At 44.8% G+C, this 246,723-nt stretch overlaps 1 protein-coding gene across 1 annotated transcript; it reads left to right on the top strand.

Moving 5' to 3' along the window:
* Positions 1-4,742: 4,742 nt before the first annotated feature.
* LOC144180038 (neural cell adhesion molecule 1-like) lies at positions 4,743-194,550 on the top strand. The gene is made up of 14 exons (XM_077708445.1): positions 4,743-4,904; positions 59,371-59,752; positions 89,248-89,358; positions 91,216-91,422; positions 99,692-100,000; positions 102,483-102,737; positions 108,317-108,607; positions 109,732-110,070; positions 111,635-111,760; positions 113,345-113,372; positions 114,225-114,313; positions 192,641-192,913; positions 193,308-193,571; positions 194,495-194,550. The coding sequence occupies exons 1-14, from the start codon at positions 4,743-4,745 to the stop codon at positions 194,548-194,550; spliced, it is 2,892 nt and encodes a 963-aa protein (XP_077564571.1).
* The last annotated feature ends 52,173 nt before the right edge of the window (positions 194,551-246,723 follow it).

Raw genomic sequence — 246,723 nt, 5'->3', positions numbered from 1 at the left:
AGGGTATTCTCGGCGGGTGTGGCGATAGTGCGCTAAGATGTCGGAGTAGGTGGCTGGTAGTGGCTGTAGCGTGTCAGTCAGGGTGTCCAAGTCGCCCGGCCTCGTCGGGAGTGCCGGAAGTGAAGTTCGCGGCCGCAGCATGGGCTGCTTCGTTCCCGGGAGGGAGCATGACCTGGGGTCCAAACGATGGTCACGTTAGGAGGTGATACTACGGCTTGTAGAAGCTTGAGGGCAGGTGGAGGAATTCTTCCAAGGAGGTATCTTCGACAGGCTTGCTGCGAGTCCGTGATAATTGTGAGGTAGTCGCACGTTGCTGTATGCATTGCTAGGGCTATTGCAGTAGCTTCCGCTGCAGATGGGAGAGGTGGCGGTATGTGGCCGCAGTGTATAAGGTGCCGTTGGTGTCGGTGACCACTAGGGTTGAGTGGGAAGTTGAGTGAGCGATGTCGGTGTAGCGGGTGTCGTTGACCGATGAGTACTTCTTATGTAGGTAGTGAACACGAGCGTTTCGACGTCGTTTGTTGTACTCGGGATGCATATGTCGTGGAATGGGGGTGACTTTGATGGTGGCCCGAATATGAGGTGGTATCGGCTGTAGTGCTTCGTGGGGTTCTGGTGTAGGACGGCCTAAATTCTGGAGGACTGTGCGGCCTGTGGGGGTGAGCGCAAGGCGAGAGCGTTGGCTGGTTCTTTGGGCTTCTATAAGTTCGGAGAGCGAATTATGTATGCCAAGTTGAAGGAGCTTGTTGGTGGAAGTGAAAGCCGGTAGTCCCGGGCTATCTTGTAGGCTCGACGGATGAGAGCATCCAATTTGGAGTGTTCTTGGGGTCGGAGTTGGACATAGGGAGTGCCATATGTAAGCCTGCTGAGCAGTAATGCTTGCACAAGTTGACACGTGTCCTGTTCTTTAAGACCGTGTTTGTGCATGCATATACGACGGATGAGGTGGGCGAGTTGCGATATTGTGGAGTGTAGTTGGGGTAGTAGTGCTCTTCCAGATCCATCGGCGTGGAAGCTTACACCCAGGATTCGTAGTGTCTTCACTTGCGGGACAGGTTCCTGGTGAATCATGACCTGAGGGTCCGGTGCCGGTTCGGGGGGTCTTCCACGGGTACGTGCACGAAGAACGAGAAGGGCTGATTTTGAGTGGTGACAGGTGAGGCCGCGTGGTGCTAGGTAGTTGAGGACGGTGTCCACCCCTTGTTGTAAAGCGGATTACTGGGTGCCGGGTGATCCTTTGGTGATCCAGATGGTAAGATCATCCGCGTAGAGAGCATGGTGAAGGTTAGGGATCCCGGAAAGCTGCTTAGGAAGGTCTAGAAGGGTGATATTAAACAATAAGGGGGAGATAACAGAACCTTGTGGGGTGCCCTTGGGGGGTGTGGAGAACGTTGGGGAGATCAATGATCCGAGTCGGATTGTGGCAGTTCGGTCGGATAAAAATGCCCGTACATAGTCGAAGGTGCGTTGACCGCAGCGTGTGGTGTTTAGCCCATTGAGGGTGGCTTCATGGGTGACGTTGTCAAAGGCTCCACGTACATCTAAAGCTAAGATTGCGCTGGGATGAATTTTGCTGAGGTTGTCTATGACCTGTTCTTTTAGCTGAAGAAGAACGTCTTGTGTGGAAAGGTGGTTACGGAAGCCAAACATGGTGTGCGGAAAGAGGTCATTATTTTCCAGATGGGCAGTGAGTCTTGCGTGTACAATACGTTCCAACAGCTTTCCGAGACATGATGTGAGGGATATGGGACGTAGGTTAGTGGGTGCAATCGGCTTATTGGGTTTAGGAATTAGAGTAATGTCGGAGTGGCGCCATTGAGGAGGAAGCGTGCCCGCTTGCCAGTGGTGGTTAAAGAGATCCAGTATAGATTCTTGGGCCTCGTCGTCGAGATTTTGAAGGAGCTTGTTGGTGATGCGATCGCGGCCAGGAGTTGTATTTCTAGTAAGCTTGGTGAGGGCCTGGCGTAGTTCCTCGGTGGTGAAGGGGTTGTCCAATGCGGCGTTAGTGGGGCCTGAATATAGGACCGAAGTGGGCTTGGGGTAGGTTGTCTGGTGCCCAAAGAGGTGGTCACGGAGAGAGTTGAGGAGTTCTGAGGGGGGTAGATCGCTGTTTCGGATGAGGCGATTAATTTGGTGGGTGGTGGTGGTGCGCGTAGGCTTGTCTCCGATGAGCTTGCGAAGGATGTGCCAGGTCCGCTTCGTGCTGAGGGTGCCCTTTAATTGGTCGCAGAAAGAGTGCCAATTTTGTACTGTGATGGTGTGTGCATACTGCACAGCCTGCAGGGTAATGTTCGCGATGCGTTTTTTGAGGGTGCTGTTGTGTTTTTGTTTCTGCCACCGTTTGACCAGGCCCCTGCGGGCTTCCCATATATGCAGCAGATGGGTGTCAGCCTCCGGGTGTTTATCGGTGAGTTGCACCGTTTTTGTGTGTTTCTCGACCAGGGCTTCCAGGGCTGCTGTCCAATCTTCGAGGCTGTCTGTGACGGAGGGAAGTGTGGTTGGGTCCTTGCGGAATTCGGGCCAATTTGTGATCCTAGCCTTCCCCAATGAGCGCGTGGTGCATCGGAGGTTAGTCGTTATCTTGATAATATAGTGATCACTGCCCAGGGTGTCTTGGGTTCGTTGCCATTCCAGGCGAGTGACGTTGTTGGCACACGTGAGGTCAGGGGAGGTGTCACGGGAGACGCTCGTACCCAGCCTGGGGGGGGGTGGTGAGGTCGCTGTATAGAGTGAGGGCATGGTGCTGGGCAGCGTGGAGAAGGGCGGTGCCTTTTTTAGATGCTTGTGCGTAGCCCCAACAGTGATGTGGAGCGTTGAAATCACCGAGTAGGATGAAGGGACTTCGGGATGCTTGTTTCTTAGCGTCGTGTATCAATGCCTCAATCGCGTGAAGTGAGGTAGGCGGAGGACTGTAAACATTGAGGATATAAACACTTGAGTGAGAGTGTCGTTCAGGAAGAACCTCTATAAAAGTGTGTGCGATGGGGAGGCGAGGTGATGTTCTTGCGCGGTAAGGTGCTCTGCCACTAACGTTGCAGTGCGGTGCAGGGGGTCTTGTGTGTAAGTGGCATATCCTCGAAGTGATGGGTTGGGGGTGTCAGCCTCTTGTAGGGCGATGACCTGAGGAGGACTTGGGGAAATGTATTGGGCTAGCTGATTTTTCTTGTTTTTGAATGACCGGCAGTTCCATTGGTAGATTGTGAAATCCTGGAAATCAGTTCCCATCGTTACAGACAGGGGGTGGGGAGGACTGTTGCTGTTGGAATTTGGCTTTCTTCGTTTGCGGTTGGGGAGCAGGGGCAATTTCGGCCATTTCTTCGAGTTGCGCGACTCGAATGTTGATCGACTCCATGAGTGGTTGCAGGGGCTCTAGGGTGGATGCTAGTTTGGCTTGGAAGGCTTCGAGGGATTGGGTGATGCGCTGGTCGATAATGGGAATGAGGCGTTCTGAGACCTTTTCTACTTTGGCGTCTATGGGTGGTTCAGATGGAGTGCGGGAGGCTAGGCCGCGGGCTGTGTCTTCTAGGGCATCAAGGCGTTGGCTGAGCTGCATGCATTGTTGTAGTGTTTGTAGCGTTTGCTGGAGTTGGGAGGACAGGGTGATTTCGGGAGTGGCGGAGATAGGGGAAGTGTTTGTGGTAGGGAGGAATTTTGGGGTGTTAGCAGAGTTAGTGGTGGGCAGGGGTGGGAAGGTGTGAGCAGTGGCAGGATGCGCAACTATGGCTGACCAGCTCACCTTGTTTTGGTGTATATCTCTGTGGCCAGTCTTCATGGTGGTTGAGATCACTCGTTTCGGAGCGGGCGTGGGCAGGACTCGTTTCGAACACTCCTTGCTGGCGGTAAGGTGGGGTTGCTGGCACAATTTGCACATTGGTGTACAGTCATGCTGGGCAGCGGGGTTGACGGCGTCACAGCGGGGACACTTGGGTCAGTCCGGGTGGGGGCAGATGTCTTGGCGATGGCCAACGTCGCCGCAGAGTTGGCAAACCTGGACGACGCGGCGGTAAGGTCGGCAGCGATGGAGAACACAGCCAACTCGGACGTAGTAGGGGACGCGGGTGCCATTGAATGTCAGGAGGGCAGATGTGGTGCGTCCCATGAGCCGAGAGTGGAGGAGGAGTGGGCGGTTGGCTTCTAGAAGTTCTTGCAGGGTTTCCTGGGTGATGTCCTCTTCAAGACCGTGGATCACACCACGGCAGGTGTTGGGTGGTGGCTTCATGTACGGGGCAACCTCGTAGTCTGCACTTGCGAAGCGAATCGTTGTGATTTCACTGAGCACGATTGCCAGCTGAGCATTGTCTGTGCTTGCCACCAGCAAGTTGCGGTCCGGTTGAGCCTGTACAATAACTTCGTTGAGGAACTGCTGCCTCGAAATGGCGCTTGATTCGGCGAGACTTGCCGCAAGTGTTCGCGGAGCCCAGGACGCTATACTCACACCAGAGCGCGGGCGGTAAATGACTATGTAGTGGTTGCTTGGTAGTCGAGGTGGTGGGGCGACTCGCGTGGTTGCACCTGTTTTTGGATCTTCCTGTAGATGGCGGGGCGGCTGCTTGGAGGCTGACGATAGATGGCGGGGTGGCTGCTTGGCTTCAGGTGGTTTAGAGCGGGCGGCGAGCACCGTCTTCCAAGGATTTTCTGGGGGAATTGTGCGGCCACTTAGCTCATCAAACTCCATAGCGGCGTGGGATGTCTGGTGGGACGTCGAAGCGTCTCCCGGTTCCGACGTTGTGGCGGTAGGTGACATGATAGACGCAGCGGTGTCGCTAGGCCTGGAGACGAGGCCCAGCGTAGCCGGCGAGAAGGGAGACCATGAAGTGGTCGATATCTCTGACCTGTTTGAGCCTGGGGGGTCAGCCGGGCGTCCACGTGTTCCAGACAACGTGCCGGAACTGCTGGTTCTTGCCGTATGATGGTCAGAGAAAAGGGTACGCTATTGTAGCGAAATAAACGGGAGCCGAAGCGACTCGTGTGCGGTGGCGTTGGCCCCCTGGTGGCGGTCCATCAACAAATAAGGATATTTTTTTTGAGTCGACACTAAATTTCAAAGTTTTATTTGAGAAAATTTATTAAGTTTAAACAAAACTCTTGAAATCTGCTTTGCTCATAACATAAATATATGCATGTCCATGTGAGCCAGAAACATCGTGGTAAACGTTAGACACATCATAAAGATAATGAATATTAAGCTTTTTAGTTTGTTGCCTAAGAAACCCACCCCCAAAATACTGCAAAGTCGAATCGCATCAGTTGAAACTTCTTGCCATGTCATTCAATGTCGTTTTCGACACCATGACTGCTGCCTACTGAAATATGTAGACGCGCATGTGGCGAGCAAACGTCATAGTTAAGAGTTAATATAAGTTATTATTATTTACTTTTGCCTGAACCGAAGATTGTTCTACTCTGGTACATTACGAATTTTTTTTTTTGTGAACTGCTTCCGCTCCTTTCCGCCGTAGCCCCAGCTAACAATAGAAGCACGCACCACCATACTATAGTGCATGTGAAAATGTTTATTTTAAAAAATGTCAATCGTCGCGTAAATGTGATTTGCTCCGCCAGGTTAATGGAATCCCTTTTACAGCAGACAGGCATGACGGCAACACATGCAGACGCCATAATTAAATGTCTCCACACATTCTGCCCAATACATTGTGCTCACAAATGTCGGTACACTACGCCTCCGTCACATTTAGCACAAAACCCGCGATGCCTCGCAAATTAACCGCGATTCCGTACCGCATATCTTTTTTTTCGGTACACGAGCTGCTGCATCCCTATACAAGTGGTGCAATGACAAGACGTACCCCAAGTTTGAAGACGCTCAATAATTGTTGGAACACGATGCAGACATATCGTCGAAAGTGAAAAAAGAAGCGGTGCCTGCAATAAAGAGAACTGAGTTGGAAGTGGCATAAAATGTTATGTTGTTACTAAATGTTACCTTAATGAGCATTAAACGGGGGCCCTGTTTGATTGGTACGCCAAATTACGGGCCCTACGTCGTTGATTGAGGGGCGTCAAGAAGACCACACTGCGCGATAATTGTTAAGATAAGCAGAGCTTCGACTGGCTGAAAGAGAAAAAAGCAAAAAAAAGTGGTTTAACAAGTAAACAGGAAAAAAATGGGGATGGAAAAAGAATGGAAAGACGTGTAATTGCACCCAAAAATCTAAATCAAGTACACGCAGAGGTTTGATTGACGTAGTTCATTGCTAAAAATAATTAACTGCGCCGCGACCAGAAAACGAAAGCGAAGCTGTTCAAAGCGGCGAAGTCATCCGTTTAAAGCCCTGGTGTCGTCATTTGACGACACCATAGAAAGTATTCGCTAGCGCCTTCAGGGGAAAACCAAAACTGCTAGTTTCCTGGGCAAGACTTCTTAGAGGATGCCTCTTGCATTAAACATCACCCTCGTTGCGTTTCGGAGCAGGGCGCTATGAAAAAGAAGGGGCTCGATTCTACACAGGGCATGACGACGCGGCAAGTACGGAAACTGCAATTCTGGTTTGTCAAAATGACCATTAAATCTGAAAATACTTTCGCTACGAGCTAATTTATTGTCTTGGATCAAGATGTAGGTTTTAAGAAAACCACAAATTATTTTTGTACTACAAAAAACTTTTAATGGCCTAATGAGCTAAATATTCGCCATGGTCGTAAATTATTAAATCTATGATCGGAAACGTCCCAAAATTGTATTATAATGATGACCGTGGGACGTGTCCTTTAAAGTATAAAGATCATCAGTTGAATAAAAAATACAGAGAAAAATATTCTGTTGCAGTTACGGCACAGATGTAGTACCTACATTCAGAGCTATTGGCCTATATTTACGTGAGGTAGATAGGTGTGTGACGATGTTATTACCTCTACTTCAATTTGTTTATTTCTTTTCATTAAACAAGTCAAATTCATTAAAAGAAACGCTTTTTTATTGCGGCGTAAAATACAAATTTGCATTACTTGAAGCGGACAGAAAAGAACCTTTGCTTTTGATAAAATTTTAGGGAGAACATTTTTTGTCAACCTACCGAATTCGGCTTTAAATTGTGTGAGCCATAAGTTTTATTTCAAAGAACGTTGGGCACGCTATTCATTCTTTGGCGTCATGAATGGAAATATAATTTGCTGCAATAGTTTTGACACGCTGGAAAATATTTAGTCTTTCTTAGGTCTTGCCCTTGCGTGTCGGTTAGGAGAAATGATTATACTCAGCGGTAGCGGACCACATTACGTTGTAAATTGTCTGCTGCTCGATCGGTTGAGCCTGCTGGGTTATGTAAGCTTTAAAGGTGCAACGATTTTAATGATGCAGGCACGCATTTTATAGAGTATACCTGGTGTCACGCGTCACCTCGGTAAAAGAATGAATTCCGGACACAAACGGATCAAATTAAGATGAGACTTTAAGGAAGAAGAATGTAAGAGAAATATACAATAAAAGTGCTAGAAATACATTACGTGCAAAAAAGACCCCAAATGACTTTCAGTTCATGAACTACAATATCTATTGGTCTCTATAGTTTCTTAAATGCCCTTTCCCTACCGCACATTCTGTCGTTGCGTTGCACCGGATCGTTGGGGTAGCAGGGTATCCGTTGTCACTGAGATGGCTCCCTGAGCACAGCACCGTGAAGATGGTGACGGGGCCAGTGGGGCGAAGCCACTGGTGCGTGCGTGCTCGTGCAAGCCGGTGCTGAAGCCAGCGGAGCGGAGTCGCCGTTGCCCAGGAGCACCCTCGTCAAATGCTTGCGGAAGCAAAAGGGGCAGTGCCGCTGGTGCCTTGCGGGTTCCCAGACCTGAGGCCCCGCCTCCTTCGGTCGCCTCGAACCACGACCTCCCTCCACCCGCTCTTCCTTTTTCTTCTCCTTGTTCCTCTTCTTTCTCTACCAGCTTCCAGAAATTTCTCGCTTAGTCTCTTCTTCTTCGTCGTCTCCGCCGTCTTCGCCCCTTGACTCCTGACATTTGCCCCCGTCTTCAAGAGTTTTTTCATGAAAAACTGCTCCCACTTTGACGTCGATGACCCACACTCATATCACAAATCATAGCCAATCACTTTCTCACAGAACAGTTCAGTTCAGTCCTAAGGGCCACAGCTTTCACACTAAGGTCTAATCACTGAAAAGTTCACGCAAGTGTCACTTTCCGTGCGCGTTAGTGTAAGTACACAAAACCATTCTTTCTGTAACGTATTATGCTAGCAATGCCTAATACACATACTGCTGATTGGGTAATCACGGCACTCCACTCATAAAATCTGCTGTAGCATTATATTGTGGTTTATCTAGTGCACTGCTCACCTGCTAATTTAACACATCTTTCTCATTTTGAACATTCATAAAAATACACTACTACTTCACTAATCTACCAATACACACTATTCTGCTAGCTAGGGATTCCTTCTATTCTTACATCCTTGGCAAACTCCATCTCTACGATCTAGACCGCCTTGTCTCGAAAAGCCGTTGTATTTGCGTCCATAAGCTCGTCCGGCATAATGTCTTTCGACAAGGTACTGTTTTGTGTTGAAACACCCTGTTCCTCGAAACTCTTTCTGTCCTCGCAGTTCTTCAGTCCGTTGACCTGCATCTCCCCTTTCCCAGCAAGCTTGGTAACGTCCTTGAGTTGCGCCACGAACTTTGAGCCGACCGTTTGCTGCGCTCTGTAGAACCATTACTCGCGATCCCCTTCGGTGTTCTACTTGGTTATAAGATTTTCATGGTCCACTGTAGGTTTCATCCTCGCTCCGGTAACGATGACCTCCTTGTGCGACTTCATCTTGACAAAATTCTCTGCCTCGTTGAGACTGGTTGCCATATGCACGGCTTTTGCTGTTATCTGCGCTCAAACCTCGTCTTCTTATACTTTGGAAATGTCGCCGGCGATCTTCGCAATGAGCTTGTTCACACCAATTTCTCCAAGATGAATCCTTCTTTTGTTGTCGGGTGATTCTCTCGGGTGACCTGCCCAACGCTAGAGCGCTTGAATCAGCGAGTTCATGTAGCGGTTCTGTTTTCTCAATTGCGGCCATTGCACGCGCTGTCATAGACATTATTGGGGTTGAAATGATTGCTTTTGTTGTTTCTTTATCCTTTTTCCGTTCTTCATCTGGGCGTCTTCGTTCTCCATTCATATCCGCTAACTTGCTCGTCCATTTTGTGTCAGGGTCATTCACTTCCTTAATGCCTCTCACGTTACCCAGAATCAAGTCAAACAGTGGTTCATCTACACATTTGGGTATTAACTCTCCCGTGTAGTAAGGGGTCGAAATTTGAATGATAGCTTCCGGCCAGCACCGTACCGTTCCATCTACCAGAACCACTTGTGCCTCCTTCCCAGTAAACTCGTTTTCCGTGACAAGGCTCGTCCTCACCAATACCGTGTTCGTTCCGGTGTCCCGGAGAACTGAGATTCGCTCTCCCTGCAGTTCGCCATCTACAACAGGCATTTGCCATCCTTGTGTCGCCCGATCCTCTCCTTCTCTAAGTGTTGTCTCTTTTTCTTTGGTGCTTGTGATTGTCTTTGGCGGGGCTGGGCCGAACTCGTTCGCTTTTATTGCACAAGCTGACGTCTCTTGGTTTTGAAAACGGCATTCTGCTGGTGCATGCCCTCTTCTCTTACACACCTGGCAAGTTGAGTGAGTGAGAAACATTTTATTGAGCCGGTAAAGTGGGAGTGGTTCCTTATTCCAGGAAGCCATGCGATGAGCCGGCAGCCTTCGCTCTGGAGGACAAACGTGTCTGGACGTCCAGATCGCTGCTGGTCACCAGGTTCTCCCACAGCTCAGGGGTGGGAAGGGGGGATGGAAGAGGGGGGAGGTTGGGGTTGTGCTTGCACTCTAATATGATGTGGGGAAGAGTACCGGGTTGTAAGCAGAACTTGCATGTGGCCGGGAATTGCGTGGGAAACATGCGATGGAGGCGTACTGGGTGAGGGAAGGTATTGCTCTGCAGTAGGCGAAGTAGGGATTCTTCTTCTTTTGAGAGTTTGGGATGCGGAGGAGGGAAGTGCTGTCGTTCGAACCGGTAATATTGAGTGATGTCTTGAAAAGTCAGTAGAGGGACGGACGGTTCGGTATCCTCAGTAGCCTGGAGGGACAGGGCGCAGGCTTGCTGGTGAGCAAAGTTATTGCCCGTCAGTGAGGAGGGGCCAGGAGTCCAAACGAGGGTGACTTTCCGGCAGGGTTGATGCAAAGACAGTAGTTTTAAAGTTGAGTGGGCCACCCTTCCGGCTAGAAAGCTTCTGCAGGCTGCTTGAGAATCTGTGATGATTACGGGGTTCTTCGTATGAATGAGGGCTAATGCGATGGCGAACTCTTCGGCAATCGATATTGACGACGTCTCGATTGTTGCTGAAGCTACGAGGGCGGTCTTGGTGGTGACTACGGCTACTTGATGCTGTCCGTTGGGGTAGGTGCTAGCGTCCGTGTAAGAGACATCTGTACGCTTTCCATAGATGGTCTCCTGCACTTGACTTTGCGCTTTTCGGCGGCCGGGCTGTAGGTCCGGGTGCATATTTTTTGGCAAGGGGCGGACCCGGATAACACTTCTCCAGTTATGAGGGAGGGGCTGAGAGGCAGTAGATTGGCATGGGACGTGAAGACTCTTCAGGAGGGCTAAGCCCGCAGGTGTTTGGGTGAGACGGAGATGTTGACTAGATAAATGGCCTTCAATAAGTTCTGACACCGTGTTGTGGAGGCCCAGTTGTAAAAGACGGGCCGTGGAGGTGTTCATAGGAAGATTTACCGCTTGTTTGAATGCTTTCCGTATAAGCCGGTCAATGGTGTCAGTGTCACTTTTGGTGAGGATAAGGTACGGTGCGACATACGTGACACGTCAAATAAGTAGAGACTGGACCAGTCGGACCATGTCTTTTTCCTTCATGCCACGGTGGCGGTTAGAAACACGTCGAAGCATGTGGGAGACTTGGTTAAAAGCCTTGGAGAGCTTAGATAAAGTTTCATGGTTGGGTGTATTGGCCTGGATGGTGAGGCCTAAAATCTTAAGGGAGGAGCCGGGCCGTACAGTATGGCCGTCGAGGTGGATGCAGACTGGTTCTTTCTGTAGAGCAGGCGGATGTTTACGGATTATGACAAGCTCAGATTTTTGGGGGGAGCATTGACGTCCCACGGAGGAGGCATAGTTGTGAACGACGTCGGTAGCCTGTTGAAGGTAGTCTTCGATGTTTCCCATGGAGTCTGTGTCTGTCCATATGGTAATGTCGTCTGCTTAAAGTGCGTGATGTATGTGAGGGATGGCGTCGAGTTTCTGGGGCAAATCCTGCTTGCCTCGAGTTAGAAACAACTCGGAAATCAACGGCACGATGCCCTACGCGATTGCAAAGGAAACAGCGCGATGGAGCCCTCGGAGCGAACCTTTGTGTCATACTTTCCGGTGATTCTATGCTGGTAGCCATGCCCTCTTCCTTCACTTTGACCAAGTTCTTAAGCCTCTGGGCTTCGCAGTACTGATCTGCGGCAGTAGTCATCTCTTCAAGGGTTTTTAGCTGCGCTCCTTCAGAAGTACTGGCAACTTGGAGTTGCAACACGCGAGAAACTGTTCCGCCACCATTCGCTCTCGAAGTTTTTCATACGTCTTTTCTGTGTTGGACATCTCCAACCACCGATCAAAGCAACTCATGAGACGTGAAACAAACTGTATTCCTGTCTCCGCATCCTCTGGCTTTGCGCTGCGAAATTTCTCACGGAAGTCATCGGCTGTAAGTCTAAATCTTTGCAGCAATGCTGTCTTTACAGTGTCGTAGTCTATAGACTCTGATGCCGGCATTCTTTCGAAGACACTAAGTGCTTCGCCAACCAGACAGAGACTCAATGCTGTCGCCCACTGACTCTTCTCCCAACCTTGCCCTAGTGCTACTCGTTCGAAGCGATGGAGATAAGCATCGAGGTCATCTCTTTTGTCATCAAAAGGAGCCATTAGCTTTCTTGGGCAAATTTCCGGACTCTTGGTCGTCTGTGGTACTGGAGATACAGGGGATTGTTCACCACTTTGGTTTGATGCACTGGCATTTGCTAAACGTAGCTTTAACTCGACCAACTCTTTCTCTTGGGCTAGCTTTTCTTTTTCTACATCCGCCATGCGCTTCGCTCTCTCTTCCTCTTCTCGATTCGCGTCCCGCACTGCTGCTCTTTCCTCTCTCCGTCTCTGATTTTCCCTCTCATACAGGTCCAACATCTCTTTCTTAGTCAACCCCAAGCTACTCGCCAATGTCATTAACTTTTCGAGATCCATCTCTTCTACCGAGGTAAACAGGTGACAATGAGAAAAAGGATCCTGGCAGGCTCGCCAATGTTTTTGTCACGCGTCACCTCGGTAAAAGAATGGATTCCGGACACAAACGGATCAAATTAAGATGAGACTTTAAGGAAGAAGAATGTGAGAGGAATATACAATAAAAGTGCTAGAAATACATTACGTGCAAAAAAGACCCCAAATGGCTTTCAGTTCATGAACTAAAATAGTGTCCTCTCAATATATCTATTGGTCTCTATAGTTTCTTAAATGCCCTTTCCCTACCGCACATTCTATCGTTGCGTTGCACCGGATCGTTGGGGTAGTGGGGTGTCCATTGTCACTGAGATGGCTCCCTCAGCGCAGCGCCGTGAAGATGGTGACGGGGCCAGTGGGGTGAAGCCACTGGTGCTTGCGTGCTCGTGCAAGCCGGTGCTGAAGCCAGCGGAGCGGAGCCGCCGTTGCCCAGGAGCACCCGCGTCAAATGCTTGCGGAAGCCAACGGGGCAATGCCGCTGGTGCCTTGCGGGTTCCCAGACCTCAGGTCCCGCCTCCTTCGGTCGCCTCGAACCACGATCTCCCTCCACCCGCTCTTCCCCTTTCTTCTCCTTGTTCCTCTTCTTTCTCTACCAGCTTCCAGAAATTTTTCGCTTAGTCTCTTCTTCGTCGTCTCCGCCGTCTTCGCACCTTCACTCCTGACAGCTGCACAGAGCCCTTCCTTAAAATCACAACCTTAGGAAAAGGTCTTGCGCACACGTGCGTGTGTAATTAGAGAGCATGAGACCGTGGAGACATTCAGATTAATGTTCTGGTCAATCCCTGATTGTAATATCATAATATGCGTCCGCATAGGCTTAGATAAAAATGTCACAATTTCTAGTGGTGTTGCTGCTGTAGGCGGCAAAATTTGGTTGTCCAAAGTTTTTTTTTTAATTTTTCATACCTCAAAGCAGGTTCCTTATGTATATATAGAAACCCACATTTGCGCATTTTAATCAGTTTAGAATAGTGGCGGTGTGCCGCCCTCGATGAAATTCGACGTCCAGGACTTTGAAACTGCGGAAAGGTGCCGATTAACATAATTATATTGTTCACAAAGGAGGCATTCGTGGCATTTCAAAAAAATTCGACGGTGTTGGAACGACGACGCTCAGGTAGAAACGAGTAAGCTGAAGTACGAAGATTTCCAAGTGGTAAATCCGGAAACACATTTATCCTATTTTATTGCAAAAAAGATGGCTTTTAAATTAGTTTCCTCTTCAGGAACTCAAACGTTTGATGGCCTCCGGCCAAAACGCGGAAAAAACTAGTAACTACATGCCCTAATGTCGTCTTAAATGTTTTATACTCACAAATGTTTACTAGCAAAAATTGTATGAGGAACATTAGCTTGATAACTGAACCCCAAGATAAGGAAAGCGAGGTATTCTTATGCCTAGAGGGTTGCCTGATTATTTGTTCCCACATGATTGCTATATGGGCTATGTTGAAAGCCATTAACAAGATTGTGCTCAGAGATTTATTTTGATTGGGATTTATCCTAATAAAATTTGAAATTGTTTTCACCATATAGTACAGGAGCAAGTCCCAGTTATTCGTCTGCGGCCAATCATGATGGAAAAGTCAAACAGAATGCTTTGGGGTCACAGATGAAAAGGAAACCAGCAATTTTTCTACAATGTTTTGTTGTTTTTGCTACCTCCCAAAGGTGCATAAAGTGCAAATGGCTTGCTTTGCGCAAAACATTGAAACATACTGGTAACCTATTGTCTTGATTTGAACCATAAATTATATCAGCGGCCTACTCAGTGCACTTCTAAACCTCCAGCCACAATAGATTGAGTTCCGTCTGAAATTTCGCACTGAATGAGCACGTTTATAAGGCTATGGAAAATTTATGTTTCCCGAATGTAATGCACACTATTCTAATCGTTTCACAAAACTATTTCAAGGACATAATGAGTTCGTCAAACAGTAGAACGTACAGCACGTAATATTTGGACTTCAACAGAGGGAAATAACTGACTAACGCGCTACACATGCAGGAAACACATCTGGTAGCAAACATTCATAAGTAGACATTCATGATAAGAACCAGGGGCAGGTTATCCAATTTTGGGATGCAAATAGGCCATGTTCTATCTCGGCTCCTGACAAGCTGTCCAGATGTGCCGAGCCGTGAATTCCACTTCCCAGGGAAAACAATTGTAGGAAAACAGCAGCCTTTCTACCCAACATACGGGCGGAAGCCCGGTGTTTGGTTCGGCGTTCTTATCGGAGAAAAACAGGGCGCAGGTAAACAGTGGCGATAGGTATTTATCTACACAAAAAATGTAAATGCCCAATACCTTTTTAATAAAAAAACGCCACCTTCCTAGTTTTTTCACCCTTTTCTCATTGACAAACGATGACAGCTTTTTTTAAAATTAGTAAAAAAAAACAGGCGTTTCTAATTACATTTATCTCCGTTGTTTCTGCAGTAAAAGAAGCCACTACCCGGCCTTTCTGACGACACTGTAAGGTACATCCAAACCGAAGAGGGATTCGAAACAACGAAAATTTTCTAGGCGTACCGGCGACTAAAGGCGAACGCCTGCTTGCGTCCCGTCCATGCCACTCAGGCCTACGCGTGTTCGTTTCAATCCATCTCGGAAAGAAAGTGCGAAGAAACAGACGAGATTGACGGACACGTAATGGCGCCCGTGTTTGTCGAGATACATGACAAGATAAATGATAATATACAGCTCTAAATGTATATGGGGCATCTTTCAGGGAGCATATACATTCCCCTTTTATTCTTGTTGTACTCAAGCCAAATTCATCCACAATTTATGTCCGTTTAATTACTATCACTCTATTGTCGCCAGCTGTCGTATGCCATGAGAAACTGCTTTGGGATTCTGGCTCACAGTAAAGGCCTCGCGCTTGCGTTTGCGCAAAAGCGCATAGGATGCGACCCAGTTCAAAGCTAGAACAAGGCTTGTAACTTGTGTCAGTGAGGCAGTTTGTTAAGATTGGGAGTGCAATAATCCTTTCAGTTAAATTCAAAAGAAAGCTGCTGGACAAGTTTTGTCTCAATGTCTTCTTTTACCTTATCGTTTTTCTAAATCCTCAGAAATTATGTACCCCAAACCGCCAAATTCATCGCGTATTTGTTCTGCGCTGGCACAGATATTATATCGATGATAGCTGCTGAGGCAATTGCGATGTGATTGCTTTGCTATCCCATAGGGGCACCACGGTGGTATTTCACACGGGTAGCCAAGTGCATATTTGCTAAATAATTTTCTACACCTATGTCTAATCATACAAATGAACTTTAGAAATGCAGATAGAATCTCACAGAAAGAGGACCCCCTATATTTAAAAATATTACTACTCTGGAATTTTTTGTGGCAATTCTGAGCTAAACAATTATTACATTTTACGCTACGCGAACATATCGAAATACAACTTTATGTGCCATTGATCCTGCTATTCACATTGTATGGTTTTTCAATCACTCATGATGATGCGACGATGATAATTGAATTGCAGCTCAGTAACAATGGCGCAAACTCTACAATTCTGAAAGTACGGCAAGCAGGCCTTGTGCCGGCCATAATTTATTAGTTGTCCTTTCGTTTGCTGCTTCAGTGATTTCTACTTTCACTAATAGCTTTTTGTCCATATCTTTTTGCCGGTTTTGAGCTGCAATGCATATAAAGTTTATTTTGAAGTACACACCAGACTACAGGTTGCCTTAAAATGTAAGGCACTTCATTCTAGAGAATACCAAGCAAGGGTAAAAACGCACCATTCTAGTAACTGTTGTATGAAAATAGTTTTTCCACTTAGAATACATGGTCACCTTTATTTATTGTCTCTTCAGTTTCTTCTCTGCGAGGAGGAAAACATGAGTTAAGGAAAAAACTCAAATGACTTCTAAAAAACAAATGCTGATTTTCTAGTTTTTGCATTAGTATTTCCTACCACGCTGTTACCAGCTTTCAGAATTATGACCTGCCAGTACTTACTGCGGCAATACTTTGTTCGCGAAGGTAAAGTATGCAGGAAGCACCTTGGGTAAACATCAAAGACAGCGCTTATCGCGCGTGCAAATAAAATATTTCTAGTGGCCTCAAGTCAGCTTGCGTCCTTTAAAGGGGAATTTCAGTGGTTATCAGATTTTTGTGCTGCTATATCGTGTCTGCGTCTCTTTTTTCACTTGCGTATCTTCGCGTTTTCGTAGCAAATACTTCGAAAGGCTTATGTGCCGCACTACACGCGACAGCTTTGAAGAATCAGAGCTCTGCTCTAGTGTTTTTGGTTTACTCACATCACGTCATCACATCTAAATCACGTTTTGGATGCGTGCGACTTTGGCGGTGACATCGTGCTGACAGAACACGCACCGCGACGTTCGTTTTTTAATGCCTTGAGCTGTAAAACAGCTCACGCAAGCGGGGGCCTCTTTAGTAGCATTTTTGTTGACAACGACGGTAAGTTTTCGTGTTCTTTAAAACAAGTGTATTTTGAAGCTGTAAATAATTTTCCAGTTTCTTTCTTATCTATTTCTCCTTGGATGAGCCGTATTACCGTTTTCCAGGCGGTTATTTGTGGTGTATAAATGTTCCCGTTCACTTTTGCGTGAACGAATTTCTTTTTCCTCTTTCAATAACTGGCTTTAGGGTACGGGAGTGAATGTTTTTTGTGATGCATTATTGCTGGTGCTCTTGTGTTTGCGTGCAACTAGCGTTGTTATGTCTGCTTGATGAGTAGAACTGTCTTATATGCCGTATGCCGTCTGTAAGTATGTACGAACTCGTTCAGTGTTTGTATGTAAAAACGTCATTTTTCAAAATGTACCTTTTGAATTTTGTAAAGGCCTCGAGCCTCCTTAAGGAATTTCTGCCTCCAGCCTGTGTTCTCTTCGACATTGTCTCAAAAAATATGCCGCTGTAAGATGGGAAACTGTAATCGGTGTATTCTGTATCCACGAACAGATGCCCTTCTCCTTTGGACTCATCTGAGACTGGCAGTATCGAAAATAAATAAATAAATAAATAAATAAATATACGACTTTCGCCGTACTATTCAGCACACTGGGTCTCCGCAGGCCAAACATTTACATGGTGCCGAGAAAAGGACTAGCACTCCACTCCAAGATATGGTTCAACTTAGCACGACTGGGCCTAATCCCGCGTGCGGGCCCGTGCGTGAGTGGGCTCACAGAGGCAAGAACGGAGCACGAAGGTCGACCGCGAAGACTCGGAGGTCATCGGTGAAGAGCGCGTGCCTAAGTCCCAAGGGAATGCGTCTGCTGCATCGACGTTCTGCATGCGAGGCTTCGCCAATTCGCGGAACTTGTCCCATTTGGGAAGCCGATCCCATCAAAGTCAACATCCTCGCCGAAGTGAACCCGCCGGTGACGGGATAGACAGGGTGCATTCCCTTCGCTAGTGCGCTGCTGTATCCTGGCGTCTTTGTATCTCTAAAAAGTCCGCGTATGAAAGCTGTCTAATGGAGGTTTTCAGGGATTTCGCCATATCCAGTTTTGACCAAATGTGACACATAAAAAGTGTTGTGCAATTTCTCAAAGACAAACTTGATCTATTTGGTGAGGAATACATGCCCTTGCGAATGGTTGGTTGTCTTTGAGAAAGGCAAATTAGGTTGTATCAAAGTCTGTCCATTTAACCAAAGCACGTAACGCCAACAGTCGTCCTGCGCACTTGACGTGTTCAGTAAATTTCAATGCAAACACTTCTTAGTTTTAAAAAGCCTGCATTGTATTCGTTGCATAATGCGGGGGGGGGGGGGGGGGTATGCCTCTTCGCGAGTGCACAAGACAATCACAAACGCACAACTGTTGTCGAAGTAGTTTTAGCTATACCTGTTTTAGCAGGGTTGAAACTACCATGATAAGAATTATGTTCTCGTCGATCGTAAGGAATCAGTGACAGGAAAGAATGCATAATAGTGTTTCGCTGACGTTACGTAGCTTAGCACGTTACGGGAAAAGCGACCCGTTTTTGGTACCCCTTATGTTAAAAATTCGGTGTCAATACGTAATGTTGTTGAAAATATCATAAGAGCGCTTTCTTTTGCCACGTTATTTAAGGTATTACATCAAACACCAGAAACCACCAGTTGAGAAGATTGATATTCTAACAAACTGTTTATTTACTGATGCTTCTAGGTAAACATACCATTAGAAATAATTTGAATAGGGCCCCATCGCACAATAACCAAATTACCATATAACGGAATAACTGTGGTAAAACAAAAAAAAAACTTATTTGTACCCAACGTCATTGCGCCAGCTTTCTGGGAAACATGATGCATCTTCTTCATAGTAAAGTATCCTGGTAAAGTAGGCAGGCGTCTACAAAAAGCCTAATATTTACTGGTAAATCTAGGAGACCGCCATTAATAACAATAAAAAAGTGTAGTGGCCTGAGTACAGAAGTTTGTGGTATACCAGATTGAAGCCCGTGGATTGGTGCATGCGACTCCAATGTTTACGTCCTGGCTTCGGGAAGAAAGGTAGAATTTTATCAATCCGACGAACTGCGCATTTTTGAAGATTGAATAAAGCTTGATAAGTAACGTTTGGTCGCTTAGCTGTCAAAACCCTTTTCGAAATCTAAAAAAAATAATGTCAACTTGGCTTCGGTTATCTAATAATGCTGCAAGATCATGTAGTGTTTACAGTAACTACATTGTCGTAGACAACCCCATTGAAATATGTGCTGGCGGGAATAAATAAATTGTTATTTTCAAGAAACTTTGACAGGTGATAAAGATAACATGTTCAAGAACCTTTGCGCAAATACATAGTGCAAAGATTGGCCTGTATAATGCAATAGTGAACGATTCATTTGTTTTTGGTACTGGAGCAATATTACGATATTTCCATTCTTCTGGAACTTGCCCTAGGCTCAACTAATTTGGGTAAATAACGCAAAGATACTGTGATCACCATTCCTCGTATACAACTAGGAATGCGTTCGGAATGCCGTGTATACCGCGTTTAAAACGGTCGGTTTGCTTCATGTGGAAACGTTTTCACTTTTCGTCCGAGCCAGCTATCGTCCTCACGGTGTGAACAAAAAAAATCGGGAGCCTTCGCAATTTCGAAGCAAAGACTGAGGAAACCGCGGGGCTGCATGAATTCCCTAGCTTCAAATTGGCTCTTTTTAAGTCTGTAACTTTCTTAACAGAACAACGGTTAAAAGGCGAAGCTTTCGCGAAGCAAGCTGAGTTGAATAAAAATACGTAATCTAAGCTCTTATAGTCCAACATTCAAGCTTCCCAATTCTAAAGCCGAAGTCTCCTTTAGCTCCGACAAAGTAAAAAGACAACGCCCGCTCTACGAACCCGAAGGAAACGCTGTGCGCGTCTAATGCGATGATGGCGCAATTGAATGGACGCCGGTTTCATAACGCGAGCGACCCAGGTTCGGCCAGAACCACGGGAAGCTTTTCAAGTGCCGAGCACTTTAGGGGCTTGCCTTGTCGTTGTAGCTCACTGCCAAAATGTCAAGTGACTGCCGGAATCAGGCAGCGCAGCCAGATAACGGAGAGGCTTTGAAAAAGAAACGGTTTATATAGTCAAACCTTTCGAAATTCCTGAACCGCTGGCGCTTGTCATACATCTCTCCGTTGTTTAACGCAAAGAAAACTGCATCTACATTTGAGATGACATCTGTGTACATAACAAGTCGCCCCGCGTCCACTTAGTTAGGAACGCCCACCTGGTTGGTTTTTACCATAGTAAGGAAAAAACATATCCGCCAAAACCGACGCACTCCAAACTGCGCTGTAAGGCATTCCTGCTCGCGCTGTTCAAGGTAGATGGCGCGCGAGTAGTGCGAAGGCGTGAAATTTTATTTGCATTCGATAAAGCTCCGTTCAATTCATGAAGAGTGGAGTTAGACAGGGAGGCGAAGAGTGTGATGGCTGGTAGCAGTGAGCGGATAACGGCGCCACAGCCTTTTACGACGAATCACTGCTGTGCACTGTCGACGGCTTTCCCCTTGACTGAAACGGCTATAATTTTTTTCTCTTGGGGAGCGCATTATCAACACCTGCGTGTGGGCTCCTCGTCCCCTCGCCAGTTTCTCTACCATTTCTTACCCTATCATTTTCACCCTCTCAACTTTGCCCAGCAGAACTTCTTGTTAATGATCTACAAGACAGGAAAAAGTTTAAACAGCTCGGGGTTTTAAAAAATTTGAATATAACTTCAGCCTTGAATATTACAGAAACCTAGTGTGTCGAGCTTTCATTCAGCCATGATATTGCAACCAATGGCCCGCCGATATGCGTCCTTTATATGAAAGGTCCACACGAGATGGCCGTGACGATGCATCCGTGGTAAGCCAGAGGACAGGAAACACATTACAGAGGGAATGAAACGCATGACCAGAAAACTACTTTTAGCGAATTGATTCCGTGCCGCGACCATGTCATTCATTCGGCAACACCGGTCGTGTTTTCCGGCTAACTATCCGGCGTGCCCTAGCAGATTAAGGCAATTCATTCTCCTTATTTCTTCCTGGTCTTCAAACCGCTACATCTTAGTACTCGATATGTCGCTAGTACGGTTTCTCTTTCTGATAGCCACAAATGCAGAATCGCCGCGTTACCCTAAAGATTTTTAACCGTGCGCACGGGGGAAGGGAATAAAACCTGTAAAAGTTAACATGGCTTTATTAGTGGTGAGATTTCTTAAGCCAATCTCCTTTAGGCTGTTGATTCAATGAGGTCCCCACCCTACACCCGAAGTCCGTTCTTCTTTTGGTTATTTCAGAGGTTGCGGTACTGCGGAAATGCGGCAGCCTCAATATCAAACGTGCATTCAATAATACATCCACTCTCAAAAAAACGAATGTTTTCACCGAAAGAGCGTAAAAGACGTCATACAAATTCTAACGCTGACTTCGAGGTGTAAATGTTCCCTCAATCCGCTGCAATTCAACCCATAGTACACTAGCATCACTGTCTGAAGCTTTAATGACAGAGCTGGGTTCTAGCGGTGGCTCACAAACTCGCAGGAACTTCTTGACCTCTGGCAGGATCAGAAGCTCCATTTGATGCAAATTGAGTAAAAGTCGCCAAGGGGGCCCCCCTGTCGAGTCTGGTCTGAAGCGCCGTCGTATTCATGCAAATCGGCGTGAACGCCGCGGTATATATTTTAGCCTTTGTTTATGTCTGACCGGTATTGTTCATTGAAATTTTTTTTTTTGCTAGAGGGCAGAACTTTTTCTTGCTTTCAATATTTCACAGTACCGTTCCTCAAGACCATGGTCTCTTTATAGCGGGGTCTTGTACCCACATTTCAGGATTATGGCTTAAAAATCACTAACACTTAGCCTTTCTAGCGTTGTAGGCTGGTGCGTCTAGCACTGGCCCGCATTCTACCCGTTTTATCTCAAGGTTTTGGACAAGCACCAGCCCCTTCCTTTTACCTAAAGGAATACGGCAGCTCCAGCTCCGCCATTTTATGCACGGCGGGTCGGATTAGAAGGGGTGCTGCCTTGGACAGTATGCGGGCGGGATATCCATACGCTGGCGCCCTGCCCGGGCGCCGTTGGCACCGAGTGGCGCCCATTGTTCGCTAAATCACGCTAGCGTTGCTGGCATGGCGGGGTTGTGCGGAAAATGCAGAGTGCAGGGGCACCGGAGAAAAATAAACCGCAACCATACCCCGCCCTCGCGGAGAACAGTACCAACCGCCCGATAGGTAGCCAAGCTACCCGCCACTCCCTGTCATTTCTCCCCGCTTTTGTTTTACGAAAACGGCAGCAACGGTCTCGTTTTTCAAAGGCCGCACAAGTTCAGTATCTATTTCTTTCTTTTTTGCCGAGGGTGGGCCTTTCCAGCAGCCGCGATGTCTCGTAAACAACTCACGCTGAGCATGCGGCTTCACCCGCTGGAATCGGGGGACTGTCCTGTACGTTCGTGAAGATGCCCCTCTGGCCTTTTCTTCCTCGTTGTGGATACTGGCTATTATAAATCTCCAAAAAGGTGATATGGCATGGTTCCTAAATTCCCCGCGCGGCAATTATTTGCGAAGGATAATAAACTGTCGACTGTGCTGCATCAACCATAGAAGTTAGCACGAGAGAATACCTTCCTGCTTGAAACAAGGCGTCAAAAGTTACGGCGCTTTCAGGTTTAGGCGCACTCATGTGTATTCTGCTGCTTTTTAACCAATCAACCACCACTTTACGTCCTGTGCTCGTGCGGCCTGGGCGGTCTTCCTTGTGTCCCTGTCTTCGCGGTGGCTGCGCCTAAAGTATTTAATTGGTTGCTTGATTATGTGACTGATTGATTTATCAGCTTACTGTTTGGTTGTTGCATTCGTTCATGCATTTAAACATTGCCCGCAGGAAGTGGGAGCTTAAAGCGCGCTGAAGTTACGACCGCGGGGGTGTGCTACTTCGTGGATATATAGTAATCCGTCGTTAGCTCGAACTCGGGGATATGAAAATACCGGTAAAAATAAACTTCTTTTCGTCATGCGTTTACCTCCAATCATTGCCCCCTTTATCTCGAAACGGTTATTTTTTTCAGGGGACCACGGATTTTCGAAGTGTTGAGAGAGAGGACACAAGGCGAAGTCCGCTACAGGCAGGTGCAAAGGTCGCCAATGTAACGCTTAGCTCCCACTACGCGCCGAACGCGGTCGCGAACGACTAATTTAAGTAGTACCAGGCTGAAGTTCCCGTTAGCAGAATGCTCTCCGACGCCAACATTGTTGAGAGAGCTTTGGCCGATACAGCTGAGTGCAAAGATGCACAGGAGCCTCTAGAAGTGCGTACAACAACAGAAACAACAAAAATGCTGCACCTGTTCGGAACAGGGTAGAATGTAGCGAACGTGACCAACAACTGATGCGACCCATTTAGCAGCTCGACAATGTTTTTCTGTAATCAGGTGTGAGGGCAAAACCGACGAGCATCACGTAGTTCTTTATTTCGCCAAAATACCCTTATGAAAGTGAACTTTTCCTTTCTGTTTACTTTGTGTCTCCTGCATGTTGATTGTGTGGCCTTTCTTTTGACTTTTCCTTTGTGTTACCTTTAGGACATAAGCAGGCTGTGTACTTTTTATAGACTGCCGGATAAACAGCCATGATATTTTACCTTTATATGTACTATGGTAAAGACAAAGTTTAAATTTGTATACGAGATTTTATTTCGGATGAGAAGTATAAAACTTTAAAACTGACTTGCTTTCTTCTCTTTCTGAGTTCCGCAATGCTATTGCCCATGTGTGTACTCAAGGCAAAATGAAGTCAAAAGACTTTGGCCTGTTTCCCCTGTGTTGCCTCTAGGACAAAGGATGGAAGATATAACTTGAATTTGCTGTCTTAATTAATTCTTTTTCTGTGTGCCGTAATGCTGTTGCTTATGTATGTACTGAAGGCAAAATGAAGTCAAAAGACTGACTTATGTCTTTTGTGTTGCCTCTAGGACATTGGGTAGAAGTATAACTATTTGTTGCCTTACATTCTTTTTCTGAAGAGCCGCAAACTAAACAATCGTGCTGTGCTTCCTCAAGTAAACATAAAGTCGAGCATGTAAACCTTAATTAAACTCGAAAGGTTAAGTTTTTTGGCTTGGCTAGAGATGGTAAGAAACAACGCCGATGGTTTAAACTTCTGCAGCACTGTATACGTTATTTCGTGCTAGTGATGTCTGAATAATTCGCAGAATTATTATTACGAACTGGTACGTTTGTATGAAACAGTGCGTAAGAAGTATACATATTGAACGAGGCTGTTCGAAGTGCCTCGTCCCTCTGCTTACGAAAAAAAAGTGGGAGGGAGAAGAATATACAGACCAGAAAAAGTAAAAAGAAAACAAAAGGCCGAATAGAAAACAAAGCAATAAAAACAAAAACAACCTAAAAAGTTGCTTCCGATTGTCCTAGTCTGTGTTTTCCTTCAGGGTCGTTGTAAAATGGCTTATCCTTGCAACTAAATGCTGAAGCGGTATACTGTTTATTGGGGTAGAGCTTGCGGTAGAAATATATTGCGACAGAAAAAAAGGGGGACACCGCCAGACGAGAGCAACAAGAGCAACAACAATGTCAAAATATAACCTAAGGCAGAAAAACTTCAATTAAAACACGGTAAAAAAAAAGATTACTGTGCTGGTTTCGAACCACCGACGTTTGGGTCAGTTGCCCAGTACTTAACCTCCAAGCCACCAAAACAGAATGCGGTGGGTTGTTAAACGTAGGTCTAAATATTTGAGCATACATAGTCTTGCTAAGCCTTTATTTGAGTGAATTGTTTGCCTGCGTGGATTTGACGCCCGGTGCTTTTGTGAGCGTGCGTGCGTGCGTGTGCGCGCGCGCTCGTGTGTGTGTGCCTGTGTGTGTGCGTGTGTGTGTGCGTGCGTGTGTGTGTGTGTGTGTGTGTGTGTGTGTGTGCGTGTGCGTGTGTGCGTGTGTATGCGTATGCGTGTGCGCGTGTGTTTGCGTATGTCTGCGAGAATAATTTTTTATCCGGCCGTTCTGTTTGTGAAAAGCCCACAAACAGTGAATGCTTGGACGCTGAACAAAACACAAAACAGTCAATCTAGATGTCAATGACGATGATAATAACTTCGTTTGTTAATCCATTTTTATTTGCTTTTGAGTTGCAACAACTTACGACAACAAAAGACGTTGCTCGCATCAAGAAAATATACTGCCATTATACGTATGTTTGCTATTATCAACTTTAACAAAATACTATTGTGGTGTCTGCCTAGTTTGCTTCAGGGGTAATCATGAAGTAACCAAGTACCTGCTAAAACTCTATGACTGCTAGATAGCCAACTGTAGTAATAAGTCTAATCTAGGCTAGCATATATGCAGTCATTGTTATAGGTGGGCAAGAAAAGACGTGTATGGTTCGTTGTGCAAGGTTTTGGTGGTTTGTTTTCGATTTGCTGCTGTTACGTGAATTACTACGTGCTCCTCCTGCCGTAATGTTACGTGTTAGTGCTCTTGTGCCACCTGAAACATCGTGAGTGCTGGCAAAGCGCCTGTGTCGTCGCTGTACTGCGCTGCTGTGGCAAACGCACATCGAGGTCGCCATTTGACAAAACACCTGGCAAGTTGTGTGTGCCTACGTGAATCAAGAGTCTCTACTGCAAGTTCCAGTCTGTCGACGCGACGTGTGAAAAATGCTGCGTGTTCTGCCGTAAGTGATTGTTTATCGTGGTGCATGTTAAAATTTTCTTACGCGTTGCCGCAGCGCCGTTTCGTTAAACGAGTTGAGTATTTTCCTTGGTGTTCGGCTCCCCGCGCTTCTTTTATTGTAAATTACCGGCTGCGTCGGCGCGGTCACATGAATGGGCTTCCAGGAGCGGCGGCCAGTATGCTGTGTGAGTGATCCTTGCCATTGCCGGCAACGAAAGTGTTATCATGCTGACGGGCCAGCGGCCGCCGCTTGGCTTGGGTGGATTCGACCGCTAAAGCTTGTTGCATGAAAAAAAAGAAAAAGAAAACTGCGTTATTGGTTGTAAAACAAAACGCGCACTCCCCGATTTTTTTTTAGGAGGCAGCTTTTTTAGGAGAAGCTCTTTAAATAATCTGCCCCTGTATCATCACACCTGTGACACATAGGCGAACTACAACTGTGAATGCCTCTTAAATGATATGTACCGGCATGTTTGTGATGTAGGTTACTTGTTCGCTTCTGTTGACCGTTTTCTTAAGATTGCCTGTAAATAATAATTCTGCTGTGTTCTTGCTTTTCATTTTTTTGCAGCTTTTACGTGCTCGGAGTTTCGTGTCAGCGAGAAAGAAATTGCCGGATCGCTTTCTTCAATGCTTTCTCGCGGCCAGGTGGCCAAATAATGATGGCCATAATTTTTAGTACACTGCATTTAATTATTCACAATGTTACTCAAATAAACATTGTAAAGGCAGAAAAATGCGTCGCTGTTTTACTGCGTGGTTTGCAGCAATTCTAAGCGCCACAAAGTATTATATAAACACGCTTGCCATTCGAAGGATGTTCAGTGCATGAGGAATAGAGAACTTGATTATTTGCAGCCATTCATCAACCGCAGGAAAACTGAAAGGAGAAAGGTGGACGGATACTTCCAGGCCGCACAGAGGAAACGTGAAATGCAAAGGACGCATAGAGGACACAGAAAGTCTGTGGCCAATTTTAGGGCACTCAAAGGACGCACACAGTCTATTGCCTTCTGGAAACATACTGGACAAATGGAGGACGCATGCTGTCTATTGCCTTTGGTAAATATACTGTACACATGGAGGACGGAAACACAAAGGACACTTGGAGGACACAAAAAGTAAGTGGCCAAATTCCAATACAGGGGACACGCAGAGGACAAACATGGTCTATTGCCTCCGGGAAATAGACTTTCTTTTGACTGGACGTAAAAATTTTTATAAGGGTAGAAATTCGTTTTTCCCGCGACCTCTTTAGCCTTTATTACGAAAGCTCCCTTGTGCAATGGAGCTTTTCTTATTAGAATTAGCTCTCATTTCAGTACCCGGCCAGAAGTTTTCGGCATTTCGCTTGACTCTGAAGTCTGCTTACCTCAAAATTTTAACCGTATTGTACGACTTCGCCTTTTGCGAGGGATTACTGGATATTACTTTGCTAGGCTAACTGCAGCAACTGTCGGGCATCCCTCAGTTTAGTTCCTAGGATTCACCTTGAGGCGTAATGACACCAACCGGTGCCTACACCTTGACGTCTCATTCGCATATCTTTCGAGAGTACCGATTGGTTTCATTATATCTCAAACCTTATAACTACGCCTAGCTTCCTATTTTTAGTTGAAGTATAAAACTCAAAGCGTGACGGTAGGCTTAATCTCGGGCAGTCGAACGCCCGAGTCGCCGCTTCCCAGTGTACACCAAGCTTTGAGGGAGCGAGTTATAAAATAAAAAACGCGGGAGAGTTCAGAAAAAAAGGCTTCAGGATGTAGGTTTCCCTATGAGCTATCCAAACAGGCAGCGGTAGGGTAATGGTGCTTGCGCACGGAATGTTTCCCGATACAAAATATAAAAGAATGCCTGTATTCGAAGTAGTGGTTGCATAGCGCTGTATTCGTTCAACTAAGGACATAGCCCATTGCGGAAAAAGGAAAACACATTAAGGCATCATAGAAAAAAACTACCCAAGCATTCTACACACTGGAACTACTCGTCCAGATTACAGCGGCATGTGTCATAAAAAAATTCAAAGGGCGGGAAGACTGCGGTTCTTCGACGGGTTTCCTATTACGCATATCGCCAATCCCTTATGAAAATTTCTGTGTCCAGTCAAAAGACAGTCTGCGTCCCGAAGGAAACAGACTGCGTGCGTCCCGTGTGTTTCCTCTGTGTTGGAATTTCGCCACCGACTTTCTGCGTCCTCCAAGTGTCCCGTGTGTTTCCGTCCTCCATGCGTCCAGACTATCTCCCAAAGGCAACACAGACACCATACGGCCTTTGTGTGTCCCCTATATGTCTTGAACGCAACAGACCGCATTCGTCCCTTGTGTGTCCCCTGTATTGAAATTTCACCACCGACTTTCTGCGTCCTCCAAGAATCCTTTATGTTTCCGCCCTCTACGTATCCCACAAGCTTCCACCTTTTGGAGTGCCCTTTGCATGCTGTCAAATAACAGCGCCCAACAGCCAGCTGCATGTGGAAAATGTCAGCCAGCTCCACAGTCACCGTTTCATGCTGCAGTTGTTTCTGTAAGAGCAAGCTGACGAAAATCACATGAATCACATGACTCTTGCAAACCTGACTATTTTATTCAGGTTGGATCCATACGCGCTGCTGCCGCCTGCCACACCAGGTGTCTCCTCATCTTTACCCCTCACAGGACGGGTTAGCCACTGCCACACTTGAACCTGAAATGACAAACGCATTGATCGCATATGAAGGGGTTTAAACAAACACGTCTCAAACATTTGCTGGTTATGCTTACAAATATAAAGGAGTGTCTCCATACAAAACTAAATCAAGTATCCCGAAAGAGAAGGTACAACTTCTAGGTTGCAAAATTAGCCACAAAATTTAAACCACATAAATTACCTAATGAGCTTACGAACATCAAATATGACATACTGTTACATAGGCAACACAAGCCAGAACGAAGTACTGTTTAGATTCATGGCCTCCTTATGACGGGCATTTATACAGCCTCGCAAGAACATTTGAGAGATGAGATTATTGCAGCAGCACTGTGGGAACAAAGCCATATAGGGGGGGGGGGCAGGGAAGGCAACATAAAATTGCATGAACATGCTAAGACAGGCATTGATCAGTCATCATCATGAGTAGTTGCTTGTGTCTATGCGTTCTTTGGAACCTATAAAGGCAGCAGTTTTATTGTGCATTTCGTTTACGAGACCGCACTTGCATTGTCTAGTTTGTTTGTCGGTGCTTGCTTACAAAAAGCAAAATGTACATCACCATGAACTGACCAACCTCTAGGTTGGCTCCTCACTTTTTATATATCCTTGTGTCGATGGGTAGCAGACACAGGAACAGAAATAAAAAACAACCCTAGAAAACCGTGGTGGATAGCCCACTTGCACCCATTATTGCACGCGTGCCACGTGGTCACTCATCCCAACAGATGTACAGTGCACGGAGTGACCCCCAAGCAGCGAAAGCTGGGCGTGGTCACTCTGTACTTTTTGAAAATACAAGCTACTAAAAAGATTTGACAGATAGCACAAACAGTGCAGGTGCGCCAACTTTGCACCATGGCACGAATTTTTCAACGCACAACAGAAAACGCACCGGTATGTCAGTGACACCATGGAGGAGAAATTCAAAGACAAACCAGGACATCAGTGACAGTGAAAGGGTTAAAGCGGTCGAATACAGCAAATTTAATTTCAGGGTTTCTGCTTACCAGCAATAAGGAAAGCTACCGCAGTAACTTGAGCTGACTACTCTAACGTGCACTCAAATGCTAACCCTTATGAAAATGAACTTTTCCTTTCTGTTTACTTTGTGTCTCCTGCATGTTGATTGTGTGGCCTTTCTTTTGACTTTTCCTTTGTGTTACCTTTAGGACATAAGCAGGCTGTGTACTTTTTATAGACTGCCGGATAAACAGCCATGATATTTTACCTTTATATGTACTATGGTAAAGACAAAGTTTAAATTTGTATACGAGATTTTATTTCGGATGAGAAGTATAAAACTTTAAAACTGACTTGCTTTCCTCTCTTTCTGAGTTCCGCAATGCTATTGCCCATGTGTGTACTCAAGGCAAAATGAAGTCAAAAGACTTTGGCCTGTTTCCCCTGTGTTGCCTCTAGGACAAAGGATGGAAGATATAACTTGAATTTGCTGTCTTAATTAATTCTTTTTCTGTGTGCCGTAATGCTGTTGCTTATGTATGTACTGAAGGCAAAATGAAGTCAAAAGACTGACTTATGTCTTTTGTGTTGCCTCTAGGACATTGGGTAGAAGTATAACTATTTGTTGCCTTACATTCTTTTTCTGAAGAGCCGCAAACTAAACAATCGTGCTGTGCTTCCTCAAGTAAACATAAAGTCGAGCATGTAAACCTTAATTAAACTCGAAAGGTTAAGTTTTTTGGCTTGGCTAGAGATGGTAAGAAACAACGCCGATGGTTTAAACTTCTGCAGCACTGTATACGTTATTTCGTGCTAGTGATGTCTGAATAATTCGCAGAATTATTATTACGAACTGGTACGTTTGTATGAAACAGTGCGTAAGAAGTATACATATTGAACGAGGCTGTTCGAAGTGCCTCGTCCCTCTGCTTACGAAAAAAAAGTGGGAGGGAGAAGAATATACAGACCAGAAAAAGTAAAAAGAAAACAAAAGGCCGAATAGAAAACAAAGCAATGAAAACAAAAACAACCTAAAAAGTGGCTTCCGATTGTCCTAGTCTGTGTTTTCCTTCAGGGTCGTTGTAAAATGGCTTATCCTTGCAACTAAATGCTGAAGCGGTATACTGTTTATTGGGGTAGAGCTTGCGGTAGAAATATATTGCGACAGAAAAAAAGGGGGACACCGCCAGACGAGAGCAACAAGAGCAACAACAATGTCAAAATATAACCTAAGGCAGAAAAACTTCAATTAAAACACGGTAAAAAAAAAGATTACTGTGCTGGTTTCGAACCACCGACGTTTGGGTCAGTTGCCCAGTACTTAACCTCCAAGCCACCAAAACAGAATGTGGTGGGTTGTTAAACGTAGGTCTAAATATTTGAGCATACATAGTCTTGCTAAGCCTTTATTTGAGTGAATTGTTTGCCTGCGTGGATTTGACGCCCGGTGCTTTTGTGAGCGTGCATGCGTGCGTGTGCGCGCGCGCTCGTGTGTGTGTGCCTGTGTGTGTGCGTGTGTGTGTGTGTGTGTGTGTGTGCGTGTGCGTGTGTGCGTGTGTATGCGTATGCGTGTGCGCGTGTGTTTGCGTATGTCTGCGAGAATAATTTTTTATTCGGCCGTTCTGTTTGTGAAAAGCCCACAAACAGTGAATGCTTGGACGCTGAACAAAACACAAAACAGTCAATCTAGATGTAGATGACGATGATAATAACTTCGTTTGTTAATCCATTTTTATTTGCTTTTGAGTTGCAACAACTTACGACAACAAAAGACGTTGCTCGCATCAAGAAAATATACTGCCATTATACGTATGTTTGCTATTATCAACTTTAACAAAATACTATTGTTGTGTCTGCCTAGTTTGCTTCAGGGGTAATCATGAAGTAACCAAGTACCTGCTAAAACTCTATGACTGCTAGATAGCCAACTGTAGTAATAAGTCTAATCTAGGCTAGCATATATGCAGTCATTGTTATAGGTGGGCAAGAAAAGACGTGTATGGTTCGTTGTGCAAGGTTTTGGTGGTTTGTTTTCGATTTGCTGCTGTTACGTGAATTACTACGTGCTCCTCCTGCCGTAATATTACGTGTTAGTGCTCTTGTGCCACCTGAAACATCGTGAGTGCTGGCAAAGCGCCTGTGTCGTCGCTGTACTGCGCTGCTGTGGCAAACGCACATCGAGGTCGCCATTTGACAAAACACCTGACAAGTTGTGTGTGCCTACGTGAATCAAGAGTCTCTACTGCAAGTTCCAGTCTGTCGACGCGACGTGTGAAAAATGCTGCGTGTTCTGCCGTAAGTGATTGTTTATCGTGGTGCATGTTAAAATTTTCTTACGCGTTGCCGCAGCGCCGTTTCGTTAAACGAGTTGAGTATTTTCCTTGGTGTTCGGCTCCCCGCGCTTCCTTTATTGTAAATTACCGGCTGCGTCGGCGCGGTCACATGAATGGGCTTCCAGGAGCGGCGGCCAGTATGCTGTGTGAGTGATCCTTGCCATTGCCGGCAACGAAAGTGTTATCATGCTGACGGGCCAGCGGCCGCCGCTTGGCTTGGGTGGATTCGACCGCTAAAGCTTGTTGCATGAAAAAAAAGAAAAAGAAAACTGCGTTATTGGTTGTAAAACAAAACGCGCACTCCCCGATTTTTTTTTAGGAGGCAGCTTTTTTAGGAGAAGCTCTTTAAATAATCTGCCCCTGTATCATCACCCCTGTGACACATAGGCGAACTACAACTGTGAATGCCTCTTAAATGATATGTACCGGCATGTTTGTGATGTAGGTTACTTGTTCGCTTCTGTTGACCGTTTTCTTAAGATTGCCTGCCAATAATAATTCTGCTGTGTTCTTGCTTTTCATTTTTTTGCAGCTTTTACGTGCTCGGAGTTTCGTGTCAGCGAGAAAGAAATTGCCGGATCGCTTTCTTCAATGCTTTCTCGCGGCCAGGTGGCCAAATAATGATGGCCATAATTTTTAGTACACTGCATTTAATTATTCACAATGTTACTCAAATAAACATTGTAAAGGCAGAAAAATGCGTCGCTGTTTTACTGCGTGGTTGGCAGCAATTCTAAGCGCCACAAAGTATTATATAAACACGCTTGCCATTCGAAGGATGTTCAGTGCATGAGGAATAGAGAACTTGATTATTTGCAGCCATTCATCAACCGCAGGAAAACTGAAAGGAGAAAGGTGGACGGATACTTCCAGGCCGCACAGAGGAAACGTGAAATGCAAAGGACGCATAGAGGACACAGAAAGTCTGTGGCCAATTTTAGGGCACTCAAAGGACGCACACAGTCTATTGCCTTCTGGAAACATACTGGACAAATGGAGGACGCATGCTGTCTATTGGGAAATATACTGTACACATGGAGGACGGAAACACAAAGGACACTTGGAGGACACAAAAAGTAAGTGGCCAAATTCCAATACAGGGGACACGCAGAGGACAAACATGGTCTATTGCCTCCGGGAAATAGACTGTCTTTTGACTGGACGTAAAAATTTTTATAAGGGAAAAACACACAAGCGTTTTTGCATATGTTTGCACACAGAGCATTCATACTGTTCGGAAATAATGTAGGTTTTTCCTACTATAAACATCATAATATTGCCCCACGCCATTTGATTTGTTTACAAAATGTTTTGTTACAAGCACCTGGCCGCACCCTGCAATCTTATCCTTTTTTAAGGGAACCGTCTTTTTCCCCTTTTTCCTTTGTATGCTGCACCAGCAGACTTGTTTGATATAGAAAGGGTGTTGCTTTGCGATCCCTATCCTAGCTTTTCCTGTTTTTTATTGAAAATGTTCTCGATCTAAATAAATGAGTGCAAAAGAAACCCTGCGGCATTCAATTCGCCAACGCTCATCCATGCACGTCCCTTTGCTGACTCCTTCGAGGTTTGTGTTTTTTTATGTTCACTGCGGAGCACAAGTTTGCTCCGATAATCTATATTTTTACAAAAACCCTGCATTATCCGTTGCTACATAACAATATTCCAAACAACGTCTGATACACAAACCAGAACCCCCCACAGCTCTTTCTTCAATTGCTGAGTACCCTTCTACAATTTGGACCATCATTATATTTGCTAGAGTAAATAGCTGTTCGGGGGGGGGGGGGGGGCGGAGGGGGCTACGATGGCCAGTGGGACTCATTACACTACAAGAAACAAAGTGGCAAAAAAGCACGCAATACACCCTTTTTACTGCTAGGCACAAGTTGCATCTAGGGCATTAAAGTGAATTCACCTAAATTCTATTTCTGGGTGCATGGAATTGTTTCACTCATGTAATGTAATCCATTATATGACTTTTGAGTAGAAGTTTAAAGATCTAGTTCATCTGTAATAGGCGGTAGAAGAAAAATCCCCACACACTGTCTGTGGCCACCACGCAACTACCACAGTGAACAAGGGTGACAGTCGTTATTCATTAATTCATGGAGCAAGGACGCAGCCCTGATGCGACAAAAAAATTAAGAAAGGTACCAGGAAGTTTCTCACCCTCATCGGTTCCTTATTTTTTGTCCCATCTCTGCAATGTTCTTATGTCTTAATATCACTAAGGTACCACAAGGATGCCACAATGGTTTTCTATGTTTTCATGTTCTCTCAGCCTTCAAAATCAAGATTTTCATGCATTTCACAGCCGTAATGAACTCCACTTACAGGTCGTGCAGGATAGATAGAAACAGGAGGCAGCTAATTCTTCTGGTAGCTTACAACGTACATCCTCCATGTCAAACACCTGGCCCTGTCAAAAATGGAAGTTCAAGTAGCAAAGAAGCCGTAAATATGAGGTATAATGCTGTGAAATACTCTCTCTGACAGGACATGACAGAATTTCTTTTTTGTAGGTACAAACAAGGCACCTTCAGTTCTTTCAAGCTAAAAAATAAGTAGAGTGCTCACTGATTGAAACGCGACACTGCGAGCGCGTGGCCGCCAATACATGCAGCGCCGTCCATGGACACCCGTGGAAGCTGTTACATTGTATACTGCGAGGATGAGAGCGTGTTGACCGTAGGCTTACTGCTTCCGGATGCCAATAAGCGGGGCAGTGGATCCCCGCAACGACAGCAGGGCGCTGCGAGCCTGGAGCGCTTGTAGCCAGGAGCGAGCCTCCAACCGTTAGGCCTGGAACGAGCCCGACGGTTGTAGCCCGGCTGTGCACGCAGCCGATTTCGCGACATAGTAAGCGCACGCTCTTGTTACGTGTGCCCTTCCGATGTGGCACAGTAGTGTTCATGTAATGCACAGTCACGCACATCAGAACAAAAGAAACTTCTGTACGCAGGAACACCAAACTTTATCCCAGGATGTACACTAAAACAGGAAAGACGCCTTTGCAGGCACGTTTGCGTGTGGTGCGGTGCATTAGTACTTCGTCGGCTCTCCTCTTTTTTTTAGTTTATATCATAGAATAAAGTTGGCTACTCCTTCGTGCAAATGCTCGTTTTATTCAGATAAGCGTGACTGTGCCTTACATGCAAATGATCTGTATCGCATCAGAACGGCACGTGTAACAACAGCGCGCGAGCACACGATGTCGCGACATTGGCTGCGCAGAACGCCAGGCCGCTACTACCGCTGCACAAACACACTCCTGCGCTCCAGGCTCGCAGCGCACCGCTGTCACTGCGGGGAACCACTGCCCCGCTTATTGGCAACCGGAAGCAGGAAGCTTATGGTCAAAACACTCTCATCCTCGTGGTATACCACAATGCAACACCTATCTTCCACGGGCGTCCACTGGTAGCGCTGCATGTAGCGCAGGCCACGGATTTCCACTGTGCAAGCATATTCTCTGGTCCAGAGGGTGCGAAACGTGGTTACGGCTTTTAAAGGAGCCATGAAGAGAAAACACAAGTTCAGTTCATTCAAAGGATTGCGTTGCTAGAATCATGCTGACACCATTTTTAATGTAAGCTCCACTCAAATCAGCTACAAATTAGGAACAAAGGAAATGGCCATGCGACCCACTAGCTGATTTCCCGCAACAGAACCTATGTCATACCAGCCAGCTCTGCAGTTGGCGGAGGGTGGCAACAGCAAACGCGAATTAGGCAGAGCCTATAAGCTTGCCGAACGAACTATTTGCGCTTAAATTTAGGCCACATTCTTTTTACAGTAGTAAGAATGGTACAGTAGTAAGAACAGCAAAGGTTAGGAAAGCACACGTAAGCATAGAGGTGCCGATGCGTACCGATGTTGGTACTGCGCGCACTATGCTTGGTTTAGCTGCACAGGACTGCGGGGCTTTGGGGTTGTCTCGGACAACACTGGCCGATTGACACAAGCAACGGTGTCTTACGTGACCGTATTTGTGGAGCGAGCACTATGTTTCTCGAAACGATTATTTTCTCGCTGAACAAAAACAAGCCAGGTTTAAATACGGTAAAAACAAACCAAAAGCAGAAAGCGGCTTGCCACGGTTATGGTGGCACCATCTAGGCTGACTAACGGTAAAGAAGGCTTTCCAATCGGCTGCAGAGCAGTCGGTTCCAGTGAGGTCATTGCAGACCCTGAAAATGCACGATTTAGCGGGAAAACCAAAATTTTAACTTCAAATAATTAATTTCTAAGTGAATAAAGCATCGTTTGCATTTGGACAAGTGCTGCGGGCACCATAACACACGAAATCTTTCGAATAACACAAACTTGTATTTTGTCTTCATGGCGCTATTAAACTTCTCTGAGGCACATGGTGAACGTCTCAGCGTGCCAATACCACCAAGGGGTAGGCAAGTTGAAATGCTGACAAAACGAAAAAACGGGATGGCGAAGGAGCACGGTGGCAAGCCCACGCCCTGTTTATTCTTTTTCGCACCGTGATTGTATCCCCATCACATGCATATTTGTAAGAATCATCACGTTCAACCCATGCTCAACATGTTACGGTAAACACAATTTATGCAAGCCAGCTACAAATAACGTGAAACCACACAAGAATTTCTGTCTGATCATGACGATGCTGGACAAGCTTAGGAAGGTGGAAAAATTTCTTGCATTTAAACAGTGAAAGCTGCCCTGTGACTGCACCAGCAATGGAGGCTGGAACAGCATGTTTTCAAGCTGCGACGTCTAAACAATTATCTGGTCAAATGTTCACTGCTTAAAGACCTTGTGCATGCGGTACTACTTATAAAGTTGCTAGCAATGCTTAAATGTTGAAAATTCAACGTATATGCAACTCTTACGTATTATAACTACAAATGTAATGCAGCCTCCTTGCATTTCTTTACCCGTACACTAAAACTACCCGTTAGAACAATGCTAAGCTGCCTACGTCCTGTAAAAAATATACTGTGGGTCAACTGCCTCCTAAAAAAAATCAGGGAGTGAGCGTTTTGTTTTACAACCATTAACGCAGTTTTCTTTGTTTCATGCAACAAGCTTCAGCGGTCGAATCCACCCAAGCCAAGCGGCGGCCGCTGGGCCGTCAGCATAACATTTTCGTTGCCGGCAATGGCAAGGGGGTCGATCACTCACACAGCCTACTGGCTGCCGCTCCTGGAAGCCCATTCATGTGACCGCGCCGACGCAGCCGCTAATTTACAATAAAAGAAGCGCGGCGAGCCGGACACCAAGGGAAACACTCAACACGTTTAACAAAACGGAGCTGCGGCAACGCGTAAGAAAATTTTAACATGCACCACGATAAACAATCACTTACGGCAGAACATGCAGCATTTTAAATGCAGAGCATTTCAGTAACTCACGATGTCACCCGCGTTGGCGTCCGTAGTCCGCGTCCGCATCGCTCCCCCTACACTAGATAAATACTTGCCGGCGCCAGGTTTCGATCCTACGACTCTGCTGGCGGAACGCAAGGTGCACGGTACTCTACCAACTGAGCCACAAAGCCGACACAGAACGGAAGGTTACAAACGTGCCTTATATCCTTGACTCATTCAACCGTCAGCCAGAGGTGCGCCGTCTCCCCCGCGTCCTCCTCACCTTCTCTCCGCTCGCAACGCCCTCTCTCGCCGCGTTAGGTTCGCGCGCAAGAACAGGTGGGGCGCTCGCATCGCGCTCTCTCGCCGCGGTCGGTTCGCGCTTAAACCACATATGTCGTTCGCGCGCGCTGCGGTCGCTAACATCTGTGGCGTGATCGTGACGTCAGCATCACGCGTTCGCGTGGTGGCGATTTCGGCGCTATAACACTCTCTCGCGAGGGGCATTGGATTGGATTCGATTGGATTGGCTTGGATTGGCTTGGATTGGCTTGGATTTGGATTGGATTGGATTAAAGTGGATTGTGTTGGATTGTGTTGCGTCATAGCCGCGCCACGTTGCATCATAGCCGCTCCACGTTGCGTCATAGCCGCGGCAGGGGGTTCACGGCACGTTTCACCATCATCTTCATCGACAATGTCTACGCTGGAAGACAACAATTACTACAGCAACAACCAATACGTAATCCATACGACTTGCAGGCGCGCCCCCCCGCAGAAATGCTCGGCATTTGATCGTGCCCCTCGCGAGGGGGATGTTTTTTTTATAGTGTAGGGGTAGAGGTCTGGACAACGGACGGACGCCGGACATAGCCCCGAGCAAGAGATGCTTTGCATCTAAAAGTGAGCGTGGTCGTTGTCGTCGGCGTCAACACGAATTGTACTTGAATGGCCGCTGCTGTAAATGGAAAATGAATGGGGGCCCGCTTGCTCGAAGCCCAATACGACAGTCTTTTTCACACGTCGCGTCGACAGACTGGAACTTGCAGTAGAGACTCTTGATTCACGTAGGCACACACAACTTGTCAGGTCAAATGTCAAATGGCGACCTCGATGTGCGTTTGCTGCAGCAGCGCAGTACGGCGACGACACAGGCGCGTTGCAAGCACTCACGATGTTTCAGGTGGCACAAGAACACTAACACGTAATATTACGGCAGGAGGAGCACGTACTAATTCACGTAACACCAGCAAATCGAAAACAAACCACCAAAACCACGCACAACGAACCAGCCACAACTTTTCTTGCGCACCTACAAGAATGACTGCATATATGCTAGCCTAGACTAGACTTATTACTACAGTTAGCTATCTAGCAGTCATAGAGGTTCAGCAATTACTTGGTAACTTCATGATCACCCCTGAAGCAAACTAGGCAAACGCCATTATAGTATTTTGTTAAAGTTGATAATTGCAAACGTATATATAATCGCAGTATATTTTCTTGATGCGGGCAACGTCTTTTGTTGTCGTAAGTTGTTGCTACTCAAAAGCAAATAAAAATGGATTAACAAACAAAGTTATTATCATCGTCATCTACATCTAGATTGACTGTTTTGTGTTCTGTTCAGCGTCCAAGCATTCACTGTTTGTGGACGTTTCACAAACAGAACGGCCGGATAAAAAAAATTATTCCCCGCAGACATACGCAAACACATGCGCACACGCGTACGCATACACACACGCGCACGCACACACACACACACACACACACACACACACACACACACACACACACACACACACACACACACACACACACACACACACACACACACACACACACACACACACACACACACACACACACACACACACACACGCTCACCGCACACACACACACACGCTCGCCGCACACACACACACACACACACGCACCCACACACACACGCACGCACGCACGCACGCACACAAAAGCACCGTGCGTCAAATCCACGCAGGCAAACAATTCACTTAAATGGAGCCTTAGCAAGAATATGTAAGCTCATATATTTATACCTACGTTTAATGACCTTCCGCCTTCTGTTTCGGTGGCTTGGAGGTTAAGTACTCGCCTACTGACCGAAAGGGCGGTGGTTCGAAACCAGCCAAGTAATCTTTTTTTTTCCGTGTTTTAATTGAAGTTTTTCAGCCTTAGGCTATATTTTGACATTGTTGTTGCTCTTGTTGCTCTCGTCTGGCTGTGTCCCTTTTTTTCTGCCGCAATATATTTCCACCTCAAGCTGTACCCCTACAAACAGTACACCGCTTCAGCATTTAGTTGCAAGGATAAGACATTTTAGAACGACCCTGAAGAAAAACACAGACTAGGACAATCGGAAGCCACTTTTTTAGGTTGTTTTTGTTTTCATTGCTTTGTTTTCTCTTCGGCTTTTTGTTTTCTTTTTACTTTTTCTGGTCTGTATATTCTTCTCCCTCCCACTTTTTTTTCGTAAGGGGAGGGACGAGGCACTTCGAACAGCCTCGTTCAATATGTATCCTTCTTACGCCACTGTTTCATACAAACGTACCAGTTCGTAATATTAATTCTGCGAATTTATCACACCTCACTAGCACGAAATAACGTATACAGTGCTCCAGAATTTCCACAAACCATCGGCATTGTTTCTTACCATCTCTAGCCAAGCCAAAAAACTTAACCTTTCGAGTATAATTAAGGCTTAGATGCTCGACTTTATGTTTACTTGACGAAGCACAGCACGATTGTTTAGTTTACGGCTCTTCAGAAAAAGAATGTAAGGCAACAAATAGTTATACTTCCACCCAATGTCCTAGAGGCAACACAAAAGACACAAGTCAGTCTTTTGACTTCATTTTGCCTTCAGTACATACATAAGCAACATCATTACGGCACACAGAAAAAGAATTAAGACAGCAAATTCAAGTTCTATCTTCCACCCTTTGTCCTAGAGGCAACACAGGGGAAACAGGCCAAAGTTTTTTTACTTCATTTTGCCTTGAGTACACACATGGGCAATAGCACTGCGGAACTCAGAAAGAGAAGAAAGCAAGTGAGTTTTAAAGTTTCATACTTCTCATCCGAAATAAAATCTTCGTATAAAATTTTAAACTTCGTCTTTACCATAGTACATATAGAGGTAAAACATCATGGCTGTTTATCCGGCAGTCTATAAAAAGTACACAGCCTGCTTATGTCCTAGAGGTAACACAAAGGAAAAGTCAAAAGAAAGGCCACACAGTCAACATGCAGGAGACACAAAGTAAACAGAGAGGAAAAGTTCATTTTTAAAAGGGATGTTCCCCTCGGATACTTTTTGGGCGTTTCTTTCGTCCCAAAACAGCGTCTTCAAAGCAGTGCGCGCTCAATTCCTCACGTTTCATCGATTCAAGAATATCCCTAGGGAGAACGTGATTCTGAGGCCCTCCTAAATGGCAGTCTGCGCATTATAATGCACATGTTATACACACGGCGCTTCATTTAGTATGCGGGCCGGAGAAGTGGCTCGATTCAAAGAAGGCAGGCTCCGCTAAGCGCCGCCATCTGGCATCCAAAATGCACAGGGATGCCTAAGCCTTCAGACCCGTAGCTCCAAGCTCCAGAGGAACAAATCTATGGCGTCGCATGATGCTAAGAAGAGACGGCTGAACTAACTTAGTGTTTTGTATATTGAATAGATCCAAAGTTTCACAACGGTTTTCCCGCAATGAAACGGCAATGGCGTCTTAACGAGCGCCACAATGCCTCTTTTCAGAAGTTGTTGTTTCGGCATGTTGGGGGTTGACGTTTGAGAGGGTAGAACGAATGACACAAACTGGAAACAATCAGAATGTAGCAGAGGAGGCTAGGTGGTATTTTATTTTGGGCAGAAAATAAAGCACAGTCCCACAAGAATCAAAACAGTGGTTTCAAAACGACAGGTACTATATAAACTGCTTTTGTTGTACGTGGCGTTTCGTAACCCCTTCCCTGCTTCATGTTCGATAGCGCCTCTTTGTACATGCTGCGAAGGGAGTAAACAACAAGATGAAAAAGATGCAACGATCATTTGCTCCATCTGCTGCTCACGTTGCCCTAGTTCTGAAGTTGCGCTTGGCCTTCGGCTGTTTTAATCAATTCCTTTGATCCTGCTCTCGTCGCTGCTGTAGGGCTCTCATTGTAAGAGCAAAGAGTTCTGCTTTTTTCATGAGCTTGAAACTTTTCCCGGGGGTTACGAAACACGTAGGCTTGTATTTACGTGTAGCAAAATTAAAACTATTCGTTCTCGAAGTCGAAGTGCACTTTGAGGCGAGTAGGAGGGCTTTGTGAGCAGTGACCTTTTAATCTTTATTTCCCTCTGCAGATTAGCGCTCCTTTGCACGCTATGCTTTGACGCTGAGCGCGCACAAAACGGGCGGTTGTTACGAAATAACTTTGCGAAAACATTTATTTTTTATGTAACCGCTGCATTACGGCTTTTTTGTCAGGCCTGAGTTATAATAAAGGGATGTGACAGTAAACCTGAAATGAAGATACTTCGTTATATTATGGGCATTTCTATATTTTACGGCATTGCATTCCTAATGTGACGTAAACCTATTTTCCCTGTCGTTTGCTTATGCTTTGGTCAAATGAAACGGGAGGGTATGTGCGTGCGTAACCTTTATACTGAATTCGAATATTCACAACTTAACTCAAGGCAAAGTTCTGGCACAGAGAGGTTTGCCGGTAATTAAGTGAAACTGTATCGCGCTTCCAGAGGAAATCACGAGGTGTGCATGAGTGACAAACAGTTTGGAACAAACAAAACTTTTTACAGGCATTTTATAAAAACGCTCCGTCTATAAAACTCGCACTCAGAAAAAGTTGTAAAAATAATAGAACACAACGTACTCTATCGTTTTATCTTTGTACTAGCGGTAGTACCCGTCGATGCCCTGGTGGGCCACTATTTTAACGCTACAAATGGGCATAACACCGGTTCACTCATTTCTTGTGATAATTATTTAGTTCATTGTGAAGTTTTTCTTGATTGGGAACTACGGCGTGCTGTCATTACATGAGCTCCTAACGGAGTCGTGTGGGAATAAGAAAACGCTGCAACTCGTGTTTTATTGTAACTGCCCCGAAACAAACTGTACCAAGATTGTGCGCTCAAACGACTACTTACTTACCTATGGGAAGTGTTATCTTGGTAGGTATGAAGGGTACCCAGCAGTCACCCTTTGAAGATAAATAACATGGTCTGGTACGGCGAGGCACGGGATTGCAGAAACTTCCAACAGATGGCAAGAGCTTTGAGAAAGCGGAAACATTGAACTGAATTCCACGTCCATAGAGATGTAGGACAAAAATTCCCGTTCGCCTCTTTATACAGTCAAACCCGTTTATAGCGAACTGCAATTTGCACTGCGATTAGTTTGATATATCCAATAGTTCGATATAGCCGAACGCGCTTATAACGAACCTATTGTTACGAGTTCGCAATCCGCGGGAGCTACCCCCCTCCCAAATCCGCCATCACCGTATGCAGAAACGAACACAGTAAATAAGCCATTACCATAGGCAAAATAATCCGTTTATCAAGAATAATAAAGCTACTTTCCGCCTTAACTGCCGAATTTGCAAAAAAGCGGTGATATTTGTTTTCACTTTTGTTTTGGCGGCTTCAACTAGCATAGCATTCTCTGCACGAAACATTGTTTGTACCAGTTCGAGTCCGCGTCCTCCAAAATCTAAAAAAGCACTGGCGGAGCACATCGACTGCCGACAGTGCTTCATTGTAAGCGTCGGACGGCTTTCACTCGCGACATTATCGGGAACGCTGGTGAGCTCTTCCCACAGTTCACCCATGCTACTGTCTTGGTCCGGACTCGCGGAATTGGCGGGTTCCATCGTGAGTCTCGCGCGTCGGAAACAGTTACGGAAAGTGTCGGGCATCACGTCACTCCGAGCGAGTTGCAATGTCTCAGTCGCGGCCACGTGGTCGCGGCTCTTGCTCCGTGGTCGTGGCCAATCCACATATCAATCGCCACTTCGAGACCATGCATTTCGGCAGCCATTCTAGGTGCGCAGAGTTCGATATATCGGATGTGAACTTCGTTATAAGGAATATTTTCCCTATGTATTTCTGTAACTGAAATATTTGTGTTCGATATATAGCATAATTCGCTCTATCGGGGTTCGTTATAGCCGGGTTTGACTGTACGCTTCTTAGAACAACGTCATGGTGTTGGTTTTGGGCAACTGTATGAGCAGCATTTGAAAGCACACACAAATTTGATATACCGAAGGGCTATTTAGTTATTGAGTAATTTGTAAAAACAAGCAATTTTTTGAAATTCTTGATTGTAATGACTAGTTAGGTGTAATGGAATCTTCTTCTAGAGCAGTGTTCAGGTATTTGTATTAGTTATCTATATCAACAAAAACAGTTTAAAATCTGAACTGGCTGGCGATAAAAAATACATCTATTAAAAACTATTACAGCGTTCTTCACTCTCTCCGGTGTGTAATTTTTTTAATAATTTCATCAACATTCAGCTTCTACACAATATTCAGAATGTGCTAATAAAGTTTTAATTCCTTTGAGTGAGCAGTTTCGCTAGGCGATGATATCCCCGGTTATGGCTTTTCAGCTCGATCGGCGTGTCAGTTTAAAAACATTTTCTTAGTCCTAATACTGGCATCACAAGGCGGAATCTTTAAAATGGGTTTTGTGTATTCGTATAAGTAATATGTATTAGCAAAAAACCAATTGGATAAACCACTGAGTGAAACAATTATTGGAAAATCGTTCACAACGCAAACTTTGTTCCGAACTTCAGAATCGAACCAATAGTGTTAATTAGCGGAAAACTGTAACACGCCTTTTGAGATATTCGTTACTGGTACACATATCAGCAAGAAGCACTTGGACATGTGAACGAGTGAGTTAGATAACGGCGAGTTTAAGAAAACGCAATTTGCTCTTTTCATTTGCGTGCGAGTGCAATTCCGGGTTCCAAGTCAAGGTTTTGGCTTTGCGTTGATGAATCAATCAGTCAGTGAGTCGGGCGCTTCCCTTTATATGTATAGATTGACGTTTACTTGCAAGCCTCAAACACATGCACCTTGAGTAAAGCGTGTCTCATTGCTTAAGGCATGAGGCATGCCTTGAGAATGCCTCACGTTCCTGCTGTAGAATCAAACTCTTGACTCACGTACAAGAAATTCTTTCAAAATTGTAGTATTTCCATAAATTTCTCAAGCTTACACCACCGCTATGAGTACACTGATAGCCAATTCTGAGAGCCTCGGATAGGCTCTTAACAAGCAACAATATAAAATCGTTCAGTGAAGCTAGAGAGTCGTTTGAAGCAAAAGCCCACTAGTATGGAAAGCGTATTCGTCTACGGCGGTCGTTTATAGGTGGTTGATTGACTGTAGGGTTTAACACGCCGACGCAACGCAGGCTATGAGGCACGCTGTTGTGGAGGGCTCCGGATTAGTTTTGACCACCTAGGAATCTCTCACGTGTGCCGAAATCTCGGACACACGGGCGTTTTTGCTTTTTGCTTCCACCAGAAGGTCGTTTATAGGTACTAGACATGGTATCTTCGATGTGCCTTGTTTCAACCTACCACCCTGGGGTCATGGGAATGTAGATTATCAAGCACGCTTGCAGCACTAAAGCTTTTATTAGCTCTTTACAAGGGCCTCCGCTTAAAAGCGCGCCTAACCTGCCCTTGGCAACTAGAAAACGTTCGCAGGCGATTCCGCTATTCTTCAAGTTTCGAGCACCGACTGGTAGCCTGATTCTATTAGGCTGTCCGGTAAATTGTAAACCGTAATTTTAAATTGCCTTGTGAAGTGTAGTACTGCGTTTCCGGCCTCCTTTCGGTTGCTTTAGCTAGACGCGCAAAAGGTGTCTGTAGGGGCATCTCTAGTGCACGAAGCGCCCACTATCGGCCACACTACGAAATCCTACGCAGGCCTTTCAAGTATATCAGCTACACTGCACCGCTCGCCCAGTGGCGAGTGGTATTAGGATTTACTAATAAGGCTTGTATTTCTCCCGGCCGCTGAAATATATCCTTGGTTCGAGTACTTCTGGTTCCGTTCTTTCGTGGCTCAACTTGTGCTAGAAAACTGTATGAAGGATAAAATTAGGCTATGGGCCGGGACATGCAAGGTCAAAGGACCATTTTGCTAGCCATCCAAAGGTGACACTGGCGACGTAAAAAAGATTGCGAGAAATTGTTCATGCTAGCTTATAAATTGGCATGAAATGTTTCAACGAGCTAGCACGTTTTACCCACAGTTCAGTTTAATAAATCAGATGGCCACCTAGGCCATTCATTCAGGAGCCGTAAGCGATAAGAAAACTTGACTTACCCTCAAATTAAAGAAGCTACCTTAATCGAAGTTTCAGTGGCCGCACTTCATGGTCCACGTACCAGGCCATATCGAACTCCCTCAGCACCGGGCAGTTTTTTTTTTCACTGGACCACCCCTGGCTGCGGTGCCGCAGTGCGGAGAGATAGGCATGCTCTATCGATTTTCATTTACCCGTGAATGAATCGCTGTTCATTTTGCGTTCCAAGAACAAGGGAACACGCATTGTTATTACCTGGTAGAAAAGTGACCTCGTTCTTAATTATTACTCAGTTGTCGGGTTGATGCACGTTGTTTCTTGCGATGCAAAAGCGCATAACAACTTTCGATTGCAAAGGTTGTCGGCTATAACACGAGAAAACGGCGAGAAAGAACAACGAAAGGGCTGTTTCATAAAATATTGGAAGGTCCTCAATATGTGTGATTTCTTTATTACCAACGCAGCATGCGTTGGCTATACTAGGGCATGTTTTAAATTTGCACATCCGCAATATTGTTCTACCAACAACGAGTACAAAACATAGCTCCCTGCATGTTACAAATAAAATTACAAAAGCGTCGCCGTCTAATTTCTGAAAGTGTTATCTCCCTCTGATCATTCTCGCGTCACTTTTGCAACTTTTTCTTTCCTCTGTTAATATGACATGGGAAACGTCCACATTTACATCACCAAGCCGAGAGTATATTTGGACGAAATACCCCTTGCCACTCTTCCAAGTTACCTACTTCGTAATTGCTTGCTGAAATAACGCGTGTAAGCCCAATTTGCCTTTTGTAGAAATGGGCATTATACGGTTGGCCATACTCGCAATTATTATTATTTTTCTTATTTCTTGGTTTTCCAAGATTTTGTACGAACAAATACCTCCATTTACGCAGTTATAGTGATTAAAGGTGTTACTTCCGCCAAATCTGCATTTTTGTGGAAATGCACGGTTTGAAATTACCCGGTTGGCCATTTTCGCTATTTTTTCTATTTTTCTAATGTTTTGTATTTTCAAAATTCTGTTCTACAAATTATCTTTATTTGCGCTATTATGACAATTACGGGTCTAACATCTGTCAAATTTGCGTTTTTGTAGAAAAGCAGCCGTTACACGGTCCTGGCTCTGGAATACTCGGTAAATAATGCTACACATTTATAGCTGCAAGTAAGGAAGCGCATAGGAGGTGCGTTTGTGACTTTAACGACAATGATAAGTATTTCGCTCGCCAAAAAAAAGCAGGCAAACACATAAAGGATGGAGGATTGTCCTTTGTGTAAATTGTTTGCGCGTGAATGTCTTATCATAGAGTATCAACTAGCCCCTTAGGGAACTCGGTGTAGAAAGAAAACATACTACAAAAAATACTTCAGTGGTATAACCAGCTTTGCGTTCGACGAAACCGTCACCTGGTCGCATCCGTCAGCCGACTTCACTTTTTTAGCAGAAGACATTCAGCAGCTAAAAACTTGCGCGCCTGCGCGACCCAGAATGCTGACCTCATTTTGCACGTCCGGGTTAGGTGTACGCTGTTATACCCGTAAGACCGTTTGTTGACAGAGTAAGTCCGAAGTTTAAATCCACTTCGGACATAAAATTTCTGAATTTTCTGCTGTAAAAGAATTGCTAAAGGTTGTGAGAGGTAAACACTGTGACACAAAAGATGAACTTAAATTATTGAGCGTTCCCACGTACAACCGCGCTCCGCCAGCTTCACTGGACGCTGAGCGGTCCTCTTTCTGCACAACATTATCGATGAAAAGGAGTTACAACTTCCAGCCGCGAAACGCTGAGGTGGAGTATGTTTGCCACGCTTTCGTTCCAGTTTTTGTGGTGTCGGCTGACCATTACATTGTGTAAGTTTTTTTAATTGCGACAATTGTGTGGTTTACGTTCGGGATGAAAATAAAATAAAACTACATTCCTACAGCACCATGTTTGTCCGCTGTTTTATTACAAGTCAATATGTGCACTAATTTTCGCTGCTGAAGTGAATATGCACTGAGCGTATGCATGCCTAAACGAGAGCTTTTGACGTCTATAAATGATACTTTTAACGAGATAGCGTTATTAGGCTCATTTTTTGAATTGGCCTTGCCTGCTAGCCGTCCGCTATCAGCCATGCTCTTCAAGCGTCCACAGAAGTATGTTACCGCTGCAAGCCGGAAAATACCACTGAGGCAGCCAGATACGAGGGCTCATTTGAAGAAGCAGCAATGGCAGCAACGGCAACTGCCGACACAGCAACGGCAACTGGATTGTGGAAAGAAGGAAAAAGATACTGCGGCCGAGAGGAGAGAAAAGATACGCGATTCAAGCAGGCGCCGGGCCTGCGCAGTGAAGTACGTTCTACGCACCCTGGGTAGTCGCATGCTTGGCACGTACTGTCGCTAGCTGCGCCCGCAACTTACGGCACTAGCAAAGCGCCTCTCCAATTTATAGTAATACCACCGCTAACATGGTGTCAAATAAATAAACAGACTCGCAAAAAATTAACACCAGATACTTTAAATCCCTAAGAAACCTTGATTAGCACCAGAAAGCAAATAAATTGTGTCCTAATAAATTAATAAAACTCAGTATATGGTTTCTAATTGCGAAAGTTTTGAAAAGATTTTTCGAATTTTTCGGGGCCGACAGCGCTGCAAGTTCTCTCGGGTAAAGAATTAATGCGCCGCGCGGACAATTTACAAAACCTAAAAATACGTCAGCATGGGATCTCATAAAACTGTCGCATAAGAATCATTGACATGTTCATAGAGAGAAGCGCAGAGCCGATCACACAGTTTCCAAAACACAGGGAATATTGGAACAGTAGGCTTACATTGTAAAACGCCCATACACGGTATAGCAGGAATGGAAAAAACTAAGAAAACTTACACGAAGCGATCACGAGTCGGATATCGGTCAGCTTTCAATACCAGAAACCTAATCGCACGGAAGAAAGCCGAATAACGACCATTACAACAACAGCATCTCAATTTTTGAGGTCACTGCACATGCCATAAATTGTCTTGTAATAACTTTGAATATATCTGACAGGCCGCTATCCTAACACAAAAAGAGCCTCTGGGGAAAAATTTCGACCGACCATGCGAATATACGCCGCACCTCAAGAGAGAAAAGGGCTGGACGCCACTATGGATATGCCACCAATCAGCGGCTCTTTACTAAAGCCCTCCCACTACCGAAAAGCATAGAACCAGACCAGCACAAGAACAGGCGAAAAATCTAGAATCAAATTGCTTCCAGAAAGCTCCAAAACTATGAAAACACAGTATACGCCGATGCCGGTACGTTTAAAAGGATGAATGCCATAATTGTTGCAGTGTATTAAGAGTCAATCGCTGTGCCTTTATTACCCTCTACGCACACGGAAGGAACAGCGTACATTGTCTACAATCCGCCGAATGGATCTACGCTTAAACATCACTACTTCTTAAGCGCCAAAAACTACAGGGACATAGAATGAGACAGGGACACGCAATTCTATGTCCCTGTAGTTTTTGGCGCTTAAGAAGTAGTTATAGAACACCAACTAGCCCGCACGCAAGCCCTTCTGCTTAAACATCGTTACACTCAAAAGGCCACGTTTCTTGGCTGCAGGCATAGTACCTAAACAGTTTAGTGGGATTCTAAATCCACAAAGATGAAAATTTATGTCCGACACGGCTAACTGGGATGACACGATGCAGCGGACGAAGATCCGTTCAAACTCGCAAATCATGCTTCAGGCTCACCAGGACAACCATACTTCTCTCCTTGAAAAATATTGGGAACTTCTCCTCATCCCATGCCTAGGAACACCGTCCTCCCCGTACTTCACAAGGATCTAAGCGCCGAATTAATACAAACTACACGCGCGATACAATCCCATACATATATCCATAATTCTAGATGGGCGAAGGGGTTAAGCAGGAAACGTGCAGCATTAAGCTTTGTCTGTGCTAAATAGGGGCAAACGCCCATTGTATTTACGCGCCGAGGTCATATTCAAGGGTATGCTTACGGGCGAACAACTTCCGACAAATGTTACTCATTAAAGCTGAGAATTTCTCTTTCGCTCTCGCTCTATCTCTCTGCGTGTGTGTTATAAATAGACAATCACTCGCAACCTTTCGGGCGGCCATCTTAAGCACCACATGCGGAAATGTCGTCTGCCTTTCCTGTGCCGCAGTGATCGTTGCAGCGAGTCTATCTATCGTCGCTGAGCGGCAATTCTCAAAACCATACATGGTAATTGCAGGACTTCAACCCCAAACGCTCTCTCCACGCCGAAGTAACGCCATCGCACCATACAGATGAAGACCTAAACGTAAATATCCCGTGCAACTTTTTTTATTGCCAATTTTTGTAGTTTAATACCGAGACTGAAGTTGCGGTCCCTAGTAACCAATGTCAGCCTGGGATTTTTAAAGGTTCTTACTTTCTCCTTTGTATATGAGAAGTTTCTGTAATTGCTTCGCACCTTTTTGCACAGGCGGCAGGAAACGCTTTCATCTCCCCTTTAAATGGTTGCACAGGATTAGCCAGCCTTTATCGTCATCTTTATTATGCTTTTTACTTCTGTTTTGCTCGGCACTTCATTTCACGGAGCACAGATTATTATTCCATTACAAAGAAACTGAAAAACACTATGGTATGGGTGGGCATAGCACCCATAAGGGAAGATTGACACGTGTTGAAACAATTAGGGGAAGAAAAATTAACCTGGTTGCTGAATTTTCATGAGCGAACTATCTTAAGAAAATCTAGTCGAACAGGAAAGAGCGTGGAAACTTTTCCTTAACCCGAGGGTCATGAAACAAGTTAACGCGAAACAAAAACTACTGATAGAGCAATAAAACGAGTTCCTTCGGTTTCCAATATTACTAATTAAAAAAGAACACACAAGCCCTTCGAAATTTGACCGGAATGTAGTGACAGAAAGAATATATTCCCTGTCCTTTTCTTTGCCTTTTTGTGCGCTCTGTCATTTATTTCTGCGGGAATTACTTTGAGAAAAACGCAGAGCACATCGAATAAGATTGCTCAGAAACACATGCTCTTTGCTGATGATACGGGCTTAATTTAGGTAAATGTTAAATAACAAATTAATCATAAAAAATTTATAATTCAGCGCTAAACTTTGAAAGAAAGTCCTATGTTTGGATGCCTCAGTACCAGACCAACTACGCTTTTATCTCCGGAATATCCCAAAACCATTTATGGCAAATTTAGGTCTATACCATTAAAAGAAAGTGATAACGGTGTTATGGGTGCGTGTGGTTCTACTATTCGTTAGTGTATTATTCAGCGCCAAGATGGAATAAAGAAGCTGTACCATGAAGAATGGATGCTTACTCCCGGCCGTGTTTCTCGAACTCCGTCTGTTCACCTCTTTTATTTTAAGCTTTGAATTCGTGATTGTGAAGTCTGAAATCACGTGAAAGTAATGTGATCGTCCAGGAGAAATAAATAATTACAGGAATTGCCATCTTGCTTGGGTTCTCATAAATAAATGAATTTCGAGATGGCTAAGAACCCATTATTTATTCACCATTGTGTAAACCATCTAACCATTGTTTTTAAATAACTGAAAAACCTTTATTACAAGGGGTGGCAATATCCAGAATTGGGCCAGCCTTTATTCAATGCAGGCTTTCATGCCGTCATTTAAAGGGCACATTTATAAATTTTCCTGTGCTGTATACGGCTGGCGAACGTTATTTTATGTGTATACTTGGCAATTTAAGTAGCAAGAAAACCACAAAGTTTGGCCACAATAAAAATCTATAAATAGTTTGAGCAGAATGACGACATAACATGTTATAAATTGAAACAACGCACTCAGGCGTGCGATGAAAAACGATAGGCCATGATTTCAAAGAACTTCCTGAGATATGGTACAATGAAAGCACGAATGGCCAAATTACCGGTTCAGTTGGGCCCTGCCGGAGATCGACACCGCACCGAGCAAACTGACGTGGCTGTGACTGCAGTGCCTCATGGTACAGTTTGGTGAGCAGTTCGACTCAGTTTCGTCCACTCCTTATTTCGGTTTAATTTGTAGGGAACGCGCTGGGAAATGAGTAGCACCCAATAGCACCATTATTATTTTTGCTTTATTTCTGGAGATTGCTGTTACAAATGTCACGGCCCATGAAGTCCCCGCCCAAGGAAACCAAGGCCCACGGAAGGATTTTTGCGGCGCCTGCTACCGGTGCCGGGAAATAGTGACGACTTCACAGGATTTTATGCTCATACGGCTTCTTAATGCTTGCGCTTTAAAATATTCCGCTTTAGAGAGTGTCCCTCCTGTATTGAGAGACTAAACTTTAACCCATCGACAGCTGCACAATTATTTTGTCAACAAAACTGCAGCAATTCCTAGTGATGTTGATGCATTAACAGTTCATAAGTATGGCTGTCTAAGCAGATTTATTGGAGAAAAGAAAAACAGCTCTTCTTTTTGAACGGCAAAAACATTTGAATATTGAAATGTGACGTAATAGTTCACAACGTGTTGAATTAAACCGCATCGTTGGTTAGCCACAAGGTACAAAAGAGAAAAGATATTTAAATTTACGGACATGAGCTGCTACGGGTAACAAAGCCATGACGGTAGCTGGATTAGATGGCTAGGATTCTGCAACTCGACAAAATGCCAAATTCCACGTTGGCATTTAGTTTCTTCCGAAGGAATGCCACCCCTCTCAAATTCAGTCGACCGCTGTTGGTTGTTCCGGAAGAGAACTCGACTCCGAGAGAAAAAAATCTTTAAAATTGCATCCCGTCTGACACAGGAATGTAGTTTAAAAGCCTTTAGCTCCAGCCCGGCAATTGTGCTCGTGACTGCGTAATGAGGACTCCCGCGGCTGCCGAAATGCGAATGTCGACATGGAGGGTGCAAAGGCAGCACGTCGAAATCACGCGAAGTCTCTTATGCTGGCTCCTGCTCCATATGTGTGCACAAAGGGTACCGTGGCGTTCGTAATGTATTCAAGGGTCCAAGAATTTCCCATACCGTTCGTCTGAGAGCTTAAACAAATTATCCTTTGAAGCGAGGAACGAAACTCATTCATCCTGGCTGATGAAATCGTTGTAGACAAAGGGGCGGTTTTTAGTCTATAATTTATTTACTCCCCTATTTTCGCACGTTCGTTAGTCGCTAAGTTAACCTTTCGCAGAATGATTTGTCCATTTCGAGATAGTCTTTAATGCAGCAGTGCAGAGAAGAATACGCTGTTCTGCAGCGCAAAATAATGCCGAGCACGAGGCTCACAGCCGGCTCGGCTATTTTGTATATCCTGAGTGAAAACCTACAGCCGTGCATCCTGTTCCGTGCCCGCAAACGACACCAAAAGGCGACAATGTTCTTGCCACAAAAGTAATTACCTTTTTATAACAGAGTTGTTGCTTTCTAATCAGCCGATTATCCAAAATGTCTGTCTACTCTAAACTTGTTACCCTAATGGAAACCAATATTCCCTTATTACAATGCCCCCCGAGCCATTCATTCATTCATTCATTCATTCATTCATTCATTCATTCATTCATTCATTCGTCGTTCATATAACGTTACCTGTATGTGCCCAGCAACAGTGAGCAGTGAATAGTTTTAATTATATCAGAAAACAAAAAAGAAACGGAGAGAAAAGACTTCTCTTGCAAGTGGCAGTAATAGCGGTACCGAGTTTTGAAAGGAGTGGTAGTTTTGAAAGGTAGTTTATGCGTTTTTCTCTAATAAGCTACTGGCTCAGTACTGGGCATGTGTCCTAAATGGTACGCGGAAATACATGTACATACAAACTTGTCGACTGATTGAAGCGTCTGTTGCACGGTAAAATTTAATACTAGGAGCTGCTGTTCCTCTGAATTCTGCAATGCCATCATCTCGGCTGGCATATTACCGCTCTTGTTTTTAATGTGTGCTAACTTAGTTCATTTCCTACGATGGCTTTAACTTGCTGCGTTTTTGCAAGTGGGAGTTACACAGAAGTGTATTTAAGTTTATTGCGTAACCCAAGCCTGCGGAGTTTTTAAAAAAATATGCATTCTATTTAACAAGACCGTTTCAGCAATCCCAAACACAAAACAATGCCAGAAAGCCGTTCTGTTAGGCCGAAATTCTTTATTTTGGTCCAATGAGATTCTCCGTAGCCTTTTTGTAGAACCGCTGAGCTTAATAAATTTAAATGCTCCAGGCCCCTGCCACGCACAAAAAGAAACCGCACCTGGCGCGGATTTTTGCGCGGTCCCATTTCAAATGATCTTGCCTTAGCGGAAAAGCAATTTCCGTCCACCGTTTCATACTGCCTTTTCCTAAAACCTGTATTGTTCGCTGGAACGTTTTCGGTTGGGTTTTTTATTTTTTTTTGAAGGAAACGGGAGTCCTTTGTACTATTTAGTGCCTTCTTCTTTTCGACACTGCACTTTCGGCGTAGGTGAACGTGCGTTTGCAAGGAAGCTGGCCTTAACTGCTGGCAGGTGGCACTAGTCTTGATAATATCACCTCCTTTCGAGCGTTCAGATTCGATTCCCTATTTAGGTAACGAAGATGTTTTTATGCTGGATTGTTTCAAAAATATATAGTGCGAAATTTCATCAGTAAATACTTGACCCTGTCCACAACAAGTACGCACGGTGGACGAATTGTTTCTTATCTGTGTGACGCTTTGCGTGTCATAGTGGTGAACTTTTTTTTCTCAGACACCTTGGTTAAACTTCTCCACGCAATATTCGTAGCATAGAGATGAGGCACAACAGTGATGAGTCATTCCGCTCAATGGTGCTGGATCACCAGCGCAGCCCAGGGGTCTCTCAAACGGTTTCTCAAGACGGCCCCTTTTCAATTTTGCGTAAGACCTATTGGAGTTTCCTAACTGTAGTAGCATGGTACCTTCGTCTTTGTGAAGCGTTTTCTACCACACAAGTTTTGTAGTGTGTCTAACATGCCGTTGCGCTTGGAGTTTTCACCAAGATTTTTATTGGTGTTTGCAGCTGGCCGTCGATGATTCCATTCTTGTGACTGTTCCTGCTGTCCGTTTTATCTGCGGTGCTGTCGCAAGTCGAGCCATCTCGTAAGTCGGCCGTGTGTCGTGCGTACGGCAGGTTAGGAGCAGCTTCTCACACCAAGCGAAAAAGGGCGCAATGATTTCGCCGCCAGGAGCTCCTCAGAAGTCGGTTTCTAGACCAACCTATAGAGCTCGCAGTTGTCTCTCCGATGGCGGCCTCGCAGACCCCGACTCCCAGATCCACCGAAATAGAGCTCAGTGTTCTGACAGAATTGGGTTTTTCTAGGGAGGAAACCATCCGCCGGTCACTTTTAGTTCCTTTGCGCGAACGGTGCAATCTGCGCGGCGATGGCGCTGCCGTACTCGCTCAAGCGCAAGTTGAAGTTCGAGCTTACATTACAGGACCACAGCTATGCTTATGCTATTTGTGCAGACAACGGAAACGCCTCGAGTTAGAGGAAATGCGGAGCCAATTAATACATGGAAGGGGGAAAGCAAACGACAACACCCGCACACAGAAACACCTTGCGCCGTGCAACGCTTCCCCCTTCAAGACTACCAAAGGCACAAGTTTGAATGCTTCGAGTTTTTAAAGATACGGAGAGTGGGAAGTGCTTTTTGCGCGTAAAAATTCACACGGATCCCCCAAAAAACACCTCTGCTGTAAATTTGTCCCCTATCGTTATATTTTCTGCGTGATATCAGCGGTCATATTACCGTCTTTATACAGAACTTCTTCGACTTATGGTGCTGTCTTCAGAAACACAAGTACATAAAATATGCTAAGTTTGAAGGCCACGGGGAAGTGGGAGGTTGCCAGTAATGAACAAAACGTGCATAACGAGACCAGCCAGACACCTGTGTAGCGGTTGCTATATCAGTATGGCTTTCAGTGACGGGTGCCCCTTTCAGTTCAGTGCGGACTATCTACAAAACGATCACGTAAGCCATAGGAACCTGTACTGGATAAAATACATCACCAGGGAGTTGAATTCTGCCCTGGGCGTTAGAGAATCACGAGCAATTTAGTTCAATAAATAATCTCGCCATCCTTTTACAAAACAACCCGTGCAGCATAGAGTAATATTGCGAAATCACGCAATCACGAGAGGGTATATTCCCAAACGGCTCATCATAATCCACGCACACGAGGGCTGAAATACTCCAACAAGGTAAAAATTTGGCGTGGTTGCTAGATATTCAAGAATAGCAAAAACAGCTCAAAGGACGCTTGTCTCATGTTTCGCGCTGTTTTTGCTATTCCTGAAATACTCTTATGCTCGTGCGCCAGGTTGGGGTTCAGGGAACTTCACGCTCAACTTTACGGCAGCCTTTTCTGATTTTCGATCACCGATGTGAAATGCGCACTATTTCCTGGCACTCATTATGCAATTGAGGCGGCGTTATCTTTGCTAATAAGATCCTTTTCCTGCCGTGGGTAGTGGTTTGAAATTTGGCACCTAAAGATACCATCGGCGAAAAAAATATTGCTCACCCGGTTCTCAGATTCCCTTCAGTCATGCGGGAACCGAATTTTGCAAAGGACACTGTGTGAAGTGGGTATAACTCGGTTGCCACGATGGTACTGTGCATGTACAGGTTGAAGCAGTTCAATGCCGTTGTCTAGACCCGTGTCTGTCGCCAAGGTACACCTCAAGAGCTTTAGTCGGCCGTCGGCCACAGTTCATGATTGCAGACTTCGTCCGTTTCTCAGTTGTACATTCAAGGGAAATGGCCCTCCCAAACAAATGCGACGGACACGCTGAGGGGCACGCTTTGGGCAGTGGATCGCGCATAGTCACACCTAAAGTGCAACCGCACTCAAATTTCATCTAGACCAAGTTTATTATGTTTAATGCGTAGTAAGTACCTCCAAATCAGCAGGGACACAAGTGATCGCCACGGGAAACACCTCGTTAATCAGTCAGAAGGGTTTAAAAAGCTGCGCCACAGAACATGGTGCACCTACCGGCGGATCTTGTAAACAGCCATGACGCGCCTGTGACGTTCCAGCCGACGGGGGGCTTATTCGCCTGGCCAGCCACGCATGTGGAGAACCGGTCGAGCTCTGCTGCGCGCGGTTCAACCACGTGCTGGCCTGTTCGTGCGTAGAGCTTGCGCGCAGTCTTTCAACTGAGCGGCTGACCGTCCGGCCGCTCACTGGACGGCTGCAACGTCACGGCAATGGCCGCGCTTTCCTCGGATTCGGTTTCAAATTTGCGAATTTTTGCTGACCGCTTGCGGCGTCTACGAGCGTATTTAAGCTGTTCTATTTTGCATGTTACTTTTTATGCAGACCTTAAGGAAATAAGGTTCTCAAGACGTTGAAATGTTGAGTGCAGTTGGCCTTTAAGTTGCTGTACGTGCTTGCGCACAACACTATTTCCGCACAGTTTCAAGGTACAATTACTTACCTTGAAGCGGAAGTGTGGTCTGTCCGCGACATTAGTCTGCATGCGATGTAGCATTGCTTCCTCACTACTCCAGAGTTAACGGGGCATAAATAAGTTGCAATATGCGTCAATAGAATAGTGGGACACCTAATGGTGCGTCTGCCCAGGTTAACCGCTACATGCTCCTTGCGACAACACATGCAAGGACTGAAACACCTTAACTGGTATTTTTATCTATGTTGGATGCCTGAAATTTGTGAGCAGTGCTGCGATGCTGGTTTTAATTTTACCGATTATTTTACAAAAGGCAAGAAACCCATTGAGTACTGCAGCGAAGCTGAACATCAAACCTATCAACATTCGACCATTCTCTAAATTTTCTGTTGGAACCATCATCACCAGTAATTCATTTGGAAGTTTTCACAGCTTAAGGGCTGTATCAGGCTCCCAAAGAAGCCGTGAACGGCTTTTCAGGCACTAAACATGCACGACCCGACGGAACAGAGCCCTGTGATGAAACACTCCCAGAGGGCATCTGTGGATGGGATTGCACAAACCGACGAGCGCATTCAGAGACCGAGAGTAGCCAGACTGGCTGCAGCATAGAAATAAGAGCAGAGATGAGGAGCTTCTTATTGGCCAGAGACAGTTCAGCTATTTCCTCTGTCCATGGGGTGGCTCATGTTCCTCTGTCGTTCATCGGCATTGCGTTAGCGCGTCCCGTGTCCGAGGCACTGCGAGCTGTAAAGAATAAGTGACAGCCGAAAGGAGCAGAAGAAATTGCTGTGAACCGGAGGCGGGTTCTTTCGCAGTTGCACAACCTCCGTAGGGAAACGAAAACAGGAACAAAAGAGACATGAAATGGTGCTGATCCATCTAGTTATGTATTGTGCTGGTTTTGGCCTTCGAGTTTGTACATAGCCGGTGGAGAGAAATCAAGCGCTATTGTCAGCGAAGGCCTTATGTGGTGCCTACGCGATCACACAGAGATTGGGTTAGGGATGAATTGGTGTAACCTACGTGAAATTGCACTGTTTCGCTTAAAATGGCCATGCTAAACGTCGCTTTGCTAATGGGCATGTATTTTAGGTGACATGATATAACATGACGCATTTTAAGTAAAACTAAAGAACGCAATTTTAAAATAGTAGCATGAGCTTTTGATGTTCTGTAAAGACAGTTGGGACGGTTCAAAATTAGTTGTCTTTAGTTTTACATAAAATTGTACAGTCTTTGTCAAACGTTTCTAGGCCAGGCCTAAGCCTTCGCGGCAAACAGAGAATTCAAAGAATAAGCTTAACCTTTAACGGCAACAGAAATATTTTATTGCAGTTTTACGGGAGTAAGAAAGAAAGGTGTTTTTTTTTTGTATTCCACCATAAAACTTATCAGCCTCTCTCGAGAAGTATGCTACACCATTGAATTTTCTGCGGCCTGCGCAGTTTTGTCATGGCCTCGAAAATTTCGACGACGACTGTACACAGGAAAATCAGACTTCAACTGCGTCGTTCTATAACCATTATTGATGTACGACAAATATGACATAGGCAGAGCCTCCCATCTACGCCAATATTTGCAAAAACAAAAAATCACAGGAATAGTTTTTGTATGCGCGCTATTACCAAAAGCAATTCTATAGCCCTTCAGGCCGTACAATGGAGAAACTTCCACATAAATTGTACAACGAATTGTCTCATGAACTACCGTCATTTAAGCACTTTTACTTTGTATGAATATGGATGCGTTTTAAGGGTTCTTTGTACTGTATTTTTGTCGGGGCACAGCGTTTACGCGAAGCTGGGATTTCGTCTGTGCTGTTTTTTATGGATGGTTGTACCAGGGAATAATTTAGACGTGCTTGTGACGCGCTGTATGTAGCAAACTGTTCACGGACTCTTTGTAATTCCGTCGTTATATATTGCTTCCGCTTCATAGGCCAGAATCATGGCCTGCAGTATAAAAAAATTATAAATAAATAAATAAAAATAAATAAATAAATAAATAAATAAATAAATAAATAAATAAATAAATAAATAAATGTGTATTGATAGTATCAATCTGCATTTTTGCCATAGTTTCACAGTGGTCACCTTCTCCGATTGTTGCAAAACAGCAAAGCCTACATCTCGAAATAATTTGCCAAGTTAAAAGTAAGTAGACGTGAGCTGAAATCATATTCGTAAAGCAAAGAAAGGTACGGAAGTTGTAAATCGCAGAATGCTCAGGAGGAGAAGGCAGGAAACAATTGGAAAAGAAATGTGCTGGTTTAAGATAGGGATTTTGCTGGGGTAACAAATTATAGAAGGTGCATAGTATGTTCTAAGACTGGAAATGCAAGAGCATAGTGGATCCTTCAGTCGATACTCCGTTTCAAACTTCAGAATGCGCCCTCCATTACTTGGTCAGCCACCTAGACAGCACCCTTCAAAGCTAGTTTTGCTCACTTGCCATTGTCAGCAGGCTCATTTAGCCTCTGTCGGTAACTGCAACTCGAAAAGCTGCTTTTATTGTTGGAGCGGTAGCGGCCTACCCACCTCAGGCGCAGCCTTCCGTCGTCCTCTCAGATCCTAACCCGAACTTTGTCCGGCACAGCTGTTTCCCTTTCCCCGCGCGTTATTTCCTTCACAGCGCGACCCTGTTTTGCTAGGCCATCACTTTGTGCACCTAACAACGCACGGTCTTGAAACATGGAGAGCTAAGGCTTTCGCATTTAAAATGCGACAAGTAGAAGATAGGAGTTGTTGTAGGTCTCTGGGGGGAATTGTTTTTGCACTTAAAACACCTGTTCATCTTAATAAATAAATAAATTATTACAATAAATAATTTTATAATTGTCTATGTAAGTACGAAACCTATAAAAAATATTTGTCTTTTGTGCAGGTTTTGCAGAAACCCACGAGGTGAGTGCCGTGGCCGGGTCGGATGCCTGGTTGCCTTGCAACGTAACGCATTCAAACGCCAGTGATGACGAAGACCGCCCTGTGGCTCTCATTCTGTGGTACAAGGACAATTCGTCCACGCCTGTGTACACGGTGGACGCTCGGTCGGGGACCCTACTGCAAGGAGCGCGACATTTCCCCAGTGAAGATGAGGTAGCGGCGAGGCTCAGCTTCGACGCTGGGCAGCAGCCGGCAGTGCTTCGCGTCGCCCGCGTAGAGGCAGAAGACGCCGGCGTCTACCGCTGCCGCGTCGACTACCGTCAGGCCCGGACGGAGAACACGTGGTCCACCCTGCGAGTCATAGGTAAGAAACCATTGCGACCGATGATTGTTTAGTGAAATCTGGTGTTTCTTAGCAACGCTGCAAGCACCAGTTTTGTAGTTTTTATGCAAGCTTCTCAAGAATGTACTTATCAAGAAAAGCTTTTTAGTGGTACCGACGGCGTCCGGTAAGAGAACTAAAAAAAGTGTGAAGAAACTTTATAGACTGTTTGGTTGACCGAAAAGAGATAATAAGAGCAATTAACACGGCGCGGGCATGTAACCGGGATTCCATTGTTCAAAGCGTTTCTTGAAAATCGTGAAAAAAGAATGCATCCAGATGCGAAAATACATCCATCGGTATACAATAAGGTATAGAATAGTGTACTCTACCTAATTAACCACACATCGGTATACATTTAGATCGTTCGTAGTTGCGTTTACATAGTGCGGGAAAAAATCGTAGCATGTGTTTGTTCTGCGTTTACGATTTGGGCCTTTAAACGTTTGACGATCGATTGGACGCACTTTCAGCGAAGGTTGGACGTACTTTTAGCGAAAATTTTGACGCACTTTTGACAAAGTTTTGATGTCAGAATAATTTCTAGCTTCTTTCAAAATTTTTGAAGGAAGGGTTGGTAAAGGTTTTGGTGAAAGCAAACTTCGGGTGCTTTGCATCGGGAAGTACATTTATTGAAAGAAACGTCCAAATACGGGAGGCAATGTTATTATAGCTTGACAAGATTGCACTTCTACTGCTGCTCCTCAATGAAGTTGACTTTAACACGAAGTGCTGGATGGGTCAATACCCATCAAAAATAGAAAATGAGTGATTATTTTGAATACCTCGACTAAAGGAAGCATCAAGCACAGTTCCGATAAAATTATAGTTGTAAACATTCCTGATGTGCAAGTCATGTGCTGCCACCGTGGCCGTCAATGCGCAATGTACTCTCTCAATTCGCAAAGTTTTGTTTTCTTCTAGAAGGACTTCAAGTACCTGAGATTTTCCATGGGGATCTCATATTTGCCAGTTCTAAGCCTTTGTCCAGCGCATAATACCTTGTATTTTTTAAAGATGGCTTGCTTCATAGGTAAAGAACGAGAAAATGAATATAAATATTTGCGTCCCAAATGTATTAAAATAATAACAACTGATACGTTAGTTTATATGTTTACGTTGGTGCGGAATAGTTTATTTCGGTACTATCGCTTCTGACGCAGTGCATTTGCGACTATCCTAAGCGGGAAAGGTGAATGGTGTTGCGTATAGACACCAACGAGTGGCTTGGCTTGACTAGCAGCCAAACGGCGCTGCTTGTAGGAGTCAATAGTAACGCCATTTGCGACAGTCAACAAAGAACAGCTTGTGGGGTCATCGTGGAGGAAAATCGCTGGCCAGTTCTGCTTCAAAAGAAGCCCAAAATAAAAGTGGTTGTATCGTGTTCACCGTAATCTGCACTTTCCCGGATATATTGATTTCGAATCGCGAAAATGAAAGCCATCTTTTCCTACTCCGGTTAGGGTGGCCCAGCGCTTTACAGTATTTTTTATCGCACCCCTTGATCGCCCCTCTGCTGGTACGAGTCTTGGTTTTTGAAAAATGTATCTCACTTCTTGAGCAAAAAGGAACGAAAATTTCCTTTTCGGGACGCCGCAGAGAGAAGTGATTGCAGTCTTTTCACCCCGTTGACGATTCCTGACCCACGAAGACACGATCGGCACAAAGAAATCCTATAATAGCTTTTGTTGGACACAACTTAGCTACAAATTGTCGGGTTATTGTGATTTGCCAGTCGAATTCAGTGTACTCTTCCAGTATGAGAGCTAAACTTTTCGCAAAGATGTGCCTTTGTTTGCTCGGCGGTGTTATTCATGTGGTGTTTTTATAAGGCCGAGTTATTTTTTACTTTTCGTTGTGTGACACAGGTAGCAAGATGTCTCGCGTGCTTGTGGCCTATCTTATTTTTTTTCTTACCTTACAGTATTAGTAGGAGTTTCAAATTCTTTCTTTTATTATCGTGTTTTATGATATGTTTTCTTATTCTTGTGTATTTTTTGCATCTATCTCCACCAGAACGCAATTGTAATATTTTTTCAGGGTATAAGTTGTAACCTGTGCCTTAGGTTCATGAGCACTGTGAACTCTCTCCGACAGCATGTACCTCCAACTAGCTAAATACATATTCTTGGATTATTTAGACTAAGGACACCTCTCACCGGACGAGCGCCCGAAGACCGCGCTTGTTGTTTACATATAGAGTTTATTCCCTCACCAACACTCACAGCTGCTAAGCACCGTTGACCTTCTACTTATCCTTCCGAACCCATTCCCCCACTCACAGTTATTGTTGTTAATCATTCATGCCTCTTTTTTGGGGCATGGTGATGGCAAGTACGTGTAACGTGCTTCGGTAAAATCAAATATGAACTCAACCAGCCATAGATAACGCTCCGATGCCACCGAACTGCTTGCTAGAGGAACTGTGCATTGGTATTAGTGCCACAGTCATCTACCCAGAATTATCCCCAGGAATTTTTCGCCCTTTTCCATTTATGAGCGACGAAAGGTATACTATAAGTGCAAAGACCTTTAAAAAAATTGATAGCAACCACACATTGCCTTATAAGTAAAGTCCGTGCAACGAAGCAGTCGTAGCCACAGCGACTTAAGGGTGGATGCGCGAAAAGCCGCGAATATTTTGCAGCTATACTAGAATAAAGGATGATAGCACCCAGTCCTTTGTTGTAGCGGTGATGAACCAAGGTGAACAGCCTCGCGAAATACCAGCAAAGAAACAAGTTCCGAAACAAACTGGAGTGCGCGAATGGCCACCACCAATTCATGCTGTGTCAGAACTAACTGTCGCAGGCACTGCTGACGCAAAGAAGAAACACCCCACAGATTCAGCTTTCTATTATTTGCTGTCTGAATAAAGGTTGCTTTCACGGAATATTTCGCACTCACCACTTCAGTGGAGTTGTGATGGCTGATTCGGCTGGCGTACTAAGCCTCTGGGTAACAGTTACATATATAAAATTACCGCCAATAGCGAATTTTAAAGCGAAGCTTTTCGGGTCTCACTGGTGCCAGGTTCGTAACCAAAACACACTTCAAGAAACCCTGCTTTACACAGGGGCAGGTCACTTGATGATTATGATGATGACGATAATGATGATGATGAACCAATAAACTGCGGTCGGAATCGAACCTGGGTCCCTCGTGTTATGAAGCCCACGACGGCGCATTCGGGTCGCTCAGAATTTGCTTGGGGCTCATTGCGCAGGAACGGCTTTGTACTTTGGATTAGTTGAAGTGGACTTTGGTCTTGGACTTTTGCAGTTTAAACTTTGGACTTTGGGAGCGTGAATTCAAAAGCGAACTTTTCTTGTTCTTACTAATGATGGTGTGTAACTAAGAGGCATCGCAGGAAAGCGGTGCCCACACAATAGGGACCCCTGCGGTATGTCAACTATCTCGAACACAGAACAGAAAATGAGTTAGAAAGGCATTCTGCATCGGCTGTGAATTTGGAACTTTGCTATTTGATTTTCGCACGCTAGAAAGCTTCGCGTTTCAATCAACTTCGTGGTTAGACGGAGGGAATTCGCACTTTCTTTCATGTGTGTGGTTCATATAAAACAAGCATATACCCCAGGAAAACGACCAAGGTGAGGAATTGAGCTAATTTGTTTTTCTTTATTGTTCCACTGAATTTTAAGGTGTACATGGTAGTCTTTTCAGAGCCTTTTTGTTCTTATGCAAACAATGTCCCTGTTGCAATAAAACAATTTATAGTTGCGCTAGTGCTGTCACTTCGTGCATCCTGCTTAACTTTGCGTACCCTATGAGCTAAAGCGCAGTCGAATAATAGCACGAAATACAAACTACTTAAACATGTAATATTACATGCAACACCGCGCAACTCATATTCGGGTAATCAGCTCAGGAGGGGGCCTGGAGATCAATCAATCAATCAATCAATTTAATATTATCTCCAAATGATACATGGGGGTTATATACAGAAGGAGGTCCCAAGGTCAAAGGCTGTAGCGGGACCTCCTGCCAAGAATAACTTAAAATACACTGAATAATAGCAGCAAATGAAAAGAGGGATGTGTACAAGAATGATGTAAAGCAGAGTCAATAAGTAAATTACATGGTAGCAATAACTATACACAATCAATTTATAAAAGAAAAACACTGAAAAACAAAGCACCAGGAACAATCTTGGTTACGTCTGAGGCAGGGACATCAGGTAGCACTTTAATTCTTTTTTGAATTTGTGGAATGTGGTAGAAGACTTAATGGCGGGTGGCATAGAATTCCATAGACAAATAGCCGAGAAGCGCGCTGTCTGTTTGCCGTAGTTAGTTTTTACTCTCGGTAAAATGAAATTGTGCTTAAAAGCAAACCTAGTGGTGTTAGTAATAACAAGACTAGGAGCCAAAAAAGAGAAACACGGAAACTGATTTCAAAGCACCTTAAACAAAAAAATACCTAGGTTATAACTCACCAGTTTGGAAACAGACAAAATATTATTTGAACAAAGCAATGAATGAGCATTCGCGCCATACGTGCTTGATCAGATAATTCGAATAGCTTGATTTGGTATTATTTGTAATGGGTTAAGGTGAGTGTCGTATGTATTGCCCCAGCATGAGATGCAGTATGTAATATGTGGATGAATAAATAATTAGTATAGTGATATTAGCGTTGAATGACTGAAGAACGATCTAGCTTTAATGAGGATGCGCATGCCATAAGCCATTTTTCTCTTTACATTAGCAATATGATGATGATACTTCAAGTTGGAGTCAAGTAGGACGCCTAAACATGAGGAGTATTCACTAGCGAAAATTAGCTGATTGTCAATGGTAACAGATGGTGTGGATGCTGTGGCCCTTTGGTGGGAATGGAAGACAACGAACTTTGTTTTAGAAGCAATAATTTTTAACTTATTAAGATTACACCACTGTAACACGTTACGAAGATCTACATTTAGTTTAGACGTTAGTGACAAAACAGTACTGTCATAGTTGTAGAGGGTGGTATCGTCTGCATATAATAGACATTTTGAAGAGGCAAGGCAATTCGGTAAATCGTTATTGTATAACAAAAAAAGTAGTGGCCCCAATATGGAACCTTGGGGTACGCCAATGTTAGTTGTTCTAGCTTGCGAGTAGACGTAACTTACGGAAACAACCTGAATTCTATCTCGTAAGTAATTTTTAAAGAGTAATAATGGAGGACCACAAATTCCAAGCAATTCGAGTTTAGTAAAAAGGATAGAGTGATTGATAGTATCAAATGCTTTAGACAGATCGATAAAAACTGAACCAGCGTAGAAGCCTTTGTCAATAAATGATTATAGCTTGTCGGCAAGGGAAACGAGGGCCAGATCAGTGGAATAACCAGGACGGAAACTAAATTGGCATGAAGAAACGATATTAAATTGATTTAAATAGTTTTTTAGACGAGTTTCAATTAGTTTTTCAATTATTTTACTGAAAAATGGCAATATGCATATGGGCCTGTAGTTAGGAAGCAATGATCGATCACGGTTCCTAAAGACTGGAATAATTTTTCCCCGCTTAAGTTCCTCCGGAAACACACCGTTTTTAAACATTAGATTAATTAAATGAGAAAGTGCCTCCGAAATGAGATGAGCGACCATTTGTATTTGGCTAGGGTGAATATTGTCAAGCCCGGAGCTGGTTATTTTTTGGTTGTGTATGGTATTAAAATTTCGTGGGGTGTTGTAGGTGAAAGGAAGAATGAATGCGGTAGCCGTGCGTTGTTAGGCTCATAACTGAAAATATCACTTTGATCAGGACTGAAAAAGAAATTGCAGAAAGCGTTAGCCATATGAAAGGGTTGAACGTACTCGATACCATTGTGCGATATTTTGGAGACATGATCGTGACGCATGACGCATGGATCGCGCTGCAGAGTTGCGCTTTATACTCCAAGTGGGTACTTCAAGTAGGTGCTTCTACCAAGGCTTGCATCTTGCTTTATTTTGAATGTCTGAACTATTTTTAGTCCGTGGGGGACCCCTTTTGTAAACAGATTTTTTATATTTTTGCAACGTTGCATGATATTCTACGGCCAAGGTTGTTCCTGCCGGTGGCTGTAAAAGAGTAGACAAGCATTTAAAACACTAGTAAAAAAGTTGGCTGTTGTCCTCATTTACGACCATGATTGGGAAGACAGAATCCACCAGATCCTTTCTGTACCACGATGATAATAACCGGACTTGAGTGTCCAGCTTCATTCTCTTCTCAGCAGAATGCGCTTGTTGACAATACAAACCCATATTACGCTTTTTATCCGCCTACTGCAAATTGCTCGTCCGTGCTATGGCCATGGCAGCAGTAAAGAGAGCCCTGCTTAGTGCCTCCCATCCCCAGTAGGTTAAAACCAGCTGCATCGCACTGAGAGGAGTGACTGCCGACAGCCTGCATGGTTCTTGAGCCCTTGCTCCGACCCTGCTATAATACCCTCAAGGGAACACTGAGCCCCACTTCGAAAAAATAAAATAAGCAACGTGAGGCCTGTACGGTCGTAATCTCTTACGTACAATACGCTTCCAACGGTGCAGAAAGTAAACGTGTTGGGAGCGGGGCGTGTTTTCTGTGGGTGTACTTTTTTTTGCGACAACAAACTTCGGTGGCTTAGTCGAAATAGGTCTTGTGACACGCGCAAATTGGGTGCAAGATGCCGGTTGGACGTTTTGTCGATTGCGACGAATGCCGTCCCTACGTGCGTTTGTTGCCCTGGTCGCAGGCGTAGGTCGGGCAAACAGACTGATGTGGACAGAATAGGTTTCGGGAGCTGCAGTGCTCTGTGACGATATCTAGAAGGCGACATTCAGATTCAGTTTTTGAAGTTTGGGCCTGAATATAGTGCTGTATTTTCGTACGACTGCAGGCGAAACTGCCACGAAAGTTCAAATTTGATTCCGGACGTCAATCTCAAAATGTTCTGTCCTGCTGTAGCTTTGATTGTATTTCTAACTGAGCAATTTATAAACTATTAGAATTCAGTAAATTGGGGAATACGACGCACTGCACACCTTTCAGTGTTTTGTACAGCCGGGGACGAAAAAGCAGGCGGGTCACAATATCGAGCGGCAGGGCAGCTCGACGTGGAATTAAATTTGTTCGTGCTGCTGTACGAAATAAACGCGTCTGGCCCAGAAACATAACGCGGGCGCATTCCTAAAGGCATTTCTCTGCGATTTAAAAACATACATTCTGCGGAGACAACATTCGTTACGGCTACAAAACTGCCTTTTGTACAAACATTCGGATTCTTGGTGTTCTGAAAGTAACAATTTCCGCGGAGTGCCAGCAGAAATTTTGCTGGAATGTCTAGTTGTGGTGCGCAATGCCGCACAAATTCAGAAGCAGACAGCAAGAAAGACTCATTGACCTTTCCAGAGCATGTATTGCTCTCTTTTCTCGAGCTCAATATGCATAAAGACCACGCTTCGCAACTGTTATACGCACATAAATTTTGTTGTATTACGAAAAGGTTTCAGGGTTTCAAGTTTTAGTGAAAAATATTGTTATACAAGAAAGAACAATAGCAAGTAGTTATACAGAAAGAGGTCCGAGCGTTTACACTGGCGGGGGGGACTTCTACGCGAAGTAGAAAAAAACGTGCACACAGGCAGGTAGAGCGTTACAGATCAGGGAAGCAACATCGGCAAAGATAAATAGATAGCAAAACACATGATATCAATAGAACGAAATAAACAGAGATATATGCAAAGAACTGGTGAGACATTTTACGGATGTGCGTAATAAAACAAGGTTCATGGTAAATAATGGTCAATTTATTAACAGTAAACTGTGGACCACAAGTGATTTTTAAGAATTTATGAAATAAGCGTTCAGAATTGATAAATTTGATGTTTGCGGGCAATGAATTACGAAGCATTTTTACTTAGAAGAGGACTGTTTGTTTCCTGTAATTTGTGCGCACTTTTGATAGTACCAAGTTGTTTTGTTAAGCATATCCGGTATTATTGGGGTTGAGTAAATATACGTCAGAAATAATAATAATGAGAGTACCTTTATTTCCAAGAAGTTTGGCAAATCGCTAAAAAAGCGTTTTTTAAGAGCGATTCTTAATATGTCACTGTTTTCCTTACAGTCTGTGTACTGTGCCACGCCGACAGCCGACAAATTTACAATCTTGCGGTAAACTCAACAGGCCGGTGGACGCTATATAGCTCCAAATTTTGGCCCGCATCTAAAAATAAAAACGGTATTGAAATTGACCGGTCGCACGAATCTAATACTACGGCGAGTCTCATTTACTTTTCATAAATATTCAGTTCACAGTGAAGTTGTGCACGTAACAGAATAACCCTCCGCTGTCAGTACACGGCCAGCTACCGGGGGAGTGTGGTTAGCAGAATGGCTACAGCCCTGGTTTTGTCACAGCTATCCCGAAACATGTTATATGACCGTAAGCCGCAAAGACGATCCTAACAGCAAAAATAGTTTTATTCACTTTTCTTGAATGGGTAGTTCGCAGTGAAATTGCAAATATTATAAAACTGCCGTGTTCTGGTGATACACAGGCTTATACGGGAAGAAAATGGACAGCGTTATGTTCTGTCTGCTAGTATAAAATTCCAATAGTTCCAAGTTTCATTCGGCAGGTTAAATAGAAAGTATGCCCCAAGGTAACATACCCACGAACGTGTTTTATTTGGTCTACTCTCTGGAATTCTCCTAGCTTTACGGGAATTCTCCTAGCTTCTCCTGGCTTCTTTACGGAGTGGACGGGCACTGCTATTGTTTTCGTTGCGCCGGAATCAACTGCTTTTAATACACCGGCAACTACACCTTAGTTGGTGCTAAAACTAATCAGTCGCTACATTTCTGCTTGTGTCGCCAATCCGTTGTCAAGTTAGTAGTAAGTAAAATGAAAATGTTGTTGAGCACTAACAACTTGGGGAGCTGATGTCTAACTAAAATGGGGACAAGAGAAGATAAAAAAACTAAAACGACATGATGCGGTTTTTGCTGTCTTCTCCATTCGTCCCCGTATTAGTTTTCGCTTCCTACCACGTCGATGTTTCATCGGCGTGCCGTAGCTTGCGCTCTTGATTATGTCAAGTGTTGAAGTTTCTTCATATCATACTCAAAATAAACGCTGTGAACACAATTTCGCAGGCTATCTATCGATCCACGGCGATTCAGCAAGGATTGTAAAAACTAAAGTAGACGTATGAAGTCGCCCGGGATTGGATTTATTGCTTACTGAGATATGCGTAAGAAATACACACACAAAAATAGGCTGCTGAATAAAAATACCCGAAGGAGGGGTGGCTTACTGCTTTGAATGTTCCAACAGTTTTGTAAATACATTTTTAACCGATATAACAGTGTCATTTTCTCGATTGCTGAAACAAAGGGTAAGACTGCACTGCAGAAAATTAGCTTGCTTCTACGATTGAACACTAAACGCACCCTTTTAAATTAAAAAGGTGTATCCGTAGAAACAGGGCTACGTTTGAAGTGGCCCTTTAATATGTAGATGGAATTTATAAAAAGGGCCGACTGCGAACACCTTTATTCACAGTTGCAGGTAATGAGCCGATGGTGCAACAAAAATTGTTTGAGCCTTTTGCTGAAAAAGTTCGGCATTAAAATTGTATTTTTATTCATTCTGTCAGCAGCACTCTCTTTTTTTAACAAAGTGTTTAAATGTGATTCATATAACGGGAATGATTTGTTGGCACTCCTCCTGAATTCTTCTGAATAGCTGAAAAAATGTTTACGCAGTGTAGGTTTAACTGTGCATTTTCACGGTGGAAAAAAACCAGTATTACACTGTGGAAATTTGCATCACTAGGATACATCTAAGTATGTTCAAGCCAATTTTTTCAGCTTAAAGTGGCAGTCAAACGATTCGTCCTGAAAAAAGCACTTTTTCAGAACCCCCTGTAAAGCAACGGCAAGGCTAATTTAAAATCATTTCTGGCAAATAGCAGACGTTTTAATTCATCCGGTTATATAAAAACAACTCTCCGTGTATAACTTTATATTATTACGCGCGTAAAGACAAAAAAATTTATTTTTAGTGTAAGGCAACGATAGAAGAAAACTGGCAAAATTTATTGGGCACAAAACGGCACTTCTTCGCAGTGGAAGGTTTACACTTGGGTGTGAAATGCGAAGATTCCCTTATGTGGTCTGTTCGAATCATGGCCATTTATTACATTATTTTGCTAGAAATGCTGGAGATATCTTGAAGCGCGGGCATGAATGTTCTCTCGGTCCTGGTCTAAATAACGTCGTCAGGAAATAGATAAATAACCCACAATGACGTGACTGCTTCAGCACGTGTGTATCGCATTTTTGTTTCATTGATGAAAAAACAATTTTCTTGAGAATTCAATTGAGGAACAAATACACGCGATGACTACGTCTCCCCACCTTAAAATGTATTTCAATTCCAGAGTTATAGTCTGATAATTTGGCCTAAAAAGCAGTTTAAATTAGTATTGTTTACAGTTACACTACTTGACCCACTTTTAGCTTTAGAAAAGTCTCCGAAATCGAGCAAAACTCTTCAAATAGTTTGTTATCTAATTTCCCGTCGCATACAGCGGAAAAGGTCCATTTCTGCGTATTTGTAACACTGAAACCAACGGATTGGAAATTTTCACCTGGGTAATTAAAATCACCCTGGGACACTGCCGATAAAAGCTATTTCACTTTTCTTTGTGCCTGGAAACCCTGGAGAATGCTTTTGTTATTGCCTGCACACAGCGGCACTGCGTGATTCGCTCGTGGCAGCTGACACGACTTCAACTTTCTGTTTTGCTTTTGTTGCGTTTTACTTTCGACTGCAACTTGCAGGATGCCGGCCAACAGCCCATATATAGCTAGAGTGGCGCCCCACACCGTGCAAACTAAGCAGAAACGAAGAAACACTGAAACATGTAATTAGAAAGCTCTGATTTTCGTAGAGGTTTAATATTTGACTGCGTGTGCTACCTTAATTTCTAATCTGGAGCTGAATGCGGTTTTGTTTAATATATTTTGAATACATATCACATTTTAAAACGAATGAAATGAGTGTGCCAGGGTTCCTTCAGGCAATCATACCGTTAGCAAAGGGGCATGACGGCGCTCGAATAAGGCAATTTGCACCGGCTTCTGCTGTAATGCCTGCAAGCGTTCTGGAGAATTCCGTCTCTCTGGCTTCCAAAGCACCACGTTGTCTACCTCTAGGGTAAAACTGAGTGGGCGCTGAGTAGACCTCTGCGCCATTAAGTGCGAATCTTGTTGCATGAGTGGCTGGTTTGAAGTAGACATGCTCTTCAAACGTTTTTCACTCAGCTTGGTTGGGTTTTATGTGCGGATTTAAAGTGGCGCTCCCAATTATGTCGGTAAAAATTAGGTGCAGGGGGGTGGGGGCACAATAATGCCATTCCAGACGAGGACGAGCGCCTGGCCATGCACTTGAAAGACAGCCAATGGGAGTGGAAAACCCTGCTTAAGCGATTATAACTTAACGAAAGTCGACTTGTTTTAACAGGTCCACTTTCAATAATTTACCGTCATTTTTTAGTGGATTCCGTCACACATAGAACTAATAGCAACGAACTGGCGGGCCACTTAGCAGGACACTCATTGTCGGCCGCCTTCATGCGGTTGTGGAAAGGACCGTGAGATTCTCAGGCGGTTATTCCACGCCTCTTCAATATCTATCCGGCCCTTAATGAGCAAGTGCCTTTCCATTTAACGTATTGCGAACGACATGGGCGTATGTGCAGCTTTATTACACATGATTGGGCAGGCCTCTTTACCACCATGCACAGGGCACTGCGCAAGATGACATTGTCCACTTAGCCCTTTCTGCGGTATGGGCCTCGTGCAATGCAGTTTCAAGTAAACACGTGGCGCCACCTGGTAGCGGCGGTGGTGCGTTTTAATAGAAAATAAAATAAACACGTGCAAGAGCTGGCTATGGGGCTCAATTACAACATCTGGGTAATTAGTATACAACACATCACCGCGTTTTGTTACGTTCACAGTTGTTATTTGAACATAAATATTACTCACACGAGTTGTGCGGGAATGCATGCTAAAGCATTTTAGAAGGCGCCACTTCTCAAGGGAAAGCAAACGACAGTACATGGGTCAGCTGCTTCTGACGCCGAAGTGCACAATTACGTTGTAGACGAGGAGAAATAAAAAAAAAACGAACCATCATTGCATTTGCATGGCTGCACGCTAATTGGCGTGCGACCGCTGCGAAAAAATACGTATATCCAACAAAACGGAACGAGTCTTATTTTTGAGCTTCTCATATAGCCTTCTGGGGGCAGTACAAGTGTGGACGCACAAGAAAATACATCTAGCATCCTACGTATAGGCATGTTTCCATTGCACGTGTAGTCACGCCGGCAAAATATAAAAATAGCTTGAACACTATAACACGGAAACGAAGATCTTGACGCTACGCAACGGCACGACGATAAGCACAGGTACATAAACCAGCCAGTGTTCGGAGACTCGCATTTACAGATTTCTTGAAATAACTCTCAGATATATCAAATATACGGTCCTGAAGAATTTTTAGTTTGTGTTTCCGCAACACTACGTACAAGGAAACGAGTTGAAGTGGAGCTTTTTTCGCGAGGTATTTTTTCCAGGCGCAGATGACATAGACCAGCAAATGCAACTACGTACACTGGCATGTGGGTACAGGAACATTCCCGTACAACTCTATCAGCGTTGAAACGATCTCCATTATTTCAAACGGCTTTTTCTATCGGTACTACGAATGCAAGATGAAGCGTTCGTGTAAGAGTATAGCCACCGTTTCCTGCTCTACCAGTGTGTCCATTATTGTGGCTATGTCGAACAATACAATGGCTAGCAACAAGTTAAATAAACGTATAGAGGCTTTTGTGAATGGTTTCTCACGCGCAGCTACGTCCAAAACCATTCGCATGTTAAGTACGCGTTTATCAACATATGAATGCAGAACAAGATACATGGGGAGGGAGATTGCTATTGGAAATGCAGTCATCCACGTATCATTTTTATTCTTTTTAGTGAAGTCGGGACTGTGGGCGCTCTATACGTCATCTGAGATCACATGCTTCTGGAGAAATTTATTGCTCTATCCATCATGTTTGAAACGCACTCCTAAACAGAAATGTAAAGTTTAGAGTGCATAAGAACGAGAGTTTGAAAGTATGCAGACAATAACTAGCAGGAAAAAATGTGGCTCGCATTTTCTTAGCCATGTCTATTTTATTACCCCTATACTACCGCTGTCTTTTTAGCTCTTTATGAAAGAATTGGTGAGTTATATGTACTTTCTTCTGAATGTGAGAAGGCTGCTACAGCATGTTTTCAGTCAAAGAAGTTTTGCACAGTTTCTCTAAACTTAGGACAATGTTTCGAAAAAACATTTCACCTCGTATTGAAATTTTTGGAGGTAATTACAGCCGTGCTCCTCCGCCTAATCCATCGGTAAAACCCCCAAAGCCTTTTGGGGAGTGAAAGTTTAATGTGTTCATTTGGCCTCATGAAGTCTAGATATTCGTTGAGGCCAATATGAGCCCTATATTTTGTGGATATACTATGCGCATATTATAAAGTTGAACTTGAATTACGTTGTGATATGTCCAAGAAAATCAAGTATTTTTGAACGTGATGCTCTTTACTGAATGGATGAAAAATGTTGAAAGGCTTGCCGCGGATGTTGCTGTGTGTGAAGCCCCCCTAGGTAAACGCCCTTCATTTTAGAGGGAGGTCATTTATGCCTCGGCTTCCGATTTGAGCCTTTCATGATCTGTAGCTTGTCTCCACTCGAGATCCAAACCCTGCAGGAATCTGGCGCGGCAAGCTTCACTCAGCAAGCTCACATAGCAATAATAACAGGGACTGTTTTAGCGGCGCTGAGTGAAAACGCTTTGATCACCTCGGCATTACCTCTATAAATCTCAATTTCAGCGTTCTGGGAAGGCTTAAGATGGCGCATTGTCCTAGTATCGTTGTTCTTTGTCTTCAACTTCTTTCGGAAAATATCGGCACTGGTCGCTTGTCGAGCTTCGCAAGCCGTATTCAAGTTTACCAGAGTCCACTCAGCATGTGCTCAATAGGAAATACCCACCATGCTTCATCGTTGGTTGCAAAGGTCATCCCCATCTGATCCTAAGCTTTCATTCTTCGGGGTGGGGGCTTAGCAGCACACGACAGCGGAGGCAGTCTAAGACAAACACAGCCTGGGGAGGCTTTATACAGGATTACTAAAGGAAAAGCAGGGAATGAGGCAGCGTACTTAGGAGAGCGGCGATGCCGCGCACCGATGCACGAAAGCGGGAACCGAGCCGTCTGATGGGAGGGGATTATATCCGGCCACCGTGAAAGGAGGACAAGTGAAGAAGAGGAGACATCGGCGGGGGGATGCAATTACATATGCGCGGGTTGCGTTTAGTACGAAATCAGAAACAAGAATTCCTGCTGCAGTGCACGGCCTCATGGTTAATGCAATACACCCGTGAGTTTTGTCATGCCTAAACGTGTTTCCAAGTCCCCTTACAACCTTCCTTGGTGCGAAGCCTTTTCATTTTCGAAAGCTCGCGGGCAATTCACACGTGAACACGGTGGCTAGCGAAGTTGAATGAGCCCTGTTCCGTGAAACAGACGTCGCTTCAGCATTAGGTGAGAGATTAAGCTTTAGATGCGTATACAACTTTTCTAAAGCTAAGCTCCGCAGAGAAACCTAAACTAATTTGTTTACACTAGATTAATAATTTTACACGGCTAACATCTGTGTCACCCAGATACGTAACAACGAAACGCTATTTATTTCCAGCATAACGAAGCCGTGATTGAGCAAGGCAAGGAATAAATGGTAGGTAAAGGTTTGACTGCAGTAAAAATGAGAATATCGTGTGGACGCGTTGAAGCCGTTGGATGCTGTACTGCTTTTAAAGTGATGTACCGAGGTGTCTCATAGCGAAATCTTTTCGTTTAATTCCATTTCATGTAATGAAGCCACGGAGCAACATAGAAGGGCTTCAAGCAATGTATTAGTAACCAGACTTCCCATTCAAGAAATGGCAGAACGAAATAAAAGGAGGAAACAACGTTGATAAAAATTGTAGACAGGCGTAAAGAAAGCAATATGCATAAGAAATATGCAGGACAGTAGGTCACTAATAATATATGTGTAGCAGAGTTTCCCCAACAAAAATACTTAAAACGAAACCATTTCAACCGATATTACTTATTTTTTGCCTGAAAGTCCGGTGGTCGCGTTGCGCTGCTGAGCACGAGGTCGCGGGTTTGATTCCTGGCCACGGCGGCGGCTTTTCTGATGGAGGCGAAAAGCAAAAACGCCCGTGTGTACGAGATTTCAGCGTACGGAAAGATCCCCAGGTGGTCAAAATTATTCAGGAGCCCTCCACTACCGCGCGCCTCTTCGCGTGCGTTGCGTCGGTGCGTTACACACTACAATCAATCAAGGTCGGCTGGCCACTGCATGAAATCATATCATCAAGAAGCGTCTTCTACTGGGTTTTCAAATTAGGAATGAAAACACCTTTCATTGATGACTTGCCGCACAGAATGCGTGCAATATTATTGCTACATAAGGGATACAACCTACATAAGGGATGCAAACTTGCATTCAGCAAAAAGACAAACTGTGGATTCATAAGGGAGTTGATAAGGCGTTCCGCATAAAAACTAACAAAAATCATGCTAACTCCCACACAGCGCAGGATGTTGCGAGACGCACTTCACAACAAAAGGCATGGGCTATCTCGCATCCCAGGAACCGCTGAGTAGTAAAGGTAAACGAAGTATTTCATTGCCACATAATGTGCAACGCTGAAGACGCTTCCGAGTTCACTCGCTACTTAAGGCATGCCTACCTTCTCCATAACCGTCTGTAATGTCACTGGAATTTATTGTGTTATTTCCAAAAATACTTTTTTTATGTTCAAGATATAACTGATGACGTCCCTTGCCATTAGGGGAGCACTTGTGTGACTACCCTCGCCCGTAGCAGGAATATTTCGAACCAACGACAATGAAGGTTTCTTAAAGTAGCCTTTTCGTGACGTTTGTATCTGCACAACACATTGGGGCAGCTCGACAGACAACGTCTGGGCAAATGAGGTAGCTAGGCATCCACGGATATACAGCTTATAAAATTATCTGCCCAAGTGGTCACTGCTGCTGACTATTCTGTCGTTGACGGAAGCTGGCCGATGCACCTGGCTGTTGACTTTAGGCGTCTTTATCGACGTTGTGCCCCAATGAAGATGATGAACATAACGATGACTAAGGCGGCATGGTTAGGTAGTTTTTGTGAACAACGAATGAAAGAAACCAAAGCTTATGTGTTAGAAAGTACTAATGTTGCTACTTAATAAAGGCCGGCACTTGATCACTTTTGATCTCGGAATGCGAAAGTATCAACGTTTAATGGAACGACGCATAACCTTTCTTTGATTTCCTATTGATTGCTTCGATTGCATCCAGTGCAGATTATTACAGGGGCAATGCAAACAAATTACAAGTTCATGCTATTCGAAAGATTGGGTGTTTTAAGGGGCCATGGCGCTTGTCCGGCAGCAGGCGATGCTTTACTCAGTAAGAAATTAGTCAATCTACGTTAAAATGTTTATTGTTTCCCCACGTTGTCTGTTTCTTCCCGTTTGTGATAACGGAACCATGACAAGTCTTTAGGCGAACGTTTCTTAAGGTGTTTACTCTGAACCGGACTGGGAAGGTCTGGGTTTACTGTCAGTCATCCTAGACGGCGCCACCATAATCCGCATGACAGCAGTCCGCCCTCTCTTTGTTACGGACCGGATGTACATCTGGTCTGTTTTTGTTACGGTTGGAAGTAATGGATTCGTAAAACATGGGGCAGGATTTACAAACAGAGTCACGCATGACAATGTAGCTTACGCTAGTCTGCCAGTGTCGTGTGAGACAGCCCTAATGCGCCGGACCGCTCTGCAGCTAAACATCATTGTGTCAGCTGTACCAACAGTTGTACGCGCCTGTACTTCTACGCTTGCGTGTACATTCATAACTTTCATTCGTTTACCCCACGATCCTTGCTTCTAAAAATGAGTATGCATTACATTTAAGCGAAAATTGCTTGTTCTGTAAGCTTACAAGACCTGCCTAACTTGCGTTTGCTTTCGCCGGCTTCATCTAATCGCACAGCTGTGCATATTAAGTCATAGGTTCTAGTGCGTGAAATTAGCTAGTGATTCGCATGCTGATTCTATTTTCCCCAATTATATAGCTTATTCGAGGGAAGTTTACGTTTATAGCGCTGTGCGTATGGCTCTTACGAGGCTATCTTTCTAATGAACCAAAATTGCGTTTGGTCTGCATGGCCCTTTTAAGACACCTGAGAGCTTCCGAGGACAGCTGTTATTGTCATTGGCCAATCCTCTAGAGCGTGTGAAAGGGAACTGGGGGTAAGTATAGTTACTTCGCAGCCAAAATGGCGATAATGAAACGGCCTGGAGCTCCCGGCATTAACTGTCTCCGGATCTTGCCCATTCATTGCAATTGGGTGTGTTGCTGGGCTTATATTCAGCCCTTACACGCGGTTACATTAATCTATAGCATGTGGGCACACCGTGCAACGTCACAGTGATTGTATTGCACACCACGTAATTCATTTCTTTGTTTTTAAAATCTTTGAAATCCCATTGATGCCTCCTTTTACGCACTAGGGTATTTTAAAAGCCATTCATTCGCTTCAGGTACCATCAGCGCTGCGCGATTTTTTTGCCAATGTACAAGTGCTTGCCTTGCAACACAAAGGAGCTCTCAAGAAAAAAAAACCTTCCTTTTGCTTTTCTTTCTTCCGACCATTTTTTTCGGCACTTCGTAAACTTAGTGGACGTTGTTTGTTTTCCAGAACAGCTTGACTTTGCAGCTCTTTTTTTCTTAACAGTGCTTGCTCTTAAATACACTTCTATCACTCATTCAGTGGCGGCCCAAATGGGTATGAATCTCCTAGAACTACTCGGAAAGTAGTATTTGTCGCACAGCGTAAATTTAATACACATGGTTCTGTTGCTTGTCGAAACACCGTATTGCTCCTTAGGTGCAACGCCGTCGTTAAATAGAGACGAGTATTTTAGAACTGCGTTGGCGCGCTACTTGATGCCTCAAGATATATTTGTACTACTAATAAATGCGCTCTATTTCGGCTTACCATCGCCATTATGCGATAAAAAAAATGAAGGCCGCGAGCAAGGAAAGTTTGGGCTGCAAAAAAATTACCCCGTCACAAAGTTTATATTGTTTTCGTCGGTGATTGTAGAATGCGCCACAGCACCTAACGCATTCATTTCTTTATAATGAGTCAAGGTACACCTGCGTTCCGGTTAGCAGAACTTCACTTAAATTCCGATCGCAGGAAAAAGAAGTCTTAAGCATGTCGCTTGACCTAAGAAAAACAGAAATTTGCAAAAGACGAGCAAACTGCCTTTCCTCATCCAGTCCTAAATTACATTTATTGCGCACAAGCACAAAAAAAATTGATACAATAAACTGTACAAGAACGTGGGTAGCGCGCTACCGCGACAGCCTCTGCGGACGTATGTAAAGGCAAGAAAGCGTAGCGTTGCATTCTGCCATTTCTGCTCAACGCTTCCAGAAAGTGTGCAGAGAACCGGAGAGCAGCACTTACCACCGCCAGTCATGAGGACGAGAGCACGACATTGCTCCGGGCGATCCCAAGCGGTGCGATTCGATTAGGTAGGGAACCAGCAGCAGAGAGTGCACCCTCCAATCTTTCTCCTGTTCTACCCATGTTGGCGCTACTGCCCTTAAGTGCGCCGAGATCTTAGTCCGCTGTTAGCGCTCGCTGCTACCTTGGAAGGGAAAAGCGAAGAGGCCAAGCGCAGCTGATAATCGAGTGGGCCGCCTTCATACGATAAGCGCTATTTGGCAACGGCGGACCGTGTTCAGCCCAGCGGCAGAAGAACCACGCGGCCACTGTGTTACGTTCGGTGGTTCTCCCCAAAAGTTAACGCTTTCCCTTTAGGAAAGTGCAATGTTCTGTTAATATTCACGGGGTATAAGAAGAGCACGCTGGCTTCGCTTGTCAGTTTTATGCAAGTCACAAGAACGGTTTCTTTCCCGACGGCTTTCCAGCTTCGAAAAGAGAGTTTTCATATTTAGAGAGAATTGTACAAAAACATGCATGGTGGTGAATCTGGAATAGGCAATTTTAGCCACAAGAGAAGATCAGCCTATGCCTATAAAAAGACGTGGCCGGTGCAAGACCGGCCTACCGATGGCCCGGCTCCTCATAGCTCAGCCAAATTGACAGAACCTGGACACCTGGAATTTTGGGAGTACATTGCTCGAAGGGCGCAGGATGAACGTACGGCTGGATATTTGGAAAATCCGCTCGTAATAGGGAAAATGGGTTACTTGTGCTTTGACACTATTGTGATCATCGCGCTCGTCCGTTAAAATGTAGCTGTCGTTTTTCCTGATGTATGCGTACGTAACAAGTTTTACAAAGTAGCTTCGGGGTTTAGCCGTGACGAATCCCAGACGAACGGAAAACACCTTGGAATGTACTCCGCAATTCCGCCAACTGCCATAAAGTCGACTAAATGGTTCGTGCTAATTTTCTAGTGTATAGCAGTAAATAAAATAGCTATTTTTACCTCTTTTATGGTTACCATCTACGTATTATTCTTCACGCACAAGTTGCGCGATTTGAACAGGCTAGTTTGAAATTTAGCCGATGAGATCTGCAAGTGCATCTCCAGTGTACCGGTCAGAAAATCTAGGAAACGAGTGCTGTGTCAAAAACGAAGCTATCGAATGTATTTATCTAGTTCAAAGTGTTGTAATTTGGCCGCTCAAATTGATGGGATTCAAATAGATGTGTGCACTTCAATCAAGAGAAGCAATTAGTCAATATTTACAACTTGCTTCAGGGTCCCCTTAAAGAGGCCAATATTACAAAGCACAGATTTGTTTATCGCGCGAAATATACATTTGGTGACTCATTCTGGTGCGTTACGTACACGTTAGCATTTAGGCCTTAAACAGCCAGACCCATCACAACAATAGGGCGATCATGGTTTTGGCGGTTGTTTTCATCAGTGGCCGCCAAGTAACTGACTCCATATACTCCCGACTGGCGGGGAAGTGTCTGGAGCGTCATAACCGCGTAATTTGATTTCCTTCACATATCTGTTATTTTCTGAAGTTTGCCTTGAAAGTTGTGTGAATTTTAATAAGGAAAACGCAGACATTTCGGATATCAAAACTTGTATTTTCCTTCCCAACACTTAAAACTTAAGTGGCAGCTAAAAAAGAGCTTACTAACTGCCCAGTAGTCATGGGAGCGTTACCAGTAAAAAGTGAGTCTTACAGTTACACTTATCCTAACCAGAAAAGTAACTCTGTTATAGTTGCAGTTACAAAGTTTCCAAAAGTAACTTGCTGCAGTTACAGTTTCTGCAAAAAGTAACATCGTTACTTTTACGTTACTGTATTAAAATAAGTTAAAGACCACAAACCAAATGATATGGTCTACTTATTGCAAACGTACGAAGGTATTGCGCGATGTAACGCCCGAGACGAAGGCAACATAAAAGGAGGCACACTCAAATCCAACACCAGCAATCTTTTTATACGCCTCATTTTACTGCATCAACTTTTTGGTTGATGCGCTCTTGGTGTCATTATGGGTTCCCTGTTCTCGGCAGGCCCTTCTGCGGTGATCTTCGTTAATAAGGGTAGGCCAGCTTCGTCCTTCCCCGGAAGCATAATAGCCAGCATGTTGATCCCGATCGAATCAAAAAGAAGAAAATGTTTAAAAAAATCACAATAAAGGCTGACCTCTGATTGTCCTCTGAGTGACCTCCCCTCTTAAACTGCGTGGTAAGCGGTATTGTAGAACGGTGAAAGGTGGAGGTGACATGGCGAGGTAGAAAGTCCGAAAAAGTGAAAAGCGCGAACCGTATGTAGGCTTTTTACAAGTTTTACTGGTGGATATTCGTTTTATAAAAAAGGAAATAATTCTAACGGAATTTCCTGTTATAGCCACTGTGCTAAAATGTAGCGGTGCTACAGTTCAACTTTCTTTAAAAGAAAAGTAACTAGTTGCAGTTACAAGTTACTGAAAAAAATAACTGGTTACCGGTAGCGCGTTACTAGTAACTAGTTACTGCCCAACACTGCTAGCGAGCCTAGGAACTTGAACAAGGAACACGAGTCTATCACTCCGGTAATAGCTGGTATCAAATAAAAATTCTCAGTATAGTAGCGAAATGCTTCACAGTACTGCGTATACTAGAAGACCACTTGACCTAATGCTAAATATGTACTGTAGACTTCTTGATTCAGGACTGCGTTTTGTCATAAAACCTCTGTACTACTTAAGCTAAAGTAACATTCGTTAAATCCGACGTACAGTTTGTGCTTTCCACTTTCTCGGAATTTCTTCTTCGGCATATCACCTACACATTTCATTCTTCCAAAACAGGCCTCCCACACAGTTTAAATTGACAGTAAAGGGTGAATGAAATTTTGTTTTACCTTAAAGATCATGCGTTCCGTACCACTCTCGGCATTTGCTCTATGAGCAACGCTGGGTTATTTCTTTAGAAAGACGCAAAAAATTCTGATATTTCTCTCTCCCGCTTTCCTTTCATTTTTTTCGTGAAGTAAACATCGCGTCACAAAACGTGAGCGAAGCACCGGTGTGATCTGCCAAAGACAGCTTTTACGTCACCAAGCTATGGCCGACCACCGAGAACGTTTCTTTGAGTGAGAAGGTTGGCTTCCACTTTTATTACTTGTCACTGACCGAATGAGAGATGCTCTTCACCGCTCTAGCGGCCATTGTGCCCGTCTACGACGGACACTCAGACTACACGCCGCGCGGCTGCACGGCTATGCGTGGCTTAAGCGCAGCCGTCATCTCTACTCGTCTGGCAGTCACGTCCGTCTCATATTCGGTTTTCTCAGGCGCACCGCCATCCCGGCGTGAAATACACGCTCGCTTCTCACAGCTATCTTGAGTAGTCTTCGTGGTCAAACTGCGGAACTTCGCAACGGTTCCGCCTGCCCCAAACATAACAAGTGTAGAGGTATGCGGCACGATGTACGGAATAGTTTCCAACGGCGGCTCGCAGTGAGCGGCAGTACGCAAGTTCATATTGGTCGGATAACCCCCTGCAACCTTTCACATGCGATAAAGTCTGAACCGGGCGCGGGCATCCTTACCTATAGCAACATCCGTGAGCCGTGAACGGATTAGAAGCTTAGGTGGGCCGGTTCACTTAAACGCCTGCAGTGCATTTTGTCCCTATGCCGGTTCCTGCAGGGTATTTTATTTGCAGGAGCTCGGGTTTTCACCGCGGTGGGTTGTTTTTTTCGCTAATTGCGCACCAATGCTCATTTAAAACGAAACTGAAAGCGAGATGTCTGACGAGCCTGAGGGAAGCACCCTGTCTTGAAGTATATAAAATCTGTTGTCTGCGATTTTTGAATAACCTCAGCTCGCGGAAAGTTGTTATTTACGTTTATCTTATTTCCTCAGCCACTTCGGAGCTCTTTATTTTAGGAAAAAAAAACATTTATATGCGCTTCTCCAAAGAGCTCTTCCCGTGCACAATTATTGTAATGTCACAAACGGTAGTAGCCGAAAAACTGCGGGGCATCGGCGCCAGATTTCACGTTTGCGGCACTTTTTCTCACAAAAAACAACTGTGAGTTTCACGAATGGTGAATTCGGATTCCCCGTAGCCTGATCTATTCATACAGGCTACGTTATTTCCACATTAGTGTCTCTTTATGATTAGAGGCTGTGAGAGGACAGTCTTCCCTGCAGAACACCGTGGTCAGAGGTGGGTCTTTATTGTGATTTGTTAAATCTTTTGATTCGTCTTGATTCGAGAGGGAAGAACAAACAGGGTATTATACCTCTGCCAAGGACGAAACTGGCGTGCCCTTATCACCAAAGACCACCGCAGACGGGCCCGCCGAGAACAGGGCCTCCATAATAACACCGAGGGTGCACTAACTAAAACGTTGATGCAATAAGATGATGTGTACACAGGGAGTGTTCATCTTGGGTCTGTGTGTGCCTCCTTTTAGGTTTGCGCCGTCTGGGGCTTTACCTCGTCCAATGTTGACTACCCCCACGCCTTCGTGCGTTTCTAATGATTCAACTCCAACGTTTGGTTTGTTATCTATAACTTCAGCAATAGCTGGTTTCTAACAAGAATTCTAAGTACAGCGACGAAATACTTCACAATGCTGCGTGTCTTAGAATGGCACTTGCCCTAATGCTAAATATTTACCATAGATTCTAATTCAGGGCTGCGTTTTATCATACAATGTCGTTAGTGGTTAACGTGTTTAAGTAAACAAGAGTGCTCGATAGGGAATTTGGGCTCGCCTATAACTTTGAGCAATATTTACTTGCGTTGCTGCATCTGAGCTTGAAGGTAAACTCTTAGAGAGAAGACAGTGCGCTGGCACAGAATGCGTGTATAGTTGGATTCCTGAATAAACTTGTGTAGTCAAGGCGGGATTCGGTCTGTCCGATGTTTTTAGTAATATCTCGTCTGCATCGCAGACCCCCATTCCGAGTGATAGCTCGGATGCATCGCAACTTCCACTCTCTAGGAACGCATCAGGAACGCATAGGAATACATATTTTACGCACTTGGGGCACCTCACCAAGGATCTTCGAACTCTACTCTATTTAGCACGGTTTGTAGAGTTCTTGCTTTAAGGTTCGTGTTTTCATGTACGTGCTCAGGTTTGAATACTAGGTTGTCTTTGTCCTGCAGACTGTATTTGCGAGCTGTACTGCCCAAGACACTGCCTCGAAATAACATGGAATTTCCCACTGCGCGAAACAAATGACCAACATAAAGGTGATTGTATCCTGGTACAAGTTCTCAGAATGTTGTATTGTACGGTTTGCATAGTCATAAGGTGGACACCAAGGAAGTCGTAAGAGATGCTTTTGTGGGATGCCATTATTTCACGAGTTCAAGTTTAGCAGCAGTGCTTTTATTGAAGTTTTATGGCAAGCCACCGGGGGTGCCAACAACTTTAAACAAAAATAACCTGATTATTATTGCCTTGTAGTTTCATGTAGTGTCCAGTGACAAAACTGTCGGGCGTTGACAAACCCTCAATATGCTTAAAATACTTTTTTTGTACCCGCGGTGGGCCCATGTTCACTGCTGGAGAACTACTCCTGCGGACAGTTCAGGTTTTATGCTTCAACACGGGAACCTGACAGAAGTCACGCTCACCAGTCTCACAAAGGTCGCTAGGTCGCCTCTGTGATTTAGCAAATACATGTGCCTTCTAACAGGCTGCTATCCTTTTCTCCTCTTTTCCTCCCTCGTAAATGTCACCGTGGCGTACTTGTAATAAAGCAAGTTATCACAGCAGTTTCCAAGTTCCTTGTTCTCATCTTGGTTAAAACGAAATAATTTAATGTCTCATCGAATTCGAAAAGTGACTGCACGTGTAATCGGAGGCGTCAACATAGATGACCCCGAAATGGTCACTGCTGTCAAAAAATAAAAACGCATTTGAGTCAGTACGGTTGACGCCTGGGATAGTTGGTTCAACATGTTAAATATACAGCCCACTAAAGACACACACAAGTACACGTAAGGGGCAGCTCTTCTAATTTCAAGTATGCAACCCGCGGTCATTTGTTTGTACAAATAAATCAATGTTACTGCATCATATTAACTTAGCCACACAGCTCTGCTAACAGAAATAGCAAACGATGACAGCCGATTTATCTATCTTCCTATTCCTAACTTAGGGAGAATATCCATGTGATCAATTTTTATTCAACAGGCAAAAATTTAAGATCACAGTAGCATAAGCTCTAAAATGCATTGGGCAGTCCTCCGTATGGATCTTACAACGTACACATTTTGTTTGCAATTGCATTTAGCAAATATCCAAATATCCGTAACTACCTTTAGTATTGATCATGTACTCTTCATTATATTCTACATATTTCTTTTATATTCGTCATCTGTAAGCTTGAGGCGGTACTCGCCCTCTGCGTCTCCAGCAATGTTCATATACCCATGCAACGCCGTCAAAAGGGCAATAAAGAACCACGTTATTCACCTGCACCAATATTGGTCTATCCCAATCAGCCAGCATGTTTGTCCATGATTTATTTTCTGCGCAGCCGTATAGTGTAATCAAATAGTGTAATCAAAATCATATAGTGTAATCAAATTCCTCAACCCAGCACGTCATCCCATAATGTGCTTACCTGGTCTGCGTGCAATGCTGCGCAATTTTGGCATATCCGAGGTACAAAAATAAGTTTAAGTAGCACTAATTGAACTTCGAGCCCCTGAAAAAAGAGTTGAAAATATGCAACGTTTCAGCTGACCAAAGCTATGCAGAACTGTGCAAATTGATGAGGCTCCTCGAAATACTGCTTGGAAGAACTGTTCTGCTGATACTCTTCGCCGACGAGCCTATAGTTGACTGTTATATTCTGTTGTTTTTGTATAACGTGTTCAAAAAATAACACATTTGCGTTTTTTCGTGTGCTAGTTTTCTTGCTTGCGCTGTTTCTTTGAGTTTTTCTTCGGCCAATCCCCCTGTCTTTTTTCTTTTGTGTTGAATAGGCCACCGGTTTCAGGCAACCAACCCTATAGTTGACGCTTCCTTCCCTCCTTCCTCCTTTCTTTCCTTCCTTCCTTCTTTAATGCCGGCCTTCCTTCCTTCCCTCGTTTCCTTCCTTCCTTCCTTCCTTATTTCGTTCCTTCCTTCCTTCTCTCCTTCTTTCCTTCCGTCCTTCCTTCTTTCCAATTCTTTCTTTCCTTCCTTCTTTCCAATTCTTTCCTTCATTCATATGTTCGTTCCTTCCTTCCTTCCGTCCTTCCTTCATTCGTTTGTTCGTTCGTTTCTTTCCTTTCTTCCTTCCTGCCTACCTTCTTTCCTTCCTTCCTTCCGTCCTTCTTTCCTTCTTTAATTCCTTCCGTCCTTCCCACCTTCCTTCTTTCCTTCGTTCGTTTGTTCGTTCGTTCGTTCACTTCCTTCCTTCCTTCCTTCCTTCCTTCCTTCCTTCCTTCCTTCCTTCCTTCCTTTCTTCCTTCCTTCCTTCTTTCTTTCCTTCCTTCCTTCTTTCCTTCTTTCCTTCCGTCCTTCCTTCCTTCCCTCTTTTCTTCTTTCCTTCCTTCCTTCCTTCCTTCCTTCCTTCATTCCTTCCTTCTTTCCTTCCTTCTTTTTTTCCTTTTTTCATTCATTCCGTTCTTCCCTCCTTCCTCCCGTCCTTCCTTCATTCGTTTGTTCGTTCATTTCTTTCCTTCCTTCCTTCCTTCCTTCCTTCTTTCATTCCTTCAGTCCTTCCCTCCTTCCTTCTTGTCTTCTTTCCTTTCTTCCTTCGTTCGTTCGTTCGTTCGTTCGTTTCCTTCCTTCCTTCCTTCCTTCCTTCCTTCCTTCCTTCCTTCCTTCCTTCCTTCCTTCCTTCCTGCCTGCCTTCTTTCTGTCCTTCCTTTCTTGTTACCACTCTAGGGTTATTTGTACCTTTTACCCTAAATTCTTTTAGTAGCCGCAGTCAAGGACGCTTTCATGCTGTAATAAATGAAGAAAGATGACATGAATGAACCAGCCCAGTGAACCAGCCACTCAATAACCTTCCAGCAGTATTTTCCGTTCATTCTTTTGAAAGCTTCACTTTCGCGCCAAAAAAAAAGGTTTATGTGGCTACCTTTGCTGTATCTGTCAAATTATCAGCAAATTCTGATTACGGCAATATGATCAACATGGCGCGAGTCGCAGCGAAACACTGTGAGCATTAGGTGCATCATACGACCACAGAGAAAGCAAGACACAGAGGCAGGGTCAGCCTTTATGACAAAATACAGGCACCTGCCTTTGTTGGCCTCTCTTTATGGCCGGGTATAGTTAGTTCTTCCACGACACACCTCGATACAGCAAAACTGTTTACATCATGCCATGTGTATATCCCGAGTGTATATGTGTATATGTGTATATCCCTTTCCAATCGTGTTACCCACGCCGGTAAATGTAATCAAACAACGCGCGTCCGCAAGCATACGTTTTGGTAATGAGTGGGAGAGGCGTGGCAGCAGTCGAGAAGCGGCGACTGCCGAAGCAGGGGAAAGGGTACAGTAAGTTTCCGTAAGCTCTCGGTGCTCCATTAGACGCGCTGAGAGGAGGACAAGGTGCGATGCAGCAGCAGCAGAAATTCGGGGAGGGTGTGAGGCACAGGGCGGTGTCGAACGCGACACGGCCAGTCCCACCGTCAGTTACATAAACACTGCCGGCCGACAGGACGCAGCAGCTCGCTGCACTCTTTTATTCTGCGCCTGGGTCCACGGCGTCTCGTTTTGCATACGTGTTCAACTCACTGAAACTGAAACTCTTTCAGTACGCATTCCACCATTCTGAGCATGAGCTTCTCTTATGGAGGCGGAAAGAAAGAACGCCCCTGTGTTGGAGATTTCGGCGCAAGTTAAAGACTCCCACGGGGTCAAAATGAGTCGGGAGCCTTCCTCTACAAACTGCGTAGATTCGGCGCGGTAAACCCCATAATCAATCAAATGAAATCATCAACTAAGAAGATGGTTGAGTACATTGATATTTTGTTACGCAGCACTCGTAAATAAAAATGATGGAATTTATTTATTTATTTGTTTATTTATTTCGCGCATCCTCAAGCGTCTAACCATTGCACAGGAGAGTGTAAAAAAACAATGCAGTAGAGTTGAGATGCGATCGATAGACTAAAAGTGACATGTCGAGCTGTCAGACGCAAAACTATATATCTTCTTTGTTTTTGTTTCTTGTTCTATGCGCCCCCCCCCCCCTCCTATGAAGACTCCTAGCCAGAAAGTCAACTTTATGCGTTTGTTTGCCCTTTGCCTGCTTGTTTGCTTGCTTTATTGCTTATAGTACGCTGCTGCCGGAGGAGGCGTCAGAAGGGGCAGCAGAAATTCTGCCGGCCGAGCATACGATAGGAAACCAGACAGACAAAATTATCTGTTTTGAATTCCACCCATTTTGTCTCTCCGCAATGAATGGCCGCGTAGAATTAGGCCTGGTGGACTCAGGGAACGCCGAAAGCTTCCAGGTGTGCGATGCATGTAGTCTATCTGCTGAAAGGTGGCGAGCGTCGATTCTCCATCACCAACCGATATCCCTACACCCTGATTCCAGATCATTTACCGAGATTGAATTACGTCGAATAATCGTATCGCAGTACGACTTCTGTGAAGAGTTCGTACGTTTGTTCGATATTCTGCATCCCCTAAGCTTCACTAAAGGGAATGGTTCAAGGGTTTTGTGTGTGAAAAATACGGCTTGCGAAGTCACAGCAACCGGCCTAACTAACCTTGCAGCAGTTAACGTGCATCGATTTTAAATTATCTAACAACGTGTCTGCAGTTGAGAGTATGCTCATCAGAGTATATCATAGCGAATATCCAGCCAATGAGACGGCCGTTATGAAGTCAAAATGATTCTGCATGTGTGCTGGCCATCCGCATTTGCATGCAGAATGGCCTAAATTTCGGTGAGGTTGTTACATAGGTCCGCATACGGAATATGTTGATTTCCCTAGCATTCATCTCCTAAACAAAATTTTATTCTAATCAATGTTTAAATAGCCAGGGCGTGCTGCCACTAGTAATATTTTGAAGCAAACTCAAATTTAATTGAGTCCTTCGTTCGAAGTTTTATTCGGAAGGATGCAGTCGTTTGTAGGTGAAGTTTTTTTACAGACGTACTGCTGCCTGACACTGGATTTACAGTAGACGCAGCTTTTGTTCTTCGTCTTTTTGACAGCGTAGCTACTTACATTTCTCTAATCCTTAAATTTCTATTCGGCCGCAAGATCTATCAGTTATAAATCAAAAGTCATCTCACAGCAAAATAGGACGCTTACTTCACGGCGACGTCGAAGGTCCAGCCCGATTCGCAGCCCTTTTCATCCCTCCGAGTGATAACCAAACGTCCCGCCGAGCTGTCAAACCACTTCAAGCGACTGCCTTTTATTCATAAGAGATTGTGTGATTAGATGGCCTTGAAAGGCATTGCATTATGTGGAATTATCTGGCAGGGGCGTTATTCTCGAAACCTGAGAGGACAATCTCCAATAACAATAGGTCATAAAAAATATTTCTGTAATGGCAGTTCGATTTGTACGCTAGTTTAATGCAGGTAGTCTGTTAAAAGTCTTCGGTTTTATCCGGTGTGGAATTTCTTCCTCTATGTAGAAAATTTTTTAGGGGCGTAGAGTAAAACAACGAAGAAAATTCTCTAAATGAAACATAAAAAAGCGCCATTTAAGGGGAAAACCATTTGTATTTCATAATGCCAGCCACCACCAACAGCCACCTCACCCCTTATGGGGATCGGTTAATGTGTTATAATTTTCGAACGTTGTATTGTTATCTTGGCGTCTGAAAGAGGAACTAATTATATGCACATTTTTTCCCGCAGTGCCTCCGCAAGAGCTGATTGTTCTCGACGAGTACGGACAGAAGCAAGTAGATGTTCTTGGGCCATACAACGAGGGTGCCACAGTCCTACTTGTATGTGAAGTTGAAGGAGGTAAGTGTAACATAAATTCCCTGTAAGCAGTGAGTGGATTTCAGCATTTTTGTGGTACCGCGGGAGTTTAAAGCATTCGGGGCTTCAAAAATGTTTATGTAGCTTTGACTATCGATTTGAGCCCATGTGGGTGCTCCAGTTTTTCTATTCCTTTGTCTCTTATATTTGCCATGTCATTCAGTTCTTTCCATTTAGGACAGGAATAGTGCCCCCTTGTCGTAGGGCGCATAGCTAGCATCGGGTTGCGAAAAGCTATATACAGTCGTTTGTGCGAAGCTGATAGACGATATTAGAGTAGTAAAAAACAGATAAATCTATTACACCACATTACTTGTCTTCCCACGTATCGCGTGAAAATTAAGCCTTGGAAGTGTACCAACAAAAGCTTCACGGAAATAGGTGCGTGGGTATCAAAAGTCATCGCTTCGGACATTGAATCTCCGGAAACTGCCATATGGATGCTAGCTATTGCCCAACCTGTAGCACATATTTCTGCAGTACCTGAACGCCAATTTCAGTAGCGCGCAAACCAGCAATATGTAACTTCGATATGTCAATAAGCGTTTTCTTGGCATTCCATCTTGTACTTAATACCTTGGACCATATCTGCAGCTTGTAGTGGAGCTGATTTTCGGGCCCGCAATTGCCTTAGTCAAAGCCACAGGTAATAACTCTCAGGGAATTGTTACAGCAGTGCTTAAGAAGGTAGAAATCGTGAGGGGCTGTTGCTCTTAAATATTATTACTAAGAAAACAATGGTGAAATTACTTTTGAGCATCGTCTGTCTTTCAAGGCGTGTAGTTCCACAGATCCTATAGTATTCCTGGTGGAGTGATCCGCTAACACTGATGTAAATTCATTTGCGGCAATGGGAAAGTTGTCCTGACGCCAGCAATCCCCGCTTCACCAAAAAACTGACAACAGTGCATGAAGCAAAGAACTTCTGAAGCAGTTGTGAATAACAGAGCCCTAAACACCGGTGGTTCTTTCAAGGGAGCACGCCATTTAGGTTTCTTACGTATTTACCAGACCTGCACGCACGAAAACACAATGAGCGGACGTACACATAAGGCAGTGGAGAATCAAACTACGGTTCTGCTCAGTTAATAAAATAATCTTCGAAGGACACCGCGGAACAAGTGGTACTTACAGGTGGCAATGTCCAGGCCGCTAATATTCTTTATTAGCTACAGGCGCGTTTCCGCCTCTAAAAACGACGAAAAGTGAAAAGCGTTCTCACGGCTATGCTTGGCCAACCTCGTACGCAGACTCTTTCGCGCCAAGTTAAATACATAGAAATACAACAAAGCTAAAAAAGCAAACCAGAGGGATAAACAGGCCGCGGGCGGTCGCTATTAAGCAAGTTCGGCGCTGTAACTTACCAGTTAAGAAGAGATGCTAGCACGGTTCTTGTAAATGCAAAATCCCGCAATAGAGTACTTGTTACCTCACCAAATTAAAACTCGGCATTTGCTTGTAAACACCGTATTTAGATGTAAACAGATACAATGCAGCTGATGTAAGCGAACGACGTGGCTTCAAAAAAGGAAATGTCCGATTGCACAAGCGCCCATCAGCCAGCGTGCCAGTCAATTGGCAGACGCCTATAGTGTATTATTCTGCACCACAGAATTAACTCCTTATACGCACTGGTTATGATACATCAACATGTTCTGTGCTGCTTGGTTCATTCTAGCGGCATGAAATTGGGAAACATTCGTCACACGAACACAAACACTCGCTAACACACGCACGCACGCACGCAGGCGCAAACTTCTACTAAACCTCGGTATGTTTGCATCGACGAAAACAATTCGAATTCAGTCGTGCCGATGTTTTTGTGTTGTTGTTGTGCAGGCGATCCTCCACCCGATGTGTTATGGTTCAAGGATGATGACCTCTTGGACTCAAGTTTCACTGTGCTACGAGCGCAAGGCGCTGTGCGCAACGAGCTACAGTTGGGTCCGCTCCGCCGGCCAGACCTACTGTCGGGTCTCCATTGCAGTGCTTCCAACAGCAACCTCTCCGAGCCACTAACGGGGCGACTAACGCTAGACCTGAACTGTGAGTACGTGTTATTATGCAAAACAATGGCTATAGGCACAGCAGATTTACCGCTTTTAATGTTTCATGGGGTGTTGGTTTCAATACACTATTTTTTAATGGCACCTAAGCCTTCTGACGTACTTCGAAGGCAAAATCTTCGGTACATTTTTGAAGCGTACTTTTGACACACACGTCCACACGTCGACACAGCCGCTACCGTGTTTTACCATGCCTAATCCATCTAATTCACACTTGTCCATCGTACTCCACTTTATTTCCTCGTAATCTATTTTACTTCTCTTATTCTATCTTGATCGATCCTAACGCACCTCAATTAGACAACCTTAACTACACTTCCACCTATCCTATTCTGTCTTAATCAAACCCAATTTATCTTCATCTTCCATATTCAGTACTCGAGTTTACGCCATTCTATTTTCATCAGCCTTGTTTCAATTCATTTTTATCGAGATTTTTTATCTTCATCTACTTACACATTTTTAATGCTGTGAACACTAGTGCATCATTATATCATGCCATTTACTTTTAACCTGGAGATACCAAGTCGGTATTCATTTTAGGTACCCTGAATTCATCTTAATCTACCTTTTTCGAAATTTATCAATCTTTAGTGTGAATCACTAATCAATAAAAATTACGATGGGGACCATTTTTTATCCATTATACAACGCTTTTGTGCATGGCATCGCTTCTCTTTTTTCTGGTTCATTTGTTTAATTATATCATTCTTGCAGACGTGGGGTGATACGGGGTTAACTTTCCAACGAGACATATAAGGCTTTCGCGTTATAAATTTGCGCTCGTGCAAGGAAGGAACCCAATTCCAGAACACCCTATGGGGCGATGTAAATGAGGCTAGAACAATAGCTACAAAATAGCAATGCAATGCTGGGAATTTTGTCACTTTGGACCGCTGTGTTTAGGAGCCCATTATAGCGTTTGGGTGGCCTCTTAACAGACAGAACGGAACGCGGAGGCGAACATGAGAAACTTCGAATCCTTAGGTCAGCGAAGAATGCACGATGGTGATTGAGGACACGACCATGAAAACGAAGCAAAGCCGAGCGGAGACATTTAAATGAAAGTAAAGGAACAGAGAACGGCGAAATATTTCTGTAGCGCCCGCTCGTCATGAAATCCGCTTCATTGGGCAGTAGTGCGCTGAACGCCACCACTGGTACTGCGATGGGAAACAGAGCACTAAATGAGTGAGGTATGCCGGTGGCGCTTAGGAGAAGGCAGATAGGTGGTTCCTAAAGACACACGCACGCGTGTCTTTCAAAATACGTGCCTCAGTGTATCTGAAAACCAAGAACACCTGAACAGCTCTGAAGAAATTTCGCATAAGGTCTTGTCGTAGTCGTCGGCGTTTTTTTTATCTTGTTTTGCTTACTGCGAATCCGCAAGTTGTTTCGTGGATGGGTATTTGAAATATCATCTGTGCTCTTTCTTGTCACTAGAGTTGAGGAAGTGGCCAATGCAGTGACACTCCAGGAAAAAGGGGTGTTGTAGTTTCTTTGTCGAGGGTGAAACAGGAATGTATCATATATTGCTCCCTAAGAGGTGGAAAGTTTCGCCCTTAAGGAGGGAGGACCGCCTTTCCCCCCTTGGAGTAGATGAAGATTCCCGCTTTCGTGAGCTAATGGAAAAGCGCTCGTCCCTTAAATCAGCCATGAAGACAAAATAAAAGTTTAGTTTATTAGAAAGGCTGCTTAGTCCTGATAACAATGATTACAATATCATCGCAATCTTCGAAAAAATAACGGAGATATTAAAGAAAACGTTTGAAGCAGTCGCGACCCCCTAGCCAATTTCCCGCAACTTTTCTATGACATCACGGAACCTTGTATGTGCGATTGGCGGCCGCCTAACTGACCTGTCGCGGCGACACATGACTGGACGTCTGTAATGGGGCCTCTAGTTCCATTTGACCGCATTACTTGAATGCTAACGTGCAGTTAACGCACTGAAAATTATGTTTTATTGTTGGCCCGTATCGTCATTCTTGCTCATAACACGTCACTGTGGTTCAAAATTTTAAAGTTTTTAAATACTTCTTGCTGTTTTTCGTTAACGAACGTCTTTTGCGGCTGTAATGGAGCTGAGTGAGATACTGAATCCTAGTTCTTTCAAATTACACTAAGTTGCATTTTCGCTTCATGGCTCCTTTAAAGCAGTATGGCTGTGCTACCCGAGCAAGGCGTGTTACGCAAGAAAGGCCTAGCGAGTTGATGGGTTGTATGATCGAGGAAGCGCAATTAGGTAGGTTGCTGTGGCTGTGTGCGGTTACAATGCGCTAGAACAACAAAGACAATATATTCCGAGCACCAGAGCAGCGGTTAGCAAGGCATGACGCTATCCATATGCGTCTCCGGAGGCACTCCACCCTCTTGTTTAGTGTGAATCCGCCGCCGTTAATAGAGCAGATGTCACGATTGCATTCACAATATTGCTTCTTGTTTCCGCAGGCTTGTAACCATGCCGTTCCGCGACACAAGAGGTCGTGACCACACAATGCGGCCGTTTGAGAACCACTAGTTGGTGTTAGTCCCCTCACATTCCTACAACCGCGGCATCGACACGCAACCCGTTTGCATTCGCGCATCTCAGAGCCAAGGCGGCGCAGGTGGCGCTAAAAACGGATCCTTCACATCCGTCGGAGCGAGGACGTCACTACTCAATAGAATGCACAGATGACATCGCTCGCCATAGATAAGCAAACTCGAGGTAAAGCGATCGTAAATCTTTAAAAATGGCCGGTAGATGACAATAAAAAAGGGGAGGGGGGCGTGGAGCAGCAGGTACTAGGAATCATTATCAGAGGGCGCTTACATCATGGCGTTTCCGCTATGCCTAACGTAGGCAACATTAGAGAGGCCACACACTGGTGGGCACAAATCGGGAAGAAACAGCATGACACAGCAACATACACTTCACTGAAGGCATTCTCAACGCACAACATAATAGAACACTTTTCACATGTCTATAACATTCACGTGATTACAAGCGCACAACTGTTATTTCGTGAATTTGACCAGTGTAAGTGCTAGTTTTTATTAGTTTAAAGTTTCGTTACAAGCAGTAGAATAGCTAAAAGATCCAAAAACATTGGCTGGCGATTACGATGCTCCCTAATACAATATTTGGGCGCAGCTGTCTAGCTGTATTGACGGCAAAATATGCTGAGGCAAAGAACTTCACACCCACATATTTGTACGGTTGCAGGAGACTTGTGTTTGCAGTGGCTGACGAAGCGCATGCACCGGTTGCCTCGCTCATTTTGCAGACCTCACTCGGGGTTGTGGCGTCGGCGGTGCGGAGCCTCCGCTCTAGCAGCTCGTTTATGCGGTATTCACGCGACGGAGCCTTTCACCGGAGAAATTCGACGGAGGTCGTTACGTCACCGCAGGCCGACTTCCGCTCTGCGAACTCCTTCGCTCACATGGAGGATGCAACTCTCGGATGGATATCACTGTTTGCAATCGTCTATCTCTAAAGCAGAGCTGCCGGACCACCACCGTCTCCGCGACGGCGGCAATTTCAGCTAAAGCCCCAAGTACTGATCTTGTCAGCTGGCCAAAAATTGGCTGTGGACGCTATGCAAACTCTTCCGCGGGTAGAAAACGGTGCGCGACGCGCGAAGCAGTGGATGGGGACACGTGCAATAGGATCAGCCGGCCGATCCGCCTACAGGCCCACATACAGATGTTAGGCTTAACACTGCGGCGAATATTCGATTGCTGCCCGCGCAAGCGTCGCAGATGACGATTTTTATTGCCATGTCCTATTACATCATTTCCCTCTTGCTCGTATGTGAGCTTTGTTTGAGCTTTTGGGGAGCGATAACAAGCTATCGCTCGAGCTACCTGCGCCTGCCTGCGCCACTTCGCGGCCGCGGCCACTAGTCGCCCAGCGACCGTGCTGGTGGTATACGCGGCCCTCTCAGTGCGCCTCTCGTGTGCAGGGCGAATTTTCGAGTCCAGTGTAAGAAAAAGCAATAAAAATAGAGTGCGTGTAACCACTCGATAACTTTATTTGCGGCCAGCTGCCTCACGACCAGACGCAATCCCGCCGCCTCCGCCGCCAAGCGTCGGATCATTTGTAGCTCGCGAGCAAAAGCTTCGACCTCCGATCGGAGCAGTGCGCCGGAGAGAAACTGTGACGTAAGGGTCACGTGTCGCGCACTCCTAGAAGCCACACGGCGGATTTCTCCGTCGTGTGAATACCCCTTTAGCTGCAGCGGCTGACAAAGCACACGAACGGTTGCCTCACTCGCAGTTCAGCACTCACTCCTAATGGCTGCAGAGCGCTGAGGCCACACTCACTGGTGGGTTCTCTCGACTGCAGCTATGGTGAGCCTCTGCGTCGGCGGCGCGAAGTGCGTCCCATAAAGAAAGCGCGAATTGCGTCTTAGGAAGCGAGCGCATATCATGGTTACGGCCACCCCCTCACGTTACGGTCACCCCCTCACAAGGGAGGGGGGGGGGGGGGTAACAGCATCGAGGATGGCAGGTCTTTTACCATGGCATTATTCGGGCCGGTTTTGTGAATTTCTTGCCTTGAAGGCGGCCTAAGCCCACAAAGAACGTGTTTGAAGCTTGGAGGTGGTATTCAAAAGGGGTGAACATAATAAATAGGAGCACATTGCTCCTGTCCCGACTACGTTTCCTTTCTTACTAAACGACACAAGCTTTGTGAGACAGCAAATGGGAATAAAAATCAAAGTTCATTTTTTCAGCGAAAGGTCGACTGGAAGCTTTCTCCTATGCAACCTGAGTCAAAGTCAAAGTACAAAATCTAGTCTGCTTAGACCATGTCGGACGTGTGCAACGTGGGCTCCATAACGCGGAGGATCCAGGCTCCATTCCGACCACAGGAACCGTTTTTTTCTTAAGGCGCTCGATGGGACTTCGCTTATCATCATCATGGTTTGGTGAGACCCATTGGGAGAGTTGGCTTTTTTGAGTGCGTTTTCGCGCGACATCGAACGTCCTCAGGCAGCCAGAAAAAAAACTTCGCTTCAAAATACCATTCCCGGCAAGTGCTTGCACTATATTATGTGTGAAATTGGTACGAATGGAAATTTCTCACGCATCACTCTCTTTTTTTTTGCGTATTATAAAGACACAATTTCTTTCACTGGTCTCCACGTGGTATCGTTTCAATATAAATTTACCTTCCCTCTTGGTATATGCGTCGTTTCCGAGCAAGGTAAAATACCTAGAATCGCAATGACTACCCACTTTACTAACTTGTTGCCGCACGAATGTACGGTATAGGTTAGTTTAGTTTAAATGATAAGCACACGTTCCGGAATTGTCACTTGTCTTGGGCTTTGTTGCTGGACGCTTCTGCGGTTCATTTGCTTGAGTTTTTAAGCCATTTTTAGGGGACGGATACTATCGGTCTCAGAAGAATGCTTCAAGCGAATGGTCCTCAATCAGGACTGGTATGAATATACTGCTGAAAACTTGCCAACTAAAAGTTTTGACGGCAGCGTTTTACCTGAAAACACTAATTAACGCAAAAAAAAGTTGCGAATTTTTAGGATAAAACCAAAGTAGACACCAGCCAGCAGTGCTCAGTTATTAAAAGAAAAAAGACACTCCATGCTTCATGGCAGTCTAAAACTGTTCCCACAGAGCTGAGAAGGTCGAAACGCGAATAAAAAAATTTAAAAAACTCACACTAACCCGCAACACGTGAAGAGAGCGAGGCTGTACGCTACCGTCACGGCCATCTTGATGGTTTCAGTCTACAATAGCAGCTTATTTCCTTCTTTGCTGCAGCAATGACCTTTACTCCATCATTGTTGCCATACGTGTGAGCTTCCTTCATTTTTTTTTGGAAGTGATAATCATTGGACAACACCTTGGAGGGGCGGGCGCTATAATGCGTCTTTCTTGTTTCGAGCAAGTGCTTCCACGACTACGGCGAATGTTGGATTCGTTCTTTTTCTGAGCAAGTGTTCCCACGAGTGCGGCTAACTGTGGAGGATTTCTTTGCAAATCTTGACCAATCTCCCTAAGTGTGTATGCTTGGCTTTGAAAACGTGCGCAGGGGACGTTGGCAGGTCATCGGGAGGCACACACCCATGAGCGCTAGGTATTTTCTTGGTTTCGTAACTAAGGGTCGGTCGCAGCGATGCTCGTGTTGACGGGGGCGCGCTCGGCAGTTTTTTGGTATGTTTAACTGTGGACACAAACTATTACGATTTGCTAAAGAGGTTCACTCTTAAAAAACGTGTGCACATGTCTGCAGCCCCAGTTGCAAGAGTATACGTTTCAAACTATTGCTCCGCTGCACACCTTAGCAATGGAGTTTGGCGGTTTTGTGCATAAAAGGCTGATCCAGAGCACCCAATTTAACCTGTTCAACATTACCGCGTTTCATTGCTTCTTTATTTGATGGCTCTGTCGACATACGTTCGGCTCGTGGAAATAAGGTGGCAACTGAAAAACTTACCTTACGGACTAGGTTTGTGTAAAACTGCATACACAGCCGTTATGAGTTCCCGTATTTACCCAAGTGGACACCTATCTGCTTGCACACATTGTGTAACCGTCGGCCGGATCTCTGCAGATCTTTGTTGGTTATCTGCAAATACCGATTGAAAGGTTTAAGTATATAGGTGACTTGCGAGCAGTAAACGAACCGTTGTACGTGTGTCCCTCTCTTCTGTGTAAATCGGCATTTTAACACTGTCGATCACTTTTTTTTCACTTCGGTATCGTTCCAAGAATATACCTGACTCTTTATATGTGATTCTGTTAAAGCAATGTCAATGTTTATTCTTCTCACATCGGATGTTCTCAGGACCTTTTCTGGACGAGAGCGGAAATCTGGTCCAGTTGGTTCGACTTCATTTCTAACACCGCAAAAATACGGGACGAGACGCAAAAACACTTGAGATCAGCGTTGGTTCCTTGTGTTCTTCTGTATCGTCCAGTGTTTTTAGTGTGTTAGAAATGTTTTCAAGGCATGGTCACTCAAGAAAAAAAGGTCCATTCGTGTATCCATTGCAGTAGCACATAAACAACATCAATTGAATGTCCCGGCTTTCAATAGAGCAAACATTGACACAACTCCCAATCAACCCACCATACCGGCCACTCCTCTTCCGGTTTACGGACTGCACAGAGCCGACCTTCCGAGGGCTGCAGGAGGAATCAGTGTTCTGTAGACAGAAGGATAACCCGAGTACGCCGGCAGTTCATGTGTGCAGTAGGTAGCACTGAAAGTACGAAAAAACAAGTCATCTGAGCGAAGGACACTTCGGGGCTTTCGTCCGTCAAGACCTGGAAATGGGACGCGCTCGCTGACGAGAGTAGGGCAAACAAAAATGGCCGATCTAATCTGAATCACACGGTGCAGTGTACGGACGTTTCGTCAGTTCAAGACTGTACGTAAGCGCCAGTATTTGGAAGGTTGTCGGCGTTCATGGAGAACGTTGTACTGTAGAGAAAATAGGTTTTCTTTGCACCTGAATACGGAAACGGTGTTCAAGGTTTTCTCCAATACACACTGCCCCCATTTGAGGGTAGACATGTGTATTTAGCTCTTGTGTGCTGCCGGTTATGACTTACGGCGCAGAATTATGGGCCTTACTAAACACTTTGAAAGAGAATTTTGGAATACTCAAACAGCCATGTAAAAAAAGATTCTGGGGATTATACTTACAGGTCGTAAATCAGCTGCACGCGTCAGGGAACGCGAACATTCTTCAGTGGAAAACGTCCTAGTTCAAATTAAGCGAAAAAAATGCGGTTGGGCCGGTCGATCATACTTGAGTGGAAAACACCTTAGTTCAAATTAAAAAAAAAATTGCGGTTTGGCTGGGCATGCCAAACAACATGTATGCCATCCGTTTACTAGAATGGCTACCACGGGATGGTAAACAAGGTGAGGGAAAGACTTAGAATTCGATAGAGAGAGGACATACCAAAGTTGGAAGGCAAATAATGGAGACGAAAGACACACGATGTGAATGTCTGAAATATTTCGGGGGAGGTTTTTTTCCTGGAATGGACATAGACAGGATGATGATGATGCTGGTGGTGAACCAATGCCTGCTAACCATGCTTGCAATATTTATTGGTTTCTTGAGCAAATTCGGGAGGCTAATAGAGACACCCTCAAGAACCACGCGTTTTGTATTCTTTCTTGCATCTGCATGTATCCTTCGGTCGTTGAGCCCCTCATTCTTTGGGAGAGACGCTTCGCCTGGTGAAGAAAAGTTGTCATTTTGCCTTTCCGCCCTTTGCAGTGAAGCCGACGGGCGTGAAGGTGTTTCTGCCCTCGGCCTCTACGAACAGGGCTGGACTCGTGGCGGGGGAAGTGGCCGAGGCACGCTGTGTGGCCCGGGGAGCACGGCCATTGGCTCAGGTCGCGTGGTTCAAAGGCGGCCAGAGGCTTCAGCACGAACGAATGGTGTGTCGTGAAGCTGGATCAATGCTGAGTGCCGCCAGCTTTGTGGTGCGCACCCAAGATCACGGTGCCCAACTCACATGCCGCGCCGACAACCCCAGCCTTCCAGGAAGTGAGATCAGTGACACAGTCCAGCTGAACGTTCAATGTGAGTGACAATCACCTTGCCTTTTCGCCCTTGTGCCTTTTCCTACACTGTACGCGCGTTTAATGCAATAATTGCTCAAGCTTGCGGTTCTTTGTAAAAATATTCTCCAGCGGAGCGCGATTTCACAGGATGGGTGAGCGTGGGCGCTTCATTACCTATATTGCTCATCGGAGGTTGTCTCCGTGCCGGTGTTGGTAGCTCCGACAGTAACCGTGAACTCTATCCCCACTATGTATTCTTCAGTTCAACGAATGCAAAAAAGACATTGGAGCCCAGCATCAATGTTACTCCAATTATCCCCACACCTAAACAATGTTTGCAGCGTTTAGGGCCGTACTTCCTTTCCTTAATTTATCTTACCAATGCGTAGCATTCTTTGCCGTACGCCCCCATAGGCAGGACAGTGTAACGCCCTTCATTGCTACGAACATGCGGATTTGGCGGAAGCAACACCTTTATTACTTATAAAAGCTTAAATAGATATTTTCTGTTGGACAGAATTTTGAAAACTTCAGAATTAGGAAAATTGAGAAAATAAACTTTTTAACCAAAAAGAGCCGACAAAAGCAAAAATACGCAGCTCATACATGTCCTCTTAAAACCGAAGAATTGAAGAATAAAGTCCGCAGAAAAACGTTCCAAATTCAAATAAGAAATTGGCGAAAATGGCGAAGCGTATAACGCCCTGCATTTCCGCAATAACACGGACATTGCAAAAGAAGCATTCTCAATTGTATTAATAGCGAAAGTGGAGGTAATTAGGTAGAACGAAGTTTGAAGAACCAGCAATAAAAAGAACAAATATAATTTTCACTAAATTAATCTGACAAAGTAAACTATGCATTTGATACGCCTCCCCCCAAAAAAAACCACAAGGCTAATAAAAAAATGTGTAAAGGAAAGTTGGAAATACGAACAGAATAGCGGAAACGAATCAGCTATAAAGAACGCCTTGCGTCTCAAGAAACATATTTAGCGACGTAAAGGCCCTTCATCGCTATAATGGTACAAAGTTACGTCATTGTCGAAAGCAAACAAAAGAAAACTTAAAATTAATAAAATAATCCCACGTGTTCCTCTACTCATAGCCATACTTGACTGTAAAAAACTGACATTCTAGAAGAGCGGCATAAGAATGACACTTATTCTTCGCTAATCCTCTGAAATTCTGCAGATTTATTATTACCGGATGTATATATGTACCTCGGATGGCGAAAGCCGCTATGCGGGCATGACTGTGGCGCTACGCCCTAAGTGCAAGTTTACTGGCGCCGGGAAAACTCCGTCATAACAGTAAGAAAAAGGACGCGGTGCTTTTCATACGTTCTTCGGAAGAAAAGAAGTTTGACAACAGCACGCACACCGTTATTGCAGGCTAAGCTTCGTCGCACACCCGTTCTATGGTGGCCACATTGAAGAAATGTGCTGTGCTTCATTAGCGCGGAGACTGGTATGGTAACACAGCTAGGGCCATCACCCTCGTGCTGGAGAAGCGGCGGCTGTGTCCGGAGGGATCGACCACCGCTACATGCGTGTCGCCCTGTTTATAAATATAGCTGTCGTTTCAGTCTCATTGCGTGCAGGCATGTCATTTATCAAGGAGTGTAAGTAGATAGCATGGTGTAAAATGGATAGTCTATGTATGTTGACACTGTTTGTGAATTAGGGGCACAAGTTGCGGTTCAGATGCTTCATATTTTTGATGGGTCCAACAAAACGAGCTACGTTTTATAGTAACCGTATTCACGTTTTTGACAGGATGGCGTTGTGTTCAACTTACCATTGGGATCGAGGTGACGTCATGTTTTTTAGTGTTGAAAATTTTTAGAGTTAACGCGTAAGCCTTATTTGGCGACTATACTACAGGCCCCACGATCAATGCGCAGCATTTGCTCGTAAAAAGTAATTGGCCTGGTTATCACATGTAATCTGTCATGGTGTAACTGCAGACCAATGTTCAAATAACAATAAAAAGTACACTACTGAATAATAAAACAAAGTTTCGAAGAAAGCTATCTATCTTAGACACCCTGTAGGAAGACGAAGACAAAAAATGCTCTTCGTAATGCGTAGGTGTTCCAACGCCAGTGCTCTTCATTTTGAATTTGTTTCCATCGACGAGTTACCTTTTTATACTGGATTAGATATCTTAACTTCGCAATTTGTGCCTTTTGTGCACTGGTACGGCGTTGCTTGTTTAACACATATTTATTTTTCTGTGTTTTGTTTTGCGCTTTCAGGTTTGCTGTTATATTTGTTTACGTCGTGTAAGGGCGCCGTGCAAGATAGATGATTTTGATTAGTTGATACACTGTCTTCTTTCTCAATTTTTGGTTTTTTATTTCCTATGGCCAATTACCCCCACTTACTCCATTATAGCGAATACTTGGGTTTTTTAAGCTATTTCCCAAGATACAATGGGTAAGCCTCTTGAACGTTCTAATAATGATTGTCGCTTTCACCTTGTTTCCCTATCATGCAGATCCACCGCAGTTGTCGCTGACAGCGTCAGAAAGACGTCCTCACGAGGGGGATAACGTCACGCTGCGCTGCGATTCCAATGCCAATCCAGATGTTAGCGCCATCTGGTGGCGCCGGGACGGACACCTACTGGACTGGCGGAAAGACGTATTGAGCTTGGAGCATGTTACAAGAGCACATGCCGGCCTGTATGAGTGCCTTGCATCCAACAGCCTAGGGGAAGGATTCAGCAACCAGATTCGCCTCTCTGTGCTTTGTAAGGGCTCTTTGACAACGCTTCCTATAATCTGCTACGCTACACACGTGTTGGGATATCTGTCAAAAGAAGACGTAATGTCGCATTGATAATGGCCGACTACTAATAATACCAAATTTCAATAGGAGGTGGGGGGGGGGGGTTGTAAGCAATATTTTAGACTTGTCCTTTCCTTAAAGGGACAGACAACCAATTTTTGTTCAGTATATGTTCTCTAGCTGATCTGGAAGCCGGCGCTGTATATAGGGGGGTTAGCACAAGCAATTTATAAACCAATTGGCGTCAAAACCTTTATTTGGGCACTAACCTTTCGGAGATCAGAAAGGTGGTGGTTCGTAGCGTACAATTAGATACTACATTATGTGTCCTGGTCACGTGATCTGTAAACCTCGCCGCAAGTGAGACTGCTGAAAAAATTATTCACTTATTTGAAACCATTTTACCCGAAGTACGTGTATAGCTTTAATCTTTATATGCATTTTGAAACGTTCTTTTACAAATTCAAAAGTCGCTCCACCCGCCGCCTCTGGGTTGCTCTCGGTATGGGTAAATCAACGTCCATGCCCAGATTCAATGGCAGCGTTCAGTAAACAGACCCAGGGAAGAAGCTTCCTGCTTGTGTTGTACGTTGTTTGGTGGCTCGGCTTGAGTCACGGGTATTGCTTCTGCCGAATTATTCGTTTTCAGTTGCCAGAAACGCCAACGGCTGCTTAAGAAAAAAACGCACCCGCGGAGAATGAAACAGTGACGCCCACAATATGAAGCCACCATTCTAACGCTGATCTATCCCAACGGATGGCGCCTGCGTGTGAAAAATAGCTCGCTGGTTCTAGTGATACAAAAGACACATAAAGGAATAAGAACGCTCGAAATTCGCAATTTTTCGAGTTGAGGACCAGTTCTTAAATACCGTTTTTCTTCTCGCATACAGACAAAAGTATGTTACTTTTGTGTGTATGCCATCATCGCCAGCAATATTTTTGAGAGGGCACCTACGGCTCGTATATCAAAAATTTCGAATGAAAAATTTCTAGGGTCCTATCAGCAAACCCATTTCGCGTTAAGGCGTTCTATTGGATGCCTTTTCGTTTGAGATAGAGAACATATACTCAATAAAAATTGGTTGTCTGCCCCTTTAAAGGAAAACAATAGCGTGTTTGTGGAAATACGATTTGAGGCTGCAGTTGACAGGTAAATTTATTTAGTTCATATTGAAGCTTGTCGACGGAAATATATAACTAAAGTTCATTCGCCAACTACCAAAGCGGTGTCACGATGTTGTGCCTTGTTTTGAAGCTAACTGAGCTTCCAAAGTAGCGATTTTAACCGATTAGGTGGTTCATACCGACTTTTATGTGCAAAAACCATGTTCAATAATTCGGCTATGTTCTGCTCTGCAGTTAGTCTAAAAGGAACATTCTGGCGTCGCCTTTATGAGGTCGTATTTTCCCTTCGAAGCCTTTTTTAGCGGCCCTTCTAAAAGCATTCTTGCCCTACAGAAGAGAATCAAAGAGAATATTTTTCGAAAACGACAAAAAATATTGGACGACTCATACGCATAAATACTGTTGCCGCAAAGAACAATGGGCACACTTGAAGAAAATTTGCAATTTCTTCGAAAGAGAAGCGGGCCTCTTCGTTACAAGTACATGTTAAATTGGACTAGCCACAAAGTATTGAAACAAAGCTTTAAAAAGACAAAGAAATTCAACATGAAATGCCACAATGAGCATACGAAGTGGCCCAGAGCTGATATAAGCTCAACCAGAAATAGAAAAAACCATGAGAATTCGCGTAGCCGGCTCGAGTCAGCCTGTTGAATAGATGGGCATAGCGTATCCAGAAATACTTATTCTTGACGTGCACTGGCACGTTGATCCCGCTGTTTCTGCAACTGGCTTTGTCTTACCGCTCGGCGGTTGGTGCCGCTTCGGAAGTGACCCTGTTTTTAGTTTATTTTAATTCACCGTGCTACGTCTCGCCTCGCTTTCTCCGACGCTGTTTTCGTAACAATTGAGGTTCGTGAAAATGAGCTGATACTTGTATTATCATACGAATTCTTTCATCAAAAGTGATTTGCACTTTTTTTGTACAGGCATTTCTACTCGGTGAAGTAATTATTTATATCGCCTTTCTACGTTGCATCGGAGGGACAGCTTCCAAGATTTTTTTGCTACACGTTGTGCATACTAATCAGCCAACATCACCATTTCCCATTAAATGTAATTTCTCTCACGCTAAAGGAATAGCTGGGTGATTTGCCAATGTGTCATAGCCGACATCAACAAATTCAGTAGGGGGTGATAAAACAAAATTGGTACTTTCGAACACACTTAAAAGCGAGCTGTGCTTGCTTCGTCGAGGCTTTCATTGGAGAGAGGCCTGGAAACGCGGGCGGAGCGATGTGGAGAGGAAAAAAGATCGATGGGGAGAGCAAGTGCCAAGCATGCTTGCAGAAAGCTAGAAAAATTCTTGAATGAGACGTTTATAACGGTAAAGCTTTTCTAAACTAAATCTTGTGACAAGGTTTATACTTGTGAATATTGTTGACCAAGAAGAGAAAACATTACGCATATTTGAGGCAAGACATCAATATGTCAGGGCTATTTGGATTGTTATTTTTATTGCAAATACATGGCTGCCTGAATTTTGTGCTACAAAATAGAAAAAATACGCCTTGAAAAAATGCTTTCACCGCGATAAACGGAAAGCGCCATCGGATCCACCTCGTTACAGTCTTCGAGGTTTAAAAGGTTCCAGCAGATGGCGCGAGAAGTGGAACGACGCGACAATGAATCGGCGTGAACGGTAATCGATCTCCCGTTTTTCAGAATTACTCTGAAACCTACCCTTGCAATTAAGGCACGCGAGACAGCTGGACGGTCACCATAAGCGTTCGCGACGTTAAGTCTGTGAAGCTAGGCTAATCTTTTTGTTATGTGATCTTAGCTCAAAATCTTCGACGATTGCTTAGGAATATGGTACGCTATCCTGGCAAAAGAATACCAACGTTTGATACTTCAGTTTCACATTAAAACATTTTTACGCCCCAAAACGCCGCTCATTGAGAGGCTCTTCTGTAGCGGGAAGGGCCATGGTGCGTTTACTGAGTCTTCAAAGCTCTGAGTCCTCTAAGCGCCATCCTTGTCTGTCATACCAAGCAGATGTCGCACCGCTAGGAATAAATTTAGTAAACGTGGGAAATGGAGGCGAATAAATGTTATTTCCGCAGTTTAATGCCGCTGCTGTATGTGGCGCCACCCGCAACATCAAAACTCAGCTGGCAGGTTTTTTTTTTAAATTAGGCGCTCAGAGGTACGGGAAGGGCACCTATAGAGTAAGTTTATGCGCCCAGAGGGACACAGAATTAGATGGTAATTATCAATGTCGGTGCATTAATTAATTAAAATTGAATAATTAACTTCTTTTGGCTGGACTAAGCAGGCATGTTTTTATTGAAAAGTTGAACGGAATCGTGTTTCACGAAGTTTCATCTGGCAGAATACTTCTGGTGCAGCCGTACTCCGAGATATCAAGCTGCGAAGTTTAATTGCCGTTCGCGTGATTACTCATGCTATACAGTGAAGACAAGAGCAAAGCTACTTTCTTTAGTTTTGTGCTTCGAAAGCGGTTCCTACTGCTGAAGATTTCGGTACTCCAGCCAAGACTGAAAGGGTTCCAGATATCACTTTTGCCTTTGCGTCCACCCTGTTGTAGAACTAAGCACCGTACACTGCAGGCACGTCACAAAAGGTAGGTGCTTTGCGCTGGTCCTCAGACTTGCATGCGTAATCATGCGAGCCGCAGTTAAACTTCGCAGCTCGATATCTCGGAGTACGGTTGCGCTAGAAGAATTATGCAAGTTGAAACTTTGCGGAAACACGATTCCGCCCAACTTTTTAAAACAAAGATGCCTGCTTACTGCAGCCACTAAAAAAGTAACTAATCAATTTTAGTAAATTAAGCCATGGACATTAATAGTTACCACCACATTCTGGGTCCACATGCGTGCATACTTCACTGTATAGGTGGCTTCAGGTACATCTAAGCGGCTAATTAAAAAAAAAGGGAACTGTCAACCTAACTGATCACCCTGTATACTGAGCGTACTTCACTGGGACATTACCTAAACCTCCGACGAAGCAACAGTGAAAGCAGGACAAATGACGAGCAACGTAGCTTTTAATTTTAGGTCACTTTAACATATGCTACATATCAATTGTGTTGAAATTTGTGAATTGATGTCTCTCTTGATTAAGGGAGCGGTGGTTGCCTCGGTTTATGCGCGTGCATACCTTTATGGGGTTTCAGTTCTAAGCTGTAGCACCAATATTACTATTTATTCGCATGGGTTGTAAGGAATTGAGTTTTTGAAAGACGATAGTCTTTCTTGGGCTACTTAAACCCAGAAATTTTAGTCTGTCTTTATGTCTGTATGTCTGTCCGTCTGTCTGTCTGTGACACGATTCAGCCACCCGGCCAAAGCAAAACAATGCCTGCGTAATAGTCTTATATAGTCACAGCTAAATCTACCCGTCTATGTCCGGTGTAATGTTCATACTTGTCAACATTGTTGAAGAAGAACAAGACATTATGCAAATATGAGACAATAAATCAATGCGGAAGTGATATTGGCAGTGTTCCTTTAGAAAAATTTTAACATGCTTGACTTTTGCGAAATTAAATACTTCATCAACTGCAGAAAAAGAATTCACTCCGCCGTCGCCTGCTGTCGCCCGCGCCACTACAGCTTCTGGCGCCATTTTAAGAAAGCAACCGGCAACAGTTACGCAAGGTTCCACTACATAGGTTCCACGTTCTGCTTGCAATGCACGTGCAGTAGGGAAACGCGGTTCTATAAACGTTGAAGTAGGGCGCCTCGTTTAACGCGCGTCTTCGCCGTACGGCAGCGTTCGCATCGAGACACCCGGTTTGGAACAGTGGAACGCGGGAAATTTTAAATGATTTAAGCAAACATTTGGCGTCTTTACCTTGGGAGGAACAACGCAAGAGGAACAACGTGAGGGGTGAGCGGTAAAGCGAAGGGAGGCATTTACTTCGCAAAAGCCGATAAAGACTATCGTCTTTTGACGGCATTTGCAACGAAAGGAGCAGATACGCGGCCAATTTTTTTTTATTTGCGATACGTAATTGCTTTGAATGCAATACTGTTTGTGCCTCCGGGTGAGAAAATTGTAAGTTGAGATAATTTCAGATTGATTTCTTGGGGCGTAAGTTAATGCTAGCTTAGGATTAAGTACTTTAACTGATTACGTAAATGCTTTATCACAGCTCGGGAATGAATTAACTTCGTAGTATTGATTTTGCGTAAGCGCGAGATTTGTGGAGTTTTTCGCAACCTGTATAATAGGGTAAAAATAAAAACTTCTCGATAATTCAGTGTTTGTTTCATGTACCCATGCGAACAACTTTCCAGTTGCTTGGAGAAGGGCTGCACCAAAAAAAAGTGAGTGTAATACGAAATTTTATAAGAAGGACTATGGGTACGTACTTCGCCGAAAACAAACGCAACAACGCGTTTTCAATTTTTACCATCTTTTCGGTGATCAACTGCGCAGATGCCCCTGAGTGCGTCACCGATGCGGGCCTGGTGGACGAGTACGCGGCTTCACCAGAGCTGCGAGTGGCGTGTGAAGTGCGAGCCAACCCGAGCGACGACCTGCACTTCGAGTGGATGGCGAACACAACGCGCCGCGTAGGCCGCATCAACAGTTTGTCCGTGAACGGCACTCGTGCCTTAGCTCGTGCCGTTGCTGGTAGAGAACTGGAGTACGGCCGGCTGCTCTGCTGGGCGTCGAACAGCATTGGCAAGCAGCGAGATCCATGCGTCTTCCACATCGTTCCTCCCGGTGGGTCCCTACTATGTCTCGGTGGGGCCATAAACCAAGCTTTATTGAAGTTAATCTCGGTGGGCATTGCGGCTCAACACGGAAGGCGCTCTGGTGTATGAAATGTTTTCATTTCAACGAATATCCGCTTTACCGTGTAAGAGTTCCCGTTGGTTAAGGTACAAGTTTATTTCAAATTAACTCTGCAACTATATGGTATCTTCAACGGACAGGATGAGTGTGGAACTTAAGCATAACACACTGGGCTTTTTGAAATGATTCATAGGGACGCCATAACTTTTTACCTGCTTTAGATTTCTACATATCTGCGCCTAGATCACAGCCCCTAATAGGTTCTAAATTATATGGAAGGCGGGGACTTCCAGAAAATGTAGACCTGCTGAGCAAGTTTATAGAATTATTCTGTTACTAAGGAAAACACTGGCACCACCTTTATTTTGGACAGAATGCTGACGTTTCAAAATAGTCATAAGAAACTGTTCTTGAAATTGGAGGTTAAATGTCTTTAGCTGTAGTGCCGCAATACTCCTTGGCTTTAACGTCGGTGGTTGAGCATATTGGCTTCACAAGTGAAAAAGAATTCGAGAAAAGCGAACAGAGGCGTGTTCCTAAAATAATAAAGGTAGATTTTGCAATTATGCTTTCTCGAAAATTGTAAAAATGTGCGATGACGAGTGTGAAAAAAGGTTTTGGCATAGGGATTGAGCGTTTGATGGGGTTTGGCAAAGGAAGTCAATACTTTTGTAACCGCCATTTTTACTTACAAAGAGAAGAATTTTTCACACAATCATGCCCTGCGAAGGCCACTCGTTAGGCGCCAGGAATCGTAGCCAGCCTCTGAAACACCATTTTACTTACGTTCTGTATTGTACCGTTTTGTTGGTATGTTCGCGTATTTACCATAACCACCATTAATAAAGTTTCCACAAATATGTGCAAATATAATCACTTGCTTTTACGGTATCAGAGGTACTTTTGCTACCTGTTCTGCAACTAAAACTACGGCACGCCGTCGTGCGTAGTATATTTGGCACGGTTTCAATTTTTTGTGTATTTCTGTCCCGTATGTTGCCTGTATTATAGTCTTCAATTACAAAAATATCCCATTGTCGTTTCTTCTCTAGCTCCCCCTGGAAGTCCATACAATTGCACAGTTACCCGACAGGACGGTGACAACATAGCCATGACGTGCACAGCAAGTTCCACGGGTGGGCTACCAGTGACATACTTTGCTGAGCTGCTCGCCTTCAGAGGTGCCTCTACTACTGTGCCACCGATCCCTGTGCACAACACGAGTGATGACCGGAGACCCCACTTCGGCTTCACTGGGTTACCTCGAGAGGGAGTTTTGCTGGTGCGCGTGTACGCTGCCAACTCGCAGGGCCGAAGTGGCGTCACAGAGTTGCGTTTCTCTGCCGGAGGCTTCAGGCTTCAGCATGAGCCCAAACCTTCGGGCACTATCGGTAAGCAGGGCTAGTGTTTGTGATAGAATGCGGTGAGAACTATATCTTCTGCCTGGATCGTCATGTCACCATGTCTGTGGCAGTGTCTATAAAACTGATATTAATAGTAGAATAGGGAAATTGGAAGAAGTTGAGACAGGCAGAACTTCGAACAAGGCTAATGAAGAAGGTTAAACTATTAGAAGGGGAGACGGTAAACAAAGAATTAACTTTCTAGAGTGTGTTCAGGCATTCTCGTTCTTTTACGGACGGCTAAGTGAAACGGCGCAACAGAATATATGTATGTATGTATGTATGTATGTATGTATGTATGTATGTATGTATGTATGTATGTATGTATGTATGTATGTATGTATGTATGTATGTGTGTATGTATGCATGTATGTATGTATGTATGTATGTAAGTATGTATGTATGTATGCATGTCTGTGTGAATGTATGTATGTATGTATGTATGTACTAAGTAATATGTATGCATGCATGCATATATGTATGTAGAAACAATGCAAGTTGGGGAAATACATTTATGTCGACGTTTCACCCAGGGGCCGCAAGTTATCACAAATGAAGCTGGGGTGATATATTTATGGAGCAGACACTGTAGACGCCATAAACACTGGCCCTGTTTTTGAAGCGCTGTGCTCAATGCTGCTTTTCAAAAATAAAAAAAATTTAAATTGCTTTCTCATAAGGATGTTCCCACAACCAGAAATCACTTGCGTGTATGTCTGTTGAGAAAACAAAGGAATAAAATTGATTACCTTCCTCAAGCAGACTTTTTATGGGTAACACTTGAAGAAATAAAGTACAATTTGAATATATGCGTGAATATTGGGAGCTCGTGACCTGACATCAAATTTAACACCGCCAATACTTAAAGACACCATACCTTATACGCAGTTGGATTCCTTATTTTGTGCTAATGCCTGAACTTCAGGAAAAACGGATGTTTGATTCGAAAGTTTTATAGAGGCTTAAAATAATTTCCGCATTCTTTGTTAATAACTCTCAATGGTGGTAATAAAAAGTTGTAAGCGTGGGGTTCTATGCAATGTTATTTACTGAAGGTCAGGGAGAATATTTGAAACACTCACAAACTGCTGGCAGTCATGAGGCTTATAACTTTCAGAAATGATGGCAACGGTTATAAATCTTAATAAGTAACACATTATTACGCAGTGTAAAAGATTGCAACGGTAGAGACACAGACGGTGAGCCTAAGGTTAACACGAGGCTACAGGTCGTCTATGAAACTTTTTTTCTTGGAGAATATCTCTATTTGCGTTTTGCTACTGCTAACTTATGGTCACTTCGTTGTATTGTCTTTCAGTATGCGGCATATCACCGTATGGCTTCATGGGGTCTCGTTTTTTTGTATTTAACAGGACCCAGTGTAAAAAAGGAACAAGAAAAAAAGCTTGAACAACGCAGAAGGTGAATCTGAAAGAAATTGATTAGAACCGTGATGTTTTATAAGTTTGAAATCCAACTAGGGCGAGACGGGTACGCATGCGGTATACCATTACGCTTAATAACTATGCGGGTCATGCTTGTGTACTTGCAGACTCCACCGCAGCGAGACTACCAGGACATATCCTCGGCTTTCTGATCACGGCAGTTATTCTTCTGACTTGCACTGTGGCCTGCCTAACGACGGTCAGGCATCGAAAACACACCGGAAAGCGGAAAGGTGCTAAATATTACAATTTTCTTTCGTAGACGAGTATTTTGGATTCTCAAGATTTGAAACGAGCCATTTTATGGTCGCCATCCGTGCTGAAGGCACATATGTATGAGAAAAAATGCTGGTAGAACCAAAGGGTACTGTCTTTCTATACTGCTGCAAAAAGAGATATCATAATATGCCATGACATTTTCACCAAAGCAGTGCTGCTCATTAAATGTAAAAGAACATATTTTAAGTTTTTGTATTTAATGACTAGGCAGTCCGAAAAAAAAGGGTTCGCCTCTTGATTCAAAAACAGGCAGTGCGCTTTTAAGCGAAAGGAATACCTAAATATTATCGCAGCTAGGAACTTATGTGTGGACACAAATAAGTGGAAGTTTTCTGAACAAAGCATAAAACGACCACCACTAATATTAACTAAAAACTACGCTGCTGAACGTTAGATTTTTCTGCCGTAAATCTTCAGCTCATTGATAAATCATTGCAGCGTGGACTGTTTCGGTGGAAAAATTGTCCTACTGGCCTGCATTGAGTCCTTTCCATACACCAGTACGCACGTACGTAGAAAAGAGATGCCCTGCTAATCAACACTGGCTGTTGATTTTAGCAGCGGGGCTGTTTAATTAAGCTTTGTCAGATCGTCAACAGAAAACGGTCATCTTAGGCGAAGTGGAGAGTGGAAAAATGCTAGGCAAAAAGTGTCACGCAAATGGGCGAGGACGGAAGCAGCCAACGAATGAGCGTTGGGAGGGCGCTCATCAACAACAAAAAAAACAAGGTGGTTAGAGTTGTCCCGGGAATCGAAGTGAAGACTTTCACGCCAAGAAAACGGCAGCCTAACCATTGCGCAACCCCCCAAACGCCAAGGGCGGTAGGGGGTTTGCAGCGGCGGGGAACAATAACATGTGCAGCCAATTCAAAAGAAAGGAAAGCCTCTCCGCAGTCAAAATCGAGCCTGGGTTCCTGATGTTATAAAACCGGCGCCTATACGATTGAGGCATTACCGAATTCTGGAGCTCAACATTTCCTTTAGGTTCACAACGCCGGCGTTGGCTTTAGATTTTAGCACCGCTGACATAGGCTTTTGCTTCGAAGTTTGGCAGTTTTGATTGTGGAATTTATGAGGGTGGATGGTAGGCTTTGATGTAACTCAGTTTTCATTAAAAAAAGCTTCAATTTGTAACCATCTCTTTCCTGTGAAAGAGGCAAACCTAACGAAAGCCAAGTTAAGGCTAGTGAACTACAACAACTCCACTGTTTCCTCTGTCTTCGAATTGCAATTGCGAAGATTGCCGTTTTTTTACACATACAGAATTTTGTTGCCAGTTGTGCGTTTTGATATGGACGTACCTCGAGTTAGCTTGTAAAAACGTTGAAGTCTGCGACAATTGTAATGCAAGCATCTTCCCATCTGATAACAAAAATTAACAATAAATGCCCAACAATACTTTCGGCTAAACAGTCATTTTACTATCCCGCCACAAACATTTAAATGTTTTAACTCAACTGCAACTTGCTTTAAGTCTGCAAATTTTTGTTGTCACGTGAATGCCTGTATTATGTAATGTGGTATATCTTTGGTTTCAGAACAAGCGGAATCTGTTGAACTTGAAAAGTAAGTGAACTGCACTCGCCTCGGAGATGACAGACAATTTATAAGTTTACTGAAATAATACTATGTAACTTCTGGAAAGAAAGCAAAGCAATAATGAATGAGCACTGACTCAAACGGATTTGTTCCTCCTTATGACAAACTATTTCAGCCAAAATGCAGAATATCTGTGTTCTTTTGCGTAGTGCAGGCGAATTTATTTGTCAATGATATCTTGATACCAATATTATGGGGACGTATATTACATACGAAAATTGGGATAGTTTGAGTGTGAATGAGTGGTCGCGGTGGAACTGCAAAATATAATATCTCACAGAGTCACCTGGAATTTGCGTTAGAGTCGAAACCATTTCTCTAATTTGATTGATTGTGGGGTTTAACGCGCCGACGCAACGCAGGCGATGAGGCGCGCCGTAGTGGAGGGCTCCGGATTAATTTTGACCACCTGGGGATCTTTAACGTGCGCCAAAATCTCGAACACACGGGCGTTTTTGCTTTTCGCCTCCATCAGAAAAGCGGCCGCCGCAGCCGGGAATCGAGCCCACGACCTCGTGCTCAGCAGCGCAACGCCTTAGCCACTGAGCCACCGCGGCGGGTCCATTTCTCTAATTTAAAGAAAGAACAAAATTGCGGTTGTATAATGTAAACTTGCTATTTCAGCGCACAGAAAAGCTCATTTTAGTCAGTGTTAAAGATAAATAATCGTGGTGAAATGACAAATAGAAATTTCGAGAATATTTTTTGCTTCCAAGATATAATGTGAACATAATTTCTACCGCAATAGTAGGTGACATTTTTCTACACAATACAAATAAAGTTAGATTCTAAAATATATTTGTCTGGCAAACTCTACAGGTGCCCTTCTCAAAAGAGCTTCAGTGAATGTGTCTCCAGTGACGTCTACCAGTCGCCAGACCTTATAACAAGCAAGTACGGCATGCCAGGCAAGTGGGTCTTCAGTCATACACCCTTAGCTCCGACAATGCACTTAGCGAGGCTTTAAAGAAACCTTCAAGGTGACTGCATTCGTAATATGAACAATACCACTGATATATTCACAACGAGTTTTCTCGAACCCAGGAAGTTATGCAGGTAGAACGCTCGAAAGCGCGGGTGTGTATTACTGTTTTATCTAAATTAACAGACTCCCAGTAGTGTATGAAGAGGAAACTTCGGTGCTCTGTACCTGTGAACGCCATCCGTTTCTTGAATCATGATCAGGGCCCTACTCTCATTAAAATCGAGGACGACAGTAAACAAACACAAAAGTAAGGGGTCGATGTTCTATATTCAAAATGCGCCAGGAAATAATTGCTCAAACAACGGCTATGCACTTGTCGTGCGGCGTTTGGGCGTGTATCTGTTCTGCGGGCATCGTCACGGCAACTACGAGTTTCTCTAAGGACCACTCATTGTTTTTTTTTTTGCGAGAGTTTGCCTTACGGCATAACAGTGATATATACAACATCACATTGGTTTTACGCAAAAACGTCCGCAGAGACCGGTACTGAGGGCCCCATATACACCGCTGTAGATGAGGGGGTCTCCCAGGATGGAGCCCTGTGCCCCGGAGGTGTTGCAGGCGAGAGGTTTGAAGGGCAGGGCAGGTCCATAGAAGGTGGCTCGTGTGGGCTTCGGACGCAGGGACCGTACAAAAGGGACAGGTGTCCGCAAACGGTGCGTGATAGCGGGCAGGCCAAGCGTGGGTCACTGCTGGGGATAAGGCCACCCCAAATCGAAGCCTCTGCAGCAGGACCTTCTCCCAGCGAGCGAGCCCACTGGAGAGGTCAGTTCCACGCGGTTGAAATAAAGCACGGGTGGCGGGGCGGAGCTTCTCCTGTTCCACCAGCAGTTCTTCTAGGGTGGACACCGGAAGAAGTGGTAGCGGCCGTGGGAGGTCTATACGGCGACAGGCGCAATCCGCCGCTATGTGGGCAAGAAGCATGTCACGACGAACCGACAAAACTCATTCCTTCGACGCTGGAAGAACCGATTTTGTCCAATTAAGCAAAGTGGCATAAGCGCATTTGCAGAGTTGGAACATTGATCAATTGGTCATTATAAATTACTTTTCCGTACACTTCGCAACAAAAAAGACGCTATAAAGCAAGAAAAGCTGCGCGCTCATGTATACACAGCACCGTGAATTTTATAGTTCGCAGGGCAGCGTGCTCGCTGGTTGACCTTTTGTCTCTATTTCTGTTGCCTTGGGTTCCATCTATGCCAGTGCGCCGCATATTAACTAAAAACAACAACAACAACAACAAAAAAACGCTGGTGCACCATGATTTCGGGGACCATAAAGATCCCCACGTGTTCTTAACAGAACAGCAGCACTCTTCTACGGCGTGCTTTATAGCCGAGGTGTACTTACGGCGTGTTAAGTTGATCTCGTCCGCTCAAAATATTCGCACAGGGCAATCCCCGTTAGAGACAAACATACGATCGGCGCTATGCCGCTGGTGAACGGGCACAAGAGCAACGACGCTCAGCCCTGAACTCACGCTGCTACGTACCTCAATGGATCCCGGCTTATTGCGCGTTGTATATTGTTGTAAATACAGGGTGATCAAAGCTGGGTCGACAGGCGTTTTTTAAATTAAGCGCTTCGACTGACGTGAATACCACCTCAACAGTGTGGTTATGCGCCCAGAGGGACGCAGTATGACGTAGTAATTATTGATGTTGGTGGCTTAAGTAACTAAAATTGAATAATTAACATTTAGCGGCTGCAGTAAGCAGGCATGTTTTTATTGAATAGTTGTGCGCAATGGTGCTTTCAGAAAGTTTCATTTGCAGAACTCTTCTGGCGCATCCGTACTCCGTGATATCGAACTGCGCAGTTTAATTGCCCTTCGCATGATTACGCGTGCTGGACTCCGAAGACCGGCCCAAGGCTCCTCTCGTTTGTTACGTGCGTGCTGTATACGGTGTTTAGTTTTACAACGGAATGGAGGCATAGGAAAAAAGTGCTAACTGGCACCCTTTCAGGCTCGGCTGGCGTTATCGCAATCTGCAGTACCCGGAACTGATATCGAAACACAGTACAATAGGGAGGAGCTTTGCGCCGGTCTTCAGTGTCCAGCATGCGTAATCATGCGAAAGGCAATTAAATTTCGCAGCTAGATATCTTGGGGCACGGATGCGCTAGATGAATTCTGCCAAATAAAACAACGTGGAAACACGATTCCGTTCAACTTTCCAATAGAAACATGTCTGGTTAGAGCAGCGACTGAAAAGTTATTCATTGAATTTTAGTTAATTAAGGCACTGGCGTCAATAATTATTACGTCATTCTGTGTCCCTCTCGGCGCGAAACCTCACTATTGAGGTGGTCTTCACCTAAATATAAGCAACTAATTAAAAAAAACCACCTGTCGACTAAATTTTGATCACCTTGCATACATATCCTTGCCACGTAACAATTATTTTTATGGGTAAACACTCCGAAGTCAAATTCTGTATGGTGTCTTAAAAGAATACAAAAAGCAGCTTGAACTCCGGGTTTGTTTATTAATATTCATAATGACAAAAACGTGAATCCCCGAATTAGGAGTAATCCCGCCTAGCAACGGTAACAGCAGAAATTCCTCTATCTGTGACTACCCTGAAACAATTCACAATCTGCAAAAAATCAGAGAATTGTTTACTAATGCATAGCCTTTTACGTCGCTTGTGTAGCGTGAGTTATTTACAGCCATATATGGCTATGAGGAGTTAAAGGCGCTGCATTTTTTTATTCATTTTGTTTTTTTCTCTTTCTTTTCACCAGTAATGTAAATATATGCCATTATAGTGATCAAGAGCTTTTACTTCTATAATTATGTGTTTTTTTTTCTGAAGAATTAAGCCTTACTGCGGGGTTAGACCATTTTCGCTATTTTTATGTGTATATGTAACGTTCTTTCGTAGTCTGCTTGCTTTTATTGCTCGCTTTTCGGGGAAGGTGCATAACAAGCAATTTTTTTATTTTGTCACATCATTTTCGTGAGAGCTTCTTTTATTTTTGTCTTATTTTTGGTTTTTAGAAACTGTGCCCGACCAATTATCCCCATTTACGCTGTACGTGGTAATCACTGTAATCAGTGATTACCGCGGTTTTCTTGGAGAATTTTCATTTTTGTGGAAATGCAGGGCGTTACGCGGATCTGGGTGTGTGTGTGTGTGTGGGGGGGGGGGGGGTTAGGCGGAGAATGCTGTGCATTAAAACATTCATTGCAAAGTAAATCACTACGACTGAGCTTGTCCAGCATCCCATACACACAGCTTCGTTGGCCGCCTTAACGCAACGATGAGTGTAAGCTTCGCACTTTTATTTTTAAACCTATGTTGAACTACTATCAGGACCCTTAAACGAACGGGAGGTGGGAGATTAGCTTCTTTCTCAACCCTGTTCAAGCCTATTTGAATCCTCGTGCCATATGCCATCACATATGAACTGCTGTGTACGAAAAGGATCACAAAACGTGTCAAGCTTCAATTTGGAGCCGGTGGGCTTGAAATAGGCAAGCTACAGTGACGTCTGTTACCTCAAAGTGATCCAGAAGTACTGCCTCTTGCAATTATGTCCCAGAACACAGCTGTCAGTGGCTGGAATCATGTGATATGAGGACGTGTCACACATGCACTGATCGCCTTGTTAGATTCATGGTACGCTGAGAAATGGGCATGCGTAAGCCAGAAGGCGGACTTGAGGAATGCGGATCAAGACATTTTAGGACAGTCGCCAAAATTGTTAAAAACTATCCAATGTGGTGGATAAATTGTGAAACTCCTTTGCAAGGGTTTAGAGAGAGAGAGAGTGAGAGAGATAATAAACCTTACTGTGACGATGTAGACGTGCGGTTTGTGGGACAAAGGCTAAGCGATCACGGACGTTTTGGGAGCGTGAAAGTACCTGTGAGAGAAATTATGCGTACTGCGGGTTGCGCCACGGCTGTTTCCATTAGTGCAATGCTCGGTACTGGAGGTGTATCAAAACATCACCCCTTTGGAGTTTTCATGGAGAAAATACACTGCTGTTATCTATACAGCGAATACATTCATGCGGATTAATGTTCACAATACAATCACTTCGCTACTCCATGAACTTAACTTGAGAATATTAACTGCAAAGCCTGGAGAGAATGCTCCTCAAACAACTGACAAGAAAACTCTAGCTTAAAAAATGAATGGTGTCAAGGAACCCTTAAGAAATATAAAAAATCTTTATATCTGCTTGGAAGGTAATTAGACGGAGATAACGAGATCCCCGCCGCAGCAGGAAAAGTAACGTCGCCAAATGCGTTAAATACTATTAGAATATATTTTTTCTTTGTTCAGGTCATCCTGACATTGCTGTGACGTCTCCAGTTCTACACTCGAAATTCGCTTGTGACAGCATGATCGACGCAAACTACAATCCGAACAGAGCCGTGGCTGATTCCCACATGACACCTGTGCAGTTAAAGGTTGGTGAAAGTTTTTTAGTTACAATGTTTTGCTAATAATATAATAATGATGTTAATACTACGTCTTTGTTTGCTACTGGTGAATAATATACATGGTCAAAATATACAAAACGAGGTCCCCAACTGAACACTACAGTAGGACCTCTTGTTAATAAATCCACGAACGGGTATTAACAAGTACAGTTAATGCTGTTGCCCGTAGAAAGATAAAGGCAAAAAATATGATAAACAACGTCAATAAATAATGTATGCTTGTTTGGCAGAACTATTTTTGAAACACAGAATACCCCTTGTGTGGAGTGCAACAGGCTTCCAGATTGATTGTTAAGATCACTAGTATTATAGTGAATTCCCAAGGGTACGAATCTACAAATAGCGCACAAGAATATTCCAGAAAGAAATGACCTGAGCTTCTCTTTTAGGTCAGTGGACACATGCGTTCCAGTTCTTTGTTGCAGCGAAATCTAGCGATATTTTTTTACAGTTTGTGGGTACCGTGGGAAGCCGATAGTTGTGATGAAATGAGAACGGCATAGTTTTAGATTTCTTCGGTTGCTTCCTATTGGTTATGCACAGGTATACTGCATTATTGGCAAAACAATAAGCAATTTTTCACAGGTTATGCAGGGCAAGTTGCCGACAGCGAGAAGGGTTGGACATCGAAAAAGTGGTGGCGCGTTGGTGCTGCACTGGCTGCGTGTAATCAGCTCTACGGAATGGTTTTTAATGTTCTGGAAAGAAGTTAGGAGCGAATAATAGGTAATGCCCAAGACAAGATAGAGTAATAGATGTGACTGAGAACGAAATAGTAGTGATGGTTAACGAGCGTTGATAATCTGAGATATCCAGGCCGTCTTCCAAAAAAAAAAAAACCACCGATCCAAGGCTATCTTGCTTTTAAACTATGAATGTGGGGGGGGTGGAGGAGGTAAATTTAAGGAAGCAGACTATTGTACCCGGAGAAACAGGCATTGGTCATTTGGGTATAAGGGGTTAGAGTTAATTACTAAGAAAAGAAAATCGTGCACGGTCTTGGACGAACTAAATATTATAAACTGTCTTTTAGGGGGATTATTACCTACTTTATGGCTGTTGCATCACAAGCTAAGGTGCCAGAGTTTATTGTTTATCTGCTCTGTTATTTCACCGATGCCTTCGATGGTGGTGTGAATGGTTGTGTCATGCTGGTAAAGTTGCAAGCAGTTGTGCGAGGAGGGCAGCTGAGGACATTTTAACGTATATTAAAAACAAGAGTGGACCAAAGACACACCCTTGCGATACGCCTGCAATTTTTATTGTTATATCCGCAATTGCCTGCCATACGCTAAATTCTTGTTCTCGATCAACGGCTAACAAATTGTTCTCGAGTCATTAAAAATTTAAAGGTGGTCCAGATTCTCATTAGGTTATTTTTCCAAATAAAGAGGTCAAAAAAGTGCCTCGCTTGAATGTATCAACACGGATCTAACAATTTTTCTTTAGGAATTGTCCTTTTTCAAGTAGATCACTACACGCTGTAAAGGCACGGTTAGTGTAACTCGGGCGAAATCTCAACTGTCTAGGCCATACGATGTTAACGTTTTTCGAATTAAGACACGTTGTTCAATTATTTATGGTAATTTTACTAAAAATTGTAGTTTATAAATCACTATGCAGTTGTTCAAAGAAATCTTTTATACGCAGCATCCAATACAATTAAGCTCGTCTGGCAAGAGTGCAGCTTTAACCATTGGATTTAGAAAGTAGGCGAGCGTATCAGATATAATAGTAACAGCATCCTTGATGTAGCACGCGTGAACATTGTGAAGATCGGCACTAGTTGCTTTGAGACTGATGATAGCAGAACGAACTTCATTGCTTGCATATGGGCGAATCAAGAAGTATGGGACCTACCGTTGAGTATAAGTAGAGCGTGCATCGGTTACATTCGATGTTAACACCAAAAAAGACGTGCTCAATTGTCCTTAAGACATAACAGCTTCATATGGTGGTTTCTGAAGAGAAGACAGCCGTACTTTTTTTGCGCTCATATTTGACACGGGTGTAATATAGACAGGACAATCTAGTCGTAGAGCAAAGTTGTAAGTTTCTGATGTGGTTCATTTATTCTGTCCGAGGTTGCTTAGCATTACCGGCGGGATTTGACGTGATTGCATCCAGGAAGAGGAACAGAACTTTTTTATAAAAACTGTTAAATGCTGGTGGAGTTTGTACGCGAATTTCCAAAAGAAATTCTAATTTTTGATATGTCTGAAGTACCGCAGTTTATCGCTGCAAGGAGGAAGTAAGTGGAGCGCTAAAAGAGATCCACAACGGAGACCTAAGTTGGTGCTCATCCGTTCTACATCCGCAGAAAACCATAAAACAGAATAATTAAACTCCAACATATTAATCAACTTATGTCCCCAAGTGCTTGTCTAATATATTTCTGACGTTTATAAATGGAGGATGGAGTAGTTCTAGAAAAGTGCCATAGCAGGAGAAACAGACCGAGGTTCGCACATATTAATCAACTTATGTCCCCAAGTGCTTGTCTAATATATTTCTGACGTTTATAAATGGAGGATGGAGTAGTTCTAGAAAAGTGCCATAGCAGGAGAAACAGACCGAGGTTCGCAGAGCACCGCGCTCCGAGCATACGCCAACCAAGCACTGGGAGGAGCCCGGAATTACTGTACCGTCCGAACTGGTAGCCATGGACTCATACTATTGCTCAGATATGACGGATGTGCGTTCAGCGGCAACCGGGCTACAGATAAAGTGCTTAGCCGTATATACATTTCTCCGCAATCAAGCCGAGAATCTACCGCGTGACAGCAATGTCATCGCAACCGTCATTGACGCAGGCCCGATTACGTCAAAGTTACCTGTGTTAATGCGCTTTAAATATCTGGTTCTCCGTTCTTCTTCTCGTCGCTTGACCTTCTTTATAGTTTATAGTGTGCAAGAGCACGTGTCTTCTGTATTCTGTTTTCTTATTGTTGTAGGTTAGAGTTTGTAGCTCGCCAGAAATTAGTCTTTGGGATTACAACACTCGTTTGATTTTGTTGTGGGCGAATAACGACCGCTGAGATGGCTTGGCAGCCTAAACTATCTCTCTTTTATCTTGTAGTTTCATTCTACCTCAAGTTTCTCGTTTACCCTACTTGTTTTCTTACTCACAATGACAAAGTGTGTTTCTGTAGGTGCCCATTATTGGTATAGTAATTTACATAATATTTTTGGCACAATAATTTTATTGAGTGTAAAACACTACAAAAATATAATTTTATGAGCGCTTCTAATGACCTGCTTCGCTGGTCGTTTAGTACGACCGCCAAATTCGCGCCAGAAATTACCTACCAATGTAACCAGTACAATACATTTGTAACACGGCCTTTTTCTATCCGCTTTGAAAAGAAGCGGGATTGTGGTTTCGAGCGCGCCGCTCGATGCATCGCCGCTGCTACCAAGAACGTTCTAATACCGATAGAAAAGTTGCCCTTTTGCACTGCGCATGCCAGATGGCGCCAAAAAAGGGAATTTTCCGGAAGGCGTCTGGTAGACATTCGCAGTTGTAGTCGGCGTCGGTCGAATTCGCAGCCGTTCCAAGGCCATCTGTTGCAACATGGTAGTTTGCAGCAACGGGTGCAACGCTTTGTGTTTCGGTTCGTGAGCCTCTCTTTTGCGATGGCGGGACGATTTCGCCGTATTTTTTTCTTATTCGCCCCAACAGCGGCAATATGGCGATGAACTAACAAGAACTTCTGTACTTGATACAGGCGGCGGCTGCCGTGGTGACGCCATTTCTGTTTTTTATTGAATTGACAGGTGGTGTTGAGGGCGCGCGAATGCGATTTTGTGAAAGTATGTATAAGTAACTATATAAACATTACCGTGCGCATATTGTAGTCAGGTTGCGTGACGCAATTTCTGGCGTTATTTTAAGTTGCCAACGTTTATTGCATTGCTCAGCACAGACTAGAGTATCCGTTCCTTTTCGATCGCACATGAAAACTTCAATCGCACTTTGGAAACCAGGGTTGAGTTTGGGCGGGATCGGTTTCGATCGCTATTGAAATCGGCCGTGCGAGAGCCCCCGATCCGGATTTATCTCCATCCGGATCGACTCAGTTGCGAATAAAAGTTCCCTGTTACAGGGGTACCAGCAAATCAAGGTAAAAAAGTTGCCAGCAGCATATACTTGGCCAAACCTTTGCCCCAGCATGCTACTTTACGAGCATAATTACAATTTTTTGCAAGGAGAATATTTACACAGTTTCTGCACTGGTTTTGTAGTACGCTCGTCTCTGCCCACAAACCATCGCTTCCACTGTAACTACTCCCATACCTAGTATACCCAAAGCTGACAAGGTGGTAAGCGACAATTTTGCAAGCGACGGTAATTATATGTTGCAAGGTTACTTCTAACTGAAACACAAATTACTGTTCCTTTCCTATAGTGTGCAAAGTCACCCGACTTGAAACGCGTTATGACTACACTCTTTCCGGAATGTTAGACCATCCCCGCAGATGAAGTGCCCAAACTTGAAATTCATGCCAACGCCGCCAGTATTATATTGCTTGTTATACAGCCGCTTTGAGATGGGAGCAGTAGGGACGTCTGACCTATATCCGTCGGCGCGCACCACACCACGTATGAAAGTAGAGACTAGGGACCCTAAACACTCAGGCGTACTACCTTTAAAAACCGTAAGAAACCCTGTAAGTTATTTCTTATAGTATTCGTGAACCTACGGTTCCCGGCGGCCGGGCCTGAAACGTTTGACAACATTGAATACAATCTAGCATCTGTACTGTGTATGACAAGTAATAAAAACACTTAAGACGAAGTAGTAATCGAGAACTGAATTCGAAGAGACAGTGTGTTTGTGGGAAAATATATAAAAACCATCTTACATCTTGTGATGCAATATCTCGAGCGAGGATTGGAGGCTTGTGTAAGAAGGAATAGTTGCCATGGTTTCTTACCTTGTAATAAACAAATACCTAAACGCCTGGTTGAGCCTTGTATTTTGGTAGTGTTTTTTAAACGATGGTAAAAAACGTATATTTCTAGTCATGTCGTTTTATAAGAGGAACCATTTTTCCCATAAACCCTTTCATTACCGCTGATTGAGTCCCTGCGATGGGGTGTGCTGTCATAAAACAATACACCTTGCACGTTCAGTAGTGAGCTGTGCTTTTCGAATACAGCGTTTGTACTTCCGTTTATTTCAAGCTGTCATCGTTCGTGGAATGCGGCTACAGCCCGGAGAGTCGGAGAATGGGAACGACAGCCGTCCCGGTCTGCCTGAGCCCCGTTGAAGAGGCATCTGAAGCAGGCTCTCCCAAATGCCAAAACCATCCGCGCGCGCGGGAGGATGCTACGTCATTTCCTGGAACCGCACAGGCAACAGGAAGTGCGTGTCCTCTTCCATTATGCAGTTGTACTAAAGTGATTGACTATTTCCCGATAGCATTCAGCTCTCTTGTTAGGGAAGTTTGTGTTCGAAACCTTTATTTCAGAAGTTGCGGAATGCAGTTCCATTACCAAGTTGTTATGTCAACGTATCGCTCCTCGTTATGTTCACCGGCGTACAGAGTGACCTCTACATGCCTATTCACCGTTTGATTTTTCCGCCTTCCACTTAGCGCTAATAACAAAGGGTCTTGTATATGCACTCCCGCTTTCGTTTGGTTTCGGGTATCTCCTAATTATGTTAAATAGGCTCTGGGAACTGCACCCTTGCCGGCGGAAGTATGGACAGCCACGACTGAACGAACAAATAGGAAGTTTTAAAAGACAGAGAGCAAAAAAATGGAGCATTAAAAAGCTTCAATAAGTCGTTTACGCCGACAAGTGTGGTACGAGGTTAGAACCCTCTCGCCGTTCCCTAGCGCCTCTGCAGTAGAGGCTCTAGGGAACGATTACATTTTATGGCTTGTTTTTCTGTGTCGTCGCTGGTTAGTATCCCTGTGTGTTCGCATTATTCACAGCTGAATTTTCATCAACAATCTCAAGTAGCAAGCCAGAATTCTGCCGGGCTCTCCGCTTCTGAATCAGTAAAGAAGGAATCCGCTCTTCTCCTCCAGCGATGTACCCACCCTTTAATATCTTTTGTTCTGCGATTATGATATTTTTTTTGAGCTGACATGATAACCACAGCTTAGTAGAATGAGTTCATTGACATCATGGTAGGTACATGAGGACATCAAAAAGTTAGATAAAATGAGGCTCTGATGCCGTGTTAGCTGTAAAATCTCATTTTCCTTCATCTTACAACATACATTCAATATCTTGCAATTCGCAGTCTGTAATATCACAAATATGCCATCAATTTTTTAGGTGAGCAGGTCTTTCAAATATTTTACCCTGCTATCATCACTTCCACTTTGAAGAAATATGTTTTGTAACTCCTAACGTCATACAACGTTTATTGCAGCCTTTTTAAAATGTCCACGCCAGGAAACAAAATGCAAAAGGTGGTGCGTTTGATTTGAGACGCCTCGTTAACACCATAGAAAGGGTTTTGTTACTTTTCTCAATATGAGCGTTTTAGAGGAACACTTAAGCGGATGCGTTTTTACTGATCCGATTGAATTTTATAACAGTATAGATAACAGGAGTGTCTTCTAATTGTGTTTCATGTTTTTTTTTGCAGCGACAACTACGATCGTCAGAACAGCCGTGAACTAAATTCCTCACCTGACAAAAACCGACCCACACAGCGGCGATGCACCAAGACAGCGCTGGGGTGTCGTCCTGCGAATATAAAATCCTTACGTTCAATAAACGCGCTGTTAAAAGTGGCTGAGTATTATTCTTATTACTCCCGGATTTAGAATGTCAGTGGTTTTCTAAACTAAGTGCTGTATTCAATAGCATGTAGGCTGTTTTCAGATATCCAAGAGTCACAGGAAGCCTGTCTGCGGGTCTGCATACTTGTAATTCACGAACTGCTTTGACAAAAGCTAGTTTTCATAGACCTCAAAATTCATACATACATCTGGGCGCCTGTCATAAACGCGAGGTATTGGAAAGATTGTAACTATTGAAGCTTCATTTTTTGCGGTGGGTAAATTATGTCACGTGGCTAAGAAACCTATCCCTTGAAATTCTGGTGAATATATACAATGAAACAGGCACGCTGAAAAGAGCCATTACGGCAGATAGGGGGCTAACTGGGCTTTTTCCTAGCCGATAATAAGTCCATCAAGCCTCAGCGAAATCCCGGGTGGTCAACCGGTGGGCCAGTGTGTGTTCAGTGCCGGTTACCTTGCGATTGTGTAGAAAGAGGAAAACCTATGACACCTTCCAGATGCTTAGGCAGCTTGAAGCAGGGACTGGAAAGCAGTGAAGAAAAAACGCGGAAGTGTAAATACTTACTGGAAACTGCAGGAGATTCATAAGCCAAGGAAAACCAATGGACAACCAAGGACAGAGTGAGGGCCATACGTTCGTACTCTACGGTGTCATGTCACCAAGAAAGCCAGTGTCTAGAAAAGGTTAAACGCCTGTTTGTCAGAAGTGTAAAATAGGTGACTTTCGCTTGATGTAGAATCGACAGGCACCACTCGTGATCCCTCGCTCAGTTCTCCGGTCAGATTATGGAAAAATGCCAATGGCCGCCGCTGCATAAAAATAGTTATGGTACCAGAAAACCTATCTAGGGGGTGAGGTCGCTGATTATCGCATTGTGTATTTTCTGCAAGAAATGTGCGATAATGAAGGATGGCGGGAACGGAAACCAGGCTAATTCAATGGTTGTAAATCAGCAACGTGTCACGGAAGCAGATTCACTAGGAACGTCTAGGTTAGCAGAACAGCAGGATGCTTCTACGAAACCAACAAGTAGCCTGAAAGGTCGTTTTGTAATCTCATGTCCATAGCAAAGGTATCCCGCCTAGTAGGATTTGTGAAATCTGGAGGAGTATTCAGAGTGATCCAGTTTCTCAGGGAAACGCAGATGCTTCGGCGGCCTTCACTTTGTTGTAAGTGTTATAAGTAGAGCTAGATCACGGGGATCCCGACAGCACGTGCGTTGTTTGCGCCAGCCACCTTTTTTAGATGTTTTCTTCCCGCGGGTTTCCCCTATAAAATGATAGCATCAGTGCAGAAAAAGCGCTGAATACTGTGGGGTAGGAGCGCAAAGCCGGAGAAGAGGGAATAAAAAAAGAAAGGTAAAGAATGTCTGTGTTGTTGCCATACGTCCACGTAATTTTTCACCGCCTAGAAAAGGAGGCTCGAGCCCACGACGCACGTGTTTTCTTCTCAGCGCCCGACAAATGAAAAAGCCTCTGCAAGAACGTCAACAGAGCTCGGCATGACCACACTGGTGAACCAACACGTGTAGAGGTCCTTCATGTGTGCACCGGTCTGAAGCCTGTTCCGTTCCTGAGCAATCGCTAGGAGCATACTGTTTTAAGCGCGAGACAGACACAAGGACGATTGGCGCATGCGAATCGCATGCTACTGATCGTTACGGCTGTCGCCACGACTAGTCGTACGTGTGAATTTGAGACACATGGATTGATGCGCGCACGCGATGCGTCATCGGAGCCCACTGCTTTTGCTCCATGGTTGCCTCCTTGATTAGGCAGTTTTAGGCGCACTCAGGCCGATTTGTATATGTGCAAGAGAAATCCCAGAGGGAAAAGAAAACATTTATCAACTTGAAGTGATAATGAATAGTGATGGCTAGAACATTTTAGCCACCTTACCGCTGGCAGCATCATGTCTGCTAGAACCACTAAATAGTGGCTTTAGTGTCTGCCAGTCAGAGAGTTTTAGAATACGGGGCACCAACGCGCTGGGGCCCCCAAGCGTCTTAGGGCGTCGTTCGCCCCAAAGCTGGAGTTAGAGTTCTTGCGTCGCTCTCGCAGCCAGAGAGACTGCGCGTGACCATGGCTGAAGAGAAACCTGCGACTCGTTCCTCGACTCACCCCATCAAATACGACGATCGCTGAGGTGAAATTGTAGATTCCGCGCCTCTATCGCTAGAAATGGATAAAGCAGGAAACCGTGAAGCGTTTGTTTGCCTTGGGAAACAATCCTCGTACAAGCCAGCTGCGCCTGCGAGGTCGGCACGCTCAGCGGCTCGAAATGGCGCAGACCGTGGTAACAACCGCTTGTCGCTGCTCTTCCGAATCAATCTGATCGCTAAAAAGAAGTTTCACATGCGAAAAAGTAGGTTTTAGTATGGCAAAAAATGGTGCTAGCGACTGTTTTCAGGGCTCATTTTAAAAGCGGCGATGAGATATCTGCCGCGATGCTAAGCCTACGCTGACCGTCCGTGGAGGTTCGGAGGTCTGACTGGGCGCCGCGCGTGGCCTCCGCGATCGGCTACCGGCGGCGCGTCGTTGCGCGCGCCGCCGGCAACAAATCGCGGAGTCCACGCGCCGCGGCACGTGGTGCGCCGTGCGGTCGAGAGATGGCGCTACCTGCGCGGAAGCACCGAAACAGGCTTCGCAGATGGCTTGGTCACCGATCGCTCAAACGAATAACTGAAATAAAGTTCCACATCCTAGAAAGGGGATGACAGTGTGGGAAAAAGTTCTGTCACGGGTTGTCATTCGCAGTTGCACAGATAGCGGCGATCAAATATCCGCCAGGATGCTAAGCCTAAAGTTCCCATCACCCGAGCCGACCCGAACAACGCGAGTCGGTAGCGGGCTCAGCGGGCTGTGATTGGGTGGGGCCTCACGACGATCGCAACGATGGCACGACAGTACCTGGCTTGCCAGTCTCACGTCGCGGGCCTCCTCCGACAAGCCAACGACGCCAAAACCGGTCCTAACAATCAATAGTAACGATCAGTCGCATGCGAATCGCGTGCACCAGTCGTCTATGTGTCTCGCGCTTTACTGTTACCTCAAATCGCGACGGACACTCTGTCTGAAAGCCCCCTGCGTACGAGACTGAAATTGGGATGGCTTCGCTCTGGCACAAGTGGAAAGACGGGTGGGCGCTATCTAAAGACGATAAGACGAACGACTTTTCTCAGAAAAGGAATTGCATTGACCATGATTAGCCGAATGGAACTGAATTCATTTAGCGGTGAAACACGGATCTTCAGTCTCAATTCAGACTGGAATATCTGACTCTTAGTTTTTCAGCTTTCCCTCTATATTCACTATATTCTAAGTACACTCGCGTACATATCGGTGGTTTTTGAAGCGGTTTTGCTATACTCCCTTTCTCTTTTCCGCAACTCCCACGGATTGCTAGTTTTAGAGAACAGAATATTGCGAGCCCGGGATTTGCTGAGGAAAACGGTAGATGCCCCATTACTGCGGCAGGAACAGTTTAAGCACCTTCAAGAACATCGAAATAACAGAAACCGCCTAAAACATAAATAAAATCAGTAGAAAACGGCATAATGAGGTACCAGGCTGGCGAACATTACTGGCGGTTCGGTTAAAACAGGGGTTTAGAAAAACATTTTCTGTATTGCGGCCATTTTCTGTATTGCTGCAACAAAATTTGGGTCGCAGCGTTCCAGGAGATGGAAACTTTCTGACCTCGTTTCTGGCGCGCCTTGTGGGGATTGTCGCAGCGTTGCAGGGGACGGCGAAATCAGAGGATGCGTGCACTAATTAAATTGAACCACTCCTTCCTTCTCTCACACACACTACCACAACGTGCGCCCTCAAACTGAGGACCTATTGAGAACAAGCCTTTTGAGACAGCTCTATAGCCCCAAAGAATCATACGAAGTACAGACTGTTTGGAGGAAAATCTCAAAGAAGGAGCCTGCTTTGTGCTTTTTTCGAAAAGTTTGAGCCTGTTTTCACCAACATACCTCAGGAGTAACCTAGGCCAAGTTCTTGTACTCACGCAAAAGTATTGCTTGAAAAGTCTTGCTCTAGCTTTTGTTCATTGTTTTCCGAGAAAAGTAACTAACACGAAAGCCTAGAAGGTTGCTTTATTACCGCAGAGTATAAAAAGCTGACTATACATGTCAGTCTTTCGGCGCTTGCTGGAGAGGCCGCTGTACTACTGCGATTAACTTTGAAGGCCGACCTTACGGGTCTGTTCACGGCACGATAGTGGAGATGCCGTGCAGGAGGTTCCAGCTCTGTGCTTTTGTTGCTTCAAGCGCTAAACGTGGCGCTTGTTGGGGCACAGGGTAACAAGAGACAAAATCTCATTGTTTAGTCTCGCGGACGGTGTACATGGTGCCTTGATATGCACTAATCTTCTCTCGTAATGGCCCTTAACGAGAACGATGCAGAAGACATCCAGGATTCCTTTCAAATATAGAAGGCCTTAATATTTCCGCTTTATACGGTTCAGTTTGAGACTGGAGGCTTGGGAATCAAACTTCTACCCAAACTTATTTAGGTTAGTGCACCAAAGAATAAATGTCTAATGACTACAAAATCAGTTAACTGGGAAGGGAAGACTTCATTGTCGAAGTCAGTGGGTGTGAATAATGCTTGGCGAAAAGACGCAGCGCAACACCCCATAGCACTATCACACGCTTTCAAGTTTTCCACTATCTAACAGTTCAGCTTACTGAGCAACAATTCAGCGAAGGAGACTAACATGAGGACAGCCTCAAAGTGAGGCCTACCCACGGGCACTGGCAAGAAAAGAAAATTTCTGAAGAGCACCTCATCATTGCCGTTGCGGTTCTACAGTGCTGCCCAGCACCAAAATATACAGGAACTGCCGTGGTGATTTAGCACCAATAGTTTCATCAACCCTTGAATTTAATTAGCCCATGCCAGGTTCGTAAATCTTAGAAGGTTACCCAGCAGCCCCAGACGTGCTAAGACGAACCCAATCTCTCAATTTGTCAGATCAGTCGCTGGGAGGGACAAAGTACAAAGCAAGATTGATTGATTTGATTGAATGCAGGGTTTAACGCGCCGACACAATGCAGGCGATGAGGTGCGCAGTAGTGGAGGGCTGCGGAATAATTTTGACCATCTAGGGATCTTTAACGTGCGCCTAAATTTCGTTCACACGGGCGTTTTTGCTTTTCGCCTCCATCAGAAAAGCGGCCACCGCGGCCGGGAATCGAACACGTGATCTTATGTTAAGCAGCGCAACGCCTTAGCCACTGAGAGCACAAAGCAAGAAGGCAGGACACTGCGCCCAGCGTCCTGTGTACTGGCTTTGTTTTCCGTTCCTCCCTGCGATTGTTATCACAAATGGTGACCAACTCCTCCAAAAAACCACACTCCTGAAACCTCTCAAAATTCAGCATCGCCACTTCCTTTCCGGAAACCCCTGACGCTCAGTCGTTGTCTTTAAACTGCAAAATCGCGTATGCCGTCTACTCTAGAACATGCACGAACGTAATCAAAGAGCAAAAGAAATCGGGAGGCATTTCTCCTGCTGGTACTCAGTGGATGAGGAGAAGATAAGTTGCTCACGCGCGGAAAAACCATTTACAGGCCTGGGTATTAGCCTCGTTCTTAAAGGCAGTCGGCGATATGCAACAAAACCTATTTTGAAGTGTCTCTACTTGGAAATCTTTTGTGGGCATGCGGGTACCATCTGAGAGCACTTCTGCGCGCCAGAAGCTCAGCCACAAAGTATTTGAAACAAAAACCGAGATGGCAGCAGTGAGAGCAGCCTTACAGCATTTCAGCGACTTTCCTCGGGGAGCCTAGACTCATTCCCTATGCTCGCGCTCTGCATTACCAGAACTTAGGAGTTCGCTTGGGAAATTAGGGTCCTACATACCGTGGCTCGGGGAAACGGACATGTTACCTCGTGGCATCGGTGCCCTGGCATCAATGGCGATGTGCTCTAAGATGATCTGCACGCGAGGGACTTTCAACCAACTCCACTACTCAACTCCCTTCCGTTAAGGTGGATGCCAAAAAGAATAGCTACCACCTAGCGATGGCTCATGCAACTGCAAAAATGGCGGCATCCAGTGGTGCAGTCGGAGCGTACTGCACCACAGGATCCCGCAATTGCTGCATGCGCATTGCTCTTTCTGCCGCGTCTACTCAGTCAACCCGCAATATACGTTTGCAATACCGCAAGGTCAACTCAATCGATCGAGTGCCACCTGCCAGTTGATATGGACTTTACCGAAAGACGTGCTTGAGGATCGCACTCGCAGAATCTCCAGTGTTCTTTCTGTGGTTTTCTGGAGGACACTGAACACGTATTTTATGCTTGTCCGCCCTTTTCGCCAGTGCGAGCGACAGCGCGAAGGTTACTGCGGGTGCGATGGGTTTACACAAAAGATGTTTTATGCCCCTGAAACACCAATGATAGGGAGATTCAAGGGTACAAAGCCTTTCTCAACGGCCTTAATACCTCCTGACTAAAGGCCAGTTTGGGAATATCAAGGCCTTCATTTTTCTATGCTCTATTTTTCTGTGAGTGTGTGTTTGCTGAGTGTGTGAGTGTATGCTTTTGTGTGTTTTTGCAAACGTACTCCCGCCATATTCGTCCGCAAAATGAAGTAGTGATCCCAACAATCTTCTGGGATAATTTTTCCCTCCTTGAAGGAATCCTCCCTCCTTCGTGAACTTACGTCTACGTATCGTGGGGCCAAGAAATCAATACGCATGTACAGGGAGACTGCACTCAAGCGCCTTAACGACCTTACTTGCACACTCGCAGTCATCTGGCGTCGATTACAAACAAACACATATTACAACGCACCCATCCTCCACGTTATCTCCCCTACGCAATACACCCTCACCTGCCAATTCTGCCCCTCTCTTAATACCACCTACCACAAGGTGTGGGCTTGTCAAAACACCCAAACGCTTACCCCCAATCCCAGACATTCCCCAGAGCAGTGGGAGGGCCTGCTGACCAGCTCCCGTCACGCTGACCAGATCTTTCTGGTCACCCGTGCCAGGGCTGCAGCCAAGGCCCAAAGGTACCTGGACTGAGTTGAACCCACCCCACCGAGTGACGGCTCATCCACAACCATACGCTCTAATAAATGTTTATTCTTTCTCTCTCTTTCTCTCTCTCTCTCTCCCACCAGTGAGGCGTAGCCAATGCCGGGAGTTTTGAAGCCCTGGTTAACAGTACGGCTAAAGCGGCCAGGATGGCCAAGGTTAGCCGCAATTCCAGCCCTTTTTATTGCAGCTCAAGTTTGTCTAGGGTTTTCTTTGAGTTAGACAACGTAAGCTTGCATCTGCCATGTTACCTCTGCTAGAAGAGAAAGGCGTTAAGGTGCACATACATCGCCTTTATGGACCATTCTACGGCGAAAGTGTTTTGAATGGTAGGTTAGGTGTGAGGTAAAAACGACAGAAAAAATTAAGGCAGCTCACACTAAACCGTAAGACTGAAGGTGGCGACGCTCTACGCCCCCTTCACTACTCCCACGATGAGTTAAGCCAACGATTGCAGCCGATCTGATTCGCTGCCTTAACGACCTCTACTTTTTTATTGCAGCTAAAAGTGCGAGCTTCGTTTGGGGTCTTCCTCGTTCCAAGGAAGTGTCGCCACAATGACGGCCACGCTGGAGTTTTTTTGGCCAATCATGGCCAATCTCTCCAAGTGAGTAAGTTTGGCCTGTGGGAGGTGCGCGAGTCCTGCATGCAGGAGCACTCAGAATTTTCTTGTTTCTTTTAAGTGTCGGGCTTTCGCGGCAATCTTGACCAATCTCCCTAAGTAGGTATGCATTCTGTGTGGCCACGGGGTCTTCGTAGTCTGCACGTGGACTCTCCGTACTCGTTTCCGTTCTCCATCTCTAGCGCGACGAGCCTTGAGGTGAGAGGCCTTTTATCGGGTGTGCGGACGACCGGTGACAGACCCACCCTGCGACTGAGCCGGCGCGCCCCTATGACAGATTGTTATACTACCTCCTAGCGCATGTGAATGACGAGAGCACAGCCCTATATCGTGGGTGGAGCCATAACTAGCGAGTGACGTGAGCAGTGTGATTGCGATTGCAAAAGTGTTGCCGCGATTGTGGCGAACGCTGGAGTTCTTTTTTCTCCAATCTATGCATCTTCTTCAGGGTGCATGCTTGGCTTGAAAAACGGGCGCCGGGGACCGTGTTTCCAAGCTCTTCGCTGCACAGAGCACCCACGTGGCATGTGTGATGTCACTGCGCGCGTATTCGTTTGAGCGCCTGCTAAAGGGAGCCCACCGTTCGGGCTCTGTGGCCTCGATGTAGAGTACTGAGTGCTGGCGCTAACGGCTTGGGTTCGAGCTCGAGCAATTCTATGTCTTAGTTATTTGTTTCATTGCTTACCTTTCCTTCAAAATTTAATATTTTAGTATACACAAATCTACCTGTTGTGTTTGTTAATAGTGATTCGGTATGTTTTAGGTCGCTTGATGACGACTTGATGACAGCCAATGACAACCTTTATTTACCGTTTTCAATCCTGTGAACAGACACGTCACGTGGGTGATCTGTACAGCGGAGCATTTAGAAATCTGTCGCCGGGGAGCGTATAGGCGTTTCCTACTCGGCACAGCCAATCGACGCATGGCGCCATCTAGGGGCATGTTTGAAGCTGTTTCCACGTGCATGTGGCCCTCAATTTGATCGCTCAGAACCGCTTAGTCTCGTAGTGTGGTAGTTCCGCTCCTGTGAAGAAGACATCCCAACCCGGGTTCACAACCCGTTACCGCTTCTTTTTCTTTTTCGAGGTTTTGTCATACTTGAAAATTAACTTTTTTTATCACGCATATAATCTATTTATGACACCCTTTGCACTATAAATGGGATTTCGGGTACCTTCGTTGTCTTTTGGTAAGTTTCATCTACTGCTTCTTGTACGTTTTTGCGGGTTTCCACTTTTAGTTCGGTTTCGGCTATTTCGGTTGAATATTTTTATACACCGTTGTTTTCAACCATTGAAGGTTCGCTTTGGCTGTTATTTCAGTTCGGGTTGTTTTGCATGCTTTAGGTAAGCTTATGCTGTGATATAACCCCCATAAGCAGGCTCAGGTGACGGCTGGCTGTACTCACTAGGAAACGCATATACGCCGCCGGGGACGCTGGTCGGTTGCCGCGTGGCACGTTCCTCGAGCATTCCCCATTTTCTTGTTTTTTGTATCGGCCCGCCTGTCGCCGCGAGGCACGCGCTCACTTGAGCGCTCACGTGTTCTCGGAATTTTCTTGGTATTTTAAACTGCGAACAGAAAGAAAGTACGATTTGCTAAATAGCTTCGCTGTTGAAAAAGAAAAGCCAGCAAATTTCAGCCCCTTTGGGCAAGAAAATGTCAGTTGCTGGGAGAGAGCGGGGGCACTCAGCTTCGATAACGGTCGTATTACTTATTCCATTCATTTTCTGAAACTATACTAGGGTACAACGTAAGAGTAAACAACTTTTTCTTATTCTGTGCCTCTCTCGCGCGGCAAGAAGTACGTGGGCCAAACTGGCCGATGCCTGAATGAGAGGCTGAGGGAACACCATTACAATGTTTCGAAAACGTTCAGTGGTCACCTCTCCCAGCATTGTTGTGATTGCGTTAGCAAATGCCAGCCTATTTTGGACCAGAGCGTAGTGATAGGCGAGCATGGCAGCCAAATCGTGCGAGAAATCTTAGAGGCCACAGAAATTAACAAGTTAGGTGATAAATGCATACGCACCCCATCTATCTCCCTCACAGAAAAAGAGTGTAGATTCCTAGCGCAGTAAGCCCCACCCTGGTAACCTTTGTTTTGTTTCCAAACTGATCTTTGGTTTAATAGAAAGGCTGCTTAGTCCCGATAACAATGACACCAATATCACAGCAATCTTCGAACAAATAACTGTGATATAAAAAAAACGTTTGAACCAGTCGCGACCCCCTTAGCCCATTTCCCGCAACATTTTTATGACGTCAAGGAACATCGTTTGTACGATTGGCGGCCGCCTAACTGACCTGTCACGACGACACATGACTGGACGTGTGTAATGGGGCCTCTAGTTTCATAATACCGCATCACTTGAATGCTAACGTGCAGTTAACGGACTGAAAATTATATTTTATTGTTGGCCCGTATGACGTCATTCTTGATCATAACGCGTGACTGTGGGGCAAAATTTGAAAGTTTTTAATTACTTCGTGCTTTTTTTAAAAACAAAACGTTTTTTGTGGCTGTAATGGAGCTGGGTGAGATACTGAATCCTAGTTCTTTCAAATTACACGAAGTTGCATTTTCTCTTCATGGCTCCTTTAATAACTTTATTACAATACGCTTGATGTTCTAGATTTACAAAGTCAAGCTGCGGCCAAAAGAGCATAATCGGCTACCTTGTAGTTTGGCGCTTGATTTAGGTAATCGAAAAAAATAGGTGATTTAAGTAATCACATAAAAATTAACGGAGCGTCCGCTCACCACTTTGCAGGGAAAAGTAAAATACGTTGTAGCCCGCAGTCCGCGCGTTTCTGCGCAATAAACGCAACTTTGAAGCTCCTCTTGATGTTATTGTGAATAATATATAACCAATTTCTAAAGAAAGACAGAAACAAAGGCCTTTTAACGTGACCACGACACTTTATTGCACTTCTTTTTAATATTACACCAGTTGTGGTGGCACAACAGGTACGCCGAGCACGTTGGATTTCCGAGAGCGGAGTCTGCGTTGCCAAAGATTGCGAGAAACGGGAAAGCCCGAAGTGAAGTCTCGGGGATAAAAGCATCTAGGGCGGCGCGAGTGACGACGTAGAGCTCCATGATGGTGCGCCTGATAGCACCTATAGCATCGGACAGCTGTGTTGAGCAACGGAGAAGGCTTAAAATCCCTAAAAAATGACGACATTGATTGAGCACCCAGGCGTAGCAAACATAACGCATGCCGGATTCTTGCAAGCTGCTACCTTCAAATATGCACTGACTTGATCCCGGGACCTGCCGCACAACAGGCGTACAGAGCTGAACTGAAACATATTCTTCTATTCCCAGTATAAACATTGATTCGGCTCGTCCTGGCATTTTGCCATACACTATACAAAAGAATCATTCCCGTTTTCTGTAGTAACGCAGAATACGTGTCTTGGATACGTCTCTTGGATAGTTGAGTAACTAGAATCCCGGCCTCGCCTCCCAGTTACAGGCAGGACCAGGTTCCAGCAGCGTTGACAGCTAACGTCGCAGCCGGACTCCATTCGGCTCGGAGAACGCACGGTACAAAAGACGGTGCGTCGGTGGAAGATAGCGTCTTGTTAATCCAGCCCTAGCGCACTGTTTTATAGACTCCCGCAAACACACGTCGGTCGAAGAAGTATGCAACACTCGAGGAAGAAGCGCAGAACGAATTCCGTCGTGTCTCTGCTCGAGAGTATTCCAATATCAGGGTAAATTTCGCCTCACTTCTCTAGCCTACCAAGAACGTCGCAAAACCTAACAAAACGAAGCACATCCCCGCCAAACCTAGCGAAATTGAGCAAAACCGGAAGAAGTCAGGTCGACCTCTACATCTGGGGTTTCTCCAGTCTTGTGCACTAGTACAAGCTGCGCCATTTTTTTCTTGATGCACACACGGGAGCGTAATAAATTAAAACCGTTCTACTCAATGTGAAAACTATCAGAAGTGCAGAGCAGTGATTCCCCATAATGGGCTGCAGCGCCGTTGTCCACTCACTGCTGCATTTAAAATTTCCCGTCTTCCCAGTGCTCGTGCGCCCCCTGCCTGATACTGAGCCAGCGGGAGTTTTGTTCTTTTGGCGCTTGCTCTAATCTCGTATGCTGGGACTGTTTTCGTCATTTCGAACCCACCATTTTTTTCTGGCGCAGCTGGAGCCTTTCTACGTCAATTAGAACGCGGCATTTTGTTCTTGCGCGGTTGGAACCTTTCTGCGGCATTTCGAACGCGCCATTTTTTTCTTGCGCGGCCGCTTTTTTTGCTTACTATTGTACAAAACAACCCAACGAGCGTTCCTAACTAAATGAACGCGGACGCTGCCGGTAATATGCACAGATTTTGCCTTTTACCTGCAGTTTTCTTTGCGCTATATAACAGGGAGATGTATGACCCGCGCCAGCGGTTCACGAGGTTCCAACTATTTAAACCGCGGGGTTTTCAAAGCCTCAACGTGACTCCCTGACACCGGTACAGTAGGCTCTATTTGGGTCTGTTATCTCGGTACGCCGCCTGATTCGGGCCGTCACATGGACCGTTAGCAAACTAACACGACAAGGCGAGCCGATTAAGTGCTCTGCACTTAACAGTAAGACAGACGAATAGCGGGAAAGGCGTCAAGCGGCTCGCGTCAGTGATTGAACGACAGCCTAAAAGGGAGCGTTGCAGTCATTACGTAGAAACAGCTAATAGCTTTTTAGACTGTCGTGGGACCGAACTATAAAAGGGTGCTAGCTAAACGCCGACGATGAGGCTCGGGCGCTTTGAAAGCTTTTTCAGCTCTATAGCGCAGCTTAAGAGAGGTGGTGACTCAGGCAGTCTGGTAGCGATAATACAAGCTGTAAGAAAAAAAAAGTGGAAGCGATAACGCTGTAAAACAGCCTCTCGTCACTGGGCCATTTGTGTCTGCCAAAATATGTGGCTAAATCGATGTCCTCAGTAATCTTGTTCACTACACTGACTTTTTCTTCGGGTATAAACCCGGTTCCTAGCACATAACTCGGGTAGCAGTATGGAGCTTTCAAGCAATTTTAGCGGTAGCAGGACGGGGCGCCAGTAACTGTTTGCCATTATCATCCCCTAAAAGGATTTAAACTGTTTTCTTGGTAGGCTTCTTACTCTTTTTGTTATTATACCAGACGGGCAAAAGATGAAAACATACAAAAGCACAGTATTTGGCTTCCATTTACAGCAAAGTGTTTTGCCCAAGCCCTCATCGATACTGAAAATACTTTCTGGTATCAATGACCGTAAGGGAACTTGAGTCGACGTCTATTGACTGCTCCTGAATATTTGTAGTCCCCTGCTGTGTATTTTCCAAAACCCTATTGTGATTCTTTCTTCATTTTGAATATCCTTTGACGCTGATTTGCTTATATACAGGGGGGTTTTTATAGGAGCGTTTCATTTTGGAGTTTTGAAATAATTCTTTCGCGTGAATGTTTGGGTTCCGCAGGCTGAAAGCTTGTGTTTTGAAGAAAAAACGCAGCAACCAGCAGAACAGTAAAGGACTCTCGGACACTCGACAATACGCAGGTTTTAGCCTTCATACACCATAAGCAGACTTCAGTGCTCGAGAAAATTTCGAGTACATAAGGACATCGCCCCAATAAGTTTTAGAAAAAAAAAGCACTTACATAACCCCATCAAGGGTTATGAGATTTTCAGGCTTCCATGATAGGATTGTGAATGTGACCTAACCCTCAACAGTAGCAAACAATTGTCAATAAATATATATATACCCAAACCAATGACAGTTACAGAAACGTATTAAGTGGGCGAGTGCGCTGCTGATTCTCCTGAGCTGCCAACTGGATCGCACACAGATAAAAATTTTGCATATTTCTACCTGATTATTTTAGGCTTTGTAAACATCCCTGTGAGGGCTGAGTAAGAAAATCCCTCTCCAGCCATTACACTTGACGTTACAGGCCATCGACATGATAAAGAGCGCGAAAGCACGGGGACAGTCGAAAACACATCCAGGCAGGGCGTACCCTGGAGACCGTTATGTTCAAGTGTTCTGATCCCTGTTCTGTGCTGTGACACGTTTGACTCTGTCGAAGTTTTATCACGCACCAGCCCAAACTCCTGTGTTGTACATGCCAGGCTCTTGTCGCCTCAAAAATGCCTGGTCAGAAAAACGGGTTTGATAGGTAGAAATACCTGTCCGGCTATATTCTAACGGCTTGCTTTTGCGATTACATCCTGCGAATTCTCCTTTGAGAGCAGGCATTCAACAAACTGACCTAGCGGCAAGCGTTGCAAAGAGGTCCAAGCCTATCCCATTGACGTCAAAGAGGGACAGCGTGTTCAGGCATAGTTGATGACAGTCCCAGGGTTCTAATCCTTTTGTCTATCTGTGCACTCTCCTACCGTGCCAGCGTGGAACATAGCCTCCTTTAAACGGAGCGGACTATTCTCATGCGTGTTTAGCTTCACCACACTGGTGGCCATACTGAAGCCGCAACCGATCGTGCAACCCAGGTGTCAACCGCATCAACTTGGTCTCTATAAAAACCACTCAGAGGACGAAAATGCCGAAACTCTCCAGAAGAAACAAATGAACAAGATATATACGGAGCAAAAACAGACAAGCCCCGAATAATAATTGACTGATTGATTGTTCGATTGATTGAGGTTTGACGCGCCCACTTTGCACAGGCGATGAGGGGTGCCGTAGTGGAGGGCTCCGGATTGTTTTAACCAATTGGCGGTCTTTAGCGTGCGGCGAAATCTCGAACACACGGGTGTTCTCGATTTTTGCCTCCACCAGAAAAGCGGCGGCCACGGCAGGGAATTGAACTCGCGGCCATGGGCTCAGCAGCACAATGCTTTAGATACTGAGCCACCGCAGCGGGTTTTTTCCCTCCGCCTAGAATAAAAACCAATACAAGCAAGTTATACTGAGCTTCATCGGGAAAAAAATTCACTTGGCCGAGGACCAAGCTCAAGAAATATAAGCCGAGAACACCGAAATGTATTGCCAGGGAAGAGACAAACTAGACGATGAACACGCCCAAGAGAAACGCGACAAAGGTTCAGAATGGTATCGTCATCAAAGTGCCGATGTCCATCATTAAAACTAACACAGACAGCTACCTTGCGAACGTGTTTGAAATAATCTCCGTTAATAATTTGGAACCTCCTAAAACATCCGCGACAGGTGGTGGCTTTGGGCCGGTGTCATTCAGACTACTTAGACAGGCAACGTCTAGAAATCTCCGACGATGTCAAAATCTCTGCTGTTTTCCAGGAGCAAAGGTGCCCAGCTCAACGGCTAAATTCCGCGCCTCTCTTTGAGCAACAGTTTCCGCTAACGTCTTAGCCTTGAAGATCTCTTCACGTCGAACAAAATCACCTTGAGCTTCATTTCTCCTCAAATTTTCTTCTATCCCAGATAGTGGCGAACACGGGGCACACAGTTTTTTATTTCATTTATATTTTATTTTCTTTTCACAAAGCATGTGTAAGGTATACAGACAAAAAGAAGATTAACTCTGGAGGCGGTTTCATTCGCCACCGTACATGCGGCATTGCAAAGCCCAACAACAAAATAAAATATATATCATGACGGCGCTCTTGAGAAACGTTATGCAGGGAGGACAAAAATACTCCTTTTTCTACAAATACAGCACTAACAATCAGTAAAGGCCGGAACTACACCCAATAACGCTTTTCGGTTCAATACAGAGGTTATGTTAAGGGGGGACGCGGCTTTCAACTTCAGAAAATTGACCGAGACGTCGTTCTTTTGAAACCCACATATTCGGCTTCTATGTCTCCTATTCTATGCGTCTGCAAAGTTTTTCCCGTGAAAAGCGTCTCAAAGTGGCATAAAAATACTTTTGCAGTTATGCAGAATATTTTATCAAGCTTCAAAGTAGCTCATTTTTATCCTTGTGGTATGCAAACTTTTGGCAATGAACACCTGCACGTATGAGTTCTAAGTTGCTGTGCCAGGCAAGATGATAAAAGAAAAAAAAGCCAAAAATTTTCAAATTGAAGTAAAAAATTGTTTCACTTGTTGCCATGGTGACAAAACTGCAAGGGGAGTTTGTCCAGTGCGATACAGCCAACCAGCTAACCTACTTTGCATTGAAAGCCCATATAAACCCATCTCCCCCTCCGTTTGGTCGGCAAACTGGGGTATGTACTCTTTACTGAGGAGCTGAAAATGATGTTTTGTGGAAAGAGAAAGGCTGTAAAATGCACTCCAATTTTAAGGCATGGCCTCCCAGAAGCCCCATGTTCAAATGGACACGAAAGGCTACAACCCTGACGAATTTTGATAAGTGAAACCTATGTTGCAACCTTGGAAGCCGTTTTCCCAAAACAGTTTTTTTTGCCACCTGTGTCTCTTGTTCCAGGGATTTCTTCGTGACCGCTGGGTCTATTTTGATTCCGTTTCTTGCATTATAATTCTGGATTAACAGTTCAGGTCGTGACACTCTTGGTTTTCCAGATTTCTTTTTTGTGATTTTTTTATTCAAATAGTCGTTCACAGTCGACATGCGTGTTGCACATTAACCCCTAAAAATGAAAACCTAAAAAACATTGTGTTGCAAAAAAATTCTAAAATGGCATTCCAACACTTCAAGCACGCCGTCAAATTCAAAGGTTAAAATGTCTGTTCTTGCTTAAAAATAACAAACTTTCACTTTAACCCGAGGAATTCCTTCAGCCACTAACTTCCCGACAAACACGGCATAGACACCTCGAATCTTTGACTCCGTACAGCGCTCGAACTAACATATTCAAGTTTTCCTTTTTCCCGCGTTGAATTACAAATTGGAATAAACTAACTGAATCGGCTGTGACCAATATTCACTCCCTTGAACAACTGGAATTATGAATGGCATTCTTTTTCAATTTTGATGCATTCTTGTGTATGTGTACAATATATTTCTAGCAGTGTGCCACGTGTTTTGGTATTTTTGTAACTTTGGTGCATTCCTGTGTTTGTTAAAACTATTTTGATCAGTGTACCGTGTGTATTGCGCTAAATGTTTTTTTCCTTGTGATGCCCCTCCTGCTTGGGCCCTTCAATGGGCTTGCAGTATGTTTCAAATAAATAAATAAATAAAACTGTCACGACCTCGTACATTCATTTGAAAATGCAAAGCACTTCGAACAAGTTTTCTATCTTGTGTTATAAGCCGCTCAAGCTCGGTACAAGAGGAACAGAAAGAAAATTTCTAAATAAAAAAGTTCAAAAAATACTAATTTGAAATTTTTATGATGTCACAAAAGCATTTCCATTTGCTGTGCCGATTTTCGTCAAAATCCACAAAAAAAATCAAAAAGTGGATTTTGAAAGCGATGTCCCCCCTTAATTTTCCCTCTTAGCATGGGTGATGACGTTGTTTGCTAAAATAAGAGTACCATAGCTGGGTGCTTGATAAGAAAGGTGGGAATATGGTGCCATAATTTCTGTTTACCATAGCCGGTTCGGATAAATGTGGTCCTAAATCAACGCGGCCGAAGATGGAAATCTCGATTGCCTTGTATGGACGTTTCGAGAAACGATGGATTCTTTAATGTTTGACTGTGAATAAAGAGACTAAGCTTAAGGTCAAAGAACTTCTGTAGTGTAAGAAAACCGCGCTGAAGAAATAACTAGGCGGAGTGGTGCGTTTTGGATCGTGGTGCAAATAATACTTTTAAGTGGACTTCGAAGAAAAGGGCACTTTTCTTCCACACTACGTGTTGGAAAGCGCGATGAAATGTTAAGGCATTTTCCAAGTACCTACCACCAAACTTTCGGTGCCATTATAATGGCGGCGAAGTTTCTTGGTTTTTTTTTTGCAGATTTCATAACATTTTTTTGTTTTCGAAGCTTCTTTATTGCTGTTTGTCTGGTATAACGTATAAAATTACCTAGAATGGCAAGCTTGTGGCAACTGTGCTAGTTGGTTCGTATCGAGCGAAAAGCAGCCGCACTTCACACAAAAAAGAACACAAGAGAAAACAAGGCAGCGGCGTGTCCTGTTTTTTCTGGTCTTTCGTTTTGCGTTAGGTTCGAGCTGCTTTTTGTGAGAAACTGATCTTATTTTAATTATACGACTTTTCTCACCCCACATTATTTTGGGCGGTATGTCCCTGCATAAAAAAAACCAGGTTCAAACATTGCTTCAGAGATATTTTATCATCATCACGTAATAGGGGCTACAGAATACAATAAATAAGGACCAATATCAGCCAACATCGACGTACTAGTTCAAAAGGCAGAGTAGGAATAATGAAATAAATGTTTCCATCATACTTCGCCTATTCTCCTTGGATTATAAAAAAACCGGTAACCACGTGAGGATAAACAACTTTATAAAAAATATGAAAGATAAAACACAAAGTATGTTAGGCAATTCTAGTTATATTGCAGCCGATAACAACGAGTATGGGACGTTTGGCTGGGATTGTTGTGAACCTTTTGTTATTGTTATATTTTGGACTGATTTGCACTGTTGAACGAACTATGTCAAGTACCTATACCCTTAATTTTCACCTTTTCTGCAAATAAAAAAGTTTGTGTTTGAGTATTTTCTGTTCTTCATTCATGCGGGAATTTCTCAATTCTTTGATACACCAAGAACGTCGCAATTGTTGATATCAAATGTTAAGTTACATCGGTGTCATTGTTTCCATCTTCGGCTAGGAAATTGTTTCCCTGTCGTGACGAAATGCATGCCGGTCGTTAGAGCTACGTCGTATGCACCGCGACGCTCAAAAACACAAATGGCATGGTTGCAACGTAGATGGACGCAAGCATTCATTTTTAGTGCTCCGCTCTACTCTAGGAGTAGAGCGGAGCACTAAACATTTTGCCCCGCTTTGTAATCACTCGTCTGCATGAGTGCGCATTTCTGGTGTTTTATCTTTCCGGTTAGAAAAAGGAAGCAGACTCAGTGGTGTTGAAGAAATAAAAAATTATGGAAATGCAAGCGAGGGAGCCGTAAGGAATGTTTCGAGACAAGAATAACACATCATTTTATTCCCGGAAGCCCGGCCTTGAGTTTCTTTCAGCTAACCAATCAACGTGAATAAATAATACCCACAGTAATGTGTTGGGTATTCTGGGGTGACGTAACCAGCAGAAAGATTTGAGAGCAAAGAGCACCCGCGTCGTCATGAAATGCTAAAAAGCAGTACACATGCGTGTACATTTCGCGCCAATTTGGCTGTGCCTTTTGAAAAAACTGCCAGGTGTCCTGAAGGAAATACACCCAATAAAAACAACCTAGAAGTAGGTTTCATTGCATTTCTTGTCGGTAGTTTTGAATAATGAGCTACTTTGTTTACAATGAACTCCGTGACAGTCGTCCGTGTTTCGAGTGAGAAAAAACACTTTGACAGCAATTTTTCATACAAGCTCACATGCTAGATGTAAACGTTCACTTCCATGAAGGTTCAAACTAGGGGCGACAATATGCGATTCCAACATTGTAAATAGATACAGTTCGGATTAGTGACAGATCCTCACTAATGACGATCAAGGAACCTAACCTAAACCAAGTCCGCAAATTATAAATACAGTTTAGTTCTTAGTTCACTTTAGTTCAGCCCTTGCCGCAATAGCAAGAAAACCTTGTTCGCCAGTCGAAGTGGCGCGGCAATGTCTAGGTATCTTCGCCGCGAGGTCCGGGGTTTACGTTACGGCAGCTGCGCAGTATTGTCATTTCTTTATTTACCGGTTGTGCGCGCCATAGCGCACCGTTCTTTCTCACCAGAGCCGCTGAGGGGTCAGATCTAAAGCAACCCCAGCTAGAGTTTAAGAAATGGGCGACGTTCCGGCGAACGCAAGAGAAGCTTGTTCGCCAGTCAAACTGGCGCCGAAATGTAGTCTGGTTGATCCCAACGTCTGTATGCAGGTATTGAGTGCTGCCTCCTTTGGAAGTAACCATCATCCCGGAGACCTGAAAGGCTGAACCAGATAGGTCCAACCATGCTGCAAATAATCTTTGGTACACAAACAGCACTCCCTCACCAGAAAAGGATCTAGCCGCCCAGGTGTAGTAGTTGCAACAACCGGCAATGACTTGCGAAAGCAAATTTCGGTCCTTTGTCTCCAGCAGCTGTAGACCATGTGATCACAGCGGCGGTCAGGCCAGCGTACCTCACAGTGTGTTAAGAATCTCTGGGTCCGCATAGGCCGTCTTTGGAATTTGACCATGGTACCATTCAACGCACAAACCTTGTCTAGTGAGGGTAACTTAGCTGTTCTGCAAAAGGAGATCTCGGACATTAGATGGCATACCATAGGGCCAATTGAAGGTAGAAGAACAGAAGAGGGCTTCATAGAGCTGAACAGCGGCCACATTTTGTGCTGCAGAGGATTCCATGAGAAGAAATAACAAAGAGTGGGGATTCCAAATCCATAAAATATTAGAAGGCAACGTCGCAGAAATCTTCAGCATTAAGGTATGTTACGAGCTTTGAAAAGACGTTCCTTTTAATACCATTTTCTCTTTGTTACCTTTTGAGAATCTCCAAACATTCAAAAATGTTCTGCAGAAACAATCATATTTTTACCTTAGTTTAAAAGTTACAGCTTATTTTCTAACAGCTGGTTATTGGTTTTCAAACTGATACCTAGGTGGTGGAGTAACAGAAACTGATAGCTCAGCGCGTCTCAACAGCGTATATTGAAAGATTTCCGTTTTCTTTTAGTTTGATACGTAAAATATTATTCAAGGACGATTTGTAAAGGTTCCTTTTCATAAACATTGCTCTACAATTCCTTAGCAGGGATGATGGCCCCACAAACGTCTCTGGTGTTTAGTTTGCGCGCTTTATGCTCCCTTTGTGAATGCTACCGGGCTATTCATTTTTATAGGTATTAATCGAAGGTGAAACAGTAATGACATATGCTCGGCGTTTTATTAAAAAGCCGTAGTCAAGTCCAGGCTAAAGAGCCCACAGAAGCGAAAGTTTTGAGACAATCAGTGTACAGTGAATACTCCAACCAAAGACCATGTGGACGTGAAGATAATGGTTAGGGCTGCAAAACTTTGGAACTCGGAGAACAAATCTGAAGCGCAGATTCGAGACCATTTACTGCAAGGCAGTAGGGTTATAGCTATGTGGACCCTATCATCTGTTTTTTACAAATAGCCTTGGTTGCCAGAGACGTCAATATAAGCCTGCCCATCCTACTTTTTGTATATATTATGCTGTAGCGAGATACTACAGAAGAAATTTGGGGGGAAGCAGGCATCAAACCTGGCCACCACACTCTCGTAGTATGTTCTAACCGTGTCTAGTACCACGTGAAGAAGGGTAAGCGCCAATCAAAGGGTTACACCAAACATTTCCGCAAGAATATATGGACAGCAACAAAAAAGTTATCAGGAGCTTAGGAGAACCCTAGCTATGAACATGGTGAATTTAAACTTTCCAAGGCAAGAATATCTGGTTTGTACAAGGACCAAATAACTTTGCTCTTTTTTTTCTCCAAACTTGATTTATGCAGTTCTTTTTGCGGGAACAGTAGTAACTTTTAAAGACGAAATCCCTTTTTTTGAATTTTTCGCGGATCGTTCTTTTATTGATATACTGTGCAATGAACTGGCATTTTACAAAACGGGAGTTGAGGTTTGATGTAATCATGAGTTAATTGAGCAAGAGCAGGCAAAAAACACATTTTTCGTTTTCTTTAGTTTTTTCACTATAACATCATTCCCATATATGCGATGGAAACGATCCTAGCATACCTCGGGCAAACTGGGCGCCACTCACTCACAGTCACACAGAAAAGTATGCTTTTCCTTCTTGCACTCACTCACACTCACGCACACTCACGCTTACTACGCGCACTCCACCACTCGCACCCACTCGCGCTCACGCTCACCACTCGCCATCACTACTCGCACTCACTCCTACTCACGATTAACACTCGTCATCACCACTCCCACTCACTCACACTCACTATTCGCCGTCCCCACTCGCGCTCACGCTCACCACTCGTCGTCTCCCCTCGCACGCGAGTGTGTATTGCAGACCCTCTATGGGCCGTGAAACCGAAGAGTATTAGCGCATTACGGCGTCAGAAAACCATCCAAATCATATTCCTAAATCAACACGCCAGCAGAGAAGATAATTCTGGCATCCCCATAGCAGGAGCTCCGCGAAGACATATTTTCAAAGCTAAAAGCAATTCCGCTTTAACCACTATCAAAGCGAGAGTCTCCTGTGACGAATAGCCAACTATGAGTACAAGCGTAATAGTAACGCTCACCGCGGTAAGCCCCACAAATGTTGCGAGCAGCAGGAGTGCACTTGCGATTGGTGAGTGTGGCTCCCAGCGAGTTTCTCTCACACTCATTAGTGGTGAGTGTGGCTAGCCGAGAGTGGCGCGTGCACTCGCGCGTGGTGAGCGGGGATCACTTGGCGTGGGGCTGTTTCTCACTCGTACTCACACACGTCAGTCCGAAATGATTGCGCCGCTCACTCACTCATGAGCGGTGAGGGGGGAGGAGGGTTATGAGTGCATTCGTCAGTGAGCCTGCCGAGCTATGTGCACACAACGGTTATTTTTCTACCTCTGTTCTAAAAGTTTCGCAATTCCTGCAAACCACTCAATAGTAATGAATGTTTGCATAAAAAGCCAAGTTTGTGGTATTTGTTGTCAATAATGAGGATAGATATTAATACTTGCAATATTTTTAGGCTCCGAATATTAAAGAGGACGATTTTTCATAATGTTCATGTGAAATAAAAATTTACCGGTAGAAATTTAGACAAAAAAATAAAAACGGTGGTTACTAGCCTTAATGAAAGACTCGCAGCCGTTGTGATCAAGCTAAACCAGCATTACAGGCTGATTTAGCTTGATAAGCCCTTGAGTGATAAGCCAGCCTATGCGCCAGTAACAAGTAACTATGATTAAGGTTTGGACACCTTCTACGAGGTCGTGGAATCAGCAATGAAGAAGAGAACAACACTGTTCACGATAGCGGTGGGTGACTAACGCAAAAGTCCGTAAGAAGCAAAAGGGAGGAAGGTATGTGGTAAACTTTGGAATAGACAATCGCAACAGTCGAGGAGATACACTGGTGGTATTTTCGCAAAAAAATAACCTGCGGTTGATGAACACATTCTCCTACAAACGAAAGAATACGAAATGAACATGCAAAAGTTCTGATCATGCGACAAAAAACGAACTTGACAACATTTTAAGTGACAGCACACGTATTCTGCAGCACATAGATCCGCTAAGTAAGGTTCCGCGCAGCGATCATAGAATAGTTAGACGTAGGGTAAGCTTGAATTTTAAAAGAGAAAGAAATAAACTCGCCAAAGGGAAGAAACCCAGTATGAAGTACGTCAGAACCCGGGCGGAGGAGTTCATCAAAACTAATTGGCTCTTCTCAGCGAGGAGAACGACGTCACTGAAGGCGGACTAAATGACAACTTAACATCACCCTTGAGTGAATCAGCAGTAGCTGTGGGAGAAGCAACAGGTAGGAAACAAACAGAAAGGAACCGAAACAGGGGTTTCCCCAGGCATCGAATCAAGGGGGGGTGTCTCAATGGCTCTGGGGGGGGGGGGGTCATAAACTAGAAAAGCTGTTTTTTATCCCACTAGTTAAATAATAGTCGTCTGTTAACCAAACTCTCATCCCCGTGACGTACGTTTTTCATTTTCTATACATACATATATATATATATATATATATATATATATATATATACACCTGAGAGGCGGTGCTTCTATTCAATCTAAGAAAAAAACAAATTTAGAGAAATTCATTTTTTACCATGAAAGGTCCGTATTCAGTTTTTTTTATTTCTCGCCATTTTTCAACATATAAGGACATTTTCGAACTTGTTACCAGGGCCAGTGACGAAATTTGAGTTCTTGAAACAATGTTTAGGTAATACACGAATTATGCAGCACTTATAAATCAGGCACCGATTGTACGCTCCCGATTTATTAAAACACTAGGATTAGCTTCCGTAGCGTTTCGCCTCGCCAAATTGCCAATTTTAAATGTACATGCTGAAAGAGCTTCTGCAAAGATTACGGTTGTAAACAAAGAACGGCAGCGAATCAATGAAGAAAGTAAATTATATGTGTGTGGCGCTCTTTGCCCCAGCTGGCCTTGCGCCATAAACATGCAACCATCATCATCAGATTATATGTGTTTACTGCACTTAGTTCAGGTCAAAGGCGGCCTCAGTCGAAGTAATTTTGGGTGAGTGCTTGTCGATATATGCTTTGCTCGTACCTCCTCACGGGCTTGTTCTTGCTCTGTACCAGTGGCCTCTGACGAATCGATATGTTATTTATTTGCAGTTCTTATAATTAAACTTGCACACGTCTTACTTGACGCAGCGTGAAAGCAGCGCTAATCATCCAGGGTCCATAAAAACAAAAGCAATTGAAGACCGGGCACATGGTACTAGGCCAAATAAAGACGCTGAAAAAAATTCTTCGAATTTTTTCATTTTCGCTACTCCCTGGCTGGTAGCAATGTGCTCGCAGCGTGGTCAGCCTCAAACCACTTTGCCCCTTTCCTTTGAAAGCCTTTTTTGTGTGGACATACGAACTTGCCACGAGCTGTCTAAAAAAAGGAAATAAATACGTGCAACGCTAACAGCAAGCTCGGGGGACGCACTTTTGTTTATTTTGCCCGAGGCTACTGCCAAGAATAGCAGACGGGCAGCCGCGCATGCGCAGATCGATACTGGAAAAAGGTCCATACAAGGACTGACAAGAGTGAAATTTCGGGATTCAGGGGGGGTGTCCAGAAAAACTAGGGGGGGTCTACACACCCCCTAGGGGGGGTGTAGGGAAATCACTGAACCGAAAGGAACCGAAGGAACTAAGGAACCGAAAGAACTAATTAAAGGACATAAAAACATGAAAGTGCCAAGTGAGGTGGACCAAATTGAGTTAGAAGATCTGTCTAAATTTACTAACACCAGCAAAACAAACAATATATGTGCACATAACATGGCAGCGATCGATGAAACGGTGCAAATTGGAAGAAGTTTCAGAGCAACTAAGATGAAGCTGGTGATAGGCAGACAGAATCTAGGCACTCAAAAATAGACAGGGTAACATTACGCACAACATGGACGAGATAATCAAGGCAGCATAACGATTTTACACCAGACTGTAGGCCAGCGACGTTAGATCAGGGGAAGCTACCGAGAGTACAAGCTTAACTTGTGATGTCCCAGTAGTTACTTTACAGGAAGTAGGAAAGGCTGTCAAGCACGTGAAAAAACGAAAAGTTACAGGTGACGACGGCGTAACCGTGGATCTTTTGAAGGAGGGTGGATATATAGTACTGAAAGAGCTTGCTGCACTATGTTGGGAAGACTGAACGACTCAGCATCTACTCACAGCCCGGAAAATCACCAATATATTTCTGATTCATAAGAAGGGAGATAGCAAGGACCTTAGAAATTACAGACCCATTACCCTACTCTCAGGTGTTTAAAGGTATTTACCAAAGTTATAGTTAACCGCATTGTAGACAACCTCTATTCCCAACAACCCAGCGAGCAGGCTTGGTTTCGCAAAGGGTAGTCCACCATGCAGCACGACGATGTTGTTATTCAAGTGATGGAAAAGTCCGCAGACTACACTAAACCCATTTACGTGGCATTTAAAGACAACGAGGAAGGCGCTGACTCAATTAAACCCGCCACAGTGCAAAAATAGTTAAAGAAAAAGAAAATACAAGAGACCTATCTCCGACACCTAGACGACGTAGATAAGAGATGTAACGGCACGATAACCCTTCACAAGAAAAGCTATAAATTCCCGATTCGAAAGGGTATAGGACTGGAAGATACCATCTTGCCGAAGCTGGTCACAAGATGTGTGGATGGGTATTCTGAATGTTTCACTAGGAAAACACAGAACTAAGGATACATGAAGAATACTTGAGTCGTTTCAGGTTTGTATACGACTTAGTATTGCTGAAAGGGACTGCAGAACGTCTGAAAAAAAATGTTTGAGGAACTACAATCAGAAAGCATAATCGTGGTGCTAAAATTAAATATGAATCAATACAATGTAACAATGTAATCAGGAATAAGCAAGCGGATAGTTACCTCTTCAGCCCGGGAAACGAAGCGCTAAAAAAGTAAAAGAATAGAACTACTTCGGACAGGTGGTTAGCACTGACCCAAACCAGGAGAGAGAAATCTGGCGCAGAATAGGTATGAGATGGAGAGCACTCGGCAAGCTTGCATAAAAAATGAACCTTAAGTTACCTATATCATTAAAAATAAAAATTTACAGCCAGTGCATACTGCCACTGATTACATACGGAGCTGAAACTTGGTGACTGACTACGCAACTGGAAAACAAACTGAGATCGGCTCAACGGGCCCTGGAATGGATAATAATAGGAGCAATTCTTAGGGATGGCAAATGAGTATCCTGGATAAAGGGATCAAACTCGAGTAGATCTTATCTATGTAAAGAAAAAAAAATAGATTTCGGCTCACCAAGTAGTAAGACGAACCGACAACCTGTGGAAAAGTAGGGTAACAGAGTGGATAGCAAGAGATTGGTCAAGAAGGGGAAGGCCAATAACACGATGGAGGAATAAAATACGGAAATTCTTTGGCCAACACTGGAATCGAGCGGCGCAGGACAGGAGCTGTTGGAATTCAATGGGAGGGGCCTTCGCCTAGCAATGGGCTTGAGTAGGTGGTTGATGATGATTGGGTAAGGTTCCTATTGTAATTCACCTTACACTTCCGGAAGAACGCCAAGTGTCAAGCTCCAGTGTTTATATTTAAACGCTATAACACTGGGGAGGACGCGGACACCGCAAGTGCCAAAAAAGGACTTGCAAAATAACAGAAAGATTATAATGCTGGTGGCATGTGAACCAAGCCATTTTCGTGCTGCTTTGTCTAAACTTCGCACATAATATTCCTAAACAAAATAAAGCTAAATAAAGCCAAAACTTCGCCCATAAATTGACATTATGTACGAACAGCCTGATCCCGTGTACAACTTTGTTAAAAAGTACTCCGAATTATAATTTTCAGCTTACTAGTGATATCGTACGCAGTAGCTTGTTTGCGTACAATACGTTGTTGCTGCGTTGCAATATGTTTGAAAACGGAGGCTGTACTTTTACTATCTTGTATTGCTTGTTTTAGAAACATTCCTTTCTATTGAAGTGTTGCAGAAATCACTATAGTCGTTGTGTACATAGTATGGTACATACTTCATCAGGCTCTCGGTTCATAATACTAAAAAAAAATTTTGATTTTATTTATTTCGCCGTATGCATAAAAGATGTCGACGTTCAGTTCAGGTGTAAAATTGTCGTCAGAGTTTTTTTCTTAACTGGAACTCCTGGGCAAATATTTTGTAGAGACCTTATTCTTTTAAGGCGTGGTTGTGGAGGTAATCTTCTAGTTTATTCGTAGTATCGAGACTTCCGGCCCCAGAAAAAGGGTTCTCGACTCAACCTGTGACGTCGACGCGCAGTTAGGGGGCGTTGTGCTAACCTGCTTGGAGTGCTGTCTACCTACCTCGTGAGGGAAGCCTAAGGATTGCGTACTAATGCTCCTAACAAATGCGGCTCTGTTTAGAACCTTTCTCTGTAGCCAATCCGGTGGTTTAAGAGGATGTTGATATTAAGGAGTTTGTGAACTCTGAGAAAACATCACAGGTGGGCTTCACCACAACGTGTTAAAACGACCAACCAGCCTGGCCTAATGTGCGATTTACCGGCTTGACGAAGCCCAGCACGCCATAAGGGTTAAAAATTACGCCCACCTCCCCTCGCGGGAACCCTGGTGTGATGCAACGCATCTCATGGGGGGTTCCATTGGCGTTTTCCATGGTATTGCTTACGCTTATAGCAGGGATTCTTACGCGAAGGGGAGGTGGGCGTAATTTTCCATTTTCACCATCGAATGCACATGCAGTACACGTATGGTCAGGTGCGGTCTTTATTGCAGACTAGAATGAGTGCCTTGTGGTCTGTAAAGTGCACAGTTAGGGGCTCGACAATTGCATCAAGCAATCGTCGAGTACTGCGAGAGAGTGCAAGCGTAACGCGGACGACCGTCGACTGAGCCCGTCGGAGCGCGGCATGCCGCTTTATATTCACAGCGCCCGAAGGAGAGGAGAGCGTGGAGAGAGAGAGTACGGCACATGCGCAGCGCATGTGCAAAAAAACGTTCACTGTCTCCTATTGTCCCCCTTGCCACTGTAGCTTCTGGCAAGATTTTAAGATATCAAGCGGTAACAGTTACGAACGGTTCCACTAGAGAGGTTCCGCGTTCTGCTCAGAACGAACGTGGACTTGGGCAACGCAGTTCTATATGCGTTGAAGTGGGGCGCCGAGGTGCCCTACTTCAACGTTTATTCACACGCGTCTCCGCCGCGGGGCAGCGGTGGCATCGAGGCACCCGACATAGAGCCGTGGAACGCGGGAAATTTAAATTGACCTGATGAAACCTTTAGCGTTTTTACCTTGGGAGGAGCGCGACGCCAGAGGAACAACGTGGGAAGTTTGCTGGAAAGAGAAAGGAGGCATTTACTTGGCAAATGTCGACAAAGACGTTCATCTTTTCTCGATATTTGAAACGACAGGAGCAGATACGCGGCCATTTTTTTCTAGCTCTTTTTGCACGGTGCTCCTCCTCAGTCTCCTAAATCGCATATTTATTCGCTCTGGTTGTTCTCGAACGTTGTGATGAAGCCCACGCGCGGACATTCCTTAAAGGGTATTGGCGTTCCGTACGCGCGGCAGGTGTTTAGCCAGTGTTTATGTGAGGTTTGTTTGAAAGAAAGCGCATCGCGGTAGGGGCAGCTCAAGGAAGCTCCACGTAAAACCATTACTGCTCTTTGCTACAGGACTCCCTGTCTGCGATAATGGTAATTTAAAGCGAATGCTCACTTAGTAAGAAAGATGGCCTCCTGACACAAACAGTAACGAAATTCCGCGCACACTGGTTTGTAGACTGAAAAGCTCTGATACGATCTGTCGACGCACGGCTCATGAGTGAAACCGGGCTTCCATTGCATGGAAAAGGTTACTGGAAAATCGCGAAAAAGTAACGGTTCCAGAGAAGACAATACACGCGTCGATCATGAAGACGGAGTACAATAGCATGCCTGTATCTCAAACCACGTATCGGTATACAGTTCGATCGTTCGTAGATGTGTTTGCTTGGTACGAGGACAATCATCGCCCTTCTTATTTCTTCGTTTGCGGTGTGGGTCATTGGAAGTTTGACGATTGATTGGACGCACAGGCGCCCAGTGCTTTATTAATATCGCAGGGTCGACCAGCCGGTAAGTGAGTGCCTTATCACGGAATAAAGCACAGAAACGAGCGAGAGCACTTCGAATGAGGAGAGCATAGGTCGGTGTACTCCCTCATGTGTACACTCATTTGAACTCACTTTTACTGAAACTCATGAGTGAGTAATATGATTAGCTAGTATGCACCCAGGTTTAAAATGTGAGTTCGATTACTAACGAGTACAGACGTAAGTAGAGTACTCGTGAGTATAGTACACATGATTACTGCACTCATGAGTACTGTGTACTCATGAGCATGAGTATTAATGAGTACAATGCTCATAAGTAGACAGTACTCATGAATACACAGTACTCATAATTGCAATACTCATGAGTACTGTATTTGCGATTGCTTGGCAATTGTAAGTACAGTAGTGCAAAGATGATTTGTTCACGCACGCGAGTCCGAATGCGCGAGAACGAGTCGCATATATTTAGCGGTGCCGCTGTGGTGCTTAAATCTCTAAGATCATAAAACTCAACAACGAAAAATGCGCCTTTATCCTTTCATGCTCCCTGTTTGGTGGTTCTCGCCATTTGCGATGGTTGCTCGCTAGGAGGTTGTGCGGTGAAGGAGGAAAATGAGGGGGCAACGTGGCCCCAGCAGCTCTGCTCCTATAGCACGTGTTCATTCCCGCCGTTATTTTGGTTGAAACACACGGCCTGGGAAAGCATGGGTGGTTTGTTGCGCTTGCTCCGTTCAAGTTGTTGCAGTGGAGAGGTGGTGGAGGCTGCTGACAATACGTGCAGTACGCGCCATTAAGTCGCTCTTTCTCGGTCTTCCGTAGTTTTCATAGTCTCACTTCGTGCTGTGTAGTCGTTTCATGAGCCAAACCGCTCATTTAAACAGTGGCGATAACTTTACATTATTCTCGTCAAATCGGCTGCATGATTTGTACCACCAAAATTGCCCGAACCATTCCGCGGTGCGCATTCAAACGATAATTTTGCTGATGTACGTGCACCCATCTTGTTTAATTAGGCTCCTGTTTTGAAATATTTTCCTCAATTCGTTAAGTTCACGGTCTCGGGCAGTGCCATTGACAAGTTTATATATAGCGCCATTGTGCAGGCGCGGCGGTAGAATTTTCCCCTCCAATGAAAATAACACAACCGAGTACACCTAAGCACGTTTGTGGGTTGTGAATCGGACGTCATAATGCCAGCTTAATGCGTGCGACGCCTTGTATCGCATCGGACTCTCTAACAGCTCTCGCGCCTTGCCGCTGTACGAGCGCTTTGCTTTCGAATGGCTGTGATTGATCTCCTACGCGATGCGCCGCTGGTCGTTTATGCCACCGCGCAATGAGGAAGCGGATGACGCGGGCGAATTTCGCTGGTTTTTCTTCCCCAGCCTTCATCTGTGGTGTGCCGGAGGGGCGACCGCCCCTGACAAGCGGCTACTGCCGAGTTTAAGCTATCACTGGGGAAGGCCTCGTGAAAGGGCTGCGTTTATATCATGAACGCCAACGCCAGACGCCAGGTTTTTCGCTTAAGCTCGAGCCTTGGAACGTCTGGTAAAACACGTGGCGTGCACATTAGTACACCGCAGCTTTTTTCGATCGATCGCTGTCAGCTTGATCAGCGCTGATCGAGGTACGACCCGCCGATTTGCGGTGTGCAACGCACGCACCAACACCACAACTACAGTGATGTCAGTGCAGGATGTCACGCCTCCACAAATGCGTCTGAGAATTTTGTCGTTGATTAGACAAAGCGCGAAAGAGCAGTTGGACAGGGCTGCAACGGAAGCCGAGCACCTGCAGTCAGAGGGTGCACTGCCGCCCTCCACTGCGAGCGATAGCTGCTCCAGCCCTCCCCCGCAACCCCTCCACACATACACGCATACAAAAATGAGGGGATAGAGGGAGACTGAGGTGATTTGTAAACAATACGGAATTACGAGCGCAAACTGCTGTCTTGATCATGTAGGACATGTTTCGACCCCTATCGCTGCGTTTCCGCGACTTGCTTCACTACAAAAATTAATTCGAAAATGCTGTCCTCCTCTCTGCATCTTCACCTATTTTCTGTCGCATTTCGTATGGCGTTACAAAAAGGTGGCTTGGCTTGACTGCGCTACTGCACAGCTCACCGAACCTCTGACAGAGTCAGTTGGCCCAGCGTTTAGTCCGCCGGTCGTCGAAATTCGTTCGTTCAGTTGAGACTCAACCACCAAGCGTTTTGAATGGAAGAATGTGCCCTTAGTTTGTTAGCTTGTAAACTGTCTCAAGCTAAAAGTGCAGGTCGCTCCACGCAAGCTGTGCACACGCCCACAGGCGGCGCTTCACTGATTGGTACTCTAGTGGGAAAATGTGAGGGCAATTGAACGGTGGGGGGGGGGGGGGCGGAAGAGTCAGCGAAGTTAATATAGGTACTATGGAAATAAAATCAACCTAAACTTTTACCGAACTGCGTACAAATATGATGCAGGAAGCACGTTTTTTGCGCTGGGTGCACAATCACAGAAGTCAGAAGCACGACCAGACATCTGCGAACGCTTTTCCGTCTAAGAAATGTAGTCAGTAGACATGGGGTACTGTGGGTATTTGGGGTACGCTTAGTGCACTAGCGCTATACAGGAAAGTAATGTTAGCTGCTTTAAGTGCTAATACTAAATAAAAGTGTACTCGGCTATAAATTGTATTAATTTTACTTCCGACCCTGACAGCGCTGGCGCGTGCACGAGTGGTCTGGAGCTTTTGGCATGTAGTTTGGCAAGCCAAACATTGAAATCCCCGAGAGTGCATGCTTTTTTTAGTTTGATTTCATTTTTTTGGTCATGTGTTATACTGAATTCAAAATTTTCGCTCTGTATAGCTCATTGCTCCACGAGTGCGTTCGATGAACGCGCGCACACTGACACTGACGTGCTAGCGAGTTGTCGTTGGCGTGCTATTGCCATAAGCACCTACTGCTTGAGGGCAGGGGGCACAGTTACTAATCAGCAAACCTTGGGCCTGGTGCAAATAGGCTTTTTACGATACAGGCATGAGCCAGGCAAGCTCCAAAAATGAGGGAAAAGCAAATCGTATTTGAGCGTCAGCGGGGACGCGAAGGGCGTTCATGCACTGCGTACGCCAAGGCTAATGATGGCTACAATTCCAAGCCGTCCTGGTAGGCTTATCTGACTCATTTTACAGCCGACATCATGACATAATCGCGGTACGACGATTACTTAAACATCAAGAACGCCCATCCCACAATGACGACGGGTGCCAAGCATGCGGTTTTATAGAACCTATACCAAAACTTGATTGAATGAAAATCTTGTACTTCCTCTGATCACGTAGCACCTTTTACTGACGCCACCGCTGTTGGTTGGTGTGGTGACCGGAAACTGAGCATGGTAGTTTTTCTTCCATCAGTATTTATAAAAAAATACTCCCTTATCGCCTGGATAAACGATGAAAAGTGTTTATTTGAGCCAGTATACGCAGTGCAAGCAAAAGTGGTAGCTTGAAAAATTCACTTCTTGAAAAGCTTGACAAGCGGTATAAAAAATGCCACGTAGTTGTAGACAAATAACTAAATCACTTCAGATCTTTTTGGGTACTTGTGTAGAAATGCACAAAATAAACATATGGTCGCTTATATTAACATTGATGTTGCGCCGTCGAGCGCCAAGTCAAAATATAAAGCACAAATAAACGAAAACAGCTAAACTCGCTATATTTTTGTTTACCGTTGAAATTACACTGTTAACAATGCAATAACTGCTAATGACAGCTTTGCAGCTCTGAGCTATAGCTGCTTTCTGGGACAGAGATTTGTGGGTTTTTTTTACATGGTAATTTGAAAACAGGCCTGCACTTTTATTTTACCTTTTTGGCAAACGTGTTTTATTCGTTGATGCATATTCCCTCTAAATTTATCACGTGACCACTTCTTGACGTACACAGGGGCTTACCTTGGTATTTTGAATCCTCTTTCCAGTCGCGCTTTTGGTCGAATGGGTTCTTGACATCAATTGCCCCATGCATGAGCATTGCGGAATCCACCCCTCAGCCGAGTGGATGGAGCAAACGGAGTTGAGGGGGAACTCGGAGTGCGGTCCTCTGTTTATTAAGTGCGTGAAAGACAAAAGTTCGGCGTACCGCATTCTTCATTTCTATTAAGGAGACCTTGACATTTTATTATTTTCCGCAAGGCAGGACAATATTTTATCGCTTCAATATTTGTTGGGTTCACCGCATATATCTTGTCTTATTAACATCTATGAATGTATCGTGGATACCATAGAAACATTAGAAGTGGTATTCAATCAAGCTTGGTTATGGTTTGTAGAGCGCAATTCGACAGGATCCATAGAAAATGCAACCCTTACGCATTCTGACCTATTTGATATGCAAAACAAAAACGACACCTTTCTGTTTACTGGGCTGACGGTTTTGGCCAGTTGGTAATCCATATTGTACTTCATTTGCGCATTAAAGGAGCGAAGACTGGAAGGAGACGACACGAGAGAGAGCCCTCTTTAACCAAACTTTGAGTAGAAGAAATCGCAGATTTATACCGCCCACTGTCTTTCATACACATTCATCCAAAAAAAACAAGGAAGAAATACCTACTCCTTCCTCTGCATTGCCACACTCTTTGTGCACGTGCTATTGCGATTAAGGTTTTACGATAAGCCGTTCTCTTGGCCAAGAAAGTGTATCTCTTTTTCCGTAAGTGCGAGGGAGGGAGTACTTACACAGCAGTACCGAGAACGTGCCAGTTCATTGGCTTGAACGATCTCGCGGGTAGTCGGGTTCCTGTTCATCGCTCTAATATAAAACTTTTCAAACAGGTTGTTGCATTCGCAATCCCGATAGTCTCGCACACAGTCCCGCTCAGGGAATTAAAGAAGGGTGTGCGTGGGCGGGACTGTCTAAACGAACAGCAAAAACAAACGTATGCAGTCATTCTATGCAAGCATGGGCTATCGCACCGGTTAAAAAATATTGGAGCCCAATCTATCATGAATGTCGTGTTTTCCGCACACCTGAAACTTGGATACTATTGCCAAAGTAGCTACTGCAACGACACGAAGCCATCTTGTGAAGTCAAGCACAGGGTTAAGTTTGTCGACTATGCTACGTGTGTTGTGTACACATACCATTATACTGCAAAAAGATGCACGTGGGTCAAACGGGGAGGTATATCAATGATCGCCTGCGCGAACGTAATAGCATTGTGAAAAACGCCACCTCAGGCCATTTGGCTATCCACTGTCGGGACCGCAAATGTACCTCCTTTTTTGATACGTGGTATTTTATATCGGCGAACAGGAACCAGATGACCTGCGAGATCATTGAAGCCAATGAAATAGCACGGGCTGGGTACTGCTGTGTAAGCCCTCTCTCCCTCGCAGTGACGAAAAAAAAACTTCCTTGGAGAAGACAATGGTTTATCCTGAAACCGCAATCACAGTGCAACGTGCCCTAATAGTGTGGTAATGTAGAGAAGAGGGGAGGTGCTCCCTTTGCTTTTTTGGATGAGTGTGCATGAGAGAGAGTGGGTCATATAAATCTGTGATCTCTCCTTAATAAAGTTTTTGAAAGTGCGCCCTGTCTCGTGTCGTCTCTCCTCAGTCTTCGTTCCTTTTATGCGCAATTGAAGTACAGCGCATCTGTACGCTTGTATCGTCGGTCTCTCGCGATTGGTTTCATCAAGCAGAAAACAAGAATTATGCTTCGATGGGCTCGAGCGACAAGTGGCACCAAGTTGCGGCTAAAGCCATACGTTTAGCCGAATTTCCTCTCTTCCTATTTAATTGGACAAATTCGAAGCCATGCTGTCTTTAGAGCCGTTGAACATATAAATTATTAAATTGCATATAAGCCTTCGCATTTGTTTGTGTCTGTGTTACAGCATTATATGCATGTGGCAAGCTTCTCTGTACAATGTTGTGTAGTTCTGCGCCTGTAGTCCGCTGAAAATACTTTTTAAGTGCAGATTTTTTGTTGCGTATTCTCCGCTTGCTGAAGTAGAATTTACTGCCGTCTATCTGACAGTTTTGTCTATTTGGGCATCAGCAGTTTTTCTTATCACATTGGCAGCCTACCCACTGAGAAATCTTGCGTTGTACGAAACAAGCTCTAAATTAGCGGACGCCGCAATTAAATGCGACATGCAGCGCGTCTGTCTCCTACTATGTTTGTTGGTTTCTACAAATTTTGGAAATTACAAGTTCAACTAAAGTACAAGATTTAAACCTATGCTTTCGAAAGAATTCCAATCAGTTTTTCTTTTCGAGAGGGGTAATGAAATAAGTAAAAATATAATTTATGTTTGCACGTACAGCATGCGAACGAACTGCGTTGTTGCTTATCAAAGACAAAACCATTTAACAATTTTAAATGCGTAATAAGCTCCGAAATGTTATCACTTTCGGCCTTCTAGCGTCACTCTATTCCTCATTTATTGTAGTGAACTGATTTGAAAAAAAAATTTATTTTTCGTGTGAGCAAGACCAGACTGGGAATTATGCAGAGATAGGCTGACGGGAGTACTTAGCGCCCTACACACTGGGTCCGCAACGCATGTACACTTGTCTATATATACAATCGAACTGAGGAAATTGGTTTCACTAATAGGCGAATAACAAAAACTGAGGAAGCAACTAGGATGAGTATGAGAAATGAGGTGATTAAGAAAACAAAGAATTAATGCACAATCGTTGAGAGAACTCTGAGTCTTCGAAAGATTACAAACATGAATATTTCTCAACGTATACTCATGCACACACCTATGCGCAGTTCGATACACAAAAACAAAACACGCTCATATAGTCACTGCAAGACACACAACGAAAATATGAAAAAAAATTACCTAGATATGCGGGGAAGGAAACGCACACGAAAAATATGCCCAGCAATCTCTACGCGGTGTTATGAACAGTAGGAAAACAAAACATAAAAAAATAAGGTGATCAATAAACTACATGTTGTCAGTGAGCAATATTTGCCTAACTTGGTTTTAGAATAAATTTTAGAAACTTTGAAACACGGAAGATTTTTTTAAGAAACGTTGAAACTTACAACTTCCCCATATTTACATTTGTGTGGACTGAAGTAAGAAAGTTTGCTCTCCGTCATTATTCCTTTTTTTTGGTGGGTGTCGGGTTACGCCTCAGAAAGTAGTGGGAAATAGCTCGTATTCTATTTTGTATTTATAATTGATGTATTGTGCAGAATCTCTTGAAATAATAAATTCCATCAGATCGAAGCATACTTGACCGCTCAAGCAACGCAACTGTTCCCAGATCCGCAGGGCGAGCATAGTGATCCCAATATTCGTGAAACGTATGTTTTTGAAACGTAATTGCAATATACGGGAAGCGTTCATTTTGGTATAAGAGTTCGTTTGGAGTGACCTTTTTTCGTTGTTGTGATCCACCCCAGCGCCCCGTAGCAGAGACTTCAGTATAAAAGTGTGCTTTACGACTGTTGCTTCAGCAAGAGCGGTATCAAGTGTGGAAATATAAATATCACGCCAACCCATTTAGAAAACTCGCCGTATTACTGAGTGATGTGTTTATTCCATGTGTGAGATTTTCTTCTAATCAAACGCCCATGAGCTCTTTTTCCATCACTTGCTCTATTGTGGAGCCATTAAAATCCATAAGAAGTTTATTTTCTGCGTTCTTGTTACGTTGCCTAAATACAATGTAGGTAGTCTTTCTTAGGTCTAACTCAACCTTGCTTTGCAGTAGCCCTTTGAACAGATGTTTTAAGAATTTGTCTACCTTCTATTCCAGTTCAGTTGCATCAAAGGTAAAAAAAAACTTTTGTATCATCTGCGTATAAAACAATTATGCCATGTTCACACTACCCCCGCAAAAGCCACGTCGTGATCTATGGACGCAAAAACACGGCATGTCACGCAGCATGGTTGGCTGATACGTGAAATGACGTCATGATTTAAAGGTGTTACCAAAGTTGCGGTTAAGTGTGAATCCTGCCTTAAGGACATCCTGACATAAATATGGTATCATTTACGTTAATTAGAAACAGAAAATAATTTAATTTCGATCCTTTTGGTGCTCCCAGCCGAATGCTCAATACAGGGGAGAAAACTGCCCCTAGCTGCGCGTACTGTTTTCTAATAAATATTTGACTTAGGAGAAGACTCTTTGCTGTAGCCGTATTCTGTAATTGTCTAGCGTCGTTAGCAAAACGGCATTGTCAATATTTTCCTTCTTCGAGGCTTTTAATTTTTTTGTCTTTAATGCTTACAAGCGGCTAATCGGTAGATTGTTTTTTTTTTGAAATCTGTAGTCACTCTCGGCGATAACGTTGTACTTTAAAAAAAAACCGAGAGTTTGTCAAAATTACTATCTCTCAGATTTTATATAACGCAATCAATATAAGTATTGAAGGGTAGTTTCACATTTGGTAAAATGCTTCATTTTCACATATGGGTGTCACAAGTGCAACCTTAAGATATCGGGGAAGCTTCCAGTAGAAAAAATAAGGTTGATGCGTGGGGAAGCAAATCACCGATTTCATTTGCAGCGTGCTTGTTGTCCCTCGTGTAATGAAATCATGCCCAGCCACAGAATCATTCTTCCGCTTACTTTTCAGAGCTCGTATTCCTCTTACATCGGTGAGCAAAATAAAAATAGTGCTTACCACTTGTTGATCGTGTGTGATGGCCAGCTAGGTTTCACTATCGCATTAAACACCCTTCATTGCTGCAGGCAGAAAGTGTTCATTTATGAGCGCCAGTAAATAACGCCTGTTATGTCTTCTGTTCTTCCCCTAACCTTAGTTTTGAAGGCGTGTTTTTGACTTATAACAGAAGCACTGTTCTCATTACATTGAAATAAAAGGAACATGCTACCGCCTTTCGTTACCTTCAAATAGTAGTAACGCATCAGTATACTTGAAAACGCAGCACGGGCTACTGTTCGTTACTTTTTTGTAATTCTCAGCAATTAAGGCTCCTCAGTCTGACCACCAACGACTTTCACAGCTCCGCAGGCTCGGGCTTCAGACACAACACGGTCTTGGGGTGCCACGTCAAATGAGATCTTACGTATAAAGAAAGAGTACTTATTGCCTTCATTTCTGCTGGTTCCTGGGTGTTTTTCGCGTGTTTTCTGCAGAAAATTGAGGGCGCCAACATGTTTATTTTTAAATCACAGGATTTCTCGCTTGTGCAAAATGTTTAACTGAGTAGTCGAGAGAAATCAATTGATACGCCAAGAATAGAGATTGTGTTGATGTTCAAATCATTTCTTATTCCTGAAGTATGGTGGTGGAAGAAGGTTTCTCTAAATAAAGGTAAAGGGTAACTAGTGACGTGATCGTACACGTTAGTTAAACATGGCAGTGGAGGGGTGGTACACGTCGCTATTCTGAAATGAGAAAACATAGGTTATTACACGGCGAAAAAAAGCAATGTGTCACCATTAGCCCTATTTCGTGGGATGCTTTTTTTCGCATACTGTGTTACTGCGACGACTTCCCTTTTATTTGAACGCTTATCCTCTTCCCGAACCTCAAATTTCACGTAAAGAACCCCTCTCTCCTTCCCACGCAAAAAAAAGTAAAAAATTATTAACCACTGCTCTCCCCGCTCATTAAAACAGCTGCATCTCCTACTTACATTGTTGGCGTAATGTCAGGACTATGAAAGTCATTGGTTTAAAAGGTTCATCTGCTCTTGAAAGGGCTGATTACTAAATATCGCGACGTAGGACGTGCCGGGACGTCCAACCATATATACTTCAATTTCACTGGGACAGTAATCGGATTGCGCTTAAATCAGAAAAACAATGGGAAACTGCCGGTGTGCTTTGATGCTCTGCTAATGACATATTTTTACGTACTTCAATCAAGGATTACTTTTATCCAATGCTTGTATGTGTGGAAACGATTGTTTTGGCGTTACTGAAAAAATATAACATGAACATTTGCGCTCAGGATATGGTCATTTCGCCATGGTGCTAGAGGCGAAACAAGTAAGAGAGACTGATGATAATATTAGTTGTAGAAACATTCTTGTTCGTAATTGTGAGAGCGTTAGTTAGATCAGCCAGGTTGAAACAACGTCAGAAATTGCCCGGAAAGGCAATGCCTACAACCTGTAGTTTACTTCGCTGCTTGGTGCCCCTGGTATATTGTACCTTTACTTTTACTTTGACAGGTGGACCCGGTAGTGCGTAAAGGAAAATGGATGCCTCTATACTCAATGTAACCTCGAAGGAGACACTACAAAGAGGAAAGCAGCCCACCGAAAACGAGATAATACGTACCCCAAATCTTTTTTCAGTTTTAACCAGTGACCTCTCGATCGCCGAAGCCCTGCCTTGTGTTATTTGTCGCCAAGATAGATGGCAGTACGGCAAAATGATAAAACAAAGTTTATTGGAGTGCAATTGCACTCTACGCGTACAGTTACAAGATGAGACACGGCGGACACAAGTGAAATATATTGCCGGCCTCGATCACAGTGGGAAAATCGAATGTTGCTTTATTGTCAGGAGTTTGTTAAAAAATCACATTGGATTGTTTCTATGGCTACTAAGAAACATCGTTTACAGGCACGATCATTCCGGCGATAAGGCACAATACAGGCAATAAGATACAATCAATAAGGCACGATCATTCAAAAGTTTTTTTTTCTAACGCCAGTGACAATAAAAACCTCGATGTTGGCTTCGACAATGTGCTAACGGTGTGCAGGACGCTGCCAACCTGAAAAATAGTATCTGTACAACCTCAAGCCTTTGCCCTCTTCAGTATGCAAGCTGTAATTTAAAATTCAATGTTGGATGACAGTCGTTTACATCGTGTAGCACGGCGTGCGGCACTAAATGTTGGCCGCATCTAAGGATCACGAGCTCGTTTTGTAGCAACTTATAGCCCTGTTCTCTGACGCCGCACACGATATTCAAATGACCAAAGCATCGTTCGTAGAAACTACTCGCTGAGTTCTCGTCATCGTACAGGCATCAAAAGTGACTTTAGAGCTTTTTTATGGCGTGAGATGTTGTAGCTTATAGTGGGAACATTTTTCGGAAAATTAGAGATGATCGCTGGCAAGGCTATTTATGAATAAATTCGACACTAAACAAACTAGGACGAAAATAATGATATTCAGGGTCAAACTCTTCGACAACCTAGACCATTTAAAAACAGTATAATGGAATCTACAGATCTGCGTGCTTCATGTAAAGATCTAAACTCCCACGCACGGCTTCTTTTGAAATCACTACGAAACCACTGCAGTGCAACATACTTACAAAAGTTATCATGCAAAATCAGTTGGTTATTCTTCTTTGTACCTGGAAATCTTCAGAGCACCCTCTACGTTTTGTGGTGGCTACTGAGAATGAGTCAGCAAAACGGCATGGCTGTCAGAGCATGAGGTGCCGTTCAACGCGCATCTGGGCAAGGCTATTTTTCGAGATTATTCGTCCCTTTAAACTAGATTGATGCTTCTTGAATTTAGTACGTCGTCCATCGTCCATTTTTATCAACGTACTCATGGAACCACATTATGATTATGGTAATCGTGTACAAACCATTGTTCCACGTTAACTGTTTAGAAGCGCAACAAAATGATGTTACGGGGACTCATTTCATATGCCCTGTTAGTCTCCGTTATTGTTGTCACTGAGAAACCCGTATTGCTTCGTTCTTTACTGGCACCTTACTGAACCTGCAACAAAAGGCAGGAAAAAACTTATATGGTTCAGAAATGATCCCAATCATTATCATCATAATCATCATCATGATAATCACCACCACCCCCACCAGCAGCCTATATACGTCCACTGCAGGGCAAACGCCTCTCTCATTATTCTCCAATTACCCCGGTCCTGTGCTAACTGCGACCAATTTATCCCCGCAAACCTCTTGACCTCATCTGCCCATCTAACTTTCCGCCGCCCTCTGCCACGCTTGCCTTCTCTAGGGATCCACTCTGTTACCCTTAATGACCAACGGTTATCTTGTCTTCGCATTACATGCCCTATCAGCACTATTTCTCACCGACCTCAAACCACGCTCATCTATTCCCCCCGCCCACCCATTCACTTTTTTCACACTCGTCTGGTTGGGAGAACAATTTGATGTCTCGCCACAGGAGAACGATTCAAAAAATTTGGACAGGCCAGTACACTTAGTTGGATATTACTTGAAGCGAAACTCTACGATATAGACCAAGTCTGACAACCAGGATAAAGCGTTTATGAAACTGGGGGGGGGGGGGGGGGGAGACAGGAGGTAAGGGGGCGGGGGGGTATCTAGACAACTTTGGTGCTAATTTCTTCGTTTTTTTTCTGTAAGCGCAAAGGGCGTAGGACGCATCTACTCGTGAGGGCAAACTTAGAATACGTGCAATGGTGCCACTAGGTGTAACAGCAAATGCCAGGCTGCTGCCCAAGTCCAACCCAATTTTCGCTACAATCCAACGGGTAGAATGAATAATGTACAGGCTGATAACGTACGACGAGAATTTCCTGCATCGGGTAAAGAACATTCGGGAAAAGTTTGAATTCTGATAACGCAACAACGGACCTTTCAGAACTTTGTGGCATGCGGCGTCGTCCTCAAAAAACATGCAGACTGTCATGACAATTGACAATAGACAATGCCACAAAACGTGCAAAATTGCATTTCAGCCCAGGTATCGGCGAATAAGAAGTAAAAAATTCGATGTAAAGCCAAAAGAGCTTCGTACAATGTCACCGACATGGCTACCTTCTAAAAGTCCTGCTGTGACATGACCTACATCGTATGCTGCCCTTAATTTTGCCAGGATGTTTAGGTAGTAAGGCAGTTCAAGAGGTCTGTATAGTGGTTCTCCGTTCACAAAAAAATTCTGGAAATACCTCAAACATTGTGCACGCACAAGCTGTTAAAATTGCGCCGACAGCATTTATAATATACATTGGAGCTGTTTTGTGAAGATATTGTGGCCTGAAGGGGTAATGTTCTACCTTTTTTTACTAGCCTTGTGGAATAAGCTTCCATGTGTCAATACACTACAAGGGAGATTTATCCTTTCAAGAAGATATTCACTGTTTAGTAAAGGCTTGTGCTTTGGGTGTATAATGAGAGTCTACTCGAAGTTGTGCGCTGAACATCGAGGAGTTTTCCGTCTTTTGCACTGTGGCCTTCCCTTCATACGAAACTGTACCCAAAGAAGTCTTCTCATCTGCTTTTTCCAGCAATCGCCCCTCTATCACCGATCAGCTTTGTTTCTTCCGCCTAGTAGAAAAGGGCCCGTCGTTTTAACAGACGCTGCCTCCCGAACCAGGTCGATCGATGAATGGCCTAAAACAACGTACGCCGCTGTGATTTAGACTGGCCGCTGACCAGGCTAAGGCTGCTTTGGCTAGATAAAACACGCAAATGGTTTAGTTCGAAATACACAATTTTCCAAAGTTTCAAAATGTCCATTAGGGCCGTCATATTAGTGTGAATAACAAGGAGAAACGCTCGGACTGACGAATCTGCCCATTAATGAAACAGAACAGTGCAGAGCACAAAGTTGCATTTCAGCGGTGTTTGTAGAGCAAGGTACACTGGTCGAGGTTGAGCAGTTTCGCGTGGACCTTGCAGGGTCGTTCTGCGCAAGCGCGGGGTGCATTGGATTGATTTGGATCGAATGGGATCGGATTTGACAGGTTTAGGTTGGCTTGGCTTGGATTGAATTGGATTTGGAATGGATTAGAACAAATTGGATTGTGTTGAATTGGAATCAAACCCAATTGGAATACGGGTGTGTACAGAATTGGTCCGCACATTCGCCGATCTGCACATTTCAGAGTAGTGATGTCATACCCGCGGCAGACGTACTGGCACCGGCGTGTGCCTAGCTGTGCGCCTCCGTTGCGCAGTTGCCTAGTCTGACCCTGTGCCGGACCCGCTTGATAGCCGTTTCGCGCGAAGAGCAGTGACTGGACTGGACTGGACTGGACTGGACTGGACTGGACTGGATTGATTGGATTGAATTGAATTTGATTGTATGGATTAGAAATCGTTTTTGGAGGAGTAAGCATGCTAATTAGCTAATCATAGACAACCAGGAAACCTAAGAATAACCAGCTGAACCTTAGCTCACGCTACGTATATCCTGGCATAGCCGAGCTAAGCCACTGCTAATTTATGCACTGTGGATAGACCCATGGCATTTTAAAAGCCCAGAATGAGATGAAATTTTATTGTGTGACTATATTCGGGAGACCCTGAGTGCCACCACGCGAGACAATTTAGAGAAGTAGGTTTATATGAATGGGTGCTTTTTGAGTTCTCTTTGCATTGCTATCTGCTATGTAGGGCCCGTTAGATCTGCTACACACTCGGTAAGTCAGCTACAAGATTTGTCAATGACACATGTTCCGCGTGCACACGCGGTGGCACGCCGATTTTTTATATTATAAAGCTGTCTGAAAGCCAGTTAAGACTGGGAAACACACAAATATAATGAAATGACTACCGGATTACAGCCACTTCCGCTAACCTTTCACTCTAGTGGAAATTGAAGCAGTGGTTTGAGGTTTAACGAGAAATACTACGCCCCCGAAAGACAGAATTCCAAACACGTTACTTCGAAACCTCGAAGCCGCAGCGCTAGAGACCCTTCTCGACAACATGAATGAACATTGGACAACCGGCAATACCCCTCCTTAGTGGAAGCATGCAGATATTACCTAAATACCAAAACCTGGAAAACCTCAAGGCCCCGCTATTCTGCGACCTATTTGCCTCACTTCTTGTGTTAAAAAGGTGCGAAAACATACGGTTTATAATCGCCTCTTCCCCTACATTGAAGATAATGGACACTTTCTCAACACCATGTATGGATTCTGCCCTAACGTGTCAACAGAAGACATCCTTGATGTCCAGAAGACCATTGGCATCAAGGGCGCCTTTGATAATATCAGCCACCCAGCCACCCTTCAAACACTACTTTCTATCAACTGTGGGCAACGAATGTGCAGCTACGCCACAGACTTCCTTACCGGACGCACAGCAACTATAGGAATCAGTCAACTTCGCTCTACGAAATGCAGCACAATACCCCGGGGCACCCCGCAAGGATATGTGATATCTCCGCTTCTTTTCAAAATAGCGATTAGGAACCTTCTCCCTCTTCTGGAAGACATCCCGCATCTTCGGCACGCACTGTACGCAGTTGACCTCACCCTTTGACCCCCACAGGATCTACAGGTGAGCAGCAAGATGCTATCGAAACAGCCATTGAAGCGGCGCATCTTTATCTGCACGCTAGAGGCATCGAATTCGCACCAGAAAAGTCGGCACTCCTTGCTCTCAGTAATGGGACGGCTCAAAGAAGGAAACGGTATATCCCGGATCCGGAAATGCACATAGCATGAAAACCAGTCCCAAAGGTATCCCACCTGCGCATTTTGGGACTTCCAATCCCCGAAAATAGATCAGGCCTCCACACCATAGCCCCATTACAAAGCACGCTCAGTCAATTGGTTCATTTAATACACCGCATATCAAATCGCCGAATTGGATTGCAAGAGTCGGACACCTCGCGGCATGGTGCAGACAAGACTAGTCAGCCAGATGGCCTACAGTGCACCGTACATGGCTGTCAAAAAGAATGAGAAGGCATGATTGAATATCTTCGGCCGCCACGCCTATAAGACTGGCATAGGATTGCCCTCCAAGACATCGACAAAGAAATTGCTTCAACTTGGATTGCACAATACATGGGAAGAGATAGAGGAAGCCTATCATACCTCTCAAATAAAACGCCTCAAACAAACGTCAACAGGACGAGCGACCCTGAGGAGATTGAACTATGCGATGCACCCAACACAAGGCCACAAGGCTAGAATCCCCCTACTTATTCGACAGAACATCAGAGTAACGCCACTACCACGCCACATGCCCCCAATTTGCAATCAAGCTCGCTGAATCCCACGACCCAGGGTAATGGAATAAAGTATGGCTGAAACCCGACGACAAGATACACTGACGCGTCTCCTTATATTCAGCGTCCAGCCCACGCGGCATGCGTCACCAGTTCAACAGGGCAATAAATGACCTGCCTCGCCGTCCTTACAACACAGACGGAAACCGCAGAGGAATTGGCTATTGCCCTAGACGCAACGACTAGTGAGGACGCAATCACTGTGCTTACGCATTCTCAAGCAGCGTGTCGCAGCTATCTACGGGGACGCATCTCCAAAACAGCCCTCCGCATCCTCAAAACCAAGGGTCAGCTACCCGAAATAGAAATCGTCTGGGCACCCGGACACGTATCCCTAACCGGTAATGAGGCGGCCCATGCAATTGCCCGCGCGCACGTACACCGGGTCATTATCTACGAGGGAAAAACATCACCTACTGCTCCCAAAACAGAACCTCTTGCCAAATATGCAGATATCCTGGCCCACAACCGCCAAAGCAGACGAATATTCCTGGCACCACACCTCCAGCTATCCAGACAAGAAGCCACCAGCCTGAGAAGATGTCAATCTCCTATCCCCATCGCACCCTTCTTCACGCGATCAACCCCACCATATACCCGGTGACGTGTAATTTCTATCCCTTGCCTGGCATGCTATACCACCAAGTATGGGAGTGCGGACTAACACCAGGCCTAACCCCCAACTCTTCCCCCTCTTACGAGCAGTGGATGGCCTGCCTGAAAAGTCCAGACCCTGGGACACAGCACATGCTGGTGAAGAGGGCCTGGACTGCCAGCCAAGGCCAGGGAATCCCAGGGAATCCCAGGAAAGCAGCACCAGCCCTCGTGGAATAAACATTTATTCCTCTTTAGCCTCCTCCGGAACTCGCACCTGGCACACTTTGCGTGTTGCTTTACCCATTCAGACTCCTAGCGATCGGGTTTATTCGCAGCCAACCAAAATGATAATCGTTTTTCTGACCGTCTTCTTCTCTTTGTTGAATCGTCACCCCTTGCAATAGCTTAGGGACGAATGTAATTAACGTGTATGCGTTGATCAATTTTGGCCACTTTTGCGGCAGCATGCACTCTCAAAAGTTATTCCTCCGTTTTGTTCCGCTCCTTGAAAATTTATGTTATTAAGGCGTGTGCAGGCTTTTCAGGCTTACCGATTCATCGCAAAGTTTCCCTAACGCGTTCGACTGCTTAGCATCTAAGAATTGATGTCGTCTTCAACACCTTTCCTCTCAATAAAAAAGTCACTCGCAATAAGGCCTACTCTTTTTGTAGAAAACAATCAGCAGAAACCAATTAATACTTCAGTAATTAACACTAATGTACAAGATGTGGCTATAAAGATTGCCTCTCTAGGCATTGATGGCATTCAGAACGCAATTAAAATGTTTATACTTGTTTTTGGTTTCTAAAAACGTTTGTTCCTCTGAAGAACGACAATTGGAATAATGCAAATTTTATAAACTGCGCTCTTAGCGTTCAACATTTATGCCACTTAGCTCGTGCCACAGCGATCAGAGATCATGATTTCGAGGGCTTTGACCCAAGCAGCCTCCGGAGTCTTTCTCAACACTATTGGGTGAGGGAGAAGGGCAATAAGTGTGCCGCTTGACAGCCTCAGGATGCCCTAATGCAGTGAGTAATTCCCCCAATTAAGGTCTGCAGCAGCAAAAGAAAGGCATGTAGGTGAATGGGTATAGCCGGCTCCTTTACCTACATAGAAAAAACCTTTACGCACACCAGTGATGCGAGACTGTTCATTACGTGGCATAATGAACGCCTTCTAGTTTACTGCTTCACTGTAACGCCTGCAAAGATTAGTGCATTCAGGCGGGTACAGCATCGCCTTTTTGACGAACCGTGTTGAACCAGCTCGATAACTCCATGCGCCAGCAAAAAGTGTTAAACATCTAAGCCATGGGGTAACTGCCACTTACAGAAAATAAAGAAAAACTGCAGCGCTATTTTGTGGCGCCGCCGTTCCCCCTCGAGAAGTACCATTATGGCAAGCTTTCGATTTTTCGGGTGGTTTATATTGTCGTTCGTAACGCCGGAACAGCAATACTGGAGAAAACGAAAAGTGAAATTGCAAGTGTAGAAGAAACCTACTGAAGTGATCGCCAATTTTCCGCGTACTAGGGTTCTGCCGCCGCCACAAATTTTCATTCCGCCGAAGCGAAGCATTAAGCCCAACGTGCTTCCCTTCCCCATTTTTGAATGCTTTAGTCGATGTCAGGGCCATTAAATTTGCTTTTCCCGGGGTTAAACCTTTGAACATCCCCTCGCATATTTTGTTCTTGTTCTGCCCGCGGAATTCGCGGGACCGTTGCAACACCGTGACGGCGACGGCGTTGCCCATTTGACTACAGGGAATTGCAAAAGTTGGGCCTGCGACATTTGCAATTTTTATTCATTGGCAAAACAGAACCCATGAAAAGTTGGTTTTTTGGTTTGCCTTCACATTTTCAAACTTTAAGTGGCTCAAGTCATCTAACGTACATCGGAGACTTTCAATGCGGCGATCTTTATAGCACACCAGCAATTGCTTCGCTGCTTGTATATACAACGTTTGTCACTATTACCGCAACAGGAAGACCTGGGATCTTTGTTACTTTTTTGTAGAAGTTATCTAAGCTTGCCGAATGTGCTGGGGAGGTACAATTGCAAATTTTGCCCGTTCTTCGCCTATAGTTGCAGGCTTCTTCATTGTGCTTGCTTTTATTATTGTCGACACTCTCACGGACTTATTTATGCGGTGCAGTCTTTAAATGGCAACAGAATCTTTTATTCCAAGGTAAACTTCGCCGGCGGAGCAGTGTGATCGAAACCTGTAATGCAAACCACCTACATTTTGGCCGGCATTAGGCGTACGCAAAACCTGACAACATGTTACGTGTTGGTAAGCGCATTAAGACAATGCTACGGAAATTTCGTCGGTGTTCTAGCAATAATCGCGCCGATCAAAGGCTAAGCGCTACACGCTTCAATAACTACCGTTTGCCTAATACTTTTGTTCACAAAATGAAGGGGCTAGTATTTATGTATAAAATGCCTTTGTCGTGCTGGTGGGAAGGAACACTCAGTAAGCAAAAAGGAATTCAAAATAAACGTCAAAATGAGGTGGCTGCATATATTCGCTGTATACTGAAATGCACTGTAGAATTTGAACTGTCGATAGACACTTTTTTATCCTTTTCAAGTTGTGGTAACCGTACATGAAACGCACAAGGAGGAGACACCACGGCTTCCGGCATACGCAGAAGGGCCAAGGGGGGGGTATAGCCTCCCCGAAATTAAATTATCGCAAAGGGGAGGCACACAATGCCACGAAACTAGCGAAACATCTAAAATTGAGTCAAAGGCTGCATTCGACCTTTCGCTACCTAAGCACGAATATTTTCGCTCGCCCGTCGTCCGTCCATCCTTCCGTTCAGGCCTCTGTCTGTCTGTCTGTCTCTCTGTTACTGTATTTCACAAATAGATCTAAAATGCACATACACAACCAGAAAGGTGCTTGAAGTGCATAAGTTGGGATTAGCCGATAACCTGTACGAATTTCGCCTATTGCAAATGTCGAAGTTTTCATCAGCTAAAATTGTTAGTTACCTCTGCTCTCTGACATCATTACATTACTCATCGGCGGTCAAAACTCGCTGCCCCGATATATGGGTGGTGGCACACTTCTGTACGAAATACTCGTTTCAATCATTAGCTCATACTTATCCCATTACTGTACAAATAACCAGTTATCTATTAAATATAGTAAGCCTCAAACGTACATTGTGAAAGTTTAGCTTAGAAAAGAAGTTCCAGAGTTTTAAGTCATAATTCTAAGTAGCTTCCCTGTTTCTCACCAGCTGGTTTGTACAGTGGGCCTATACAATGTGTTGTACACCATGTTTGTTATTGCTTCCATATTTCTCGCATTGTGATCATCTCTAGTGTAAATCAATTTTCTGTGTGAGAATGAACCAAAACTTTTAAGTCTTCTTTCTGACGCTTTTGTCAACTCTGGTTCTTTTTTCTTTCTTCATTGAGTTTGTTTTGTTATGAAGCATTTTTGTAAAACGTGTTAACTGAAGCGGTTTAATATTATAGCTGTATTTATGTACCTTGTCCGCTGTGCCTTGTAACGGCTTCCTGCCCCTTTGTTATTCTCAAGCAGGCTTTAGCGATGAAGCCGTCCAGTTGCCTTTAGTACAAAAAAACCTTAATTGAATAAATTGAATTACACATATGTTAACTTTCTCAGAAAACTAAAAAATGTTTCACAAAAATGTATAGGTGTTTATATTTATAGAAATAAAGTTTTTAAAGTAAGGGAAATCCCACGGACGTTTTGATAGTGAAGAGAAGTGGTGGAAAACACTAGAGGCAGGTTGCTGCACCTAAACGACGCTGGTCTTTCAAAACAATTACCCTAATTCACCCAGCAGCCTACCTTGGAACCCCGTGGTCATCCCGCAGCCTAATACCGCAGTTACCGCATATACCTCCATTGTGGTCACTCATGCAGTTTAACGCCTAAAGCTTTTTGTTCCACACGAGAAAATTTCGGTTCGCTGCAGAAATGACATATAGCTGCAACGGACTGGAATCCGTGCAACCTGCTATCAGAAGCTGCTGCTACCCCACACCAATGCCTACAATGCACCCTCACCCTCTATTCATCTCCAATGGTTTCGTGACTAATTTCTTTACAAAAGTTATCTGCGTCACATACGGGTGACTCAATTTTTTGCAAAAACTGGCAGTGGGTGGTACGTTTCCGAGCTATCAGGATGTAAAAAGAAAAAACGTATAGAATATATGAATATATGAATCCACAACCTTTTTTATTTATTACACCTCGATATCTGATGATGCCGGAGCCAATGAGAAAAAGTAAGACTTAGGAATCCTTTGGAGTGGTGCTTATGGTAAAGTCAAAATCGGTAGGTAAACGCCGGTGCGGCATAATAGCGAGAAGAAAACCAGGAAATCCAGGGAAGATGACATAACAGATATCCGTAAATTTATCACTTCCCTGCCGTTTGAAACCCCGTACCCTGCGATGCCTTTGCTAGCTGCCTGAATAGTCTGGAAACAACTTCACCGGTCTCAGAAAGAACGAAGGCAAAGTTTTTGATCTGTGCAAGGGTGTGTATGTCACTGTTATCGGCAAGGAGTAAGTAAACCGATCATCGTTTGAAAGCCACGGAATACTGCTTTTTAATCGTTGTCTCGGAATGACTTCACATTGATAACTCTCGTAAGGAACCTAAGTAAAATTTCCAAAATCCCAGAAGCATTGTCGTTTAGTTGGTAAGTTTTTGCACACACCTGCCTCACCCTCACTTATGAGACTACACTCTAAACTTTTTTTCCTCCCAAATACTCCCTAGAGGTTCTTTTTCGCCTGTCCTCTAGTGGTCCTCTTTGTAGGAGTTTTTTTACTACATGGAACAGGGAGGTTTTGTTTAGCTCCTCAAAACAGGGCGTTTTAGGTTATAGAAAGGAGGTATTTAGGAAGTGTTAAGAAATGTTCGGGAGAATTTAAGAAGGTCAAAATGGAGTATTCTTTACTTCCTGAATGGCGTTTTTAAGTGATGTTTATGGAATTTTCGGGCGGTTGAATAGGAGCCTATTATGGCTCCCTTTGGAAATACTTATGTTAGTTTAGGGGCGTTTTTAGGAGGTTCAAGGGAAGCATTTACTTCTTTTGAATGGAGTTTGACGAAATCTTGGGGAGTTTTGTAGGCCTTCCGAAAGGAGGTTTTCAATGCCACAATGGAGAATTTCTAGTTCCCTGCGGGAGTACTGGTTTCACACGGTTTTTCTCGATTTCAGGTTTATTTCAAACGAACTTTCGCAGACAAGTTTACATGGTACATGGTGTACACAAGGAGGTTCCGAAATAAATACTTATGGCGACCTCATATTAGAAATAACAAATGGTACATTGCTAAATAACACGCCAGTTAGGAATTGAAGATAGCAATACGATGCTAGTTGAACAAACCGTAGAAACAATATTACTACAAGAACTGGAGATACGCGAAAAACAAAGATAGGCACGAACACAACCGCATGGTAAGTAAAATCGTTATAGAATACTAGCGGATCGAGAACGCGTCAGTACTTATCAGAACTTATCAGTACGCACCAGCGCTCAGTACACAGTGAAAAAAATGGCTGCATTGGCTTACAACAACAAAAAAAATTCAGTAGGTGGTGAAATGAGCGAGAGCTGTCTGCTAGTTGAACATATTGTAGAAACAATAATAATACAAGAACTGGAAATACTTGAAAAACAGATAGGCACAAACACAACCGCATGGTAAGTTAAATCATTATATAATACTAGAGGATCGAGAACGCGTCAGTATTTACCAGAACTTATCAGTACGCATCAGTACTAAGTACACAAAGTGAAGAAAAAATGGTTGCAGTGGTTTACAACAACAAAACAATTTTTCAATTTGTGGTGAAATGAGCGAGAGCTGTGCAACGATTTGATATTGAAAGGTAACAAGCATTTTGTAGGTGGTAAAGGCACAAGATATAAATGATGTAGGAGACAGACTGCAGTGAGATGGCTATGAATAAATGAGTAATATAAAGAACTAAAAATATGTTGCGGAAAATACCAGTGCGTTTTGATAAAGACACAAATGCGCCAAGAAAAGTGACCGAGTCTGACGGGTTAATTGCAATGATATAGAACAGAATGGGTGGTATTGCGACAGCTTCTTTAGAGTGAGAATAAAAAGCCATGAAATTCGTTTTTTAGGATAATTTTAGTTGATTCATTTCGCACCAGTTGCCAATATTATTTAGATAATTGTTTCAAGTTAAATTATTTTGTTAATGTTATTGCTTCACTAAAAGATAGCTGTATTATCAGCATACAGAACGGCCCATCAAATATCCCCTTTTCAGTAAAAAAAGAAAAAGTCAGAAATATAATACGGAATTCTTTTTCACTACTATCCAATGAGAACAGGATTGAAAACAAATATTAGTGAGCGATATTGATGCGATAAAAGTTAATAATTTCTAAATCCTTCACACGTGGTTTGGTGCAGGCAAGGTCCAAAAAGGCATGTTCCACAAACGTTAGAGCTCTGTGTGCCTTCTTGGGATTTTGAATGTTGAAAACCCAGAACGATGCAAACAGACTACACTGTCCTCCCAGTAAAGATGATGCAGTCAAGACACGCTGGCCATCGATGTGGAGGCTAACTTCTCCGTTCACGGAATGCAGGCAGGGAGTCAGAGGAACATCTGCCTGAAAAAGTAAAAAAAGAAAAAAAAAGAAAAAAATGCCCCACACGTAAAATTCAAAACAGACACTATGGTTAAATGAACTTAATAATTCGGTAGAGTAATAAAATTGTAAGGCCAGGTTCCCTCCGAATTCCAGTACCTAAATTAGGAATGCAAAGGCTTCATAAAACCAAGTACCAGTACATTAACCGCCGTGGCTTTTGCAGCAATAAAAAAGATATTACTTCCGCACAATATACTCGAGCACAACTTTAAATGACAGTGAAGATAAAATGCAAGTCTCTGTAGGTTGATAGATTAGTTTTTGTTTTTGACCGAAACACACTTTGGTATTGCATGATTTTGTTAACTGCTGTTTCTTGCTTTAAGATGCCAGCTTGCATCTATTCAAGTGAGTGGGCACACAGTTAAAGATGCAAACCCTTATACTGCCTCTCCCCTACAATGGTGGCTCACTTTCATAGAAAAAGTGCAGCTTTTGCGAGCTGGACGGCTGTTGCAAGCCGTGGTAATACTCACTTCTGCTGGAGGGGCCAACTTGGTTTCCGAATGCAGCCTTGCCTTGTACAGCACAGCCTATCCTGCCTTAAGATCTATAAAGTCATTCAACTCGATCATGTATCAGGATCTGCAGAAGAAAATCGTGTCAGCAAATAATGAATTCATGCCGGACAGGCACCCACTGTTTCAGTTATACTTGCAGATACCTCCACCTATTTCCCTCCTGGTGTTACATCCAAAGCTAATTTGTTACGGCTTGCCTCATGAAGTATGGTCATCTGTCATAACACAGCTAGTCATACAGGAAAGTCCTTCACTGGGTCAGAAAACCCTTTCTTTTTTTACAGTAGTAATAAACTAGGCGACTCAGTCATCCGTATTCTGACACCTTAATATTCTGTGTCACCGAGCTGACAAGCATGATTGGTGCATAAGGTCATTTGTAGCCGCAACCGTTACTACAGCCTTATTAGCTAACGTAAACCTCGTTTATGGCACCAAATTACTTGTGATTGCATGGCAACAAAAAAAACAGCTGAAATAGAAACGCTATTCTCACAAACTTACCAACGCTGCATGCCACACACACCTGCCTTAGTTAATTTACCGTGATTGTAGAAGTTTCCGTCACGCAAAACCACAATGCACTTTTTGGAGCTGCAAGCTCCGTGTCAAAATCGAGTGCCAGATGAATCGAGTAATTTTTGTGTATGGCCTTACTATTGATTATGACAAAGTTATTACAAACAAAAGAAGAGTGTGTGCATTGTTCTTCTAAAAAAATGATATCCTTTTTTATGCCCGGCAGACTTGTGTCATGCTACGGCAAACTCGGTTCTCTTCCATAAGGGCATGAATTTGTGTTTTTAATTAGGTGGCCTTAGCTGGCGACTGACGGGCCCCGATTGTATACAGACCCCTCATTATCATCCGAAAGGGAATAAAAACATTTCGGTTTCGAACCACGTCGCCGTCGTGGTCCACACTATATGCATTTAATCGTTCGATAGGCTCATAGCATCTTATACGCATGTCACCGTTTCCTTAATAGGGTACGCTGTTAGATGTGAAGTTAGATGTGACAGTTTTCGAAGGGGGTGGCCGTCTGATCTGCGGCTTTCGCCGACCAGAGCGCTAAGAATGAGTCATAGCCTTGAACAAAAACAACACAAAGACTTATATTTGGACAGGCAAGCCATCAGGAGCGTTAACAAATAGATATTACAAAGTAGAGCAGTTAACTAAAAAGAACACGAGCAGTTCGATGCATATGAGAGACAGAGTCCCACAATATTCACCGACCGGGCCCGACGATGCGCCGCTGTCGGAGGTGATTCGGCTACCTGAATAACCGTCACGTTGCTTTGAAACGACGCCGCGCGCGACAAACGATTTCATCTCGAATGCCCTGTTAGAAACCGGCCTACAAAAGAATGCGAATGCATACCCCAAAAGCCACAACAAGTACAATAAAACGAGTGTGCGCTTTTTTCTTTGCCCGTGCGTTTACGTGCTGTGTGCGGCACGGTTACGTCGCAGTTAACCCTATCCAAACGTTTGACAAACGCATCGACTGATGACAGACCACTTACCAGCGAGCTGTCCACAGCTGTCGCCGTATCCAAATGTTGTTAGCGGCCGTTCGTCGTGTGACAGGGGCACATAAAAATCTTTCCACCAAATGGCACTACTAGTCCTTCTCAAATAAGAAAAAATGATGGCCCAAGTCGAGGCGCTTGAAGCTCCGGCCGCACCAAGTCACCGGCCGCGCTGCATTGATAGCACGGAGGTTGTTTACATCCGGGCAGCAAGTCGCGTCGCCAGGGCAAGTTGAGTCGCTGCAGTCGGGTGCGTTGGCGCGCTGGCACGAGAATTCAAATTGTCTATATATGCGCAAGCAAGCAAAGCAGATGAATATTGCAATTGTCTGCAACGGCAAGAACTGTCTCTTTGTTAGCAGCAGAGTTTGACAACACCTACCGCCAAAATAAACAGATTGAAACAACACGGCCGCGCTGTCTGCTTGTGATCGCGCTGGCTGAAGCATCTATACGAGTATACGTACGGTACCGGTTTTTTAGCTGCATGCAACCGTCGCGTCCTGCTTTCTCGTTCTAATTAGTATTAGTCCACGGTTGAAGTGCTGACACACGGAAGCAACACAAGACTAACATGGCGACCGCCCGCTTGAGATGATTACCCCAGATGGGGAGATTATTGTGGACGTGGTTGTATACAAGGAACCGAACGCCATCTCACAAAGGGTGTTAAGTCGTTCTAAATCCTCCCTTTTGCTACACGGATGGGCAACGGTACTACCATGGAGGTTCGTCCACATTTTTAGACCATGCCTAGGGAGTACATTTTTTGCTATAAGTACTTTTAAGCGCACATTACTTGATTAAAACTCCATTTCCGGCTAGTTTGCGTTTACAGTGTAGAGCGGTTTAATTTATTTATTTTATTTATTTCCAGGTGCTCTCGGCCGGTTGGGACTTTGGAGGGGTGGGGTAGGAATCCGACATAACAACCGTCATGCCAAGCATAAAGTCAAAATGTATAGACGATAAAAAAACTAAAAAAAATATTACATCACTACACTACATTCTGCAGCTTACAAGGCACATAACATACATCAGGAAATATACTTGACAATACTATATCCTACAACGTACATGAGACGCGTTACAGCAGACACATTCAAATTTACAATAGCACAAAAACCATCAAACGTTCACGAAGACTCACGAGGATAATTTTTTGTAACATCGTTTTCGAAATGTTCTTCAGTTTGAGAATCACGTATAGCATACGGTAATACATTCGAGTCTTTTATTGTTCTAGGGAAAAATGAGTATGCATATGTGTTCACACGACATTGAGAAACTAAATATTATCTGGGTTGGCCACTTCGTAGGCTTTAGACTTGACGGGGCATTAGGCACTGCTATGCATCGAAGTAAATGTATCTTCTGAGAGCAAAAACAAAATTTAACTCTGGAAATGCGATGGCGTTCTAGGTAGGGTTGCATATTTTGTTCTTGCAGCATCTGTGCTACAATGAATACCAGAATATTTTGAAAGAATAGCTCTACCCCTCTTTGTAGCCGCTCAATTTTTCGAATTAGTCCTTTTTGATGAGGGTGCCTTATGATGCTTGCGTATTCCAGTGTACGCTGATATCTTTACGGAGGCTGTAGCCATTTTGAATTTGCGACGTATAGCAGTTCGGTAGAGCAGATATTAGTGATATGTTGGTTCCAGTTGAGCTCTGCAGTTATTGTAATCCAAAGTAATTACATTAGGTAACGGTAGCAAGTTCAGTGGAACTTAGTTGATACTCAAAATTTTGGACAGGCTTTACTTTGTAACTGGAAAAAAAATTCGTTTTTTCTTTTTTCTGCATTTTCCCAATTTCACACCATTTTTCAAGAGACGCCAGTGCTTCGCTGATCATTTTTTATCATTGTGGTTGCGTATTTCAAGGTAAACCAAATAATCACCAGTGAACAGTGTAAAATTAATATTTAGATTAAGATAAGAACAAGTATTGTCGCTGTAAACGACAAATACCAGTGGTCCGAGGACAGACACTTGAGGGTCCCCAGGGGGTACGAGTAAACAATCGGAATCGTAGCCGTTTATGTCCACCCGCTGCGTCCGACGTGCCAGATACGACCTCATCCATTCCACTACAATGTTATTGTTACCAAGCAGCTTCAATTTCATAATTAATTCGTTATGGCAAACCCTATGCAAGGCTTTTGCGATATCAAGGCATATTTCAGCAACCTCTTTTTCGTTATCTATTGCTTTAGAATAGTGTGGGATGATCTCAAGAAGCTGCGTTAAGGTTGATAGCTTTTGTCAGAAGCCATGTTGGTTAGGATGTAGTATTTTGGTATTTTCTTGGTACTGATATATTTCTTTCGAATAAAATGTTCGAGGGGTTTGCAGCAGACACATACTAAGGAGATTGGTTGGTAATTCTCAATATTCTGCTTGTCTGCGGTTTTGTGTAGCGGCGTCACTTTTGCTTTAAGCCAGTCGTCTGGACCCGTTTTTGTTTGCAAGGAGGCATTTAGGATTATGTCCAAGAATCGAGCAACCTATTCAGCTTATCTACGTATGAAGGCATTTGGAATTCCACCCGGACCCACAGATTTATGTTCCAAAATGTTTAGCAGGAGCGATAGTATTGCTTCATAGCTAATTAGTACTTGTGGGATGTCAGACAGATGGAAAAAAGATGTTGCTCTAGTTGGAGCACTTCATTGGGAAACATTCGAAAAGACAGACTGGACGAACCTACTATAGTTAGACGTTATTTTGGAACAGTCTGGTTTGATTTCGCCGTTAAAAACAATGCTCTATTGGCTTTCTGCGGTTTGTGACAAGTGACACCTGAATTTTTGCGGGGAAGACACCATTATGTTTTTAAGTGTTTCCTCGTAATATATCTGTTTTTCTTGCCTAAAGTTTGTTCGCAACAGTAAAGCTAGGTTAGATATCTTTTCATTATTTTTTGCTTTCCTTTGCCTTCCTGTTTGTCGCTTCAGACGATCCATCTCTCCTGTATCCAGGGATTACGCGTCTTTTTTCTTTTGTTTCCCCTAATGGTAGGACTGAATGTACACAGTGCCAGATAATGGTATTTTTAGTCTTGTCTACAACACAATGACGTCATCGTCAGGACTCAGACTGTCTAGATGAAACGACAAGTACTCAATGATGCTCGTGTCGTCAGCGTTAGCAAAATTGGGGACATGCGGAATGCATTCTTTAACATTTGATGCCGGAGCATAAATTTTGATTTGTCATTAGATCTGTTTTTATAGCTTGATATAAATCTGTTTGATATTACCGTAAAAAGTTAAAGCAGTTTGACATAACGTTAAAGATGTCCAGTGCGAGAGGGGCTGTGGCATTTTCTCTTGGCACGTTTCAGTACTAGGCTTGCGTTGACATAGTAAGCAGCCACCAAAGGGCGCTGCATCCTTTCAAAAGGCCTAAAAAGTTGAAAAGTATTACAACATCTGAAAAGATTTTTTTGAAAAGTATCCTGTAAAGTTTTTCTATTGTTTTATTGTAATTAATGCGTCAATTCATGATTTTTCTTCCTTATTTTGTATTTAGCGGTCTAACAAAGGCAGCCTCCGTGGCAACGGCACAGCGCGAAGATCACCTACAAAACTTTGCACTAGATACCATGCGCTTACGTGGCGCAATCAGATTGACACCGGATTCGTAAGCTTAGAAACCCAGGTTCGATCCAGAATACGGAAGCAGTCACCTATTCTACGTCTCTCAGTTCTTGACATGGCGTTACGGGTGATGCGTTCGCTGGACGACTAGTGGGGCCCCTAAAGTTCTCTGCACTTGATACGTTATGGTAAACGGACCTCCCTAATCAGCCGCGTTCGTTTAATTTGTCGGGGTTTCTGCCCCAAGGCTGGTTCCTGATCAACAATATCACATTATGAATGAGTCCCCAAGGTTGCCCCCTACCATGAATCTAAAATCATTACTATCAATTGCGAATTACTTTACCGTCGTTGCACATCAAATAAAATACAGCATGAGGAGATTACGCCTCCAATTTATAGCTTGATTCTGAGGTGAACCTGAGGCAGTCCACTGCGCAGATCGAAATGGCTTTGCTTTGGATTTTGTATGCTTTCATCTAATGGCTGCGAAAAGCATTTTCGGTATCTCTAAATACTTCCACATTTTTCCTGGCATGGATAACTTAAGAAAATATTGCTAAATATGTTTTCTTCGACTCATGAAGCGATCGCTTTAAACATATGCTTCAGAAATCGAATTCCTTCGAAGCAAAGGGAACGGGGTCAGTACTCAAAATCTACTTATACTGTTTTGTATTTTATTCTCTCCTGACTCGCTTTCCTGAAGTTTTTTTGAATGTGTGCAGTACAAAGAATACTAAAAAGATCCCGTAGAAACAACCTTCTGCCTTGATACTACCACTGAAAGAGAAAGAGAATTAGCTTTAATGCACAAAGGGCCCATAGTTTTCGGGCGGAAATCGAATATCCGATAAAGCGACTGAACCGTGGGGTTGGCGGAAGCTGGCACGATAAAATTTCCCGCTTTTCTTCTCGAACGGAAACGGAGGGTATCTTAGTTTTATGTGCACATTAACACACAGTCAACAAGCTACAAAAGGGTGCCGTCGCAGCAAAGGTTCCCGTCGGCATACCAGCACTTTGTACTATCTTCGTTTTGAAAACGAAGGTTCTTTAGGTCTTTCGAAAGGTTTGTGTGTATACAATATGGGAATGCCAGTATAGGAATATAGTGATCGGCATCCAGCAAGGGCTGCAGTGTCAACAATGTGGTGTTTTCTCATGGTTTCTGAAATTCTGTCGCCAAGCCCAAAGTGCTTTGCCGTTTCGACAAAAATAGACCAGGGTTTAGTGCGCTTGTGCGCAACGCCTTTTATCAGAATGTTTGTTTTGCTTTTCAAGCTGTATATCACTAACAGGTAGAAATGACCATATCCCCAATGCGCTTCCTTCCCTTTTCTTTTCCCGCAAACCATGACCACAACCATAGCAGCGCCAAGCACGACCGAATGACCATAATTTACTTGTATATAGTGGCTGGGCAAGACCTGTAGGGCTGTAGGAATGGTATTACACCAAATGATTAGCTCACAGAAGAGGTATCATCTTAAACGTCGTCGCCTAGGGCTGACTCACAAAATGGCCGATGAATAGCACTGAAAGTCGCCCACTGCTCAAAGAATAAAGAACAAGTTTTAAAATGTTCCTAGTTGCACCAAAATGTTCACAGAAATTTCTATATTGGATGTGGAGCAACACAACGGCACGCAAAATTTTGTAAACCTCTGTACGGGAACCGAATTCATTGCGGAAGCTCGATGGCTGGTAACCTTTCTGGTTAACATTCCTTTAATCTACCAAATAAAAAGGTGCGTTACATACGTGTAATGCCGACTAGATTGGTTAGATGACCCTGTTAATTACCAAAGCTTTGATTAGGCAAACAGCAAGCAACCTAGCGCCCAATTAGCTTTGTTTGGGTCCGAACGAGGGTATGCGGGATTGATAGTAAATGGGATAATACTGAATAAACACCTTCGGCAATAGGACACCCACTCTTTCGCAGTGAGAATATTATACAGCGCACGGGTTAGCAGCGGAAGAGGACAAGAACATGTGCTGTGCATTAGAAAGCAAAAAGAAAAAAAAGCGTTTCCCGTACGCCGAAATCCAACCTCGCTCCCTCCGGATATAAGACCCACGTGTACACGATTGACTGCATTCCTAGCGCAGACCTTTTGATTGGCTTCGTTACTTAGGTGGTTCACGCCTAACGGAAAATTCGCGCCTTCAAAAATTAGCAGTGGCCTAGTTTGGCTATTCCAGGATGTAAGTAGGGTGAGCTCAGGTTAAGCTGTTTATTCTTAGGTTTCCTGGTTGTGTAGCATTAGCTGATTATCGTGCTTACTGCTGCTAAAACGATTTCCAATCCAATCCAATTCAATCCAACCCAGTCCAGTTCAGTCGCGGCGGCGGCGGCTCAGGCGCGCCAGCTGTGTGCCGTTTCACTTTCTGTATCCATGGCTATACTACAGTGGCAAAGGCCCGCTATATTGTTGCGGCGCACCAGCCATCGGTTCCACACCCGCCCACCCCTCGTATGATCATCAAGTGGACCAGGCCGCCACGTGAGGAACGGAAGCTGCTGGACGAGTGCGGTGTGGTTCTACAGGCGTACGCCGGTGTTGCTGCCACGCACGAGCCATGCGTTTACCCACACGGCCCCCCCTCGCATGGTCATCAAGTGGACAAGGCCGCCACGTGCCGTGCTTGCGCAGCACGGCTCTCCAGAATCCACGCGAAACTGCTCAACCTCGGCCAGTGAAGGTCACGCTGCAATACTTCAAAACGAACTTAGGTTGCTTCAACGGGTCATGAAACTAATATTGACCGCAGTAACACTTAGACATTTGAAGACAGAAAACGACCTTCCTGGATCAGAGAACGAACTAGAGTAAAAGATACTATAGTTCAAAAGAAAAGAAAACTAAATCACCTTGGGCGGGACACGTAATTAGGCGGAATAAGTAACGGGGTACTGCAGGGATGACAAAGTGGACATTGAGAGGCGCGTAGAGAAAAGGAGAAAGGCGAATTACTCGACGGAGGAAAGAAATAGGGAAATTTGGGGGCAAAGAATGGACTCTAGGACCCAGTACAGAAGCGCTTGGAGGTCGATGTGAGAGGCATGCGTCCTACAGTGGACCTAGTGAGCTGCTGCAGCTGATGATGAGCCGATAGCTGGGCCTCCGACGAACGGAGGGGCGGTCAGCTTTGCGGTTTCTCCAGCCTTGCACAACTACTGCAAGCTGCAGCAATTTTTTTGAATTCACAGTTTTTAATGGAGGGCGTTTTCTGAAGAACCATGCGGTCACTTTTCTCCGTCTTTGTTCAGCTGTCATGGATAGAACTGCGATGCGGAATCGTAATTACGGGATTGGGGGGCCCTGAAGCAGCGTTTAGGCACCGACCGCTTTGGTGTCACGTGAGTTTTTCCATAGCAGCATAGGTGCACTCGAAACATAAATTTGCGGTATTGTTAATTGCTCAATACAAGGTACAGTTTTAGAGGACCATGCCGAAGAAACCCGCCTAGATCTGACGAGGAAGTAAATTTGTTCGAAATGCAGCTAACCAACCCAAGGAGAAAATAACTAATTTGGCGACAACCTAATCTCCGTAGTCATTATGCTTCTCCAAGCATTTCCTGTAAATCAGCAGGGAGACATAATTTTGTTAATGTTTAATGGCAGTCAGATTAGAAAAGCCCGCTTACTCCGCTGGATCCACGCCTTCATGAGGAAAAAAATTCCTGCTCTCTACATTACACTACATCCAGGCGAACCACTAGATGGAAGCAATTTCAAATGATATTTGAAATAAAAACTTTGTCTTTCGGAAATTTGCTTTATTTTTCCGTGTTTTTAATATGCATGCTAAGGGATAATTACTTCGCTACTATTTTGTTCATACTAGTCGAAGCGTTACAATGTTTATCCAACTAGCGATATGGCATGCGGAAACCAATTTTATTTTGCCAGCTGCCACACGCACCTGTCGTATTGGCTTGTTTGTTTTGAAGACATTTTGGTGATTATGGGTAACTGGAGCAGGCAAAGCGTCCAAGACTGCCCCGTAAAGACGTTGAATAGCCAAGAAATCCGGCCCTCGCCGTTTAGACACGAGGTAAAATCAAGGGTACAATATTTTTTTACCTTTCTAGCTTTCATTAGCTGTCATCGCAAAATGTTCCGCGGATGCTTGTAAACCTACAATTTTGATACAAATAGCAAAAATGTTGAACTCGAGAAGCGAAACTTGCACTCAAAAGTTAGTGTTCTAAGGATGGTTGCTGATACATAACGAACGTTGACTGATAAAAATTGTTAAGGACGAACACTTCGTGCAGCCTTTTACAAGGCAATATTTCAACTAAAATTATTCAGAAACAACCGGAGCTTAGCTACGACCGCTTTACGTGGCCGACGATCAAAATTAACAAAGCACAGGACGCCTGAATACGAAAAGTGTACATGCACCATATTTATTTCACTTCATTTCGTTTCCCACTTCTCAGTGTCGTAGTTTTTGTTGGCTTCGTTGTTCAATGGTTTAGAACGGCGACATAAAAAGGTATTTAACTGTCCCTGTAATCTGCTATTTTGTTGGGTGTAATATCTAGGGTGTTAAGATATTTGCTTCCAAAGATGCTTTCACTGTTTGAACCAAATATGTTAGCCCCAATTGCAACAGTTTATGTCGAAAGAGTTCGATACATAGCTTCCCCTAATACTATCGCGGTATCTTTTCATTCTATATACAAACATCGGAAAGCCTCTTATCATTGGTATTGAAGCTGAGGGAATAAAAACTTCTTTAACACTATACCTCCACACCGCCCAAAAAACAGGTGGGAAGTAAGCTACTACCAGCGGAAACGTTTCTTTGCATTTATCTACACGTAGAAGGTGCAGCACGTGTTTCAATTTTAGAACTACTGAGGACGAACTCTAAAGCCAGGGCTTGAGATCAGATGGTATTGGAGTGCAAATGAATGTATTTTTTGGTTCGGGAGTCATGTAGGGGGGCGCGAGAGTATGACAATGCCACAGCACACTTCTGTGACCGTGGTCTGCATTGGGGTCAAAACTCGATACATATTGCTGCCATTTAAAAGTAATAGTAATGAAAAGAAACTGTTATCTCTCATGAAGCTTAATATCGATCACCACTCGCTTTCTGATCCAGAACAATATCGCGTGCGGTACAATAATTGCTCGGAGCATGTTTTTGGGGCTCCTTGAAGCTGTATGCTTGCTCTTGTCTTCCTTACCATGTTTACGTTACTGCCACGATAAATATTTATTCCTCACATATTTGCTGATGCATTTTCTTCACTCATAGCGACGAGCAAGAAGTTCTAGCAGATTGCAAAATTGGGAAGAAGAGGGACATAATTTGTCAATTCCACCAACTAAGCTTTATCTAAATGAATAATTAGAGGACCACATACTGGGAACATAGCGGCAGCATGATTTATTCAACCATGATGAAGGGAAGCAATGCGACTGCGGAACAGCGAACACCAAGATAAGATCAGCGTTTTACTTTTCGCTTGTAAATGTGGCCATTCATACCTCACGGCTGGCAACAGAGCAGAGACCGGAATTAACGCTCGGATGGGAGCACGGTTGTGCACAGCCCTTGTCAGCGAAGCGGCCAATAAATTATCCCTGCTCGCGGCACAGCGGTCTTCCATCGCAATACTGTTGATGGCACCAGTTGGGCACAAAATTCACAAGAAAGCAAGCGGCAATGCGCCCTATTCCGTGTCATTAGCAGGTTCCGCCCAGTCGAAGGCAGCCAGTCGTGAACGCCCAAAATGAACACAGGGCGTTCTTCTATGCAAGTGTTGGTTTTGGTTCTCCCGAACTGCTTTGTTAACCCGATTCCAGCCCGTTACGCTGCAAACATCAGAAAATAAGGACATCCCGTATTTGTGTCGTTTTGTGTAATTAAAAGGCGAATAATGCGGGGCACAATAAAGCAGAAATAAAAGTTCTTCAACCAATGTACAAACAGCAAGTATCCGTGAAAACAAACCAAACGTGCTGATTGCCTCTCAGGAGTCCCCAAAGGCAATTTTTGTACATTCTGCATATTTATCCTAGCCTGAAAGGATAGCCACTAAAAAGAGGCCATGGCGTCATTCTCACGTCACAATGGAGTCTGGGATATACTATGCGCAGTAGTGTAAAACATCATTTCAGAATTAGTTGCGTTCCGCACAAGCTGTGTAGCACAGACAGGGTCGCCTTTACTGTGGTCAAATTGTGTGACCGAATGCCAATGTGCGCTGTTGGAGGTGTTCTTATTGCTTACTATAGAAATTTTATTTCGGTCCCGCCCTGAAAAACTATAGTATCCTTTGAAAATTACTGTTGTCAAAAAAAAAACACGGTCAAACACATTTGATGTCTTGGTATGCCTGTAACTGCTTCTATGTCCGCTAATCAAATTCATGTGCAGTTGGCTCAGCATTGCATTCAATGTAACAAAAATGTGCATAAATTCGAAAATTGTTAGGTAGCACGTAAGCATTCTCAGGCATCGACCTGGAGTGAGCGAATTTTTCCGCTCTTGTTGAAATAATTAAGCCTCCGGTATTACACGCAAAAAAAAACATGCTGTAATGCATGACGATATTGTACAACAATGACACTTTTAGGGTACCGGGACAACCATTAGGTACATTACTCGAGCTGCACGTGGCTCAAATTGGCTACACCTGATTCAACATTGTTTTTATTGATCGTAGCTCAGAAAATGAGTAAAATGTTCAAGTTCAGAATTGTGCACCTTACTTAGTTTTCGTTTCCTCTCCGGTGCACTACTCTGTTTTCTGACTTGAATAAGCGAGCCAAAAGATTAGGTTGTACTGGGGAAGAATGCGACTCAAAGAAAATTGCGGGGACCCGAAAGAAATATTCCGCTACAGGAAAATGTAACTTTGGATAGTATACTGCACACTGGAACAAATAAACGTCAGTAAGACAAATGCAACAAACAAACCGCCCTGTTACGGAAACCGTTGAACTGCACAGAATATGTTTAAAAAAAATGCACGCAGCAACGCTGACCAAGCGCCAATTAGATCAGGCAGCCTAAGTTATATAGGTCTGTCAGTTCCGTTTACCTTATTTCCTAAGTGCTGTTCACTGCATTTAAGTTTCTGCGCGTGGAGAGAGATAACTCCAGTACATATAACAGACACCAGATTTCTCATGCATATATAAGCATTTCGCGTTTATTCGACGTGAGTTGTACTCAGTTATCTAGAAGGGAGCTGAGAAGTGCCAGCCGCACCTTATCATTTTATGCTCTATTTAGGTCATGAAAAGAGCACAGAAGTACGCTTACATTAAATTTGCTGTTGTTTCGAAAGAAGCAATAACATCAAAGCTAACTTGATTTTCTGAAAGTAAAGTATTAACATCGCAAGCAGGCGCTTGCTGAGCGTAGATTTAAAAAAATGTCGGCAGAGCAAACAAAATAATGAGAAAAAAAAACGGCACTCTTTACACGGCATATAACTTAGAGGGCAGTTTCGGAAGCCCCTTAGGCGAAAAGGTTTCAGCAAGTAAATAACAAAGGCAAAAAATGTTCGGACTAGCCAGGGTCTGTTTTTTTAACGCCTCCACTTCTTGCTTTGCAATTTCCGTATTAGGCAAGAGCTCTTTTTCAAACTACTCTTCCTCTGCTTTTGATATCGAAGCCAAATATAAGGAAGGTTTTTGTTACTCAAACACTTCAAAATGAACAAACCAATTCATTTTAGAGTTGAATAGAGTCGTTTATTTTGCATAACAGGGGGCATGCTGAAGGACTCAGAAAAAGCTGAGGAAAAACAGCTTGGCGGAGCCACAGGCCTCCATGTTGGCAGGTGTGTAGCGCGTTGAAAACATGTTCAAGTACCTCTTGCACTATACGATTAACTCACAGCTTGACGGAGCCAGCAACGCCTACATTAACAGCTTTACAGAGCATTTAAAACATGGGGAAGCAACTCTTAAGCCATAACGCGCACTCATATACACCACAGTTAGACAAACAATATAGAAATAGCATGCAACAAACTGCGCCAGCAAGGCTTCCACATAACACAGAAATATTACGCAGGGTTTACAAAAACGGGTTACAAGCCGCGGGGATTGTATTGTAAAAGCTGTCACAAGCGTACGAAAGGATCCAGGTAACAACTGACTTATATAGCATGTGCTGAGGAGTGACAATTCAATTGTTTTATTTACAGAATTCTAGTTTTGGGATTCTTAAAAAAGAAAAAAATGAGAGAAATAAGGAGGGAAAGAGAAAAACCTCATACATGCACACAGTACGTTCGACTAATAGAAAGCGAATGTTATTTATTAGGACTGAATCTATTATTGGACTTATAAATAGTTTTATAGAGACATTAAAGTCGATGTTGTCAGATAGTTTTCTGAGGACTGTAATGGTTCCATTAGAAAGCAATTGTTTTTCATAACTGGTTCTGGTTATGGGAGTATGTTAATTTGAATGTCCTAAAGAGTATTACATTCCGCTGGGTTCATTGTATACAAGTTGTGCTTTTTCAGGATACTTTGGAGCAGTCTAAAGTAACAAATCTGGTCCACTCGAAGCATGGAGTATTTACTGAATGGTGGAGGCGTTCGCAGGTGACTGATGCAGTCTTTGTAATTAAAGTAAATCCTAAGCATTTTTTCTTCTAGGTAAATATTTTTTAAATCTTTGCCAGTGATAGTTCCACATACAAATGCAGCGTAGCATAACTTTCAGTAAAAAACGGTGTAATGCAGCTGTTTTTTTAACCACAGTGGAATGAGGTGCGCGATCCGGTAAAACATTCCAACAATTCGGGTGTGTTCATTGCTTAATATTGTACTGTGTGTATTCCAAGTGTTTCTTATTCCCAGGAACTCTGATCTGGTTTGAAATTGGCGCCCGCGTGTGGGGCCCAGCACGTGGAAAAATAGCGGGAATCTCGGCGTGATGGCACGCGGAGGAGACAGACGATGACGAGAAAGAAGAAGAAAGATTCTCGGTCGCCATGTTAAAGCTTGTTTTGCCCTGTACTTACTGTAAATACAGTTTGCCTTTCTTGCTTTCCGTTCGCCTTTGAGATTCTTCAACAACTGGTGCCGAAAGACCGGGAGCTGTGGAACGCCCTACAGTGAAAGAGACAGCGGAAAAGCTTCGGTTGTCCACCAGGAGGGGAGCGGTGCGACCGGTGTTTGGAAGCAAGGATGAACCGACTGAAGGAGAAGCCTACTGCTCGGCGGCAACAGAATACTCGTCTCATCAATGAAGCAAAAGCTGTCTTGGATACGGCAGACATCGGCGAGCTGGCGTCGTTGCGTGAAAGACTGCAGGCCAACAACGACGAATTGGAAAGGCTGAATGTTTTGTTCGAAGAGCACCTCAAGGACGAAGATTTCGGAGCGGAAATGGAGGCTGTACTGAAGTACGAAGACGCCGCTAAAGGTATGCTAGCTCAATTAAAGTCAAGACGTGTCACCTATCCCAAGGAACCCGGCACATACGCGGGTGGATCAACGCGAGGAACTAGCGCGAGGCAGTTCCGTCAAGCTTCCGACACTCAAACTGCAGTCCTTCGACGGGGAGATATGCCAGTGGCCTAGTTTCTGGGAGCATTACCAGGCGTCTGTTCATACCAACGACTGTCTAACTAAGGGAGAAAAGTTCCAGTACCTACGTACGCTTCTCAACGGCAAGGCAGCTGCGTCTATCGCGGGCCTTCAAGCGACGAGGGAATGCTACGATGATGCCGTCGACATTCTTAAAAGGCGCTTTGGTGACACTCGACGCATCGTTCAAGAGCATCTGGCTCGATTGAGGTCTCTGCCCTCGGTGCAAGCATCGGACGACGTGAAGGGTTTGCGCAAGCTTATGGACTACGTGCACTGCCACATGAGGGGACTTAAAGCCCTGAACATCAGTTCGGCTACCTATGCGACCATGCTGACGGACATCATCCTGCAAGCTTTACCAAGCGACGTCGTCGTTGGCTATCATCGACTGGTGGCGACTTCTAAGACCTCATCCACGTCGCGCACCAAACAGCAAGACGAAGGCGGGCGGTCGCTATCCCCGACAACTTGCGAAACAGGCACGGCACAGCGTGAGCTGCAAGGTCTTCTTGAATATCTGCTGGTAGAGGTAGAGAGTCGAGAGCGAAGTGGGTTGGCTGATCGGCAAGATAAAAGAAGTCCTCGAAGGGGATTTGACCGCAAACAATTGGCGCACCTACCAACTGCAGCCGTACTGCATACTGTCGCTTCACAGTAAAACAAGACCTGCTTCTTTTGCTGCTCTCCGAAGCATTCTACCGAGAACTGTGATGTAACTATCACGAAAGAAGAAAAGTTGAAGAAGCTCGCCAAAGACAACCGATGCTTTCGGTGCACTACGCGTGGGCATCGTTCAAAGGATTGTCGCCGGAAAGTAAAGTGCAGCAAGTGTCAAGGGAGGCATGTTTCATCTATGTGCGATCCAACGTGGCAACCCAAGAAAGCTGAAGTCACAAAGAGTGTGAACGCTAACAGCCTTCACACAAGCACGTGTTCATACTTGACTAACGAGGTACTTCTGCAGACGTTCCGGACTTGGGTTGTCGGAAGTCAGCGTTGCGCGTACATTCGTGCCATAGCAGATGGTGGAAGCCAGACAACGCTTATTCGGGAGGACATTTCCAAGACCCTATGCCTGAAAGAGCTTGGAAGTACGAGTCTCCAGTTGAATACGTTCGGACAGGCGGCTACGACTTCACAGCGTCGGCGCCTCGTGGAAGTACGTCTTCGCAGTCAGTACGACGGTACGGAGCATCTTATACAAGCCGTTGAAGTCCCATTCATTTGCCAAGATGTTGTCCAAGTGCCGGCTGAACATGACTTCGTGAAGACACTGGAAGACAGTGGTCACAACATCGCCGACAAACTTATATACCGGGCATGGCAGCCGTACCTGGTATTGGGCTGCTTGTGGGCTGTGATCACCTCTGGCAGCTGATGACTGGAGAGATAAAGCGCTGCTCTGGTAACGCAGGCATGGTGGCTCTTGACTCCGTCTTCGGATGGATGTTCAAGGACCTCTCTCATTGAGTACATCAGTTAACTTGACGATGAACACCTGCGTTCTACGAGTGAGTGCGAAAGCGGAACCAGCAGACAGCATCATGCAGAAGTTCTGGGAGCTTGAGAGCATAGGTATTGTGGACCAGGACAATACTATAAATGAGGCCTCGGACGTTCTCTGTGAGTTCAAGCGTAACGTCAAGTTTAAGGAGGGCCGCTACGATGTTGCACTCCCATGGAAAGATAATGGTGGTCGCTTGGACGACAATAAGACGCAAGCTATGAAGAGACTTCTGGCTCTCGGGACGAAATTGTGGCGCCATCCCGAATTCGGGCAGCAATACGACTCCACCATTCGGTCCTACATGACTTTGGGACACGCAGAGCGGGTAAAGGAAATCGGACCGTCATCCTTTCCGGTGTATTACATGCCGCATCATGCAGTGATTCGCAGCGAGTCCACGACTACCAAGGTCCGAGTGGTTTTCGACGCATCGTCACATGGGCCGGAGTACACGTCCCTCAATGAACACTTGGAAAAAGGCCCAAGGCTTCTGGCAGACTTGACCACACTGTTGATAAAATTTCGGTTGCATCCCATCGCTCTGACCGCAGATATTGAAAAGGCGTTCCTGCAAATCTGCATTCGAGAGCAAGACAGAGATGCACTGCGGTTTCTGTGGTTCAAGCAAGTTCCCTCGGACGAGAATCCTAAACCTCAAGTGGAAGAATGGAGGATGACCAGAGTACCGTTTGGTACCACAGCAAGCCCATTTTTGCTGAACGCCACCTTACAACATCACCTGAGACTTGTCAGTGGTTCTTTTCGGGACACGGCTGCCCTACTCGCAAAGTCGTTTTACGTGGACGACTTGCTCGTGGGAGCCGACACCGACCAAGAGGCGCACCGTGTTTTCACGGAAGCTAACGCTATACTAGAGTCAGCAGGTATGCGTCTTAGGAAGTGGACCTCTAACTCGACACACCTACAGCAGCTGTTCGAGTAGGAAGAAGGCATCACTTCTACCGACGGAACACTCAAGATTCTTGGCATGGTGTGGGAGCCCCGAAGAGATCTCATGACAATAGCTTCAAAGTCTGTACTTAGTTTTTTTGACAAAGATCGAAACTCCGAAAGATCAGTGCTCCATACAGTGGCACGAATTTTCGATCCTCTCGGAATGATCACACCATTCACAGTTCAAGCCAAGATATTATTCCAAGAGATATGGAAACGGGATGTCTCTTGGGATGAGGATCTTCCACTTGACATCGGAGCGCAATGGCGACGTTGGCGATCGGACCTCCAGGAACTTGGCAGCGTTAAAATACCTCGCTGGGTACATTTATCGCCAGAGGCTACGGCAGCTCAACTGCACATATTTTGTGACGCGAGCCCAAAGGCATACGGAGCATGCGCCTATTTGAGGCTTCAAGACAACAGCAATTGCGTGAAAACAGAACTGGTGATGGCCAAGTCAAGAGTCGCTCCTATGAAGACGTTGACATTGCCGCGACTCGAGCTTCTCGGCGCCGTCCTCGGGGCCCGGATGTCAAATTTCTTGGAAGCATCTCTTGCCAAAGTACCGTGCAACGTCGAAACTATATTTTGGACAGACTCCCGCATCACTCTGCATTGGATTACGGGTAATACATCACAATGGAAAGAATTTGTCAAAAATCGAGTCACTGAAATTCAGACTGACGGCTAGGACACAGTGGTGGCATTGTCCCGGAAATTGCAATCCTGCCGATCATCTCACTCGCGGGGTGTCATTGCACATTCTGAAAACTGATGAACGATGGTGGCATAGACCCACGTGGTTACTGAAAGACCCTAGAGATTGGCCTACGGAAGATTCAGAGATTGGGTTGAAAGGCGTCGACGAAGAAAGGGAGAGATGTGTGCAAATCTGCTTTGTGAGGACTGTGAATCCCATCTTGGACTTGGCGCGGTATTCCAACCTGTTGCGAATTCTCCGAATCACCGCTTGGATTCTGCGATTTATCAGAAATTGTAGAAATGTTGCCAACCGTATATCTACATCCATCTCAGCGGAAGAGATTAAGGACGCGGAATTGTACTGGATCCGCGTTGTTCAACAAGACAGTTACGGTGAGGAGCTCGAGCGGCTCTTGAATCAAGCTCCTCTCAACTGCCGATCAAGCATTCGGATGCTCAGTCCGTTCCTTGACTCAACGGGATTGATGCGTGTACGAAGCAGGCTAGAGTTCTCTCAAGAAGAACAGGAAGTCAAGCACCCCCTCTTACTGCCACCTTCTCACGCGTTCACCGAACTTGTCATTCGCGATTGCCACCAACGAACCCTTCATGGCGGGACTCAAGACACACTGACCGAGCTAAGACAGAGACTATGGGTCCAGCGCGGAAGACAGATAGTAAAAAAGGTAATCGGCAGATGTAATGCTTGCATAAGGACACGACTAAGGCCAGCCAGTGCACCTGTAGCCCCTTTACCTGGTGATAGAGTGCGCCGCTCGGATCCCTTCGAGGTAGTAGGGATAGACTTCGCTGGACCTCTTTATGCTCGCACTGAAGGCTCATCTGCGAAAGTTTACATTGCCTTGTTTTCATGTGCAGTTACGAGAGCCCTGCATTTGGAGTTGGTTTCGATACTGTCGAGTGAAGTGTTTCTTCTAGCCCTACGAAGATTCACGTCTCGCCATGGACTCCCGGCTGTCATCTACACGGACAATGCACGAACTTTCAAAAGGCATCCAAAGATATCGCATCGTTGGAAAAGGCGTTCCTGGACGTAAAGTTTCAAGATTACTGTGCTCAAACACGCGTGCAATGGAAGTTTATTGTAGAAAGAGCGGCGTGGTGGGGCGGATTTTGGGAGCGTATGGTCCGAACCGTAAAATCCTGTTTACGGCGAGTCCTGGGGAAAGCTGCACTGACGACTGAAGAACTGACGACTGTACTTCAAGAGGCAGAGGCGGTAATTAATTCCCGTCCGCTCACGTACCTTCCTGCTGCACCAAATGACCCAGAGGTACTCCCGCCCGCAGACTTCCTAATAGAAAGGAGGCTTGTTTCGATACCTGCGGGTCAACCACCAACAGCGGAATCAACAAGAAGCGAAGTCACGCGAAGGTGGCTCCATCGTAAACGGCTTGCGGAACAGTTCTGGAGGAGATGGCGTAAGGAATATTTGTTGCAGTTGCGCTCTTTCCACCATGCGATAAATGTGCCCACCCACGAGCTCAAAGTTGGAGATTTGGTGCTTGTGCACGAAGAAAAAGCTCCTCGACAAATGTGGAAGACTGGTCGGGTTATACAAGTTATCATGGGACGCGACCACAACGTCCGAGCCTGCATTGTGAGGATTCCTAGCGGAGCTACATTGCGACGACCGGTGCAGCTACTGTACCCAATAGAGCTTACTGCAGCGTAGACGGAGATTACAACCCTCAGTGCTGGGGCCGGGAGGATGTTTCTTATTCCCAGGAACTGTGATCTGGTTTGAAATTGGCGCCCGCGTGTGGGGCCCAGCACGTGGAAAAATAGCGGGAATCTCGGCGTGATGGCACGCGGAGGAGACAGACGAAGACGAGAAAGAAGAAGGAAGATTCTCGGTCGCCATGTTAAAGCTTGTTTTGCCCTGTACTTACTGTAAATACAGTTTGCCTTTCTTGCTTTCCGTTCGCTTTTCAGATTCTTCAACACCAAGCTTTATTATCGCTGAAACATACTCCAAGAAATTTTCGCTACCCTGTCCTGTAAATCGTGGTTCCTCAAGACTTTACTGTTGACTGTGTCGTGAATGATTTTTTAATTGGTTGAAATAGTGCGCATCTTGTCTATACTTGCAGTTCATTTACTTCCAGTTGCAGTTCATTTTGCTGAAACCACAAGGAAAGCAATGGAAATTACTTATTAGCGTATTTTGATTGGTCAATTACATTTTTGTGATAAAGACATCGGTGTCTTCTCCATACATTATTAGCTTGGGGTAATGCGGAACAGATGTGATGCCATTATTATAGGATAAAACAGTAGGGGTCCCAACTTCTACCACTGAGGAAAACAGCGCTGAATTTTTAGGAAACCTTACCTAGCCTCCCCAAAGGAAACAAGCTAGTTTCGGCTGTTCAGGTAACCGCCTATTACTTTGTTGGCTACGCTTCTAATTACATATTTGACTACTTTCTCGAAAAATATTGTGTGGTTCAATGAAATAAATGCTTTCCATAGGTGCATAAATAAACCCAATGTTATGTTCTTCTGCTCAGCGTTTTTGAATATTTTATCGCTTATATAAAGGAGCTCCTGCTCTTTTGACTGTCCTTTTTGGAAGATGTATTGGGCTTTGCTTCGAACATTATGGCGGGAGAAAAAGTTTAATAACTTTCAAGAATGACTTACTCAACTATTTTGGAGAACACGGCAAGAACCGATTTTGGCCTGTAATTTGTAAGCTTGTTTTATTCCCCTTTCCCACCTTTACACACCGGCGCCACACATGCGACTTTAATCATTCCGGAAAAACCCCTGTACCTAATGTTAGGTTTATTGGGTATACTCAAACATTACCAATGAGCTTGGCCACCAATTTGATGGGTATTGGTGCGATCACCTCTATTCCTGCCGCTTTGCTATTATGTATTTTTTTAATTAAACAACATACATCTCTAACGGGTGTTGGGCGAAAACTAATTTTTTCTATTAGTGTTGAAACAGTATCATTTAAAACACCGGGAGTGTTCGTTGGGCTTTTTGCCGCGTGCTTAAAGTGTTAATTCATATATTGTCTGCCAGGTTGCATCGCCTCTGAATACCTCTTTCGGCAGACACGCTGGCTTTCTTCTGTTTGTAATATGTTTACCACGCCCAAAAATTTCCTAGGGTTTTCTTTATTATTGAGGAACACGTATCATAGTACCTTGTTCTTCCCGCCTTTAATTTAAGACATTTCGATATTCCCGAAATTCTGTCAATATTTCTGGGTAGCGCGTGCGTACAAAGTCATGGTAGAGCTTATTCGTTTTCGTGATTTGCTTTTCAAAGCCTTGGTCGATTCCCGGTTTTTGGTATTTTTACACCTTCTATCTGCTATAGCACGTTCTGGGAATGGAGTGTAATTGCATTTGTGAAATTTTTGTTTGAAGGTTTTTTACGCAGTGTTCGGGTCACTTTTTCAGTAAACTTCATTCCGGTACAGTTCTTTGACCACGGTGTAGAAATGTTTTATTGGTTCCAGTATTATTTTTCGACGTATCTTTGAGTGGTTGCTATTTTGGGGCCTATCGCATGAAGAAAGAGCATAACAGTATCGCTGATGGCACATGAAAAAGATGCAACATCAATATCAGATTCGCTCACATTATAAATAAGTGCCTGAAGTTGTGTTGCCCTTTTACAGTTATTCTAGTCGGCGTATCAAAGTATTTTCAGCAGGCATACGTGGATGAAAGAGAGAGAGAGAGAAACATCTTTAATGAGCAAGTGAGGTCAGCCAGGCGGGGCGCCCGACTTGCTACACCAAATGGGGGTGAAGGTGTGATGAAAGGTTTTCCATCGCTGTCACCGAGAAATTTTCACATTTGATATTTATGTTGATATCCCCCACCATTATTACTGGCAGGTTTCTATCACAGCTATATTGCACAATGTTGTTGGAGGCGGACTTCTTCGTTCAAAGTGGCGAGTGTTAGATTGCACAACTACTTCTTGTTGTGGTCACCATTATTTTCAGCCTTTTGTCGTGAATCCAAGATAAGCGCCTCCCTAAAAAATGAAACTAATCCTCACCTACGTGTAAACAAATCCTTTCAGAGTTAACTTCACAATAGTTTTATTGTGATGAGTTCTCAGTCTTGTCTGAACTCTCTTACCTCAATCGCCACTTTGTTGCTGGAGTTTTCACCTGATGTTAGCCCTTGGCTGAAATAGGCCATCCCCTTCGAGTATGCGACCATTGCTGTCCTTTCTTCTATTTAAATTTACTTCCTTAATGCTTGCTCTGCTTCCGTTCTCTGGGATGTGAACGTGGCGTACCCTTCTTCGGTTGTTTTTGTTGTTACAAGTGACCTGACGAGCTGCTTACAGAAGGCCGTCCCGGCTTCTATTTTGCACCAGAAAATAAAATTTCTGAAAATTGATTTGAGGTTACAATTGCGGCCCATTTAAATTACTTATGTGAGCTTCGTGAATGTACTGACGACCACATTTATAGTACACCTTACTCTATTCCGTGTTAATTGTGACTAGCGACCACTTGCCGAAGTTACTTTTACAAGCCACCGTAACCAGACCGGGGTTATCAGAGAACAAGGGCTTACTTGCGGCTTGGGTGTTAACCTACGCTTTCCATTTCTGCATAAATGTGTTAAATTTATAATCAAATTTTCCAAATTGATTCTGTAGGAGTGGTTTCTGCGTATTCCTTTTTTATTAGAACATATCAAAGTACTGTTGGTGCCATTTCAATTTGTTGAAAATATTTTTATTTATTATGCCTCGGCCCCCGTAGAGTTAATAACATACAATAGACCCTCAAAACATTTTGTAAACATTTGGAGTCTTGAAGGCCTTTCTGGCGCCAATTTTCATAACTACAATGGTCAACTCGGAAACCTCCCAGCCTATAGAAATCTTCAGGGTCAAGTACGCCGTGGACTTTGCTTGAAATATAAAACCTTTAACCTAAAAATGTTGGTTTTTATTGCAGATGTCATGCATTGTGTTGCTGAGTGTCACGCTCACGCATCACGCTCACCGTTATGGGATATATGATCATCTGTCTTAGCAACCGCCCCTGATACGGCCTTTCAGGGTGTAATTATTCATAGGTATTTCAAAGTCTTCCTCTACATTATCCTACCCGATCACTTCCGGCGACATGTTGTTTTCGTTCACTAACGGCTGCCTCGTTTCTAACCAAGTGAGACCGATAAAAAATCCCAGTCTCGCGTACTGTAACTACGTATAAACACCTGAGGCACTCAGGTGCTTTATTTATTACGATTTTTTTGAATAATGTGATTTATATTTCCCGCGTATTCGCCAGTTCTTATCATTTCTGTGCACTTAACACTTACGATTCTGACGTTTCCTGGGCATTTTTGTAGACGTATCATAAACATTAAAAGAACGCTTTGCAGCTTCTTTCTCCCCTAAAACCATTTGTAATTTCGTAGTTGTCACTGTGAGGTTGCAATTTTACGTTGAGCCCTCGGTGTCCTGTAATTTCAATTATCGTTCTCTTCAGTATTCTGTGTTCACTAACCCTAACTATCTTACTCGCGGCTCTATCGTATATGCATTACGTAATGAAATCTAAAAAATGAGAAACGTTTACTTGATTGCTTCCCAACCCAGCCTTATCTAGGACTCTTCTCTACGCCTACAGGTATTATAAAAATACAGTCATTATCTTGTTGCAGCGTGTTACAATCTTGTAAACATTTCCCCAACATTATCGCGTATTTATTTTAATACACAACATAGGCGTTGATGCCACATAGCCGAGTGGAATTCTCAATGTTGACCTCCTTAATTGTCAGTTTGGCTTTTTTATCAGTAATGTTTGCACTGCTTCAAGTTGGTGCATATCTGCAGTGCTTAAAGTGGTGCTACATTTTTTGCCTTCTAGAACAGCGTCGACACTCTAGCTATAGGTAGAGTGCAAAAAGGGCTGAAATAGGGACTAAAATGCAGCCGTAAGTCTTTGTGTTCAAATGTTCCTCTTCAAGGGGAGTATCTGTGGCAGAGTGCATGCTGTGTGCACAAATGCGCACTGTATACTCGTCCCTGCTGATCTAGAAGGAGTAAGAGGAAGACGAAACGCATGCATTTAGTCTTTTTTCTGTGTCGTTCATCGCCTGCAATGGCGTTGCCGTTGCCATTTCGTGCATATTTCCAAAGCACAAGTCATTGCAGACTGTTGGTCTCTCACATGGTGCCACGGAAGAAAATATCGATGTTCATTATAAGAAAAGCGCTTAGCGTTAATCGAGCGGCGGGTAATGGCAAGGAGTGGCGAAGTGCGATGGACAGACGTTTCTCAGTGAGGTTATGTTGATACGCTGTGTTGCATACGATTTGCGCTATGTAATAACGGCCGACAAAAGATTCCAATCGCGTCAGCAATAACACAAATATTAGTGACAATAGCAAACGGTAATCCCCAAGCGTAATGAAAATGTACAGGAATAACAGACAAGAAAAACGCATTAGTTTCTTCCTCCTCGTCCTGTTAAAAAGGATGGGTGCCACTGGTCTAGCCCAGACGCCCGTGTGCGCTCCGCGCTCCGCATGTATTGCGTTCTAGTGCGGTTTTCCTTTTGTGTTGGTGCATATCATTACCAGGGCATGTTTCAGAACATTACCGGGCCCTCCTCAGCAATTTGTGGGACTCTCCTGTGAACATTGGTGAAGTTACGGCGTTCTTTGTGTGGACCACGTTGGGAGTAAGCCTAGACCGTTAGGCCTAGCGACCGCCTCGTCTGCACCAGGAAGGCTTCGCCGATCAACACTGCAACGACAGCCTCACAACCTGGCACGATGAAGGGATTCACTCCTGAACAAGACGGATGATTCCGCAAAACTTCCAAAACGAGGGTGAGCGATCCTACATTTCGTAAACTGATACTTCGCTCCCAGGACGGTTTCCCGATTCAGTCCTTCTTACCCCGAGACCTTCGTCACGAACTATGTCTTCAAGCCCAACTCACCGCGAACGAAGCTGCCGAGCTCAAAGTAAGCCTCTTACCCGGCAAAAACATTGCCGTCTTGCTTGCTCAAGAGCCATCCACAATCTACAAACTTAAAAACTGTTCCTTCGTCACGCTCAACGGAAAACAACAACGCATCAGTGTCTATGAAGCCGCCAACCGGGAATCATGCAAAAGAGTGATCCACGGTGTGGCCGCCAACACGTCTCCGGAATTTCTGCTTAAACACCTTAAAGCTGTTGGATACGAAATCCTCGCCGCCCGCATAATGGGCTCTACCCAAACTGCGATCATCCCGTTCTCCGGTACATACGTGCCTGTGGAAGTAGACTACGACGGTGGCCTACATAGGTTAACGCCACACAAACCACGCGCGCAATACTGCACTAAGTGCCTTAAGGTCGGGCATCGAGCTGACGTCTGCACGCCAGTATCTCACCCTCTTTGCCCTAAATGCGGATCAGCAAAGAAAGATGAAGAACATGAATGCATCACCAAGTGCGCCCTTTGTGGCGGCCCGCACCCATCCGAAGACAAAGAATGCAAGGTCCGACGTGAAGCAGACGCCGTCACAAGGCTTCAAGCCTACCAAAAGAGGCTTGCCATTCGGAAGGCGACGGAATCACCGAAAGGATCCATGTCCCAACGAGAACCACCGACCAAGAATAACAAGGCATCAACAGAGCAGGTGTCACAAGAACCCCCACTCAAGAATGCCAAAGCATCAACAGAGCGGGCGTCGCACCAACATCGAGCGTCCACGAGCACGGGGCTCATGCAAGTGTCGAAGTCCCCTCAGGAGCACCGAACTGGTCAGGTGAGTCAGCCACTCCCTGCTGTAAAAAATCGTAGAGAAACTAACGCCAGGTACGTATCGTTTGCACATGCACTAACAGGCAAGCACACTCAGGACACCACACCAAACAACACGCCAGAACACATCCCAATGAATCTCGAGGAAGGTACTCAGGAAGACCAAACCTCAGAATCTGCCAACATGGACGCGGAGAGTGAGAACAATGCGCACGGCACTGAACAAGCGCCTCTCGCCAAAAGAAGCAGATCCCAAACCCCAAGCAGGTCATCGTCCACCCGATCACACGAACTCAGCAAAAGGATGGAGGCTCTCGAAAAGCAAATTGCCGAAAATGAAAAACAATTGGAGCTCCTGCTAGAGAACAACACAAAAATGTGCGAACAGGCGAACGCCTTACAAGCCGCCTGCTTGACTTTGCAGCGAAATTTCGAAGCTCAAGCACAGTCAATTGCTACACTAACCAACCTAATTACTCAGCAAGAACAAACATTTGAGGCACGTGTTCTGAAGGCGATAAGCCCTCTCTTTCCCAGGGTAGAACAAATAGCATGCCACCTTCAGCTCCCCCCCATGCCCAGCTACGATGAAAACACACAGCAATAACGATATTAGGATCCTACAGTGGAACTGCCGTGGTTTCAAAGGAAAACAGGCAGCATTCTTCTACTGGATCACATCCTTATCCCACTCACCGGACATCATCCTTTTACAAGAAGCAGGCAAAAACCCGAAAATTCCAGGCTACATGACGTATCAAAGACGCCACAATATCGCCACTCTGGTCAACAAACGTATACCCGCCAACATTGAACATGACACGGATGCAAGCCTCACAATATCTGTGTCTACACAGCAAGGCCCTCTTCACGTTACCAATGTTTACAGTCCGCCGAAAGACAAGCTACAGGAAGTAAAAGAACTCCTCAAACCCAACGACTCACGTGCAAGATATGAACCCCTCTTGGCAGGCGACTTCAACGCTCCGCACACAGCTTGGGGCTACCACAGAAACACTACCAAGGGCAGCAGATTACTTCGTCTGCTACACGAAGCCGAATACACGGCACATAACGACTTCAGTGAATATACGAGATTGGGAAATTCTGTCGAGAGAGACACCAACCCGGACCTCACTGTCTCCACAAGACAGCTTAACATGCAATGGTCACACACTCAAGAATACTTTGGCAGCGACCATGCTGTCATACAAGTGATCATTCATGCTACGGCGAAGCGTCTAAAGTGGAAGAAACTCTTCGCTGAAACGGCTACGTATCAAGCATTTGTTGTCTTGCGGAGCAAAAGGTATCAGCTGTAGTGAGCTGCGGTGATGTTGCTAGAAAATATAGCTTAAACGATGCACGGTTGCTGATTTGTGCAGATGCTCTGGCGAAGCGAAGGCGGGAAAGCTTTCTCATGCAATACTCTAGTGAATACACAAAGAACTGCCTGTGTATCTAGAACCCAGGTGACACCTTCACTCGTGCTTCGTGCTTATGGTGGGCATCTTTCATCAGTGCTCAAGCTTAACCGCGGTTAAATGGAGTGTCTCCGGAACGCTCACTACACATCCGCGCTGCCCATCGGTGTAGTTTGCGACCTCAATCTAAAGAAATTCTCCCACTAGGATTATTGTCAGCAACGTCACAGCGTCGTATCGCAGAAAGAGCACAAAAGAAACAGCGGGATTTAAAACCATTACAAAGTCTCAGCTTTAACCAGATGTAATTAAACCTGTCCGTAATCAAAATATGCTGAGTAAAAATATTTTAATACACAAATTCGCAAATTACATTCCGAATGTTTGCACTTCAGTCACATTCGCAAGCTCTGGCTTCGAAACTGTAGGTGGCGTTACACGACAAACAATGGTCGGGCCCGGCATGAGGCAAACAGGACGAACAGTGTGCAACCGTGAAACTACCTCACTCTATCTTTATCGCTAAGCGACATCACTCTGCTGGTGAGTTTATCGTGCTTATGCCAGGTAACACACGTCGACCATTTCTGATCGTTTTAGAACGTTGAAAATGCCCTTCCCGGAATCAAACAACTGGTGACCTACGTAGGAAAAGTTAAGCTGATGCCAGTTTGACAGTGTGCGGTTAAAGCCAGGCATGAAAAGGGAGGGTCACAGGACAACTATGAGCGATACATTATTACTGACCACGGCAGTGACAGGTACCAGTGTAAAGACTGGGAAAGGTTTTCAGAAATCTGGAAAGACATTTAAAAACAATAGCAAAAAACAGCAGAAACAAACTTTGCTTTCCCTTGTTCAGATTCTTCCTGGCCTGCCAATGTTGAGTGAGAAAGGTGTGTAGGCGATACACGATGGGATGTATTTATCAACCTTTCAGATGTGAGCGCAGAAATGTATTTCCGCAATTCAGGCAGTCACTCTGGCGACTAGTTTGAAAAAAGCTGTTCTCTTCCGAAAACTTCACAACTGAGGGAAATGGGTCAAGAACTATCCACAATATTTCAAGGTTGCAGCTGCAAGCCGGATATCCATGTAGAACCAGATAGCATTGAAATCCGTGGGACAGGATCTGAAAACACCCACCTGACGGTCTGAGATCTAGGATAATAGCGTAGGCATTGCATTATATGATGTATCCTCAACCTGGCTCACTTATGGTGCTAAAGTTTACCTAGCGCTGAGCGTTCCGCCTTTCTTTTGAAACAGGGAGTACGTTTTCTCAATATTTCAGTACTTGCGGTTCTTTAGCCGTGTCGTTAATGCTGGACATTTAAAATCGCAGAACTGGAGAGACATAGCATGTTACTGGCTATGTGTAAATCAGAAGTTATGGTGTCATAAGCGGCTCAGATTCTCACAAGTGAATGTATGGCGCTGAGGGAATTGTGGCGCTAATGCATTATGCATGCGACTCATCAGTGGCGTATATTCGAGATTACCGTACAATTGATGTCACAACAGAACTATTGGTTTATGCGGCGCACCATGATTCCTTTGAGTGTGCGCCCTGCTGAACACATTAGATCAAAAATGGATATCTTTTGCTGATCGGTGTGGACCTCAACAGCCGGCTTCCGATGCCATCTGTGACGGACAAATGAGGGATCTCGTAATGCGACCTACATCAAGTGGGGTGGTGTCAACGTTTTCACTTTGCGTGTTGACGAAAGAAAGCAGTCGTAAAACATTCTTTTACAGCAGAAATTGTTCATTGTCTGGGTACACTAAAGATTGCAGAAGGAATACACAGGCAAGATATATTTGCGTCTGGATTGCTATGACGATAATGTTGGTTGGTGTTTAATGGCGCAGGGCCAACAAGGGCAGCGAGCGCAAGAGAAGTCTGGATTGATATCTGACACTCATATGTACACCAGCACTCATAATGATCTCCGTTGTTACTGAGAGAGATGTTTTAAGCCAAGCAAAGAGCGCGATTTGATTGGGGAAGACGTATAGTATGCGGTTGCATTAATATCGTTTAAACATTTAGGTTCACAAACATCGGCAAAACGTTCTTGTTGTATGACTGAGTAGTAAAATGGAGGGCTTGTACTAGCACGGCTAGCAAATCAAACCAGACCTTAGGTTTCCAAATTACGTTTTAAATCCCGGCCTCACTCACACCCCCTTGAACCCGCATAGTCATGTTCGGGCGAGAATGTCGTACTGTCGGTATCAACAGGAAAACATATGCGCCCCATCGCGTGCGCATTTAAACAGCAAGGACACAATGAGATTACATCGCAAAAACAACAGCTAGAAATCGGTGTCACTTGAGCAAGGATGCTCGGAAAGATGAGCTGAAAGCGGCGACAGCGTGAGGAAAACCGAAATGGTCCATATTGTACAGAAACAAAGTGGATTCTAGGCGGTTCAATTCCTGAGGAGTGGGTCAAAATTTATCGTGCACATTACGGAAACTTTTAGGCAGTCAGACAGGAGCGGAATCGGGGAACCAGAGTAAGCAGTCGCACCCGCTAGGTCTAGTGACATCGCCATCAAACGCCTGCGTGAAAACGTTGAAAGCTAGCTCATATTGTGCATAAGTACCACACAATTTACGCGTAAAAAGTCAGTGTTATATCCGGTAAAGTGGTTCATTGCACTGCTGTAATGAATACGTACCATCCTGTTTACGGTTTCATCTTTCGTCTACTAAAATTGATCGAAGAACGGAATAATTGTTGACTAACTGCTTGGATCACTCTGAATAGTTCGAGGTGCAACTGACCCGAACGGCGTTGAAGGGAGCGCGTGAGGTCGGGTGGCGTAAACACATAGGAGCGCGGCAGGGTGACGTACAGCGTACCGAAGAAAAACAGGGAAGTGGAATAGGGTGATTCTCTTTTTATTCCCAATCACGTGGAGAAAGTTTCGGTTATTTGCAGGGCTGGTCAAGAACTCTTAAAACGTAAGACCTACGCGCACAAGCAGAAAAATTTATTGTATTAAAGCACGAAGGCTCAACCACAAATGACGTGAATAAAACAACAAAACGAAAGCAGTCCAATCAGTAAATAAAAGTGCCCGGAGTAGCGAGGCGAAACACACCCACCGCAAGCGCCCTGATACTTCCTCTTTTGTACGTGGGTCGTAGCTACAAGCGGACCAATGTCATTATAAATTATTAAGGAGCCTTGTAAACTTCCGTGTGTTGTCCTCATCGTGAACGTGTTATGTGTATGTGCGGAAGTTTTGCCACAAAGTCCTTGCGACAAGCTGCCGTGGTACTTTTTGGGGGGGGCGTTCATACTAGGCAATAAAACGCAGTGTTGTAAGCCCTCCCCATACCGAACATTGGCGTGAATTGCTCTTTCGAGTGCAGATGCAGGTGCCCCCTGCACAGTATGCAACCACGTTAACTACAGAGCGCAATAACAGGTACGCTAGATAGATCTTTACAAAACAGCGGAGAAGGTAGTGTGGAAGCAGGCTGCGAATTTCATTCTAATTTAAAGGTCCTAAGAGTGGTGCCCCAGCAATCAAACCTGCCGCGAGCTTACAGGCCTGCTTGAGAGGTGTACGCAAGGAACGTCTCCGTACGGCATTCTAAGCAACAATAAATCCATCGAGGATAACAGCCGAGTCTGTGCACCGAGTGTTGCAGCGGTAATCCTGAGTTTGTAATCCTCTTAGTATAGCAAGGTTCTCTGTAGGAATTAAGGGGAGCTGGAGCGAGCAACCGTAAGCCCTCATCATAGGCCATGTCAAAAGGGGGAATGACCCGCTGGATTAGTCGTGTCAGAGCCTATGGTTTTGTAGAGCTCCACCCTTGTTAGGCAGAAAAATATCGACGTCGGCCGTTTTTTTTTTGTGTGTGTGCACATCCTTCTCGTTAAACACCTGGTTGGTGTGAGCTCTATAAAGACAGCAAGGGGATTTTGAGACCGAAACCTCTAGCTAACACATGGTGCACCTTGGGGATGCAAAAAAAGAGCAGGCTATGAAAGAAAGACATTTGTTTTACGGGGTGACCGGAATAATTTGAGCATGGTAATAATAAAAGCCTATTTCTGCCAAAGGGCGTACATTTAACGATAACTTGTTAATTGAATTTCGGACTTGGTTAACTTGTAGCCAGAGGTTTAAAAGCGACTAATACGAAGGAAACTGATTGAATTTTCCTAGAGTGTTCAAATGCATTTGATCGTACGGGTCATTGTCACCTAATGTTTGATTATCAGCTGCCCCTATTGACTTCTATATCGTTTACGCAACCTGCCACGCGACGCTGGCCGTGTGTGCCAATGTGACTGGCTTCTAAGAAGAGCCGGAGAGTGGCCCATCAGCAACGTGCAATTCATTTTTATGGAGCTCAGCCGAAAAGAGCCAGCACGTCAGTTTTCGGAACTGGAGGCTTTGCACAGACTGCGCTACTGTGATTTCTTTTTGTACTATTCGGCCGCAGAGGCTTGGGATGTCTTACTCTGCGTACGTAGCATGTATGTGATTTGTATCTGGACTTCATAATGCAGGTAAACAGTGAAACAGGTAATCGTCTTGCTTCCTTTTAGCTACCGTATAAACCGGTATATAGGTCGAGATTTGTTCCAGAAAAATCCACTCAAAAGTCACCACTCGTCTTTTATAGCGGTAATTGGTAGAATGCAACTTGTTGTCTGGCAACAATGTCCAGGCGTAGTCCGTCGCCATTGCCCTTTGTGTCGCACTGCTCTCTCTCTCACTATCAAGCCTTTGTTTGCTTTTCTCTTTTCTCTTGTTTTTATTCTTTTACTCCTCTTGTGTGCGTCCGTGCATGCATTTTTGTACGTGTCTGCTCCGGGATGAGCGGCGGAAGTCGAAGCCAGTTCACCGCTGCGTTCAAGCTGAAGACGATTGAGTTACCAAGCAAAATGGGAATACGGCGGCGCAACGCCAGTTTGGAGTTTCGGAGAAAAGTGGGTTGTAGAGGCGGAGCCAGAAAGCTAGGCTGTGCCCGTGCGACCCCCGGGACAGACGGTTCCGTGGACGTCAAGCGGTGCACCCCGTGTTGGAGAACACAGCGGCGGACTTCTTTGGGAAACTTCGCTCATGATTGCTGTCGGTTACAGCGGAGGCCATCCGCGGACCGGCTCCGCGAACTGTACAATTAATGGATAGCCGGCGACAACGAAAAGACATCTACGGGCCGGCGGTGAAGACCATTCCTCACGACCGTGTCAATCTGGGTGGCTTCCTCTTGGCAGTCGCTGCCTGACGTAAGTAAATAGTGCTCCATCAGCAACGCACTCGATGGAACTGAAGAGGACTTTGAGAAGCAGTCATCTTTGGACGACTCTGACAGCTCAGATGAGTGACTTCAGCCCAGCATAGTGGGTGGCAGTGAAGGACGGGCGTCGGGAATAAATATCGACATTGTGTGTGCGCTTCTGTGCCGAATTATTTTTTGTCAACGTTTCCCACGTCAAGGTAGGGGGTCGACCTATATACCAGGTGAACCTATACCCATGTTAATACGGTAGTACTTCTTGTTGCATTATTTCTGTGTAGTGTTTTTGGGTACACGAGGTATGTGGTTACTAACTCGGCAACGTATCCCGGTGCCGAATTTGTTTTGCATACATGCTTTTAGAATCCGAGCATCTCATGCTCGGAGAGGTGTCCCTCCCTCCCTTGTCCGCTGTCCGCACTCTACTGCACATGCGCGTCTCTTCAGCCCCGTCTGCGTTTGGGCTGACGTCAGCGAAGTCCACTAAAAAAGAAATAGTTAGGCGGCGCCGGGATTCAATCCCACGACCGTCTGGCCGCAATGGGAGGTACGTGGCGCTTTTCCCACTGTGCTACAAACCGATACGGGAGCATCTGCTACGAACGCGCCATATGTCCTTCACTGATTCAAACTACGTCAAGAAGCTACTGATACAACGAAGGAACGCGAAGCTGAACGTCACCTGAAACGATGAACTGAAAGCAAATGGGAACTTCAGTCGACCCCTTGGCTGCTTCGCATACTACTCAGGGTTCCCCTGCGGGAAGATGGTGTAATTATTTTACATTGATTTTTAGCCCACACTACTTCGCCTTCTTTTCGCGTACCTGTTGTGTAAAAATTGAAACGAATTCCATGTTGTGAACCCAATTTTGTATGAATAGATTGGGAAATGGTTGAACTGTTGCTCGTGCTTCGGTAGAGCAGTTTTTCTACTATCCCTCATTACAGTTTGCGTTTATGTAAGCGATAAATTGGGGCATTCCCCATATCTATGAAGCTTTCCCTATAAATAATTTTACGGTGCTGAGAAATCAATTACATGCTCTTCACTGTAAAAATCACCTAATGACTAGTGCCGGTGAGAAAGTATAGTCAAGGCTACATATATGAACACCAAAGAAACTCCTTCAAAACGACAGGGAAAGCAGTAGCGGGCGGCACACGTCAGCGCATACAGGCAAGCTTTAATTACACGAGAAACTCATATACTAATTGGCTTTGTTTAACAAAAAAGTACTATATTTTACAAAAGCACGCCATTCAGCCGTGGTATAATCTGGGATGGGGGCGTACTCAGTAACTGAAGTCAAATTTCTAAGCAATAAAAAGAGTGCTTTTGGCGCCAAACATATGCCGGGAGAACAACGTTTCAGGCCTCCAAGGAATTAAACACAACCATCGTGAGCTTTTACGCAAACGCAAATAATTCCAAATGACGTCAGGCACACCAAAACTGTTATTATTTATGATGGCATGACGGAACAAACAGTTCTACATAACCGTTCAATTGCCCAATAACACCACAGGGATTAGAGTGATGTATTGGTTTCATTTAATAAGCGCGCCGCTCATGTTCAGGTTCAATGGCCACTGTCCCTTGCTCGAGCGATGCATTTTGGGAAAAAGGTTTAAAAAAGAACACTTTACAGCTGTCAGCACTGATTTAAATCGCTACGTTATGTCTGCCGGACGAATTTCAATTACTCGAAAGCAACAACAGAAACAAATAAACTTGAGAGACGACGATTTATCAAGAAATAACCATGCGTTTACTTGTCGACTCATCGGTACATCCCTTTGTTCTCATACACCTTGATAATACAGGCCAGAGTCCCAACACGTTCGAATAAACGTTTGCACTTTTAAAGAGCACTGTAACAATGTGTTAAGCAGCCAGACAGTTTTTTTTTGTAATAAACAAAAACGTGCCGTAGAGCTCCACGGTAGTCCGAATTGTAGCGCGAAAGGAAATGTGGCTGCGCAGAGATGTTTTGCCATGGCCTTTGTAATTTTCGAATGATCTGCTAACGAAGGCGTGTTCGATGCTCAACGCTGCCTAGAAAATAGAGTTGGAATTGAGTGCGCTTATAAAATGGAGGGTGAGGCTGGTCATGTTAGAGGAAATATGTTTGGTGAACACGCGGAAAGCCGACAAAAATCACTGTGAGTACACACTTTAAATAATAACCACTACCACGACCTCCCAATTCATGGATTCATAATTGGCGCTCTTATAACTGCATCCCAATCCAGTGCTGCTAGCTGTTTTTTTTTTCAGGGTTTATTGATCCAGAGGACTAGCATGAACCCAAGAGAGTTCCTAACAGACAAGGCTAGCTGCCCGGTAACAAAATAACGAACTGAAACTGCAATCTAAAGGGAAAGTGGAGTTTAAATAGTGCTCATATAAACACCTATTCTGAGAGCAGGCATTTACACACAAATGGGAAAATGAGCTTTTATACGCACCACAAAGACACCATAAAGTTATTCTTAACGTCTAATTCATGCACATATATCAATTACCAACGCGAGGAACAAAGTACGGGTTAGCCTAAAATCCGAACTGTACTCACGGATCCCTCCTCAACAGTTTGTGCATGAGATAAAAGGACGGAAATTTTTGGATGATGAGCTTGCAAATCGTTCAGCTTGTTTTCGCAAACAAGATCACGTGGTATGCTGCCTTGCATATTTTATGAAGAAAAAAAACATTATAGAAACTACTAAGATTGAAATGCCTCGAACAGCTAAGACTAGCGAGACTTTTGTTGCTAGCACGTCCATTGACCAAGCTCATACAAATACAAATACAAATACAAATACATACAACGAGACTCATACAAATAGCGAAAATATGCTTGGTGACCGCGTAAAAGAAAACAAGTCATAAAGTACCTCTCATTGATTCTTTATTTGTAGTCATGAAATAAGCTGTATGGGCTTCGCATTCATTCGGAAACCACACAAACGTTTTTTCAGCTCGTTTTACCTTTATTACAACAAAACCGTATAGAGTCACTATGCGGCAAGCAGGGCGTGTCAAGTTTTAAAACAATGTCGTTGTAGCCCATATTGGCGCCACCTGAATTGTTTCTGTGCTGTTTTAACTACTGGAGTTCATCTTGCAAAGGGCAGTTCGCTTTCAAGCATGGAAGCTTTATTTATGCAGTTGCTCTTGTGTTTGGTGCTCACACTGCGAAGCGAGTTTTTTTGGAACGTTTTAGTAGAATGCGAGTGGGTAGAATACAAAGAGTGATATGCAGGTGGCAGTTGGGTGCGATGTTCAGGCGTTATAAAAATTTTGCAAAAAAAAGCTAAAAGAAGTTTAGTTGTTTGGTTGACAGCTCCTTACTTTGAATTATTTTGCACAGAAAGCATTCAACGTTGACTCTACCTCGATTAAGTGGCCCATACGAACAGAGCAATGAGCGTAACCGAGTAAAACCACGATAAAACACAGCACATATGAATGCGTGAAAAACGATTGTACATAAATAAGCTTTTACAAAGAGTATTTGCAAGAGGATCAATATTTATGTGACGCCAAGTGTGCAATCGAACGTCTCAAATGCCACGTATTTAAATGAACTGAATGGCACGTTGAGCCTGCCGATATCCTAGTGAACACTTGGACGTCGCAAGCCTTCTTGTTGTCTACCAACCACATATCGCGGGGGGAACTCAGACAGCACTACGCTACAACACATGGCTCATATAGAACTTAAGTGGGCGTTTCGACAAGCTCTACCTACATAGCGTGAGCCCACTATAAATGGCTCTCATAATCTGTCTTCGGTCTTACACTCTTGCCTAAGTCACGCATTCGTAAATTTGGACAAGTACGTCGCCGCTGGGTGTATACGGTTGAAAATCTAGGCTTGATTTTTCCGCATAACGGGTTATTGCAAACGTTCATTGTATTTACCGAGGACATAAAAAACCACGAAGATATGGTAAAAAGGTGCTTGTGACTTTAAAAATATTCCGCTCAGGCTACTGATGCTATGAATTTGAATGTTATGAGTATCAGTGGGGGGGGGGGGGCGGGGGGGCTAACTTTCTGGTGACTTGAGATGGGTGTACGGATGAAAAACTGCGGTATGTTGCAAAAGTAGGGAATGAATGGTTACGCAGGTGGAGTAATCATACGGATGATAATTTAGAACAGCGGGGGGTGAAAAAAAGGTGGTTGGGAGCGATGATAGTTTAAAAGAGAGGTAAGCGGGAGAGGGGGCAGGCAAATCTATTAGGTTAGCTAGGAGTATGGAAAGTGTGTTCAATAAAACAGGCAAATCGTTTGCTGAAAACTGACGCCCCGATTCAAAGAGTGAGCCAGTAATCAGCATAATCATCCTCATCATCATGAATAGGAAACGTTAAAAGGACTGTCAATGTTTACCAAGAGTGCGTTTGGCTTTTGCGAAGCGTGACGGTGGAGTTGAAGAGTTTTCGCGCAATGTATAAACCTCCTCAGAGAGTTACAGGCAGAATGCGCAGATGGCGGGCACGTTTATCGCGCGGCGGAACGTGCTCACATCAGTTTCGAGTCTGGGCGATTCTTTGTACATGAACGTCAAGCAATAGCATAGTTTTACTTGGACGTTACGCTCCCCTACACCAGGGGGGCGTCACGTCCACAAAGATGTCATCCTGTGCAGTCCGACGTAGCAGCGTAATTGCCGCACCCGCCTCAACAACCGCGTCTCGACGTGCTCCGACGTACGCAGCCGCGCGGCTCCAGACGCTCTAATTAGCGTCGAATCCACAAACCCTTTTCAGGCACCGCCCCAGAATTACCCGCGACTGGAACAGAAGTGCGGTCAGTGAATAGCTGCGAAGTAGATCCCGCCCTGTGTTCCTGCTTTTAACAATATTTTTTTCAAGCTGAAAAGTTATGAATACGCGTGGATTTAATTATCGCTAATACCTTAGTTTGAAAATGTTTGCAAAGATCCATTTTCTGCGCATAAGGTAAATGAGTGTTCGCACGCCCTCATGATCAGTATGCCGAAGAGCAAGAAAGATAAAATAATTGGACTACTTTGTAATAATTTCCTCAGCCGGATTCGATGATGTGTACGGGTAAACAGGATTCACATTTTGAAGTGGGACCAATACTATCTGCAGAAATTGGCTAGAAGTCTTAAAGCTGTGTGTATTTGGTAAGCCATCAGAGACACCTAGGACGATTTAATACCTCTATATCGGCCGGAGAATTGCTTTAGGTATAATAGGTGTTATAACTGTATTGATTTGGACGTATCCTTTGTGGTCGTATAGTGGAGAACAACCTGTCTGGAAAGAAAGGACGCACTCTTCGTAGTTACCGAATACTGCATCAGTATGAAACAGGTAGTTCAATAGCGTTAGGTACAGACCCAATTCGCAGTTTATTGTTTGGCACGGGTGTTTAATTGTTTACAAGTCTTTTCGAGTTGCTTGTATCCAGAGTGTTCGAGCTATCAAGCCCCACGGCGTTACTCGAACAATACCTCGTGCGTAATGTTTCCAGTACATTGTAGTAGCGGCATGTATTTTTTTCGTTAATGAGATATGTAATGATTGCAGCGCCGATGACCCCCGTCTTGACGATGACCCCCCTCCCTTCTCGTGGCCTTGCTGGGTCTCCCCATCCGGTGTCGGAATGTTGGGGCGGCCTCCGCCGACGCCAGCGAGTCGCAACCCTTTGTTGGGCCTCGCCGGCGGCTTTTGTGCGGCGTCGGGGGAGGCTTTCCTTTCATCTTGACCTTCGGGGACGGCCGGGGGGGGGAGCGGAGGTCAAAACCCTTTTTGGCATGTGCGCTGCTGTGGGGGAGGCGGCATGTTCGCGCCCTGCTCGCACACGCTTCGACGAGTTTGTTCCGAGCTGCGGCCCAGAGTGGTCGCACCAAGACTTGCTCCCGTGGCGGTTTCTGGTCGCTAGAGCCCCACGAATTTCTCGCCAACCGTGCGGCGGTTCGGCACCCTTTTTGGCCTTTGGGCCCGCATCAGGGATCGCGCCGCGATACCCCCTTTGGTGCGCTGCGGCGCCTTTCAATTGTAATTCAGTTTTCGTTTTGTCTTGTGCTATGCTTCGTCGTCTCATGTAAATACGTGTAAATAGACTTCTTTTTCTTCATCACCTACTGGCCTCGTCTCGTCATCGGGTCCTTCACCACCCTCCACGACGACACCAACCACCTTCACCAACGAACCAAACTTTACTGGCGCAGCCCGACAGCGTCGTGGATATCTTCGTCGCTTCAAGTGACGAACTCGTGAACGAAGTGTGACCCAAAGGTGACCGCGAGAGTAGAGGAAAATAGTCGTCTACACGCAAGGACAACGATGAAGCAGGGCGGCTGCGCGCCGTCTACGAGACAACGGATGAATTAGTTTTCCTGCCGGGGAAACTTCACTTCAGCACCTTCCGATCCCCGCGGGACGTGTGGGACTGACGTGTGTGGTGCAGCGGAGCGGCCGTATCATCGACGGTGAGTGGTCCGTCTCTGCACCTTTTCTTTTTTTTTGGTGGGATATCCTCATTGCCAGAGCCCAGCATGGCTAGGGACAAAGTGCTCGAAGCGGAACGCGCAAAAACGCGAGAGCTGGAGCGGCTTGTGAGGTTGGCAGAAGCGGAATTCCTAGCGCGTCCGGGAAACGAGAACGTTGTGCGGCCGTGCTGCAGTTGTGGTCAGACAACACATTCGTCCGCTGACTGCCGCCCTTACCGCTATCTCGACCGCGAAGCCAGTCCACCCCCACAGAGGGAACGGTTGGTCGAAGTAGCCGATTCCGAGGCATGTCAAAAGCCGCATCTGGTCACTGCGGCGGTTTCCGGAATCTCAAAACGACGGCTATACAGGGTGGACGGCCGGCTAGTGGGGCCTAGGGTCTCCGCTAAGCCCTTCAAGCTGAGCCTCGACGCAGTGAACAAAATTGCGGTGTTGAAAAGGATCTTCACCCCTGATCAGCTGACCAAGCCGGTGAAATCCGTCTCACTGGTTTCCCGTGAAGGCGCGACCGCGAGCCCCGCGGTTCTTATCCCGTCGAGGGCTGTTGTAGGCAGCACTTCGGCTACAAAGCCAAGGGCAGCGGAGTCGACAGCTCACGCCACGGGTCAGGCAGGCACGCTCGCCGCGAAGGCATGCGCCGGGGAAGTGGTGGCGGGCTTGGTCGGCGACTGTGCGGGCAAAGCAAAAGAGCCGGGCAATATCGAGGCGGCTCCGCTGAGATCCGCGGCGGTAGGAATAGAGGCGGTCGGTCAGACAGCCAACGTGCACTTGGGTGCTTCAAAATCTCGGCCGTATCAAGACCGGCCCTGCCCAAAGGGTTTGCTTGGGACAGACGCTACCGCGGACGGCTCCGGTGATAAAGCTCCTGCAGGCACGGCTGCTGACGGCAGAGTACGGGGACAGGACGGTTGTGCCATGTCGAGAGACCCAGACTTGCACGCCATACAGCTTCCGTCCACTCAAACCGTTGCTCGCGCCCAGGCATACCCGCCAGTGCTCCCTTGCTTCGACAAGCCATTGTACAGTAGAATGAGAGGCTTGCGTCGTACACCGGGTGACTTCTTTGGTCCTCCCAGGCGTAGACGAGGCGCAGTGGCGTCGAACGTGTTTGAGCACCGCACTGCTCGGGAATCTTTGCCGAATCAAGCCCGAGCCTGCTCAAACGGGCTTCCGGTGGCAGTAGCGCCCTCGGGCATTTGCGGTTGCGGAAAGACGGCATGCACCGAGGCGGCGGTATGCAGCGGGCTAACGCGGGCAGTTGATGCCCTGGCGAGCGACATGGCCTCGGACGGCACTGAGCCGTTGTCCGCACTGGCCGGTACGCGTCCTCAGCATGGTCCGCCAGTGCTTATTAGCGTTGAAAAGCCGTCGACAAGCTGTGGCAATGGCTCTAGTGTTGAGCTGGACAGGCTTTTGGGGTCTCCTAAGTCTAGGTGCAGCTCCACAGCGTCGAACGCTGATAGACTGCTGTGTGCGGACGCAGTAAATCGAGGGCCCGAAATGAGAGCGAGGGTCGACAAAGGGGCAGCGGAAAGCAACGTTGCATGCGCTGGTGGGGACAGTGTCAAACGCGGGCATGAGAGCGGAGGCGTCTTACAACTTGGGCTCCTGGCCATGCATGTGGTTCTGGCATTGCGGGCTTCCCTCACTGGTTGCAGAGGCGGATCACCTGGCGCCTCGTCGAACGCTAAGTATCGCTGTTGGCGCAACAACCAAGGTGTGGGCTCTCACCTCGAAGCAGCGCCCGATTAAGTGAGTGTTACGGGCGAAATGGAGGAGGAACTGTGGTAAACTGATTGAACGCTCGTGTGCGGTTCATTACGCTGCTGTTTTTTTTTTCTTCTCTGCACTTGGGGCAGAAAGTATCGGTCCACCCTGTGTTTTGTTGCTTCGTTTTACGATTGCGCTGCTCATGTTTTTCCCTTGTTGTCTCGAGTCAGTCTTAATTTTGTCTTTGTCGTTGTATCCCGTACGCGGGTATTTTTCTGGTTTGCATGATGTGCCCCGGGCGTGTTATGCATCATTTGTGCTTTTTTTTCTTGGTGCTTTGCCTGCACGCGGAAATTTCGCTTGCACGCATTGAGTCCTCAAGAGATATTCCTCCAATTTTCAGTGTTATTCTTCGCGAGTGTTCTTTGTTTGGGAGGGTATCGGCGCTGTAATCACTTGGTTGGGTTGCCTGTAGTGGCCAAGCAGTCCTGACACAGGCTTTTGATAGGGGAGCTGTAATGATTGCAGCGCCGATGACCCCCGTCTTGACGATGACCCCCCTCCCTTCTCGTGGCCTTGCTGGGTCTCCCCATCCGGTGTCGGAATGTTGGGGCGGCCTCCGCCGACGCCAGCGAGTCGCAACCCTTTGTTGGGCCTCGCCGGCGGCTTTTGTGCGGCGTCGGGGGAGGCTTTCCTTTCATCTTGACCTTCGGGGACGGCCGGGGGGGGGAGCGGAGGTCAAAACCCTTTTTGGCATGTGCGCTGCTGTGGGGGAGGCGGCATGTTCGCGCCCTGCTCGCACACGCTTCGACGAGTTTGTTCCGAGCTGCGGCCCAGAGTGGTCGCACCAAGACTTGCTCCCGTGGCGGTTTCTGGTCGCTAGAGCCCCACGAATTTCTCGCCAACCGTGCGGCGGTTCGGCACCCTTTTTGGCCTTTGGGCCCGCATCAGGGATCGCGCCGCGATACCCCCTTTGGTGCGCTGCGGCGCCTTTTAATTGTAATTCAGTTTTCGTTTTGTCTTGTGATATGCTTCGTCGTCTCTTGTAAATACGTGTAAATAGACTTCTTTTTCTTCATCACCTACTGGCCTCGTCTCGTCATCGGGTCCTTCACCACCCTCCACGACGACACCAACCACCTTCACCAACGAACCAAACTTTACTAGATAGAATTTAGCAATTGCTAATACTGATCTAACTTGAGAAGTGCCGCATTAACCATTAAAGTGGTAATGAGGCACTTGTATGTAGCCATGAGAGGTATCTAACTGCGGTATTTTCAGCGGCGAACTAATACCGTACTCATTTATTTTAACAGACAAAGAAAGCACGCGAAATACAAAAATAGTGTGTTTCGGCGCTCCCGCCCGCATCATAAGCCAGCGCCCCCATATAAGCTGATTTAAAGCAACTGTTCTGCCTGCCGCAAGCCCGAATGAACAGTTCATCACCTTGATAACGGCCTGCATGGAATGAGCAGGAACAGCCACTTCCGCGGGGCGCATCGTAGAGTTTCTTAGTAAATATACTGGAGAGGAAACTGCGCCTGGGAATCCATGTCGCCGCGAGGGGTTATGGAAAGACCCCCGCTTCTGGCTCGGGCTTGGCATGACTCATCAATTCTTCAACAGTTTTTTGGATTTGCTTTCTTTACCATGCGTGAACACGTCTACGAGCTACGAGTTAACCGTAATGCTCCCTGTTTTGCGGTAGCCGTGAGCCATGGTAACTGCGTGCTTGGTGAAAGAGCAGGCAGTGCGTGATCGTACCCAACGTTGGTCTTGCCGTAGTCCAAGGAACGTATGAGTGAACGGGTAATATGCCGCCACGAAAGTTCTAGCTGACGGAAAAAAAATTCCCCGGCATTTCCCCAAGGGGGAGAATGTGAAAGTGCGAATGCACGGTTGTCGGCCCGCTTGCGGCGCTTGCGCTCGGCCCCCGCAGCCCACCGCCTCGCCGCCTTCTCTTCCATCTCTTCCATCGGGTTTGTAGTATCACGTGTACACCACGCAGTTATCAAGCCGCTATAACGCCGCTGAGTCGCCAACGCACGCCGCTGACGACGTAGTTTGAATGCGTTAAAGATATAAGGCGCGTTACTGACACCGATATCAGCGTCGCGTCCGTGGCTTATTCGGTAGAGCGTCGGGCTGCGGCCCGCAAAGTCCTCGGATCGAAACCTGGCGCCGGATGCTGTTGCTTTTTTAAATATAGAGGAGCACTGCGGACGCCGCCGCCGCCGGCGGTGGATGGTTTGGGGTCGCTTATAAAGTGCATTTGCACTTAAAAAAAAGAAACCAAATGTACTTCGACACAGTCCAGATACAGCAGATACGGTCGCCTGCGGGCGCGCAAATTTCATGTTCCATCACGACTGGTTCACGACAAGTATTTCTTTTTCTTCAAGTATGAACCAGTTTGCTCCGCAACAAGTTTTGTTAAACTGTAGCTGGCGGTCGGTGCACCGGTTCACCACAAAGGCGGCATTTTCCCAGTCACGCTCAGAAACATTTCCAAGCTTTTCGACAGCTTATTATTTGATATAATGGTAAAATTAAGGAGATGAGAATGCCTCATGCGTTTCTCAAAAAATATTAACACTTTTGTTAACCACCAGCTTGACCTGCAGAAAAGTAGCCTCTACCGTTCCAACAAAAATACGCTTTACTTATTTTTTTCTAAGGTTAAAAGAACTTGTATTATTTTCCACTAATATAATGAAACACCATTATTGCGTTTTATGGCCCTGCATTTCAATATATGGCAAGTAAAACGTTTCAATCCAAGCCAATCATTAAACTAAGGCGAGCGCATGGTATAAGGGCGGCCCATGACGATACAGACGGCCTTGATGTGAGCCGCATGATGGCAGGGCCAGATTCCTCTCTAGTGTAATAGGAACAATCTCCACGGGGCGCATAAAGCACAAACTTGGTCGCGATATCTTTTTTCTTTCTTTCTGTTCTTTTTTCATTCTGACTAACTCAGAAGGAGCGCTGTTCGACGGCATTGCTTCAAGTTGCGAGCGGGAGCGCCGTCAAGTGGTATTTTTTCATATTTCGCGGGGTTTCTTTATAAGCATAAATAAAAGATTACGCAATTAGTTGGTCGCTGAAAATACCGCAGTCAGATGTCACTCGTGGGTACCTTCAAAAGCCTCAATGACACTTGAATGATTAAAGCAGTATTTCTCGATTAAGATAAATAATTACAATAATTAAATTAGATCTCATTAAGGAAACAAATGCAGGCCGATACTCACTGTACAGGAAACATTGCTATTTTTGAAACTCTTGGTGCGTGATAGCTGGGACACCCTGCATACGTTTATGTGTGCTGTAGGCTTGCTACTACCTGCATTCGACAACAAGTACGTACTAATTCCAAAAAAGGAACGTACGAAGCTTTCACTAAGACGCGCAAGGCTTAAAGCATTGCAGAGATGCAGGATTCCTTTCTACATGAGCACAGAGGGACCCATCGCCATGCATTCGTACAAGTTTGAAATTGTTGATTCAACCTTTCTGTCATCCCTTGGCACTATGCTAGTAGTAGACACCGTTATATGCATCGATATCATGGTGTTGCATTCGGAAGCCCTACATGCACGGTAACGTACCTGTATGATAAGATTTAAATTTTTAGCTTTCACGGAATCAGCCCCCTCCCCCCTCTCGCCTATGGTTTACTCGCCATTCATTAGATTGACGTCTTGCTCATTTCAAACAGGCTTTTAACCAACTGGTGTCACGCAATGGCTGCGAAAATAGAAACGAAAAGCATCAGCAGAGAAGAAAGCTCACACCTGGAAGAGTTTTAACGAGGAAGCAGACTTCCTGGAAGCTCCTATCAGGTTTGTTCAGGTTTAGGATGGGCGCGTTGACTACGTTCACTCTAAGAACACGTATAACAAAATATTTTCCCATCTGTAACAAGGAAAGCGTCCTTCAGTCCGTATCCCAAGAACAAAATGCCGCTTAAAGCTGCACGCTGCACATATAGCATAGTCGGAGAGTGTCAGCCATTCCCTCTCTACCTATTTCACAGCCTATTGCGGCAAATAAAAACCATAAAGCTCAACAAGTTCAATCTTCCTCTTACTCATAATGCTAATAGTGAGCGACTTATACAGTACGCTAATTCGCAAAGGCGGACTAACATCCCTCTTATTCGGAGGAAGGATAAACACATTTTTGAACATTTAAAAAACTAATTTCTGTTGTTATTTGCTGAACACTGGTTCCCGTATTAGAAGAGTACACGTTTTTCTTCCTGGTTCGCAGTACTATTTTTAGTGTACAACCACAAAGACTACAGCTTTTTTTTCTAAATAGTTATTACATGTTATGTATTACGCTTATCTGACATTACTATCAATCTAACTTTTTTATACTGCAGTATTTTTAGTACTGTGATTGTTAATAATATGACTGCTTGTAACTACGCATTTTCAAAGTTTGACCCGCAAAAAGCCCTTGGCTAAGTGTCTAAGAACTCTTGGGAAAATTTTGTACTTATGCCTGCAAGAAATTACTAATTTTTTTGAAATTTCAGCTGCACAACAAATTGCTGTCTTCATGGATGTGAAACAGCAAAGCGACACTTACAAAATAGCAACAAACATCAATAATTGAAATATACGCCTCGTAGATATACTGAGATTCTATTGGTGTGCCTCCCACAAGTGACCCTGAAGTTCCATGACAAAAACTATCTAGCAAATTTTGTTTTCATTCTTACACATGAGTTACAAAAATGTCTGCCAATTAGGAAGCTTGCAGCAGTGTTAAGAAAGCACGGCACCTACAAATGTACAGAAACACACCAGCTTCTTGACATTGTATTCACGCAAAAGAAATATTGAGAAAAACAGACGATAATAAAATCGTTTCTCTTCACGAGCAATCACACAATCTAACGGCAATTATCGATCCGTGGCGGCCACCCTAACGCTCGGAGAGCAGTAGTTATCAAAAAACAAAAATACAAACCACAAAGCACACGACCTAAGTGATATTTCCTGTCTGGCAGAAACGTTTGATGGATCAGGCTCGATACCCGACGTTCGGAATTGCTAAGGGTTGGCTAGTGTTGCGAAGAGAAGTATGCCCGTTCCTTTGAGTGCTCCTGTGACACATTGTTCCAGTCGTTTTTCTTACTTTGACTGATTACTGGAGCGTGAGGTTCCTAATCAGAGGCAAGTTTTTTCCATTTCTCCAATAAGCGGTTGGATTAAAACAGAACGTTCGGTAGGTCTTGTTATCATGTATGCTGCATCAACCTTTCCGGTTGGAACGTCACTTCGGGGCCAAGTACCAGCCCAAAGCTTGAGGGCAGGAGTAAGGGAAATCTTGGTGTAGTGTTAGATTCTTTCGGGCATAGAGTTGACACACTGGCGTAGTATTGTTTCTTGCTGAAGGTAGGACCCGTAATTTAACCCCGCGATTCGGAAGATCGACTTCTATTGTCAAAGGTCAAAAAGCAGAGCCCCTTTTTATTTTTTAGCATGAACCTAACACTTAAACATACGAAATATTTGGCTTACTGAATAGCTCATGTGTACGCCATTTTCTGAGCTGAGCTATTCGTATCGAAGAGCTCTGTTTCTGACAACCCGTGTATATGAACGCAAGCTTGCCTTGATTATTCTTGACCACCTGTAGATCTTAACGTGCTCCGAAATCTTAACAAGGAAGTGGTTTCGCACTTTGCCTACATCTCAAAGGCGGCTGATTTAAAAAAAAAACGAAACAGCGATATACCGGCACGATAGCAATACAAAGATATAGGCAGCCGAAGTTGTATGTATGTAATCCAACGAATGTTCATCTGTGGAAGCCAGCCATCGCACAACCTACATGACGCTGAGTCGGGTTTCTGTTTGGGTAAAAGGAAAGTTTTGGTTAAGGCCAAGTGTGCTCCTTATCAATTTCCCCCTCTCTAAATAAACTTATCTGCCCCTAGTTTCGCACCAGTATGTTTTTTTCCTTCCTTGTCGTGGTTTTTCCGCGCTTCCTGCAATATTATAACCAAACCAACTTGCAATCATTTGATTGTGCTGTCCCCTTCTAACGTACATTTCACGTTCGACATGAGTAGCCTAATGAATCCTGATAGTCATAATAGACTGGTATTTGCTGCTGGAGGTGTTTGATTTTCTTGTATTTTTCGTTTTGTTGTTACTTTTGTAGTTGGTCTTGCGAGAATGTACTCTCCACTGGCCAAGTGTTAGTGAGGTGATTTGGCAGCCTCGTTTGAGAATGGGATGAGATGGCCATACAGTTTTGCTACCCGCTCATCAGCCAGCTATGTGCATGCATTCATGAAAAGTACAAAGTAACACCTTTATTTTCTTCACGGGCTACTGCACCTTGTAAGGGGCTTAGGCCGTTTCGCTGGGCTCACACCTACTTTTTGTTTGTGCTTCAGCGAATATTCGCTTTTTTAGATGCGGCGCATCTCTTGCTCTGGGGCATGTCCCTCCACCGTCGGCGTCCGCACACCACCTGCGCATGCGCAACTCTCCCCCGTTTTTCTCTCCGACTGCTGCGCGCAACGCTCTCACTCCGTCTCATTATCATAACAACAGCTGCGCGTGTGCGCTTCGCTGCTCTGGGTGTGCGCATGTGTGCGCTTGCACGCGACTCCCCCTCCAACCCCCTCATCGGCTCCTCTCCTTTCAAAAGCGGGAATATAAGCGGGAGAGCGCACGGCGCCGGATCAATCCAGCGCTCGCTCTCGCACTTGACTTGACTTTGCCTGACGATACCTCCGTGCAAGATATTCCGATGAAGACGTGATGGAAGCGACAGTCCCTTCAGCGAGTGGACTGACGCTCCCCCCTGATGCGTCACATCACATCAGGGTGCCCTCGCGGGAAGATTGGAGTAATTTTGATTATCCTTAGTTTACTCATGCGTTCAAAAGGCGTTTCATTTGAACTTCGTGTAACTGTTCAAAAACGCGATATAATCTATACATGCGATTTGGTTTGTCATTAGCTCTGACACTGTGGGAAAGTTCAACAAAAAATAACGCTGCTCCACTCAATGTTAAAGCTTTCGGAAGTGCAGATCATTGATTTGCCATAATGGGCTGTACCGCCATTATCCACTTAATGCTACCACCCTACGCAATTTAAATTTCCGGCGCTCGCAGTGCTCGCGCGTCCCCTGCCTGAAACTGCGCCAGGGGGTGGTCAGTTCTCCTTGTGCTTCTCTTCCCGGAGGTACCCGCGTTGCACTGCCACAATTTGCGTTTACTATAGTCAAAACAAACCCAACGGGCGTTATAAACTAAACGAACGCCGGCGCTGCCGGTTAATTACGTATATTTTTCATCAAATGTACCTATACTTTTATTTGCGCTAAACAACGGGAAGCTTGGCTTTCCTAAACAAGCTTGGCTTTCGAATCCTCTGTGGTACGCCGCGAACAACAGCGTTACCTCGGGACGCCGCCTTCGTTCTCTATATCCTTGGGTCGAGCGAGTGAGCTAGGACGACAAGGCGAGCGCCTAAGGTACTCTGCACTTCGCATATAATCCATGTTCAGGGCATTGAAAAATAGAACGCTAAACAGCGGGAAAGGCAATGGCTCTTGTACGGCAACCCATGATATCCTGGAAACAACAAATGCCACATCCAAGTGTATTCTTTTTGCTGCACGGAAGACGACACAATTCTTCGCATAGAAGTTCCAACAATGTGCAACACATAGGCAGCGCGTGTAGTAACTTCTGCTTTATTGCCGTGTGATTGTTAGGTGAGCGAGACCTATTTGTGTAATTAAGTTCGAGTTCTATCCGAGATTGGCCTAATTACATTTGTGCAAAGGTTTAGGCGGTCGCCTTGTCGTCTTAGGTCGCTAGCTGGAACTAAGCATATCGCCACGGCGTTACGGTGTAGCCGGTCACGGTCCCTTCGCCGCGGCGTAACCCAAAGGCTTCGAAACCCAAGCGTCTTAGCTTTCCTGGTTGTCTAAGAGATTCCACAGCGCGAAATATAACACGGACAGAGAAAGACGACGGGACGACCGCAGACTTCGGACTAAATTTAATACGATGAACATTGCACCTTTTATACACATTCTTCATGTTAACATAATTACAAAAAAAAATGACCGATTGAGGGAACATGACAACAATGTCAAAAAAGGAAACCTTGGGTTCTTGGCCATGCATTGCAAATCTTGTGGATGCAAACCTCAGTTGGAAATTTGCGAGGTGATAGGTAGAAGCAGTAATCAAACTACTCGGGAAATCATTGAAGCGCACGAAATATTAAGGCACGGCAGTAAATGTGTAAGCCGGGCATCTATTGCGTCGTCAAAAAAAGTGACTTTCTTTCGAACACGTGCTGCACTTTGCGCATGACGTGAGTTGTTTGTTGTATAGATTGTGCCAAGTGCATTGAACGCGTGCTGATATGGTTGTGTAAGACTAGAGATTAGAATTTTTTTGTTGTTATATTAACATGAAGAATGTGTATAGAAGGTGCGAAGTTCATCGCAATAAATTTAGTTGGAAGTCAGCACTCGTCCCGTCGGCTTTCGGTGTCCGTGTTTTATTTCGCGCTGTAGCATCTTTTACAATGAACTACCATCTCGCCCAACAGTAGACTTTGTTAAGCTGGTTGTCTAGGATTAGCTGAATATCATGCTTACTTCTGCTTATCATCCAATCGAATCCAATTCAATCCGAGCGAAGCCAAGCCAAGCCAAGCCAAGCCAATCTAGTCCTCGCGCTTGCGCAGCATGGCTCTCCAGGAGCTACGGGAAACTGGTCAACCTCGGCTAGTGTAGCCAAATAAATCAAATCCAATCTAATTGTCTAATTGACGCTGCTGTTCGCGGCGTGCTCTTTTTTATTTATTGCCTGTCAGAACACTGTCAGACATTCATAACAGCCGTCAACCTAACGTTGTTTGACGTCATGTGTGAAACGTCCCTTAGTTGTACGAAGGATTCATGTCTGCAAGGCATTCGGGCAGATTCGACAAATATTTTTATTTTCCACATATGCACTCTTTGCCTCTCTAAAATACTGTCTCGCGCGTCCCGCATCGACGTCAGAGTACCTTGCGGCCATTATTTTTTTCCAAATAGAGCTCAATCCAACAAGCATGATCAGGTCGTAAGGCATACCATCCTCACTTTCAACAGGCGAATACCGTATTCCTTGGGCATCCACAGGAAGACACTTTTCTAGGGTTTGTTTTAGCACATCCCACAGGAACACAGCATCCCAATGAACGATGAATACATGCCCAATTGTTTTATCTTTTTTGCATATCAAACAGTCAATTCCCCAAGCAACGAACAAGTATTTTCTACCATTCACGTCTTAACAGAGAGGGTTCCAATATGCAGTTGGGAGAAAAAAGTTTTTACCTGCATACGCTTAACTCTTTTAAGCCCATCTTTACCACTTCCTACTCTATAAAACAAGCGGTACATTGGTTCAGGGAGGACTACATCACACACGTCTTTATACAACTTTTTCCCATTTAGTTGACACAAGTATTCCCAAGAAAATCAAACAGCTAAGAAACGGCTTGAGAGTACAACTTCTCTCATAAAACCATGTAGGCCACCAGGTATAACAGTGGACGTGACTATAATGTCCGGTAATGGTCTACCCAAGCGCAATTGACAGATGGTTCTTAATGTTGGATCCTTAACATCGTGGAGAAACAAGAAATGATTTACAATTTCACGTACAAACAAGTGTGCTAGTCCCAAACCTTCATCCCTCACACTACGAAACAAGTTTGTCCGGCTTGTCCGTACCCAGTTCGCCCCCTATAAAAACACAGCGAATACAGGATGCAGTCTTTGAACATCTGCTCGGGAACAGTGAAGAACTTCAAGCACATACCACAGTCTGCTTAGAAAAAATAGGTTGCACACAGTCATTTTTGAAATTATTGATAAGCTACACCCTTTCCACTCTTCTGCCCTTTCTTTCATTACATCGGCTTCTTTCCTCCAATACGGATCGCTGTCTTTATGAAATTTCAAAGGCACACCTAAGTGCTTTGCCGGTGTGCTGACCCAATTCATGTTAGCGAAGATGCTAGGGGTTCATGGCCAGTTTCCATGCCGAAACACCAGGCATTTTTTTTCCACTTTACGGCACTCCCATTCACCTCGCAAGATCGTTTGACGATTTCTACTACCGCATTTAGGCTGTCGACATCTGAACAAAAAACAGCAATATCGTCCGCATAGGCTAAGAGTTTAACTTCTGCCACATGCAGTCGAAATCCGTGTACGCTGTCGCTGCGTATAATGCTTAAATAAAGTGATTCAATGTACAGACAAAAACTTACTGGGCTAAGTGGGCATCCCTGGCGTACGGAGCGCTGTACTTCTATGCTTTCTTCCGCGACGTTAGTTACTATTAGCCGCGTCCTGCACCACCTGTACGTCATGACCAGCAATATGTCATAGTGAGGTCTCTGGAATGCTTTTTCTAAGTCTAGTTGAAGCAGCGCTACGTTGGTCCCTCTTGCATCGCAGCATTCCAGCACACAACGGGCGGTGGGGATATTAGTGGAGATTGTGCGCCCCCTAAAACCACACGTTTGGTGTGGTCTCACAAGTTCTGTAATTACTGTTTGGAGCCTTTTAGCTAGTACCTTCATGAGTATTTTATAGTCAACATTGGTAAAACCGATTGACTTATGGACTGACCCAGCATTGCGGGGTCTTCGGTTTTCGGGATATGAACTGTGTGTGGAACCGTAAAAGACGGTAGCATAGCATTAATATTCTAAGCCTCATTGTACACATCTGTCAAAATTGGCGCTAATTCAGCTCTTAAGGCCTTGTAAAAGGCTGCACTGAGGCCGTCGGGGCCTGGTGACTTTCCAGGGTTCACATCTTTAATGGCGTTCGTAACCTCCTCCATTGAAATGGGAAGTTCTAATAGTTCTTTTGTTTCCTCACTAAGTAGGGGCAAAAGATGAAGGTAATTCTTTTTGAAGCGTTCATCATCAACTGGGCTATAGGGACCGGTCACTGCTCAGAGGGCGCGAAGATTAAGTACAGTCAGCGCCACCCCGCGGAAGATTGAGCTAACTTTGGGTCGGTGCTAGCCAGACGGCGGGCTCGCGCTCATATATTCGGCACCTCTGGGTTGTTTGTTTTTGCGATTTTGCGATTGTTTTTGAAAGGTGTCACGAGCTTGAAAACGGTTCTCGCAAATAGTTCACCCATGTCTCAAGTGCTTCTGTGCGATTTCCGGACAATTACGGGGCTGAACCACTACTGGCGGCCTCGCGTGTGCGAGTAGTTTCAGAGATTGTACGTTTGCGCGCGCGTGTACGCCTTGAAAGGCATTGATGGGAGAGACATCGTTACGAAGTGCCATTTTCAGAAAGAGAAGCTTATTTACAGTGCCAATTCAGGTCAGTATAATTGTTTCTTCTATCACAGCCTGATAAAGTGACCCCAGCGTATACAACGGCACTCCACGATAGAAGCGTGTTTGTGTTCTTTCCTCTGTTCGGGCAACCACACTGCAGTTACTTTTTTGGTTGCCCTTCTTCAGCTCGATTGGTGTTGTCACTAATTAGCAACGGATCCTAAACGTTATCAGCTGATGTCAAAGTAAACGCAGTTCCACACAATTGAAAATCTGCTGCGGCGCTGCCGTTGTCTTTACGAAGATTCCGTTTAGTTTCGGCTTTTCACTTGTGAGCAATATTACAGTCGTGATAGCGGCTAATTGTGATACAGTTTGTTCAGTTTATTCAGAATTCTCCAAAAAGTATTTCCTCGCCCTCCGCATCCCATGCTTAAACAATAATAACCTCAACTTTCAGAGTACGCAAAACTCATTAAAGAAGTCAGCGCGAGTGAATGCTACCTTGCCTTTGATAGCTTGCCACGCTTTCGCTTGGAATGCGTGGCCAAACTCTGTACACTTCGGATAACAAAGTAGGACAGTAAGCGAGATGCGTATTGACCGTCTTGACATTGATTTTGGCATCACCCGCGAAGTGCTGTGAACCTATTCTTGTACCGCCTTTGGAATCCATACGGTGCTGTGAATGTCGCTAAAAACAGGTTACTGCTGGTAAAACAGTGGCGGAAGCCCTAATATCTTGTGTTATGCAAAAACGTCGATGGCATGCAACTCATCGCAGCGCGTGATGTGTATGGAACACTGAAAGCAAACGTTTTAGTTTTACGGCCCTTGGGGTCAGCGCTGCGCATAAACAGTCATCGTACTGATAATTTTACTACTTCCACTGACAAAAAATGTCATGGCTTTCTTACTGCTAAAATCCATTTCTTGCGACACTTATTCTCCGCGGCTCCCCGAGAAACCTGTACAAAAAACGATGGCAGGCTGCCTTTCGCGATTGTGGCAGTCCTTCACGCAGCAGTAGCGGCGCTGCCACTAATTTTTTTCCTGCAGCATTTTGATCCTTTCGGACCCTACAATTTGCAATTATAAATCAGTTTGTTAAAAAACTTCCGCTATACAACGTCGAACCGCACGCAGCGCGCGGGTTTTTACGTGCGCTGAACGGCCGGTCGTGACATCCACCGACCCAGAGTTGCAAAGCGGTGGCGAGAGGCGCGCCGCAGGCACGCGCAAACTTCAGTGTCCGGTGCCTATATGCGAACAATTCTTTGTAGTGTTGGAGAAAGCCGTTTTCTATTTCGGATTTATCATTTGTAACAACACCTTTCCAGTCCCGTACAGCAATAATGCCACGAAACATGTATGGGCTTGTTTATTTATTGTTTTTTTACTAGCCGGCCACGCCCGGGTCGGTTATCTGTGTTCCAAGCGAAGCGCGTCTTCCATTCTTTATTTTTTATGCCTCACGGGCTATCTGATTCAGATAAGCAGACTTTTTCACCCTAATGTCACTACCCAGAATAATCTTCTTTGATCTACAATGTTCTGGATTGTAATATCCGGTTCCAGAAACACTCGCGCCGAAAGTTATAAGCCTGTAGAGCAGACGCCATGGCATTAAAATCCCCGACGCTTCTTGCGCAGGTCACTTTGCTGACTACTGCTGCTTCGCGGCATGTGTATTCTTTGAGTTGTTGGGAGAGCACAAGTTCGCTCCAATAAACCCGTTTTCCTTGAAGACAGTATCATTTCGACGCGCTTGCGACTTTTCGGTGCCAAGCGCTCTCTTTGTCGGCGCTTCATCGCCGATAATTCTTTCGGTTCTTGCCCGTACCATCTCTCCGCGATAGCGCTCCCTCTCGACTGTATCTGGCTTCTGTTTCACTGTTCCTATGTCGGGCGTGAACTCGCCTAGCATTTGGCACTCTTCCCGTGTTAATATTTCTACATTGTCGTGCAAAATATTTTCCTTATTTCTCTCGTCTCTTTTTATTGCTACGGATTGTTCTACCGGGTCCATTTCGGTTTGCTATTTGAAGGTTTCTCATTTCACACCGTGACCTAATTTGTTGTCAGCGTTAAATTTTTCCATAAGCATCATAACGTTCTTACTGAACCCTTCATCCTCTAAAAATTTAAAATTCATCTTCCACAAATCCCAAATAAATTTTTTTCTTGCTTGTTCGAACCTCTTATCGAAAATGCCACCAGACAATAGTCACTAAACGTGAACGGCCGCGCACAATATTCCTGCCACAACGGCACTAAGTCCAGCGTGACGTACGCTCTGTCTAGTCTGAAATGGCTGGTTGGTTATGCTGGTTCCGCATAACGGGTCTAGTCTGGAATGGCTGTCTAGTCTGGAATGGCGGCTAGAACGCAATTAAAATCCCCTAGCAGGATGAGTACCTCGTCGTTGTCACAGTACAAGCACGTGCCCTCAAAGAATGCTTTTCTTTCGTTTACTCCGTTCGAAGCATACATGCATATAATCCCCCATTCCAAACCAGAGAGCTTAAAATCGCAAGCCACAAGCCTTCCTGAATGGCAGGTCTCCATCTCATTGACTTGAACAGCCACACTTTGGCGCACAAACAACACACAGCCCGCTGCCATTCCAACTGCGTGGCTAACAACCCCAGAGGCTTCGAAAGCCAAGCGGTTTATATAGACATAAGCGTTCGAATTTCTGGAAACACTGGCGCTTGTCATACATCTTCCCGGTGTTTAGCGCAAATAAAACTATAGGTACATTTGAGGAAAGGTACACGTAATTAACCGGCAGTGCCCGCGTTCCTTTAGTTAAGAACGCCCGTTGCGTTGGTTTTTACGGTAGTAAAGGCAAAAATGTTGCAGTGCAACGCCGGCACGTGCGGGGTGAAAAGCACAAAGAGAACAGAACTCCCGCTGGCGCAGTTTCAGGCAGGAGGCGTGTGAGCACTGCGAAGGCGGGAAATTTGAATTGCATGGGGTAGTAGCAGTAAGCGGGTAAAGGTGGTAGAGTCCATTCTGGAGAATCACTGCTCTGCACATCCGACCACTTTCACATTGAGTTGAAGGGCTTTATTTTTTTCCTTTAGGTTTTTCCAATACGCAGCCACGAAAGGGCGCACACACATAAAAAAAACAAATGAAATTCGCTTGGTATCTCTTATGTAGTAGTTCCCACAGTGCTGCTTTCAGTGTTACCCCCGCTACCCGTTAACGTATGATTTTGCTATTCATGGCGGTAAGGTGCAACGCAAACGATAACGTCCGAACTAGCCGAAGGCATAAAAACGACATAAAATTCCGCAGTTTGTATGCTTTCCCCCTCATGTGCTCTGATCATTTTGCACGGGAGTATGCGAGCGTGTATTTTTGCTTAACAACGCTTCAGTACGCCATGATCACAGCGCTTGCCAAGCAAGCCAATTGTTTCTTCGCTACTTTTACAGAGACTGCACGTCATCAACATGCAGCGTAATCAGTTTCATGAAGTTATAAAGCCGTATAATCTAATTTTCCAGTCAACAGGCACGCAAATACACATCTTTCTTGCTCTCCCGAAAGAAAAGCGATTGCGGCGGAATTGCCAGTGAACTGTAGCCACAGCACTACATTTGACGTTTTTTAGATGCGAAGCATCTCATGGTTGGGGCTATGTCCCCCCTTGCGCCGTCTACACCCCCACTGCGCATGCTCGGCTTGCTGAACGCCCGGTGGTGTCTTACCCTTTAATGGCTCCAGCAGCGGCAATGTTGCCGGTGTCTTCCTGGGCCGGCACGAGACGAGCACGTTTCACGCGCCTTCGACGTTTCATCGTCGTCGGCAGTGGAGGGCGACGGCGAGTCTCGGCGGGCAGTGATTACAAGCAGCCCACAACCATCCGAGGAACGTGCATCGACCTCATCTTCAGCAACTTTACGGTTCATCCACTACAACAGTCCTTGACTTTCATTTCACAGACCATAAGGTGGTCATATTCAAAGCGGAACGCCAACCACAGCTCGACGTCACCTACATTGAACATGATGATGACAATGCCTAAATAAAGACAAACTCATACTACGTACAACGTCTCTCTCTCTCTCTCTCTCTCTCTCTCTCTCTCTCTCCTTAATGCCTCTCCACTCTAACACCCCCCACCCACCTTTAATAAAATTACACCATCTTACGTAGAGGAACCCTGAGTAGTATGCGAAACAGCCATGGGGTCAACGCAATTTCCCATTTCCTAGTTCCGGTAAGTGAAAGGTGTGGTAGTTACCATGGAAGCCAAACGGTAATTATAACGGTAGCTCCGTACCTCAACCTAACGGAAACGATGAACTGAAAACTAATGGGCACTTGAATCGACCCCATGGTTGCTTCGTATACTACTCAGGGTTCCCCTACGGGAAGATGGTGTAATTTTTTTTCGTGTGCATCGGTTAATGATATTGTAGCGTAAACGTAGCGACTGGTCAACAGTAAGGGGTATAGTTTAATAAGAAAAGAGACCAAAAACCCTATAGCAGTCTAGTGGCGACTCTGCTTGCTGAGGGAAGCCCGCGCGAGAGAGAAAATCCTCTTCCTCCTTTAGCCGGGGTGTTACCGTGCACACCAAATCTCGCGCGAACGAGGGATTGACGGCACCGCCCTGCGCTTCTTGAGTGCCTCAAATTTGCCTTCTAATGACTTGACTGTGGCAATATCGTTCGCCATCACCTCCTTGACGTTTATCCACGTCTGCCAAGTGATTGTCCAATGCAAATACATGTAGCTCGGCTGTAACTGTTCTTCTGTAAATGTTACTTCGGCTGTAACTGTTGCACTATAGGACACTCATATTCTGTGGGCAATCGTCGTCTGTTTTGGGGGCGAATATCTCGTCTGCGCATACCCATTATGATCATCATTACGGATTGCTTGATCTGTTGAGTTGCCGTTCACTGGTAAGAATTTTGGCGATCACTGGCTCAGTGACCGCCAAAGTCATCAGAGGGGATCTCTCCTGCATTCCGTGCCTCTGCAGAAGAAACAGTTACGGGTGAGCTACATGAATTTGCCTCGGACGCTCGAGCGGCAGCAGACGTGAATAAACATAAAGGAGAATATGGTCGACGATATTGTCACAAGAAGACGATGAAGAGGGCAATGCAGCGTGGCTCGGTAATCCCAGCCTACGATGACGAAGATTTGTCTGTGCGCTCTGCCTGCGCGGGCCCTGGCTTGGCCGCCATGTAAATAATCTGTAAATAGATCGTTCGACTGTCTCATCGTTCATGTCGTCTGTTCTGCCGCTACGCTACAATATTATTACTCGATGTGCACGAAAAAAAAAAAGTCAAATGTAGTTCACCGACTAAATACACTGGCAATAACACCGCAATCAATTTGCTTTCCGGAGAGCAAGAAAGCTGTGTATATGCGTGCCTTATCAGACTGACATATGACCGCAAAGAACTGGGAGTTTTTGTTGAATGAAACATTTGATTATACGGCTTTATAACTTCATTAAACTGATTACGCTGCATCGTGATGACGTGCAGTCTCTGTAAAACTAGCGAAAAAACTATTGGCTTGTTTGGATAGCGCTGTGATCACGGAGTACTGAAGCGTTGTTAAATAAAAATACACGCTAGCCAACTCCCGTACAAAATAACGAGAGCACATGAGGGGGAAAGAATAAAAACTGCGGCATTTTATGTCGTTTTTATGCCTTCTGCTACTTCCGACCTTCTCGTTTGCGTTGCACCTTACTGCCACGCGTTAGAAAAATCATACGCGAACGGGTAGCGGCGGTAACACTGAAAGCAGCAATGAGGGAACTACTACATAAGAGAGACCAAGGGCATTTCTAAAAATAGACATTAGATACATTTGTTTTTTTTTTGTGTGCGCTCCCTTTTGAAACTTGAGCGGATACAATCCAAACATCCGCTTGCGGGCATTGAAGGCACGTTCAGAATGTTTAAAATGCTTTTTGTGGCTGCATGAAGACAGAAATATGTTGTGACCTGTCTAAACAGCCAAACACTGCACCTGCACCGATGGAAACAAACTTCGACAGAACGAACACACGCAAGAAAATATAGACACGTGCTATGGTACTACTAAAGGGAGTGAGCGACTCAAATTAAGAAATTTATTCAGCAGGTTACCGTTCCACACGGCGATGAGCAGAGGCAAACGACACCACCTTAGGTTCACCCAACCGATGCAGAGCCACAGATTGGCGCAGAAGCGCACATGGCACTGGTGAAGGGAATCTTGTCGGAAGCACTCCTCCCCTCTTAACTGTTGGGAAAATTACCACCCAGGCGTGAGCGTCGTCTTTGCAATTGCATGCAGTGGTGTTGATGCTGAATGAGGGGACGTTTCTTCTCTCTGCAATGACGCGCTAGCACTCAGGTGCGTATGCCTGATAGGCACACAGAAAACATACGTTCATCAATATTTCGTTTAGTAGGCCTAACAATAGCTACCATTTAGGACCTACTTAAGTGCCTGAAAACGTGTAAAAAAACTTTCTGTAGAGGTGTTTTCGCATGAGCAATGCTGACCGCATTCCAGAGTCCAGACATGTGCACTGAACAGCAGTGCTGACGCTGAAAACGCTTTTAGCCAGCGGTGTTCGACCGAGTGCTCACGTCTCCCGGACTCCTGTGAGGCAAACACATTCAAACATGTCATGGAAGAACAGCTTTGGAGTGGATCGCCGCGAGTCTCTTTGTGTTTCCCCTCGTTTGTCGTCCATGATGTGCAAAAGATCAGTCAAGCGATGGGGCGCGATTTGATGGCGTGCGCGGACGGGCCGTGCAGAGTACAATCTTTTTTGTGTTTGCACCTAGTAGTTAATGCAAACCTTCCCATCAAGGAGTTCAGGAAGTTCGCACGTTTACTGCGAAACCTTTTTAGACTAATTAGATTGCCACGAATGCCACATAAAAGTTTGTAAGCAAGCGGAAAGTAGCATTAGAGTTTAAACGAGTATTGCTCGAGTCTTCGCATTAACAGCTAAGAAAGGCGGTGATAGTAGCCCTACTGTTGTGGAGGGGGAGACACGAAAGTTTTACTTGAAGTTCGAAAGATTGTGGAGTAAAAAATCAAAATGTGTGCTGGTTACTCTTGCCAGTATATTTGTCTACAGTGTTGTAGGTGATATCGCGAAATGAAACAAAAATACGCTATGGTTGAGTGTAACTGCAAAAGCAGCAGTAACCGATGTTGTTAAGGAAGAAAAATAACTCGTATTTTTTGCCCTTCTGTCAAATTGAAAGCACAAGCATATTAATTGCTGTTTAAATAAACTACGGTAATATTATTTAATTGAAACTGCACTTGCGTTCAGATGCAAACGTTTAGTTGCATCCTAAAGTTAAAATGCCTGGAGACATGGCAACTTAGCTTGCTTAATCGTTAAGAGAACCAAACCTTGCAGTCATGAGTAGAATAAATTTTACCCGAAAACAGGACAAATTTATTATTGCTTCATTAGCGTTTTTACATCTGCATGTGTACGCTATGGTGGAAATTTTGGTTTCTTCTCTACAGGACAAGGATGCTGATGTGTTGAAGTTAGCTCTTAGCTGTAAGCTTTACTCAAGTCTATGGGCTGAATTCTGGCGTGTGCGTCTGCGAGTGTTCTTCATAATGTGTCAGTGCGTAGCAGTGTACCTTCGTTGGTTTGTGTATCTGCGGGCGTGGTTATTTTTGGTAGGTGTGTCATCGCGCTGGGTATAAGATAAAGAGAGGAAAATCCGGCTTCTCAAATAGAGGTTGGGGACCTGCGCGACAGGCTCTGAGCAGAGTTGCACAATATATACTAGTTGCGAAACTCCGCTTAGGCCCCATGCATCAAGAGCCGGCCTTCGGTTGGCCACCCTGCGCTGAGGCAAGCGCGGGGCAAGTTGACGAATTTCTGGTCTGTCGGCGAAACAGACTGAAGTAGTACTCAAGTGCTTACAAGCCCTGCTGCGATTCATAAAAAAACGTAAAAAGGAAAGTAAATTTACCTAATTATTATCTTCCCATTCAAAGTATTAGTTCATCGATGTTTAGTTTTTGTCCGCTAGGGGCGTTCCAGTACACTTGCCCCTCAGCTTCAAAGGAACAGGGGGGGGGGGGGAGAGGAAGGCGCCATCGAAATTCTGAAACGGAGTTTCGCAACCGTTATATATTAAAGAAATCTGGGCTCAGAGTACTAGATAGTCATACATAAAAGATATAAGATTCGTGTATGCATTCTCAGACATTCCACGTGAGGATGCTCTCATGATGCCTTCCCCAGATCACCATGTAAAAGTTAGAGGAGGGGTCGAGCAGCTCGGACCTCGCCGCCCAAGAGGCCGTAGTTGAACGAGCTGCTTTAGTCGCCACCAGGCTCTGCCAGGTGGCCACCTCGTCATCGAAACCGATTTGTTCGTAGTAACGTTTTTTTCTGTCTCCCTTCCAACATAGAGGATTTGCAGAGGATTCGAAAATACTATGTAACCGGTAACCAGAATTTGCAGAGAATCTGATGCACAGTCGTCCTAGTAGCAGCTATTAGTAGGGAGGCTGTTGCAACTTCAGAAAGTAAATTTATCGAGATAACAGAGCGCGCAGTGACGCTGTAAATAAAGCCGGACATTTCCAGCAAGAAATCGTGCAGTAGAATTGCCCAGCTCTCATAAAAACTGCCTCGAACAAAGGCAAAGTCCTTCGGCAACGCAAACAAAATGGAGAATTGGATTTTTCCGCAACGTAAGAAACGTAAATGTAGAGTGCTATCGACAGCCAGGTTTTAGACTATCTCGTAGGCTAGGGCATCAGCGGGCGGCAATGCCGGTTTAGTCCCGTTGGTGCTTTGCGCAGCGGCGATATAGGGAGACTTTAAAGGGACCATGCAAAGGCAAGAGTTCGGTTCATTCGGAGGATTGCCTCGTAAGAATCATACTCACATCACTTGTAACGCACACTGCGCTCAAATCAGCTATATAATTCGAAAAAAAAAATAGAATTGCCGTGTGAACCACTAGCACATTTCCCGCCGCAGAACCTGTGATGTCATATGCCCAGCGGTTCGACTGGCTGAGGCCGGCAAAAGCAAAGGCAAATTAGGCAGGGCTCATAAGCTTGCCGAACGAGCTATTTGAGTTTAAATGTAATGCATATTCCCTTTACAGCAGTAAGAATGGCGGGGTGAACAGTGTAATTAAGTTACGAATGTGCACAGGAACATAGGAGTACCGATGCGCACAGTGGTTGGTACTGGGCGCACTATGCTTGTTTTAGCTGCACAGCCGTCGGGCGCTTTAGAGTTGCCTTACACAACGCTGGCGGATTGGTGTAAGCGACGTTGTCTTACGTGACCCTGTTTCCCGAGCATAGCGCATGTTTCACCGACCAATTACTGTATAACGTAACAAAAACAAGCCAGGTGCAAATATGGTAAAAATTATGTACGTAAGCTAAGGTATACGTAGCGTGAGCTAAGGTTCAGCAGGTTATTCTTGGCTTCCCTAGTTGTCTAGGATTAGATTGATTATTATGCTTACTGCTGCTTCAATGACACACACACGGTATACGCGTTATGTTACACATGTATATTTATCAAGCGGCCACAGCGCAGCGTAACCAATCGCCCCAGAGCTAAGCTAGTTCAAAAGGCGGGCGGCGGAGTTGCTGCGCCGCACGAGACATCGGTTCCACACCTGGCCACCCTTCGCATCATCATCAACTGGACCGGGCCGTTACGTGCGGAACGGAGGTCGGCGAAGACGCTGGGCGCATGGGGTGTGTGAGAGACGCAGTGAAACGAGCAACGTGCTGTGCACCCTGTGACGTCACTGCTCCTCCGCATGCGTAGCACGGCTTTCCAGGAGGCCCGCAAAAATGCTCAACTACGGCCAGTGTAGCTCACTCTACAAAACAAAGCAACGGCGGGCAATAGTCCGCGGCTCACTATGGCACCGCCATTTGGGAGGACTGACGTTAAGCAAAGCTGCAGAGCCGAATGGCGCAGTGGAAGTTCGTTTGAATATCGCACTTGTGACTTCTGGCATTTGTCAAGAAAATACACAATTGGGCGGGAGAATCAAAATTTTAACTTTAGTTGAATAATTTATGAGTTAATACGGCATCGTTTGCTTCCGGACAAGCGCAGCGGGTACTATAAAACACGAAATGGTTTAGATAAAACAAACCCCTATTTGGTCTGCATGACCCCGTAAAGGCCACCCCAAAGGCGCTAAATGCCACCAGCTCAGACAAGTCTTCTTTAACGTTGACATTCCAATTTCTATCTCTGCATGTGTTAGAGACGCAGTGTTATCAGCTAACAAAAGTGAGAGGTCGAGCTTGGTGCTACTGGCTGATTAGTATTTGGTAATTGTGAAGGGTGAAATATTTAAAGCACCCAAACAATAAAAATATTGCTAGCAAAAAATAAATTCTACAATGTGCACTGTCGCAGGCCGCTGACGTAAATTACACGAACCAGTACACGTTTCAATTATCCACATATTCTAGAACGTAAAGTGATGTCGCCAATGAAGTGATAACGTTACCTTTTGCGCACTGCTTGCCACGAATGGTACTCCGTTTTCTAAATTGCTGAATAACAATTCGTTTGTGTTCCAAGAGGCATTACAAAATGCCAAAATAGCAACTGGTTTAGATAGATAAATGGCAATTATAAAAGTTCCCTCAGCTTTCTAGCAATTCTCTAAATTACTAAACCAACTTGTTTAAATCAGTTTAAATTGGAATCACTAAGCTCACATGCCGAATTATTTCAATGTCTGTGCTTGTGGCGCGCGGTGGTGTAGCCTCAAGCTAGCACGTCAGAATGGGTGGGTTCCGCTGCCTCACCTGTCGAAAGACGCTGCTCTTCGTTTTCAGCGGCGGCGTCCGGCGCTCTAGCCCGGCCGTGGCCGACGCTGCTGCTGCGTTCGGGACGTGCCCCCGCGAATTTCAGGTAACGGCTGGCAGAGCTTCTGGTTTTAGTTTTTGTAGAGGCACGTGTGTTAATTCAAGTGACGTCGCAAGGGCAGTTGTTCTGGGTGTCGTTTAAACCTTAGCTTTCCAACCACCTTCACACAGAGGATTGACGCCGTTTCTTTGCGCCTTATAATATATATTTCAAGGCAAACACGCAAGTATGTAAGAACGCGACGAAAAGGAAATGCCAAAATTGCTTCGTTTGTTGTTATTCCATACGTAAAAGAATTCTCTATGTACCCCTATAACGAACAGACAACTAGCACTCTTGTACTCGATAAATGAGTGTTGTAGCGATCGTTGTAGTACAGCCACTCCTATTTGAGGTTACGGGAGTGTTTTGCGCTATCGCGTTTCTTAGGATTTATCAGTGAGGTGACCCATCCGACTACTAGAGCCACTCTAATTTCACCAGAATGTACAGCAGGCAAGGTAGCCTAGATGAACTGGCGTACCAACTCGCATCGTCTCACACCAACTCGGAAGCGACTTTGTAATTACAGCGCGGAATAACGGTAGAGGTCGGGGCCCCGTGGCCCACAGCCGTGCCAGTTAGTAGCGTAAACTGGTAACTTAAAGAAGAAAAGACATCACTGCTCGACGATGCCTAAACCTTTTCAGTACAGTACACGTCTACCTGAATATCGAGTTTACGCCCCTTCGCAAGTATATTCTGCCTGTCTGGTCATTACTCGATAGCGTTGAATAAAGCCTGAAAGCGGCTTAGTGTGGTAACAACCCTGCCACAGAGCCATGCGGTGCACTAAGCGAGTGATAGTCTGGGGTCCACAAATCTGTTTTTTATGCTTTACTCTAGTATTAAAAAAAGTAATCCCGCACAAAGGATTCGAGCCAAAAACCGGTCTTCGCAGGGTGATTTAAATCACAGTTTGGTTTAAATTTAAGAGCGTATAATTACCCCGGCTCAAAAAAAAAAAAAACATCTCCGTACCACAGCAGTTTGACGTGAAACTATTCGGGAGCAATTAAACTGCAGTGCCAGATCCGCATGAGGGTCTGCCTAATAGGGCTTTCATTAAACAGATCCGGGGCTAATTGAGACCGCAGACCACACTGCGCGAAAAGGGGCTTTGTAATGATTCGGAGTGAATTCATCGATTTCTGTTCAGACAGAGTTGTCAAGGGCTGGCTCCCTGATAAAAAAACCAGGACAAGTTAAGAGAAAACATGCGACCTTTTCTACCCTATTTAGTTAGATGTGCAGATACACGCTGAATGTAAATAGGTGCCGAAAATTTTATGGCTTACTTTGTAGCTTTATGGCTTATGTTCAGGCAGCGCAAGGCACGTAATTCAGTAACTATTCGACCAAAACGTTTACAACATTTGCTAATCTCACAGAACCTAATTAAACACCTGAGAAAGCTCAAAAAACTCATTGCGGAAAAAGGGGTGGGAGGATTAAAATTTTGTGGGCGAAATGATTACAACGGGGAAGACTTGTTGCAACAATCTATCTTCTGCAGTGTTTTTCGCCGTATTGTTGCAACTCATTCCGTCGGTCACTGTGGTGGCGTTGTCATGGCGTTAAAGGTTGCTTTGAACAGAAAGTGGGCTTCCTCGAGGAATCGGTAGAGGTGCGTCTAAACCACATTGCAAAATTTCAGTCTGTTGATGGGGTGGTTCATCGAATTAAGGAATAAGAAAACGTGAAGCAGAATACAAGCCGAATTATCCACGAAAAGAATACACGAAAATGGACGGTGGCCGCAGGGGTCACAGCAGTAAGTCCGGTTAAATTGGAAGTATTCCCGGCGGATCGAACAGAATATGAGTAATTAAGTTTGGGAACTCTTACCTTATTGCCCAGCAAACATCGGAGACCTCGAAGCGTGGAACAATTTAACTGCGTTAGTAATATTACAAAAAACTGGGTGAGAGCTTTTCGGTACATACAGTTAAGCAAACAGAGAGGTTCCGAAGCAGCGGAGAATCGGCTTTTCAAATACGAGTTGATATTTTTACTTGTACTGCAATTCCTTGCTTAAATATTTTTAAATATATAAAGACATATCTAAAGATAAATCAATAAAGATATGTTTAATTCAGCTACCAATGAGTTCAAATGGGAGTACCAAGAACTAAGTACACACTTCAAGGTGTGTTTGAGGTAAAAACGTCTGAAGTTATCCTAATGCATACGTATAGTGGAAGCCTTCGACCAATTTTAATTTCTGCCCCCCAGTCGGTGCAGAACGCTTAAAAAAAAGATCCCCATGACGGAAGCATGAAAACCACAAGAGTAGGGGCAAGCGTACCGTTTGAAGGCATAGTTTATTCCAGAAGGTCGCGCGAAATGGCAGCGGCCTTTGGCTCTTAACATTAACACAGAATTCAATGCTCGTTTGCACTTGCTAAAACTTTCCTTTAAGGTAAAAACACCCAATGCAAAAATAGATCAAAATCTTGCTGTCCGTTCTAATTTAAAATTCCCAAATTTAAGAAGCCATTTTTATGTCATCATTTAAACACATAACGCAAAACAGTTTCGTTATGAAATACCCAAATCTGGGCGCGAATTATCAGTTATTTTGTTGAAGGAACGTGCTCACATCTCTGAGACCAAGTGCTCAAGTCTCAGGCCGGTGTAGATCACGCCGGCTGAAAAAAGTACCACGTAGGTATGTCTACAAAAATAGTTTCTTTTTCAAATTATGACGTGCCAGGATGACGTTGAGGACACTATTAAGAGTAACGTTTCAATACTGAGAAATGTAAAGACCCAGAGCGAAGACAGAGGGTCTCTGTAATGTTTGCTGGTGGAGCGGATACCGTTTTCCTCCTCATCTGGTGATTGTCGCCATTCTAGCCATTTTACGACCTATTTTCTAGTTTTTGAATGGTGGAGTTCTAAAGCTCCTAAATATAATGTGGCATAACCAGACTGTAACATACACGGTACTGGGGATAGGGACGAAGTGGTGTGGGCAATGATTCTCATCGTAGTCCGCACGAGTGCGTTGTACAGCCTTATGCGGCTAATATTAATTAAGTAGATCGAATGTATTCGATTCGAGGTGCTTAAATGAAGTGGTCGAACTTGACCATTAAGTGCAAACTGGTGACGTTTGCGGTAGTAGCCACCGTGGCACTGCAGGGGCTTTCCAGGCATGCCAGCACGATGGGAAGGAAAACAGTCGAGGACTAAAGAACCCAGGGAAAAGACTTATTTGTGGTAGTTCTGGTCATAGCGATGCTTCTAGAACTCTTGCAATGCCTAGATCATGGCAAAAATAGGCTGCCCCACCAAGTCTACTTGGGCAGTGCTTTGCGATGATAATCAGCCATTGACAAACTTGTGTCAAGCAAGATGGCGTGCAACAGGGAAGTTGGCGTTATTGATCTAAAAAAAGAGGACACGAGTGGTGTCGAGGCATCAAGAATATATGCGAAATTGACATCCCTACCTTGATGCTTGGCGAAAACGTACATATAAAACTAGTCAGGAAGCGCTCTGTGTAGCAGTTTAGTACCGTCGTTGACTTCTCGAAGGTTGCCTAAAAGCGATCTGTGTTGACTGCAGCATGAGCAGGATTTCGCCAACTAACTCACACGAATAGCAGCAGCGGTGTGTGCAAGTTTGAGGGGCGTGATGATGTAGTTAAAAGTCCATCAACAAGTCAGAGACAATATACCAATATATGCTGCTGGTTGTCTTTTACGCAAAGAATCCCAGTTGGCTGGCCAGTGTAAAGCTTCCATACTACAGACGCCTGGCGGTCCAATTGACGAAACAGAGGTGGAGGTGCTGTCCAAATGGCACACGACGCAAACTGAATAAAAGCAGGAAACTGGAACCAGGAAACGTCGTACTACTTGGTGAAGCGGTTGTTCCTGAGAAATTGATGACCACGCTCAAGAAAGGGCCCAAGTCCAGCGTACAGGCTTCCTTGGAACTGCACCAATGGCTCTCTATTAACCGCGGGGTGGCCAGAAATGCGGAAAAAAGAGACAAGAAAAGGTGTCTCTTGGACGGCGTGGACTCTGTTGAAGACAACCAGTAACCGCCCCAACCACTCTAGGAGGCATGACCCAGCGGCAAGTATAGTCTCCTTTTTCAAAAAGAATGACTTGAGACTGCTGCAACAAGACACACAAGGGGTTTCGGCGTGCTATCGGTCGGACTCTTTACCATAAAGGCAACTTCAGCAGTTGCGAAGAATTTTAAGCGCTTGAACGTGAATGCCACACGTGTGAAATCCAAAGCAGTGGTGCTCTGCAATGACCTGGAACAGTAAAGGACACAAACTGAATGTATTTTCCTCAGAAAAAACGCATAAGCCCGAGGTGCCATTTAGAACGATTGTTAGTGAAAGGGGAACCTGGCAAAGTGAACTTAGTTGGTTTTTGCTGAAACATTTACACCTCTTGAGGATAACGATCCTTTCGCCACAAAAAATTCAGAAGTGGTGATTGAATTCTTACAGGCAGTTGACCCTTTAGGAAGCGGTTTTTCAATTGATGTTAAAGATATATTTTACTCGGTCCCTCATCCGCAAAAGTTAAAAGCAGTTCACAAATGTATTGAGCTTAATGGGGAAGTACCCTTCCAAAAGGTAACAGGAGTGACTGTCGGTAGCTTGTTACCCTTGCTGGAATTTTGCCTCTACGCTAGCTTAATTATCTATGAGTATGAAAGTTACCTGCAAAAACAGAGCATCTACATAGGCTCGTGTGTCGCACCCGTTTTATGCAACATATGCAACACTGTCAAGCTGGCCTCACGCCAGCGTTTTCTGCATTGCTCCTGCATCATGTATCCTTGATGCCAAATAAAGCCATTATTATTATTTTTTATCCGATGTGGAGCGCGCTCTGCATGACGTACTCGACACCGATGTCGTCAAAGTTTTTAGATACGTTGATGACTTCCTTTTTCTTTTAAGCAAGCGACCTGGTCTTACAAATAACGACGCCATTCTACATGTTTTCAAGGCCTTTCAGGCGCACGGGGAAGCATTAACATTCACAGATGAACTTTATCAACTAACAAAAAATTAAAGCTGTTCCACTCAATGTGAAAGCTGTCGGAAGTGCAGAACAGTGATTCGCCATAATGGGCTGTATTGCCGGGTTGCGCCTAGTGCTACCACTCCAAGCAATTCAAATTTCCCGCCTTCGCAATGCTCGCGCGCCTACTCCCTGAAACTGCGCCAGCGGGAGTTGTGTTCCCTTTTTGCTTTTCTCCCCGGCCCTGCCGTCGTTGCATTGCCACATTTTGCGTTTACTATCGTAAAAACGAACCGAACGGGCGTCCTTAACTAAAGGAACGCGGGCGCTGCCGTTAAATTTCGTATATTTTTCCTCAAATCTACCTATAGTTTTCTTTGTGCTAAATAAGGGGAAGATGTACGACAAGCTCCAGCGTTTCACGAGTTTTTAACGCTTATGACTATATAAAGCGCTTAGCTTTCGAAGCCTCTGGGGTACGCC

This window comes from Haemaphysalis longicornis, unplaced genomic scaffold (genome assembly GCF_048455015.1).
Source record: "Haemaphysalis longicornis isolate Haplotype H1 unplaced genomic scaffold, Haemaphysalis longicornis Haplotype H1 scaffold_4, whole genome shotgun sequence".
In the NCBI taxonomy this organism is placed as follows: domain Eukaryota; kingdom Metazoa; phylum Arthropoda; class Arachnida; order Ixodida; family Ixodidae; genus Haemaphysalis; species Haemaphysalis longicornis.
This window is presented reverse-complemented; position numbering and strand designations above follow the sequence as displayed.

Bases quoted from the DNA above. Each gene is read 5' to 3' on its own strand.
- LOC144180038 (XM_077708445.1), top strand. From the start codon at position 4,743: ATGATAGACGCAGCGGTGTCGCTAGGCCTGGAGACGAGGCCCAGCGTA. The intron at 102,738-108,316 runs GTAAGGGCTCTT...TCAACTGCGCAG, and splicing joins GATTCGCCTCTCTGTGCTTT to ATGCCCCTGAGTGCGTCACC. The intron at 110,071-111,634 runs GTAAGCAGGGCT...GTGTACTTGCAG, and splicing joins CAAACCTTCGGGCACTATCG to ACTCCACCGCAGCGAGACTA.